At 40.5% G+C, this 280,729-nt stretch overlaps 3 protein-coding genes and 1 long non-coding RNA gene across 5 annotated transcripts; 1 reads left to right on the top strand and 3 right to left on the bottom strand.

Moving 5' to 3' along the window:
* Positions 1 to 34,779: 34,779 nt before the first annotated feature.
* Positions 34,780 to 41,588, top strand: MKRN2OS (MKRN2 opposite strand). Of its 2 annotated transcripts, XM_047096117.1 has the most exons (4): positions 34,780 to 35,048; positions 38,448 to 38,497; positions 39,744 to 39,906; positions 41,182 to 41,588. In XM_047096117.1, the coding sequence occupies exons 1-4, from the start codon at positions 34,831 to 34,833 to the stop codon at positions 41,420 to 41,422; spliced, it is 672 nt and encodes a 223-aa protein (XP_046952073.1). In that variant the 5' UTR covers positions 34,780 to 34,830; the 3' UTR covers positions 41,423 to 41,588. The 2 variants fall into 2 exon arrangements, with proteins under 2 accessions (XP_046952073.1, XP_046952074.1); XM_047096118.1 differs by lacking the exon at positions 38,448 to 38,497 and having other exon boundaries at positions 34,991 to 35,048.
* Positions 41,589 to 49,336: 7,748 nt separating this feature from the next.
* On the bottom strand, positions 49,337 to 93,843 carry TSEN2 (tRNA splicing endonuclease subunit 2). Its single transcript, XM_047097209.1, has 11 exons — positions 93,650 to 93,843; positions 92,417 to 92,498; positions 84,537 to 84,573; positions 76,597 to 77,128; positions 74,983 to 75,060; positions 64,909 to 64,959; positions 61,928 to 62,066; positions 54,220 to 54,256; positions 53,379 to 53,490; positions 52,270 to 52,359; positions 49,337 to 51,333 (listed from the first exon to the last, which is right to left on the bottom strand). Exons 1-11 carry the CDS (start codon positions 93,836 to 93,838, stop codon positions 51,274 to 51,276), a joined length of 1,407 nt encoding a protein of 468 aa, XP_046953165.1. The 5' UTR covers positions 93,839 to 93,843; the 3' UTR covers positions 49,337 to 51,273.
* An 18,029-nt stretch (positions 93,844 to 111,872) lies between these two features.
* Positions 111,873 to 119,762, bottom strand: LOC124523704 (uncharacterized). Its single transcript, XR_006965082.1, has 3 exons — positions 119,659 to 119,762; positions 118,448 to 118,606; positions 111,873 to 111,945 (listed from the first exon to the last, which is right to left on the bottom strand). It is a non-coding gene; the product is annotated as an uncharacterized LOC124523704 (long non-coding RNA).
* A 22,740-nt stretch (positions 119,763 to 142,502) lies between these two features.
* Positions 142,503 to 279,760, bottom strand: PPARG (peroxisome proliferator activated receptor gamma). The gene is made up of 8 exons (XM_047096850.1): positions 279,683 to 279,760; positions 255,475 to 255,547; positions 193,393 to 193,620; positions 191,644 to 191,813; positions 182,473 to 182,611; positions 169,777 to 169,976; positions 160,168 to 160,618; positions 142,503 to 142,960 (listed from the first exon to the last, which is right to left on the bottom strand). The coding sequence occupies exons 3-8, from the start codon at positions 193,610 to 193,612 to the stop codon at positions 142,713 to 142,715; spliced, it is 1,428 nt and encodes a 475-aa protein (XP_046952806.1). The 5' UTR covers positions 193,613 to 193,620; positions 255,475 to 255,547; positions 279,683 to 279,760; the 3' UTR covers positions 142,503 to 142,712.
* Between the last annotated feature and the right edge of the window lie 969 nt (positions 279,761 to 280,729).

Below are 280,729 nucleotides of genomic sequence, written 5' to 3'. Positions count from 1 at the left end.
TCAAGAAAGAATTCTTGGGGACAGGACCCATGGGCAGAAAGAGCTGCTCGAGGATCATGAGGAGTGACTATGTACCTTCAAGTTAGGAGGGAGTTAGGGATAGTGTAAGTGTCTAAGGAATTTGGAAGCAAGGTTTCCAGGACCTTGAGGGGCTAGCTATGAGGAAAAGGTCATTTACTTCTGTCTAGTAAAACCTTAGTCATGACACCTTTTGGATGTGTATCAGTGGGCCATATGTTTGGAGGATGATTGGTAACATATACCTTGGGGGGTAGAAATAAAGGAAGTTTCCAAAGGAATATTTAGACGTTAAAGGAGACTCACAGGATCCTGGAGGAGCGGGATAATGTTAAGCTAAGATGGCCTTTTGCCCTTTGCAAAGTATTAACATCAAGGCAGTTGAGTTCCTAGAGGAAGGTCTCTTGGCCTATCTCAAGAACTTGTAAATGGGCTGTAAGTTGTAAGGAAATTTAATTTTTTTCTTTTGCTTTTGTTCTACACATCACTCTCTCCATTTCCATCCTCATGGTTCTGAAAGGGCGGGCCTACGCCCCCCCCCCCCCCACCACTCCATCTTGTTCTGTGTCCTTCACCTTGACCACGCCTCCTCCCCTTGAGTAACCTCCCGCTCACCTGCCTAACAGGACTCGGACCCTTCCCCAGCCAATCGGCTGAGGCCACAGCCATTACCTCACCAACTGCCCCAGGCCCCAATAAAACCTTTGTTCTTTTGAAACTCGCTCTTTCTCCCCAGTATCTCACCGCTGTGTCGGTGCAGGTAGGGGATTGAGCTCGAGCTAGGTGAATAAAGGCTCTTTGCTTTTGCATCGGACTCGGCTCCCTGGTGGTCTTTGGGGATCACGAATTGTGGGCATAACAGTTCCAGTCCAAGCAACCATTATTTCTTGTCTAGACCTGTGCCATAGCCTCTTACCTGCTTTTCCTCCTTCTGCTCCTACCCTCTCCCAGTAAGTTATCACCCAAAACATATTTTTTAAAACATAAATAGGATCATGTCACTCACCTTTAACCCTTTCAATGGTTTCCCATTGCTTTAAAAAATTTTTTCTTTTTAAAAATTTTAAACATTGAGATATAACAGACTAAAATGTACAAAACACACCTATGCCTCTATGAATTTTTTTACATGGGTATACACTCATGAATTCATCACTAGATCAAGATGAAGAACATTATCTATACCCTAGACGGCTCACTTATGCCCCTTCCCAGTCAATACCTCCTAAAGGTAACTGTTCTCACCTATCACACAAATTAGTTTTAATTGTTCTTGACCTTGATATAAATGGTATAATTCAATATGTACTCTTTTGTCGTGTCTTCTTTTGACCAATATTATGTCTATTTGATCTATCTGTACTATTGTATATAGCCATATGTTATTCTTTTACTTTGCTGTAAAAATAGTAAATCTTCCAATTAATAAACATGGCATATACTTCCAATTACTTGGAACTTCTGAAATTCTCTCAGAAATATAGGGAGTATATTGGAAAATTTATAGTTTTCAGTGTACAAGTATTCAATAACCTTTATTAGATTTACTCCTAGGTATCTAGACGAATTTTTTTATACTATTGTAAAAGGTATTTTTTGGCACAAAAACAGACACACAGACCAATGGAATAGAATAGAAACCCCAGAACTCGACCCACAAACGTATGGCCAACTCATCTTTGACAAAGCAGGAAAGAACATCCAATGGAAAAAAGACAGCCTTTTTAACAAATGGTGCTGGGAGAACTGGACAGCAACATGCAGAAGGTTGAAACTAGACCACTTTCTCACACCATTTACAAAAATAAACTCAAAATGGATAAAGGACCTAAATGTGAGACAGGAAACCATCAGAACCTTAGAGGAGAAAGCAGGAAAAGACCTCTCTGACCTCAGCCGTAGCAATCTCTTACTCGACACATCCCCAAAGGCAAGGGAATTAAAAGCAAAAGTGAATTACTGGGACCTTATGAAGATAAAAAGCTTCTGCACAGCAAAGGAAACAACCAACAAAACTAAAAGGCAACCAACGGAATGGGAAAAGATATTTGCAAATGACATATCGGACAAAGGGCTAGTATCTAAAATCTATAAAGAGCTCACCAAACTCCACACCCGAAAAACAAATAACCCAGTGAAGAAATGGGCAGAAAACATGAATAGACACTTCTCTAAAGAAGACATCCAGATGGCCAACAGGCACATGAAAAGATGTTCAGCGTCGCTCCTTATCAGGGAAATACAAATCAAAACCACACTCAGGTATCACCTCACGCCAGTCAGAGTGGCCAAAATGAACAAATCAGGAGACTATAGATGCTGGAGAGGATGTGGAGAAACGGGAACCCTCTTGCACTGTTGGTGGGAATGCAAATTGGTGCAGCCGCTCTGGAAAGCAGTGTGGAGGTTCCTCAGAAAATTAAAAATAGACCTACCCTATGACCCAGCAATAGCACTGCTAGGAATCTACCCAAGGGATACAGGAGTACTGATGCATAGGGGCACTTGTACCCCAATGTTCATAGCAGCACTCTCAACAATAGCCAAATTATGGAAAGAGCCTAAATGTCCATCAACTGATGAATGGATAAAGAAATTGTGGTATATATACACAATGGAATACTATGTGGCAATGAGAAAAAATGAAATATGGCCTTTTGTAGCAACGTGGATGGAACTGGAGAGTGTAATGCTAAGTGAAATAAGCCATACAGAGAAAGACAGATACCATATGGTTTCACTCTTATGTGGATCCTGAGAAACTTAACAGGAACCCATGGGGGAGGGGAAGGAAAAAAAAAAAAAAAAAAGAGGTTAGAGTGGGAGAGAGCCAAAGCATAAGAGACTGTTAAAAACTGAGAACAGGGGCGCCTGGGTGGCGCAGTCGGTTAAGCGTCCGACTTCAGCCAGGTCACGATCTCGCGGTCCGTGAGTTCGAGCCCCGCGTCGGGCTCTGGGCTGATGGCTCGGAGCCTGGAGCCTGTTTCAGATTCTGTGTCTCCCTCTCTCTCTGCCCCTCCCCCGTTCATGCTCTGTCTCTCTCTGTCCCAAAAATAAATAAAAACTTTGAAAAAAAAAAAATTAAAAAAAAAAAAAAACAAACTGAGAACAAACTGAGGGTTGATGGGGGGTGGGAGGGAGGGGAGGGTGGGTGATGGGTATTGAGGAGGGCACCTTTTGGGATGAGCACTGGGTGTTGTATGGAAACCAATTTGTCAATAAATTTCATATATATATAAAAAAAAAAAGGTATTTTTTAAAATGTCCTAATCATTTGTTGCTTTCTCCATGGTAAATTCATGTATTAATTTTACTGGGCTGTTTGTTCATTGTTTTGGATTTTCTACACACACAATGATGCCATCAACAAATAATAACAATTTTCAATCATTATATCTTGTTTTTTTGTTTTGTTCTGTTTTGTTTTTGCCTTTAGTGCACCACTGAGTGCACTTGGTACACCTTCAGTGTAATTTTAAATAGAAGAGGTAATAGTGGACATCCTTATCCTTTTCCTGAATTCTGGGAAAGTATTTAATATTTCACTATTAATTAAAATGTTAGCCTAAGGGTTTTGAAGCCATTATCAAATTAAGGAAGTTCTTTCTCTTTTGAGTTTTCTTAAAGTTTGTTTTTTCTTTAATCATGTCTGTTTTTTAAATCAAATCCTTTTTTCCCCCAATCTATTGAGAAAACCATATTGTTTTATCCTTTCTTCTCTTAATGTGTTAAATTATATTGATTGATTTTTTAAATGTTAAACCAACCTTGAATTCCTCAGACATACCCCCCCTTGGCATATTATTCCTTCTTTAAATCATCAGATTTTGTTTATTTATTCATTTATAATATTGTATTTAGGTGTGTTGAGAGATAATAATATTGTGTTTAGGTGTGTTGGTCTGTAGTGTTCCTTTCCAGTAATGTCCATGTGAGGTTTTGATATTTGAACTAAGCATAAAATGAATTTGGATACCTCACTCTTTTCTCATCTCTAGAAAAGTCTGTGTAATATAATTTTTAACTTTTTCCTTTAATATTTGGAAAAATTTACTACTGAAGCCATCTCCTCAGTTTATAGGAAGGTTTTTAATTAAAGATTTAATTGCTGTATTACATATAGGACTCCAGATTTTCTCTTTGTGTGGCAGGTTTGGAAAGTTCTCTTCCCTCTGCCCCCAAATAAATTAGTCCATTTCATCTAAATTGTTGAATTTATTGTCATGGAGTTGTTCATATCTTCTTTTTTAAAGTGTCCATTGGATCTGTAATAATGTCGCCTTTTCACTATTGATATTACTATTAATGTTTTATCTCTTAAAAATCAGACTATTTACCAATTTTGTTAATCTTTTCAATAAGCAAACTTTTGGCCTTGTTCATTTTGACTATTGTACATGTGTTTTCTATTTCACTGATTTCTGCTTATATCTTGACTATTTCCTTTTTCTGTGTTCTTTGCATTCAAATTACTCATTTTCTACCTTTTTCAGATGGAAGTTTAGATTACAAATTTTCAAAAGTTCTTCTTTTTTATGTATTTAAAGCTATAATATTCCCTCTAAGCAACTTTTAGTAGTGTTCCACAAGTTTTTATGTCATCTTTTCCTTACCATTTGGTTCAAATAACTTTCTAATTTCCATGGTTTATTCTTTGACCCATAAGTTATTTAGAAGTGTGTAATTTAATTTCTAAACTACTGAGGATTTTCTAGTTATCTTTTTCTTATTGATTCATATTCATTTCTAGTATTACCCCACTGTGGAATTGTCTTTTCTTCTTTAAGTTTGGTCATTATTTGAGTTATACATTTTGAAGCTGTTTTTTAGGTTCAAACAAATAAATGTAAGATTGCTCTATCTTCTGTTTCGCCAACACGTTACTAAGAAATGTCCTGTTTTGTGCTAGTTGCACATGTGAATCAGGACAGTGCTATATCAGTATTCACTACACTGTATGTGAGACATACAGTGCCTGTAAGACATGTCTAAAAAAGGTGTTCTAAGAATGCTAGTTGTTTGTTGCATCAGGATAATGTTTTCAGTGAAAGAATGTGTTGACCACACAGTGGTGCATGTAATACACTATAAAGATAAATGTATAAAAGCTGTTTCTGAGAGCGCTAATTTAAAAAGGAAATGCCTAGAAATTCTTGTCTTAAAGTATACTTTGTCTGATATTAACATAATCATATCAACTTACTTTCAGACAGCATTTGTGTGGTATATCTTTTTCCATCCTTTTATTTTCAACTTACCAGGTGTTTTTATATTTACACTATATTTCTTATAAATAGTATATAGTTGATTTTCAAGCTTGATAATCTGTTTTTGAATTAGAATACTTAGTCCATTTACATTAAATGTAATATACTTAGATTTAAATCTACCATCTTGCTATTAATTTTCCATTTATATCATCTGTTATTTGTTCTTTACTTTTCCTTTCTTGTATTCCTTTGGATTAGTATTTTCCATTATTCCATATTTTTCTTCATTGGTTACACACTTGAAAAAAATTTTTGGTCGGGGAGGTGGTGCCTGGGTAGCTCAGTGGTTAAGTGTTGGACTTTGACTCAGGTCATGATCTCATGGTTCATGAGTTCAAACTCCACCTGGGGCTCTGTGCTGACAGTTCAGAGCCTGGAGCCTGCTTCAGATTCTGTGTCTCCTTCTCTCTCTCAAAAATAAATAAATATTAAGTTTTTTTGTAATTTGTTTTTAAGTAGGCCCTATGTCCAGTGCAAAGCCCAACACGGGGCTTGAACTCATGATCCTGAGATCAAGACCTGAGCTGAGATCAAGACCTGAGCTGAGATCAAGAGTTTGACACTTGGGCACCTGGATGGCTCAGTAGGTTAAGCAAGTGACTTCGGCTTAGGTCATGATCTCACAGTTCATGAGTTCGAGTCCCACATGGGGTGAGCTTGAACCCCACTTCAGATAAGCTTGTGCCCCACATGGGCTCTGCATTGACAGTGCAGAGCCTGCATGGGATTCTCTCCCTCTTTCTCTGCCCCTTGCTCACTTGTGCCCTCTCTCAAAAAAAAAAAAAAAAAAAAAAAGAGTTGGATGCTTAGCCAACTGAGCCACCCAGGCACTCAAAAAAAATTTTTTTAAACATTTATTCATTTTTGAGAGACAGAGAGATAGAGTGCAAGTGGAGGTGGGGCAGAGAGAGAGGGAGACACAGAATCCCAAGCAGGCTCCAGGCTCTGAGATGTCAGCACAGAGCCCGGCATGGGGCTTAAATCCACGAACCGTGAGATCATGACATGAGCCGAAGTCAGGTGCTTATCTGACTGAGCCATCCAAGGGCCTCCCACCCCCAGTTACACACTTTTAATTACACATTTAAAAAATTATTCTTTTAGGGGCACCTTGAACATATAACTCTTGATCTTGGGTAGTGAGTTTGAGCCCCACATTGGGTGTAGAGATAATTTTTTTAAGTAGGCTCTCATGACCTTGAAATGAAGACCTGAGCTGAGATTAAGAGTTGGTTGCTTAACTGACTGAGCCACACAGGTGCCCCAGGTGTAGAGATTACTTAAATAAATAAATGAACTTAAAAAAATTATTCTTGGGGCATCTGGGTGGCTCAGTCCATTAAGTGTCCAACTTCAGCTCAGGTCATGATCTCATGGTTCATGGGTTTAAGCCCCACATCAGGCTCTGTGCTGACAGCTAAGAGCCTCGGGCTTGCTTGGGGTTCTGTGTCTCCCTCTCTCTCTGCCCCTTGCCCACTTATGCTCTCTCTCTCTCTCTCTCTCTTTCTCTCTCTCTCAAGAATAAATATACATACATACATAAATAATAAAAAGTTATTCTTTTAGTGATTACCCTGGAGATTACACTATGCATCTGTGACTTATTAGAGTCTATTTTAAATTAGTACTATTACCAGTTCCTAAACAATGCAAAACACTACAACAGCTTAACTGCATTTACTCTCCTCTCCACTTTCATTCTACTGTTGTCATGTATTTCTTCTGCATATGTTTGAATCCAACAACATATTGTAAAATGTTTTAAAATTTGGTATTCTTCATTCCTCCAACCATTTCATGTTTCTATTTAGCATCACTTTTTTTTTTTCCAACCAGAAGAACTCTTTTAGTATTTTTTGTACTGGGGATCACCCAAGAATTAATTTTCTTAGCTTTTATTGAGAAAATATTCTCCCCCCCTTTAAAATATACTTTTAATTTTAAAAAGGTCTTAGATTTACAGAAAATTGTACATAGACATCCCATTTACTTAACAACCGGTTTCTCCTATTATTAGTATCTCAGTGTATACGTTATCATTAATGAAGCCATATTAATACATTATTATTAACTGAGGTCCACAGTTTATTCAAATTTCCCTGGTTTATACCTTTTTCTATTCCAGGATCCATCCAGGATACTATATTGCACCTAGTAATAATGTCTCCTTAGGTTACTCTTGGCTGTAGCAGTTTCTGAAGTTCTCCTACTCTTTGATGATCATGAAAATTTTTTATATTTATTTTTTTTAATTTACATCAAAGTTGGTTAGCATATAGTGCAATAATGATTTCAGAAGTGGAACACAATGATTCATCCCCTACATAGAACACCCAGTGCTCATATCAACAAGTATCTTCTTTAATGCTCCTTACCCATTTACCCCATTCTCCCTCCCACAACCCTTCCAGCAACCCTCAGTTTGTTCTCTGTATTTAAGAATCTCTTATGGTTTGTCCCCCTCCATGTTTTTATATTATTTTTGCTTCCTTTCCCTTATGTTAATCTGTTTTGCATCTTAAATTCCACATATGAAAGAAGTCATATGACATTTGTCTTTCTCTGACTAATTTCACTTGGCCTAACACACTCTAGTTCCATCCACATTGTTGCAAGTGGCAAGACTTCATTCTTTTTAATTGCCAAGTAATACTCCATTGTGTGTGTGTGTGTGTGTGTGTGTGTGTGTGTGTATGTATACACACCACATCTTCTATTGCGTTCATCTGTCGATGGACATTTGGGCTCTTTCCATACTTGGCTATTGTTGATACTTCTGCTATAAACATTGATGTACATGTGCCCCTTTGAAACAGCATACCTGTATTCTTTGGAAAAATACCTAGTAGTGCAATTGTTGGGTCACAGAGTAGTTCCATTTTTAATGTTTTGAGGAACCTCTGTACTGTTTTCCGGAGTATCTCCACCAGTTTGCATTCCCACCAGCAGTGCAAAAGGTTCTTCTTTCTCCACATCCTCGCCAACATCTGTCGTTGCCTGAATTGTTAATTTTAGCCATTCTGACAAGTGTGAATGAGGTGGTATCTCATTGTGGTTTTGATTTGTATTTCCCTGATGATGAGTGATGTTGAGCATCTTTTCATGTGTCTATTAGCCATCTGGATGTCTTCTTTGGAAAAGTATATGTTCATGTCTTTCGCCCATTTCTTCACCGTATCATTTGGTTTTTGGGTGTTGAGTTTGATAGTTCTTTGTAGATTTTGGGTTCTAACCCTTTATGTCATTTGCAAATATCTTCTCCCATTCCATCGGTTGCCTTTTAGTTTTGCTGATTGTTTCCTTCACCGTGCAGAAGCTTTTTATCTTGAGGCCCTGATTTTTGCTCTTGTTTTTTTGCTCTTGTTTCCCTTGCCTCCAGAGATGTGTTGAGTAAGAAGTTGCTGTGGCCAAGGTCAAAGAGGTTTTTGCCTGCTTTCTCTCTAGGATTTTGATGGCTTCCTGTCTTATTTTTAGGTCTTCCATCCATTTTTAGTTTATTTTTGTGTATGGTGTAAGAAAGTGGTCCAGGTTCATTCTTCTGCATGTCGCTGTCAAGTTTTCCCAGCACCACTTGCTAAAGAGATTGTCTTTATTCCATTGGATATTCTTTCCTGCTTTGTCAAAGATCAGTTGGCCACACATTTGTGGTACCATTTCTGGGTTCTGTATTCTGTTCCATTGATCTAAGTGTCTGTTTTTGTGCCAGGACTATACTGTCTTGATGATTACAGCTTTGGTTTTCTTGTTCAGGGTTGCTTTGGCTATTCAGGATCTTTTCTGGTTTGATACACATTTTAGGATTGTTTGTTCTAGCTCTGTGAAGAATGCTGGTGTTATTTTGATAGGTATTGCATTGAATATGTGTATTGCTTTGAGTAGTATCAACATTTTAACAATATGTGTTCTTCCAATCCATGAGCATGGACTATTTTTCCATTTTTTTGTGTCTTCTTCAATTTCTTTCATAAGCTTTCTATAGTTTTCAGTGTATAGATTTTTCACCTTTTGGTTAGGTTTATTCCTAGGTATTTTATGGGTTTTGGTGCAATTGTAAGTGAGATTGATTCCTTGATTTCTCTTTCTGCTGCTTCATTATTGGTGTATAGAAATGCAACTGATTTCTGTGCATTGATTTTATATCCTGCAACTTTGCTGAATTCATGGGTCATTTCTAGTAGTTTTTTGGTGGAATTTTTTGGGTTTTCTATATAGAGTATCATATTGTCTGCGAAGAGTAAAAGTTTGACTTCCTCCTTGCCAGTATGGATGCCTTTTATTTCTTTGTGTTGCCTGATTACTGAGGTTAGGACCTCCAACACAATGCTGAACAACAGTGGCAAGAGTGATCATCCCTGTCCTATTCCTGACCATAGGAGGAAAGCTCTCAATTTTTCCCCATTGCAGATGATATGAGCAGTGGGTGTTTCATATATGGTTTTTATGATCTTGAGGTATGATCCTTCTATCCCTACTTACTTGAGAGTTTTTATGAATAAAGGATGCTGTATTTTGTCAGATGATTTCTCTGCATTTATTGAGAGGATCACATGGTTCTTATCCTTTCTTTTATTAATGTGATGAGTCACATTGATTGATTTGCAGATATTGAACCAGCCCTGCATCCCAAGTATAAATCCCAGTTGATCATGGTGAATAATTCTTTTAATGTATTGTTGGATCTTGTTGGCTAGTATCTTGTGGAGAATTTTTGCATCCATGTTCATCAGGGAAATTGGTCTATTGTTCTCCTTTTAGTGGGGTCTCTGTCTGGTTTTGGAATCAAGGTAATGCTGGCTTCATAGAATGAGTTTGGAAGTTTTCCTTCCATTTCTATTTTTTGGAACAGCTTCAAAAGAATAAGTATGTTAACTCTTCTTTAAATGTTGGTAGAATTTCCCTTGAAATCCATCCAGCCCTGGAATCTTGTTTGTTGGGAGATTTTTGATTACTAACTCACTTTCTTTACTGGCTATGGGTCTGTTCAGATTTTCTATTTCTTTCTGTTTCAGTTTTGGTAGTTTACATGTTTTTCGGAATTTGTCCATTTCTTCCAGATTGCCCAATTTGCTGGGATATAATTGCTCATAATATTCTATTATTATTGCTTGTATTTCTGCAGTGTTGGTTGTGATCTCTCCTCTTTCATTCTTGATTTTATTTATTTGGGTCCTTTCCTTTTTCTTTTTGATCAAACTGGCTAGATGTTTCTCAATTTTGTTAATTCTTTCAAAGAACCACCTCCTTGTTTCATTGATTTGTTCCACTGTTTTGTTTTGTTTTTTGATAGCATTGATTTCTGCTCTAATCTTTATTATTTCCTGTCTTCTGCTGATTTGGGGTTTTATTTGCTGTTCTTTTTACAGCTCTTTAAGGTGTAAGGTTAGGTTGTGTATCTGAGACCTTTCTTCCTTCTTTAGGAAGGCCTGGACTGTTATATACTTCCCTCTTATGACTGCCTTTGCTGCATCCCAGAGGTTTTGGGCTGTCGTATTATCATTTTCATTGGCTTCCACATACTTTTTAATTTCTTCTTTAGTCTGTTGGTTAACCCATTCATTCTTTAATAAAATGGTTTTTAATCTTCAAGTATTTGTTGTCTTTCCAAATTTTTTCTTGTGGTTGATTTCAAGTTTCATCACGTTGTGGTCTGAAAATATGCATGGCATGATCTCAATCTTTTTGTACTTGTTGAGGGCTGATTTGTGTCCCAGTATGTGATCTATTCTGAAAAATGTTCCATGTGCACTCAAGAAGAATGTGTATTCCACTGTTTTAGGATGAAATGTTCTGAATGTATCTGTTAAGTCCATCGGTCTGGTGTGTCATTCAAAGTCATTGTTTCCTTGTTGATTTTCTGTCTAGATTATCTGTCTATTGCTGTCAGTGGGGTATTGAAGTCCCCTATTATTATGGTATTATTAACCATGAATTTCTATATGTTTTTTTATTGATTTATATATTTGGGTTTCTCCACGTTGGGGTCATAAATGTTTACAATTGTTAGATCTTGGGGGGATAAAGCCCTTAGTTATGATATAATGCCCTTCTTCATTTCTTGTTACAGTCTTTATTTTAAAATCTAGATTGTCTAAGCATGGCTACTCCAGATTTCTTTTGGCGACCATTAGCATGATAGACGGTTCTCCATCCCCTTACGTTCAATCTGCAGGTGAACAATCTGCAGGTGAATTTTAGAGCTAAAATGGGTCTCTTGTAAATAACATATAGATGGATTTTGTTTTCTTATCCATCAAAAGACTCTATGTCTTTCGATTGGAGAGTTTAGTCCATTGACATTTAGAGTAATGAAAGATATGAATTTATTGCCATTCTGTTGTCTGTAGAATTCTCTGGTGCTTTCTAGTCTTTGTTGCTTTTGGTCTTTTTTTTTTTTTTTTCCATTTTTTCTCCCCTCGGAGAGTCCCCACTTAAAATTTCTTGCAGGGCTGGTTTAGGGGTCACAAACCCCTTTTGTTTTTATTTTTCTGGGAATCTCTTTATCTCCCCTTCTATTTTGAATGACAGCCTTGCTGGATAAATAATTCTTGCCTGCATATTTTTCCGATTGAGCACGTTGAATATATCCTGCCACTCCTTTCTGGCCTACCAAGTTTCTATGACAGATCTGCTGTGAACATTTCCCCCTTGCTGCTTTCATAATTCTTTCCTTGTCTGTGTATTTTGTGAATTTGACTATTATATGCCTCATTAATGTTTGTTTTGTTAAATCTAATGGCAGTTCTTTGTGCTTCTTGGAGTTTGATGTCTGTGTCTTTCCCCAGGTTAGGAAAGTTTTTCCACTATGATTTGCTAACATAAACCTACTCCTTTTTCTCTCTCTTTATCTTCTGGGACTTGTATGATTAGGATGTTATTCCTTTTAATGAGTCACTGAATTCTCTAATTCTCATATTGTGCTCTTTTGCCTTAATTTCCCTCTTATTTTTCTGCTTCAATATTTTCCATAATTTTATCTTTTATATTGCAGATTTGCTGCTCTGCTTCAACCATCCTTGCCACTGTGACATCTATTCAAGATTGCAGCTCAGTTAATAGTATTTTAAATTTCATCCTGACTAGGTTTTACTTCTTTTATCTCTTCAGAAAGGGATTCCATGTTTTTCAACCCCAGCTAGTATTCTTATTATCATGATTCTAAATTCTAGTTCAGACATCTTGCTTATATCTGTGTTGATTAAGTCCCTGGCTGTCATTTCTTCCTGTTCTTTCTTTTGGGGTGCATTCTTTCATTTTGTCATTTGGAGGAAGAAAAAGACTTAAATAAAAATTAAAAATTAGAGACAACCCACAAAAAAATCAAATAAAGGAAGCTAGATCCTTGGTGTGTTTTGGTCTGTTGTTGAAGGAAGCTTGATAGAATAGAGAAAAAAGAGAAAGAAAAGTAATAAAATGTTTAAAAATTTAAAAATGTATACAATAGAATAAAATAAAATGAATAAGGCAAAATAAAAAATAAATTTACAAAAATGTAGTAAAAATATTTTTAAAAATTATTTTATAAAAATGGAAAATAAAAATAAATTTTTTCTTTCTGCATCCAAGAATAAGAAAATAAAAAGGTAAAAAAAAACTGAATAGATGGACCAGCAAACAGAATAAAATTTGAGTGAAATTACAACCAATTTCCCCTAGAAGTCAAACTATGAAGCACTTTATAGTCCACACATTAAGCAGGTGTAGAGACTTGTGGTGGTCCTCTAGGGCTTGATTGGCACAGTTGGACAGGGCTTGTGTAATGGCTCCGTTCTCCACTAGGTGGCACTGCTTAGCTTACTGGGGTAGATCACTGTGGGGTGTGTGCGCACGTATATGCTTGCATGGGAGAGGTGAAAACGGTGCCACTTAGCTTCCCAGTCTCTAGCACCAGTACACTGTGCTCTCACTGACCAGCAAACAAGTACCCTCCTTTTTCTGTGGTTTCCATCCACTCCCTGCTTCTACACTGTGTCCAAGCCATCAGCCTGCCAGATGGCACCTCCCTCCAGTTTTTATCTCTTACGGGGCTGTGTTTCCAAACCCCTCACTTCTGATGGTCCTGTGCCTTGGACCCACTCCTGCCCTCTGGGGGAGGGTTTCGTGGAGCAGTTGTGGGTGCTGGCTTGAGCCTGGGGATGTTCCTGTGATCGCACTGCTGCAGAGGCTCAGAGATTGTGGCTAGGTGCTAGCTTGCCCCAGAATAAATTTGTGTGACTGCGTAGCAGCAGTGGTTTAGAGATTAACGTGAATCACAACATACAACTGGTGCCAGGTTTCATCGCACCCTGGCATCTTTTTTCCAATACCAGCAATGATATTCTCTGGGGTCCACTGGGACCTTGGAGGCCATAGGGTCTCTACCAAATGCCCTCGTAGCAGGGGAACTGCTTCTCCCTGTGTGGCCCTTGAATCCTCAGACCTCACTGCCTGCCCTGGGGATTCACACTTCCCACCAGAGCACCACCAGCTATTGAGCTGTTAAATTTCTGATGCTGCTTTCCCCTGTTTATAGAGTCTTAATGGTATTGAAACCCTGTCCTTTCTCCTTGCTCCCTTTCTTTTCCAGTCACCTGTGGGTGTTTTCACTCTTTCTCTTTCTCTCCAGCTACTTTCCAGGGGAGTGCTTTTCCTGTACTCTCCTCCCTTTCTCTTTCCTCTCTCCACAAATACAGCTCCCTATCCTCTGCGGCTTCTCTCTTTCCCATTTCACCTCACTGTGTCACATACCTGCTGAGTTCTGTGGCTCAAGTTTTACAGACTGTTCTGTTAATCCTCAGATCAAGTTTCTAGGTGTTCAAAATGGTTTGGTGCTGATCTAGCTGCATTTTAAGGACGAGAGAAGCAGAGAACTTCCATGCTGCTCTGTCATCTTGGCCCCAGCCCCGACCATGACAGTTTTGAAGAATTCTGGTAAGATATTTTGTATAATATCTCTCCATTCTCAACACATCATATAAAGGGTACATACTATAACAATGACTTATCACTATTGATGTTAACCTTGGTCACCTGGATGAAGTAGTGTTTGTCAGGGTTTTGCACTGAAAAATTTCCCCATTTCCATACTAGTCTCTTTTGGAGGAAATTACTATGCACAGCCCACTTTTAAGGAGTGGGGAGTTATGCTCCATCTCCTTGATGGTGGAGTATCTACATATGTTATATGGGTTTTTCTACATGGGATATTTGTCTATTGCTCCCTATTTATTAATTTATATATATCAATATGGACTCATGGATATTTATTTGATACTTTGGCTTATAACCTAATGCTAATTTCTTTACTGTATTGTTCAAATTGTTCTGTCTCTGGATACTGAGAGCTTTTTCAGTTGGCTCCTGAAAATACTCCCATAATTGTGTGTTTTCTTCTTTTTTGAGGGCTTCATCACTATCTGGGACTTCAAGATGCTCCAGGCTCATCTTGTATATTACCTGCTTCAATCCTAGAATCAGACATTTTTTTTCAAGGAGGCCAAGTTACTTCTTCTGGAGAATGTTATTAGAAACCAAGATCTAGGGGCGCCTGGGTGGCTCAGTCGGTTAAGCATCTGACTTCGGCTCAGGTCATGATCTCGCAGTTTGTGAGTCTGAGCTCTGAGCAGCCTGGAGCCTGCTTTGGATTCTGTGTTTCGCTCTCTCTCTGCCCCTCTCCTGCTCATGCTCTGTCTCTCTCTGTCTCAAAAATAAATAAAACATTAAAAAAAAAAAAAAGAAACCAAGATCTATGTCTTAGGTATATTCATGGCTACCAAGGTGTCATTGCTTCTCAGCCATCTCAACTGACAAAGCAAACAAATATATATGTGTGTGTACGAATTCATGTATCCGTTTCATTTTTGAAGGGTATTTTTCTTGGTTATAGATCTAGGGTGATACTTTCTCTCCTAAACACTTTTAAATGTCAATTTCTTGTCTTCTGGCTTTAAAAAAAATGTTTATTTTGTGTGTGTGTGTGTGTGTGTGTGTGAGAGAGAGAGAGAGAGAGAGAGAGAGAGAAAGCATACACAGAGGAGGGGCAGAGAGAGCGGGAGAGACAGAAGCAGGCTCCAGGCTCTGAGCTGTCAACAGAGGCCAACTCAGGGATTGGAACTCATGAGCTGTGAAATCATCACCTGAGCCAAAGTCGGACACTTAACCAAGTGAGGCACACAGGCGCACCCTTCTGTCTTCTGTCATAAGTCATTCATCAATCTTATTTTTATATCCCTGAAGGTAAGGTGTTCCTTTCCTCTGGATGCTTTTCAGAAATTTTAAGAAGTTTTAGAACAACAAATAGCAACAAAACAGTAATGGAGAGAATTTGACTTCCAGAGTAGTCACATTATTTAAAACGTCCAGTTGTCAACAAAAATTACAAAACATTAAAAGAAACAAGAAATTATGGCAATCAACAGAAACTATTCCTGAAGAAGCCCAGATCTTGAATTTACCTGACAAAGATTTAAAAGTCAGCTGTTTTATAGTGATTTTTTAAAGTTTATTTATTTATTTTGAGAGAGAGAGAGAGAGCACATGAGTGTGGCAGGGGCAGAGAAAGAGAGGGAGAGAGATAGAACCCCAAGCAGGCCCTGTGTTGTTAGCATGGAGCCTGATGCAGGGCTCAGTCTCATGAACTGTGAGATCATGACCTGAGCTGAAATCAAGAGTTGAACACTTAACTGACTGAACCACCCAGACACCCCTAAAAGTCAGCTATTTTATTTTATTTATTTTTAAGTTTATTTATTTTGAGAGAGAGAGAGAGAGAGAGAGAGAGAGAGCAAGCATAAGCAGGGGAGAGACAGACAGAGGAGAGAGAGGATCCCAAACATACTCTGTCAGTACAGAGCCCAAAGTGGGACTTCAGCTCATGAACCTTGAGATGATGACCTGAACCGAAACCAAGAGTTGGACACTTAAACAAATGAACCACCAAAGTGCCCCAAAGTCAGCTATGTTAAATGTATTCAAGGAACTAAAAAGGAACCATGTCTAAAGAACTAGGGGAAAGTATGAGAATGATTTCTCATCAAATAGAAAATATCAAAAAAAAGATATAACATATAAAAAAGAACCAAATAGAAATTCTGCAGCTGAAAAGCATAATAACCGAAATGGAAATTTTACTTAGAGGAGCTTAATAACAAATTTGAGCAGACAGAAAAAGAACCAGTGAACCTGGAATATGAGTCAAATGAGATTGTCTAGTCTGAGGAACATAATGAAAAAAGAGTAAATAAAAATGAATAGATTCAATGGGTATAAAGTTTCAGTTACACAGGATGAATATGTTTTAGATATCTGCTGTACGACATAGTGCCTATAGTTAACAATAATGTATTGTGCACTTAAATTTTTTTTTAAATTTTTTAACGTTTTTATTTTATTTTTGAGACAGAGACAGAGCATGAACGGGGGAGGGTCAGAGAGAGAGGGAGACACAGAATCTGAAACAGGCTCCAGGCTCTGAGCAGTCAGCACAGAGCCCGACGCGGGGCTCAAACTCACGGACCGCAAGATTGTGACCTGAGCCAAAGTCGGACGCTTAACCGACTGAGCCACCCAGGCGCCCCTTAAGTTTTTGTAAGACAGTAGATCTCATGGTAAGTATTCTTACTACAAACAACACAACAACCAAAAAACCAAAAAGGCACAAGGAAACTTTTGGCAGTGATGGCTATATCTATTACCTTCATTGTGGTTATGGTTTCACGGGTATATACATATGCCAAACTCATCGAATTGTATATATTAAATGTGTGCATTGTTTTGTATTTCAACCATACCTCAATAAAGCTGTTAAGAAAAAAAAAAAACGAACAGAGCTTCAGAGAGCTTTGGGACATTCAAGCATACTAACATATGGGAACCCCAGAGAGAGAAGAGAGAGAAAGAGGCATGGAGAATATTTAAAGAAATAATGGCAAGGAAACTTTACCCATTTGATGAAAAATATTAATCTACACATCCAAGAAGCTCAACAAGCTCCAACTAGGATAAACTCAGAGACCCATATGTAGACACATCATACTAAAACTGATGAAAGACAAAGAATTTTGAAAGTAGAAAAAGAGAAGTAACTTATCATGCACAAGGGATTCTCAATAAAATTAACAGCTGATTACTCATCAGAAAGCATAGAGACTATATGGCATGGAAAGACATATTCAAAGAGCTAAAAGAGAAAGATCATCAAAAAGAATTCTATATCCAGGAAAACTATCTTTCAAAAATGAAAGAACATAAGAACTTCCTAGATAAACAAAACTACAAGAAATCCTCACTTGAAAACATGCCCTACAGGCTGAAGTGAAAAGGGACTAGACAGTAACTTGAATTCACATGAAGAAATAAAGTGAACAAGTAAAGGTAACTACATAGGTAAATATAAAAGGAAGCATAAATGCATATTTTGTTTGTAACTTTTTAAACTTTTTTTTTATTGTTGAGAGAGAGAGTGTGTGAGTGGGGGAGGAGCAGAGAAAGAGGCAGAGGATCTGAAGTAGGCTCTGCTGTAGCTTTGTAAAAACTTTTTTTTATCTACCTTGTTTGAAAGACAACAGCATACAGAATTATAAGTCTGTGTTGATGGGCACACATGTATAAAGGTATAATTTGTATGACAACAAAGGATGGGGAAGGGAAAGGCATAACATAGAAACAACATTTTTGTACGCTACTGAAATTAAACTGGTATTAACCTGACCTATATTGTTATAATTTGTTAACTGTAATTTCCAGGGAAACTACTAAGATGAAACCACTAAGATAATAAATTTCAAAATATACAGTGAAAGAAATAACAAGGGAAATAAAATGGTACACTAGAAAATATATATTCTATACAAAAGGTACCAATAATGGAGGAACAGAGGAACAAAAAAAGAAACAAGACATATTGAACACAAACAGCACATGTAAATCTTACCTCATCAGTAACTATATTAAATGTAAATGGATTAAAGCCTTCAATTAAAAGGCAGAAGTTGGCAGAATGAAACGGAGCAACTATAATCTGACTACATGCTGTTTACAAGAAAACTACTTTATATTCAAGAATACAAATACATTGAAAAGAAATTGGGGCGCCTGGGTGGCGCAGTCGGTTAAGTGTCCGACTTCAGCCAGGTCACGATCTCGCGGTCCGTGAGTTCGAGCCCCGCGTCAGGCTCTGGGCTGATGGCTCAGAGCCTGGAGCCTGTTTCCAATTCTGTGTCTCCCTCTCTCTCTGCCCCTCCCCCGTTCATGCTCTGTCTCTCTCTGTCCCAAAAATAAATAAACGTTGAAAAAAAAAATTAAAAAAAAAAAAAAAAGAAAAGAAATATAATACAAACAGTAACCAAAAGAGAAATGTAGTGGTTAGACCAATATCAGATAAAATAGATGTATGACAACATTTTTACTAGAAACAAAAAAGCTTTTAGAAAAATAAAAGTGTGGGGTGTCTGGGTGGCTGAGTCAGTTAAGCATCCATCTTCAGCTCAGGTCATGATCTCGTGGTTTATGAGTTCGAGTCCCACGTTGGGCTCTGTGTGGACGGCTCAGAGCCTGGAGCTTACTTTGGATTCTGTGTCTCCCTCTCTCTCTGTTCCTCCCCCCTCTCGTACTCTGTTTCTCTCTCTCTCAAAATTAATAACTGTTAAAAAATTTCTAAAAAGTCAATCAATAAAACAATCATAAATATATATACACCCAAAACAGAAGCAGCAAAAACTCACAGAATGGGAGGAAAAATAGATCAACAATAGTTGGAGACTTTAATACGGATATAGAAACTAGACAAAAAATAAGTTGAAGATAGGAACAACACTATAAACCACCCAGACCTAATGAATATCTATAGAATATCCAACCCAACAAAAATAGAATGTACATTCTTTGAAGTGCACAGGGAACACTCTCTAGGATAGGTCATATATTAGACTACAAAACAAGTCTCAATAAATGTTAAAGAATTTAAATCAACATAGTATGTTCTCAGATGGGCATGAAATAAAATTAAAACTCAATTATATATTGAAAGGAAAGAAAGCACTTAAGACAGAGGCCATTATGTTTGTAGTAATGGGTCATTGCCTACCTTCATCACCATACACAGAATGAAGAATAATGCATGTTAATTTTCTTGTGTTAAAGATGCTGTGATTTGTAAAAAGTAAAAAAAAAAAAATTAAAACTCAATTATCGAAGAAAAATTTGAAAATTCACAGATATGTAGAAATTGAACAACACACTCCTAAACAACCAATGGTTCAAGTAAGAAGTCACATGGGAAGTTAGAAAATACTTTGAGGGGTGCCTGGGTGACTCAGTTGGTTGAGCATCCAACTCTTGACTTTAGCTCAGGTCATGTTCTCATGGTTGTGGGATTGAGCCCTGTGCCCTGTGCTCCACACCTAGTGTGGAGCCTGCTTGAGATTCTCTCTCTCAATCTCTCTCTCCCCCTAACTCTCCCACCCCTGCTCATGTGCACACACATTATCTCTCTCTAAAAAAGGAAAGAAAAGAGAAAACAATATGTTGAGATAAATGAAAAAATAAAAACACAACATACCAAAATGTAGAGTGTGCACTGAGAGCAGTGCCTAGAGGGAAATTTATAGCTGCAAATGCCTATGTTAAAAATAAAAAAGAAAACATGAAAAGATGCTCAAAATCACTTATCAGGAAAGTGCAAATCAAAACTGCAATGAGCTATCACCTCACACCTGTCAGAATGGCAAAATCAACAGCACAAGAAACAAGTGTTGGCAAGATATGGAGAAAGGGGAACCCAATGCAAGAGGGTTCCTCTTTGCACTGGTGCAAACTGGTACAGTCACTCTGGAAAACAGAATGGAAGTTCCTCAAAAAGTTAAAAATAGAACTATCCTATAATACAGCACTCACACTACTAGATATTTACCAAAAGAATACAAATACACACACACACACACACACACACACACACACACACACTATTCAGCCATCAAAAAGAACAAAATCTTGCCATTTGCAATGATGTGGATGGAGCTAGAGAGTATTATGTTGAGAGAAATAAGTCAGTCAGAGAAAGATAAATACCATATGATTTCATTCATATGTGGAATAGAAAAACAAACTGATGGTTACCAGAAGGGAGGGGAGGGGGTGAGGGAATGAGTTAAATAAGTGATGGGGATTAAGGAGTGCACTTATTGTGATGAGCTCCAGGTGTTTTATGGAAGTGCTGAATCACTGTATTGTATACCTGAAACTAATATTACATTGTATGTTAATTAATTGGAATTTAAATAAAAACTTAAAAATAAGACACTAGAAGAGGAAACTAAATATAAAACAAGCAGAAGTAAGAAAATAGTAAATATCTGTGTATAAATAAATGAAGTACAGTATAAAGACACAATAGAGAAAAGTCAGTAAAACAAAAAGTTGGTTCTTTGGGGAAAAAATCAACAAAATTGACAAACTAGCTAGAATGACAAAAAAGTAAAGACTCAAATTATTAAACCAGGGGGTGCTTTGATGGCTCAGTTGGTTACATCCAACTTTGGCTCAGGTCATGATCTCACGGTTCATGGATTCGAGCCTCACATCAGGCTCTGTGCTGAAAGCTCAGAGCCCGGACCCTGCTTCAGATTCTGTGTGTCTCCCTCTCTCTCTTTGCCCCTCCCCTGCTCACGTGCTCTTTCTCTCTCTCAAAAATAAATAAACATTAAATTTTTTAAAATTATTAAGTCAGGCATGAAAAGGGGGATATTACTACCAATCCTACAAAAACTAAAAGAGGTTACAAGGTAATATTATGAGCAATTGTATGCCAACAAATTAGATAACTTAGATGAAATGGACAAACTTTTAGAAAGACACAAACCAGTGACATTAAATCAAGAAGAAATAGAAAATATGAATAGACCTCTAACAAGCAAAGAGATTGAATTAGTAATCAAAAGACTTCCCACAAAGAAAAGCCCAGAACCAATAGCTTCACTGGTGAATTTTACTAAACATCTAAAGACGAATTAACACTGATCTTTTACAAATTCTTGCAAAAACAAACAAACAAACAAAACAAAACAGAAGAAGAAATACTTCCCAACTCATTCTCTGAGGTCAGTACTACCTTAGTACCAAACCAGACAAAGAAAACTATAGATCAATATACTTTGATAATAAAAACATAAAAATCCTCAACAGAATACTAGCAAACCAAATCCAGCAGCATATAAAATGGATTATACACCATGACCATGTGGGACTTATTCCAGGAATGCAAGGTTGGTTCAACATACAAAAATCTATCAATGTAATTCATCATATAAATAGAATAAGAAAAAAATCATATGGTCATTTTAATAGATGCGGAAAAAGCACTTGAAAAAATCCAATACCCTTTCATGACAAAAATACTCCAAAGACTAAGAAAAGAAGGGACCTTCCTCAATGTGATAAGGTCATCTACCAGAAACTCACAGTTAACACTGTACTTAATGGTTAAAGACTGGAAGCTCTCCTTCTAATATCAGAAACAAGATAAGGATGTTCACTCTTGTCACTTCTAGTCAATATTGTACTGGAGTTTCTAGCCACAGCAAGTAGGCAAGAAAAAGAAATAAAAGTTTCTCAGATTGGAAAGGAAGAAGTCAAAGTATTCTTATATGCAGCTGACATGATCTTGTGTATAGGAAATCCTCAGGAATCCACAAAAAAAAAACCATTAAAGAAATAAATGAGTTCAGTCAGGTTGTAGGACACAAGATCAATACACAAAAATCAGTTGTATTTCTATACACGAATAACGAATACTCTGAAGAAGAAATTAAGAAAACAGTTTCAGTTTACACTAGCATTGAAAACAATAATATTTAGGAATAAACTTAACCAAAGAAGTGTGAGATTTGGACATCATCAAAAGAAATTAAAGAAGACCTGAACAAATAAACTGATTTGAAGATTTATAATTGTTAAGATGGTAGTACTCACCAACTGATGGTTGCAATTCCACCAAATTTCCCACTAGCTTTTTTGCATGAATTGAGAAGTTGATCATAACATTTATATTGAAATGCAAGGGACCCAAACAAGCTCTTGAAAAAGAGCTCTCTTTCATAAACATTCTTGGAAAAAGAAGAATAAATTTGGAGGACTCACATGTCCCAATTTCAAAACTTACTAGAAAGCTGTATCATTCAAGATGGTATGGTACTGGCATACAGATAGACATACAAATCAATGAAATAGATTTGAGAGTCCAGAAATAAACCATCACATTTACGGTCTGTTAATTTTTGTGTTCTTTCCCATTTTATTGATGGATAGTTGACAAAACTGTAAAGTATTTAAAATGTACATCATGGTGATTTGATATATGTATGCATTGTGAAAGGATTTCCATCATCTGTTTAATTAACACATCTATCACCTCACATGTTTACCTTTTGTGTGTATGTGAGAACATTTTAGTTTTATTCTGTTAGGAAATGTCAGTTATATAAAACATTGTTATCAACTATAATCACCATATTTTACATTATGTTCTTAGACCTTGTTCGTCTTTTTTTTTTTTTAAGTTTATTTATTTTGAGAAAGAGAGAGAGACAGAGACAGAGACACACAGAGAGAGTGAGTGGCTACGGGGAAGACAGACAGGGAGAGAAAGAATCCCAAAGCAGGCTCCATACTGTCAACATGGAGCCCGACCTGGGGCTTGAACTCATGAACTGTGAGATCATGACATGAGCCAAAATCAAGAGTAGGATGCTTAACCATCTAAGCCACCCAGGCACCCCCAGACCTTGTTCATCTTATAGCTAAAAGTTTGTACCCTTTTACCAACCTCTGCCTACTTCCCCAATCCATCTTATTCTCTGCAACCACAAGCAATTTTTTCTACTCTGTTTCTGTGAGTTTGACATCTTTTTTTTTTGGATTCCCCATACAAGTGATAACATGCAGTATTTGTCTTTTTATGTCTGGCTCATTTCACTTAACATAATGCCTTCTAGGTACATCTATATTGTTACAAATGGCAAGATGTCTTTCTTTCTTATGGTTGAATAATATTCCATTGTGTATCCATACACCACAACTTCTGTATCCATTTATCTGTTGATTGACACTTGAGATGTTTCTATATATTTATTTTTGAGAGAGAGGGAGAGAGAGAGAAAGAGAGAGACAGACAGAATCGAAAGCAGTCTCCAGTCTCTGAGCTGTCAGCACAGAGCCCAACGTGGGGCTCAAACTCACAAGCCGTGAGGTCATGACCTGAGCTGAAGTTGGATGCTTAACCGACTAAGCCACCCAAGCACCCCCATGCACTTTATTTTTTTATTTTTTATTCATTATTATTTTTTTAATGTTCGTTCATTTTTGAGAGACAGAGAGAGACGAGCATGAGCAGGGAAGGGGCAGAGAGAGGGAGACACAGAATCTGAAACTGGCTCCAGGCTCTGAGCTGTCAGCACAGGGCCCAACGCGGGGCTTGAACTCATGAACTGCGAGATCCTGACCTGAGCCGAAGTCAGACATTCAACCAACTGAGCCACCCAGGCACCCCACTTTATTATTTTTTTAATGTTTATTTATTTTGAGAGAGAGAGAACACATGCACATGTGCATGGGGGAAGGGACAGAGAGATAGGAGAGAGAGAATCCCAAGCAGGCTCCGTGCTGTCAGTGCAGAGCCCTACATGGGGCTCAGTCTCACAGTGAGATCATGACCTGAGTTGCAGTCAAGAGTTGGTCACTTAACTGACTGAGATACCCAGGCGCCCTTGAACTGCACACTTTAAATAGGTTAATTTTATGATGTGTATATTTTATCTCTATTTTTTAGAAAAAGTGAAAAATACTGAAGCTAGGCAAAGGGATCCAACACATAGATAACAGAGTTTCTTAAAGAAAGCCAAAATAGAAAGGTATCGTAGAGGGTCCGGAGGAAGATGGCGGCGTAGGAGGACGCTGGGCTCACCGCGCGTCCTGCTGATCACTTAGATTCCACCTACACCTGCCTAAATAACCCAGAAAACCGCCAGAGGATTAGCAGAACAGAGTCACCGGACCCAAGTGCAGACGAGAGGCCCACGGAAGAGGGTAGGAAGGGCGGCGAGGCGGTGCGCGCTCCACGGACTGGCGGGAGGGAGCCGGGGCGGAGGGGCGGCTCGCCGGCCAAGCAGAGCCCCCGAGTCCGGCTTGCAAAAGCGGAGGGGCCTGACGGACTGTGTTCCGACAGCAAGCGCGACTTAGCGTCTGGGAGGTCATAAGTTAACAGCTCTGCTCGGAAAGCGGGAAGGCTGGAGGACAAAGGGAGGGTGAGCTGCGGAGCCCCCGGACGACAGAGCTCAGTTTGGCGGGGAACAAAGGCGCTCGCCAGCGCCATCTCCCCCGCCCATCCCCCAGCCAAAATCCCAAAGGGAACCGGCTCCGGCCAGGGAAATTGCTCGCTCCGCGCAACACCCAACTCTGTGCTTCTGCGGAGCCAAACCTCCGGCAGCGATCTGACCCCCTCCGGCTGCCACAGGGCCCCTCCTGAAGTGGATCACCTAAGGAGAAGCGAGCTAAGCCTGCCCCCCCTGCCGCCGTGCACCTTGCCTTCCCACCCCAGCTAATACGCCAGATCCCCAGCATCACAAGCCTGGCAGTGTGCAAGTAGCCCAGAGGGGCCACGCCACCCCACAGTGAATCCCGCCCCTAGGAGAGGGGAAGAGAAGGCACACACCAGTCTGACTGTGGCCCCAGCGGTGGGCTGGGGGCAGACATCAGGTCGGACTGCGGCCCCGCCCACCAACTCCAGTTATACACCACAGCACAGGGGAAGTGCCCTGCAGGCCCTCACCACACCAGGGACTATCCAAAATGACCAAGCGGAAGAATTCCCCTCAGAAGAATCTCCAGGAAATAACAACAGCTAATGAGCTGATCAAAAAGGATTTAAATAATATAACAGAAAGTGAATTTAGAATAATAGTCATAAAATTAATCGCTGGGCTGGAAAACAGCATACAGGACAGCAGAGAATCTCTTGCTACAGACATCAGGGGACTAATGAACAGTCACGAGGAGCTGAAAAACGCTTTAAAGGAAATGGAAAACAAAATGCAAACCACCACAGCTCGGATGGAAGAGGCAGAGGAGAGAATAGGTGAACTAGAAGATAAAGTTATGGAAAAAGAGGAAGCTGAGAAAAAGAGAGATAAAAAAATCCAGGAGTATGAGGGGAAAATTAGAGAACTAAGTGATACACTAAAAAGAAATAATCTACGCATAATTGGTATCCCAGAGGAGGAAGAGAGAGGGAAAGGTGCTGAAGGGGTACTTGAAGAAATAATAGCTGAGAACTTCCCTGAACTGGGGAAGGAAAAAGGCATTGAAATCCAAGAGGCACAGAGAACTCCCTTCAGACGTAACTTGAATCGATCTTCTGCACGACATATCATAGTGAAACTGGCAAAATACAAGGATAAAGAGAAAATTCTGAAAGCAGCAAGGGGTAAACGTGCCCTCACATATAAAGGGAGACCTATAAGACTCGTGACTGATCTCTCTTTTGAAACTTGGCAGGCCAGAAAGAATTGGCACGAGATTTTCAGGGTGCTAGACAGCAAAAATATGCAGCCGAGAATCCTTTATCCAGCAAGTCTGTCATTTAGAATAGAAGGAGAGATAAAGGTCTTCCCAAACAAACAAAAACTGAAGGAATTTGTCACCACGAAACCAGCCCTACAAGAGATCCTAAGGGGGACCCTGTGAGACAAAGTACCAGAGACATCACTACAAGCATAAAACATACAGACATCACAATGACTCTAAACCCGTATCTTTCTATAATAACACTGAATGTAAATGGATTAAATGCGCCAACCAAAAGACATAGGGTATCAGAATGGATAAAAAAACAAGACCCATCTATTTGCTGTCTACAAGAGACTCATTTTAGACCTGAGGACACCTTTAGATTCAGAGTGAGGGGATGGAGAACTATTTATCATGCTACTGGAAGCCAGAAGAAAGCTGGAGTAGCCATACTTATATCAGACAAACTAGACTTTAAATTAAAGGCTGTAACAAGAGATGAAGAAGGACATTATATAATAGTTACAGGGTCTATCCATCAGGAAGAGCTAACAATTATAAATGTCTATGCGCCGAATACCGGAGCCCCCAAATATATAAAACAATTACTCATAAACAGAAGCAACCTTATTGATAAGAATGTGGTAATTGCTGGGGACTTTAACACCCCACTTACAGAAATGGATAGATCATCTAGACACACGGTCAATAAAGAAACAAGGGCCCTGAATGAGACACTGGATCAGATGGACTTGACAGATATATTTAGAACTCTGCATCCCCAAGCAACAGAATATACTTTCTTCTCGAGTGCACATGGAACATTCTCCAAGATAGATCATATACTGGGTCACAAAACAGCCCTTCATAAGTTTACAAGAATTGAAATTATACCATGCATACTTTCAGACCACAATGCTATGAAGCTTGAAATCAACCACAGGAAAAAGTCTGGAAAACCTCCAAAAGCATGGAGGTTAAAGAACACCCTACTAACGAATGAGTGGGTCAACCAGGCAATTAGAGAAGAAATCAAAAAATATATGGAAACAAACGAAAATGAAAATACAACAATCCAAACGCTTTGGGACACAGCGAAGGCAGTCCTGAGAGGAAAATACATTGCAATCCAGGCCTATCTCAAGAAACAAGAAAAATCCCAAATACAAAATCTAACAGCACACCTAAAGGAAATAGAAGCAGAACAGCAAAGGCAGCCTAAACCCAGCAGAAGAAGAGAAATAATAAAGATCAGAGCAGAAATAAACAATATAGAATCTAAAAAAACTGTAGAGCAGATCAACGAAACCAAGAGTTGGTTTTTTGAAAAAATAAACAAAATTGACAAACCTCTAGCCAGGCTTCTCAAAAAGAAAAGGGAGATGACCCAAATAGATAAAATCATGAATGAAAATGGAATTATTACAACCAATCCCTCAGAGATACAAACAATTATCAGGGAATACTATGAAAAATTATATGCCAACAAATTGGACAACCTGGAAGAAATGGACAAATTCCTGAACACCCACACTCTTCCAAAACTCAATCAGGAGGAAATAGAAAGCTTGAACAGACCCATAACCAGCGAAGAAATTGAATCGGTTATCAAAAATCTCCCAACAAATAAGAGTCCAGGACCAGATGGCTTCCCAGGGGAGTTCTACCAGACGTTTAAAACAGAGATAATACCTATCCTTCTCAAGCTATTCCAAGAAATAGAAAGGGAAGGAAAACTTCCAGACTCATTCTATGAAGCCAGTATTACTTTGATTCCTAAACCAGACAGAGACCCAGTAAAAAAAGAGAACTACAGGCCAATATCCCTGATGAATATGGATGCCAAAATTCTCAATAAGATACTAGCAAATCGAATTCAACAGCATATAAAAAGAATTATTCACCATGATCAAGTGGGATTCATTCCTGGGATGCAGGGCTGGTTCAACATTCGCAAATCAATCAACGTGATACATCACATTAACAAAAAAAAAGAGAAGAACCATATGATCCTGTCAATCGATGCAGAAAAGGCCTTTGATAAAATCCAGCACCCTTTCTTAATAAAAACCCTTGAGAAAGTCGGGATAGAAGGAACATACTTAAAGATCATAAAAGCCATTTATGAAAAGCCCACAGCTAACATCATCCTCAACGGGGAAAAACTGAGAGCTTTTTCCCTGAGATCAGGAACACGACAGGGATGTCCACTCTCACCGTTGTTGTTTAACATAGTGCTGGAAGTTCTAGCATCAGCAATCAGACAACAAAAGGAAATCAAAGGCATCAAAATTGGCAAAGATGAAGTCAAGCTTTCGCTTTTTGCAGATGACATGATATTATACATGGAAAATCCGATAGACTCCACCAAAAGTCTGCTAGAACTGATACATGAATTCAGCAAAGTTGCAGGATACAAAATCAATGTACAGAAATCAGTTGCATTCTTATACACTAACAATGAAGCAACAGAAAGACAAATAAAGAAACTGATCCCATTCACAATTGCACCAAGAAGCATAAAATACCTAGGAATAAATCTAACCAAAGATGTAAAGGATCTGTATGCTGAAAACTATAGAAAGCTTATGAAGGTAATTGAAGAAGATTTAAAGAAATGGAAAGACATTCCCTGCTCATGGATTGGAAAAATAAATATTGTCAAAATGTCAATACTACCCAAAGCTATCTACACATTCAATGCAATCCCAATCAAAATTGCACCAGCATTCTTCTCGAAACTAGAACAAGCAATCCTAAAATTCATATGGAACCACAAAAGGCCCCGAATAGCCAAAGGAATTTTGAAGAAGAAGACCAAAGCAGGAGGCATCACAATCCCAGACTTCAGCCTCTACTACAAAGCTGTCATCATCAAGACAGCATGGTATTGGCACAAAAACAGACACACAGACCAATGGAATAGAATAGAAACCCCAGAACTAGACCCACAAACATATGGCCAACTCATCTTTGACAAAGCAGGAAAGAACATCCAATGGAAAAAAGACAGCCTCTTTAACAAATGGTGCTGGGAGAACTGGACAGCAACATGCAGAAGGTTGAAACTAGACCACTTTCTCACACCATTTACAAAAATAAATTCAAAATGGATAAAGGACCTAAATGTGAGACAGGAAACCATCAGAACCTTAGAGGAGAAAGCAGGAAAAGACCTCTCTGACCTCAGCCGTAGCAATCTCTTACTCGACACATCCCCAAAGGCAAGGGAATTAAAAGCAAAAGTGAATTACTGGGACCTTATGAAGATAAAAAGCTTCTGCACAGCAAAGGAAACAACCAACAAAACTAAAAGGCAACCAACGGAATGGGAAAAGATATTTGCAAATGACATATCGGACAAAGGGCTAGTATCTAAAATCTATAAAGAGCTCACCAAACTCCACACCCGAAAAACAAATAACCCAGTGAAGAAATGGGCAGAAAACATGAATAGACACTTCTCTAAAGAAGACATCCAGATGGCCAACAGGCACATGAAAAGATGTTCAGCGTCGCTCCTTATCAGGGAAATACAAATCAAAACCACACTCAGGTATCACCTCACGCCAGTCAGAGTGGCCAAAATGAACAAATCAGGAGACTATAGATGCTGGAGAGGATGTGGAGAAACGGGAACCCTCTTGCACTGTTGGTGGGAATGCAAATTGGTGCAGCCGCTCTGGAAAGCAGTGTGGAGGTTCCTCAGAAAATTAAAAATAGACCTACCCTATGACCCAGCAATAGCACTGCTAGGAATCTACCCAAGGGATACAGGAGTACTGATGCATAGGGGCACTTGTACCCCAATGTTCATAGCAGCACTCTCAACAATAGCCAAATTATGGAAAGAGCCGAAATGTCCATCAACTGATGAATGGATAAAGAAATTGTGGTTTATATACACAATGGAATACTACGTGGCAATGAGAAAAAATGAAATATGGCCTTTTGTAGCAACGTGGATGGAACTGGAGAGTGTGATGCTAAGTGAAATAAGCCATACAGAGAAAGACAGATACCATATGGTTTCACTCTTATGTGGATCCTGAGAAACTTAACAGGAACCCATGGGGGAGGGGAAGGAAAAAAAAAAAAAAAAAAGAGGTTAGAGTGGGAGAGAGCCAAAGCATAAGAGACTGTTAAAAACTGAGAACAAACTGAGGGTTGATGGGGGGTGGGAGGGAGGGGCGGGTGGGCGATGGGTATTGAGGAGGGCACCTTTTGGGATGAGCACTGGGTGTTGTATGGAAACCAATTTGTCAATAAACTTCATAAAAAAAAAAAAAAAAAAAAAAAAAAAAAGAAAGCCAAAATAAACGAAACAGAAAAAAATAGTCAAAATTATAATTTATGAAAAATTTCCTGAAATTAAAAAATGTGAAACAACATATTCAAAAAACACATCACAAACCTGAGTAAATCGATGCCAAATAACCAACATCAAGACATATTGTAGGGGCACTTGGGTGGCTCAGTCGGTTGAGCAGCTGACTTCGGCTCAGGTCATGATCTCATGGCTCTTGAGTTTGAACCCTGCATCGGGCTCTGTGCTGACAACTCAGGGCCTGAAGTCTGCTTGGGATTCTGTGTCTCCCTCTCTCTCTCTGTCCCTGCCCCCTTGTGCTCTGTCTCTCTTTGTCTCTCAAAAATGAATAAATGTTAAAAAATATTTTTAAAAAGACATATTGTAATAAAAGTATTGATCTTAAAAAGAAAGAAAAATAGGGGTGCCTGGGGGGCTCAGTCAGTTGAGTGTCCGACTTTGGCTCAGGTCATGATCTCACAGTCTGTGGGTTTGAGCCCTGCGTCGGGCTCTGTGCTGACAGCTCAGAGCCTGGAGCCTGCTTCAGATTCTGTGTCTCCTTCTCTCTCTCTGCTTCTCCCCCACTCATGCTCTGTCTCTCTCTGTGTCAAAAATAAATAAACATTAAAAAAAAATTTAAAGAAAAAAAAAGAAAGAAAAATCATCTGGCCATATTGACAAAAAAAGCAACAACACAATGACTTATGAGAGAAAGAAGATTAGTTTGTCATCAGGCTTTTGGATGGCAGTGCATTATGCCGGAAGAAAATGGAATGATGCAGTAAATAAAACGTTAGCCAAGGACTCTATATCCAGCAAAACTGATCTTCCAAGTAGAAAGAACAGAGATAAATTGTTATCAACATGCAAAAACTTGGGGAACATTCTTCCTATAAGCCGTAAGTTATCTTTTAGACCATGCACTTCAGACAACCATAATTATTGAAGAGTGACGAAACCAGTAAATAAAAGTTTGTGTCTATAATTAAGCCTTAGTGAGGATTAAAAGGGATTGCCGTTTACAATGGCAGGTGCTCTGACCATGAAGATATAGAACCACCACATATATATCAAGGCATGATGCCTCAGTTCCTTTTCATAAGATAAATAAATAAATAAAAGAGAGCATGTGTGTGAGTGGGGAAGGGGCAAAGGGAGAGAGAGAATCTTAGGCAGACTCCACCCTCAGCACGGAGCCCGACATGGGGCTTGAGCTCATGACTGTGAGCAGAAACCAAGAGTCAGATGCTTAACCCACCAAGCCACCCAGGTGCCTCTAGAAACACCATTTAAACAATGAAGATGAGCAGAGTATATACAAAAACAACACTTAACTCTACTTAGTAATCATAATCAGAAGTGGTATATTACTATTTTCACCCCATGACTGTTGTATGTGTAAAATGGAATTAACAAATGAGTGATCATGGAACATTCTAATTCGGTAATCCTCTGTATCCTGAACCATAATTTTCAGTGGGGAAGAAAAGAGATGGGAATGTAATATAGAACAAGGTAAGTAAAAACCCTGTAGTCCTGAATTTGAGTTAGAAATAGCAGTATGGAGGGGTGGCTCAGTAGGTTAAGTGTCCCACTCTTGACTTCAGCTCAGGTCATGATCTCATGGTTCGTGGGTTTGAGCTCCACATCAGGCTCTGCACTCATAGTGCAGAGCCTGCCTGGGATTCTCTTTCTCTGCCCCTCCCTCACTTATGCACTCTCTCTCAAAATAAATAAAATTTTAAAAAAGTATGTATGAACTCATGAAGTATTTTATCTTTGTGTGTGTGCATGTGAGGATGCACTTTTTTTTTTTTTACCCCACTTTGCCCACTGAAAAGGTAGAGAAACGATCAACCAGTACATCCTTAGTGTGCAGACTATACTCTTGAATTACCATTTCCCACTGAAAGAAAGAAATCAGGGCTTCTTGGAGAAATGGCTGATTCCAGGTCTGGGTTCAGAGAAAGGTCTGAGATGAACCTGCAACATCTTGATGGACTAGATAGCAAGGAAATCATCAGAGACTATTAGGTTCAAGTGAAAAGGACTCAGGAGCCAATTCAAGAGGCCCAAATGGGACAATCTGAGCTTCAATAAGAATAAAAACTGCATTGGGTTGAAATCCAGCTAATACGTTTATACCTAGGAGTTCATTAAGTGACACCAGAATAAAACTATATGAAACCAACTGGGCACTTTCTGAGTATGTCAGAGATGTCCTCATTATCTTGAAATGTGAATAAGGAATCAGGCACATATCCAATATTTCCAGTATACTTGTACCACTGCATAAATAAATAATAGGTGAGGGGAAGTGTCTCCTCATACAATTATTCCAGCTAGTGTATGAAAACAACATGATAGAATATCATCATTGTACCACTGCCAATGAATGAATGGAGCTCTAGGCACTGAGATTAATGGGAACTAACATCAAATAAGAGTGAAGACCAGATGTGATGTGCCTTTGGTGAGAGAAAATACCACCACGCACAGTCTTGCCAAGAGGATCGGATCTCACTCTGATCCAGTCTCTGGAACCAGCTGCGAATGTGAAGGATGTACAGAGGGCAGAGCAGTGTGTTGAACTGAACCCTGAGGAAGCAGTCAGCGACATCAGACTGTAGGAGATATTACAGGTCCCATGATTTGGATGCTTCACAGATATATGATAAGAAAAATCAACGGAAGGAAAGGGAACCAAAACTTAAAACACATACCAAAAATGTTTACATGGACAAGACTAAGCCACAATATCTATGGATGCACACCTAGGTGAGGAAACCAAAATGAAACGCAAGGAGTGATTACTATAAAAGTGCGGGTAGGGGTCAGTTTTGGAGGGAGAGGAGGATGGACATGGGAGGGGCTTCTGAGATGGCTAGAAAAGTTCCAGTTCTTGACTGGAGTGATACTTACAAGGGGTTCACAGTAAAGTACTTCATTAAACCATACATTTGTTTTGGGTAATCATCTGTATCTATGTTTTATTTTTACCATAAGAACATTTTTTGGGAAACAGAGAAAATAAGGTAAAAAAGGATTTAAGATGCCAGTGTTTTTGTTTTTAAAAAGAGAATGCTGGTGTATTAAAAATGTTTATCAAGGCATGATGCCTCAATTCCTTTTCATAAGATTAAAAATACCTCTTGGTATTGCTGTCATGAAGATGAATATATTCTCAGTTGAAAGTAACTTGGGTCACTCAAACATTCGAACAAGAGCTGTGTGGTTTATATTAATAATGAACAATCTCAGACCTTGGTCACCCGAGCTGGGCATCTAGCCATAGCCTGTCTGCCTTCACTGTAACAAGAGAAGATGGTTGAAATGATTTCTAAGGTGTTTTACAGTTCTGTGAGTCTGATGATCATTTTCATATTATTAACACTTAATATGCATTTTTCTGCATTTCAGCCTACTGTAATTTACTTAAATGTATGCTATGAAACGCTTTTCCGAAGCGACCTTACCCGCCATGATACCTTCTCTGTGGGTCTTCCCTTTGTCATTGCTTTTCTCTGGAACTTTAGGCATTGATAAGGGTTTGGCTAAATAAAGTGTGGTGCAGGGGTGCCTGGCTGCCTCAGTCAATAGAGCACATGACTCTTGACCTCAGGGTTTTGAATTCAAGCCCCACGTGGTGTCTATAGATTACTTAAAAGAAAAAAAAAAGGTGTGGTGCAACCAAACTATGGATTCCTCTGCAGTCATCTGAAAGGACTAGGTGGACCTGTATTCCTGATATTGTAGATACATTTCCAAGATGAGAAAAATACACACATTCCAAACGTACACAATGTTGGAATTTTAAAAAATTATGTGGAAATTTTCATTTAACATACCATTAGTTTTCTCAGGGAGCTGGATTTGGTGAGTGGAAAAATATTACGGAGGAACAGAAGACATTACCTTTTTTTTCTTATATTTTTGTGTAGTTTCTCAAAATTATTTTAAAATTGAAGAATCATAAAGTGCTTGTAGTAAAATGTCCAGCTTGAGGAATTTTCACAAAATGTTCACAAACTCTCATACAACCAACCCCTTGATCATGAATCGGAACAGCTCCAGACCCCCCAAAACTCCCTCATGCCTTCTCCCAGTCAGTACCTCCTACCGAGGGTAACCACTATCCTTATTTCTAACTGTACCGTTAATTTTTTATGAGCAAGATTACTTCTACAATATAAAACATCAAAAGACAACAGCCTCCAAGGATTTCTTTAATGTATTTATCCAACAACAAAACAACATAACTTCTTCTAGAAACACAAAAATAAATGTGGGTCCTTAACTCCAAGCAGCTCACAGGCTAATGACTAATCAAATATCAGAGCCCATGAGAAGCGTGAATCTAGTCCCACCAGCGCAAGGGACCACTCGAAGAAGTGGAGCAAAGTTTCACAGAAAAGTAGGGCTTTAAAGGATGAGTAGGAGCTGACTGACGGCGGCTGCAGAACGTACAAGGCTAGAAAGAACCTTTGTAAGTGAGCACAAATGAAGACTAGCTCTTTAAGATACCAGTTTATGGGGCGGTCTGGTAACGGGTTAATCCTATTTGGTTTGGCTTCCGAAGCTGTCAATCAGAATGACGTCATTGTTGATCAGGTTACTCGGGAGGCGTACATTTATTTGCCAGCCAGGTAATGAGGAAAAGGAAGTCTCCGGAAACTAACCCTGGTAGCCCAGGAGGGGAAAACCATGCACCCTGCAGAGGCTGCAAAGCCCTTAATTAAATTCAACCACTGTAAGAAATACATCTACAGCTTCAGTGTGCCCCAGTGCTGCCCCCTCTGCCAGCAAGTCATGAGCTCGAGGAAGCTGGAGGAAGCACCTGTTAGCATCTCCAATCCCTTTACCAATGGGCATCAAGAAAAATGTTCGTTCCTCCTCAGACCAACTCAAGGGACGTTTCTTAGGTACGGTGTTTTTTAAGTGTTACATTGAATTCTGTAAACTTTTCCTTTTGTGTTGTGGTCACTAAAACTTTCTAACATGTACTATACAGGGTGAGGCTTGGTGGATAGTCTTGCCGGTTGTTTTGGCATTACATCCTAAAATGTAGATCTACTCATTTCATAAAGATAGATGGTGTATGTACTTTCCTAGAGGGATAAGTGCAAGAATATATGAAGAACATGTGAAGGTCAAACCTGCTTATACAATCTTAGGAGAGGAAAACTGAAAGCTTGGAACTTTTTTTTTACCCATAGATTTTACACTAAGAGGCTAACTGGGAAAACGACCCAGCAGCTACTCCAGTCAAAATAATTCCTTTACCGTGAGTTAGCCTGAAATATCTGTGGCAAACAGGTACCATGTACAAAAGCCTGAAAAACGGCCACATACAGACTATTCTACATGGTGGTGAATTAAATTGAAGACCAGACCTGGTGTGCCTCAATTGTGGATGCCACCTGACTTTAAGAAAGATTTCAGAAATCAAAAGAAAGGACCTTACCTCCTTAGTGTCCCTGTGGAGTTTACAAATGGAACTAGAAGTGGCCCGGCACAAGCCAGGTGTTGAGAGCATGGATGCTACAGAACGATGGCACGTGCTTTAGGAAGCGTGTTCGTAAGCATCATTGTGACCTAATGCTGAGACATCCTAGCCTTCTTGAAATCCCCCCTCCCAACGCTCATGTGCCCTCAAGAGCTCTGGTTTGGGGTAAGACGGTTGGAGTTGTCTATTTTTTTCCCTGCTTACTAACTTCCTTAATTGATTTCCTTCCTGTCCTTATGTGGATAAAATGAACGAAAGTGTGCAGTTTTGCACCCCTGACTCTTCCCAGAGGTCACAGGATAGAGAGAGAACAGTGCAGGCCGTAGTACCACAAAGCCCCCAATTCCTATCCTGTTTTCAGACAGCATCAGAGCCTCTGGAGTCTCTGTTCCTCATCTGCAAAATGAGGGTCCTGCCGACCTTGCAGGGTGGTGAGGGGCAGTGTTAAGGCAGAAACATGACCCGGGCACCAGACACAAAGTGGAGCCAACATGCTCTTTTCCATGATATTCTTTTCATATTCAGTTCAGAATGTAACTGGCAGAAACTTCATTTCCCTTATCTAAATCATGAAGCCCAAAATGTTTCACAAGATCCCCTCATTCATGCTAACTTGGAGAATTACTTGGCTAGATTCTGAAAGCTTTTGAATAAAGTGATTAAAATTCAGAATTAATCCACTATAACATTGATTCATTCAACAAATCCTTACCAAGCATCTCTGTGTGGGAAATGCCAGGGATGTCACAGTGAATGAACCAGAGCCCTGCTCTCCAGAACATGATAGGCTTTTGGGTTGGCCCCTAATAAGCATTTATGTACTCTGTGATGTGGTAGCAATACTGATGGGCCTGGCCTTCCTTGGCATCAGCAGAAGGGAGGTGGTGGTGTTGAAACAGGTTATATGCTTTAGCATCCTCCCATCCCCTCATGCCAGGATCTGCAGAACTTCAAGTAGTCCCCTGCCCACCAGACCTTCTAAGGCCAACTTCTAAACTGTTCCTTTCCCTCTCATCCAATTTCCAAACTCTCAAGAATGACTCCCACTATTCACCTTGAGAAAATTTCATCTACTTTGTAAAAGAGAACCTTCAATGACCCTCGGAAATCACTGAGGTTCTCATCAAACTAGGTTAAGATCTCTCAGGGCTGCCACATATGGTTGTACAGGTTGTACACTGCCCAAAGATGCTTTGTCAAGGTGGTTTTGGGTCCTGAAACTCAGGAGGCACTACACCTAGCAAGCCAAACATGCTGGGCAGAGCTGCATCTGCAGGAAAAAGGGGAACTTTTCTTAATTTGTACAAAGGAGTTGTATGAGAGAGAGGTGGCTCTGCCACTGCCCCTATGACATGCTTCTGCAATAGTCTACATTTTTTTTTTCCCCTTCAGAGCACTTATCTGTTAAAAACTCGTTAAACTAAAAAGTCTTCTCTGGAAGCAAGCAAACTCCAAGAGGGCAGAGACCTTGTCAGGCTTATTTCCTGTTGTGCTACTAGCCTTTCACTTCAAATGACAGGCCCATATTTCGTTCACACCTGATAAATATCTGTTGCATGACTGAGAGGGGGAGGGAAGGAACACCTAGGATTGAGGCAGGAAACAAAGTGCAGTGACATGCTTATGCAGCAATCTTGGGGTAAGTGCAGCGCTACAATCAGACTGGTACCTTGTTGCCCAGCTTCATTCTCAGCCTCTGAACCCACAGTCTCAAAACCCTCAAAGTGGTGGCTGCAACAAGATGACCTGGGGGATCACTGTGAAGGTGGGGCAGCCATTTGTGTTTTCAGTCATTTTAAAGCCTCGGACCGCTCACTTTAATGAGGAACCTGCGGTCTCATGAAGGAGCTTTATCATTTAACAACAACTTCTGATTTATTTACTAAAAGTTATTTTAATTTTTATTTTTGAGAGAGAGAGAGAGAGGAGGGGGGGAGATAGCATGAGCAAGGAAGGGGCAGAGAGAGAGGGAGACACAGAATCTGAAGCAGGCTCCAGGCTCTGAGCTGTAAGCACAGAGCCCGATGCGGGGCTGGAACTCATAAACTGTGAGATCATGAGCCGAAGTTGGACGCTTACCAACTGAGCCGACAATAACCTCTGATTTATTTGACACTTGCAGGCACTCAACTGGTATTTTATTCTTACAACCAGCTTGCTAGGAGGTTTATGATATTCCCATTTTCCAGATGAGGAAACTGAGATCAGAGAGAGAAAGTGACTTGCTAATGTCCCCGTGCTAGTAAATGATGGTCTGGGATTGGAAATGAAGGTTAAATCATACGGAATCATAGATTTAATGAACAGTCTCAGGTAAAGAGTAATTTCAGAAAACAAGGCCATCCAGGAAAAGTGGGTGTGGCTGCAGGCTATAAAGACCAAAAGACACTACTTTAGTTTTGAAGGTAGAGGTCCACTGAGATGCACTCAGGATCCTCTCCCCGGTCAGCCTGTAACCTCACCTACAAGGCGGGAAGTAGGAGGATCTCTTTCAACAACTGACCTCCAGCTGTGCCCTTCAGCTGGGCAGCTAAGAGTTAAGCTGACTTTATGCTCTAGGAGGAATGGCCTTCCAAGGCCTTCCACTGCCTTTAGTGATGGGGGGCCAAAAAAATCCAGCTGGGGGGGCCGGGGGAGTATTTTCTACCTCAGATGTACTGTTGGCTCAAACAGTTTTGAAACAGTGCTTCCATTCACATGGCCACTGATGGCAAGAAACTTGGCACCGGCCAAGATCACTCTCCTGCTTTTAAATATGGACTCTTCATGCCAGTCATGTGCAAATGAGAAAAAATACAAAACTTGTTTCTTTCAGGGAGTACGATGGAAGGTCTGATCTTCACGTGGGAATAACCAACACAAATGGTGAGTGCACTGCCACTGGTTTTTTGTTTTGTTTTGTTTTGTTTTTTTAAAAACTTAAAATGTCCCCACACTACTAGGTAGGAGAGAGTGGTATTTCTAGAGAAAAAGTGCTCATGACAACATTTAATTAGGGAATTCCTCTTTTCCCTGGGTTCTCATACCGTACCATTAGGTGGGCAATGCTTACCCCCCTTAAAAGAGAAATACTTGACTTTACAGTAACTTAGTACTAATGACAATTCTAAATATTTGAAAGCTTGTTAATGTTTTCTCAGCCAAGAGTATCACCAAGTCTGTTTTGTTGGTTTTTTGAGAGAGGAACATGATTTCTTCTTGTGTTGGAACCAGCATCTGGACCCAGCACACTGCCACTGGGTCCTCACACACCAGGGTCTCTGGTGGCCAGGCACGGGCCTCAGAAATAAACCAAGGGACAGAGGACTTGGGCATGTGGTGGGTTCACTTAAAAAAAAAAAAAAAAAAAAAAAGTCATGTTTAAACAAAGCAGTTCCTTTGCCCAGACTTAGCTCTGAGGGCACAGCCTGGAGGCCCTGAAGACAGAGCATTCAGTGTACAGGAAGAGGGCCTGGTACCCCAGTCACAGGGGGTCGTGGGCCTAGGGATGGTGAGCAAAGCCAGGCAGGTGAGGCTGTGATCACAGGCCTCATAAGTCAAGTCTGAAGGCAACCTTTCTGCACCTGCTCAAGGCGGGAGAAACTGACCAGCGAACAGAAACCCAGGACTGGATTTTTGAACTCAGATTTACCCACATGAGCAAATTTACCACCCATCTCATCAGTGGAAATTTATTGCTGATTTAAGGAAAGAAGATAGACCCATTCGTAAATAGAAAACTTGAGCAAAAAATATTTGGAGATGAGTATCTATTCTAGTCTCCATTTCCTGGGGGCAACTTCACGGTGCTGGAGAACAGGTAGAGCAAGAACTGGGTTTCCCTGAAAGAAATGCTTTGCTGAGGGCCCGGGAGGCAGAGGCTCGTAACCCCCAATCCTGACTCTAGGCAAGGCCCTCTCTAAATCTGTTAGGTGGGTGGCTGCCTCCCCAGCTTGATCCTGCAGGAGATTCTAGGGTCTCTCACGGTCTACTGCTCTTCGACAGTAATCACAAAGTACAACTGGGTTTCTGTTATGTGGCATTTCCCAGGGGCAGTTGTCATTTTCTGATGGCCTCTAAACAGAGGTGCATTTTCCCTTGGGCTTCCGCATGACTCCAGTTTTGGTTGCAGGAGTTGTGTATAATTACACCATGCACGGGGTCCAGCGAGATGAAGCAGGGTGGGAGCAGAGTGTAAGCATCCCTTTACTGCAGCCTGGCATGTATGGACTGATGGATCAGTGGGACAAGTACCTGGAAGACTTCTCCACCTCGGGAGCCTGGCTGCCTCAGAGGTACAGGGCTGCAGGGGCCACCCGCTCATTCACCATGCAGGTGGGACCCCAGCTCAGAGGACTCTTAAGCTGTTTAGTTCATGGTGAGCCTGTACCAAGAGAGTAGTACCTGTAACAAAGTTTAAACAGGGGTTGAATTTGGGTTTTCTGCAGAGGTGAGCCAATGTACCTTTACACAATAGAATCACGGCATTTTTTTTAAATGAATGTTTATTCATTTCTGAGAGAGAGAGAGAGAGAGAGAGAGAGAGAGAGAGAGAGATATGGAGAACATAAGTGGAGGAGGGGCAGACAGAGAGGGGGACAGAGGATTCAAAGCAGGCTCTGCACTGACAACAGCCAGCCTGATGTGGGGCTTGAACTCACAAACCATGAGATCATGACCTGAGCTGAAGTCGGATGCTCAATCGACTGAGCCACCCAGGAGCCCCAGAATCACAGCATCTTAAGAACCAAAAGGACCACAGCTTAGTACTCCAGTTATTTGACTAGATATTTTTACATACTTAACATTTAATATGTACAGCAAGACCCCTATTATATTCCCTTAAACATTTTTTAAATGTTTAACATGTAAAAATAATGTTTTTGTGATTTGGCAAATTTGAAATTTCTCAATTTATTGCTCCCTCAACACTTTAGATATATAGCATACTTGTGAACCTAAATTGTCTTGAGGCTTCCCTTAAAATAAGTTTAGACACTGGGATACCCTAAAACCTGGAAGGAGAACTCCATTTCTAGAATGTCAGCTCCGTAAGTTGGCAGTTTCCATACAATGAGTCAGCACATGTAGACACGCCCACTCCTGTCTTATGTAACTTGCAAGTGGACATGGCCCAAACTGCCAAGTGTCCATCGAAACTGCACCTCTGGGAGCTCTGTCACCAAGGGGGTCAGCACACATAGGGGCCCAGTCTGCTGACAGCCCAATTTCAACTCTGCAAGTCCTTCAACAGCTTCATGGCTTGTTCCTGAGCAGCCTTTTTTTTTCTTTAAATTTTTTAATGTTTATTTTTGAGAGACAGACTGAGTGTGAGTGGGCAGGGGAGGTGGGGAGCAGGGCAGAGAGAGAGGGAGACACAGAATTTGAAGCAGGCTGCAGGCTCCAAGCTGTGAGCTGTCAGCACAGAGCCCGACGTGGGGCTTGAACTCACAAACTGTGAGATCATGACCTGAGCCGAAGGTAGATGCTTAACTGACTGAGCCACACAGGTGCCCCCTGAGCAGCTTTTAAACCTAAGCCTCCCCTTCTCACCATCCTTCTTTTGTAAGGTATGAAGAAGACCATCACAACTGCTACAGTTACACCCTCACGTTCATTAACTGCGTTCTGACCACAGAAGGCAAGGGGCAACTGGACAAGGCTGAGTTCACGGAAAAGTACGTGGTTCCGAGGACAAGGAAGGCTTCCAAGTACATCACACTCTACCGAGGGATAGAGGAGCATGGCTTCTACGTGACCGACTGCCCTGAGGAAGAGACAAACCCTCCTGAGGGGAGCGGTGTGTGCTGAGTGTGCCGTATGCCAGCAGAGGGGTAGCTCGGAACTTCCTACCATTAGTAGATACTAGAGATTTTTAGGTGGGTTAAACTGTGCTTAATACCAATGTGTTATGACTTTATGTTTAGCATATTTCCACTTACTGCAGTATAAGAATTTATAAAATTAATAAAGATTGTCCTGTTTTTAAAAAATGTTTTATTTATTTATTGCAAGAGAGAGAGAGAGAGAGAGAGAGAGAGAGGGCACGAGCATGTGAGCGTAAGCAAGGGGAAGGGCAGAGAGAGGGAGAGAGAATCCCAAGCAGGCTCTGTGCTGTCAGCATGGAGCCTGACACAGGGCTTGATCTCACAAACTGAGTCAAAATCATGACTTGAGTCAAAATCAAGAGTTGGTTGCTTAACCAACTGATCCACCCAGGCGCACCTATAAGGGTTTTTTTTTTTTTTTTTTTTTAAAGAGAGCATGAGCTGGTGGGAGGGGACAGAGAGAGGGGGAGGGAGGGATGGAGAGAATCTTAAGCAGGCTCCATGGAGCCTGATATGGAGCCTGATCCCACGACCCTGGGATCATGACCTGAGCCAAAATCAAGAGTCAGATGCTCAATTGACTGAGACACCCAGGCACCACACCCTGGGTTTTAAAAATTGTACTGGATTACAACTAAATTATTCTCATAATGGTTTGATTTTTAAACTGAGATTCCATGATACAGCAGAGTGGCAGCATTTTTATTTACAGAACAATGAAAACTATTTCTATAATTAAAGCTGAACAAATTCACCTTTCCATGTGAACCCAGAAAAGTAGGAATTTGTAGAAAGGTGAGCAAGACACAATTAATGAAGTAAATTCACTGGATTGTTTTTATTTAAAAAGCACATGGTAGCTTTTTGACAGCAATAGTGAAACAAAGAGAAGAAAGAAGGAAAGACGTAAGGAAAGCAAGTAAGCCAGGGTCTTGGAATCTAAGTCAGGAAACAGGTTCCACTTCTCAATTAGCCTTTATGAGCATATATGCAAAGTGGATGGCAATTCCTCAAGTCATTCTGTTTCATTCATTTTGCCTGACCTCACATGAGGAGATCAGGGTATTGAGTTTACCAAGGCAAAGCACATCCCCTGCCTACTTTATTATTTTTTAAACTTTATTTATTTATTTAAGTCATCTCTACACCCAGTGTAGGGCTCGAACTCACGACCCTGAGATCAAGAGTCGCAGGCTCCACTGACTGAGCCAGCCAGGAGCCCCTCCTCTGTCTACTTTAAATGCATAATTCAGGAAGGATACAAGGAAAGGTGGACTTCTTTCTCTAACACCTTCAGGGGAAGGAAGGGGGAACAGGTGGGAGGAGTAATTATGAAGAAATGAGGTGACTTAACAACCACATCAGAATTCATATGCGCAAATAATCACTGAACTTTAGCCAAGGAGCAAAATGTTTCAGCATTCCTCTCTGGAAACTGCTTCCAGAGTTCACTTTGTTTTTGACCAAATGTGATATACTGTCACATCTAATCTTATGCCCCAGCTATGGCACCAAGTAAATGATGTCTAATTTCCAAAAAACCAAATCCATCTTTAAGGAACCGGTAATTTACCCATAATAAAGATATTCAGAAAACTTGCTACAGATCCCTAAAGCCTGTTACCAAGGAGGCATTTGGGTAATGTTTCAGAACTTGGCAAATTCAGTGGGGGGAAAATCCATGGCACACCAACATTTGCATTTATAAGTTTGGGTCCTTTTAAGAGAAACAAAACTTCCCACCCAGAACATGATACCGCTTTAAACAGAATCATGACTACTATTCTGTGGTGTTCAAGAAGTTATAAAGACTTGACTGGATAAAGATGAAAAATCGAGTGTTGAGTTTGGGATATATTCCAATTTGTCCCTATTCTCTTAACACACTATTTTTGGATTCTACTTCTCTGGTCCAGTTCTTTACCCAATTATTGATAATCAGAGCAGCTGTAATTAATGAGTATTCATTAAGGACTCCATACCTGAGTAAATTTCTTAATCTTTCTTCCCTTTTAATCCTTAAGACCACCTTGAGAAGCAGGTACTAACAATATGCCCAATTTGCACATGAAAAGGGAAACTGAGGAAATGACTTGCTCAAAGTCACACAGTGGGAAAACCAGAGATCAAATCTAGGTTTGACTGTGAAGGCTGTGCACATAACCACTGGGCCACCATTTGCCACCATTAGAGAAGATAAAGGAGAAAATAAAGATTGTGCTTCCATCGACATCCAAACAGGGAATGGAAATACATGTCATAAAAATTCGGATAAAATAAGAAGGGTAAATGTTAAAAATGGCAATTTCACGCTTTCTCTTAGTGCAGCATTCCTTGATTTTCAAACAAAGCTTTCACGGCCTCCAGTCCCTGTTTTAGGGACTGCTCTCCAACCTGGGGGTGAGAACAGCAGCAGTCAGCCTATTTCTTCTTTCACTTCAGGAGGCTACAAATTCCCTCTCATAAAAATCACAGTACCACCTTACAAACTTTACCCCTAATGAAGGAAATTAAGCACTGACATAACACCAATAGATGGCAATGTTGCTCAGTTTTGCAGAATTATGAACTGAGAATCCTTCCATTAAGTTTCTTTTATCATACCAGCTAAATGCTAACCGAAGGATGAGGAGAGTCAGCACTGGCACCAACTCTGCTTCCCAGAAGAGTTCTCCAGAACTCTTCATGCACCTCTTCATCTCATGGTCTAGTGCTGCCCTGGGCACACATCTAGTCCTCGTCAACCCTCAAGTAATGACTGACTGCTGGGCTCCTTTTCACTGCAAGGTCATAAAGTTAGCCTCAGGGTTAACTGATTTGAAAGTCTAAAATGATCCGCCCAAAGCATTTCCCCAAAGCTTTCAGGGCATGCATGAATTACTCCTATAACTAGGAAAACCTAATAAACATTATTTTAGAAAAAACACACAATGGCCATTTCTGGCTCCCCTTGCACAGGAGGAGAAACTTCTCCCCATCTCCAGAGCTGTCTTCACTACTTTACCTCCAACTATTTTTCTGTCACCTCCTTCTCCTCCACTGTCACCTACCAGGGCATAAAATAGGCTTTACATTTCCTAGAGAAAACAACTATGGCAGTGCTTATACTTTTGGTTTATCTGAAAGACGAAAAAGTACACACGCTTCATGCCAGACACTTTCATTTAGTCCACAAAACACACTCAGCATGCTGTGATCATTTCCATTTCACAGGTGAGGAAGCTAAGGTTCAGAGTGATATGGGAAGGCTCCCAAGGTCACCACTGTTTCCCTAGTGTAGACTTGGAATTTGGACCTAGGTTTTTCTAATGCCATTCTTCCTACTTTATCAGAATGTGCTACTTAAAAGTTAGGAAGAGGCGCACCCGGGTGGCTCAATTGGTTAAGCATCCGACTCTTGATTTCACCTCAGGTCATGATCTCATGGTTGGTGAGTTCGAGCCCCACAAGGGGCTCTGCAATATCAGTGTGGAGTCTGCTTGGGATTCTTTGTCTTCCTCTCTCTGCGCCCCTCCCCAGCTCTCTCTCAAAAATAAATAAATAAACATTAAAATAAAAGGAAGAATATCTACCTGTGTAACATTGTTTCTGAAAATGAAAAGATTCTAAACATCTTAAATGCTTGCAATCTTTCATTTTTTAAAAAAGAGTGAATTACTTTGAAATTAAAAAAAAAACACTACCTCTTAGTTTAACAGTTTCACAAATGTGCTTTTTCAGATCATGTACTCCTACAGGATGTCTCCCTGTATTACACAAAGTGGTAGAAAGACTAAACTTTTTCAGCTTATATATAAAAAAAGTAAAGATTGAAGATAAATCAAGCATTAGATAACTCTCAATTTTAGAAATGGACCTCAGTTAGTTTCATGGAAGTTAACATTCATGGTATAATTATTTGAGTCTGTAATCAGATTTTTAAGAAATCAATTTAGTTGGTAAAATCACAAATGGGAGGTAGGTGGTGGGGAGAAGATAACTCATTTCTTTTCAACCTAAGTACTCCTCCACAAGGGGAAAACTAAGTTAAAAACCAATTCAAGTAAACAGAAACTTAAAAAAAAAAAAAGAAGAAAGAAAATGACAATGCTTTAACAATAAGGGCAAAAAAAAAAAAAAAAAGACGGAATCAAAATTTTATTCCACAAGTAACAATGACTTTTCAGACTTGTGTACAGACTATGCTCAAAAATGTAGGGAAACCTGAGCAGCTCAATCCCGGTTAAACTGCCTAAAACCACGTCTCATTCATGTTGGTTTAATCCCTGCCAATCCCTGTATGAATCACTTAATAGAACTGAGTCTCCTTACAGGAGAATTTAGGCCAGTAGAGGCACAGACATCGGGATTTCCCCGCACAGTCTGGGAATGAGGTCAGAAAAATGTCAGTCTCTAAAACTGAAGCTAAGAGAATCAACATACGATAAGCGACTGCACAAATCACTGCCTTCAGATGATGGGTAATGGTGGTTTTTAAGACAGAAGAACTTCCTCTTGCCTCACCAAATGAATCAGCATAGCTGGAAATTACTGGAAGTCCATCACGAGCCAGGCATGGTACTAATAAGCACCTTGTAAGGGCCAAGCCACTTAATCTTCCAGCAAGCCTCTGGACATCATTATTATTTTTACTTTTTTTTTTTTTCTCATGGAGGTGAGATTCTTATTCCATAAACCTATTTTCAAGGGAAAGATTCTGCACTTAGTAGATTCAGTGTTGTGCAACCATCACCTCCACTTCCAAAACATTCTATTACCTCTAAAGGAGACCCTGGACCCACCAAACAGTTGCTCCTTAGTCCTCCCCCACTGACCTTGGGAACCACTGATCTGTGTTCTCTATGGATTTACCTATTTTGGATATATACCTGGAATCAAACGCTATATGGCGTTTCTTTCACTTGATATGTGTTTGAGATCCATCCATGTTGCACGTACCAGCTCTTCACTCCTTTTTGTGGCTGAACAGGATTCCCTTGTATGTGAAGGCTGAGAACATTAATTCTATTTTATAGATGAGGAAACAGGTTAAGATCACATGGTGAGTAAAGGGATGAGTTGGGATGCAAACCTGTGTCTGACTCCAAAGCATGTTACCACAGCCATCTTGTCATCCAGCCAAGGCCAATTAAAGAAACCAAGCAAGTGCTGACAACCAGAGTCTCAACATTTTAAAAATCCTGAAGACTGGGGCAACTGGGTTGGTCAGGAGGTTAAGCATCCAACTCTTGATTTCAGCTCAGGTCATCAAGGTTTGTGGGTTTGAGCCTAGCATTGGGCTGTGTGCTGACATTGCAGAGCCTGCCTGGGATTCCCTGTCTCCCTCTCTCTCTCTGCCCCTCCCCTGCCTGTGCTCTCTCAAAATAAATAAATATAAAATAAACTTAAAAAAAAAATCCTGATAACTGTAAGCTACTCAGTCTAACCTGAGGAGGTGGTGCCTTAAAGGCAGGGCAGGTTTGCAATACAGAACCATTTATCGGTGTCCTGTTGCTGCCCCAGCTGGCCCCACCTCCCAAGGGTGACCGACCTGTTCTAGCCATGGGTTCTTCAGGAGGCAGCATGAAGGTAATGCAGTTCACTGAGCCGACAGAACAGCCCTTCTGGCCACAGAACAGCCCTCAGCTCTCGACTTGCTGTGCACAGGAGAGCTGAGCTACGACTGGTTCCTTTGTAGAAGGCTCACCCCATTACCCAGACTTCAATAAAATTATCTCTGTGGAGACTAATTACAAGTTAAGAACCACACAACGCTTCCAGGTTTGTAAGTGGGGTCCACAGATGGTCCTCATGGAATCTGTGAACCTCCTGAAGATTATGCCAAAACCAGATGCACGAGCATGTTCCTGGTGGGGGCCCCAGGCTGCACCCCAACACTGAGGCAGGGGACCACCACCCAGATGTACCAGCACATACCAGGCCTGCCTGGAGTGTTGGGCAGCCTTCCTTTCTAACCTCCACTCAGGCCCTAATGGTGACGTATTTCTGACTTCACATGCTTTTCTAGGTTGGTGTCACTTTAGCTGTGGAGATCTTATAAAGGCACTAAATAGGACTGAGAGCTCTGGGGTCAAGTCCTCCGCTCGCACTCCGTGGCGGTGGTGTGGGGTGGTCACGTCTCTGAGCCTCAAACCTTCGTCCTGTGGAGGCTCCCACCATTTGAAGTCAAAAGTCTGTTGTGTGATTCTAAGATTTATACCTTAGTATTTCATGATTTATGTTATTATTTTATTTTATTTTATTTTTTTTTCAACGTTTATTTATTTTTGGGACAGAGAGAGACAGAGCATGAACGGGGGAGGGGCAGAGAGAGAGGGAGACACAGCATCGGAAACAGGCTCCAGGCTCTGAGCCATCAGCCCAGAGCCCGACGCGGGGCTCGAACCCACGGACCGCGAGATCGTGACCTGGCTGAAGTCGGACGCTTAACCGACTGCGCCACCCAGGCGCCCCTATGTTATTATTTTTTTTTTTTTTTTTTTTTTTTTTTTAATTTTTTTTTTTTTTTTTCAACATTTATTTATTTTTGGGACAGAGAGAGACAGAGCATGAACGGGCAAGGGGCAGAGAGAGAGGGAGACACAGAATCGGAAACAGGCTCCAGGCTCTGAGCCATCAGCCCAGAGTCTGACGCGGGGCTCGAACTCACAGACCGCGAGATCGTGACCTGGCTGAAGTCGGACGCTTAACCGACTGCGCCACCCAGGCGCCCCCCTATGTTATTATTTTAAATGACACTATTTTTATTTTTAAATTTCAATTCCCATTTTCCATGTATTTGTAGTTGTTGAAATCAAACTGATTTTCTGTATTGGAAAAAAAGCCTATTGTGTGATAAGCAAGAACACAGGGGTCTGCCCCATCTTAAACTCTACTATCTGAATATCTGCTGTAACTATTTACAAAAAAATGGTATATTGGCTATCCAAATACAAAACAATGAGTATAGGAGTCGTCAGCAAAATCACTCAAGTTGTGAGTGTCCAGACCACACGGCACGTGCTGGTCTTAGCTGACTGCTCCATGCTTGTGCTGTTTAGACGTGTGCTGTCTTGTCGCATCATTTAAGTAAAATGTCCCCGCTATATTAAGTAAAAACGTCTTGTGGGACTGGAAAAGCCCAAGAAGAAAGTAGGTGATTTTTTTTTTTTTAACTTTACTTATTTGAGAAAGAGAGAGAGCACGTGAGCAGGACAGGCAGAGAGAGAGAGAGAGGGAAAGAGAGAATCACAAGCAGGCTCCGTGCTGTCAGCACAGAGCTCAGTAAGGAGCTCGATCCCACAAACCGTGAGATCACGACCTGAGCTAAGATCAAGAGTTGGACACTGAACTGACTGAGCCAACCAGGTGCTATTAAAGTATGGGAGTTTTAAAGGCCCAAGAAATCCCCTTTATTAGAAAAAAAAAAATTAGAAGTGATAGTTGAGAAAGGTGGTCACATAAAAGATACAGTCTTGGCCAAGTATGTATTCCTTCTTTTTTGTGTATATATTTTTTGCACTGGGTAACAAAACAACTTGTAAAAAGTGCTGGTTCCACAAAGTTTTGCGGCATTCTTGAGTGTGGTGTGCTGTTATAAAGCCAGTGAAATTCTTGTATGGAGGGTGCATGGCCAGTCAGCGTGATGCTACTGAGCACATGCTGGTACACTGGGCAGCTTAGACACCTTGGGAGAGCTGAGAGAGAGGATTTGGTGAAGAATTCCAGTTTTAAAGCAAATCTTGGAGGTTTGAGATTTAAGAACCACATAAAACATGCTTGGAAGAGAGTGGGTGAAGCAACTTCTCTCTAAGGCGGCAGCATCTCCCCACTGAACCACAGCCATTTGTGAAGGTGGTTTTATCACAGAGCAAATTTCCAATCTTGCTGAACCTGAGCTTTTTTTAAAAAAAACACATGCCATCTGTTACATTTATTTCAGAAGGTAAGAAAAAAGTGCCAGGACATAATACATCTAAAGACAAGCTAATACTGCTTTTAGCTGGTAACTGTGAGGCTCATGTAACCCAAAACCTTTGCTGGTACATCATTCCAGAACCCCAGGGCCCTTGGGAAATGCTGAAGAGTGCATGGCCCACTGCAGCATGTTCAGACGGTGTACATGAAGGAGGAAAATCTTTCATACAAGGCTTGTTTAAAGATGGTGCTTTTGGACATCCTTCTAGAGCTTTCGTTTATAAGTAGTATCTGTGTAGTCTTGTCGCTTTTCTACATCTTTACTGTAGCCTTTACATGAAGCCTTTACAGTTTAAGAGTTTACATGAAGGCACATTAGCAGATGATAAGCAGGTGATGTGGGTGCTCACAGGATGACAGAACTGTGATGAAGGATTCACAGAAGAGTTTTTACCATCAAGGCATATGATGCACTGACTGGGTATGGAGAGAAGTGTCACCACAAATGACAGATGAAATGGGGAAAAAAATAGCGCCTGAAATTTTTGCTGACTTTCAGGGTTTTAAAAAAGTGATGATGTTTGAAAGCCAAGTCTCTGACTTTGCTCCGGAGCCTGGTGAGAGCAAAGCGGGTAGTAAAAATGTTGAGCTACTAGTATCGCTAATGTACAGCAAAAAGGCGTATTACTGAGAGGCTCTTTCAAATTGGTAATCATATTGGTCTGCATCCGAGGGAAAAAGAGGAGCTCCCTTATTTGAATGCCAAATCTTTAAAATGTAGATCATGCAGATCTAATGCTTCTGTTGCGAGAGCAGGATCATGATGTGAACAGAAGCACCATGTTCAAAAATGACATCAGGTGGAATCTCAGGCCGCCGGAAGCTCCGAGACCACACATCACAGGAATGCAAACATTCCAGCTCTCACCGTCCACTTCCGGGGTAGGCAGTGTCAAAGAGAAGACTGCCATTGTCTTGAATTTGGACACTGGACGAATCTCACACACCTGTTTCCCTCAGGCTGTCACTGGTTTCCCTCCTGCTCATCTTCCCCTCCACCCCTGCTGCCCTGCAAAACCTTCACTGGTATGTAACCAATTTGAAAAAGGCTTTGTTTACTGAGTTTTACTAAATGCTAACTGCATTCATTATGTATCCTCATACATTATTTCACTACCTATTTTTATTTTACAAACAAGTTCACTGAAGCAAGATGCAATTTTTATCTAATACTGTATAATACTGTGGTGTACTGGACACAAATGTGCCCATCAATGAGCTGAGAGTTAATGATTAAGTGATGATGTTTTTGAAAGGCTTTATGATACAGAAATCCTGGACAGATAATAAGTGGATTTTCCAGGGTTGAGTAATTGGTTGAAGTTCTTAGAAAAGATGAGACGCATCATTTTTTCCATTTAACATATTGGCACACAGAGTCTTATAATCCCCAAGTCTCCTTTCCGGCACACTCTCAGGAACACACTGGATGTGAGTAATGAGATGCATGCGTAGAAAAAAGTTTAGGAAACTGTACCGTGTCACATAAATGTAAACTACTGTCATTGTCAGGTAAAATCAGAGAGTAACAGAATTGCCCTGTAGCTGGAAGAGTCCTCTTGGAACTCATCTAGTCCAATGTGCTTACTGAATGGGTGAGGATGCGGGCCCACAGATGAGAAATTCAGGATCAGTCAGGGTCAGTGACTTACTCAAGAACAGAATCTGAAGGCCAGCAGAGGGCTCTTTGTTCTCCCCTGTGTCATTTTATCTTTTAAAATACTAATTGCTTTTTGGTGATGGGGGGGCCATGCCCTTTAGAACTTTTCAATTACTGGGCAATCATAGTAAGAGGACTTTTTACCTCACACAGAACTTGGCTTACTGTAGGACACTCAACAGTATTTGTTGGTAAATCAGAATTCTGAGGTTGAATTGTTAAAGTTCGTCTTGGTCACTTCTCTCTCGTGAAGAAACCCAACGGCTTAGAATCACCTCCTGCAACCAATCAAAATAAAAAGGTGACTGAAAGTTTCAACATCAGAAATGAAAGAACATGCTAGGTGTGTGACATCACAGTAACATTTCACAAAGAGTTGTTTGTATAATAATGACACCTGTTCCTATTCCTTGTTACTGAAACATCTGGAGAAAATGTGAAGGCTGGCAGTACACACCTTATACGCAAATACTACCTACCATAATCACACAAAGATTTTAAAAGCTAAATGTGCCTTGGCCTTGGTATCCCACTGGGACATTTCAGGAAAAGGAATCTGAAAGCTAGCACGAGAACCAAATCTGAGATGTATCCGGGTATGCATCTGGTGTATCCAGGCTGGCACTGAGAAGGGAGAAGTGGATCTGGGCTGGCATTTTAGGAACAGCTAACCTAGTGGGCACAGGCAAGACAAATTGGATGGATGAGGCGCTGAGGCCGGGGAAGCCGAATGGTGACTGGTGGGGCTGTAGAGGGACCAAGTGGTGTGAACAAGGAGATGGGGTGCAATGTTAGAGATGAAAGAGGACGAGGACGGCTGCATGTGGGGGAGGAGTCACAGGCAGACAGGCAGTTACTTGCAGAAATAGCGAGTAACCCTGGGGGACAGCATGATGAACGTGGCAGTCTTGCCAGAGAAAAACTCTCCAGGAAGACTGGGACCTGGGAGAGGCTTGGCTGGGTGGTCCCAGGCCACCTGTGACAGCAGTTTCAGCTGAATGGTGGGGATGGAAGCCAGATGACATTGCAGGTAAAGCAGCAGCAGGAGTTAAGGGGGACTGAGAGCAGGCTCAGTGGGGAGAGGGCCTGCGGGGGCTTCCTGTTACCAAGGCAAGAGGTTTTCCTTTCTTTTCTTGGGACCACGTGTTCCAGAGGACACAATACAGTGGATACGGTCTTTAGGATGCCATGAACTTGTCTCTGAGTTTACCTACCTGAACTTTGATTCGTTTCATACACTCTGGTGACTCCATCTCTTTGTCAGTCATGGTAGAGGGTTTAATCAAATAGCACAGCATAAGTTCCTATTGAGAAACAAAGAACAATCTCCACATCCCACACAATAATAATATAAATTTGGGTGCGTGATCAGGAAGTGCAGGCAGTCTCCATTCCCTCCCACTGAGTGCTCCTGGAAACTCACAAAGCACACCGGTTTCCTCCAGGAACACGAATGGGCCTGGGATCTAACTAAGGACCAGGCCCATACAACGGGTGTAAAAATACTAGAAACAGTACAGATTTCCTATTTCTAAAAGATAAAGCTATTTTTTACAGGCTAAACCTAAGCAGCTTCACCTGCAGACAAGGCAGTTGCCCCCTGGCCTCTGCTGGGCCTTCTGGTGTCACCTCCCACAGCGCCTCCAGCAGCAGTGGGACAGACTCAGAGGGGCTCACAGTCTGTGTTTGGTTAGCAAGTTATTGAGTAACAGAGAACACACAAAGCTTTCATCCTTAGTAGTCCTGGGGTAAGATGAAATTTCCCTATCTTGACGGGAGCAGGATATGGCAGAAGACAAGTCCGGCAATCAGATGACTCTGGGTCTGAATCCCCATTCTGCATATAAGCTGCATGATCTTGGGTTTGTCCCTTAACATCTCTGACTCTGATTCCTCACTCTTAGGGATAAGGATACCAACAGGGTGGTGACAAAACATGTACAGTGTTTAGCTATAAATACTAATATCCTTCCTCTCGCTTCAAGAGATCTGCTAGCTTTGAAAAGAAATCAATGTTTTGACTCCTTTGTGAATGTGTGTGAGTAACTTTTGAGCGTGTGTTGACGGCAGGCCCGGGGAGGGAGGCAATGCCCACCAACATCAATCACTAGGGATCTTTGAAGCTCAATTCGTGGTGCTCAGTACCAGAGGGTAGGGGCAGGGAACACGAGAAGAGGTCAGCTTCTAGCCCCCCACCTTTTTAGAACTTCACTGGCAGGAACACTGTGAAGTTCCTACAGATGACTTTTATGATTCTACTACATTTAAGAAAAAAAATCCAAGCATTTAAATGACTTGTGAATGCCAAAGCTGATGTCGTTACCTTGGAGACATTAACTGAAACTCTGCTCAAGGCAGCCAGTGACCTCCAGCTGAAAGGTCTGCGAAGAGAGCCCTCAAAATGGTCGTCGACTAATTCAATAATGACAGAATAACTGGAAGACACACAGAGGGCATTAAAAAGCATGAAATCAACCTCTTTAAAAAGAATAATGCTTGTTCTACCAAGAACAAAGATACAGAAAATAAAATGTGCATCATCTCCTCCTAAATTCTCCTACAACGTTATTGGGAAAAATATTAATGAAAAACTCCTACTTTACATTACAAACTTTCAGGCTGATCTCAACAGTGACAAGGAGAGAACAGAAATACTTTACCCAACAAGAAAGCTGTGAATTCATTCAACTGTTTAGATACTCACTGATATAAAGATGAACAATTACTGCATAGATTAACTGAATGTGTAATACTAAAACATATTATAACCTATTTATTACTATGTACATAGTACAACATTAGTGTATAAAGCACAGTTGCAGAGCATCTATTCCTAACAGGCCAAGAGAAACATGATTGTAATTGTTTCTGTGGCACAGGAGGTCACTGGAGGTCAGAAATTTCCTCCTGTCCTTTGAAGCCATTACCTTACTTAAAAAATCACCGCAGGGGCCCTGGGTGGCTCAGTTGGTTGAGCATCCGACTTCGGCTCAGGTCATGATCTCACGGTTCATGAGTTCGAGCCCCATGTTGGGCGTGCTGCTGTCAGCCTGTCAGCACAGAGCCCACTTTGGATCTTCTGTCCCCTTCTCTCTGCCCCTCCCCCACTTTACACTGTCACTCAAAAAATAAATAAAACATTAAAAACAAAAATCACTCCAAACCTTGCATGGTAAAATGGAGGGCCTTTTCGATACAACACTGCAAAGAAAAAGAAAGAAAATATATAACCCTTTAAAATCAAAATCTTACTGTATTACTGATGTTTTCTCTTCTCCAAAGAGCTATAAATACCCAATTATCTGTACATGGGTAATGTGCAAAATGTCCAGTGGTCTATTTTTAAAACCCAAACTGTTTTTTTTTCCCCCTTGGAACAAAATGCAATTAATAAAGCAAATCTGTGGCCAGGACCCGAACATTCTCATCCCACCCTCACCCCACAAATGAAATCCAAACTGAAATACAAGTGATTTTTGTCTTGCCTCTTGTCTTACAATCTCCAGAGTGAGAATGTGAAATAATGTCACAACATGTGAAGCTCATATAATAACATTGTTATTAATTTCACATCAGTGCAATTCAAAGTGCCTGAGCTACTCTGGCTAGGTACAAGTTGACTTGAGTGTTGGTACTAGAGATGAGTAACCATACGTGCCACTTGTGGAGATTGGTCTGCCCTACTGATTTAATCTATGGCGCTCAAAAGCCAGTGCCCAAAAGAGCCTGGAGCAGGGACTCTGCCACAGGGACTCTGGAACTGTGCATGGAATCCTGCAGAGGCACACAGTCTGTGGTAGGGAGTAGCTATCTGTTCATCAAACCTATTTCTCCTCTCTTTCCAGGCACATGGCTAGACCCTGTCTCTCAGTTTCCCAAGACCCTTCCATGCACCAATTGTGTGTTTATTCCTTTTTGAAGGTGACCTTGAAAGCCATGTGGTGAAGGCCATGGAGCCACAAGGAAGCAACCTGGGCTCCTGAAGCACCTTTGGGAGTCGATTGGCCCACCACTCAGAGATACTGGTTTTGAATTTCACGTGCAATGAAATTGTTAGGCCTCTGAGATTTGGGGTTTATATGTAACTATAGCTATAAAAATTACCTTTACTAATACACAATTACATCTGTAAGCTTGTGGCCAGTGCAAATCAAAGCAGAAAAACTTTTTATCCATTGAAGAATTGACAGAATTTTCCTTTTTGGCTGTAACAGTACTGTAGCTAATCCCATTTCCCTAAGGCTCAGCAAGCTCAGAGCCAACTTTACAGCCTCAGTTAGTAACCCTGTAGGATCCTAGAGACAATACAGCAACCCTTCACCTAGAGTACATTTTCTTGGGTCACATTTCCTTTTTATTATTTTATTTCCTATTTAAAGTATATTTAAAGGATTTGGCAAGCAGCTCAAATTCACTGTGTAAGGGCACAAATTTAAGTAAATACCCCAACATACAATCCTCAATGTTTTGAGACGCAGTGGAAAGAAACCACGTACTGGAAAAAACTTGAATTCAGGAGTTTTGTTTCCTGTCCAGTCTCTGCCATTCTTGGAGGTGTGACTCGAAACAAGTTACTAATATCTCTGAGCCTCAGTGTCCAGAATTACAAAATGAAGAACAAGGGGAAATTGAGACCTTTTCTAGCCCTCAAATACCATTATTTATGATCAGGCACACATCTTGAATCTCATGTGCATCTGGAACACTGGAACATTCACAGCTCGAAAGCAGCTCTTACCTACAGGTTGGGTCACTTCAGATGACTGATGATGATGGTAGAGTTTAGAAGTTAAAAGCATGAACACTGACATCAGACAGACTCAAGTTCAAGTCTTAGCAGTATCAAGACGACATGATGACACCCTGTGTTTCAATTTCCTTATTATAAAAAACCTGGCGTAGTGACTGAATGTAGAGGCATTGACATGGTGGCTGGCATAAAGTAAGGGTTCAAAATGTTACCTAGGATAGTAATCATAATGATGACAGCATATTCAGAGGGAAAAGTAAAATTGTTTTTACAAAAATGCCTCTCAAGCAGAAAGATGAAAACTTTGGAACTCTAAGAAATCCTGGGCATTCAAAAATAAAGTCTGAAAGAACGGGGAAATGAAGGGAAAGCTCCTTCTTTTAAGTGAACGTCAGAGATGGCGTGTGGAAGGAACGACAGAATTACAAAATGATGATTAGTGTAAGAAATTAATTCGGGCAACTGTTATAATTATCAGGGAACCAGATATGCACAGTCTCACCCTACATATTACTTGTTAATTACAAAAGGAAAAATGTAATTTTACAACAGACATCTGACAATGGTCACTTCGGCCACGTGATCATACAGTGGGACAGCCTGATGTTAAGTACCTCCTGATGGGGCACAATAAATACACAGAACACCCATGCATGCTGAAGAATGGTGAGATGGAGTCTAATGATGAGGAAACAATCAAACATATCTAGAATGTGGGATATCCTCTAGGAGTTTTCAAGAAAACTCAGTATCATGAAAAACCAACAAGGTAGAGAAACCGTTTTAGATTTAAAAAAGCTAAAGAGGCCGTAGTGGGGTGAATCGTGGCCCCCAAAAGGTACGTCTACATCTTAATCCCTGAATCTGTGAATGTGGCCTTGTTTGAAGAAGGTTCTTTGCAGAGACTGGAGTGATAAGCCAAGGGACGCCCGGTGCCACTAGAAACACTATAGACAAGGGACTGAGTTCCCCTACTGCCTCTGGAGAGAGAATGGTCCTGTGAATGTCTGGTCTCCAGAACTGTGAGAGAATAAGTTTATGCTGTTTTTCTAAAAGAAAATTTTTTTTAATGTTTATTTATTTTTGAGAGAGAGAGACAGAGCGTGAGCAGGGGAGGGGCAGAGAGAGAGAGAGAGACAGACACAGAATCCGAAGCAGGTTGCAGGCTCTGAGCCATCAGCACAGAGCCTGACGTGGGGCTCAAACCCATGAACTGCGAGATCATGACCTGAGCCAAAGTTGGACACTTAACCAACGAGCCACCCAGGCGCCCCAGTTTCTGTTGCTTTAAGCCCCCCACCCCAGTATGTGGTAATTTATTATGGCAGCCATAGCAAAATAAAAGAGAAACCTATAATACCAAATATGATAAGTGAACTGTGACTAGAGCTGGTATTGAAAACAAAAACAACCTCCCCCCGCACAGCCACAAGACACATTATGGGGACAGCAGAAGAAAATTTCAATTTTCTGATATTTTGGTGATATTGAAAAATTCTAGGGGCGCCTGGGTGGCTCAGTTGGTTAAGCGTCCAACTTCGGCTCAGGTCATGATCTCATGGTTTGTGGGTTCAAGATCATGCTGACAGCTCAGAGCCTGGAGCCTGCTTCGAATTCGGTGTCTCCTTCTCTCTCAAAAATAAAATAAATGTTAAGAAAAATTAAAAAAGAAAAAAGAAAATTTCTAATTTCTGTTGGGTATAGTACGGTATTACCATTATGTAGGAGAACGTCCCTATTCTTACGAGCTGCATGCAGAAATACTAAGGCTTATATGCGCAGATGTGGAAAATGTTAAAGTATTTAAAAAATTTGACTAGAAAAGAAGCCAAGAGAGTGGTTCAGGAAAGAACCAAAAAGGGAGACAGAAGAAGGTGCACCTCCTTGTTCCGTGAGGAGTACAGAGGAGCTGCTCTAAAGCCTCTCCTTGGCTCAGTCTCTAGGTGGGGCGCCATGCCCAGGACGGTTCCTCTGGGCTCTGGGAATCCTGTAAACTCTGTTGGCTTCTAACAGCTCCCGTCAGTCCACTTGTCCTCTGACTTCTAATTTGCAGGCATCTGCGAAATCACATGACCGAACTTAGTCAATGCAAATCCAAAACTGGAGTGTATGGGAAGGAGGCTTGGGAGTAACTAGATCTTAAGTTACATCAACCAGTAGCTGCCTGCGTCAGAAAAAAACAAAAAATCTACACCTTGAGTTGGATTTTCGCTTTCTGGCTGGCAGAGAAGTACCACTCTGTGGTACACGGAGCTTGGACCCAGACAGAGCTAATCTCTGCACCTACTTGCTGTGGGACCCTTGGCAACTCCCTTGACCCTTTTAAACAGTAATTTCCTCAGCGCATTATAAAAGGAGGTGAATGCCACACGCCTCACAGGAGTATGAAGAGTAAATAAGACGAGGGAAGAAAAGCACCAAGGCAAGGTGCCCGGTTGCCGTAAGAGCCAGCAGCTATGGGAGCTTCTGGGTGGGGAATATAAGGAAAGGCTCTCACTTGGTTTCTAGTCTAGTTTTCATCAGTGGGTGATCAAGGTCAAGTAGCTCAGCAGCTGCACTTGATTTGAGATCCATATCACTAGCTCGAGTACCACTCCTAGAATGAAATGTGATTGACAAGATTTATTCAAGGGAAGAGTTTCCCTGATAAGATGTGAATTTCATAAGGGCCCTTTGTCATGAGTCATTACCTCTGTAAACAGAAACAATGGTCAAGAGAGGATGTCCTGGGTATAACCTGTCTTGGCAGTTCTAGGGTATGTGTGATTAGGTCAACAACCCTCAAAATAATATTGCTAAAAAACAGCAGCCACCGAGGAACTGTGCCCAGAGAAGAGGTAAAGTTTGGGAAACCGTGCCTCTTTTTAAATTTTGTGTTTTTTTTGTTTGTTTTTTTTTTGAGAGAGAGGGACACAGAGAGAGCAAGCGAGTGAGCATGTGTGCATGAGTGAGGGGGTGAGGGGCAGAGAGACAGAGCGAGAAGGCTAGATATCACAACTGTGAGATCATGACCTGAGCTGAAATCAAGAGTCAGATGCTTCAACAACAGAGCCACTCAGGCAACCCTACTTTTTCTTTTTCTTTTCTTCTTCTTCTTTTTTTAAAGATTTTAAGTAATCTCTATACCCAATGTGGGGCTTGAACTCACATCCCCAAGATCAAGAGTCACATGCTCTCCCAACTGAGCCAGCCAGGCACCCCAGCAAGCTGTTCCTCTTATCCCAGGCTAGCACTGCTTGTGAACCTCTGCTAAAGTAGGAAATGTGAAGACACCCTTCATGTTGCTGCTGGGCCAGAGACCTGGTCTCAAATTAATTATACAAGCAGCCTGAAGTTACATGATATGACCCAGCTGTGGCAAAGGCCTCTGGGGAGTTGGAAAATAGCAGTTGTTTCATTTCTTTAAAAAAAACATCTGTCCTTTCAACCATCCCCATAAGGCAGTTTTGGTTTTAAAATTACTCTTCATTCAAAAATATGGCTTAGTATTGAAAATACATGAGATAAGGTATGCTTAGAAGGCACTCAACATAGGCTCCTGTCCCCTGCAACTTTTTATTTTAGTTTTTATGAAGATGTTTTAAATGTGTGTGTGTGTGTGTACGTTATGGTGTTATCCATGTTATATGATGAGCAAATGGAAACTCAGAGAGAAGTAATTTGCTTGAGGTCACACAGTAAAGAGGCAGAGCTGGCTATGAACCCAAAGAGCTCTCTTTACTAGCCCCCTGCCACTTCTCAATGTGTCCCTGCAGACTTCTTGACTGGAAAGTTCTAATTCAAGTTTCACTCCTACAATGAAAAAGCTGAAGAAGACCTGCCAAGTGTTTACACTGAGTGGCTACTCTTACAGGAGTATGAAAAGGAGAACAGGGCAGGAAGCCAAGGAAGGAAAATGGGCACATAACTTATTTAAACATCGTGAACTGTGGCCAACACAATTACGTGGAAACCTAGCAAACTAATCTCAAGCTAATCCTGATCATTCGTGTGGTAACCCTGAGTTAGGATATCTGTACCTGAAATCCAGCCGTGGAACAAACAAAAGGAATCATTTATCTTAGAGGAATAGGAAATTCTTAACCTTTATTTTGGACTGCAGACACGTTCCCTCCCTGCTTGAGAATTTAGTGAAACGTTCAGACTCTTGACCCATAAAAACACACCAATCTAAAACACAGTATTTTATATTGTGCTGGGGTTTCCTGAAGACTATCCTATGATTCCAGGTTAAGCACAGTTTAGAGCATTTAAAGATTTAAAACAATGAATTGGCTTTCTTTGGGTATTTAAAAAGGCTCAAAGCATTTGGAAGGACCATATGACACAGGTCAAAAGACCTCAGGGGCCGTGACTTCTTAGAAGACCTTTCAAATATATTGACATTTTTTTGTCTGAACCTCACAAGTAATTCTGAAAGGCATCCAGGAAGCACTCTCACTTGGGAGGTGAGGAAAATGAGTTTGAGGGACTTGGCAGTGACACTAGTGCTGGGCACGGACCCTAGGATTTATGCCCACTGACCCGGGCCCGTGGCTTTGGGAGCCACTTACACAACGACAACTCTAAATTTTTATCTGAAGGCTGTCCTATGCTCTAGAATCATCTATTTTACAGTATCTCCACTGGACTTACTTAATATGTCTAAAATACGAATCCATGTATGTAAGCATTATCCCTGATTCCTCTTAAATGAAACTCCTACATCCATTCTGTCTGCAGGGCTGGTTGGGCTCAGCTTCCCTAACAAAGTCTATCTGCTTCCATTTTTGCCCCCTGCCCCCCATCCCACAGTCTACCAGTAACAGAGGAGACAGAGAGTTCTATTCATTTAAGTCACTCCTTTGCTCAAACTCTCCCAAGACTTCTAATCACCAGAATAACAACCGGGCCCTACATAATCTGCCCAAGCTTAATTTGCAGACATCACCTCATGTAACTCTCCCCTGGGATCTCTAAGTACTAGACACACTACCTTTATGCTGTTCCTGAGACTTCCCTGCCTCAGGGCCTTTGTGCTTGCTGTTCACTCTGTGCCTACCATGTTCTTTGCTCTTCCCCTGGGATCTCTAAGTTCTAGACACCCTGTTTTTATGTTGTTCCTGAAACTGACTGAGCTCATTCCTGCCTCAGGGCCTTTGCACTTGCTGTTCACATTGGGACTACCATGTATTTCCCCAGATTCTCAAGTAGCCTGTTCCCTACCGTGGTCACATTTTGTTTGTTTTGATCACATCTTTTCAGAGCCTTTTCCTAACTTTCCTGACTTTCTATCCCTCTACTATGTTTTATTTTTCTTAGTATTTAATAGTCCCTGAAATTAGATTATATATTTACTTGTTTGCTTATTGATCTCCCCAGCCAGAATGTACGCAGCTCCATCAAGGCAGCTCTGTGTTTGTCTCATTCACCTCTGTCTTCCTGGTACCTAACAAGACCTGACCCACAGAAGAGTCTCCGTAATGATCTGTTGAATAAAGTGCTCATCTGGTCCAAAAGCCTTACTTTAAGATAAGAAGATGCAGTTTCTAAGGGCCTGGGCTCCAGAAAAAGCCCAGCTCCGTAAGTAACTGGTCCTGGAAACTATTAGGGGCAAATGACCCATTCTCTCACAACTGCAGTCTCTCTATCGGAAAAATTAGAATAATAAGAGTATCCTTTGCTGCTTTAGGGATTAAATGAGATAATGAATTTTAAAATGTTTGACACATAGTAGATGCTCAACAAATGGTAGCTGTGATTATTCTTCTGTGATTATTCTCATTTGCTAGATGTGACAATGGAGGCCTAGAGGATGAGGGACTCCCCAAATCATAGGAGTGAGTGGCTAATGAGAGGAGGGGGCAGAGCTGTAAAACTCTCTTCTCAGATTACAGAGTGGTGAGAGAAAAAAACCTGAACACTTTGGCCTCCAGGCTTCTATCCTGGGCTTGCCCCTTAGACTTCCTTTCCACTCTTCCTAGACAAACCCTCAACTTCAATCCAAATATTCTTACCTAAGCCAGAAGGAAAGCATCATCTTAGAAAAAAATGAGCAACAGTACATATAACCAATTCAGTTTTCACCCCGGGATCTGCTGCGAACCTTGGTTCTCGCACCTACCGAGTCAAGAATTACTTACGTAAATCTGTCCCATACTTCAGTCCCACTTTGGGAACCCAGCCCTTGCTTCGGAAGTAATGGTATGCCATGTACGTAGTCCTGAATGTGGGCTGAACTATAGGGAAAGCTTTCCAGAGCTTCAGGATTGTTAAAGGCTCCTAATGTTAAAAAAAAAAAAAAAAAAAAAAAGAGGGGCATGATTATGTATGTGTTCACTCATCATTCAGCCAGTGAACGGACATCTACACTAAGTGCGGAGCGGAAGCAGTGAACATGGTGCCCACAACGGAGGGACTTAACAGAAGATCTAGGCCCATGCTGTCCAGTATGGCAGCATCAGATATAGGCCCGAAGGGAGATGTGCCTCAAGGGGAAAATACACATTGAATTTCAAAGACTTGGTAGGAAAACAAGAAAGTAAACTATCTCAGTAAGTTTGGAAATGTTGAGTTAAACAAATCTTGCAAATAATATAAATTAGTTTCACCTTTTTTTCTCTTACCTCCCCCACCCACCCTCATTTTTATGAGACACAGAAAACACGTGCATATGTGAGCTGGCAGAGGGGCAGAGGCAGGGAAAGGGGGAGGGGGAGGGGGAGGGGGAAGGAGAGGGAGAGAGAGAGAGAGAGAAAGGGAGGGGGGAGAAAGGGAGACACAGAAAATCTCGAGCAGGCTCTATGCTCAGAGTGGTTCCATGCTTGATCCCATGACCCAGAGATCATGACCTAAGCAGAAACCAAGAGTTGGATGCTCAACCGACTTATCCACCCAGGCGCCCCTTTTTTTCTAGCAGCTACTAGAAAATTTTAAAAAGGACCCACATGGCTCCCATCTGAGGCTTGTGTTTACTTCTGTCAGAGAGCACTGGTTTGGAGGACCTGGGAAAGGCTGCCCTGAGACAGCAACATCTGAGATGAGGAGGAAGTAGCCGAATGGAAGGGGATGGTGGGAAAATTGGGGGAGGTGGGGTGGCTGTGGAAGAACACTCTGGGCAGAAGGACGAGTGCGTGCCGCGAGCTCAAGTGTGACAAGTCCACCAAAGCCACAAGGCAGCAGGTTCCAAACATTTCACAGACCCAAGAGAGTAGCTACTGTATGTCAGGCCACATTCAGAAAAGCCAAAATGTAATTTTGTAAAAGCTTAAAAAAAAAAAGACGCTTCATTTAGTCCTTGAAACTGGAGGGTGTGTTATCTCATGGCACAAATGAGCAATCCAACAGCTTCAAAGGGCATTTTGTTCCTAATGGAGGATGTGAAGAGACCGAGAATGGCTTGGTTCAGAGAACATTCAATTTTTTGGATGGTTTAGGGCTCAGTCAATGAGACTTGTTCAGTTTGTCTCAGCCTAAGATTTAAAATCCATAAATATGAGCTACAGGTTTTTTTCCTTTCCTTATTCTTTTTTTTTTTGCAGTTGTTCCTAAGATAGAAAATCCATACATATGTGGCCTTTATTTTTTATTTTATGTATTTACTTTTGAGAGAGAGAGAGAACGCAAATGAGCAAAGGGCAGAGAGAGAGAATCCTAGGAGGGGAAGAGGGAGGGGGAGGGGGAGAGAAAGAGAAGCAGGGCTCACCTGAAGCAGTGCTCATGTTTTACCCAAAGCAGGGCTGATGTTCACCAGAAGCGGGGCATGAGCTCACCCAATGTGGGACTCAAACTCATGAACCATGAGATCATGACCTGAGCCAAAGTCAGATGCTTGACAACTGAACCACCCAGGCACCCCTATGCGTGGCCTTTCAGTCCTAACGCAAGGAAACAGTTGGCCCTCCTCTAACAAGAAACAGTCTTTCAGGGAAGGTTGAACTTTTGATATGGATAGCCCATCAAGTTTCAGAGGCTGAGGATTCTATGTAGCAGTGGAATGTTCTGACAGATTTTGGCTAAGGCCCAGGAGAGGAGGCAAAGGTGGGCTAAGAATGGCCACCACCTGAGAAAATGAATCACCCATCAGCAGACATCTGTTTCCAAACCACTGGAATAGTCGTGAAAATAATTTATATAATCAGAATTTGAAGAATGATAAAATTATGCACTCCCAGGTACAGAACAGAATATACTGTCTCTATTATTCTGCTTACCTTTCTCTTTTTAATTTTAATTTCATTTGAATTATTTTGAATAGGTATTATATTCACATGCATAGAAGTGTCCAGTGAAGTCTCCCCTTCTATCTGTGCGCCCAGCCTCCAATGCCTCCACCAGAAGGTAAGCCGTGGTACCAGCTTCTTGTGGGACTTTCTAAGGGCAGCAGGCTACAGTATAGAATCACGGCTTTGGGAATACCTTGACATAGCTTCAATTATTAGTTCTAACCAGACTAGCTGTGTGACCTTGGGTGAGTTACTTACTTCCTTTGAGCTTCAGTTACCTTATCTGTAGAATTCTTACCAGGCAGAGGCAAGGATTAGGTACTGCAGGTAAGGTACTCAACACACAGCTTTTACCGAAGTAAGTGCTAAACACGGACAGTTTCAACTTTTGTTGCTAATTTTTAGTACTTTTCTGACACAGATTTCCTGATCATTATTTAAGATATTGATCTTCTCCTAGTCTCTGGGAATGAAATCAAATCTAAAAGAGTCAAAGCTGGCTTTTGCCTTAATAGTCCCAATTCAGGACCCAAAGCCCAAATGTAGAAAAAAAATCTGATCCAATTTTACTGGTGAAAGTAGGCACGTTTGTATTACAGCAATGTGAAAATTACTACAAGCTGCTTTCAACACGAGGAATAAATATTTTTTTAAATTTTTTAATGTTTATTTTTGAGAGAGAGAGAAAGAGCGAGCAAGCAGGAGAGGGGCAGAGAGAGAGGAAGACACAGAATCTGAAGCAGGCTCCAGGCTCTGACCTGTCAGCACAGAGCCCACACAGGGCTCAAACCCATGAACCGTGAGATCATGAACTGAGCCAAAGTTGGACGCCCAACCAGTTGAGCCACTGAGGCGCCAGGAAAATTTTAAATGGACTGTATCTAAATAAGACATCTTACCTTCTCATAGTAGATGCTTAGACATCCTAGAGCATAGACCAGGAAAAAGGCCTAAAAACAGAGCAAGCAGAAAATGCTCATTAGAAACTGTCCCACATTCTTGAGAAGTTATTTTACAGACTGATTTCTCTTCGCCTCAAGTACAAACTAACATCCTTAAATCATCTTCAAAATGGTGACATTTTTTAACATAAATGATTCATGCAAATTTAAAGGATTTAAAAAACATCTAAGAAAATATAAAAGTCACAAATTGGTTAAAAATCAATTAAAAAGGCATTTGTATGATATTTCCCATGTATTTTTCCCCTTAAAAATCACATAGCTAAACTGGAAAATGATGTAAATAGCTGTAACAACAGCAACTTTTGCTCATTAGATTTTCCTCTGTAAAATTAAATAACCATATTAAACTGAGAAAAAAATTTACAGAAAGAAATATATGGAAATTTGTGAAAAGTAGGCAGTGCAGATTTGGCTTGCATAACAAAACATGAGTTTTTTAGTCACCCATGCAGTAAAGTGATTTCCTATTAAGTAATCCCTATCTTTCCATAAACTTCATTATATGGTAACTTTTTTTCCCCCCAAATGTTTGTTTATTTTTGAGAAAGAGAGGGGGGGAAAAAAGCATGAGTGGGGGAAGGGCAGAGAGAGAGAGGACAGAGGATCTGAAGCAGGCTCTTTTGCTGGCAGCAGAACCTGATGGGAAGCTCGAACTCATGAACCTCGAGATCAGGACCTGAGCTGGTCGGATGCTTAACTGACTAAGCCACCCAGGCACTCCCATTATACAGTAACATGTTTTACTTGTATGACGAGGCAGGAGGGAAAGCAAGGAAAGTCAGCTCTAGTTGAGTAAAATCATACTTGGAAATAAAAATAGTTTTTTAAAAAAGTTTATCTTTTTGAGTAACCTTACACTGAACATGGGGTTTAAACTCCCAACCCTGACTACTGACTGAGCCAGCCAGGTGCTGTAAAAGTGATAAAAGTTAAGACAATGCCAAACATGGATACCACCAAATAGACCCTGTTTTTCACTCTACTTGTAGAGGAGAAAAGGATTCATGTTTACACCTGAACAGACTTACGCAAAATTGCTGTGTACTAGTGGCTAAATGGTGGCTATTAGTAAAACTGGGTTACTTTCTGTATAAATATAAGGATGAGAGATTCATTTACAACCAAACGACAAACATTATACTGCTGCTGCCACCTGGCACAGATGAGGAGGGCCCTCTTATGGAGTGTGGCAACCGAGATGCAGTCCCCAGCCAGAAAGGAGTGGCGGGTTTTTATCAAGAAAGGATGCTGTATTTTGTCAAATGCTTTCTCTGCATCTATTGTGAGGATCACGTGCTGAATCAGAAAAACATGCAGCCAAGAATTCTTTAGAGCAAGGCTGTCATTTAAAATAGAAGGAAAGGGGCACCTGGGTGGCTCAGTCAGTTAAGCGTCCGACTTCGGCTCAGGTCATGATCTTGCAGCCCGTGGGTTCGAGCCCCGCGTCGGGCTCTGTGCTGACAGCTCAGAGCCTGGAGCCTGTTTCAGATTCTGTGTCTCCCTCTTTCTCTGACCCTCCCCTGTTCAAGCTTTCTCTCTCTCTGCCTCAAAAATAAATAAAATGTTTAAAAAAATTTTTTTTAAATAGAAGAAAAGATAAAGAAATTCCCAAACAAAAACTAAAGGAGTTCGTGACCACTAAACCAGCCCTGCAAGAAATTTTAAGGGGGACTCTTTGAGTGGAGAAAAAACAAAACAAAAAGACCAAAAGCAACAAAGACTAGAAAGGACCAGAGAACATCACCAGAAACACCAATTCTACAGGCAACACAATTCAATAATCACTTGAAATGTAAATGGACTAAATGCTCCAATCAAAACACATAGGGTATCAGAATGGATCAAAAAACACAAGACTCATCTATATGCTGGCTACCACAGACTCATTTTAGACCTAAAGACACCTGCAGATTGAGAATAAGGGGATGGAGAACCATGTATCATGCTACTGGATGGCAAAAGAAAGCCAGAATAGCCATATTTATATCAGACCAACTAGATTTTAAAACAAAGGCTGTAACAAGAGATGAAGAAGGACATTGTATCATAATGAAGGGGTCTATTCACCAAGAAGACCTAACAATTCCAAATATTTATGCCCCCAACTTGAAAGCACCCAAATATATAAATCAATTAATCACAAACATAAAGAACTCATTGATAAATAATACCATAATAGTAGGGAACTTTAACACCCTATGTACAACAATGGACAGATCATCTAAGCAGAAAATCAAAAGGAGACAATGGCTTTGAATGGCACACTGGACCGAATGGATGTAACAGACATATTCAGAACATTTCACCCTGAAGCAGCAGAATACACATTCTTCTCAAGTACACATGGTACATTCTCCAGAATGGATCACATACTGGGTCACAAATCAGCCCTCAACAAGTAAAAAAGATCAATATCCTATCATGCATATTTTTAGACCACAATGCTATAAAAGTTGAAATCAACCATAAGAAAAAATTTGGAAAGACCACGAATACTTGGGAGACTAAAGAACATCCTACTAAAGAATGAATAGGTTAACTAAGAAATTAAAGAAATTAAAAAGTACATGGAAGCCAATTAAAATGAAAACGTGACAGTCCAAAACCTCTGGGATGCAGCAAAGGCAGTCATAAGAGGGAAATTTATAGTAATCCAGGCCTTCCCAAAGAAGGAAGAAATGTCTTAGATATACAACCTAACCTTACTCCTAAAGGAGCTGGAAAAAGACAGCAAATAAAGCCCAAAACAAGCAGAAAAAGGGAAATCATAAAGATTAGAGCAGAAATCAGTGATATTGAAATAAAAAAAAAAAAACAGAACAGAGCAATGAAACCAGGATCTGGTTCTTCAAAAGAATTAACAAAATTGATAAGCATCTAGCCAGATTTATCAAAAAGAAAAGAACCCAAATAAATAAAATAATGAATGAAAGAGAAGAGATCAAAACCAACACTGCAGAAATAAAAACAATAGGAGAATATTATGAGCAATTATATCCCAACAAATTGGGCAATCTGGAAGAAACAAATTCCTAGAAAGATATAAACTACCAAAACTGACACAGGAAGAAATAGAAAATTTGAAATGACCCATAACCAGTAAGGAAATTGAATCAGTAATCAAAAATCTTCCAACAAACAAGAGTCCAGGGCCAGATGGCTTTCCAGGGAAATTCTACCAAACAATTAAAGAAGAGTTAATACCTATTTTTTTGAAGCTGTTCCAAAAAACCAAAACGGAAGGAAAACTTCCAAACTTATTCTATGAGGCCAGCATTACCTTGATTCCAAAATCAGACAAAGACCCCACTGAAAAGAACTACAGACCAATTTCTCTGATGAATATGGATGCAAAAATTCTCAACAAGATACTAGCAAAGTGAAGCCAACAATGCATTAAAAGAATTATTCACCATGATCAATTGGGATTGATGCGCTGTATGGTTGATTCAATATCCACAATTCAATCAATGTGATACATCACATTAGTTAAAAAAAAAAAAAAGATAAGAACCACATGATCCTCTCAATAGATGCAGAGAAAGCATTTGACAAAATACAGCATCCTTTCTTGATAAAAAAAAAACTCAAGAAAGGAGGGATAGAAGGAACATACCTCAAAATCATAAAGGCCACCTACGAAAGACCCACAGCTAATATCATCTTCAAATGGGGAAACTGAGAGCTTTCCCCCTAAGGTCAGGAACATGCCAGAGATGTTCACTTTCTCCACTGTTGTTCAACATAGTGTTTGAAGTCCTAGCCTCAGCAATCAGATAACAAAAACAAAAAGCAAGCAAATCAGCAAGGAAGACGTTAAACTTTCACACTTCACAGATGATATGATGCTCTTTTGGAAAACCGAAAGACTCCACCAAAAAACTGCTAAAACTGATACATGTATTCAGCAAAGTTGAAAATCAATGTACAGAAATCAGTTGCATTTATAGACGCCAATAATGAAGCAGTAGAAACAGAAATCAAGGAACTGATCCCATTTACAATGGCACTGAAAACCAAAAAATACCTGGGAATAAACCTAACCAAAGAGGTAAAAGATCTGCATGCTGAAAACTACAGGAATCTTATGAAAGAAACTGAAGACACAAAGACATGGAAAAACATTCCATGATCATGGACTGGAAGAACAAATATTGTTAAAATGTTGATACTACCCAAAGGAATCTACACATTCAATGCAATCCCTATCAAAATAATACCAGCATTCTTTACAGAGCTAGAACAAACAATTCTAAAATTTGTATGGAACCAGAAAAGACCTGGAATAGCTAAAGTAATGTTGAAAAAGAAAATCAAAGCTGGAAGCATCACAATTCCAGACTTCAAGCTGTATTACAAGGCTGTAATTATCAAGACAGTGTGGTACTGGCATAAAAACAGACACATAGATCAATGCAACAAAATAGAGAACTCAGAAATGGACTCACAAATGTATGGCCAACTACTCTTCGACAAAGCAGGAAAAGAGTATCCAATGGAATAAAGACAGTCTCTTCAGCAAATGGTGCTGGGAAAACTGGACAGTGACATGCAGAAATATGAACCTGGACCACTTTCTTACACCATACACAAAAATAAACTCAAAATGGGGCCTCTGAGTGGCTTGGCTGGTTAAGTGTCCAACTTCAGCTCAAGTCATGAGCTGATGGTTTGGTGAGTCTGTGCCCCATGCTGGGCTCTCTGCTGACAGCTCAGAGTCTGGAGCCTGCTTCGGATTCTGTGTCTCCCTCTGTCTCTTCCCTCCCCTGCTCACACTCTGTCTCTCTCTCAAAAAATGAGTAAATATTGGAGTGCCTGGGTGGCTCAGTCAGTTAAGTGTCCGACTTTGGCTCAGGTCATGGTCTTGCGGTTCGTGGGTTCAAGTCCCGCGTTGGGCTCTGTGCTGACAGCTCAGAGCCTGGAGCCTGCTTCAGATTCTGCATCTCCTTCTCTCTGCCCCTCCTCCACTCGCACGCTGTTTCTCTCTCTCTCAAAAGTAAATAAACATTAAAAAAAAATTTTTTTGGGGCGCCTGGGTGGCGCAGTCGGTTAAGCGTCCGACTTCAGCCAGGTCACGATCTCGCGGTCTGTGAGTTCGAGCCCCGCGTCAGGCTCTGGGCTGATGGCTCAGAGCCTGGAGCCTGTTTCTGATTCTGTGTCTCCCTCTCTCTCTGCCCCTCCCCTGTTCATGCTCTGTCTCTCTCCATCCCAAAAATAAATAAACGTTGAAAAAAAAAATTTTTTTTAAAAAAAAAATTTTTTTTAATGAATAAACATTAAAAATAAAATAAAATAAAAAAACTCAAAATGGATGAAAGACCTAAATATAACAAAGGAAACCATCTAAATCCCAGGGAACACAGGCAGCAACCTCTTTGACCTCGGCCACAGCAACTTCTTACTTAACATGTCTCCCAAGGCAAGGGAAACAAAAGCAAAAGTGAACTATCAGGACCTTATCAAGATAAAAAGCTTCTGCATAGCAAAGGAAACAATCAACAAAACTAAAAGGCAACTGATGGAATGGGAGAAGATACTTGCAAATGACATATCACATAAAGGGTTAGTATCCAAAATCTATAAAGGACTTATCCAACTCAACACCCAAAAAACAAATGATCCAGTGAAGAAATGGGCAAAAGACATGAGCAGACACTTTTCCAAAGAAGACATCCAGATGGCCAACTGACACATGAAAAGATGCTCAACGTCGCTCCTCATCAGGGAAATACAAATCAAAACCACACTCAGATACCACCTCATGCCAGTCAGAGTGGCTAAAATGAACAAATCAGGAGACTATAGATGCTGGTGAGGATGTGGAGAAACGGGAACCCTCTTGCACTGTTGGTGGGAATGCAAACTGGTGCAGCTGCTCTGGAAGACAGTGTGGAGGTTCCTCAAAAAATTAAAAATAGATGTACCCTATGACCCAGCAATAGTACTGCTAGGAATTGACCCAAGGGATACAGGAGTGCTGATGCAAAGGGGCACTTGTACCCCAATGTTTACAGCAGCACTTTCAACAATAGCCAAATTATGGAAAGAGCCTAAATGTCCATCAACTGATGAATGGATAAAGAAATTGTGGTTTATATACACAATGGAATACTACTTGGCAATGAGAAAGAATGAAATATGGCCTTTTGTAGGAACGTGGATGGAACTGGAGAGTGTTATGCTAAATGAAGTAAGTCATACAGAGAAAGACAGATACTGTATGTTTTCACTCTTATGTGGATCCTGAGAAACTTAACAGAAGCCCATGGGGGAGGGGAAGAAAAAAAAAAAGAGGTTAGAGAGGGAGGGAGCCAAAACATAAGAGACTCTTAAAAACTGGGAACAAACTGAGGGCTGATGGAGGGTGGGAGGGAGGGGAGGGTGGATGATGGGCATTGAGGAGGGCACCTGTTGGGATGAGCACTGGGTGTTGTATGGAAATCAATTTGAGAATAAATTTCATATTAAAAAAATAAATACAATGATTATTGGACTCAAAAAAAAAGATTTAATGAGATTAAACCTTATAAAAATTTTAAATTTTTTTTTTTCAACATTTATTTATTTTTGGGACAGAGAGAGACAGAGCATGAACGGGGGAGGGGCAGAGAGAGAGGGAGACACAGAATCGGAAACAGTCTCCAGGCTCTGAGCCATCAGCCCAGAGCCCGACGCGGGGCTCGAACTCACGGACCGCGAGATCGTGACCTGGCTGAAGTTGGATGCTTAACCGACTGCGCCACCCAGGCGCCCCTAAATCTTATAAAAATTTTAAAGGCTACACAAAGCACCTACCTGCTCAATTCATTTTAGTTTTCCCTCCTTTTTAAGGAACGATTTAGATATTACAGCCTGGAAAATTTCAATCCTCTGTTTGCTAAGCAAGAGACTCCTTCCTGTTATGTGTTAGAATTTAAGTTCCTTAGAAACTTTCCATTATCAGTCAACAAGTGTTTCTCTAAGAACTGATGAAACCAATGCCTCATTAATATTTACTGGCCTAAAATAAACGGCTTTTATGAATGTACACAAACTGCTCTTAGGTACTTATTACAGATGGAGTGGATCTTAATTCAGTTGAGTTGGCTTTACTTGGAATTAAATCATCAGCAGACTGGGGAAGTCAGGGGAGGGAGCGAGTATGTCCCTTGAGATCTCATTAGTAAGTTTTTACTATCAGAGCAAAATGGAGGGAAGAGTTTAATGAGGATTTAATGTCACATAACTAAATCTAGTTAGAGCCCAAAGCATTATAACAAAAACAGTTCTCAGTAACAGATCTCTAAGAGACAGATCTTTAAGTCAGCTGTGGTATTACCATTCTCAATCCCTAAAAAGAACTCCTCTGAATCACCACAGAAGGGCTGCCTGTGTTCCTGAGGACATTTATGGAAACACATTAAACTGCAGAGTGGTGCACCAAACATGGGTGATTCATTCATAGGAAATCTGCCAAAACAGAACTGAGAAGCAGAGCTACATCTCACTGCACGCTCTCTGAAAACTGTAACACCTCTCTGGAATGTCCTCTGGAACCAAGCAGCTTCCAAGAACACAGAGCAACCTCACCTACCGCCCAACACTCTTGCTTTTCTTCAGGGAGTGTTTGGGGGACAGCAGCGGACAGCAGCCCCTTTTCTTGTAAAAAGCACCGAACGGAATACAAGTAGTCACCTACTGGGACAGTGAGCTGACACCTAACGCTGCTGCCTCCCAGGGCAGAGACACTGCCTGGCTCCTCCTGGCCTCAACTATCTGGCCCACCCTCCTATTGATGCTTGTTATGGTCCTCACCCTTCCCTGACACAGCTGTCTGTAGTGCCCTGGTGCCATCCGGTAGAGAGACAGACTCCTGGTAGATACTCATAGATGTGCCCTCCACAGTCTAGCCATCCTGTATTGCCATCCAGGACTGAGCTGCAAGAAAGAGCCCAGGCTGTCCAGTGTCCAAATGGCAATCCCCCACTTATCCTTTAACCTCCACGGATACCACCGACCTTGTAAAGTCTTCCCAGCTATAATTAGTAATCATAATTATTAAGCATCCTGGGTAAAGGATACTAGAGGAGCAACACTGGCACCATCCACAGACTGCACTGAATGTAATTATTTCTGGGCTACCTTTAGAACCAGAGTCATAGTCTGTTTATTTCTGTATTGTTACTACTAAGCTCAGTGCCTGGCACACAGGAAGTACCCAGTGAAAATTTTTGCAAAATTGACTGCAAAAGAAAAGATTCCAACTAGCTTTTATAAGTAATTTAATTATAATTTACAAGTAATTTAATAACTTAATAATGATAATGACAAGAATAGCATGCGGTAACACTTACTGAGCATTTTACTATATATCAGGCACTGTGCTGAACCCATCACAAGCAGTAGTTAATTCCCAGAACATCTTATGAATGAGATGCTATATAGCCCTCATTTTACAGAGAAGAAATCAAGGACCAGAGGGCTCAAGCCCTTAGAGAATGGTATCCACAGTGCTGTCCAGAACTTTCTGTGATGACGATGTTCTACACCTGTGCTATCCAATACAGTTGCTACATCCACAAGCAGCTGCTGAGTGTTTGAAATGTAGCTGGCGCAACTGAGAAACAGAATTCTGCATTTTGCTCCATTTTAATTAGTTTAATAGAATAGTCACATGTGCCTAGTGGCTATTGTTTTTGACAACAGACTAAGCTATCTCATGTAAAATGAGATGAAGTAAATAATTCCAAACATCCTTTCCTGGTCCATAAGGCTGTACCTTTGGCTTCACTGTGTGGAAGGAAGTACAGACAAGGAAATCAAGAGAATATGGAGACACAATCATTTCTCTGTGGACATGTCTATGAAGTTACCAATGTGGATGCTTTCAACACACATTTCCTGAGAATGGTGCTAGACACTGCTGAGGCTACCCAAGACAGGCAGGAGCGCTCTTGGGGAAGAGGCACATGGGTGCGAGGAAGGGGTGCTATCTTCCAGGGCAGAAAGGACGCTTCTGTGAACAGTATAAACATAAGCAAACAAAGAGAGACTGAACAACAGGTGAACACAGCATAGATGAACTTTAAATCAGAGGAAAAATTTATGATGCACTTAAAAAAATTTTTTTTAATGTTTATTTTTGAGAGAGAGCAAAACAGAGTGTGAGCAGGGGAGGGCAGAGAGAGAGGGAGACCCAGAATCCGAAGCAGGCTCCAGGCTCTGAGCTGTCATCACAGAGCCTGACACAGGGCTTGAACTCACAGACTGCTAGATCATGACCTGAGCTGAAGTTGGACGCTTGACTGACTGAGCCACCCAGGTGCCCCAGATGCAAGTTTTAGTGAGTCACTTTTAAGCCAACTTTTGGGAATGCAGCTATTGCATTAAGAGAACATGTATTAGTAATCCTACAGAAGGAGATATCTAGAATCCATTTATGTAATTAGCAGTCATTACATGACTTAGAACATGAATCATAGCTTATTAAAAGCTGGCGAAACTCCACAAATATACTGAAAACCACTGAACTGTACACTCTATCTATCTATCTATCTATCTATCTATCTATCTATCTAGAACATGGAGGAAGGGAGAGAGAATCCCAAGCAGGCTTGTTAGTGATGTCAGCGCAGAGCCCGATGTGGGGGCTTGATCCCACAAACTGCAAGACCATGACCTGAATCAAGATCAAGAGTCAGGGGCTTAGCCAACTGAGCTACCCAGGCACCCCTGAACTGTACGCTTTAAATGGGTGAATGGTATGGTATATAAACAGTATCTCATGATACAGGGAAGTCCCCCACCCCCAAAATCTTAGACTTGATGAAAGGAAGGCTAAGGAGTGAAACTTAGGCAGGCCTACTTTGGAAGCTGACTATGGTCATTTCAAGACCGATTTATAACATTCAGTTACTGAATACTCACTTGCTGAATTACAGACAGAATTGCATTTATAGGTGGGCTGCATTTACAGGTTGCCCAGGCCCTGAGACCAACAGCCGAAAAAATAACATGCAGGAAACATACCTCTTCTAGGCTAAGTTGCAAATACTCCAAGATCCGATATGGATTTCTTCTGCATATTAATCTCTTTTTTGGTGCCAACTGAAGACAGAAGAAAGAAAATACATAGAGAACAAATGGAAGGACTACATGTTACATAGAGCAGATTGTATTTTAAAACAAACATGCTTCTTATAAATTTCCGAATTCACATTTATTGGCTTAATACTGTTAAAAATATAGATTTTTATTATTATTATGTAGAAAAATAAGTTTTAGGTTTTCTACGACTAACATTTTCATTTATTTCTTTTTTCCCCAAGAATTTTTCCCGCAATTGTGATCCTTTTGTTGGTCTGTTTTATGTCCTTCTTTTCACCGACCTGTACCTCACAAGTGTGTGCCTAGGTTCTTAATTAGACTTCACAATCTCATTCTGAAGCGTACATAGCACTTCTTCAAATGGTGTTTCACGTACTACTTAGCCATTAGATTTTCTCATTTTTAGCTATTATAGACCATTTCAGGGCACCTGTCTCTGACTGTGCATCCATCATTGAAGTGGTTCTGGGTCTGCTTCCCAGTGCTTCTCCTATGCTGGCTGACTTCCATACCCGAGACCCTCTGCTACAGCCAGACTCAAGACTACATGTACTTACCACAACACTTCTTTTTATCCCACCCAAGGGAAAGAATATTATTGCAGCTGCTTTAATTTATGCATTAAAAAAAAATAAGTTATTCACAGACTTGAAGTTTTAGTAGAAACAGCTCTCGTAACTACTGAGCCACCAGGGCTGGGACGCAGTGCCTGCGGATTCCAAGTGTCTCACCACCTCTCACATGCCCTGAGTACTTAATATGGGCCTGCTACCAGTTCCGAGTAAGGGACACCCTGGTCATCCCACATCTGCTATGGGCCAGACATAGATGGTTCTGGAGGAAGTGAATGATTTTCTTCTTCTTTTTTTTTTTTTTAAGTTTTTACTTAAATTCCAGTTATTTAACATACAGTGTAATAATATCAGTTTCAGGGGAACAGTTAGTAATTTAACACTTGCATACAATGCCCAGCGCTCATCATGACACGAGCACTCCTTAATCCCCATCGCCCATTTAGCCCATCCGTCCCCCCCCCCCCCCACCGTTCCCCCTCTGGTAACCATCAGTTTGTTCTCTACAGTTAAGAGACTATCTCTTGGTTTGCCTGTTTTTTTCCCTTTGCTCATTTGTTTCGTTTCTTAAATTCCACAAATGAGTGAAATCATATGGTATCTGTCTTTCTCTGACTTATTTTGCTTAGCATAACAGTGAATGATTTTCTTCTTGAACAATGCAGGGCTGAGGGTGCTGACGTCCTGTAATAGAAAAGCTGTGTATCACTTTTGACTCCCCCAAAACCTAACTACTAATAACCTACTGTTGAATGGAAACCTTACCAATAACATCCACAGCTCATTAAGGCATATTTAAGTATTATATGCTGTATCCGTAAAATAAAGTAAGCTAGAGAAAATAAAATGTTATTAAGAAAATCATATACAAAATACACTTATTGTACTGTATATAAAAAAAAATCCATGTATAAGTGGATCCATACAGTTTGAACCCATGTTGTCAAAGGCCAGTTATACTCACTTCCTCACGTGGGGCACATTCTTTCTCGCTCACATGATACACATCTTCCTCTACCAGCACATACTCATCACTGGGCCCTCTCTCTCTGGCACAGATGAGATCCACTTGGGGACTCCTGTCCCCAGGCTGAGTGTCACGCTGGGGGAGAATATCTTTGCTGCAATGAACGTGGGGTGGGGGGCAGTGCTGCAGTGTGGCAACCTCTACCAAGTGTTCATCCAAGCCATCTGGAGTCAGTGGGTCAGGCCCTGAGCTCTCTTGTAGGTGGTCTGATTGCTCGTTAGGACCCTCCAGGTCTAGTGACTTTTCCGAGCCCCCATTCATCACAGAAAGTTCCTCTCTATCTGCAATACCTTCCATTTTGGGAATGGTTTCAGAATTCAGCTCATCATGCCATTGAAATTCTTCATTCCTTTTTATACCAGGATGCTCGAGTGGTTTTGTGTAATCCTTGAGGATTCTGTGCACTGTACTCTCATCCTGCCCCTGTCTTTGCATGAGCTTTGTGGCCCATTCTATACTACGCTGATACCTGCAAAAGGGAAATAACGTCAGTAACACTTGAATTTTTTTTTTTTTTAATTTATTGTCAAGTTGGCTAATATACAGTATATACAATGTGCACTTGGTTTTGGGGGTAGATTCTCATGATTCATTGTTTAAATACAACACCCAGTGCTCATCCCAACAAATGCCCTCCTCAATGCCCATCTCCCATTTTCCCCTCTCCCCTGCACCCACCCCACTCATCAACCCTCAGTTTGTCCTCTGTATTTAAGAGTCTCTTATGGTTTGCCTCCTTCCCTCTCTCTTTCAAACAATTTTTTTCCCCTTCCTTTCCTTCATGGTACTCTCTTAAGTGTCTCAAGTTCCACATATGAAGTAATACTTGAATTTCAATATTCAAAAGACAACACAGTATGCAAAAAAGATAGGTAGGTAGTATGCTGAAATGTTTATAGCAGTATTTCTCAGTGGCAGGCCATAGGTAAGTGTTTTCTTTATAATTTTTTTGTGCTTTCTAATTATTCTAATTATTTCTAATAAGCACGTGTTATTTTTGTTTTTATTATTAGAGCTTCATTTAATTTTTTTGGTTTTCGAATAATTTTTTTTATTTGAGAAAGAGAGTGAGTGAGTGTGTGAGTGGGGGAGAGGGGCACAGGGGGAGAAGGAGAAGGGAGAGAGGGAGAAGAAGAGAGAGGGAGGGGGAGGGGGAGAGGGAGGGAGAGAAAGAGAGAGAGGGAGGGAGAGAAAGAGAGAGAGGGAGAGAGGGAGGGAGGGAGGGAGGGAGGGAGAGATATCAAGCAGGCTCCTTGCTCAGCATGGAGCCCAACATGGGGCTCGATCCCACGACCCTGGGATCATCATGTGAGCCAAAATCAAGAGTTGGATGCTCAAAAGACTGAACCACCCAGGCGCCCCTATTTTTCTCAATTTGAAAAAAAAAATTGACCCCAGTTTAATGAAGTATGAAAATTTATGTAATTTAAAACTGGTAGGCCAAATGATTTAGGTAAATATAAAGAGAATATGGAGTCATTTGTCAGGATTTCTTTTACATTATTCTCAATTTTGGATATCACAATATTTTCTGAAAAATATCCCACTCACAATGTAAAGAGCTTTTGTTCAGTATCGGAGTGAAAAATGAGGATTTTAAGTTTATTTATTTATTTTGAGAGAGAGAGTGCACAGAGACAGAAGTAGAGAAAGAATCCCAAGCAGGCTTCGTACTGTCAGTGCAGAGCCTGACATGGGGCTCAAACTCACGAACTACGTGATCATGACCTGAGCCCAAATTAGGAGTCAGATGCTTAACCGACTGAGCCACCCGAGAGCTCCAAAATGAGAATTTAATAAATATTTTTCACAGTACCTACTAAGGTTTCCACTACATAGGAAAAGAAATGATTATGGTGCTATACATATAGCCAAGCATCCTAGCAGGAAGGGCCCTTTTTCTCAGAATAATTTCTGAAGCATATTTTGGTGAGGAAATACCTGCTTAGTTCCTTAAATGTAAAGGCAACCCCCAAACATTTCCCAAGTTACATAAAGTCATAGGTAAGACAACAGGGTTCTGTCCCAGTGAGATGTCACCACATGACAACGCCACTGGAACACCTCCGTGTGGGCTCAGACCGACATACTGGAAAATCTCATCATTAGAAGGGCTAAAGGCAACTTTCTGCCTCTACAGCTGTTAGCCTGATAGCACTTAAGAAGGCATGGTTTGTTGAAAGACAGGTAATTTTACTCTTCACCTTGAGTATTTTGCTTTGTGTAAGGATAGCTGAATATGTCATAAACTGCTACATCTCACACGCAATTGAACAAGGAAGCGGGCTGTTATATTTAAGAGATTTGTGGCTGCTTAACCCTGACCCATCAGAAGAATCTCCCAGCTGTCCACACCCTGTTTATCCTACATGGGGATGAACATGCCTTCCTACATATTGGGAATTGTATCTTAGATTTAAAGGTTAAAACCTAGCAAAGCTATTTTCACACCTGAGAAGCAGGGTGACATTGCGATTACATGCATGAGCTCTGTATTGCACATTTCACATTCAGCCTGACTTTGTCACTTGTAATTGTTTGACAAAGTCAATTACTTAACTTCTCTATGCTTGTTCCCCCACCCAGAAAATGGGGTAACCACATAAAGGGTGTTATGTATTACTTTTAATGATCAGAATAAAAAAAATGTAGCTGCTCATACAACAGCAGGGTGTCTTCTCACCTGCACGGAGAGCATGGCCACGGTTACAAGCAGTTAAAAGAACTTTCATTCGAGAGACCTAAAAAGAATCTTTGCTTTTCATACCACCTACAGCAATGGCTTTATCAGCTTTGTGGTCTATGAATCGCCTTTATCTGAACACAAATTTTTGTGTCAATGTGTACTTTTCTGGGAAGGGATCCACAACTTTCATCAAATTCCTTGACTCAAAATATGTGGAAGAATCACTGAAAGAAAGGTTCAGCAATTGCCCCTCTGAACAAAAGATCTCTAACTGAGAGAGAGAGCACACACAGGCCACTGCTCTGCTCTCTGCAGTACGGTGGTCAAGGCAAATATGGGTTCCAACTCTCATTACATTATGTTCTTGTACCAGCTACACAACTGTGGTAAGGCCCAGTTCCTCATCTTTAAACCAGGACTAACTGCACTTACCTCATGGAGGTGCATTTATTTAAAAAAATAAAATCATTTTGGGGTGCCTGGGTAGCTCAGTCGGTTAAATGTCTGACTTCAGCTCAGGTCATGATCTCGTAGTTCGTGAGTTCAAGCCCTGTGTCGGGCTCTGTGCTGACAGGTCAGAGACTGGAGACTGCTTCGGGTTCTGTGTCTCCCTCTCTCCCTGCCCCTCCCCTGCTCATGCTCTGTCTCTCTCAAAAATAAATATGAAAAAAATAAAATCATTTTGACTCACATATATTACATTAAGAAATACAAATAACATTAAAAAAATTTCATTTAATGTTTATTTTTTGAGAGAGACAGAGCACGAGTGGTGGAGGGACAGACAGAGAGGGAGACACAGAACCTGAAGCAGGCTCCAGGCTCTGACCTGTCAGCACAGAGCCTGATGTGAGGCTTGAACCCATGAACCATGAGATCATGACCTGAGCTGAAGTTGGGTGCTTAACCGACTGAGCCACCCACGCACCTCACAAATAACATTTTTAATGAATGGAAATGTACATCTTAATTAACTGCTCTTTGAGAGCAGGGACAGCCATGTGGGGACAAGCCCTGCACTAGATCTGGGTTCTGCAGTTGGTTCTTTTGTGTGATTCCGAGCTAAGCCACTTAGCCTCTCTGTCTCTTTGCTCTTCTGCAAGAGGCCAGAATCACACCTGCATTCCTGCCTCATAATGACCTCAGATGTTCATTTATGAAAGCTCAAGTGAGACAGTGGCTGCAAAAGCATGTGGAAGGAAGCCTCTGAGTAAGACTGGTGATGAAAACAGCCAGATACACAAATGACTAAGACATATGGCCTATGAGTCACAGAGCAGGTGTCGGCTCATTGGCTGGCAATACCTTAAAAATCCAAATCCTGCTGCGATTACCCCCAAACACTGCTGGAGAGGCCGCAGGAAGAAAAAAGTGAAAAGTAAAAGTCAGGAAACATAAGGCGCAGACCGGCAGGAGGAAAAGGTGGTAGCTATGATTAGAAGCAACAATGAGGCTAGGGAAAAGCAGACTCAGTTTAGGGACACCAGACTACAGAAAATGGTGTACCATGTGAATACACCTCTGCTTTTTCTGTTTCTATTTCTTTGAACACACCTCTTTCTTTAGCATGGAACACCCTTCTCCACCGCCTATTGATTAATGCCTATTTATTACTGGAAGATCACAGCAAAATGGTTTTGAGTCAGTGTGCTTAGGTCTAAGTACTACCCTTGAGCAAGTTACGTAACCTCCTCAGGTTCTACTTCCTCACCTGTCAGATAACAACAGGACCTACCTCCAGGGGTGATGTTAGGACTTCAGAGATAGTAGAGTACCTCGTATGTGGAGTATACCCAAGAAACACCAGCATGTACAACTACGGTACCGTTCTATGTGTCAATTCCTCAGAGGCTCTGGAGCTCAACTGCCTGGTCTGAGCTGACATAATCTCAGACAAGCTGTTTCTAGGTTCCCCATGTATGAGACGGAAATAAGTACATCTACCTCAAAGGCTTCTTGAGAAGATGAACTGAGATGTCAGGTAAAGCATACAGACTGGGAACCAGCACTACTGGAGCAACCAGTACCCACTGACCACGACAATGGTGATGGTAATATATCACCATATTTATCACAGAAGAGTGTAATTGCTTACCTGTCTTCCTCTCCCACTAGACTGAATCCCTTGAGAACAGGGACGGAATCTTTTCCTCCTCTTCTATCTGCAGCACCTAGCCAGTGCCTTACACACAGGCACCTGCAGTAAATGCTGGCTGAATAAAGGACCACAAAAGAGGAGGGGAGACCAGCACCCCTCTCAGGGCTAGTCCTTCAAGGACACAACCAACATACTTCAGTCCCCTTGGGCATTATCTGAAGGCACTGATCCCCATCTCCAGAAAGGATTTCACAGAAGGTAAAGGCCAATCAGAGTGAATGCACTTGAGAAATGGATCAGAGGGGCGCCTGGGTGGCTTGGTCGGTTAAGCGTCCGACTTTGGCTCAGGTCATGATCTCACGGTCCGTGAGTTCAAGCCCTGCGTCGGGCTCTGTGCTGACAGCTCAGAGCCTGGAGTCTGTTTCAGATTCTGTGTCTCCCTCTCTCTCTGACCCTCCCCCATTCATGCTCTGTCTCTCTCTGTCTCAAAAATAAATAAACGTTAAAAAAAAAAAATTAAAAAAAAAAGAGAAATGGATCAGAGTTTCAGAGGGAATAGTAAAGAAACAATTATAACAAGTATTTAAACTGGAAAATTAACCTAAAATATAAAAATAAGCCCATTTTTTTTAGTATTTAGTATTTTTTTAATATTTAGATTGTGACTGTAATTATTACGGCCAAATAATGAATCAAGTATTGATAAGGGGGCATAATTTTCTGACAGAGTTGTCAGATATGGTTAAATCCTAGCCCCTGGCACCTGTGAATGTGACCTTCTCTGGAAACAGGGCCTTCGCAGATGTAACCAAGTTATGATGAAGTGGTACTGAGTGGTATCCTTGAAGGAAGAAGGAAATTTGGACACAGACACAGAGACAGACACAAGGGGACCTCCACGCGAAAATAAAGAACCGGGAGGGATGCATCTTCAAGTTAAGGAAGGCCAAAGATTGCTGGCTACCACCAGAAGCTAAGGCCAGACACGGAAGATGGCAGGATCATCCTCTAGAGTCTTCCGAGAGAGCACACCCCAGGTGACACCTTGATTTTGGACTTCTGGTCTCCAGAAGTATGAGAATACATTTCTGCTCTTTTAAGCCACAAGCCACAAGCCAAGCTTGTGGTACTTTGTTATGGCAGCTCTAGGAAACTACTACAAGGATCAATAAAATCCTTGGAACGTTATTACTATAGCGCTTATGAAGGGATAACCCCAGGCAGGTGGCAATCTCCCCCCATTCAGAACCTCACATACTCAAAATGGCTTGATGCCATGCCATGTTCACTGCCAGCATGATCCGGATGCAGTTCTGAGGGTCAGGCTTCTGCTCTGTTTCTGAGTCTTAGTGTTGACTGCAGCTTTTCTGCAGCTACTACTGGGATGGGGGCTCTACTCCTGGGATGGGGGCTCTGCTGGGTCCTTAGCAGGCCCCTCCCATGGACTAGAACCTGACATCCAGCCCCTGCCTGCAGTTATAGCCAGAGCAGCCACTGAGATCTCCCCGGTATCACTGCCTCCTGGCCACTCCTCTGGCCATGGGGTTACCGAGCACAAAACCGAAAAGGAGCTGTCAGATTCTGCCAGTATGTGCTAGAAGCAAGATGAAACATCATCGTGGGCATGGATATTTTTAGGAGGCTTACAGAAGAGGTGCACTTTGAGTTGCCCTTCAAGGATGCTGAGGATTTATTTATTTATATGTTTTTTAAGTATTTATTTATTAGTATAATTCTTATATATATATTTTAAAATTTATTTATTTTGAGACAGAGTGCAAGCTTGAGCCAGAGTCAGCATGGGGCCTGATGTGGGGCTTGAACTCACGAACCATGAGATCATGACCCAAGCTGAAATCAAGAGTCAGATGCTTAAACGACTGAGCCACACAGGCACCCCTAAATTTTTTTTAATGTTTATTTTTGAGAGACAGAGTGTAAACAGGAGAGAGGTAGAGAGGGAAAGGGGGACAGAAGATCTGAAGTGGGCTCTGTGATGACAACATACAGCCTGATGTGGGGCTCGAACTCATGAACTGTGAGATCATCACCTGAGCTGAAGTTGGACACTCAGCCAACTGAGTTACCCAGGTGCCTTTATCTATCTATCTATCTATCTAGTTTGTTTGTTTTTGAGAGAGAGAAAGAAAATACTCACGTGTGTGAGCAGGGCAGGGGTGGGGGTTGGGGGGAGACAAATGATCCCAAGCAGACTCCAAGCTCTGAGCTGTCAGCACAGAGCCCCAGCACAGGGCACACACTCATGAATCATGAGATTATGACCTGAGCTGAAATCAAGAGTTGGATGCCTAACTGACTGAGCTACCCAGATGCCCCTCAATGAAGATTTAAATGCATGAACATTGAGTCAACAAAATCCTACCAAGGGACCACTAAGTGTTGGAGCTGAAGGGAGGAATCCGGCATGGTCTCTGCTCTCCAGGAACTGATAGTCTCAATCCAGGTATGTGATGGACGGCACAGGGAGGGACGCCAAGGCAGACTGCATGGGAGCCAGAGGAATGACCTCAACCAAGGGTGGGGTGGTGGTGAGGAAAGAACCTCTAGGAGAGTGGTATGTAGGCTGGATCGTGGGATGTACAGTGATAGCTAAGGCAGTGCATGTGTTCGGGGGGGTCAGGGAGAAAAGTTTGGGGGAAATGGGAAGAGTGTAAAGAAAAGCTAGAGGAAGGAATTGTGGCTGTGTGAGTGGATGAGGAAGAGTCTCTGTGAAAGCGTTTCTGTCACCCTGCAAGTGCAGAGCAAGGAAAGAGGACAGGGCAGGAGGCCAATTTTAGACCTAAGTGTATAAGTGTATGCATCTTAGCACTTAAAGACATATACATTACAGGGTAATTGTTCATAATTTGGAAGGAATTAGAAGGGCAAAATATTTGGTTTAGGATTATTTAAAAAAGTAAACAATACATTTCAAATTCAATTTGATCCACAATAAGTTCAGACATAATTTTCAAGGACACATACACTACCAAAAAGAAAAAAAAAAAAGCCATGGACTACCACAGTGGAAAAGGTTATCTACAAACAGATCTGATTTAAGTTGTAGCTCTGGCCAAGGCCATCATGACTTACTTTTCTGACGTGATTATAGGCATGTCTGTCTTCATATCTGTAACAACAAAGACGTTCTGTTAGTTCAGACAAATTTTTTTCCTTAAGGAAAAAAAAACACTGAAAATGCAACAAAGACAAAGACAATTTTAAGAAGCCCCAAATCGCACATCTAACAGGTTCACTAATCCTGCCCAACCAGCAATGGCAAACACGTGCCTCATTAGCCATCCCTCTGTGAATCCAACCCCTGGAAGGGGATGCTGACAGATCACGGTGCTCTTGCTGTGCTCAGATGTAACCCTGAAATCCTGCTCAACTCAACCCTGCAGCTCAGCAGCAGTGGCATGTGCTTAGGATTAGAGGCTTGATAATCTGCCTCCTCTATGCCACCTCTCAATGTACATGCCCTCTACTTTTGGATGAGAACATCAAGGCCCTAAAGCTGCACACTTTATCGCTATTGTCCAGTGCTCCACAAAGCATCTTTTATTTTTTTTATTTTTATTTTTTTTATTTAATTTTAAAATTTTTTTGTAATACAGCTTAAAGTCGGTGCCGTCAGTGCAATCAACCTGCCCTATACTCTAAACAAAGGAAGAGTGGCAAAATAACCTTCACATTGCTTTCAGCAGTTTTTTAAAAATTTTTTAAATGTTTATTTTTCAGAGAGAGAGAGAGACAGAGTGTGAGCAGGGGCAGAGGTGGGGCAGAGAGAAGGGAGACACAGAATCTGAAGCAGGCTCCAGGCTCTGAGCTATTAGCACAGAGCCCAACGCGGGGCTTAAACTCATGAACTGTGAGATCGTGACCTGAGCCCAAGTCGGACACTTAATCAACTGAGCCACACAGGCACCCCTTAGCTGTTATTTCATAGGTGGTAGCATATTGTGTAAAAAAGTAAGTGATTAATTATGTTGATATGATTGAGAGCCAGGATTTTTTACATGAAACAACTTACACCAGGAAGCAAGGAAGCTTATCAAAAACTGCTAGGCTTATTTCAAAAGAGACTCTGCTGGCCAAACATGGAAACATTCGAGCATCAATAAGAATAATACTACAATTTGTTTTAAAATCCAGTCATTGGTAATAGTATCCCCCCAAAATGCTTGAATCTTTTAATTTATACTGGTACATACTAATACATGCCAGAAGAAATTCACTGTTTACCTGTGGAGGATTCATCATTTTGGAAATTGGTAAACATGATCTGGCTCTCAGGGTAACCAAGTAGTGAGGGGTTTCTCTTTATAGAACATTCTCACCACTAAACAAAGAAGGAATAATAGGATTTGAATATCACCGTTTTGCATCCTCTATTAAAGCATGATCACCAACAGTGCTGATGACATACAAGGAGACAAGAAGACATTTTTTGTCTTGTAAGGAAACACACAGGACCACCCATGAGATAGGCTGCCCCCAAACTTGAGCCTGAATCCAATCAAGCCTCTAACTCCAATTCATAGGAAACAGTGTCAAAGAGTATATTTATTAAGCCAGTGTTGCTCAGAGTACTCAAGTGTCACAAGGTAAGTCCTTTGCACCAGAATGGATATAGATGACATGGTATTTAGTTATTTACCTACAGCTTCCTGCTCTATGAAAATCTGACTGTGGAAACAAGGTGAGCTGAACTAAGCAATGTGCTGAGTGAGTCGGTTGCTTAAAGGTTGGTGCAAGCCCTTCTTGGACTGTCCACAAGCAGATGAAGGACCGCACTGGGCCTGTGACCTCCTTTGTTGAGCACCATGTTAACAGCACAATAAGGATGTAATCATCTGAGAACAGACCAGGGGGAAGTTGTGTAGGACAGAAGATCCATTGCTTCAACAAATGAACCACTGGGGAAAAAATCATGGCAGGGAAACATATGTTAAAATCAATTTCGGGTATCTCAGTCAGTTGCAGTGTATGGGCCCTAGATGGATTTTGACTCAGTCTCCAAAAAAGAAAAAAATTGAGACGATGCATAGATTTTGGATGAGACTAAGGAATTAATATTAATTTTTAAAAGTGATAATGGTACTACAATTATGTTTTGGGTTTTTTTAATATTATAATTTTTTTTTAAGTAAGCTTTATGCCCAACATGGGGCTTGAACTCATGACCCCAAGATGAAGACTTGCATGCTCCACCTACTGAGCCAGCCAGGCATCCCTTTTTTAAAAATACTTTTTTTAAAAAAAATTTTTAATGTTTTTATTTATTTTTGAGAAAAGACAGAGCATGAGCAGGGGAGGAGCAGAGAGAGAGGGAGACACAGACTCTGAAGCAGGCTCCAGGCTCTGAGCTGTCAGCACAGAGCCCGACTTAGGGCTTGAACTCACGGACTGTGAGATCATGACCTGAGCCAAAGTCGGATGCTTAACCGACTGAGCAACCCAGATGCCCCACTTTGTTTTTTTTTTTAAGCCGTTAGATTTTTCTTTTTTTTTTTTTTTTTTTTAACATTTATTTATTTTTGAGACAGAGACAGACAGAGCATGAACGGGGGAGGGGCAGAGAGAGAGGGAGACACAGAATCGGAAGCAGGCTCCAGGCTCCGAGCCATCAGCCCAGAGCCCGACGCGGGGCTCGAACTCACGGACCGCGAGATCGTGACCTGGCTGAAGTCGGACGCTCAACCGACTGAGCCACCCAGGCGCCCCGTAAGCCGTTAGATTTTTCAAAAAGAATCATTATAGAAATACATAATGAACCACTTAGAGATGCTGTGATAGGATGTGAGGGATCTTTTTCAAAATAACCTGGGGACTGGGAGAGTGAGCAGAACAGATGAAGCGAGACTGGCCATGAGTTAATTATTAAAGCTGATGGGTGAGAACATGGGAATTTATTCTACTGTTCTCTTTACTTTTGTATGTCTGAAAATTTTTTTTTCATAATTAGTGTTTCGAAAAGAGAGGAAGGAAAAGTGGAAAAAACAGCATGATGACCCTGCCTATACCCGCCATCCAGCTTCAGCAGTTACTAACATTTGGCCAGAAACCTAGAAAGTTTTCAAATAGTGTAATGATCTTAATAATTGAGAACCTGTTCCTGATCTATGTAGGAACTAAGTTTCAGACAGTAATAGAAATTTGAAGGAAATGAATTTATACCAGGGAAGCAAAAATTAAGTTTGTGGGCCACCCTGAAGGAGTAAATCTCAAATATTCATTTTAGGAGATTCTTCAGATTCTGGCTTCAGCCTCATCTTCTACCCTCTCTGTCCACTCTCTTCTACTTGTTGGCCCTGTCGCCACCTCAGGCTGCCTGCCATTCCATGGACCTGCCGTGCATTTGCTCCCTCTTAGCCTCTGCATGGCTTCCCCTGCCTGTTTCCCCCAGTCTGTTTGGTGAACTCTTACTCATTCTTCAGAGCCCAGCTCCTCCTCCTTGGTGTTTCTTCCTAATCTTCTCAGGCAAAGTTAATCAGTCCTTTTATAATCCTTCACTTGGTCATATGTCAGCTAGGGTTAGAATCCATCATTTCTGGTCTGTGCCCTCAATTAGACTGTATCTCAAGGAGAGGGGATTTGCTTTTTTACCTGTTTATCTCTAGCGCTTGGCACATGGAAGGCTGTCAGTAAAACTTGCTAAATAGCTACATGTTAAATTACCAGAAGAGGGAGGTCATGACACAGCAAACTGAAATTCCTAAGGAGGTAGGAGTCTGTGAACTCACTTTCCTAGGCTTTTAACAGCCGATTGATTATCCTCTATTCCAAGCCTCTAACGCGCTGGGGTGAAGGCTTGAGTTTGGGTAAGGAGAAATGACTTGCCCAAAGTCAGGGTGAAGGAAGATGAGGACTAAAACCCACACCATCAGGTGACCAGTATGTAACACTGTAGGCGGAAAGGTTCAGCCAGCCAGATTCCCAGAGCTAGAACTAGAGCCCAGAACTCACAGGTCCACACCCAGAACCAACACTGCCATGAAAGTTACTTCACCAACCCTTTCTGTAGGTATGCATGGGGCACTTTCAGTGAAGATGCTTTGTGGAGCACCAAAAACCATAAAATACCTAGGAATAAATCTAACCAAAGAGGTGAAAAATCTATATGCTGAAAACTATAGAAAGCTTACAAAAGAAATTGAAGAAGGCACAAAAAAATATAAGAACAGTCCATACTCCTCGGTAGGAAAAACAAATATCGTTAAAATGTCGATACTACCCAAAGCAATCTACATATTCAATGCAATCCCTATCAAAGTAACACCAGTATTCTTCACAGAGCTAGAACAAATAATCCTAAAATTTGTATGGAACCAGAAAAGACCCTGAATAGCCAAAGCAATCTTGAAAAAGAAAACCAAAGCCAGAGGCATCACAATCCCAGACTTCAAGCTATACTACAAAGCTGTAATCATCAAGACAGTAAGGTACTGGCACAAGAACACTCAGATCAATGGACCAGAATAGAGAACCCAGAAATGGACTCATAAAATATGGCCAACTAATCTTTGACAAAGCAGGAAAGAATATCCAATGGAATATAAACAGTCTCTTCAGCAAGTGGTGCTGGGAAAACTGGACAGTGACATGCAGAAGAATGAACCTGGACCACTTTCTTACACCATACACAAAAATAGACTCAAAATGGATGAAAGACCTCAATGTAAGACAGGAAGCCATCAAAATCCTCGAGAAGAAAGGAGGCAAAAACCTCTTTCATCTTGGCCGCAGCAACTTCTTACTCAACACGTCTCTGGAGGCAAGGGAAACAAAAGCAAAAATGAACTACAGGGACCTCATCAAAATAAAAAGCTTCTGCACAGCAAAGGAAACAATCAGCAAAACTAAAAGGCAACCGATAGAATGGGAGAAGATATTTGCAAATGACATGTCAGATAAAGGGTTAGTCCAAAATCTATAAAGGACTTATCAAACTCAACACCCAAAAAACAAATGATCCAGTGAAAAATGGGCAAGAGACATGAATAGACACTTCTCCAAAGAAGACATCCAAATGGCCAACTGACACATGAAAAATGCTCAACATCACTCATCATCAGGGAAATACAGACCAAAGCCACAATGAGATACCACCTCACACCTGTCAGAATGGCTAACATTAACAACTCAGGCAACAACAGATGTGGGCAAGCATACAGAGAAAGAGATCTCTTTTGCACTGCTGGTGGGAATGCAAACTGGTGCAGCCACTCCGGAAAACAGTATGGGGGTTCCTCAAAAAATTAAAAATAGAACTACCCTACAACCCAGCAAATGCACTACTACGTATTTATCCAAGGGATACAGGTGTGCTGTTTCGAAGGGGCACATGCACCCCCATGTTTATAGCAGCACTATCAATAATAGCCAAAGTATGGAAAGAGCCCAAATGTCCATCGATGGATGAATGGATAAAGAAGATGTGGTATATATATACACAATGGAGTATTACTGAGCAATCAGAAAGAATGAAATCTTGCTATTTGCAATCACGTGGTGGAACGAGAGGGTACTATGCTAAGCGAAATTAGTCAGTCAGAGAAAGACAAATATCATATGACTTCACTCATATGAGGACTTTAAGACACAGAACAGATGAACACAAGGGAAGGGAAGCAAAAGTAATATAAAAACAGGGAGGGGGACAAAACAAGAGACTCTTAAATATGGAGAACAAACAGAGGGTTACAGGAGGGGTTGTGGGAGGGGGGATGGGCTAAATGGGTAAGCGGCATTAAGGAATATACTCCTGAAATCATTGTTGCACTATATGCTAACTAATTTGCATGTAAAATAAAAAAAATTAAAAAAGAAAAAGAATCTGTGGTATATCCTTAAATTAAAAAAAAATATATTTATATCCACCCACCTCCAGATAAACCATAACATACTATGCAGACTCCCCTTTACTCTGCTGCCTTCACTTAGTAATACATCTCTGTGATCCCTCATTCTCAGCTCAGCTCCACAGCACTTTATTATACGAATGTAGTACAGTTTAATGACTGGTCCCCTCCTAATGGGTATCTGGATTGTTTCCAGTCTTTTAATGTAAGAAAAAGCACTGCAGTGAATAGCCTTGTGCTATTTCTTTTCATATATTTGCCAGTGTATCTTTTAAATAAATTCCTAGAAATGGAATTGCTGGGTTAAAAGTAAATGCATATACTGGGACAACTGGATATCCATGGGCACAACATTGAAGCTGGAACTCTACCTTACATCAGACACAAAAATTAACTCAAAATGGATCAGAGACCTAAATTTAAGAGCTGAAATTGTAAAACTCTTAGAAGAAAATACGGGGGGAAATCTGCATAAGCTTGGATTTGGCAATGGTTTCCTAAATATGCTACCAAAACCAGAGGCAATGAAAGAAAAAAAAAAAAAAAGATAAACTGGACTTCATGAATATTAAAAACTTTTACCACTTCACACTGAGATGGCTATCATAAACAAAATAAAACACCGAAAAATCAAAAGCCAAAAAACAGGAAGTAGAGACATTAGAAATTTTGTGCATTGCTGGTGGGAATGTGACATGGGGTAGGTGTTAAGGAAAACAGTTTGACATTACCTAAAAAAATTAAAATACAATTATCATATGACCCAGCAAGTTCACTCCTAGGTATGTACCTAGGAGAAATGAAAATATATGTCCACACAAACACTTGTATATGAATGTTCACAGTGGCACTACTCACAACAGCCCTAAAGTGGGAACAACCCAAATGTCCATCTCTGGATGTATGGATAAACAAAACATGATATATCCATAAAATGGAATATTATTCAGGATGAAGTTCTGATGCATACTACACAGGGATGAATCTTGAAAACATCTTAAGTAAAAGACACAAAAGGCTTCAAAATGTATGATTCCACTTACATAAATATCTAGAACGGGCAACCTCACAGACACAGAAAACATATTAAGGTTACCAGTGGTTAGGGGGAGAGGAGGACTGGGGGAAAAAGCAAATGTATATAGAGGCGCCTGGGTGACTGAGTTAGTCGAGCATCTGACTTTTGATCTCGGCTCAGGTCATGACCTCGCGGTTGGTGAGTTCCAGCCGTTCTTGGGCTTTGCGCTGACAGTGCAGAGCCTGCTTGGAATTCTTTCTCCTTCTCTCTCCGGCCCTCCACCACTTGTTCTCTCTCTCTCAAAATAAATAAACTTAAAAAAAAAAAAAAAAGCAAATGTATATATAATTTTGTTAGGCATTGCCAAATTCCCCTTGTAATAGCTGGACCACCTGCGTTCCCATCAGCAATGCGTGAGAATATTTCTCAGGGCCTTACCAAGGAGAATATTGTCAAACTTTTGGATTTTTGCAAATCTGACTGCTGAAATGGTACCTTACCACAGTTTTAATTTGTGTTTTTTTCTTATAATGAAATGTTTTTAAAAACGCTAATTATGTTCTAATATGCCAGCATTGGTTATGTAATCACCATGAGACTTCCTTAAACAAATACACTAGGGTAAAAGATTTATATGTTAAAGAAGTCAAGGTAAGCAAGTAAGAACTATACACATTGGTTAATGTTTTAACAAATTCATTAACGTTATGGTTATTGTTGTAAATTCTAATTCTAAAAATAAAAAATATAAAACTCATTTTGCATGCAGGTGATGAGGTACTTAATTACTAGTACTTTCCACATGCACAGTACCCTGTTAGTCAACATTCAACAACAGAAAAGCGTAAATAACATTTCTGACAATTCCAGAAATTCGATAAAACACATTTTCACCAACCATAAGGACCCTTCCACCTTGATTAGAATTAGTCTAGTTGCTAGTTTTAGCAGTAAAATTGCTACTGTGCATGTTACCTCTTCTCTAGAGAATCTTCCTATATAATTTTCAAGAATTTCCTGTGTAATCTGAAGCATAAGATCAAAAATAAAAGAAAATAACTTGTCAAAAGAATTGAAAGATTTAAGTTTACCTTTCCACTTAGCAACGAGCTTAGGATCTGAAATTGTGAAGTTTGGACGGCTTCTAGACAGGATACCTTTTCCAAAATAACCCTTCCAGGAAAAGAGAAAACAAGTTAGTACACGTTTAATTACTAATTTTTTAGCAGAAGGAAAACAACTATTTGTTTTTTTTTTTAAATATATGAAATTTACTGTCAAATTGGTTTCCATACAACACCCAGTGCTCATCCCAAAAGATGCCCTCTTCAATACTCATCACCCACCCTCCCCTCCCTCCCACCCCCCATCAGCCCTCAGTTTGTTCTCAGTTTTTAAGAGTCTCTTATGCTTTGGCTCTCTCCCACTCTAACCTCTCTCTCTTTTTTTTTTCCTTCCCCTCCCCCCATGGGTTCCTGTTAAGTTTCTCAGGATCCACATAAGAGTGAGAACATATGGTATCTGTCTTTCTCTGTATGGCTTATTTCACTTAGCATAACACTCTCCAGTTCCATCCACATTGCTACAAAGGGCCATATTTCATTCTTTCTCATTGCCACGTAGTACTCCATTGTGTATACAAACCACAATTTCCTTATCCATTCAACAATAGCCAAATTATGGAAAACAACTATTTGAGTTAACAAGAGGTTCATTCTACTTTTCATAGCTTTATACCTTCCCTCTAGTTACTTAAAAAAAAAAAAAATGCCCCCATTAATGAATTGGCTATGGAGGGGAAAAAAAGCAAGCAAGCTACCAATCTCAACCCACACCTATCATTTATGGAAAACAGCAAAAACTAGAACTTGCCTTCATCTAAGAAGAGGTCCTCAACCAGAAGAGAGAACAGATAAGGAGCCAAGGACATGCTGAAGCCTCATCTGTCCATGACACAGAACAATATGCCACTTAGGTTGCCTCCGGGGATGGAATGGGAGCGAGTGGGGATTCTTACTTTTTACTCATTACATTTCTGTAAACTGCTGGACATTTTTATGAACACACAAGCCTTTTATAATGGAAAGACAAGAAAGGTCAATGCGTTGAAATATGGGTTCATGGGTCGGGGAGTTATCCTCATTAACATATGGCTTTGGGGCACCTGATTCAAATTGTGCTGTTCCCATACTACAATGCACCAAACAGCAAGGAAAGAATATGGCTCAATTATAGTTTGCTTTGGGAATGGATGGGGAGAAGCAACAGGGACAGCTGGCTCAGGGCTGTGAGGAAGGAGCCACACCAAAGCAGCTGGCACTTACTTTCCCATACAGCTGCTCGATATCTTCTGCGTTTCTCACAATTACATTGTTGTTTATCATTTCAGCAGTGAATATTTTGAAGTCTTTCTTAGGCCCACCATCCTGACCAAAAGGGATCGGCAAAGGAGATTCATAACTCTCATACACTCTTCTTTTCCTCTTTGGGGCGTGGAAAACTGCTTCCGCCATTTCTCAAGGGTAGCTGTTTTTTAAAGAGTATAACAGGGAGAAAGAAATAGCCAATCAATAACTATATTGATCAAAAATGGGAGTGCATCTCTAGGCTCAGAAAATGTTGTAGTCTGTCAGAAAAATTAATATATACAACGCAGGGAACTAAAAGAAAGGGTAATGAGAACAAATCCCAATCACGTAGAGTATCTCAATTCCCACAACCATGCCCAAGAAGCCAGTGGCAATATTTCTAATTATAGTGGACAAGACTGAGGCCTAGTGACATGCCCAAAGTTACAATGCCTTGCAAAAGTCTGATAGCAAGCATGATAGGATTCCCGCCTTTTAGGATTACTCCCATTCTTTCACTCAGGCAACAGACAATTTACTGAGTATCTACCAGCGGCTCCCAATAATCAGAGGTGCTAGGGGTATAAAGATAAAACCAAAAGAGACACTGTCCTCAAAGGATTAAATCTAAGTCAGCATTTTGTTTTTCAAAAAAGGACCTTAAAATCCATTCTAAACATTAGGTCAATCATCTCCCAATTTTTAAGGTAAATTAATAAATAATAACAATGACAGAAACAGTTATCATTTAAGGGTCTATCATGCACCAAGAGCAGGAACCCTAAAGCCAGAGTAGCAGCTGTGTGATTTGGGGCAAAAGTTACTTAATCTCTCCATGCTTTGGCTTCCTTGCTTGCAAAATAAGGCTAAAAACAGACTCTATCTTGGAGTTAAGACCCATAAAGGTCCTAGAAGAGTACCTGATACATAATGAGCACTGTGGGTATATTTGCTTTAATTATTATTATGGGGTGAGTACTACCAACTCCATTCTACAGATGAGGAAAACAGGTTCAGGTTACAAAGATTTTGTAAAAGGCCCCTTAAGATGATCCCAGGTCTGTGGAATTCTAAAGCCTATGCTCTTCTCTCTGGGTTCTGCTGCGAGCACAGGCTGCATCTGTCTCCCTTTGTCTGAAGGCTCACTATTTCTCAAGGTTAGGAGCTAAAGGGTTCCGGAGAATGATGGAATTGCTTGCTGTGCACTGAATACTCTGAGGAAGTAAAGGAAGCCAAAGTGAGTACCTCTCCCTTCCAGGCCTTATACTCAATTTGAAGAGACAAAACACACACAAAAGCAAATCGAAGGTAACACAACAAGCTGCAATTCAATAATGGCTAAAGGAAGGAAATGGAGTTGAGTGCTTTGGGTGATAAAGCAACAGAGCCACAGCAGATACATTTGACTTAGGAAAACTCAACTCCATGTAAGGAGGGAAAATGTAAACAGTGCAAGAGTTTGGGCATTCCACTCTCCCAACAGACGCCCCGGAACATGAGGGGAGACTTGAATCTGCTGCTCCCTCCATCCCGGGCCTGGGCTCCACTTAAGCTGAGAGCATATCTGGTGCTTAAAGATATACTGGAGCCAGATCACACGTTTCATCTACATGGATCCAAAGAACGAAGTAAAACTTCGTTAAGTGCCTCCTGCAGTTAACACCAGCATCCCACTGGGCAACACATGCGATCAAGCCTGAAATAGCCAATGATGGTGGCCAAATCTGAGGAAGGTAAGTGGTTTTATGGGTTTATGACCATTAAAAAGAAATTGCATGCCTTGTCCAATGTGTGATACCTTTATACATCCATCCTCTCAAAGAAACTGAGGAATTAGATGGGGACAAAGGAAAACACAGACCAAGGAAGAGTTATAGAGATTGATAAATTACAAAGATAACTATGAAAAATAAGAATCAGCAAGTTGGAAGCTTCATAGAATTGACCAAATATTCTAAGCAGCAAAATGCTACAATAATTTAATTTTTAAATAGATCCCTCAATGGAATTACATACTGAACATGATACATATATACATTTTATCTATACACACACACATTATTGTAAAAGGCAAAAGATTTATACTATCTGAAGAGAAACCAGAGCATATGCACACATTATTGTAAAGCATTCATAACAAAACAATGTGTATTGCATGTTGATGCACAATTAAGAGATTTTCTTCCAAGAGCATTTTATCTAAATTTTCACTTGCTGACTTATCCCTCAATCCAAGCCAACTATAGTATTGAGTATTCAACAGAAGCAGCAGCAATTTATTCTAAAACTTAATGCTTTTTTGAGGCAGGATGTTGGAATCTAGTGAGAAACTTTCAAGAGATATCCAGGAACAATTTGGACTTTTATGAGATTTTTCACTTTTATAACTTCTAGGTAGTATTTAACTTGTATAGGCTACATTTAGAATTTTTGAAAAAGAGGAAATGTTAAATGGCTAACTGCAAGAACTTCCCATTAAATTCCCTTGAACAAGTGAAAATGAAGTTATATTTGAATTTGCCTGGGTTGGAATCTTCCCTCCGATTGCTGCTATACTTTTTTTTTTTTAATTTTTTTTAATGTTTATTTATTTTTGAGACAGAGAGAGACAGAGCATGAATGGGGGAGGGGCAGAGAGAGAGGGAGACACAGAATCGGAAGCAGGCTCCAGGCTCTGAGCCATCAGCCCAGAGCCTGACGCGGGGCTCGAACTCACGAACCGTGAGATCGTGACCTGAGCTGAAGTTGGACGCTCAACCAACTGAGCCACCCAGGCGCCCCACTGCTATACTCTTAAAAAGCAAGAAGGAGCTAGGACACTTGGTGGCAAAAACCCTGTACTCCAACCCAAGTGTGTGTAACAGAAAGTTTCCTGCCACAAAACATGCCGTTTTTCACAAAACCTCAGTCTGTGATCTGGTGTCACTTCTGCCCATGTGGCAGCATGCACATCAAGAAGCTGGCTCATAGTAGGCCTCCTATATATGCAAACCTGCCATTATTATCATGTGAACTTGCATAACCCACTTAAGCTCTCTGAGACCTGTTTCTTCATCTTCAAATTGAACAGGACTGGAAAACAGTCTGGAAATCACTCAAATGTTAAACACAGAATAACCATATGATCGGGGCACCTGGATGGTTCAGTTGGTTAAGCATCCGACTCTTGACTTTGGCTCAGGTCATGATCTCATGGTTTGTAAGATCAAGCCCTGAATCGGGCTTTGCACTGACAGAGTGGAGCCTGCTTAGGATTCTCTGTCTTCCTCTCTGTCTGCACTTGCTCTCTCTCAAAATAAACAAAGAGACAAAAAAACCCACAGAGAATAACCATGTGATCCAGCAATTCCACTCCTTCTACAGATATAAGAAAACTGAAAACATTTTCATGCAAAAATCTGTACCCAAATGTTTACAGCAGTGTGATTCATAATAGCCAAAAAGTGGAAACAACCCAAATGTCCATCTACAGATGAATGGATCAACAAAATGGGGTGTGTCCATATGTAATGGATTACCAGCAATAAAGGAATGAGGTGCTAATACATGCTACGGTGTATATGAAGCTTGAAAGCATTATGCTAAGTGAAAGCAGTCACAAAAGACCACATATTGTATAAGACCACTAATATGAAATGTCCATAATAGCAAATCCAGAGACCCCAAATGGACTAGTGGTTGCCTGGTGCTGAGGGAAGGGAGAAATGGGGTTATAGGTACAGGTTTATTTTGAGGGTGTTGAAAAGGTTTTAAAACTAAATTGCAGTGATGGTGATGGCTTCCCAACTCTGTGAATGTACTAAAATTACTGAACTGTACATTTTACAAGGGTGAGTTTTATGATGTGAATGATCTCTCAATAAAATTAAACAGGAGAAACCAAATGATCTCCAGTTTCATAGTTTTGTGAAAGAGTTGTCTTGTGCTGAATTTGAAAGACAAAGCAGGGGAGAAAGGAATTCACTATTCTCCATATCTGCAACAGGCATTTAAGAAATGTTTCTGTAGTGCCATTATAGAAGCACAACATAATGTAAGATGTGGCATGTGCATAAAACTAGAAGAGGTGATCATCACCAGTAGGTACAACACACCAGGCAGTCTATGCCATTGCTATACACATGGGTACTACTATTCTTATTTCACAGACAGGGAAATTGAGGCTTAAAGAGGGCCAGTTACCCAAGCCCTATCGTATGGAGACATAGCATTGCAAGAAGACTAGCCTAAAGGAGGACCCATGTCTAAAGCACACACAGATACAGAGGAATGACTGGGCCAGTTGTCAAGGGGTTTGGAATGCGAAGGCTGGTTCAGACTTGGGAGTCAATGCAGACTCTTAAGCAGGGAATGATAGCTGAAGAGAGATTAATTAACCTTGTATACAACAGTGGCTCTCAAGTTTGGTTGCCCTTAGAATCACCTGGGGAAATCTTAAAACTCCTAATGCTCAGAACTTACCTGCAACTCTATCAGAAATTCTGGGGTGGGACCCAGGTGAGTTCAACATGTAGCCAAAGCTGCCAACCACTGGTGATAGGATAGCCTATTCAAACTCAATCCCAACATTTCCTTAACATAAGTACTATTACCATTCCCGTTGTTCAGAGGAGGAAAGGGACTCGGGGGCTGAGTGCTACCCCCTGTAAGGGATTTGTTGCTTTTCCTTTACCAAACCTGGGCATACTTGACTCCAGACACAAGTAGTGTTAAGTATATTTACTATCAAAAGCAGGGCTTGTTCCTTATTCTTCCCTTGAGCAGACACACACTGTTTAGATGTTCAGTAAATGTTTATTCCAAATAAAACAAAACACAGCAAAACAAAAATGGGGGAGGTAGCTCCATTTAACTTTCCAACCCCCTTGGAACACTCTGCCAAACAAGCCTGGTTAAAACCTCCCACCCAGTAAAGCTCATCTCCCAATTAAAAAATGTTTGAAGCTCCAACGGTGTACCTCCTGGGCTTAGGGGAGGCAAGGATGAAAGGGACAAGGCAAACAATCCAGTCCCTGGGGAGCTTTCAAGTTAGGACCTGAGACTAAGCCACATAAACAAAAGATAACCCTTTGAAGGCAGTTGTGAGGATAAGGTGGGTAATTGCGTGAAAAAGGCCAAGGCGCCTCATACTGGGCCTGTCGTGTGCAAAATGCTAGTCAGATGGAGGCTGCAACTGCAGTGAATGATGGCACACAAGCCAGAAAGTGTTCAGGGCCCACCAAATTCATAACTCCCTGTCTTAACTTATCCCTTTGTGGATTTCCTTGAGTGCCTCCGGCACCCCAAGAACCGCATTAGCTGCTGAGGCTCCCCTCGGGCAGAGACGGTGTCCGATGCACCTCGACGTCCCCAGCCCCCAGCACCGAACGTGGCGTCGTGTTCTTCGGAAAGAACGAAAAAGGGAAGCATGAACGGCTACAGGTGCTCGGACAAGGGGAGAGGAGCTAATTCCGGCGGAACCGGGAAGCCTGGCTCCCCATTTCGGTCCATTCTAGTCTGGCTGTGGGACCCCGGGGAAAGTCTCTACACTCCCCGCTCCAGCTCCTGAGGACTTTCGAAGAAGCCAACGTCTCCTCTCACAGCAGACCCCCCCACCCCCCACAGGGAGCAGCCGCCACGACGTTTAGCGTCACGAGCCATAGCTCGCCACGGGCCCCGGAGCCTTACCTTCCAGAGCCCCACGCGCCCCTCGTTACCTCGGCAACACCAGCCGGAGGGCTGACACCGCCGCCGTCAAGCAGTACGGTCGCAAAACCGTGCGAATGCGCAGCCGCAGAGTCCGCGGGAGCGCCCGCGGGGGTCTTTGCCTCGAGCGCCTGCGCACAGCGTGAAGGAGGGTTTTCTGTGCTTTGCTGCTTGCTCCTTGGTGCGTGTGAGCGAGTTGTCTGTATTACCCTTCCCAGGATTGTACGGACCGCTTCCTACACAGATGGTGTTTTCGTTTAATCCTCACGACAGTCTCGCAAGATTAATTTTACAAATGAGGTCCGAAGTTATTTGTCCGATGTCACATAGCCAGGAGGTAGTGGAGCCCAAGCTTTAACCCAGGCATGAAGACTTAGAATTTGTCGGCGGGCGGACGGGGGGAGGGGGTGAGGGGGTAGGGATAGGCACTTGAGGCGACAAGACTTTACTGTTTGACCTGGCCCTGACGCTGACCTCCGCTTTCTCAGTGTGTATGTATAAGCTGCAGCATGCCCGGAACTTGTAAGGAAGCGGCCTCTCACAGACACCTGACTCAAAGTCTCTGTGTGCACTGGTTGCCCTGTGCAGTGTGAAGGACGACAGCCAGGAGTCAGACCTGCCTTTGAATGCCCACCTCCTCCCTGGTCTTGAGTGACTTTACTTTTCTAAGACTCAGGTACCTCTATTGAAAAGTGGGCCGTCAGAATTATGCTGGATGAGCAAAGCAAAATGTGTTGGGAGGTGTAAAAATTTCTCCTGACCTGGTTATTTTAAAGGACTTCTAGTAAGGAGTCCAATATATGCCTTCCCAAATACGAATCCCAGGGTCCCCAGCACACATATCACACATGTTGGGCAGGTGGGGAATGTGGGTGACAGGGAAGGGTGGCAAATAATGACAGAGATTCATGAGGCTAGGGTGTGATGGGCTTTGAAATCTGGGACTTTTCCCCAACTTTCTCTTGTCTCCAGGCCTTCTCACTCACACACACACACACACACACACACACACACACACACACACACACACAACTTGCCTTGGCCTAGAACATCCTTCTCCCCTCTGTTTGCAGCAGTAATTCCTTAGTAATTAGGCCTCACCTCAAATATCTCTTCCTCCAGGAGACTTCCTTTTGACTCCCCGAGCTGAATTGGATGACTTTCTTCTATGTTCCTGCAATATTCTGATGGACACGGTGTTGTCCCTGTTTCCTGGTCCTCCTTAAGCAGAGGCTTTCAGGGGATGGTCTACCTGCACAGGCCTTAATTGCTCTGCTAAGAGTTCAGACTTAAGATAAATCAAAATCAGAATAGCTTCCTGGTTAGAGTGTTGCAAAAAGGGAGAACTTCAGCAAGGTTCATCAAACAGTGGTATCACAGGATGAATTGGCAGGGAAGAGACAGCTGGCAGAAAGCTCTAATATTGTACTACCAGAACTTGCCAGTTTAGGAAATATTGGTTTTAGAATGAGATAGGCTTTTTTTTTAAGTTTATTTATTTATTTTTCGAGAGAGAGTGGAAGTGTGGGAGGGGCAGAGGGAGAGGGAGAGAGAGAATCCCAAGGAGGCTGCACGCTGTCAGCACAGAGCCCAATGAAGGTCTCACACTCATGAACCATGAGATCATGACCTGAGCCAAAATCAAAAGTCGGACACTTAACGGCCTGAGCCACCCAGGTGCCCCTAGAATGAGAGAGGAAAGGGAACCTGGAGGTTGTCCAGTTCAATTTCCTTATTTAACTGATAAGAAAAAAGGTTCAGAGGCACTGTGAGTTGCCAAAGGTGGCAGAGCATGTCTTAGGTGGCACCGACACTGCAGCCACATCTCCTGAACCTCTCAGCACAGAACTCTGCATTCAAAGGTTTGGGATTTGCCCATAATGAGATCTCAGGTGGCGTCCTGGAGAGCCCTGTCCCCACAGAGGTCCAGAGTGAAAGCTACTGAATAAGATATTCTTCCCCTGAGATTTTCACTTCAGTGTGTTTTTTTAAAACCTTTTGAAAAAAAAAAATAAAACCTTTTGTTATGGTCATTTTCAAACACAAAAGTAGAGAGAATATTCTAATAAATCATCGCTTCCACAATCTTCAACCTTTGCTATCTTGTTTCTTTTATACTCTCCCTATATATGCCTTTATCCCACTGCTGGAATATTTGAAAGCAATCCTAGACATTGATTTCACTCATAATATTTCTGCATGTATCCCTAATAGATAAATATTTAATTTTTATCACATATATATTTCATATGCATAGTTGATATGTTTACATATACATAGATATGATATATAGTTGATTCTCATTATTCACACTTCTGTAGAGTCACCATGAACACCAAACCATTGCTCATGGGGAAATACAGGGTTAGGTTCCTGACAGACTCTGGCCACAATATTTTTATCAACTGATCAGTACATAACCTTGCTTTCTGTTTAAAGATACTTTATTTAACATCTACTGTTGATTCATTACCATTGAACTCATGGCCAACAGCACTGTAACTCATGCCTGTATGAACCTTATCTAACACAGGTATTTCCTCTGTAAGGCACATCACAGCCTTTCTTGGCTTAGGAACACATGACAGCACTTCAGCACTCTGCTTGGTGTCCATTTTAAACAGTGAAATCACTAACAGAAAGCACAAAAATGAGAAAAAAGGTGGTACTAAAGAAACTGCCAAAAGCAAACTTATTTACAGTATGAGAGCTGGAACAAGAAGAGTATCAAGTGTTGACTTCAACTGGGAACATGCATATGGGGAGACTCAAATTTTTCTGTGTTCTGCATGTGCATGTCTGCGAATGACTAAGTACTATGAATATTGATTTTGGCATCACAAATAAATGTTAGCCAGTAGGTGAATTTGCAAACACAGAATCTGCCAGTTTGTGTGCATGCGTGCGTATGTATGTACGTACGTATGTGTGTATATCTCCCCAACATCATTAGCAAACGTAACAAAATGAACAATAATCCTTAGCATCATTTATCTGTGAAATGTTACATGGAACCTCCATGTAATATTTGGGATATACTTATACTAAAAAAAATCGTTGGGGGTGCTTGGGTGGCTCAGTCGGTTGAGTGTCGTACTCTTTGTTTCAACACAGGTCGTGATCCCAGGGTTATGGGATCGAGTTGTGAGTTGGGCTCCATGCTGAGTGTGGAGCCTGCTTAAGACTCTCTCTCTCTCCCTCTTTCTCTCTCTCCCTCTGCCCTTTTCCCCTGCTCATGCTCTCTTTCACTCTCTAGAATAAAATTTTCAAAAGATCGTTTGTCTGAAATTCAAGTTCAACTGGGTATCCTGTATTTATCTTGTATATATATCCTGTGTATCTGACCACTCTAATGATGATTTGTTGGGTGTTTATATGCGCTGGCCACTTGGCATCCTGTTTTGATTCTCACCACAGCCCTGTGAGGCAGGTGTTCTCACTACTTATTTCACAGGTGAGGTTCCCTCTCTCTTCCTAGTTCCCAGAGCTGGGAAGTGGTAAAGGCCAGATAAGGATCCAGATCCACGGGGACTCCCAGGGCCTGAGATCATTTAAATCCACTGTGTTGGACACGAGAGGGCAGTGCATTGACAAAACACAGCTTTAACTCTGAAATACAAAAATAGCCAACAACAAGTGTTGGTGGGAGGTCAGGGAAGACCAGGATGGGTTGATGGGCGGGGGGTCTTCCGAGAAGAAGTGGCCTTTGAGCTGAGCCTGGAAGGAGGGTTAGCTTCAGGAGAGTGGCAAGGAGGAGGGAGACAGTGGGCTGGGGCACATGGGCAGGCCCGGCAGGCCCGCGTGCCAGGCAGGTGTGGGTTTTGAGGTACTGGAGGGGAGGAGCTGGGCCTGGCTGGCGGGGCAGGAGGTCGCTGCTGACGATAAAGTTCGATAGGCAGGGCGGGGGCTGATTGTGCAGGCGCTTGAATTCCAGGCTTGGCATTTGGACTTTACCCCGTAGACAATGGGGAGCCACCGGCGTTTCTGAGCTGGGCAGGGCGGCCCCAGCTGTCGCCCCATTGTTTTTCCCAGACAGCGCCTAACTGTGCAGTATTTCAGCGAGCCCACTAGATGGAGATATTTTAGCAAATTTAAAGCACCCAGCTTTTCCTGGACACAATTTCCAGGGAGAAAAACAAACACGGGGACCCCACAAAACCTCCACGTGTTGACTTGCAGCATCTGCAAAGTAAAGTGCAAGGCCTGGGAAACAAAAATCAAACTAGGGACAGTCCAGCTTCACCCTGCCAGCAAGATGAAACTTCAGGTAATTTCACAGGAGAAAGGGTCAAGGTGAGCAAGAAAGGATACAGTTTTAACAAGTGCCCTGCATTTATTATCTAGCATTTAAGCCTCACAACAGCCCTTTGAGGTAGGTGTTATCGCATTGTACAGGCAAGGAAACCAAGACGCTGAGAGGTACATTTGCTCAGTTATTTGGGGAGCTAACACCAGGCCAGGCTCAGGGATAGAGTTGACAGCATATAGTAAGGTGGGTTGGGCAAGCCTCTGAGGCTTTGCTTTGCTGGGCCCAGGTCCCTTGTGCAAAGCACAAAGGATGTGCCTTTCCATCCTTCTTTTGTTGCTAGAAAAATCTGTAACATGAATGATGAGACCGGGCTCTTACCATTTGCGCTATTCCAGCTGCTTTTTAGAGATAGTCTCACTTAATTTTAACTCTCACATCAGCCCACTGAGTTAGGAATTATCATATACCCATTTTGTAGGTAAGAAAACAGATTGACAGAGGTGAAGTGACTTGTCCAAGGTCACACAGGGAATAAGCACCAGAGGGGGGATGAATCCCAGGTATGCCTACTCCTGTCCTGTTCTTCACAATCAAGCACATTTGACTTAGGGATAAATTCCTTAGAGTATCTTGGGCACAGATGTTCAAAGAGATACATACAGAGAATTTTAAAAATCAAGGCATAATGGTGTGCAATTTAAAAAAGTGGGGGTGGGAGGGTCGGGGGCACCTGGGGGGCTCAGTCAGTTAAGCGTCTGACTCTTGATCTCAGCTTAGGTCTTGATCTCAGGGTTGTGAGTTCAAGCTCTGCTTTGGGCAAAAACAAACAAACAAACAAACAAACAAACAAACCTAGAAGCAAATGTGGCTGTGGGAATATAGGTGATTGTTAAATTATTTGTTGTATTTCTTCATTGATTTTAATTTTTGCACAAAAAGATGCTTCAGGTAAACAAATAAATACAAAGATAGAAAAACCACAAAACTAAAATAATTTTCCTGTTTAGCATCAACGGTTTGATGAGGGCGGTTGCCAGTACTCTGGGTCTGAGAGGAGCCTGGAAGAAAGGGATCAGGGGAAGTGGCAGACAGGTTCTAGCCCTATAGGGTGCACAGGCCGAGCCTCTGCTATGGAAATGTGGCTGGTGGGGTCCAATGCACCAGCATTTCAGCGTAAGATCCCATCCTGGCATTCTACAAGCAGCCCCAACACGTTGTGACTGCTGTCCCTGCCAGGGAGAAGCCAGTGCCAGGTGAGGTCACAGGAACCCCACAAGGAGGACAGAGAGGAATAGGAGGGGGTGTAGGGGCCCTGGGGCAGATGTGGCTTCTCTGTGGCTGGAAATGGCCACATCCTCTGGCTTCTCTCCCTCCTTTCCTTTGGTCATTTTTTCTGACCTCATGGTCACAGACCATTTCTTCATGCGGGTCCTTGAGGGGTCACACCCACTTTCCAGCAACAGGTGCTCCAACCACAAATGAAGGGTAAGGCTCACTTTGCCCGTCTCCTGGGGCTGAGCTGGTAGGCATGTAAAGTCATGAGTGCTAATGTTCTTTGCAAACTGCCAATCACTACAAAGAAATAAAGAGAAATCTTTTTCCTCTTCCTTTACATTTTCATATTACACAAAATAATATGAGATACATATAGAGCCTAGCACTTTCCTTGCATTGGCTCATTTCCCTACTCATTTATTCCTCATAGCAGGCCTATTAGTAAATACTTCTATTCTCCCCTTTAAAAAATGTTTATTTATTTAGAGTGCAAGCAGGGGAGGGGCAGAGAGAGAGAGGAGAGAGAGAATCCCAAGCAGGCTCCAGCTGTCAGTGCAGAGCCCCACTCGGGGCTCGATCCCATGAACTGTGAGATCATGACCTGAGCAGAAATCAGGTGTCAGATGCTTAACTGACTGAGCCACCCAGGTGCCCCTTTATTCTCCCCATTTTGGAAGATGAGGAAAGTGTATCAGAGAGGTTAAGTAATTTATCCAAGGTAGCCCAGCTAAGAAGTGACAAAGGTAGGATTTAAATCCAGGTCCGCCTGACTGCAGGACTACTGTGCTGCATTGATACAATATGTTTTATAGTCTCATAAAAGGTCTCTTACCACAGAGAACATTTTGTGGTTTTTACTTTCCCATAAAATTCTTCTTTGTTCCAAGTTGCTTTTGTCTTGTGTGTGACCCCTTAGAGGTGCCCACCTCTGAGCTCAGGATCATAACTTCCTTGGTGGTTGGAAAACTCTCTATTCTGTTCACAGGAGACAGGGGAGAAGAGGTCCAACATGGCCCAAACCTGGCTTTCCTGCTCTCCTGGGTATGGCTGCCTCAGATATCAAAAGGCCTGAATTCCAGGCAAACCAGCAATAATGCCCCAGTCATCACATTTGAAACCAAAATTCAGCAAAGACTTGTATTTGCTGCCAGAAAGCAAATGGCTTTTTCTTTTCTTTCTCATTTTTTTTTGCCCAAACAAAACATCCTCTTATGAAATATGTCCAATTTGCAATATTTACTTTCCCTTTATTTAATAACAGGAAAGGGTTTGCAGGACTTTTGTTGATTTTTGCATTTCTTATTAAAATTCTTAAGGGGGTTTCGGGGGAACTTAATCAGCAAAAAAGGAGGAGGAAAAAAAATCTCATCTGCATTCCACAGGCCTTATTAATGGAGGAAACTTGCTGTTTGTTTAAGAGTGTTTTCTGATGGGAGAAGGCAAATCGTCACGTGTTCCACAGCCCTTCCTCTGACTCTTTTTCTTGACTGTGCTTCCTTCTCAGCTGTCTCCAGAGCTCTGAATCCCTTGTTTCAAGCTTTCTGCCCAAGAAGATGGAGCTGGAGTTTACACTCCACTGCCAGGCTGGGAGGGAAGCTAACGCTCATTTTAACATCGATAGCACAGCTGTCTGCACCCAAGATCTCACTTCATCTCAAAATAGCCCTCTTGACAGATGAGGAAACTGAGGCTAAGGATTGAGTCTCTTGTTCAAGCTCCCTTTCCTTGTAGCTTACAAGCCTTGGGAGTAAAGGGAAAGGAATTCTAGCATTCATGGAGTCCTATGTCCAATTGAGTCCTAATAGCAACTCTCTGGGGTAGCCGGACAATGTCCAGCTTTCAGAGCTAGAGAGGTAAAGTGACTTGTTATGGGTCATGCGGAGGGTAGCAGAGCTGAGATTTGAGCAGTGTTCTGCCAGACTCTTGTATCCATGTTTATTTCACTTCACCACATTAGTTCTTTGGGCCCAAGGCAGCATGGTGTTTCTTGTAATGACACACACTGTTGCCCCAAAGTTAAAAACTCTCTCCCCTTGAGAGGTCTTAGTCCTGCTTTCCTTGGTTCTAGGTAGACTGCATGTGACTTCTAGGACTTTGCTTTTGTCTTTTCATTCTACCAGAAATATTTATATACATTATTGTATAATAAATACATACAATGTGTATTATACAATGCATATATTATATGCATTATATATAATTATTACAATATGTTTATTTCTAGAACAGTTTCTTGTACAGAGATAGTCTTAATAAATAACCTTGTAGATAGTGAAGTCCCAGTGCTTTCCTGCAGAAAAGGAACTGAGGACTAGAGAGAATAAGGAATTTGTCCAAGCCCCCAAGGGGGTAGGAACCTGAGCCTGACCTCCTGATTCTCTCTGCATGGTGCTTCCCTACGAGCATCAGAGAACTTCTCATTCATTCAGCCTTACTACGTGTGGCACCATGCTGGAGGTTAGGACACCCAGATAAACCAGACACGATATTTGATGTCAGGATCCTCGTGGTCTAGGAGAGGAGGATGCTTGGAAAAGTTACACTCTCATATATGTGGTAAATGCCATAATTAAGGGTTTCGAGGAAGGAAGGGGCTCAGGAAAGACTCCAGGGAGGAGTGGACATTTGAGCTGGGTCTTAAAAAAACAAGAAGGAGTGGGCCAAGTCGGGGAAGGTGTCCCAAGCCAAAGGCTTTGCCCAAGCCAAGGCCCGGAGGTGTGAGCATGCATGGCATATTCAGGAACCATCCAGCAATCTGCTGGGGAAAAGCGGCAAGCCTGGAAGGGAAAGTTGAGGCCAGGCTGTGAAGGACTTTGCATGCTGTCCTCAGGGATTTGGGAGTTTATCCCATGGGTAGCGGGCACACAGGAAGGGTTGAAGGAGGGGAGTGAGTCTGTCAGATTTGGTTTAGGAGGATCATTCTGGAGGTCTGGGCTAGAGGTAAAGGGCACTGAAGGCCAGCAGGAAGGAGACTGCAGCACATTCGAGGTCAGAGAAACCCAGCCCTTGCCCACTGAAAATCCTCTTTCTCCTCCTGCCCTTAAACAAAATCTGTCCTGTGCTTCCTGCTCCAGGCACCCTTCAGACCACACACCCAGCTGGATCTCCTCTTTCTAGTTCCTCTAGTTCTTTTTTGGGGGGGTTTGCCATTCATTCCTTCCTCTCCACTCTCAGAGTCTTCTATAGCAATGGATCTTAACTTTGTGGAAGTCAGAGGCCCCCCAGGATAGTCTACGGAAGGGCTTGGAAAAGGCACAAGTACGTAAACGTTCTGAATGTGGAAGGTCCAGGCCCCCTGAAACTGCTCACACTTTATAGAAGGGAGGCAATTCCAGCACAACAAGGGGAGGGGCAGACTCCCCCAAAGCTATAGGCTAGACTTTGTAAATCCCCAGGAAATGGGAAGGTGGTCCAAGGAGGCACAGGAATTAGGGATGAAGATTGCTTTGAGAGTTCAAGCATACAATCAAGGAGGGATCGTGGGCCAGAGGAAGCACTAAAATGAATGTAATCATGTTTCTAAAGAAAGAAATGTCCATCTGAAGAAGGGCTGGGCAGCTAGGGAGGCAGAGGAAAGAGAAAGAGGGAGGATCCATAGTCAGGGATTCTGTGGACCCCGGCGGTAAGACTAGCTTGCCCTGATGCCTTAAATCCTGGAATCCTATAACCAACCCCTCCTTTTGCTCATGCTGTGTTCACCAAGCATCTCCTGATTAGAGTTTGGCATCCTGAGGAGTGTGCCTACAGGGAGCTGGTGTGTTGGCTGGAGGACACGTGTATCCGGTCCCCTTGGCAGTTACATTTCTCGTTGTAAATTAGTAAATTGGGAACAGACAATTCACAGAAGAAGCAATACAAATGACTAATAAGCACATGAAAAAAATGTTCGTCCTCACCAGTATTCAAAGAAATGTAAATTCAAACCAAAACCGAGATTGTTTTCTACCCATTAAATTAGAAAGGATCTCTTTTTTTAAGTTAATACCTATTACTGGGAAAGAGGTGGTGCAAAGGGCACCTTCATGCGTGGCTGATGGGAGCATCTTGCTACCTGCCGGGGTGGGCAAGTCTCCTTCCGGTTGTGCATGTTCTTTGAACTCCAGCAGAAAAGATCCATGCAATCTCACCTGCCTGGAAGGAATGGCTGGAGGGTTCTTTTCACAATCTGTTCACCACCTATTATGTTTTTACTGAGCACCTATTATGTGCCAGGCTTATGAGGCACAGTGTAGGGGAGGGGTCACATAGAAATCTTATCCCAAAGGCCAAATGATCTCAGATCAAGAGAAAGGCTGAGGCCAGTCCCTCGGTTGGCTGGAAAAGGAGGAGATGGAAGGGGAAGGGAGGAGAAGAAGAATCAGGTAACCTTCCTCTCCCCCTCCCACTATCCAATTCTCTCTGAAGTTCCAGGTCTGGCTGAGGCTCCTGGTAGAATGCCAGGCATGTCCTAGAGGCAAGGTTTTCAACCTGAGTCCATTCCCAGAGACTGATTTAATTGGTCTGGGATGGGCCTCACCATAGTATTCTAAATAGCATCCCAGGTATTGTGAATGAGCAGCCTCGGTTGAGAATCCCCGAGAACGGAAAATGAGCAATGCATTCAAGTCATCATTAAGAGGGCAGGTTTTAGGGTCACCAGACCTGTTTCAGGGACCAGCCACTTACTGCCTGGGTCACCTCCAGAAAGAGGCTTCTTCTTTTCAAGACCGGGTTCTCTTCTCTGTAAAACGGAGATGGAATATCACTGCGTACTGTCATCAAGATGAAATGAGGCGGTGCATGTGAAGCGCTCTCCATGATACTCATGGTTATGACTATCATTGATCAGCCAGACACCATCGCAGGCCGAGGTCTAGCACGAACAAGGGACACAGGGCTCCCAAGTTTTCTGAAAACTGCACGGGAGAAAAACTTTCCAATGAAACAGCCCTGACCGTCCACTTGAGGTTTTTCCATGATTTCAGAGTTGGTCCCCATAGTTTGACTTCAGCTCCAGGGACTTTTGTTCCAGCTGACTGTGCAGATGGGGAAACAATGTGTGATTCTACAATCATAACACGGGAAGGATTGATCTGAGCAGTATCAGGACTGAGCTGGTTTACAAAGCCAAGATTTACTGACCCCACTTCTGTGAAGATGGCAATTAAGAGCTAGGGGCTGTCAGACCTAATTCTGCCACCACTTACTTAACTGTGTGACCTTGGGCAAATGACTTCACCTCCCTGAGCCTCAGTTTCCTCTCTAACATGGGGATAATTCTGTCTTTGCCTCAACTGGCTTTGGGGGAGGATTAAATGGGTTAATGCGGGTAAAGCTCTGAGCTGGGATCTGGTGTATGTTAAGGCCTCCCTGAATGGCTGCCATATGGGCCTCTCACCAGCCAGAAACAGCCCTTCCCACAACAGTTTGATTCCCTTGTGGCCCTTACGCCCTGCACATGGGTCTTGGGGGTATAATTGCTTATGTGTGTGTCTTATCGAGGGCCTGGCTCGATTCACCCCCTTCCTTTGGTTCCATGGTTCACCGTTATATTTAGCCGCTGCTCAGGGAACACATGTGGAACTGAACTAACCTCTCTGCTTTCCCGGATAAGAAAACTGAGGCTCATGGGGGTGGGCCAGGGGTAGCTGAGCTGAGGTCACACACCTCGTGCAGGGTCCTGAGCCTCGGCTTGCTGGGGAAGGATTCTCAAAGGGGACACGCCTGGACAGACTGGGTGGGACCTTCCATGACCTTCTTGGGCAGTGAGCTTTAACGGGGGAGCAGTGCAGGAAAAGGTGACCATAGATACCCCCTGGGACTCTCGCTAGAGGTGGGTGAGGCTTTGCAGGTGGCCAGAGAACCAAAGTGAGCAAAGGGAGGGGGAGGGGGAGGGCAAGTAAAATTCACACTGTTACCGGTAGGGTGACTCATTTGTGCCAACAGGCTGGTGAGACATAGAGAAACTCTGGGTACAGGAAGATCAGATGGGATAACGAATTTGAAAGTTCTCTGAAAATGGTAAATCACTCTAAGAGCAGGGGCTCTGGCTTCTGATAGACCTGGATTCAAAGCCTGCTTCTGGAACTTACCTGTGTGACCTTGGGCAAGGAGCTTCAGATTGCTCATCCGAAAGGAGGGGGCGGTAGCAGTAACAGCCTCAGTGGGTTGCTCTGAGGAGTAAGTGATGTAATGTGCATAAGGTGCCTGGCACAGAGCTTGGCACATGGCCACCCGTGGTAGCAGCAATGATGGTGAGAAAGAAGTTGGGCCCTCGGCCCTCCTCACGGTGTTCCCCCATCTGTTTCCTACCCATCTTTCAGCCTTGCTGATTCCCTGAGACAGAAAGGCCTTTTTCCTTCTCTGCACTCTCAGGCCTTTTATCTAAGCCTTCCTCACAGCACTTCTCAGAGTAGGCCCTGCATTCATTGCTACTTAATGAGCATGCCTGATTGCCCCCAGCAGCCTGGGTCTTACTCGTTTCTGCCCACTGGGCCAGCACACAGCCTCAACCCTGTCCAGAGAGGCATCAGTGAGCAGTGGGATGGCCAGGATGCAGAGACAGCAGCTGGGCGGCAAGAGTCCCAGCCCTGATACCAGAACGGGGTATGTCATTTGCACTAATGAAGCACAGAGGAAAAAGGAATTCGTAAATACATTTTTAACAATTCTACAGACTTTTTTTTGATCGATACAGTTGAATTCATATATATTTTTTTATGAATACAGTTTCCTGTTTGTTTTGTTTTTAGGCTTTGATACAGATGGAATGAATGAGAACTTCCCATGTTATCACAGGGTGATAAGTCTACCTGGAATGTTTGGTAAAGAGCCCGACAGGGGAAGTTGGCCCAGTTGTAGAAAGTCCTATCACCAGGCATCAGCAAAGGCCAAAAGAGATAAAAAGAAAAAGCTTCCACTCTCAAAGACTGGAGAATTCAAGAGCTGGCACTTATGTGCCCTTGTGTGACATGACTCCCCCTGAAGCCGCCGGTTGCTTACCTGTTAAATGGGGGAAGGACAGCTAACCTTGTAAGCATGTGGAGAGGTCGGAGGACGACGTGCGCGGGGCCTCGCTCAGCACCTGGAAGGTAGTGCGCGCTCAATGACACCAGCTACTCTTTCTCTCACTACTTGGAAATGGCGCGAGCTTATTTTTTGGACTTATTACATACCATTTAAAATGAGTTGTGCATAAGATGACCTGTATCCATCACTAAGAGTGAGCCTAGCCTAATACCTCTTACCTGAATAAACCTTTCACAATCACGATTTTGATCTTGAGTCTCTGTTAAATGGGTGTAGAGTGGAAGATGCAGTGGAAAGGTCAAGGAAGAATTGGGCAGGGGGAGATCTCCAGGAGCTAAAGGCCTGGCTGCCAGGGTTTTTTGTTTGTTTGTTTGTTTGTTTGTTTTTCAGTAAGAAAGTTCAGGGACTGCTTTGACCAGGCAAGTGAACCTATGCTTTGTCCATTACCCATGACCCTGAAAACCAACCTACCAACCAAACAACCAAGAAATAAAACCATTCATCTTAATATTCACTGAGCTGAGAAGACTTTGCCTTCTTCCTTCCTCCCTCCCCTCACCCTCACTTCCTCCCTCCTCTCCCCCTCCCTTCTTCCCTCTCCTCACCCTCACTTCTTCCCTCCCTTCCTTCCTCCCTCCATCCTCTCCATCAGTGTGAAGCCTGGTACCAGAAATGCCTGGTAATATCTCTGATTTAGCTCTTCAGGACAGAAACACCTCTGGTGTTTTTCTCTGCCCTTCCTGCCCATCACAGGGTAAATATCCTGCTCCTTTGTTCCCCTGATCTGTAGCCAGTGTGGCTAGCCCCAGCTTCATGGGGCTGAATAACCTGTTCTGGCTGCCCGAGCCCTGTGTCCTCCCCACCCTCTGCCTTCTCCTGATGACAGGTGCAGCAGGAGCAGATAGCCTTCAGGCCCTTTGGCTCTCCATTATGACCTTAGGGAGGCCATCTGTGGGTCTAGAGCCTGACTGACTAGCGTTCCATTCCCCACTCCACCACTTACAGCTGGGTGGTCTTGAACAAGGTGTACAATCACCAGTGAGCACACAGGGGGCTAATACTTGACACCCCCTCTAGGGTCGGAATTAAAGGAGACGTTACATACTAAGATTTACACTTGTGCCAGCACATAGAAAGCACTTCATAAATGCTCTCTACTGTTGTGATTATACAAAAGAGGGAACGACAGCACATCAGACTCATCTCACACGGACAGTGGGGCCCTGTCCCAGGATTCACTCTCTGCCAGTTCATAGACGCAGCGGCCCTACTTGCCAGCATTGTGGCATATCATGATGTAACACTAGTGAAAGGGTGAGGTACAGTGGCTTCTAAGAGGAGCTCGGTCTAGGTCAGGGCCATGTCCCTTCTGCCCCGGGTATCCAAGGGTCCCCTGACCTGGTGCAGGGATGGACACATCAAGCCAAGCAGATTGTGTAATTAGTAAATCCTGTGCGCCTAACAGAGGCCTGGAGAGCACATGCCCAGCCTACAAGCAAAGAGATTCAATGAGGATTTCCATGCTGCCAGCCACACAAGATCCCACGGCCAGATCCAATCTGCAGGTCTAATTACGGCACTCCTCACACTGCCTGAATGCTTGCTTTGGGCTTCAGTCATGGTCTTTGTCGCCATGTGGATATATGTATGCATGGGACAGCTTTAGGGAGGTGTCATTCAAATACCATGCAATTTGCCCTTTTAAAGTGTGCGGTTGTTGTTGTTTTTCTACTATATTCACAGTGTTGTACAACCATCACCACTGTCAATTTTAGAACATCTTTAGCACCACAAAAACAAATGCCCTACCCATTAGTAGTCATTCTTTCTCTCTTCCGCCCAGCCCTTGGCAACCACTGATCTACTTTCTGTCTCTGTAGATTTGCCTATTCGGGGGACATTTCATGTACGTGAAATCTTACAATATGTGGTCTTTTGTCACTCCCTTCTTTTGCCTGGCATAATATTTTCAAGGTTGATCCATGTTATAACATCTATCAGGACTTTGCTCCTTTTTTCACAGCCAAATAATATTCCACTGTAGGGACGGACCACATTTCGTTGCATCCATTCATCTGTGGATAGACTTTTCGGTGGTTTCCACGTTTTGGCTTATGTGAATAATGGCGTTCTGCACATTCGTGTATGGTTGTTTGTGTAGCTACATGTTTTCATTTCACTTTTGAAATTACCTAGGCATGGATGGTGGGCTCCTCCAGTCAGGTGTGTATTTAACCTCATAAGTGCCGTACTGCATCATTTTGCATTCCCATCAGAAGCATATGAGCGTTCTAGTTGCTCCACATCCTCCCCAATGTTTGCTAAGGTCAGTCTTTTTATATTTATTTAAAAATTTTTTTTATATATATATAAAGAGAGCACGAGCAGGGGAGGGGCAGAGGGATGGAAAGAGAGAGAATCCCAAGCAGGCTCCGCATTCACCCGACGCGGGGCTTGATCCCATGACCCCCGGGGATCACGGCCTGAGCTGAAATCAAGAGTCGGATGATCAACTGACTGAGCCACCCAGGCACCTCAGGTCAGTCTTTTTCATTTTAGTCATTCTGATGGAGGAATAGAGGTGTCTAGCAGTTTAAATTTGCATCTCCCTGTCCTCACTCTGAACCAGTGCGGTCAGCTGCCTGGCCCTGCATGTTCTCCCATGGGGTGAAGAGAGACAAGTAGGTGTTGCTGGTGGCAAATCCGGTGAAGAAAAGAAAAGAAAGAGCGTTTGGCTGGATGGGAGGGGGAGCCAGACAGGGGCAAAGCAGAGAGCTGACTTAGCAGTCTGTAGGTTGGCTGCCTTTGTTTTTCCAGCACATTGGAATCTCCTGGCTACTAGTCTTTTATTTCCTTTAATTAGCCTTCCCCATTGACAGGGACAGGTCAAGATTTCTAGGAAGTGCTCCAGACGACTCTGCCTGACAGACATACATCCCTAGGCATTCATTCCTTAGGGCTGAATTTCTCATCCTCTGAGCTGACTTAGGGGCTGGCAAAACACTTGTGCTTCCCGTGCATTGACTCTTCATTCCTTGCTTCACCTCCAACACAAAAGAAGTGTGTTATTTACAAAATATCTCTATCGCCTTAGAAAATATCTCCCTGGGAAGAATTAAACAGTTACACATTAAAACCTTTTAAAAATGCAGGCATGCACCAGCCACTCCAGACCCATTTGGCATCTATTTGGTAGAAAAACAAGCTACCAAAGGTTCAAGGCAAAGTTGGCTGACCTGAAAGATGTTTGGTTGTAAATCTGAGCACCCTCTGAGATTCCTCAAACAGCGACAGGCTGTGCAGTCACCATGCTGGGGAGGGAAATTCCCTAAATGTGGTGAGGAAATTTAAGAGTTTGGGACAAAGTACTCAGAAATCAATTCCTAACCTACTAAGCTTGTGGTCCCAAGCAGGAGACATATCTATAAAGAAGTAAATGATAAGATGGTGTGATAGCTGACACCAGAAAGATGGAGAGGGCACAGAAAGGAACTGTTTGGAACATGGTTTAGGGCTATCTGACAGAAAAGGGGATATTGAAGTTGGGCTTTGAAGAATGAATAGAAGTTTGTTAGAAGATAACAGAAGGAACAACCTACCAGCGACAAGAGCATGCAGAAGGCACTGAGATATGAAACTGTGGCAAGATTAGGAAACTGTGGGTCCTTAAGTGAGTCCAGAGCATAGGGTGGGTAAGAGAAATGAGGGGGGAGGGAAGCTGGTGAGTTCAGCAGAGGCCATACCCTGAAGAACCTTGAGGGCCAAAATAACGAGCTTGGGCTTCAAGCACTGCAGGGTTTCAAGCAGAGGTGTGACCTTGTCAGAGTATGTTCTTGAGAGAGCACTGTGGTCACCATGAGGGGGAATGGATGGAGAGAGCAGGCTAGGAGTGATTTTATCAGGGCCTTAGTGCCAGGTGTGGCCCAAGTATGGGTGATGTACCTGGGATTGGAGGTTGGCTGGCAGTACTCCCAGGGGAGGCTAGGGTCTGCCAGGGCCTGAAGGAGGGTACAAACCCTTCCCAGTAGTGACCCATTTTATTCCCAGAGGGGGAACCAGAGGGGGATGTTGACCCTCTTCTTCCTCAGGGGAGATCCCGGGCACCATGGATCATTCCTATTCTAGGATGGGAAAATGGCCAGGGCTCAGCCAGGACAGCAACAACCCAAATGTTCTAGGGCCCTTTGATGGCCTTGGTACTTGAACCCTTCATGAGCCAGTGTCCTAAGCCTGGTTGACAACCCAGCTCCCCTCACAGCTGTGTTGCACCCTGGGAGTCGGGCAGATCAGGGCGGATTAGATACCCTGCTTTTCCAGAGTTGGAGATGGAGGTGAGGACAGGGCCCAGGTTTAATCATCCCAGGATTAAGAAAGGGGAGGGTCAAGACTTGGAGGGGGGGTCTTGAGATTCCCAAGTCCCTTTTCCAGGCTGCTTCGCACAGAGGGTCAGGGAAACCAACACTGTGCCACGTGGTAAATGTACATCTTCTTACTTTCATTCTCATGACTATTCCCGTTTTGCAGGTGAGGAAACTGAGGCTCCAAACAGGTAAGACACCTGTCCATGTGATGTTTCGAAGATGTGTCAAGCTGCCTTCTCAAGTCTGAAAACGGACTTGGAGCAAATTCTCCCTCTACACTGGCAGCAGTCAAGCCTGCTTTGCTAAGCAAGGGTTGATGGAGACACAGGCCCCTGGAGACGGTAATGTTTTCTGCATTGGCATGGCAAATGACTTGCAAAATACCATGGTGCTAAGAGAGGTTTCTGCAACAGAGCTCTTGTGACAGGGTGAAGAGGCCATAATGTGGGACTTGTGCTTTTCTTTTTAAAAATAATCATTTTTTTTCCTCTTTTTGACAAATAATTCAGATCCCAGGCCAACGTCGGAGCAGGGAGGGGAAGTTGCCCTTCCCCCCGGCGGCACCCACTTCCTCCAGGGCCCAGGAGAGAGTGGGCCTGCTATCTCCCAGGCCACTCTCTCTGAGCCGGCCCCAGGTACCAGGAGTTTGTTTTATGGATGGGTCTGTCGTGAGTCAGTATGATAATGTTTCCTGTGAGAACTTTATTTCCCTGCATTGTTTGCAAAGTCTGTGTGTGTGTCTGAGCACGTACTCCTAATCTCGGTGGAGACTGTGCCCTGGTTATAAGACACCCCTGAGGGTGGGGGTAGGGACCCAAGGAGACCAGACATGGGCTGTCCCCGTCCCCTCTAGTGGCAGGGAGAGCCGGGGGTGACTCACATGCTTAGGTCTCGCCTCCAGCCTGTGATAGGCTGGCTTCCTTGCTGAAAGCCACTTCAATCAGTCATCTCTTGCTAGCACTTATTGTGGGACCAGGCCACACTGGCTGCACCCACCCATGGCCGTCTGGGACACTTCTGAATCAGGTCAGGAGACGACCCTCTCACTTAGCTTTTAGCTCCTTGGTTTGCAGATGGGGAAACCCAAAGAAGGTACATGACGTGTCTAAGCTGAAACCGACCGGTGGAAAGGCACACAGTTCAGCAGTAAAGCAGGGTGTTCGGAGCGCCCTGGTCCTAGGTTCGAATCCTATTCTGCCACTTGTCTCTGGGTAGGTCGCTTCATCAAACTTCGGTCGCGTTGACTGACAAACGGTGTTAATCATACTCACCTTGCAGACCAGCTTCAAGCATTAAGTCAGAAAACAGATACGGAGCAGGTGCTACAGGGGTTGGGAGACTATTCTATTCTTTCCCCGTTTCCTCTGAAACTCAATTTGGAGTTGGTTTGCTGTAGCAACTGCTATACCGCAGACGCCTCCAGGGAAGGTGTCGAGGGGACACCGGGGCACCTCGCTCACAGTTCTCTCCAGACCACTTAGTCAAAGCCACTGGACTCCTGAGCTTTCCCGAACAGAGAGGAAATGGCCCTGGTGTTAAGAGATAGCTATCAGTAGTAGTCAGGAGCTTAGCCAAGAGTTTTAGAAGAAGAAGAAAGAAGAAACTGTAAGTTGTCCCAATTCTCCTGAACATCTTAGCCCACTGCCCACTGGCTTCTCTGACCCCTGCCCAATTTTTGAGAGAGAGAGAGAGAGGAGAGAAAGAGAGTATGAGCGGGGGAGGGGCAGAGAGAGAGGGAGAGAGAATCCCAAGCAGGCTCTGCACTGACAGTGGGCTTGAACTCACGAACCATGAGACCATGACCTGAGCGAGAAAGTTTAATTTATAAATGATGCACAGGAAGACATTAACAACAACAACCATAAAATAGGGCAATTAGAACAATATACTGTAACTAAAGTTATGTGATTGTCTCTCTCTCTCTCAAAATATCTTACTGTAGTGGGGTGCCTGGGTGGCTCAGTCGGTTAAGCATCTGACTCTTGATTTTGACTCCACTCATGATCTTGTGGTTCATGAGTTTGAGCCCCACATCGGGCTCTGGACTGGTGGTGCGGAGCCTGCTTGAGATTCTCTCTCTCTCTCTCTCTCTCTCTCTCTCTTTCTCTCTCTCTGTCCCTCCCTGCTCTAAATAAATAAATAAATAAATAAATAAACAAACAAACTTAAAAACAAATCTTACTGTACCATACTCACCCTTGTTCCTGTGATGATGTGAGATGATAAAAGGCCCACGTGATGAGATGTGATGAGGCGAATGACGTAGGCACTGTGACGTCGCGTTAGGCCACTTCTGATCTTCTGCCGATACCTTGGAAGGAGGATCATCTGCTTTGGGAGCTTGACCGTGGGTAACTGAAATCATGGAAAATGAAACTGCAGATAAGGGGAGGGGGGCAACTGTATCTATACACTGATATCCTGTCTTCCCTCACGAGGAGGGACTGAGTCATTGTATCCATTCAGTCATTTATTTATTCAACACACCATAACCAAATTCCTACTTTGTACCAGGTCTGTGCTGGGAGTTAGGTTTTCGGAAAATGAAAACATGGTACCTGTCTCCAAGCAGCCTGAAGTCTGGACCACCCTTGTGAAAATGTGCATTACTCCTCCGTCAGCCATTCATCGAATGGCGCTCATTGGATGTGTATAGTGCGTCAGGTGCTGTGCTGGGGCTGGGCTGACGGTACAGAAGATGGAATCCCTGCACACACATAACCATAGCGATCTGCACAAAGTAGGCACTAAAAATGAACTCAGGATTCCAGAAGGTCAGAGTCTGAGGCAATCCAGAATCCACACAGCCCACTGGTTTTCAAACAATCCTGTGTGGGTACTGGGGATTGAGTATCGCTGTTTCATAAAATATTCTAGTAGTTTACAGCTTTATTGAGGTATTATTTACACACCGTAAAATTCACCCATTGGAAGTGTACAATTCAAGGCTTTTTAGCAAATGTACGTTGTGCAAACATCACCACAATCCAGGTTTAGAATGTTTCCATCACTCTCTAAAGTTCTCTTGTTTGCAGCCAGTCTCTGTTTGAAGCATTCTATTTTCTAAATAAGCAGAAGGAAATTTTGAGAACCATCAATCTATTCTAACCCACTTACTCTACCAATGAGGAAACTGAGGCCCAGAGAAGAGGAAGGAACCTACTGGGGATATGTAGTGAGCCAGCATCATTGCTGGGTTTCATCCCCAGAACAGCCTGACTTCCAAGTCAGGTTCTTTTCACTCATGGGAGGCAGTGCCCAAATAGTGGTTAAGGGTCCTGGACTCACTTAGTTTGAGCTCAAATCCTGGCTCCACCATTTATAAGCTGTGTGACCATGGGCAAGTTGCTTAACCACTCTGGGCCTTAGTTTCTTCACGGGCTCATGTGCAGAAGAACAGTACCTACCTGAGAGGGTTGGTGTGTGCATTCCACGAGATCACGTACATGAAGGGACTTAGCACAGTACAGGATGTGGAGTAAGTACTCAGGGAAAGTTGGCTAATGATCATTTCACCACATCATGGTCTCCCAATTTGCCCTCAGAAATTTGGAAGTGAAAAAGACAATGATTAAACAAAACCAGTCCAGGCCCCAAATGGAAATGCATGTACAGAGGCAGCTTTCTAAGAACATGGTGCAACACCCCACCCTGGGGCATCATCACCCTGCTTGGCAGAGATGAGGCAACTGCTGGGGGCGTTGCTCAAGCCTCCTCGGACCCAGCAGGAGACTCAGCGGTTGCTGTTCCTTCCTCCCCAGTTTCAGCGTTGCCCAACAGGCCCACAACAGACACGTTTCATCAGCGTCCAGGGAGCCTGGCTTCCTTCCCACTCCCACCCTGAGGGGCCAGATGTGTGATTCTGGAGGACAGTCAGGAGGGACCAGGCTCCGCCCCCTGCCCCGCCCCAGCCAGCGCTTCTCAGCCCCTGGTGTGGAGGAGGCATCTGAGCGGCAAGGCGACAGGGCAGGGCACCCAGGAAGGACGGTGACTTATCACAGCGCTGCGTGCCTTGTGTGTGTTATCTCTGTCAGCCTAAGAAGGAAGCTATTAGTATCAACCCCATGACAGTGGAGGAAACCGAAATTCAGAGAAGGTGGGGGTGTTTGCCCAGGTAGAGAGCTCCCAAAAAACCATTCGGTTCCACGAGAGGTGGGATTAGGTCCAGGTAATGCTGCTTCTATGAAGCAGAGTGGGATTTGTTTTGTTTTGAGCATGCAAACATCAGACATACTTTAGACACTGTGGAAAGAGTTCTGCCTTGGAAACTAAGCATATCTGACTTGGGGCAAGTTGCTTAACCTGAGACTTCATTTGGGAAAAAACACTGTCTAGTTTGCAAGGTTGCCATGGTGATTAGAGAGCCTGCATGTGAAAAGCACCTACATGGTTTACTGAGCTGCTCCTGAGTGCAGGGTATGGAGGACACATAGCTAAAACAACACCCCCAACCCTAAGAAGTTCCAGTGTATGTGACAGCAGACAAAATCCTATGGTAACCTAAGTTCCATTTTTTTTTTAATTAAAAAAAATTTTTGTTTAATGTTTATTTATTTTTGAGAGAGAGAGCACGAAGGAGGGGAGGGCAGAGAGAGAGGGAGACACAATCGGAAGCAGGCTCCAGGCTCTGAGCTGTCAGCACAGAGCCCCACATGGGGCTCGAACTCACAGACTGTGAGAAAATGACCTGAGCCAAAGTTGGACTCTTAACTGACTGAACCACCCAGGTGCCCCTCTAAGTTCCATTTTGATGAAGGTTAGAATAAAAGAGATGTGGCAGAAGCCAAGGAGGGAGCCAGGGACATCTCTTAAATGGTGAATGGACTGCCTTGAATGGTGAATGGACTGTTGACAGCTAGAGAAGGCTTTGTGGCCCCTTGTAGCTGGAAGTCAGGGTGTGAAAGGGGAGGGGGCAGGTGAGGCTGGAAAAGCCCACTGAAGTCAGACCATGAGGGTCTTGAATGATGGAGATTTTAAACTTTATTGTGTAGGTCACAGGGAGCCATTGAAGGTGTCTGAGCAAGGGCATGACCCGACCAAGGGGCCCTGATCTGCTGGCAGCTACACTATGGTTGTCAGAAAATGGCTCCCCTTTTAGGGCCCTTCTCTGGGCTCTCTGGCCAAATGAGAGTGTGAATGCTGCTTGCCTGCCATGTGTGAGGCACCTGTTGGATTTAGAAATGACTTCAATATATGCACCACTTTCACAAGGTAGTAACTCTGCCACTAGAGAGCAGGTGATAATTTGGTGAGCGGGGAGCACTGCTGAAAGCTGACGTTAATGAGAGGTGCCAGCCCCCAGCGAGGACAGATGTACCACAGGTCAGTCAGGGAAACAGCGGAGGTCACCAGTCAGGGCAAATAGCTCTGTGGCAGCTCATAATGATGACAACGAGTCACCGATGGTCTGGACACCGTTTTTGCCAAGGCAGGGAATTGCTCATTTTATCACTATCATGAATACATAAGCAATGAGCATGTACCAAAAAAAAAAAAAAAAAAAAAAAAAAAAGGTGATAGAAACAGTTCCCCCGCTCTGGGTCGTCGTTGGCTATCTAGGACAGCCTGAATCGTGCTGCAGTGAACCAGACCCATTTGGGTGAGGCCACAGGTGGGGGTGGGGCAATGAAGGCCACTCTTGCCACTGGGGTCACTGGGTTAGCCCATCATCCATCCACCATCTGCTTTTATTTCCAGACACTCCAGGAACCCCCTCCTCCTTACTGCCTGGTCTTGGGCCACTTTGCACAGATGTTGTTGCCACGACCCAGGAAACTGGCCACCAGCCTTGGGCTTCCCCCCACCCCAGATGATGCCGAGGCTTCTGCTGGGTTTCCACTATTGTTCCATGGCAGCCATAAAATACCAGGTTTGTCCTTAAGCTCGGGCCAACACTTGCTGACCCATTCTAGGAGGAGCCTCTCTGTTGTACTGGTGGAGATAAGGTTTGGGGACAGATGTCCTCTGTCCACTGTCATGACTCTCAGTCAAGAGCCGCTCCTGCTTAGCTCCTGGACACCTCCCCCCAGGTACCACCAAGGGCAGATGCAGACCCTGACCTTGCAGTGCTTGAAGACCAGCCATGCTCAGCTCCATCTCAGTGGCCTGTCCCATCTGGAGACCCTCTGATCCATAATCCTGAAGCCTTAGGAGTTCAAAAAAGGGCGAGGCCACTGAGGGCTGGGATGACTAGGAAAGGGAACCGAGAAGGAGAAAGAGAAGAGCTCAAGTAGGGGGGTAAATGCGATGAAGACGGAATGGAAAAGATCACAAAAGCCCGTACTTGCATTTTTGTTTACAGAATGGAAAAGATCACAAAAGCCCGTACTTGCATTTTTGTTTACTGCAGGTGCATGCTTTGTGCAGGATAACTTGTTGCCACGTCAATTTCTGACTTGTTCTTGCTTAATGTAAGAGGCTCATGGAAGACAGAGAGGTAGCATCTCAATCTCTCCACATCAGCTTTCTCACTGAGAAGAATTTACCAGCTTTTTCCCTGCCAAAGCCAGTGTTCCCAGAGTCGATGGTATTGGACGGTTCTGGATGAAGGGGGGTTCAAGGGTCAGAGGGAACAGAAGTGGGGAGGAAAGGGTTGTGTCGACTGAGACTTGGGTGTGGGGGGGTGCTGGGAGATGGCCTGGAGGTAGTTGAGCCAATGATAGGTGTACTGGCACGCAGGCCATGGGGGCAGACGCTGGGGCTGTGACCTGGGGACTGTGGCTTGGCCTGCAGGGATGGAACCACCTTCCTCTGAGAGGCAGGGGAGGATTTGCAGAAGCAGCCACGAGAGACCGCAGACCAGAGGCCCTTCCTTGACTTTCCAGGTGGCCCCACCCTGAAAACATATTTGATTTAGAAAGAAAATATATTTACTTTTATATTTAAACACTGTGGAACAATTTGATACCTTTTCTATTGGCACTGAAAAATCGATGCAGAGGGAAATCACCACCAAATATTGGCAGTGATGGTGATGTTCGTGTTTGATCTTGTGCCACTCACAGTTTGTACTTTGTCCATGATGAACAGGAATTACTATTGTCATAACGCTGTTTTTATGACAATGAAGCATATTTGCAAACAGCATTTTGGTTAAAAAAATTTTTTTTTTTTTTGTAAATGTGGGTATGTATCCACTTAGACCAGAAGTTTGGGAGATGGTAAGTGCCCTTGTCTGTCAGTGACCAGGGCGTAGTTGATGCTTAACTTCTCGTTTTTCATTCTGAAATGAATAGAGCACTTCATTCTCTATTGAGTCTATTTTTTCTACAATAAAATGAATCGTATAGTAAAGAAAAATAAAGGAAATCTTTTCAGAAGGGGAAGTAGGGAGTCCCCCCTCACACACACACACATACACACACACACACACACACACACACACACACATCCACAGCCCCTCTGGGACAAATGAGAAGGACACTGGGGTGGGGGACATCATGTGGAGGCAGCCAAGGCTGGGGTGAGGACAGTCCCCATGGGAGCCTGTGTTGAGCAATGGGGTTGTGCCGGGCAGGGAGGGAGGGACTGGATTCCAAAGGCTGCCCATCAAACCCTTGTCCATCTCCCTGTTAGCATTTGCATCAAACTTTGGTAAAAGTGCCCTTATCTACCCCTGCAAAGTATGTAGCTTAAGTATATCCCCCTCCCAGAGGGTAGGCATTTATTAGGTCCCAGTTGTTGCTAGGTCCTGGGATGCATAGGGGAATGTGATAAGTTTGGTGGGAGGAGCCTGAGCTCAGAGTACTCATTCCACCTCTTTGCGCATTGCAGCCTTCAGCAAGTTACTTACTGGCTCTGGGCTTCAGCTCATTGCTCTGTCAGAATAAGGAGAGGGGCACCTGGGTGGCTCAGTCGGTTAAGCGTCCGACTTCGGCTCAGGTCATGATCTCGTGGTTCGTGAGTTGGAGCCCTGGATTGGGCTCTGTGCTGACAGCTCAGAGCCTGGAGCCTACTTTGGATTCTGTGTCTCCCTCTCTGCTCCTCCCCTGCTTGTGCTTTGTCTCTCGAAAAGAAATAAAAGTTTAAAAAAGAATGAGGAGAATGCCACATCTCCTGAAGGGAGCTGTCACCAGGGTTAAAAGGGATAACAGACTATGCAAAACCCCCATCATGGAGATGGGCACATCATAGATGTTCAACAGAAGTCCTGCTCCTCTGTGTTTCTCTTGGGTGTCCTGCAACTTCCCTACTCAGAGCTAGAGGGGAGAGGCAGACGGACACAAGAGCATTTACACAACAAGAGTAAAATGAAGGCAACAGTAATGGTGATGATGCTGCCATTTATTAAGCATATATTTTGTCTCAATCCCTGTGCTAAAAGCATGAACAGTATTCTCATAATAACCCTGAGAAGACATTCCTATTTTACAGAGAAGGATATTGAGGGTCAAGGGGCTGAGTAATTTGTCCAAGGCCACAGAGTTAGAAAGTGACAGAGGTAGACTTGACTCCAGATCTATCTTGCTCTTGACCACAAAACTGTATCCTTTTCTAATCTGATAAATGCCAACCCAGAGGTCTGTCCAGGGCATTAAAGAAATACAGAAGTGAGAACATGGTGATGGGAACCAGCAAAATCCAGGGTGGCTTCTCAGAGGTGGTGTCATTTGTACAGTTCTGTTGGGAGCTCCTCAGGTTCCATGTTTGGCAGACGCAACGGTTAATAAGAAGGTGACTGTCTCTGAATGGAGTTCTCAGGCTCACGTGGAACTCAAGATCCTGGCTATGGGGTCCCTGATCCCACATCTGCCTTTTAGGACAGCGACCCAAATTGATTAAAAAACACCCAGTGGGTTGGCGAGTATTTATTGAGTGCTTTCAAGGCACTCCAGAGTCATCAGCTCCTTGAACTCTCAGAGCAACTTGCAACACAGAAATTCCCACCCTGTGTTAGGTTCCAGGAATGGAGACCACGCAGGCCAAGGCACTTGGCTGAAGCCACAGAACTTGAAGTGGATCAGGACTCGGACGCAGGTCTAGTCAGGAACCGAACGCCCAGGTTTAGCCTTGGACGACACTGCAAATCCAGATGCTTGCTGCATGCGAGCATGCTTCCCAGGGGGGAGGGACACAAAGAAATGGTCTCCCACCCAGCCATGCAGTCTCGGTGCAGAGAGCCTGGCCTTAGAACAGAGGTGGCAGACTGGGGTGGGGGTCAGAGAGTCATATAGCCCTGGGTTCAAATTCTGACTCAGGCACTTAATATCTATGACTTTGAGGGGCGGCTGGGTGGCTCAGTCCGTTAAATGTCCGACTCTTGGTTTCGGCTCGGGTCATGATCTCACTGGTTTGTGAGTTCGAGCCCTGCATCGAGCTATGAGTGGACAGTGCGGAGCCAGCTGGGGATTCAATCCCTCTCCTTTTCTCTCTGCCCCTCACCCACTTGCACGAGCACGTGGATGCATGTGTGTATGTGTGTGCGCCCTCTCTCTCAAAAAAATAAATAAAAACTTAAAAAAAACCCTGTGACTTTGGGTGCCATTTTCCCCCTCTGAGCCTCAGTTTCCTCATCTATAAGAACACAGGAGTACTGTGAAAATAGGAACTAATGCATATCCAGTGCCCTGGCCTGTGGCTGCCACTCAATAGATACCCAAGAAAAACTTGTTGTGTTTATATCTAAGGAGCCCAGCATTGTTTATCGGGGCCTCTGACTGGCAAACCCTTGACCCAAACCATTGCACAACATTGGTCCTGATCATATGAGCCTTTCCACCAGAGCTCAGATCCCCTGAGTCCCCATGGCCTTATCCTAAGATGCTGAGTCCCGTGCATGTGGCAATAATTGTCTCACATGGCAGCTGCAATGTGGAGGCCCTTCCTGCAATGAGGACCGTGGAGGCAGCCAAAAGCCCGGTGGTGTCACCACTGTGTGCTCTATCCCAGGGCGGGCCTGCTCTGCTTGGGGATTGCTAAACATGGCCCCGTGTCCCTGGCACCATTCAGGGAGCTCATGCCAGGGCTAGAGGGGGATGGAGATAAACAGGGCGTCTGGAGTCCACCATTGGGAGGGACACAGATGTCCGACTCCACCATCTCTTCAATCTGCCCAACTCTACCCTGCAAGACCACGGCCTTAAAGGCCAGAGAGATTGGGGTTCAAAACTAGGCTCAACCCCTTGTTAGCTACGTGACTCTACAGTGCACTTGCCTTCCCTGACCCCATCTGTAAAATAGGATTTATCATTCCTATCGTTCAGTGTTGCCGTAAAGATTAAAGGACATGTTGGATATCATGGTCCCAGCAAAAGGCCCAGCCCCCAGTGGGTGTTGAGTATGTTTCCCCCTTTTCTCTTAGATAATCTGCTTTTTCTCTCTGGCTTCAGTTTCTTCACATCAGACATGAGAACTGATGGCCTCTTGGGGCCTTTCTAGCTCTCATCGTCTTCAGGGCTGGCCCAAACTAGAACAAGAGTCGTGGGTGGTGTCAGCCATCAGGCAAGAAACAGAAGGCAGAATCAGCCCGATGTCACTCAGCCACTAAGCTAGAGACTCGGGTCAAGATGCAGATAGTGGGAGCTTCCTGCCCCAAACTTCCAAGCAGTAAGGAACTTCCACTTCTATGTCATCAGAATAGGGGCTTGGCTGGCTGTCTGCCTGCCATTAAGGTGCCTGGACACTTTCCTGGGCCACTTTTAACCATCTGAGCCTATTCAATTTATGGTTCTCTTGAGTACTAGCTTGTGCTGGACTCTTCTTAGTAAATCTCTATTTTACTTTCCAAAAATAACATTAGCTCTTTGGGGAAGGGGCAGGCCTTGTACAGTGTGAGGGCCCAGTCAACACTCACCAATCACTAACTGAGTTACCTGTATATGGCAGGCTCTGTGCTAACACTGGGCTGGTAACCAGCCTCCAAAGATGGCCTCCAATGATTCCAGCCTCCTAGTAGCCACACCTTTGTGTAGTCTCCTCTCAGAGTGCCTACAGCTGAGCTGTATGGCCAATAGGGTCTTATAGAAATGATAAAATTGACTTCCAAGGCTAGGTCATAAAAGGGCAGTATGGATTCCACACTGCTCTTCTAGATCACTCACTCTGGAGAAACCAGCTGTCATGTTGTGGGGACACCTAAGCAGGGGAGACTATGTGGCAAGTAACTGAGGCTTCCTGCTAATATCATGTGAGTGGATCATCTTGGAAGCAGATCCCACAGCCCCAGTCAAGCCTTCAGATGATGCAGCCCCAGTTGACATCTGATGCAACCTCATGAGATACTCTGTGCCAAAACTTTCCAGCTAAGCTGCCTTCAAATTTCTGACCTGCAGACACAGTATGAGATAATCAATGATTATCATTGTTTTGGGCCACTAGATTTTGGGATAAATTGTTATGGAACCATAGATACCTGATACACTCAGAATACAAAATGATATATCAGTATAATTGACCCCTCATTCTCTCTTTTGAGGGACTCTGACTTGCTCACAGCCCCCAGGGCCTAAAACATGGTGTCTCGTCCTGCAGTGTGGGAAATTGGCTCCCTCCCTTCTCTGCCAGCTTAAAAACTGTGTGCTTTGGGGGAAATTACTTCGCAATTCTGCACTTCAGTTACCTCTTGAAAGGGGGCATAGGAATTTAACAAGTGCCTTGCTGGATTCTTTTAAGACTAAGCCAGAGAATTAATTCATGAAAAGAATTTGGAACAGAGATTTTATTAATGCAGCTTTTAGGTTTTACCCAGAGGCCTCTTCTTTCCTAGGATATGTCAGCAGAGCTGGAGAGATTTAAGTGACAGCCTGCTGCTGTGCTCAGAATTGCCCCCACTGAAGACTCTGCTATCCAATCAGGCTTCTCCACCCTCATTCACAGGCTTCCGTGTTACTCACAGGGACTGTCTTCCTTCCTTCCTTCCTTCCTTCCTTCCTTCCTTCCTTCCTTCCTTCCTTCCCTCCCTCCCTCCCTCCCTCCCTCCTTCCTCCCACCCTCCCTCCCTCCCTCCCTCCTTTACTTCCTATATTTGTTATTTGAGAGACAGTGTGTGTGCACATGTGTGAGCAGGGGAGGGGCAGAGAGAGAGGGAGAGAGGATCCCAAGCAGGCTCCACAGTGTTAGCACAGAGACTGATGTGGGTGGGGCTTGATCTCATGAACCTGAGCTGAAACCAAGAGTTGGTCACTTAACCAACTGAGCTACTCAGGCACCCCTCACAGGGACTGGCTTTCTGTGGCTCCCTTCCACTGGCTCACCTGACGTGGCCAGGGATGTCTGAATCACCCCTCCCCTGTACCACATAAATTATAACCCAGACCCAATTCTTCCATATTTTCTTTTTTTTTTTTTTTTTAATTTTTTTTTCAACGTTTTTATTTATTTTTGGGACAGAGAGAGACAGAGCATGAACGGGGGGGAGGGGCGGAGAGAGAGGGAGACACAGAATCGGAAACAGGCTCCAGGCTCTGAGCCGTCAGCCCAGAGCCTGACGCGGGGCTCGAACTCACGGACCGCGAGATCGTGACCTGGCTGAAGTCGGACACTTAACCGACTGCGCCACCCAGGCGCCCCTCTTCCATATTTTCAATATACTGGGATCTCTGAGAAGAGTGGGAGCTGGGTCCTTGGGAGGCTTCCCACCAGGAAGCAGCTTTAATGGCTGGCTTTCCCTAGCTGGAGAGGGGGAGCTCTGTGCCACCCCGCTGTTGTCCTTCTGGTCTAATCTGTCCTCCAAAGCCTTGTGAGTCCTTGCTGCAGACATGCCCGCAGCACCCTTTGCAAACAACCATCTGGTCATAGCCAGGCCTGGAACATCAGGGAAGCAGGACAAGGAGAGGTGAAGGACCTTGCTTAGCACAACTAATCCTCTGGTGTCTGAAACACACCCTCATCCGAGCTTCCTTCCCTGGGGTTATACACTGCTCTGTTCAGATTTCCCTGAAATTTTCCCATAAAAAATGCAAATGTTGGAAAAATAAACGGCCTTTTAGGATCTGGATTTTGCCTCATTTCCACTCTTCTTTCCGATGAGTCAGGTCCCACATCCCCAGTGGATGACTTAGTTTTTCCAGAACCAGGCCAGGTTCTATCACATCTCCGTACCTTTACCTATACTTTCCTTTACCTGGAACACTTCCACACTTTCTCTACCTGACTGACTCCTTTTGGACTTTTAAGATTCAGCCTAGCTGTTGCCTTCTCCATCCCCCACACTGAGTTTGGGTCTCTCCGCTGTGTTCCCTTAGCATCCTGAACAAGATTCTGTAGTTGCCCATATCACTCTGACTGGTAACTGTTGGGTTAATTGTCTGACTCCCTCGTTAGACACTGTCTAGGAGGCAGGGTCCATGACTGGGTCACTCCCAGCATCCCCAGGATGCAGGGACTAGTATACAGTAGGTGCTCAGGGTGTTTTCCCTGACTGTATGAATGGGTAAATGCCACTGTCTTAACAGGCTACTGGCATTGCTAACTGGGTATCTTAGTTTGGACTTGCCCCCAAGCAGACTCTTAGCAAAGATCTGAGTGTAAGTTTATTGCAGAGGTGATGAGAATACCATCAAGGCCCTGGAATCGAAGTCAACTAAATGAAGTGTGTCTATAAGCGGGATCCTAATCCCACTGGGCATCTCCAGGAGTCAGTACAGATTGTATCTGACCTGGGGAGTAGAGGAGCTGGGGTGTTTCTTCCCCACTCCTATCAGTCTTTGACTGGGGCTCTTCTCGGAGAGGAGTAAGACGGTGGCAAATCAGGTCAGGGAAAGCAGTGCAGAGGCTGGCGGTGGGAGCTGACTTTGTGCACTTAAGCACCTACCGGCAAGGGGAATGGGTGACTCCTACCCTTGAATTCTGCAACCTCCACTCTCTCCCTTCCAATCCTGACAACACACTCCTTGAGGGCAGTGACTAACCCATTCATCTTTATGTGGCCAGCATTCAGCAACAGTGCCTGGCTCGGAGAAGATGCTTGGTGACTATGGAATGAATGAATGAATGAATGAGTGAGCGAGTGAATAGTGATTGAAGACAGTGCCTGTCAGGTTAGCAACTTTCTTCCTCCCTGGCAGGAGACACTAGAGGTGTGGAGGCCCCTGGGAGCCCAGAGAGAACTCAGGTGGGTGCAGGAATGAATGAATGAATGAATGAATGAACGGAGGTGGACTGTCAGTGGGAAGGGGAAGACCGCCCTGCAGCTTTGAGGCTGGCTGGCCCGGTTGCCGTGAAGAAAAGCTCATTGCCTGTATTTTTTATGGGGTGGGAGGCTCCCCAGGCTCGGGCCTTGCTGTTGTGGGAATCAGTTTCCGCCCTAGGCCTGTGGGGTTGCGTGACTCCCGGAATGCTGGGCCCAGGGCGTGGAGGCAAGCAAACGCCATTAGCCATATCAGCGATCTCCTGGTGCAGATATGGAAGTTTGAGGAGGCCCAGCCGGCTCTGCCCGACTGTAAAGAGACCTGATTGAGCCGGGTCATGGGGAGGTGGCGGTGATTAAAGGGGGGTTGAGTCCCATGGACTTCCTGCCCAGCAGGTAGTGGCGACCTGGGGGGGCGGGGTGAGAGGGTGGAATATTAGTCATAGAGTAAACCCTCTCTGAGCTCATAAAACCTGGGCAGAGAGCTGGCTCAGGAACCTCCAATAGCTCTTGGCGGGGAAAGCTGATTCCCTGGGGTGGAATTGTAGTGCCCTGGCCTTATCTTCCTAGTCTGGGACTGAAGTCTGGCTTCAGCCTTGGCAGTGCCTGTCTCAGGCAGGCAGGTGCAAAAGACAGCTCTAACGAGGGAACAATAACTCCACGGTCCCAAGATTTCTAGTTTATAGTGTTTGAGAAGCACTTTCTCCTCCCACTGCCTCATCTGTCCTCCAAACAGCCTTGCTAGGTCTGTAAAAACGGTTATAACCTCCATTTTATTGATGAGAAAACTGAGGTCCCAAGGTTTCAGGCCTGAAATACGGGAGTCAGACTAGGAGGCTGAATTTCAAAGATGGCAAGTCTAGCATTTGGCTGTGGCTGACAGGGGACATGGGTTGGGGGTGGGGGGAAGGGAAGGGAGGAGGTGTTTCCTAGTCTGGGAGGCAGGGGAGGGGAGAGGAGGGAGTGTTTCCTAGTCTGGAAGGCAGGCACCTGCAGGGAGAAGGAATCTAAGAGTGATATAGGACGCTGGCCCTGGGCCCTGCCATCTGTCTGGGCCACTGCTTCCTGATAATAAAACTCTTTCTGAAAGCAGAGACAGGATCTCAGGGGAGCTTTCTGTTGAGTTACGGGAGAGAATAAAGTCCTATGAAGGAGTCAGAGCAAGGCACACGTCTTCAATGGTATGTGTGTGTCTGCGTGTGTAAAGATGGGACTGAAACACCCATAGGGGCCCCATTTAAGCAGATCTCTAAGCCCCAATTCCTGGGTGGGGGTGATGAGAGTGAAATAGAGAGAATACTATTCATCTCCGAGGGTCACTGTGTAGGAGCAATGAGATGACATATGTCCTTGTCTGTGGGAAGATCTTAAGAACTGGTAGTTGATCAGAATTCTGTTTCTCCAGCAGCTCCTAGCAAGTAGAAGGCACTCAATACTTAGGGAACCAATGGATAAAAAGAAAGCAGAGAAAGTGAAACCTCTTTTTTGACTTCGGTGGGAAAACTGGGCTTAGAGAGTCAACGTGAATTTTTGGAATACTTTTTGGTCTTCTCCTTGACTGTCACTGTCCTATGACTGTCCTCACTCTCTTGTACTGCCCCAACTGTGCCTCTCCAGCCCATGTCACCTCTCAGCTGCAGACACCCGTCTATCTAACAGCTAACTCGACCCCCTCCTGGATGTCCACCAGGTTCCCACCCTTAGTATTTCCAAAACAGAACCTGTTATCCTTCCCTGAGATAAACCTCCATCTTCTTCTTCTTATTATTTCAAAGTTTATTTATTTATTTTAAGAGAGGAGAGGGCATGAGCAAGGGAGCGTCAAACACAGAGGGAGAGAGAGAATCCTGAGCAAGCTCCATGCTGTCAGCGCAGAGCCTGATGCAGGGCTCGAACTCACAAACCATGAGATCATGACCTAAGTCGAAATCAAGAGTCGGATACTTAACCAACTGAGCCACCCAGGCGCCCCTAAACCCCTATCTCAATAAGGAGCATGTCCCTGTTCCTGCCATGTCACCAAGGTCAAATCCTGAGAACCACCCTGGAGTACCCCCCACCCTCACATTAAGCAGGCCCTGGACTGTTCTGCAAAACTGTCCACCCATTCCGTCATCATTGCTGATGCCCTCCCCTCACTCATGCCACCTTCATCTCTCATCTGTGTGACAGCCAGAGCCTCCTAAAGGTCTTTCCACCTTCCCATCAAGTCCTATCTCCTTGCTGGCTGACAGGATGAATATATCTGATTTGACACTTCCTGGCTTAAAATCTTCCATGGCTCTCTGCTCCCCTAAGATAAGGTTCAAACTCCTTTGTCCATTAGTATAGACCCTGCTTAATTTGATTCCATTCTGCTCCAGTCATTTCTCCCCCTGCCAGCCACCACCCTTCTGTTCCAGCCACACCAAAATACTCATCCTGACTAATGTGCCATGCACTGGAGGCTTTGCACACGAGCCCCTTGCCTGGACAGCTCTTCCCTGTCTGCCTGGTCAACCCTTACAAATCTTCCCAGTCCATCTCAAATGTCACCTCCTCCATGAAGCCTCCCCTTACCCCCACCCAGAGTTAAACCTCTCCTGCACTTCCATGGCAACAGAAGCCACAGAGCTCAGATATCCTGGGAAATTTAGGATAATCTATTTTGACATTGGATTGCAAGTGCAATTTTGTTTAATGTTTATTTATTTTTGAGAGAGACAGAGAGACAGAGCACGAGCAGAGGTGGGCAGAGAGAGAGGGAGACACGGAATCCGAAGCAGGCTTCAGGCTCTGAGCTGTCTGCACGAAGCCCAACACGGGGCTCGAACTCACGAACCGTGAGATCATGACCTGAGTTGGATACTTAACTGACTGAGCCACCTAGGCGCCCTTCCAGTGCAATTTTTGATTGAAAGAGCATGGCTGTCCCACTTAGCCCTGGTGTGCAGTCCTCCATCCCGGTGTTTATCACAGTACAAAGATGACAACTAATTCACATTTGCTAAGTCAAAGTGCTGCATGCTTTCAAACCTCATCTCTTTTTTCCTCACGGTAACTTTATGATGTAAGTATGACCTTGCTCAATTATAAACAAGGAATTAGAAAACCTTTCTAGCCCAAGGTCATACTCCCAAGAACTGGTAGAGGAGGGACTTTGAACCCACCTGCCTGCCTCTGAAACTTCTTCTTCCTTCCATTTGTCAGGTACTGCTGGCCTTGGCAGTTTACATGCCTCTCTCCTCTAGGGGAGTGAGCTCCTTGATGACCCAAGTCATGCCAGGCACATCTGAGTGTCCCCAGAGCTGGGCACAGATAATGTCACTGAATATTGGCTGACATTGAGCCCATACCCCTTCCTCCACACGCCTTCCAGGTTGACCACCTTTTTCCCTTTTGAGACTCCATTTTGGCCAGGCTTCCTTTCTCTCAACCAAGCAGGGAGCAGGGTCATGGGACTCCAAGTATGATCATTAGCTATGAGGGGTTGGGCAAGCAAATTCTTTCCCTAAAGGAAACTAGGGCCTGTGCTTCTCAGGGTGGGGTACATGGCCCTTTCTTAGGGGTGCTTAGAGCCATTGAAAACACATAGCACCCCTTCATGGAGAGCCTTTTTCTCCTTTAATTTTTCAGTAGAAATAAATTAAGTCATTTAACTTCTAAGCATTATTTTAAACATTAATTTACTTTTTTTTAAGTTTATTTAAAAATTTTTTTTAATTTATTTTTTAATGTTTATTTATTTTTGAGAGACAGAGAGACAGAGCATGAGCAGGGGAGGGGGCAGAGAGAGAGACACACACAGAATCCAAAAGAGGCTCCAGGCTCTGAGCTGTCAGCACAGAGCCCGACTCAGGGCTCGAACCCAAGAAATGTGAGATTATGATCTGAGCCGAAGCTAGACATCTAACCAACTGAGCCACTCAGGCATCCCAAGTTTATTTATTTATATTTTATATATTATTTATTTTGAGACAGTTGTGTGGGGGAGGGACAGAGAAAGAGGGAGGTTGAATCCCAAGCAGGCTCCACACTGTCAGTTCAGAGCCTGTCTCAGGGCTCAAACTCACATACTTCGAGATTATGACCTGAGCTGAAATGTCAAATGCCCAACCAACTGAGCCACCCAGGTGCCCCCGTTAATTTATTTTTTTAAGTTTATTTACTTGAGAGAGAGAGAGAGAGAGAGAGAGAGAGAAAGAAAGAATCCCAAGCAGGCTCAGGAGGGGCTGTTAGTACAGAACCCAATGGGGGGCTTGATCTCATGAACCGTGAGATCATGACCTGAGCTGAAATCAAGAATGGGACGCTTAACCGACTGGACCATCCACATGCCCCTAAACATTAGTTAAAAAAAATTTTTTTTCGACATAAACTACAAAGCTTACATTAACTTTTAGGATAAGACTTACATGGGCTGCTTTGGGCTACATGCCTTAGGTCTCCAGGGAATGCTATGGAAAGATGTGGGAAGTATCCAATAAAATTGTGCCAGTTTCCCAGCTGCCAGGGTCCACCCTGGCTAGGGGCATAAGGAGATGCTGAGTGTATCAGCTTTTTTTTTTTTTTTAATGTTTACTTATTTTTGAGAGAGAGAGCAAGCATGAGTGTGGGAAAGGCAGAGAGAGAGAAAGGGGAACAGAGGATCTGAAGCAGGCTCTGCACCGTCAGCAAAGAGCCCAACACAGGGCTCAACCCCACGAAACAGATCATGACCTGAGCTGAAGTCGGATACTTAACAGACTGAGCCACCCAGGCGCCCCATACACTCTTCTTCTTGTTCTAGTCCCTTAGGTCTTCTCCCACAGCTGGTTTAATACAATGGAAAGAACTATGTCTTTGGAGCTACACAGACCTGTTTGAATCCTAGAATGGACAGTTACCACTCTGTGACCTCAGACTTAAAATTCTCCATTTCCTTTCATTATCGTGGGCTTAATGATACCACCTACCCATGCTGGATATTCTGCCTGTCCTACGGATTTGCCCTCCTCCCTTCTCTACCCTGCTCTGTGCCTGGGAGCCTAATGGTATCAATTGCTTCTTTTGTTCCCTGGCTTCCAGTAGGATTTGGCCAATGAAAGACTCAGGAGGGAGGATGTGAAGAGAGAGAAGAAGGGCATATATCTACCACTTTGCTCTCTGCCATTCGGGGGACAGCAGTGAGAATGTTCCTCACGTCCTTGGGCCAGAGGTCTCTCGGGTGGCCCCAGCCAGGTAGCCCTCTCACATGGCTCCAGCTCTCTTGGGTTCCAATAACCTTCTCCCCACTGGCCTTAGTGCCCTGGCTAGCCTTGGTGGGGTGGGTTGGCGGCGGGGGGGGGGGGGGGTCTTGTCACGCTGTAGTGGTTTCCCTTAACCTTCCCACAGTTTGCAAGTAGTCCCTCCTCCACCCCACCCCGACTAAACTCTCCCCAGGGGTCCGCCTTCTGAGTGTGCCATTGTTTCCTGTGGGACACTGACCCATAAACCACCTCACTGGGTTTTGCGAGGATTAAATGGCTGCAAAACAGTTTATAAGTAAAGCTTGTACTTGATGTTTGAGAGGAATAATGGCTGTCATTGGCGACAGAGCAGGGAGACTGGGCAGAGTAGAAGCGGACCCGGGTAGAAACTTGCCAGAAGGAGGCAGCTCCCAAAAACATCTTCCTTCACCAACAGCCGCTCCCTACCCCGGAGCCCTGGGAGGCCTGGCTGGGGACAGGCTTTCTCAGGGCACAGTTCCTGCTGCTGTGGCAGCAGCAGCAGCATCATCGGTAACACGCTGGGCTCCTGGGAGGCCCTCCTGGCTGCATCTCATCTGGCAGGCTCGGGTGGCCAGGGAGCCTCAGTGTGGAGCCGCCAGCTTGCTGACTCAGCACACCGCCCCTCTCTCAGCAGCTTGGCTTGGGTGGGAACCAACCAGCCATCCGGTGGCCCCTCCCCTCCCCTTGGAGGCAGCACCCCCTCTGGCTGGAGCAGCTCCAGGCCTCTAATGAGTGCTGGCTGTTGTCTTGTCCAGGCCCCGGCCGCACTGAGGGAGAACACGCTCGGGCAACAAAGAACACAGGCATCTGTTGGTCAGCCAGAGAACTCTGTCTCCCTTCCAGCCTCCCCTAGAGGCTCCCAAGGACCTGGGGTGTGAACAGAGCCTCTGACTGTGTAGATGGGGAAACTGAGGGCCACAGCAAATCACTGTCAGGCCAATGCTGGACAATTCCTCCCAGGCTGGAATCTCACGGTTTCTTCTATGGTTGGGGACACTGACACACTGACGTCCCCAGGTCAAAACAAGTGCCTCAGCAGATTGCATGAGATTGTCTCTAGAAGATGTTAGTTATTTAGGGGCTCTAGGCATGTCAACTATATGTGACCTCTAGTGCTCACAGCAGCCCTATAAAGGCAGGAATTGGGATTATCACAAACCAGTTGCTGAGGCCCAGAGACAGGAAGCAGCTTGTCTGAGGTTGCACAGCTAGTATGTGGCAGAGCCAAAGTTCAAACTGGAGTCTTTTACGCCATAAGCTTGTCCTTTGCCAACCAGGCAACACTGTCTTTGCACATCGCAGCATGTGGTAGGAAAGAGCCCTAGGCTGGGCCTCAGGAAGCCAGAGGTCTAGCCTTAGCTTTGCCTCTACCTTTCCTAGTGTAAACTTGGGCTAGCTCCTGTACCTCACTGGGGCTCACTTTCTTATCTGTGAATAATGGTGATCAGGCCTGCCCTGCTTCCTTCATGTGATATTCTAGAATACATGCACGGTAGGTGCTCTTATTCCCATTTTACAGATAGGGAAATTAAGACCCATTCCTTTGTTCATAATGAATGGATTAGATGTGATGTGCTGAAGGACTTCTTTCTGTAGGTCAGGTTCTTTGTCCCCAGAGAGGAAAGTGACTTGCTCAAGGCCACACACCTAGAAAGTGGCAGAGCTAAGCCTCAGACTTACTCTAATATACACTTCATGGCCTCCAGTATTATGCAAAAGTGGCCACAGGATCACAGTTTTCCAATTCTTGCAGAAAGCCACTTGGATCCTCCTTGAGTTCAGCTCATGGCACTAAACAGACCCTAGGAATGCTATTCTCCTGGGAACTTTTGGCCTGGAACATATTTACAAAACTCTAGAGGCGATGGAAATATCCCAACCCACTCCCTACAGACCCAAATTAGCAATTTTCTTATTCTTTATAACCTCTCTGGAAACACAAACTATGTAATATTAGTCTAAAATTAGGAGCATAAGTCACAAGAGAAAAGTCCCACTACTTTGGAGAAAATGTTTTCCTAGCCTCATCCCGGCAATTTTTCTAAATCAGAACACGGCAGTTGTCTTTCAAATAACTATTTTCTCCTAGTGTCTATGGACTGGAAGCAAAATACTTTTGGGAGAATGTATTTTTCACTGTACTGCCAAATGCTGAAATCCAATCCCTTTACCAGGCTTTCAGTCTATAGGATATTCAGGTAAGGCCTAGAATACTTGAACAGGAAGAACCTGTTCTATGAGTCCAGGATGCCTTCTTGAATGAAGGGAGCTTTATTTTTATTTTTATTTTTATTTTTTTGAGAGAGAGAGAGAGAGAGAGAGAGAGAGAGAGCAAGCAGGGAAGAGGGGCTGAGGAAGAGAGAGAGAGAATCTTAAGCAGGCTCCATGCTCTGTGCTGAGCCCGACACAGGGCTGAGTCTGGGATCACGACCTGAGCCGAAATCAAGAATTGGATGGTCCACCAACTGAGCCACTCAAGACGCCCCGAATGAAGGGCCCTTTAATAATAATAATGACCGTAATGTTATCTGTAGCCAACACAGACTGACTGGTTAAGATGTGCCAAGGAACTGTGTGAAGTGTTTTACAGCCACTATTACATTTAATTCTCATGATTACCTGTAAGATGGGTATTATTGTCCTATTTTCCATATGAGGGTAATTACAGCATAAAGAGGTAAGAGATTGACCAAAGTCATATGGTTATAGGACAAGTAGTGGTAAAGTTAGAATTTTAACCCAATCTTGTCTATCTCTAAAGTTCAAATTAAGATACTGTCTTCTGTAACAGGTCCACATACTTTGTGGCAGACGCAGTCCTAAGTGACTCACATAATAATCTTTTGATCATCGCAATAATCCAAAAACTTTATAGCATTCTTTCTCCTTGCTCTCTAGTGCAGATACTTGCACCAGCTTCAAGTTTGTCATGCACTTTGAGATTCTCTTGTTAAACTGTTGATTCCACCAGTGGGCATGTCAGGGTTGGTAAGAGAAAGTGTGAAATATAACACCTTTGAATAAATTAATCGTAGTAGACGCCTAGGGCCTTGGGCATATTACTTAACGTCTCATCTGTCATTTGAGTGGGTTAGCTCCTTTGAGTTCTAATTTTCTAGAATTTTATGACAAATGCAGGGCTTGCCTGGAAATGTGTGTAGGGTGTGTAAGTTTTGTTACATGGAGGTAGAAGTGACCTTGCCATCAAGGCAGAGGGACATTGTGAGTTAGGGGGGACGTGAGGCTCCGGCTCCTAGGATTTGGTTCAAACAATTGGGCCAAAAGATTGTAACCTGATTGAAGAGGATGCAGTGAGTCAGAACCCCTAGGGTGCAGGAATAAGCATGTGGTATGTGTGACCCCAGGGGCAGAGCTGGGCCTACCGGATGGAAATCACCAAGGGACTTAGAAGGGAGAGAGGTCCCCATCCCTTCAGGGTTGGACAGCTGTTGGAAGCATGCTAGAGGGGACTTGATCTTTAGAGAGCTGACTTTTCAACATGCAAAGCTGACCATGTCCCTCTTCTGGTTAGCACCATCCACTGGATCCCAGTTGGTTACAAAAACAGCCCAAGGTAGCTCTTTACCACGGAGGGTGAGGCTTGTTACAGTCTGATGCTGACTCGGCCACATTCACTTCTCACTACCTCAGCTCTGGTAGCCACACCTAATTTCTTGTTTTCTGAACACATGATATGCTTTTACACTTCTGAGTCTACCCACATCCCCTGTGAACCCTTTTTCACACCTCTAGGCAATCCATCCCTTTGGCTGAGTTGTAATTGTGTGTCTGACTTTGTCAACAGACTATGACCCCCTTGAGGGCAGGGCCTGGTCACACTCATCTTCACCGGGTGGCATGGTGAGTGGGATATGAACTGAGTACATATTATTGAATGAAGTGGGATCAGATGACATCTGGCAGTCTTAATACTAAGATCCTGCTGGTTTTTTTGGTTTTTTTTTTCATTTCAATCGTTAGAATGGTGGGCCAACCATGTACAATCACATGGTGAGGGTTGGGGATACACAGATAATAACAGTGCTAATAATGTGAACGGAGACAACAGGAACCAGGGCCAGGAACCAGGATGTGGTGAGGAGAGAGGAAAATAGGGAGGTGGCTACCTAGTGAAGAACAGGCGTCTTGGTCTGTCTCTGTCTCATAGCCCCAAACTGTTCCAATGAGTGGGTGGGAAAGAGGAACAAGAAAGCAATGGGGATGATCCTACTGGCAATGAATTTTGGTTCTTTTGGGATTTAGAAATGAGATTGGCTTTGTTTAGAGGCCTCCACCCCTGCTTCCCAGTGGGTATTTCTAAGGGAATAGGTATCTGGGGGCCAATTTCCAACCCCTCTCACCCTTGGCCCACTATATCAGCACTACAGAGTTAGTAATAGATATCTAGCAAGTTGGGCTTGCCCATAAAAAGAGCTTGCCTTCGTTAGCCTCTAGGGACATGAGGAAAAGTCACTGGAATCCAGTAGCAAGTAAGTAGGCGTACCACAGAAGCCTAATTCCCTGCCATCCCTTTTTTCTTCAGTGGCACTGGTGTGGCTGTCTCCCTGGTTTCTGTCCCCTAGGTTATCAATCAGAATTTGCACTGTGGCATCAGCTAGTGACTCCAGACTCTTTGAGTTCCTACTGAAGACCCCCATTCTCTTGCTCCTCTCCCCAATTTAAAAAAAAAGAAGTCAGAAACTCAGATCAGCCCAGTTTTCGATGGTGGTTAGATGGATTGGGTAGATATGGTCTCTCCCATGGGTATCCTGCTGTTCCAGTGCTCCACAGGCAGCAGGGAGCTAGAGGGGAGCCAGGCCAAATTCAAGGGCGGTGCTGGGTGTAGGCTCTCATGGGAGCCTTGAAAATCTCCCCCCTCCTTTTTTGGACTCTTGGCCAAAGTTACTTTTCTTCCTATTTTTATTAACACAAATCCCTAAGTGTGTTTATGTCCGGAGAAAGTACTACGAATAACTGATGATACATTTGTTGATTAAATTGTGAATCATCCTGGGGGGAACAGAAGACCGAAGAAAGGAGCAGGAGTTTTGGAAGCTGTATAAGATGTGTTGTAAAATATTTAGCAAATGATAGTCCAAACCACAGGGAAGAAGTAAGAGAGATGGGAACTTACAAGCTGCCAGGGTTTAAAAGCTATTTAATGCTAACCATCAGTGCCAAAGAGCTGAGAGCGTCCCCCTTACTCCCCACATTGGCAGCCACAACTCTGAGATTGTGGAAAGGGTTTGGACCGGCTGCATGAGGCTGGTGGGAACAGAGAGCAGGCAGCGTGCTGAAAGACTTTTTGTTTAAGAAAACTTGTAAAGAAGGGATCTCCTCTGAGGTGGAATCCTCACCTTGTCTACTGCTCACAACTTTTTTTTTTTTTTTAAGATCTGCCGGATGATAAACTCTCCACATGGAACAGTAGTGAAGCCTCTGGTTAGTCATGGAGATGTTTGAGAATATCCTGATGTTTGGCATCAAGGGAACAATAGCCATGTGACGCACTGAGTTTGTTACTTTCCTTCCCAGTGTTTTGGTAACACTTTGACAATGACTTCAGTCTCTTCATTCCTCCCAAAATGTGGTGGTTGTATCTAAAGGTTTGAGCTCAGAAATCATTGCTCCGAAAGAATTAGGGATCTTACATTTCTAGGGCTGCAGACAGGACTCACTTCTGTAACCTGACTCTTTGGAGGTGTTTGTTTTTGGGTAAAGGATGAAAATGTCTTTCCTGATATTCTGGCCTTAAAAGCCTCAAATGTAAAGTTACGTCCTCCTAAGTATTAGCGCCATAAGGAAAGATAAACTAAGGGAGAAGCAGCAGGGAAGTAATTTAGGTCAGTAGATATAACCATCCTGGAGGAGAAAGACCTCGAGATGTCTCTCTTTGAAGGCAGTCTTCAAAGTCACTGTATTGATTCAAAGTCACTGAATTTGGTGGCTTCAATCATCGAATCTATTAATGTGCCAAGAAGGTCCCTCCTTTTAGGGAACATATAATCTGCATGCTGGGGAGGCCTGCATCACCTAAATGATACAGATAATTAGACTTTCAGGTTAGAAAAGTAAGAGATCTCTGGGCATGGTGGTCCCAAGGAGGACAGTAGGAATAATTATAGCAAAACTGGTCTGTGTACATCCGAACTGGAACGTGGCTCTTCTCCCTCATTCACGGTTGGTTTTGGTTCCTCTTCTTGTTGTTCCTGCTGTTTTGCTTTCCTGGAATATCTTTTCTCCTACTCTCTACCTATCCCAAATCCAACACATCCTCTGAAGCCCACTTCAATAAATTTAGAGTCACATTTAACTATTCCAATCTTCATCCATCCTTACTTCCTTTGAACTCTCACAGTACATAGAGTCTGAGCGATTTATTGGTCCATGATTATACTGAGCATTATAATCTGTTTTTAAGAAAGATTAATCTTTTCTCCTTAGTTCAACTCTAAGTTCTTTTTTGGCAGGTGCCAAATTTTAAAACACCTGTTACCCACATCTCCCAGCAGTTAGCATTTGCCCCCGGGTATACCATGTATGCCGTGGAACCCTGCCCATAGGCTGCTCTTGGTGACTGAAAGTCTTGGTTGGGGTTGTGGAAGAAGACTTGATCCTTGGTAGGCCTGAGGGATATGCCCCAGACTCGCACATGCAGGGTAAGAAACACATGCTCTGAGAAGTTTTTGTCCTGAGGCTTCCCTGCCTTTCTTAGTTGTGGGTGTTAAGGCAGATGGAGGGTTCAGAAGAGCGAAGTGAAGAAAAAATTAATTTACTGAGAACGAAAGTCAGTCCGCAGTTCCACTCCCATTTTGACAAATGTGTAGGAAAGAAGAGGGATGGAAAGGGGGCAGGGAGGGAGGAGGGAAGGAAGGAAGGGGAAGGAAATAAAAGGAAATGAGCCTGGTGGTGGGGGGAGGGGAGGGAACGCATAAGACTCAGTCTTCAAATACAACCAGCAATTTCATAATGCGGTAATTTTTAATATTAAAAGTAAATTGTAAATGTATCTTTATAAACAATATGCATAAAATAGATCTATTATTCTAAAACCTTTTCTTTTTTAAAATGCTTTTTCACAGTAAATTTTTTAGGTGTCAGATTTTCCCTCAAAATAATAGTGCAACTGGAAGAAGGAAAACGTGGTCAGTGAATTTGGACTTCTCTGCTAATACAAGTCCTTGTAAATTTCTTGTAGGAGCGGGTGGAGACTCATGTCTGTCTCTGTTTTCTTTATTACTTGCAATAGCTGCACATGTTCTGTTACAATCTGTCTGAGGTCTGTCATTTTCTGCAGCAGCTTGGCAAAGAGCTGGGAGGACTCCGGGTGGTTTAGCTTGAGCTGGAGCTCCAAGGCTTGCAGCAGGTTGTCCTGTATGTCCTCAATGGGCTTCACATTCAGCAAACCTGGGCGGTCTGGGGGAGCAGAAGAACAAGAGGTTCCGTTACAGCATTCTCTGGCCCCACATCTGAGGCATATTCAGGGAAACTACTCCCCTGTCTTTTTGTTGGCTTGTTTTGCTCCGGTTCTAAAATAAGGTGGTGAGGGAGGTTAAGTAGACAGTGGAGCAGGAGGATGGACTGAAACCAAGACTATTAGAGTTCTTTCCAGGGGCATCGCTTCCCGGCTGGGGCTAAATCTGTCTGATCAGTTGACATAACATGATGGTGGCGTAATCCTCCCCCCCGACTGAGGACTCTTCTGCCAGTATGTTTCTACTCACTCAGAAATCTCATTTTCAACTTCTGCTCGTTCCTGATGAGTCTGTTTTCTAACCTCCACTTACTTTCTCACCACAGCTTTAGATATGCTTTTGAAACCAGCTTTGCCTTGGGGCGCCCAGGTGGCAGTTGGGTGACTGACTTCAGCTCATGTCAAGACCTCATGGTCTGTGAGTTCGAGCCCTGTGTCAGGCTCTGTGCTGACACCTCAGAGCCTGGAGCCTGCTTCAGATTCTGTGTCTCCCTCTCTCTCTTCTCCTCCCCACCTTGTGTTCTATCAAAAATAAATAAACATTAAAAAAATTTTTTTAAACAGCTTTGCCTTTTCCCCTTAATATAGCATGTATGTATGTATGTATATATACATATACATATATCCTTATATAGCATATATATTTTTTAATGTCTATTTATTTTTGAAAGAGAAAGTGTGAGTGGGAGAGGTGTGTGGAGAGACAGAGAGAGAGAGAGATAGAGAATCCCAAGCAGGCTCTGTGCTGTCAGCGAAGAGCCTGATGCAGGGCTTGAAATCACACACTGTGAGATCATGACCTGAGCTGAAATCACAAGCGGGATGCTCAACCAACTGAGCCAGCCAGGCGCCCCAGCATATACATTTTCAGTGAGACAAGACATAGTTTTTAAATACTGGTATAGTTTGGAAGGATAGAGCTCCAGATTTTAATAGAGCTTTCTTCTGAGTAGTGAGGTAATTCTCACTTTCTTCTTTATACTTTCCGTATTTGAATTTTTAAACAATGAACTTAAATTACTTGTAAACTTTTCATGTTTTTCTTCATGTGGATCTTGTTAGATGAATCCTTAAACACAGTATCCTTTACTTCTTTAACTTACTTCTTTGCTTAATAGTATTCTATGCTTCTTTTTCATTATCTTTTCTAATATATCCCTGCTGGTGCTTAGAAAAAAATTATTGATTTCAGTACACTGAATATATTCCAATTTCCTAAACTCTTATCAATTCAAATAGTTTTTATCACGGATTTGTTTTTCTATTTTGGATAGACAATTACATCCACAAATAATGGTAGTTTCATTTATTTCTTCTTTTCCAGTGTTTATAATTCTCATTTCTTTTTCTTGCCATAGTGTATTGGCTAATATCTCTAATATGGTATTAAATAACAGTAGTGGTAGGAGATATTCTTGTTTTATTCCTAACCATGAAGAAAATGATTCTTAATGGCTTACCACAACTATGAAGTTTACTGTAGATTATGGTGGATACATTTTACTCCTGGCTTTCTAAGAGTTACACAGTTTTTAATTTTTTTAAGTCAGGAATATTGTTGCATTTCATCAAATGCTTTAAACTTTTTCTCTCTAAAGAGATGACCATATGGTTTTATCTTACTCTAGTATAGTACATTATATTCATAGATTTCCCTATACTTTTGTATTTGCTCCTATTTTGAGTTTTTTTTTTTAATTTTTTTTTTCAACGTTTATTTTATTTTTGGGACAGAGAGAGACAGAGCATGAACAGGGGAGGGGCAGAGAGAGAGGGAGACACAGAATCGGAAACAGGCTCCAGGCTCTGAGCCATCAGCCCAGAGCCTGACGCGGGGCTCGAACTCACGGACCGCAAGATCGTGACCTGGCTGAAGTCGGACGCTTAACCGACTGCACCACCCAGGCGCCCCTTGAGTTTTAAAATTTGTGACAGAAATGTCTTTTTTGTGCCATCCTTTGTCTGTTTGGTAATAAATGTTAACTACCCTTATAGACTGAGTTGATAAATTTTCCTTCTGTTTCTATGTAGTAATGATCTGTTCCTTGATGGCTTCTTGGAATTCATTGGCAGAACTCTCTGAGCCCGATGGTAAATCTCTGGCTACCTTTAATTTTTCTTCTATAGCATTTAATCTTCCTAGTGAAGAGCTTAGTCGAGATTTAGTAAAGACCTTTTACTCTTTATAAAAGTAAAATTTTTGCAATTCATATTGAAATAGAGTTGTAATGACATTCTCTCAGAATCTGAAATCTCCTATCATTTTTATTTATAATTGAATGCTTTTTATTCTGTATATTCTGTCATTTAAAAATCTGATTTGCTAAAGGCTTATCTTTTTTTTTTCTTTTTAGAGAAATACAGCTTTTGGTTTTATTAACTTTTTAAAAATTCTATTTTGTTTTCAATTTAACTAATTCATTCTTTTAACTTTCTTTAGGTTTATTTTTTTCTCTTTTCCTGGCTTCTTGAGTTGAATGCTTAATTCATTTAGTTTTAGTATTTCTTATTTTCTGATAGATGCATTTAAAACTCTAAAGTTTCCTGAATGTCACTTTGGTTTTACCCCATAGGCTTTGGTAAACAGTACTCATGTAGCTCTCTCCCAAATAATACGTCTTACTATTTTGATTTCATTTTTAATCTAAGAGTTATACAGAAGTGTGTTTTAAAATTTCCAAGTGGAAAGTTTTGGTGTTTGTCTTGTTTTCTAACTTCTAAGTTTATTTTCTAATTTCTAAGTTTGTTGCATTGTGGTTATCATGTAAGGTTTTCTCCGTCAAGCTCACCAGAGAGGTGCAGGATTCTTGTACATCATTCAGGGCACTCACCTGACACCTTGTATTGATTCCAAATTTTAGTTCTTGAAGGCTTTTCACCTTAGCTTGTCTTCCCTTCCCTGTAAACTACGGCACTGTATAAGAGCTTTTACTTACCTTTTACTACCCTTCATCCTCTAACATCACTTTCTGGAACCATCCTTCTGTTCTGGCCATATTAAGGTATTACCATAGTAAGTCCCTCAAACATCCTATTTTCTGTCATGACTGTGCTGAGGCAGATTCTGTTCCTCCCTCCTGAAATGGTCTTCCTTTCCCTTCACCCATCTTACTGACTTCAACCTATTCCTCAAAATATAAGCCCATGTCTCCTATGTCCTGGGAGCCCTCCTTGACATTATCCCTTCCTCTCCCCTGTTCTCCCAACCCCCTTTCTCTAGACCTGTTGCACCTTATAAACACTTTGATCTCTATCCTATGAGGAGATTACATTTATTGAATGGTTATCATTTTCCAAAGAATGTGCTAAGGGCTTTCTACACAATATATCATTTGATCTTCACAATAACTCCATGAGGTCAGTGTTTTATGAAGGGAAAAATGAAGATTGAGAGAGAGGTGTTAAATTTTGCCCCAAATCTGCCACTTCCTAGTAAATGGCAGAGCTGATACTTGAATCTAAGTCTGTTTAATTTCAAATGCTGTATTATAAGCATATTGTACTTATAAATTGCATTGTAAGTACTGATTTCCTTCTTTATCTCTCCTTTGAGGTCATGAGGTTTCAGAGGGCAGACACTATGCCTTGATCATCTCTGAGCCTCCGGTGGAAACACAAGAAGCACTCAGTTGGCTGAGCTAATGAGTGAGAGAAGGTTGTTCTGGCTGAGTCCTGGATTGAAAAGTACAATTCTCCTGGTTGGTGAACAAGCCTAAAGACAGGATCGCTACACAATGAAGAAGTCTCCTGTAAACTGTGTTTTTCTGTGTCTAATAAACTCTAGTAACCTCTATCCACTGAGGTGAGGCACGGGAGAGAAATGTTAGACGGCCTCATGGTGAGGTTTTCAGAACTCTGAACATTCTCTTACATTAAGTTTCTTTTCATTCTTTTTTTTTTTCCATTTTTAATTACAGATGGAAACTTTGGATCGATTCTTTCTTCTAACATCTCTAACATAACCCATTGACTGGAATAAGTATACTTTTTCTCTCTTGGCATTTAAATTTGGAACCATCAGCAAAAATCACAGGTTCTGAGGCTGAAACAAGTGATGTTGTCCTGGCTTGGATAATCACGCCCCTCGAGGGCCTGTGCCTTTTCTCATAGTTGCCATGCAGTAATGAAAACCCTGATGCCTCAGCCTCTGACATGTCCTGGACCAGTGCCTTTGGTTTCATGAGTGCTGATTCTCTCCCTGACAAATGTTCCAGATTTCAACTGCCAGGGGCTATGCAAATGAATTTGCATCTCAAGTGGCAGCGTTCTGTGTGAAGGCAGGTGTTGAATGTGGCTCCTCCACCAGCTGGGACCCCACACCCTTGTGTAGAACCTCGGCTCACTGGGACATTGGCTCCTTACAGCCCTTTCTCCTTCCTTCCTCTTGGGCAGCATCAGTCAAAACTTCTGCAGAACAGATTACATTAACCTAGTAGGCTTCATTTATCATGACAGCTCAAACAACCAAACCCTAAAACGCAGCTGATCAGGCTTGCTGGAAACACTTGGCTTCAGTGCAGTATAATGGAACTGGCTCCTCGAGGAGTGGAGAAGGGTCTGGTTTGGATTTTCAAACCCTTCTTTGGCAAGTTATTTTTTTATTATGTGACAGATGAAGTTTGGCTGAAGGGCTGAAATTCTGTGGCCACTGATTTATATTTTCTCCAGTGACAAGTTAGATCACTTACAGATCTGTCCCACTGTCCCCTTTACTGAGCCTCAGTCAAGGCAAAACAGACTGCAGTCAAGTGTAAAAAGTACTACACTCTGACCAGCTCTGTGACCCAGAGCAAGCTGTTCAAGTTCAGGGGGCCCCAATTTTCTCCTCTGTAAATACATAATTCACATAATTAGCCTGGGGAAAATACACTCAAAATTTAATTAGAAAAGTATATTTACAGGCTTACGTTTTAAATTTAAAACACTTGGCTTCTTTTAAAAAAAAAACAAAAAACCTAAAAAGCATCCTTTGGTCTTAAAGCAATCCCTAGAATCAAAGGCAAAAGGGATCTGTCAGGTTTGCTCCCCACCTTCTACCCTGTAATCAGCTACAAGGCCTTCCCTCTTCCCTCTCCCTCTTTCTCCTTCCTTTCACTTTCCTTCCACACACACTCAAACCCTTGCTGAGCTAAGCTAGGCAATCTGTCTAAGCATCCAGAGCCATCCTGGGTCCCCACCCTTTCCTCTCCACTCCTCAGTGGCTCAGTGCCTGCTAAGACCCTGTTTTTAGAAGCCCCGTCTGAGATCTCTCTACACCTTGTTGAGGGTCAGAGTTGAGGTCTGGGATTGGATCAGGGTCAAGGGACCTCATTCACTGGCCTAGGCTGTCTAGAAGGCCCTTATGGGAAAGTGAGTGTTGATTCTCATACTCCAGGACACAACCCTCTAGGAAGCTGGAGTCAATTACTGGTGGTTCCTTACTCCCAGGCTGCAAAGAATTGGGAAAGCAACCTTTCTGGTCCCCACTCACACAATGCTGGAACTGATTAGCGAGGGCTGCTGATTATGAGCAAACCTATTAAACTCCCATCATATCCAGATCTGGCTCTGTTATGTGGAGAGCTATCTGAAGAAGATTTCAATTCTCTTGAGTCTCCTGGGATCTGCCCACCTGGGCCAGGCATTTCCTGAACACAGATTTTCTCAGAAGGTGTCTTAGGGAAGCAGAGGGCTCCAATGGAGTCTTCAGGAGGAGAGGGAGAAAAACCAAGTAGGTGGTTTTGTCTCTATTCTAAGAGCTGCTGTTAAAGCTTTGGTCTTTTGGCTTTCTGAAATAGAGTAATCTGAAAAGGACTATATCCAGGGGATTCAGAAAAAAAAAGAAGTCTGATAGCTGGGTAGTTGTAAACTAATCCACGGACAATGAAAGACCTTAGTTCAGGTGCCTGGTGAAAACCAAAGGGGAGGTAGGACTTCCTTTTACACTTCCTCTCCAATGTCCTTTATTCCATTCTTCCAAAGTTCACAGATGTGCTAAAAAGAGCAGTGGATTTGGAAACTGAAGACTTGATTTGAGTCCTGTATCACTTCCACTTAGTTTCTGTATGATTCTGGACAGGTCCTCTAATATTTCTGGGTTTTGGCTTAATTTTTTTTAGAACAGTGCTGTTTCTTTCATAAGGTTCTGGTGAGAATGAGCTACGTACTGGGGCTTTGTAAGATATTATTATTCTCTCGGTTTGTGCAAATAAAGGCAGTTTCCACAGGGATGGGGTCAGGAGTATAAGCAGGGTTGGGCTGGCATTTACACAGTTGGGAAATGGAAGATTTCTGAACTGCTCCTGGTAGGAGCACAAATTCAGGGGCACTAGAAGATAATTCCTGATGCAGACCCATGTTTGAGGGGTTTGGGCAGATTCTCATTCTTGTAGTTGAATGCATATAAGCAAGACAGTCTAAGAGCAATAATAAAACAAGGAAGCCATTGGTGCCTCAATTTACTTGTTCCTTGAAGTGATGGTGTTAGGGATTCTGCAATACTTTTCTGATCTATCAGAATCATGGTGAGCATTAGGCAAAACTGTGAATTCAGCCAACTTCACCTTTGCTAAACTATGGTATGGCCTGTAGCAATTCCCTCCCACATTCCTACCCTTGGGGGGGAAAATATTGTAAGAAAGTTTCACATGTATGCTTCTTTTCATATTTAATTTTCAATTGGAGCTTGATGGAGTGCAGTGATTCTCAACTTTGGTTACACACTGAAATCATGTGGAAAGATTAAAAACCCACCAACTAACACCTGGGCCCCATCTCTAGAGATTCTTATTTTCTTGGCCTGGGGTATGACCTTGAGCTTTTAAAAGCTCCCTGGTGATTCTGATGCACAGGCAAGAGTAAGCACTCCTGCCTTAATGAGAAGCAGTTGAAATCCTAGCCTTAAAACTTACTTACTGGGTAACGTTGAGCAAGTTTCTTAACCTTTCTGTGCCCCAGTTTCCTCACTTAAAAAATGGAGACATAAAGGGGCACCTGGGTGGCTCAGTTGGCTAAGCGTCTGACTTGGGCGCAGGTAATGATCTCACGGTCTATGAGTTTGAGGCCCGCGTCGGGCTCTGTGCTGACAGCTCAGAGCCTGGAGCCTGCTTCAGATTCTGTGTTTCCCTCTGTCTCTGCCCCTCCCCCACTCATGCTCTGTCTCTCTCTCTCTCTCTCTCAAAAATAAATAAACATTAAAAAAAAATGGAGACATAAGAGTAGTCCAACTCATAGATGGAAAGCTCTTAGCACAGTGCCTGACACATAGTAAGGTAGCTATTTCTAATAGTATAATGTCACTTTCCTCTTTTTCCTTCCTACCTTTCTTCTCTCATTTCTCTGATTTTCCTGGGTGCTCTATATTTGCTGTTCTTTCCCCCTCAATTGCTCCCTTCTTCTCAGCCATCTCTCCATTCCCTCTTCCAGATGTTATTCCCCTTTCCGCTCCTGGAGCTGCACCTTGCTGGAGATTTGGTATTAGGAATCCTAGCAGGGCAAGCCTAAATTAATCAGAAGGCTGCACCATGGATGACTTTAGCAGCAAGGCAGTTGATGGTGGCTGTCTGGGCAAGGGGACAACAGAACTAGCAGATATTGTAAACGTGTTATCAAACAGATAAAGATCTTCTGTAACGAGGATATTCTGCCATGAAGGCACATGTAGCCAGCAGAGTCCTTTATTCTGGAGTGGGTTAACACTCTAACATTTTTCTGATTAATGCTTTCTCTATGTCCAAATGACAACCACTCCTCACAACAGTAACACATATGATGTGGCCAAGATGGTGAAAGGGGATAACCACCATGATGAAACCAAGCCAGGCATATTTTCTTTTATCTGGCCATTGAGTAGCCATTCCACACCAACTTCCCTCATCTTAAACACTCACCTACTCAAAAGCCACCTCTCCAACTATGGCAGTAAACACAAAGGTACCTAATAACAGGTGGGTAGCACTTTCTTCTTTGCTGTCCTCAAAGCTCTTTGCATTGCTCAATGGTACCTCCATGGAGTGAAATGAGCTTGGGCTCAGTTTTATTTCCAGGTCTTTCAGAATGGAAATTTTACTTGAGATTTCCATCCTGCCCTTGGGAAGTCCTTGCTTTCCTGTCTTCCTTCACCCTGGAGTTAGGGTTCCCTGTTCTAGTCATTCAAGGTTGCTCAAATGAAGCTCAGCCACACGGTTTGCTCCCCTTCTCTGTGTCAGAGCCAGGAGAGCAGTGTGTTCTTCCTTTGAGCCGAGGGATATAGATAAATTTCTGCTCCTTCTATGTCCAACACTGGATCAGGACTGGAAATGGGGGGTGGGTGGGAGGTAGAGGAAGAAGGCTGGACAGGAAAAGATGAAGGAGAGTGATTTCTTCTTTCTCATCAAGTCGGACACACTCCTGTTCCAAATCCAACCACTCTTCCTTGCTTCCTCAACCTCTAGAAATGCCAATAACCAAACATAAAAGTTCTCTGCAACACTCCATGTCTTCCTTTCCGATGTTTCTGAGAAGAGCCTGTGATCTCAAAACATAGGTGTGATCTCTAACTAACCTCAAAAATGACCTCTCAACATCTAATGGCCCAAAACTTTATCAGAACTTTGGGAGTGTGGAAACTCATCACTCTCCTGCTGCTATTCTCTGTCTCTTTGAGGGGCAAGGGGGCTTAGAGTTGTCCCCTTAGCTTGTCAGGCCACTCCCCCTTCCTCCAGTGTCTCTTTCCCTTGGGGTTTTGTTCTCAATCCACAACTAATCCCCTTAAAGTGATAGCTGATACAAGGGATTAGCTGATAGCTCCCTGGGGGCATTTATATTGTGATAAGGGATTTAAGAATGTCTGTTGGTGGAACTGCAAGCAATACGACTGGCAGGATTGCTGTGGAGCTACTTCAAATTCTATCATGGTGGGGGGGGGGGGGAGGAGGGAAAATGAGCATTTACTGTGTGCTTACCATGTCCCAGGCATTGTGCCAGAGCCTTCACGTAATGTTATTTCATTTACTTAGGGTACTGATAAGGAAATTAGGGCCCAGGGAGGTAAATAATCGAGTGAAATCATACATCTAGTAAGTGGTGGAGGAGGGGGTGGGGTTTGAACTCAGGGCTGTCTACGTGAGTCCAATGTTTCCCAATGCCCCATCCTGCGTCTTCTGGCTTTCTTATTTGTGAAGCTGGCAAGACCCTTGAAAGGTGCTTTCCCTGGGAGTGCATGATTCCTTCACAACCTGTGCTGGCCTCTCTGTGATAAGTGACTTGAACCAGTCCTCAAGTTTCATTCTTCTTCACTTGCAGATGATCAGTCTGAATGTCTTGGTGAATTGTGCCAGTCTGGAAGGCTGCCTGGGGTCACCCAGAGTTTAAACACACATTGTGAGAACCCAAAATGATAAAGTGCTCCAAAAAGCAGCCCACTGACTGACTGACTGAACCTTTTCCAAGACTGCTGGTGCGGTGACAGGAATGACTCAGCAGTTTGGCTTTCAATCCCATGTCTGTCACTGAGGTCAAACACAATCGTGTGCTCACTTACTAAGATGATTCCAGCCTACCAGGCCCAGGGTGAAGAAGAGATGGTATTTCTGAGCAATCACAGAGAAAGATGCTTCTATGGCCTACAATCAACAGAAGCCTGTGTGTGTGTGTGTGTGTGTGTGTGTGTGTGTGTGCGCGCGCTCATGTGTACTCATGTATTTTTTTTTAAGTTTTTCAGATGATTCTAGTAGGGTTCATCTTCTCCCTGTCTCCCCATCCCCCTGCCAGCTCTTTGTTTTTTAGAATTTGCATGCCAGTTGAGAACTCATAGATATACCTCATCTCTGTCCAAACCAAGTCTACAAAGGTTATGAAAAGAGTGGTCTAATGGGACATTTCCTAATTGAGTCACTATTCAGAGCCATCCTGGTCATCTCACAAGGGTCTCCCACTGGTCATGGCAGCACTGTGGGAAGAGCAGAAGAGACAAACGCCGTACACTATGTAGACACAGTGTAGGTGCCCATTAAACATTTTTCAGTTAAAAATGAATGCTATTGGGGCACCTGGGTGGCTCAGTCGGTTGAGAGTCCGACTTCGGCTCAGGTCATGATCTCGCAGTCCGTGAGTTCGAGCCCCGCATCAGGCTCTGTGCTGACAGCTCAGAGCCTGGAGCCTGTTTCAGATTCTGTGTCTCCCTCTCTCTCTGACCCTCCCCCGTTCATGCTCTGTCTCTCTCTGTCTCAAAAATAAATAAACGTTAAAAAAAAACAACAACAAAAAATGAATGCTATTACTTTCTGACACCATCATGGCCCAGATGAGAGATCTGAACCACATAATAACATTCTTCAACTGTCCTACTGAGGGCTTAGAAACATGAGAAATCATATGTCCTTGTTTATTCTCAATATCATGAGAAAGAAGTTAGAAAAACAACTTTTACCACTTAGGCAGCAGCCTGAGTCTTGTACAAAAAACTGTATGGATAAAATAGCTGGATATTTAATTGGCATAGGAGGGTAAGTCTTAAACTATTTTGGGTTGTCTCCTCCCAGTTAACTAAGGATGATGCTAACAGACAAAGAAGATGTGGGGGCCACTGGGCCCTGCAGAATCAGAGGTCTCGGGGTTTCTTCAAGAAAAGTGGAGGCCCACTCAGGCACCTGTACTCTGTCTTCTGTTTAGAGAAGTGCTATACTGTTCATTCTGACTTACAGAAATAGCTCTGCAGAAAATGGAAAGATTACAAATGAGCTGGAAATAGCCTCAAGGTTTTGAGGGGCAGTTAGGGATGGGGAAGAGAAATGAAACATTCAAACTCAGAGTCCTCAAACCCTGTGTCTATGAACTGGCATGAAGTGTTTGCAGCTACAGCTGAATGAATGTTCATTTGATTGTTTCTGACTGACAAGATGAAATTAAGTTACTGGATGATATTTTAACAATTCAAAATTTCTCTCATAAATTTTTTCTGCAACACTTAGCTGTTAAAACCTGGCTGGTAGGATGGTACCTGATTAAGAACAAATGTATTCACTCTGTTACTTAAAGCTTATTGCCAATTTTTGTGGTGAGTGCTATATCCAGTGCCATTGTTTCCAAGGGCCATGCTACCTGAACAAGTTTAAGAACATAGTACCAGTCTTCAGTGTTATACCGGCCCAGTTCCTTCCCACAGCAATTTTCAAACTTAGGGTGTAATTTTGTTAGGTTAAAAGGGTGTCTCAAGGGCTTTGGATATTATTAAGTAATATCTGGACTAAAACATGAAAACTCTTGATTGAAATATTTAGAGGCAAAATGAAATGGGCAGTTTTTGATAACTGCGCCAAACTCCCAGATCAAGGTAATTAACTGGGATGCTTCCACATCCCAATACACAGAAGGGTATCAGTTTTAAGGTCAGAGAGACCTAGGTCTGAACCTTGGCCTCACCACTTAGTGGCTCTGTGACCTTGGGCAAGATGCTTAATCTCTCTAAACTTGTTTTCACCATTTGTAAAATGGGGATAATAACAGACTTTGCAGAGCTGCAGGAAAGGTTAAACAAGGATTACTGCATGTGCGTAAAGTGCTCAATATATACTGGCACATGGTGAAGTATTCAATAAATGGTAGCTGCTATTACTATTACTATTATTATTATTATTTAACTATTATGCATTCAACATGCACCTAGTAAGTATATATTCTGAACTAGATGCTGTCCTTTGATTCTAATTCCAACAAATTAAAAAAATATATATATATACACACACACATATATAGTCATAACTAAGGGTAAGAAACAGAAGCCTCAGGTTACTGACCTGATAAAACTAAGACTCACTCAATTGTCTCAGAATATCTACTCTTCCTTGATCTGCAGATGTACAGCCATGAGAACAATTCCCCTTTCTTGTACCCTGTTCTCCCTGCCCCCTACCCTCTCAACAGCAGAAACACATAGCAACACTCCAAGAACAGTTGGAGTCCAAAGTTGCCTCACCGAGAAAGAACATGGCTGGGATTGCTGGAAGAGGAAGGAGCTGCTATAGAGGTGGTTTGCGTAACTAAGCCAGACTCAAGAGGGTAAATGAGGAGGCTGATGATTTACCATCTGTGGCCACTGTATCAATATTTACAGCCTCTCTGTCATTAGGATGACGGTGGCAATTTGCCTCAAAAAATATATTGTAAAACCCATTGAATTTCCTCCCCCCTGTCCTGGAAGTTGGGGAAGAACTGTAATGGATTCCAAACTGTTCTGAATTAACAAAAAGAGCTTTTTCCTGTTGCAGAGTTCCAGCTGGAACCTTCCTATGCTTTTCTTCACTGAACAGCAAATGCTCAAGGGGGCAAAGTGTCCAATGGAGTGTCCTGGAGCTTGTCAGCTTTACTGAGCTTTACACTTGGCTGTGGTTGCTGGGTAGTTTTGGGAGTTTGCTAGTGTGGCTGGCATGAAGCTGTGGCGCCAGTTGCAAACATGCCCCTTGCTGGAGGCAGTTTTATTACTCTTGACACCACCCATCCTAGAGGGAGCAAGGGAAGCTGTTACTTATCATGACTACTGAGGAAGCATGACTTCTAAATTATGGGCCCATACCTTACGGAGTATTGTGTAGACAGCACAGGTTGCGGCCACCAACACAAGTGTAAGAAGGGTGACCAGGATACACTAGCCAGGTGGAAGGGGACAGGGTGTGTGGCAGAGAGAGCACTCTGAGGTGACAGGACACCTGGGTTTCAGCCCTAGTTCCACGGCTCACTAGTTGTTCAATCTCAGACAAATTACTTAAGTCTACGAGCCTCGCTTTTCCTTCTATGAAATGAGAATAAAAATACACAAAAATTCTCAGGATCTAATAAGAGAACGTATACGAAATGCTGAAAACGTATGAAGTGCTGTCCTTTGTCTGATTCTACAGTGTTGTTCTTTTTAGTCCCATTTTTTTCTTGTCTTGAGCTCAGAAGAGAAAGAGAGAGAGGAGAAAAACTTGAGAAGAACTAGGTCATCTTTCTCAGCTAGCTTGGTTTGACAGCTGAGTAGACAGCCAAAGATGCTAAGCACCAGGCCAATCTAACTACCAAATCTAACAGTATCAGCAGTTTCTATGGTTGAAGTTGAATGACAGTGATCTTACTATAGCAACTCCAGTTTCCTCAGCAAATACTTAGTTGGGTCAAATCAGATACTTTCACCCCCCCCAAAAAAATCCTCTTTGTTCTTCTGGGGACCCTTTGCCCTTAATCTCCCTAATTCCCAACCACTTCACTCTTACATGATGCCCATCTCCCCATACTCCCTTCAGTCTAGGGTCATGATGCCTTTACCAGAATGAAACTCTTCTGTGATTTTAAGGCTAGCTCAGAATGAGGTCAATGGGACCCCTGCCAAAGAAGCTCTTCATTCTGAAGCAATCCATAGACTTCAATGTAAACTACAGAGGAGAAAATGATCCCTCTTGTTAAGATTATGTAGGATCAGAAATTTGTTTACTGGATCAAAGCCTCTTGCCTATATGAATGTTCTTCTTTTCTGGAAAACCCAGGATGGGAAAAAAAAAATAACTGAGAAATTACATGTTGTACTCTAATAAACCACAATCTGAGATACTGATCTCACTATACTACAGATAACTGGGATTCTGATCTTACTGGAGTCCAGTCTCTGGACTGGAAAGGCTTTGAGCAGTTCTTTCTCTGACCTATACCCAATCGGCTTCTCTGAGTAAAGAAGAGAATCAAATTCCTGTGTGTTGAGCAAACATGGGGTCCAGTTTATTCATTCTTATCTACTGCCTGTAGGTAGACTTCATCTACAAAAGCAAACTTTGGTCAGGGAAGGATTTGCCTTTTGTGATATGGAAACCAGTCAATGGTTAATTCTATTTTTAAAAGGAAGTCTAAAATTATTCACAGGGTTTTCTTCTCATTATAACCACAGGTATAAGATTTTAATCTATGGCTGGCAGCTACCTTCAGATTTCTTTCATTGTTGTCAGGATCCAATAAGATCTGGATATTGGCTACTGTTAAAGTAGTCTGTAGAAGACCAAAAGTAATTCATTTTTACAGCATCTATATTTAAATTGTACCATTTAAAATTTTCATAATTAAAAGCCAAAGCCTGCAGTATCTATTAAACTGAATCAAGGTATTCAGTTATTTTTTTAACCAATTAATGAAAAATCTAAAGCCTAACAAATCACTTTTTTTTTTTTTTAATAATCTAGCTTTTAAATAATCCGTGAGTTATGGGCAGTAATAGCATCTTTTTCTAGATGAAAACACCCTATTCTTTCACATGCCTGTAAAACAATACTGCTCAGGTTCAAAAGTTCAGAATTACCATGACTGTTTCTTGTCTATCCTTCCCCAGCTAGAAATTAATCATGTTGAATGGCTTATTTCAAATGCCTCTGTTAGTGTATGTCTATGGTGGGAATACAAACTGGTATAAATGTTGTGGAGAACAATCTGGCAGTGATGTGACAAAAAGACTTAAAAATATTTATGGCCAGGGTGCCTGGGTGGCTCAGTTGGTTAAGCGTCCAACTTTGGCTCGGGTCATGATCTCATGGTTTGTGGGTTTGAGCCCCACATCGGACTCTCGGCTGACAGCTCAGAGCCTGGAGTCTGCTTCAGATTCTGTGTCTCCCTCTCTCTCTGCCCCATCTCCAGTCATGCTCTGCTTCTCTCTGTCTTTAATGTAAATAAAACATTAAAAGATATATATTCATGGCCATCTACCCTGCAATTCCACTTCTGGTAATTTAGAATGAGAAAATAATTTGGGGGGATGCCTAGGTGGCTCAGTCAGTTAAACATCTGACTCTTGATTTTGGCTCACGTCATGATCTCATGGTTTGTGAGATGGAACCCTGCACTGGGCTCTGAGCTGGGCATGGAGCCTGCTTGGCATTCTCTCTCTCTCTCTCTCTCTCTCTCTCTGTCCCTCCCCTGCTCATAAAGGAGCATGCATGCTCTCTCTCTCTCTGAGGAAATAAACTTAAAAAAAAAAAAAGAAAGGAATTTGGAATTTGGACAGAAATTTACATATAAGAATGGTCACTAAAACACAAATTTAGAACACATATTCAATAGTTTTCTATATTCTTCTTTATAGGTTTTGTAATAAATTATAAGTAACCATAAATAAAGAGATAATTTAGCATGTAATGGTCCTTTATAAAATGGAATATTTCCCAGTCACTAGAATGGTAGTATGTGTGTGTGTGTGTGTGTGTGTGTGTGTGTGTATACATACATATACATATACACATACACATATACATATATATGGTACCACATGCATAGATACTTTCCAGGAGGAGAAACGGGGCTTTGTTAATCTTATTTTATTCTGAGGACAAAGACTTTTACTTTTCACTCAGACCTTTCTGTACTCTTTCAATTATGAAATGGCCATGTATTACTTTTATTTTCAAAAATTAATAAAATATATTAACAAAGAGTATGTAACAACATGATTGGGGAAATGATTAAGTGAATAAAAGGAATAAAACATGGTATATATGGTATGCTTAGGAAAAATCTCAGAAATATATCAAATATTAATAAATCTATTTTTCACTAAAAGTAAAATGTGCCTCAAAATATTAGCTAAGCAATATCAACTTGTTTTTCTCAACTGGGTTTTCAAAATTTAAGCTTTTTCTCCTAATGAACCTCAAATAAATTAGAATCTTATTCTTCTTTGCTGAATTAGTCATGGATCTGGGGAGGATCAAGGGTTGATCTGTTTAAATAGATTCAGTGAAGATATTAAAACATGCTGGATGGTAGTTTTTGTTACATTAAATATAATCCCCAAAATGTCACTTTTAAATGTGTTACAACTTGACACTGCACTGCAGGCTCCAGAGTTAACCTGCGCTGTATGTGTTATCTATTTGCACCCAAGTCATGTAAAGGGCAGTATTACTGTAGACTCTGGAGCCAGACTGCCAGAGGTCATAATTCTGGCTCCATCTTGTGTTAGCTGGGTAACTCTGGGCAAGTGATTGAACCTTTCAGTGCTCCGGTTTCCTCATTTGCAAAATGGTACTTACCTCACTGGGTTGAGAGAATTAAGTGAATGTGTATTAAGCACTTAGAATACTGCCTTGGACACAGTAGGTACTTAATAAGTGTTTGCTATTATTATTATTATTAACACATGATGCACCTAATTTCAGAAGCACTCTGCTCCCAAGTAATTGGACAACAAAGGATGACAGAAGGCACCGTGTTCTTGACAATACCTTGGACAGTTATACGCAGCTTTCATCTATAGGACAACCAAACCCCTCTCCCTCCCACCACGTCAGCTTTTGCCAGATGATATTTTGTAGAGTACATACAAAAAGCTCACCTGAAGTCCATTTCAGTAACGAAAACTCATTGCTTTTAAGCAATTGTTTGTAAACAAATTTTATAAAGAGAAACAACAGTAAAACTTTCTTCTACTTAAGCTGGAAATGTGTGGAGAAGCCAATGAAAGTAGCATTTAGTAGAAAATCTGGCTTTTGGAGTTGGTTAGTTAGATCATGTACTTACAAGGACAAAATTACAATGAACTGCTAAATAACTCAATTTATTTCTCTGTGTGCTCTTTGGTTCAGGTTGTATTCTTAATCACAACTAACCACCTCACAAAGAACTTTCAGGGAAGCCATCAGAGAAGATTTCTGGAAATCAGGTAGATTTCCTGAGAGAGTGGGCAGAAGTCAGTAGATAAATATTCCTTGATTCCTGATATTAGGAATGCAATTCAAAGTAATATCTTCCTGATGGTAGGGCAGAAACAAAATCTGCCCCAAACCAGTTAGTTGTGCTTTCTCTATGCCAAGTGAGCACTGACTTAAGCAAAGTTGTACATGTCATTACTTAAATGCAATGAAGAATATATTGGACTTTTGGAGAGAAGGGAAGGGAAGGGCATTTATTTTCCATGTTTGGATTGGACTTGAAAAAATATTATGAAGGAAAAAAAAAAAAAAGCCTGGGTTGCTGACAGCCTTTAAACTGCAAAGTTGTGATATTCTTTCCTGCTATTTTACCTGTGTAGTGATGCTCTCATGGCATTAGATCATTGGCATTTTCTGTAGCAAAATGCAGTAAGTACAGAGGAAAGGACGAATGCTAAGGGAAGTCAAAATTCTTTCAGCCATCCCACCACAATCCCACCCCCTTTCACAGAAGATAAGAAAATGAATCTTACCTCCACTGAGAATAATGACGGCTATAAATATTGCCAAGTCGCTGTCATCTAATTCCAGTGCATTGAACTTCACAGCAAACTCAAACTTGGGCTCCATAAAGTCACCAAAGGGTTTTCTCAGGCTCTTTAGAAACTCCCTTGTCATGAATCCTTGGCCCTCTGATATGAGAACCCCATCTTTATTCATCAAGGAGGCCAGCATCGTGTAAATGATCTCATGGACACCATATTTTAGGAGAGTTACTTGGTCATTCAAGTCAAGGTTTACAAAACCAGGGATACTTTTGGCATACTCTGTGATCTCCTGCACAGCTTCCACTGAGCGGAACTGACACCCCTGAAAGATGCGAATGGCCACTTCTTTGCTCTGCTCTTGCAAGGGGGTGATGTGTTTGAACTTGATTTTATCTTCTCCCATCATTAAGGAATTCATGTCATAGATAACAAATGGCTGCAAAAAAAGGGAAAAAATGTAGTTGAGTTGGAGATTTCTAATTTAGGGTGGACAACCTTACCAGTTTCTTTATACACATTTGCTTTGTTAATTAGAATCTTTAAGGTCAAAAATACTTTATGAGAAAATACTCTTAACTCTTGATTATTCCTCCTAATTGTCTTCTAGATCCAAACATATTTTACCAAGCTTGGTCTTCTTTTCTTTCAGCTTATACTGCAACAGTTTACCTATGACTGGCTAAGAGTTCCAATTTTGTTGTTTGGAGAGTCTTTGTTGCTGACTTTTAAAATCATACAAAATGCGTTGTTTATTTTGGCTTTCAATAGAATGTGTTTTTAACCTTCTTTCAATAAAAAACAAATCATTTCGGCAACTCAGGGTTGAATACATCCACTTGAACATAAAGTAATCTTGCAGTTTTAGATTAAATTTACTCAGATCTCAAATGAAACGCAGTGTGCATGTAAAATATACTTATAACTAAAAAGAAATCAGTCTGAAAGCAGATGAGAAATACCAAGCCAAGAAAATGTCTATTTCTTTTCTTAATGCTCTGGAAGCAATCTGTTTTAGAAACAGCCAGATGTTTAAAGCCTGTGGGTAAGCGCTGCATAAAGTGGCAAAATTAAAAAAGGGTTTTGAACTTATTTTTCAAAATATCTGTCCTTAAAGGTCAAATAATCAATAAAACACATGGATCAGTCTATTCAAGTTTGCAATAGGCTGCCTTCAAAAGCAAGTTGTTAGTCATTAAGTGATCTTTCTCTTTCATTTCCTTGTATAGAACTGACCAAAGGGTTATGGTCATTGTGAAATCCTCCGGCTACTCTGATTGAGAAGGGGCAGCATTTTACATACATTGGAAATATTGAACTATAGAAGTTAAGCCTCAATCCCATTCAAATAAGCGTATACTCGAAAACACTGGAAGAAGAGTTGAGGGTATTTGGCTTATAGCTTGGATTCTGTGGTTAACTATGTGACTTTAGGAAAGTATCTTTCCTAGGCTCAAATTTCCCAACTGAGGGGGATGGATTAAGCTGGATATTTCCATTTCTTCTCTTGAAGATATTCTAGTTGCATTTCTCAGAAGCTGTGTGTGTGGTGTATATGTGGATTTAGTGTGAGCGTGCATGTATATGCATGCACACTGAACATGACGTTTCTCTTAAGCAGAGATGCTCAGAATTCCCTCCTGATGGGCAAGAGGAAGCAACAGAATGAGTGGCAGAAGGAGCCACCTTTAAGACCCACTGGTTTGGAGATTGTTAATCTCTACACAAGTCTTTGATTTTCACCATTAAGTCTATCCTACATTGAAGGAAATAACACTAAGGATTCTTAGATGTTGAGTAGATTTCCAAACTTGCATATTATTTCAACACCATTCACTGGAGTTATTCCAGAAATTCTTACTTTTCTAACCAAAAACTTCACTTCAATTGTATTGTTTAGCCAACCCCAAAGGAGGGCAGATGTGTGGACTCAAGAATAGGTTTGCTTGTTGGCTCTAATTCTTCAACTAAATTAGGAGCAAATAATGCTTACTATGTTTTTGGACACTCTGCTTGTATTTTTTTTTTCTTTTTTTCTATTTCAGGATTGATATTAATGAGAGAGGGGGAAAAAAAAGAGCAGATAATCAGTCACATCAGTTAAAATGTGCTGAGTTCCCCCAGAATGTCAGATTCTAATCATGAGAAAGACTTGTTTTTATAGAACCTAGTGGTTTCTGTCCTCTAGGAGTTGTGTAGCATATTATAAACTTATGTTAATGAAATACTGGTTTTCGTTACTGCCATGGGAATCTGATGGTATGTATACTTGAAAAGTCTACCTGTATATATAGAAGTACAAAATAACATGAATGTAAATCATCCCCTCTTCACATTGGAAAGACTGTACCCAGAACTGCCCACTGCAACTTCTGGATGAGCTTCTGCTCAACCATTTGGCTTCTTGGCACAGAATGTATGCATGAAATTCTTCCACCTCCATGTAAGCAATTTATCTGGAACTATGCCCTGATAAATCACCCTGTGACTCTTCCCCTTGACTTCCCCTGTCCCCTCATATAAAGCCCCAGGTTCCTGTTTTTGAAACTCTGTGATAGTTGAACATAGGGCACAAAATCCTGCTAATTTTCTCTCCCAATTTAACAACAATGTGACTTTAACCCCTTGGCAATCGATGTTGGTCAGGATTTCCTGGCAGTAAACACTCAAGGACAGAGAAAGGAATCAGCAGCCCCCACCATCATGCCAAACCATTCTGTTGTTTTTTTTTAAATCCCTTCAGCATTTGAAAAGTGATGAACTGGTAGAGAATTCTGGATATTGACATGCAAATGAATACCAGTGGATTTTTTTGTTTTTCCAAGATTATGCTGTTTTCATCGCATTTTTTAAGTCTGCACAGGCACTTTCGGCCTCCATGTAAATCTGTCAAACTGCAAGAGGGATCACCAGATATGGTCTGCCTGGAGACCTGCCTTTCTTTGCTACCAATTCACCGGTTCTTAGCCTGCAAACAGTTGCACGTTTCACCCTGGACCTCCTTACCCTGAAACAGTGAAAAGATAGTGACTCACCTGATTTACAGAGAGCTGACCTTAAAACCAGGTGGAATTTGGCTTGTGTAACTTATCTTGGGTTATTAATTTAATATTGCACTTCTGGTAAAATGTTCTACATAAAAAGGACTTCACTTCCATATCTCTGTATTTTCTACACATCAAAGGGAAGCCATCTAAGTTCTATTAGCTTGTATGGTATCATCTGATGATCTGCTGTTATAAGAGGAACCATATCATCCTCAAATTTGGTCTTAATGATTTTACGCCTCTAGTTTGGAGCTAAGGATGTATTTATCTTCAGACATTGTATCAAATGGCCAGATAAGCACCTCTCCTTAACAGGAAAGAATGTTTAATTACATCTAGGACATTATCAGGGACAGATCCAGGTTTTGTGGGGCCTGAAATGCACTCAATCATCGGGTACATTTAATAACAACCGTTAGGTTCAATAATACAAATTATAAGAGCAAAATTGTTCACGCCCTTCTCAGAACATTGGAAGGGGCTCTGTACAAAAGAGAAGCCCTGAAGGTTAAGCTTCATTAATTTATATAAAGTGAATCTGCCTCTGGCCGTAGTGATGCTTGTAATTCTCAAATATTGGGCAGACCAGAAAAAGGTGAGACTGACATGAAGAAAACTGCACTTCAACACAGTGTTTTTCTAGGGGAAGCAAAAACAGTTTCTGTAAGAGGAAATTAGTTTTCTTTAGAGAGATACATCAAATGTAATTGGTTTTTATATATTCTGATTTTCAAAAATGGCTCTCCATATCAAAGTCAGGATGGGATTAAAGGTACTGTGTTATATAGATAAATATAATTATATTTAGTTACAGACCTCTTGCATGCCTCTAATGTGTAACACAAAGATCATGGAGGAAGCTGGCTTAATAATGAAAACAAAGTAGAGTAATAAAAGTTTACTTTTTTGACTGGAGAAATAGAACAATAGTGTTCCTTAGCAGTCCATAACATCAGCATTTTAATATACAAGTTATGAAAGGGATTATGCATGAATGAATGCTCTAAGTTTACAGCTCTTTTTGAGTACTAAAATAGCAAGCTAAAGGAGATAAATGAGAGTAAACCAAAGCAAAGATTGTTCTGGTGATTGCTCCAATTTTGGAGACTATAATTAGTGTAAGAGACAACTCTACCCTCTCACAAACCATCACTTGGTGAACACGTCAGAGTTAAAACTGGCCTGAAAAAATGTGTGCCTCATCTCATGAATCTCTCCTGATATCCTTAGTTTTCATGATAGCATAGAGCAAAGGCTCAAGGAAGAAAAACTGAATTGTTGGGGCCTATCTTCTTCATTTTGTTTCCTTCTTCCTTTTTTATACTTCTGACTAGCTTTCACCCATTTAGAGATACCTGGTTCTTCTGGATTAGCTATAGTGGGTGAATGTGAATCAAAACTCATTGGTTGGGTTTCTTCAATGTCTTTGGTTTTGCCTGTTTCTAGTTTCCTCTTGTTGAGAACCATGGGATTTATAGAACCAAAGGGGTCTTCAAAAATCACCTACATCATCATTCTTTGACGAGGTATGAGTAAGTTGAATGAAGCCAAGAGACTTTCCAAAGTCAAATAACTATTTACAACAAACTTTGAAATGGAACTGGATCTCCTGACTCATGATTAGTTCTTTTCCCTTCCTGTTGCTTTCTACATGACTTCCCCACTTTTTCTTTTTTAAATAAAATGACTATTCTGGAGGAATCTGGGGTTTTTAGAAGCTCTTCTATGGTGGGGTCTTGGAGGCAGGGACTTTTGAACTATATTTCCTAGAAGTGCTAGTTTAGTGCTGGATGTGACTGAAGTTAAGTTTGAAAAATCTCGCAAATGTAATTCTGTTTTCCTGCGTGGTTTAGAGATTGAAGACAAATAAAAACTTAATGGGAAAAATTATTCACACTCTAATGAACTAGCACATAACCATAGCTCTTAAAAAGCCATCTATTGCCAGCCAAAGCGTTACTCAGCTGGCAAACAAGGGTGTTGGTCAAATGAATCTAGTCATTAAAAAAAAAAATCCACATGCTCTTAACTATATGCTATTTATTTATTGTCTGAAAGAACACTATTGGTTCAGATCTATCTTTAGCTATTCATGACAGTCCTGGCAGTAAAGGAATTTATTTTATTAACATTAATATATGGACTAATGATCCCAGGAGCCCAATTTCTTCATCAGCCATCAAAACAAATCAGCACTACTATCCTGTTCTTTATTTATACCGGGGCTCCTAAGTCTCTTTTCTCTGACGGTTTGTCTGGTATCTTTCTTCTCAAGGGAGCAAATTCCAACTCCCTCAGGCTTTTCCATAGATGAAGGAGAAAGAGACCACACTTTGTTTAACTGTAAGTGTAGGATTTAAAAGAAGAGATATCTTCCCAACAGCTTGAGTTACTAAATTTGACGGCCATTGTAAATTTTAGAATAGGAAAATTTGAATGGGTACAGAATTGTTTTCACAAAAGGTGACGTTTCCATATTGTTTTTATTTGGTAGTTTCATATTTCACACACTATTTAGAAAAACCATTTTTATGATGGCACAGTTTGCTCTCATAATTATAAAAACAGCGACTCTACATGTACCCATCATAAGCAATGTGATGCTTTGCGACCCAAAGTCCAATATAGAACAAATAAGTTTTATTCCTTGTTTGCAGATAGAGTGCAGCCAGGGCCTCATCATCTCTCAGATATGGGATGAAAAGTTGGCAGGCACACCAAGGGTTTTTCTATTTATTGTTTTATGACAAACCATGGCACTGAAAATGGTTTTTGAAAACCATTCTCTGTTTATTTTCATCAACAAACATGGGATCATGTGACAATGATACACCCAGTGTGTTCGGCACATCAGGGTAATATTCAAACACTGGGAACTTCCAAAGTCCATTCAGTTCTCAAATTGTCGTCATGGAACAGGCACCCTGGTTCTATATTCATGTTTTTCAGAGTTCAGTGGGATCTCTTAAAAGACGCTGCTGGGCTGGCACAAGCCACAAAAAGGGAAAGAGATTGTGAGAAGAGTCAATGCCATTCCCATTTGAGGGTGGCTAAAAGGCTTACTGCTACTGAAATTTCTTCTCCAGTTATCCATATCCAGTGATTCCATATCCCATCTGGCCCTGAGCCTAAATTCCCAAGCATTATTCTTTTAGGCAAGACAATGAAAAGTAGGAGTATCATATCCCAAAGATAGGATGTTAAAGTTAAGAAATATGGGAGGGAAGCAGAGCATTTATCTGCTCATTTATCTGTTTTGAAAGGTGCAAGTAGCACCAGGAAATAAGATACAGGAGACAGAAGTTTAATTGAGAAGGGAAAAGCCCTGGTTGGCCTAGAGGCATATGCTGGTACAGGTCCTGAGAGGAGAGATTAGCCAGTATCCCAAAATGAGATGGAATAGGCAATGGTTAAATTGAGCAGTAAGACAAATGTAAAGAATGGCCTCTTCAATAAAGTCATTTCCTTTTCCAAAGGTTTTGGGTAACAGGCCGTCCTTTATGCTGAACAGCCTCCTCCAGGCTTGGCCTAACTGACTTTAATGACATCAGTCTCAAGCAGGGTGTATAATGAGACCCAAGCTGTTCTACTGCACCAGCCATGGCCACTTTTCCACATCCCCTACCCTCTCAGGAGTCCATACTTCTGCATGACTTTTTCTATCAATGCAAATCTTAACTTTCATAAGTCCTGGCCAAGAGATAACATAACACCCCTGAGAGAGATGCTATCAAATAAATAACATGACCACGTAAGATAAAGAACAAATATCTAGTCTCATTGGAAATCACATTTTGGATTTTCTTTTCTCTCCCATATTCCTCTCTGAACTATTTCTTTCCACTAATGCTTAATTTGATTTTGCAAGATAAGGAGAAAAGAGAGAGCCAAACAATTCTATTTCAGTTTTGTGTAATCAGGGACTGGATTATTTTAATTTGGCCCAGTTTCTCTTTCCTTTTCCAGACCCTAACAAGAGGCAATTCTGCCTCTATCTAGACCATTAATGATGTCCAGGTTGGTTAGCAAATATTGGGCGAGTGAGAGGCTCTCTGTTCAAAGTCCAGAATTTCAAAGGGGCACAGGCAAGAGTTTTTAATTCAATTAAGCAAATACATTCTGAGTAACTGTTATGGGCAAAGCACAGTGTTAGTTACTATAGGGGAAAAAATGACAAACATTTGGCCTCTGAACTTGAGAAGCCCATAATCAAGCATTTTGCGGCCCTTTCTCTTAAAATCCTTAATACTCGGTTATCCCATAAAGAGTCTACTATTATCTTATTTTTAACTCAAAGATTTAGAGCCAAATCGCCAATTGGCGTGAGGTTTTAAAGTGATTTACAGTGGACTGGGCTCTCTGCCTTTCAGTGACAGGGAAGAGTATACCAGTCACTGGTATTGTACATTTAAATTCTTGCCTACTTGGGGGAATTTTTTTTTTTTTTTTAAATGCCTTCCTTCTATCTTCCAGGTACTATTATTAAATTGATGGGATTTCCAGCATGGATAGCAGGTCTGGAGTGGGAGATAAAGAGAAGGTGAGAAAGCAGTTCCTGGAAAAAAAAATGGCCCAAGGCAAAAGTGTGGAGTAAACAGTTTGCTTTAGGGTTCTTTCCCTGTCCAGCTCCCTTCCCAGCTCCCGGCCTCCCAGCCTCCAGGTCCCTATCCCACACTGGCTCTCAGCAAGCTGCTAAAAATGTGCCTTACACGGTTAACTATTTCTAGCCATGTCACCAGTTCTCCTTTTATTTCTCTCCCTTCAAACGAACACAACTGATTTTCCATAGTCACATCAGCTACAAAGAGGTCTTCACTTGCTTTTGTTTTGCTGTGCCCTGATTTTTTTCATTAATGAATACACAGACTCAGCTTTACTACGACCTATAGTCTGTAGTCCAGCCTGTATGTGAGACAGTTGTCCTAGCTGCTATTATTTGGGAGGAACAAAAGAGTAAAAGAGAAAAATTTCCTGGCCATGAATATATTGGGATAGCAGGACAACGTAAAAGATTATTGTCATTCTAAAAACTGATAAAAACAAATCATAAGCCAGCATATTTTCCCAAGGTGAAGCTTTCCAAGTGCATTTGTCAATTTGGCTCATTTCTAGCCAATGGGGAAGTAGCTTCCAAGAGGGGGTATCATGCTCAGAATGCACTGAGGTAGAAGCAAGGAGGCCTCCATCATAGGCCTGGTTCTGTTGTGTGCTAACTGCGTGATCTCAGGACAAAATGTCCAACCTCTCTGCACTCCAGTCTCCTCATCTTTAAAGAGGGAATAATAATAGGAGCTCTAGGATGGTTATGTGTCTTGAGCATAATGAATGTGTAAGAATTGTTTTTAATTGTGGAGAACTGGACCATACTGTTAAGGTATCAGTGACTCTCCTGCAGTCAGGAAACTCATTGTCCTTCAGTGTCCAAAGACCATTTGGCTCTTTACACAGCAATATCCCGCTGGAGTTTTCTTTTTCTATTAGCTGATAACTACTCTAATGGTTTACAGCTAAAAGGAAAAAAAAACACATCGTGAGATAGTCATCAAAATACATTAAAGGCTAATGAATATTTTCCCCGAAATATAACTGAGTGGGGGACTAAGTTACACATATCTATAAAGTAACTGCATGCCTCTCCTGGAGGTGTTCATTTGAAAATAAATGATGGCACAAAAGGGCTTTCAAGGGCTGGGACGGTGTCTTCTGAATATGTTCTGCGCTTCTTACAACCCTAGGAACCTGCTGCAGATATTACAATCAAAGGCAGACCCCTGCCTGTGAAAACAGGTACGGAGATGTGACCCAGGTCCACATTGCAAGCTGATGGCAGAACTGAAATTCCGGTGTAGCTGTGTTTTGTTTTATACAGTTCCATGTTGCTTTCTCAGCTTCCTATCAAGGAAGAGTTCTGCTTTGGAACATCTGACTTAGTAACAATTATAGCCTATTCTGGGTTTTCCAAACAGTGGTAATCAAAGAGCCTGCAGATGTTTGGAATCTACGGGAGGAGTAGCTCAGGCAGCTCAGAGCCTCACAGAAGATAAAACTCACATACGTAATAAGAGGATACAGCCTCTAGCTGCCCAGGAACAATCAACAGAGCTACAGGGAAAAATACTTAGATGTATTTTTATGCCCCCACATGGAACTTTGTAAGAAGTGACTCTAGCAGTTCTCCTGAAATGTAAAATAATGGGACTGAATACCTTTTCCAAGCCTAGGGCAGGCCATTCCCAGAGAAAGCAGGGCTGCTGGGATGGATATAGTTGTGGCCAGTTATTCAGTTATTCGGGCTTTTTACTATTCTCAAAGAATTTGTTAGGAGAATTTGAAGGACTTTTTCCCTTTTCAAAATAAGTTTTACTTATCCTATCTGAAAACATTTCTTTTCCTGTGTTTCAGACACAGCCAGCAACATGTAACAGCCAACAGCTGAACATTGACTGTATATGTGTGTGTAACAGGGTGAATTATTTTCCCAAGGACAAAACAACAACAACAACAACAACGAACCCAGCCACCCCAATGTAGACAGCAGAAGAGAACTAACTGATTTGTCTGTTGTCTTTCCTGTCAAGATCGCCCTCGCCTTTGCTTTGGTCAGCGGGAAGGACTTTATGTATGAGTCATACAAATGTTTTGCCAGGGCCCGGAGATCTGCCGACTCTGGATTCAGCTGGTCGATATCACTGGAGATCTCCGCCAACAGCTTCTCTTTCTCCGCCTGTGGCATCCGCCCAAACCTGATGGCTATAGAGGGAGAGAAATGACAAGGATACATCACTGAATTACTGCTGCTCTCCCCTGGTCCTAGTGCCCAGACCGCAGAAAGCCCCTCCTTCTCTCTGCCAATCTCAAGGTCTTGTTTTTCTATCTCCAACTTTGTTCACGTTTTTTATTTCATGGCAATAGCATAGGCTGTTGGTAAGAATTAAATTGTTCAGTTCTTTAATTAAAATAAAATTAATCCATGATCTTGCTAGGAAGGTGAAAGAATCTGAAAGTGTAGCAAAGAAATTAAAGTATATTTACTTACACATGAAATAACTGAGGACCAGCTCCTACTGATCCCTCAAGATCCAATTCAAATGTCACCTTCTTTGTGAGGCTTTTCTCGACTTCTTCAAGCAGAATTTATTATTTATTTGCCTGTACTCCAATAGCCTTTGGTACATACTTCAATGACAACAATTCCGAAACTGTGCTTTTTAGTTTTATAGGTCTATTTATCTCACTCTAGAACACTATCCTGAAGGCCACGGACAGTGTCTTAATCATTTTTGTATCCCCAGCCCTTAATATACAGTCAGGCCCTAAAAGGATCACAAATTCTTTCACAAATTGAAGGAAGGAACTGTGCAGAATTCAAAGTTGTACAGACAGAGGCTCTGTTCTCACAGAGTCTGTATGATTTATTTTGTCCATGTTATAAAGAAATACGGATGGTGCTTTCTTTCATGTTATTAGACCTTTTACATTTAGTAGAGAGAAGCCATAATCATTCCCCTGACTCTCTAGGATTACCACTTAATGATGTTTGTCAAAAAGACCATTTCCTTACTTAACATTTGGCTTCCTGTGGGGTGAGGAAGTGTAAAGAAGAAGAAAACTAAAGAAAGAAAGGCAAAGAGGAACATTTAACAGAGGTTAGTAAGGCCTAGGTTGGGGGAAAAATCATGTTTGTACCTCTTTCAACTCAGATGGTTCTCCCCTCCCCCACCAATACGATCTGCAAAATATTTTGAATAATGCTACCTTTGGGCCCCACTTTGGACTCTCTACATTTTCCCATAATAAGGACATCTGGATATCACAGCCAATATTACCCTGTGTGTAGCTCTACTCTTACACTTCCCATGTGGTGGCACAGTTGTGTGTTTTTGTGACCATTTCCCCTTGAGGGCCCAGACTGTCATATTCATTTATATCTCTAGCACTTAGTTGTGCTCTGTGGGTGGTTGCTGAATGCAAGAATGAATAAATGGATGACTCCCTGCTATATGTTATTATGCTAAAGGTAGCATTCTACCATAAACACATTTCCATCTGAATACTTAGTGAATTTCATTTACAACTGGCTAGAGGAGAGACTGCTGTGTACCCCTGAGTCTCAAATTCATATTCACTTCAGTTGACCCTATATAAGCTCTATCACTAACTAATACAGGTACTGTGTTGGGGGGGGGTGGAGTGGCTCCTTTGTGGTCTCTGACTTAGAGGGGAAGAGAATCTTACCTCTCAGTTAGGATGCTTTTAAATTAGCCTATTATCCATTTGGTAAATCTATCCTCTGCCCATGACCTCTTCAAACAGAAATCTTAAAACAATCACCACTTTTTGGTCAAAAATCTTGTCTATCTACTCACTCTTCCCCATTCTTTTTATAGTTCCACAGGGATGGGCCATGGATGGTTGCTCACATTCTTATCACAGTCCCCCACCCTTCTGCCCCAGATTGTTTAGGTCCCACAGGATATGATCTCATTACTTATTGTATTCTCTTTCTCAGCACTGATCACATTAATTATCTACAATGTTTTCTTGTCTCCCTTATGTAATCTCCATGAAGGCAGGAATCTTGCTCAGTATCATATCCTCCGCACTCAGTATAATGTCCAGCACATGCTAAGTCTTTGTGTAATATATACTGAAATAAAACAGGAAAAAAACCCACAAACCCCTGAGAACCAGATAGCAGATTCCTTTCAAAATCCTTTTCTGTGAAGCCAGTCCCATCATTTGCTTCCCTGTACTATATTTATTACTTTTTTTATCAGCAGTTCTCAGTTGAGAAGTATCGAACCGAGGGGAGGCAGGGCATATTAGAATCACTCGATAACTTCTAAAATTATGTATCTTCCATGGAAAATGGTGTTGATATGCCATCCCTCCTCCCAATGAGGAGTGTATAAAAAACCTGGGGTTTCGGACAGTTTAGGAAAAGCTTCTCAAATAATGGGCTGCTGTTGCATTCATATATTAGCTCATGTAGCAAACTAATACTGTACTTCTATATTGGTTCATGTTGGTTATTCTACTAGAATCTATGGGTACTGAGTTTTCTCATCTTTGCTCCTGGGTGCAATACACATGGTAGGTATACAAAAAAATGCTTGATGAATTAAACTTTAAAGTATCAAGTTTAAAAACAGGAAGTTTGTTGGGAATGCAAGCTGGTGCAGCCGCTCTGGAAAACAGTATGGAGGTTCCTCAAAAAACTAAAAATAGAACTACTGTACGACCCAGCAATTGCACTACTAGGCATTTATCCAAGGGATACAGGTGTGCTGTTTCGAAGGGGCGCATGCACCCCCATGTTTATAGCAGCACTATCGACAATAGCCAAAGTATGGAAAGAGCCCAAATGTCCATCGATGGATGAATGGATAAAGAAGATGTGGTACATATATATACACAATGGAGTATTACTCAACAATCAAAAGAATGAAATATTGCCATTTGCAACTACGTGGATGGAACTGGAGGGTATTATGCTAAGTGAAATTAGTCAGAGGAAGACAAAAATCATATGACTTCTCTCATATGAGGACTTTAAGAGACAAAACAGATGAACATAAGGGAAGGGAAACAAAAATAATATAAAAACAGGGAGGGGACAAAACAGAAGAGACTCATAAATATGGAGAACAAACAGGGTTACGGGAGGGGTTGTGGGAGGGGGGATGGGCTAAAAATTATGGCATATTGAAGAGAGAAGAGGTTTAGTGTAAAGCGTGGAGACAACCCAAATTCTCTAACAAAAACAGAGTGGCTGGAATCCCCAACAATCTGTGGCCCTTTATGTAACAGAGTGCACAGTGCCATCTCTTTACACAATGAATAATTACTGACTATCTACTGTGTGCGCAACATTGTTCTAGGCTCTGGTTAAATTTTTACAGGTAATAAAGTATAAATATACACTGAAGTTTACACATCTAGGAAAGTACTTTTTTTCCTAAAAGGTAATCCAAAAAGTTAATTTAAAATAAACAAACAGCCAAAAGGGAGTGGGAGGTAAAGACTTCCAGTTATGGGATGAATAAGTCACAGAGATGAAAGGTACAACGTGGGGAATATAGTCAATGGTACTGTAATAGCATTGTATGGTGACAGATGGTAGCTACACTGTGGGGAGCACAGCATAACACATAGAGACGTTGAATCACTATGTTGTATACCTGAAACTAATGTAACATGGTGTGCCTACTATATTTCAATTAAAAAAAATTATAAAATAGGGGCTCCTGGGTGGCTCAGTCGGTTGAGCATCCGACTGCGGCTCAGGTCATGATCTTGTGCTTCATGAGTTCGAGCCCCGCGTCGGGCTCTGTGCTGACAGCTCAGAGCCTGGAGCCTGCTTTGGATTCTGTGTCTCCCTCTCTCTCTCTGCCCCCCCCCCCGCTCGTGCTCTCTCTCTCTCAAAAATAAACATTAAAAAATTTAAAATAATAATAATAAAATAAAATTTCTGTTAGAAAGAGCCCAGCCAAACATAGCCACCTATTATATTTGCTAATCTTGGTTTTCTGTAACATAATAAAAACAGCCAAAAAAAGCTTCTGAAAATTAATTTAGAATTAGGACATATTAAGGCAAAAAGCCTTCTGCTACGATCTAAATAATATGTGAATTTTTAGAAGTCAAAGTTCTCCCAAAAGGCTAGCTCTTATGAACAAGTTTTCCGTGTCATTAAATGCTCATTAAATGTGCTCATGCTGCACATTGGATTCAATTAACTATTAATGCAACTAATCAGATAGGTGATTTTAGCATTTTTATATACCAGAGGTTCAACAAAACAGATAAAAAACACATTCTATTTGGTGAAACTAAATTTGCATAAAACATGGAAATCTGAAGTTGTAGAGGAAATACCATTTTTTATTTGTATGCATTTTTTTAAATTTTTTTTAATGTTTATTTATTTTTGAGACAGAGAGAGACAGAGCATGAATGGGGGAGGGTCAGAGAGAGAGGGAGACACAGAATCCGAAACAGGCTCCAGGCTCTGAGCGGTCAGCACAGAGCCCGACGCGGGGCTCGAACTCACGGACCGCGAGATCATGACCTGAGCTGAAGTTGGAGGCTTAACTGACTGAGCCACCCAGGCGCCCTTATTTGTATGCATTTTTTAAGGGAGAAACTCAATTTTATTTTGTTGCTTTTGAGTCCTATGTAATAATATCTATCTACCACACGTGAGGTGGTGAGATAAGGCACAAGAAAGTGTTCAGCATAGCACGTGGCACATAGTAATGCTTAATAAACCCAGCTCTTGTTACTTGTGGATGAAGCGGTCTAAGTTAACCATGTTTACTGTGGACTATAGACCAGACTACAGATATCATTTTGTAGTCAGGGACACAGACCTAGATTCTTTCCCATAGATACAGAACAAATCCTGAAAACCTATTCTGTCTATGTATATCTCTATCTCTCTGTCTTTAACTTGTTTAAGGAATGGTGTACTAATTCTTAAACCTCAGTTTCTACCCATTGGGTAGAGCATCTGAAAACCAAGAAGAGGGGGGAATTCTCCCTTTGGATTGCTGTTTCCGATAAGACTGAAATTAGAGTTTAAGAAATAGAAAACGAGGGGCGCCTGGGTGGCGCAGTCGGTTAAGCGTCCGACTTCAGACAGGTCACGATCTCGCGGTCCCTGAGTTCGAGCCCCGCATCAGGCTCTGGGCTGATGGCTCGGAGCCTGGAGCCTGTTTCCGATTCTGTGTCTCCCTCTCTCTCTGCCCCTCCCCTGTTCATGCTTTGTCTCTCTCTGTCCCCCAAAAAAATAAACGTTGAAAAAAAAATTAAAAAAAAAAAAAAAAGAAATAGAAAACGAAAGTTCTGGGTTGGGGACCAGAAATATAAAGGCTGAGTGTGCCCATATAAAAGTATGTTTTTCCACATCTTCCACTATTGCTTCAAAGACAGAGGAAAATGCTCCATGTGTTCCTATGAGTCACTGAGGGAGTACTCTTGGCCTCTCTGAAAGACAATGAAATTAACACTACACTTCAAGTAGTCAGGAAGTCAACTTTCTAGTTTCAGCTCAGTGAAAAACTATCCAAGTGGCTTAACTTCTTTGGTTTTCAACTGGTTTATCTATAAAATGAGGGACTTGGAAAAGAAGACCTCTAAAATTTCCTTCTTTTAGCTCTAAGTTTAGCTATAAAATTCTATAAATCCTGACGACATATAATGTTGCAGAACATACTACACTCTTTCTTTCTCTTAAGCAATTTTTATCTAGTCCCTGAAGCCCTGAAGAAAAAAAAAAAGACACATTATGTCTGTTTTAAAGATCTAGCACCTGACAAACAGCAACTTCCAAAATACTGGCATTCAGTGCCATATAATTAATCACCTACAGAGAATTCATATTGCTTGGTTTTAAAAAAATCTGTCAGTATCAGCATCAGTATGCAGCCTTCAGGAAGAAGAGGTTTGTAGAGACTCAGTTTCTGGTCAAAGTGTATTAGCTTGCCTTTATATAACACACTTTTACTGAACTGAATGCAGTTCACTGCTACCATATAACAGATTCAGTACTGTGTATTTAGTGCTGATTTACTGAACACATGCAGTATTTAGATACCCTGCTCTTTGGATCTTGGTATAGTGCTAAGAAACAATATTTCTTAATGACAGTTAATAACACGCTTTTAAAACACCTATCTAATTGTAGGAGCATACAAGACAAATGTTACTTAATTTTAAACATTAAAGCGATTTTCAAAATAATAAATCAGAAAACAGAAGAATGAATTGAGTTGTACTAAAAGTATTTTTGTCTGTCAACATCTAAGGGGTGAATTGGCAATCATACTAGGCTTTTGAGAATTGGTAAGGCTATGTCTCATGGTCAATTTTAACATTTATTTTGTAAAAGCCTTATGTAAATAAGACATATAATACTATTGCTTTTAATAGGTCTGTTGCCAATAAGTTATGTTTTTCTACCCTTCTCTTTTTTTTTTAATGTTTATTTATTTCTGAAACAGAGAGAGACAGAGTATGAGTGGGGGAGGGTCAGAGAGAGAGGGAGACACAGAATCTGAAGCAGGCTCCAGGCTCCAAGATGTCAGCACAGACCCCCACGCAGGGCTTGAACTCACAAACCGTGAGATCATGACCTGAGCCGAAGTCGGATGCTCAACCGACTGGGCCACCCAGGCGCCCCTCTACTTCTCTTTCTTGAGAAAAAACTTGTGCGTTCTGAGGTTGCGCAGAAAGCGCTGCCAGAGAAATCTAATAACTATCATTTTCTTGCTCCTCTAAGTAAAACACGGAGCAGCTTTAACACTAATATGAAGTGATTTTTATTCAGGGGTAACATTTTCAAACTATCTGCAGAGGACATGTAAACATTTGCCTAGGTTTCTTCGCAAAGCAGAGATGGGCAAAACACCCCTGGCCTTACCTGACTCACTGATTCCCTGAAGTCTTACCTGAGATCATTGAATTCACTCAATGAACACCTGTTTGATGCAAGACACTGTGCTAGACAGACTGGACTGGGGGAACAGGAGGACAGGTCATGTCTAGTAGGGGAGAGCCTATATATACACAGGTTATTCTCTCTCATGTACCTCTCTTCACTAGCTCCTTCCTTTCCACCTAAGCGGATGTTGAAGATTCTAACCCTGGTTATAATCTCTTCAGTCCATCTTTCCTCCACCACCGAAACTACCGAAAGAGTAGTCTTTCTTCCTTGCCTGCGTTTGTCACTACTTACCCCCCAACCTACTGCAATCTTGCTTATGCCTCATTTAAATTTCCAAAACTTTGCTCTTAAAAGTCCCCATTGCTTTTTCTCACAGCCAGACCTAGGGGCCTCTTCGGAGTTCTTGTTTCTGCTTGAGCACTCCAGCATTCACTCTCCCAGCTTTTGCTACTGTTGACCTTCTTCACCCTGTGACTTTAAAATGTTCTCATTGTGGTTTCTGCTTTTCTGGTTCTCCTATCTTTCTGCCTATGTTCCAGACCTTTATGATGGCCCCTCTTCCTTCCCTTATATTCTGTTGTTCCTAATTCATTGTTCTGGCTCACAAAATGTGCTCATAACTCCTGCCCTCTCTTTTCCTGAGATCTGGACTCTTAGTTTTCTCTTGTTTCTATATTCCTTTATATATGGATGCTGGATATTCTGTAAGACCCTCAAATGCAACTTTAAAAACGAATTTTTTTTCTTCCCCTCCAGTTTCCTTTCCCTGTTTCCCTTTCTTAGTTAATTCATTCTATCACCTGACTAGATACCCCGAACAATTTTTGATGACCCCTCTTTCCCTCAGACACTTGCATTCACTGGTCACTGCTCCGATATTTTTCACAATTTAATTTCTTCTCACTAACCCTTCCCACTGTCTTGGTTCAGAATACTGCATTTGTCTTCTTATGAATTTCCCGGTTTCTCTAACTTATCCTTTTTACAGCTGTCAGTAGTTTAGATTTGGGCAGTATAGATCTGATCACTCCCTTGCTTTACAAAGCAGAGTGTGGGTGTCACAAGAAAGGTTTAAAACACAGAGGGAAGAGGGGGAATTAGAAAGTCTTACAGAAGAGAAGGCATTTGAATGGGGCCTTGAATGCCTGGTAGGATTGTGACAGGGAGCCAAAGGACATAATAAACAGAGGGAAAAGGAGGTGGAGGCTAGCTTGTAGGTAGCCACGAATGCCATGTGGGTCTCAGCACAAGCTACCACGTGCATCAGGACCTCTTCCATTGTTATATTTTCTGAAAATTAACATTTGGATAATTTTTCCTTTATATTACAAAGAAGACTTAAAAAAAAAACCCCAAATATTGAAATTTAAACTTATTTGCCATTTAGGCTTTTCTTTTTTACAAGGAAGGAGAGAACTGACTTGTAAAATGCTGAGTGCCACAAATATCTGTGAAACCCTTTTTCTGGATTTTTATGAAGCTGCTGAGAAATTATTTTTAAAGTTGTCAGCATTTTTTTTAAATAACAGAAAAAAAAAACCCATACATCATATAATAGGATGTCCTAATCAGTAAAACTAAAGCTTCACTAATTTTCACATTTATGAAAAGCATAATTTTCATTCAAATCTCACTGGCATAGGGGAAAAAAACCTAACTGAATGACTCATAAGTAAGTCAATTCTTCTCTACTTCACATTATTTTTTAAAAAGTAACAGGCTATACTTATAATTTTATTATTTAGTTCATACATGAAAAGCAGCTCCAAATACGAAATATTCACTATTCAAAATTTATTTTTATCTTATCTTAATTTTATTTTAGAGAGGATAAGCAGGGGAGAGGGGAAGAAGGGGTGGGGAGAGAGAGAGGGAAAGACAGAGAGGAAGGCAGATATCCTAAGCAGGCTCCATGCTCAACGAGGAGCCCGACACGGGGCGTGATCTCACAAATGTGAGATCATGACTTGAGTCGAAATCCAGAGTCAGACACTTAACTGACTAAGCCACCCAGGAACTCCAGTAGTCAAAATTCTTAATGAATAAATTATCTTATCAAAAATAAAGAAGTCAAGGGGCGCCTGGATGGCTCAGTCGGTTGGGTGTCTGACTTCAGCTCACGTCATGATCTCATGGTTTGTGGGTTTGAGCCCCGCGTCGGAATCTGTGCTAACAGCTCGGAGCCCGGAGCCTGCTTCGGATTCTGTGTCTCTCTCTGTCCCTCCTCCGCTCACATGCTCTCTCTCAAAATAAATAAATTAAAAAAAAAAAAAAGGAGTCACATTTTAAAAATATGATTCATGTCAGGGATCTTGCCAACAGAATTTTAAAACAAAAATTATACTAAGAAAAACTATAAAAGTTTAAGTGTCCATTTGACTGAAGAAATATTAATCTATGTGAGCATTTTTATCAAGAATCTGTAGACACCAGCTTCACTAATTCAAACTGTAAAACAAGAAGCAGGTTATGCTATGATCACTTGGTAAGTCACATGCACCTCTGGGTAGCCTAGGAAGCTGGGTCTTTATTTCTGCTTTACTTTCATTTGGAGCTTTCCTCTAAAGGTGTCTGGACAGGGTATTGAACTGATTGTGCCAAGCATGACTCACAAAGACTGGGGAGCCATCAGTGGAACTGGCCCATGGTCTAGAAATGATGGTATGTTAAATGACCGAAACAATTGCAACACGTGTTTATCCTGATCACTGCAGAAAAATAAAAACTTTGCTCCCAAAGCACTTCAGTCCAATGCTTGGATATTTTTCCTACCCAGTGCTGAAAACAGATTATCTGAGAAACAACTAGGTTCCCAAGTGTAAGAATTCCGAAATCCTCCTGTCCTTCTACGATGTTTAGGCTACATGTCACAATCAAAATGGAAGTTCCATCTGAAGATGGAACCATACACCCTTAACCAAATATACCATCTATGTTCTTTAGCCTGGACTGCTCTAGATTTGTACTCTGGGGCTACATTGTTATGTGATCATCAGATGTAATGCCTTAAATTGCTGAGCAATTGATCAGAACATCTAGATGACCTGATTCAAGCATATGAATTATATTTTTATGGCAACAAAACATATAGGTGGAAAGTTTTAAATTCATGTCAGATACCTACATATTTGAGAAGGTGGTGACACTGTCTATAATATATGGACTACCTTAATGAAAAGTGAAAACTTCGGTGAGGTAGGTTGTCTGACTATGCAGAATCATAGAACTTTCAAAGTTGAAAGGATTAGCAACCCTTGTTTCAGTGATTTTCCAACAATGTTGCCCAGGGCCCTGAGGGTTCCTTGAAGGTTACTTATAGAAGCCTCCTTTAAAGCTGGGAGTGGTGGCTAGTGGGCAACCTAATTGCACCGAATGGATTAAACAGACACCAAAGAGCAGAAACACAAGTAATAGAGAATGGAGTACATTTACTTCGGGGGATGTTCATCTCTTCTTGTGTGTACTGAAAGCAGCAAGGTGCCGATTTGGTACAACACTATAAGCCTCTTGATAAATTGGGTGGGTTATTATAGTGAGGTCCACTCACAGAAAACATTAATATAATAACAAAATAATTTTAGATAGTTACTACAACCTCCTAGAAAACTTTGTATTTGGAAATGTTTCCTTTCTCAGGATAACAGGCAAAACTATTCAAAACCTCGTTGTTGGCTTTCCCTTCTTGTGCTTTGATCAAATGTTTTCCATACAGCAAACACATTCCTATGAACACTTCTTAGAAGGGATTTTCTCAGTCACTGCTGCAATCTTGTAAACGTTGAACTGCGTAAGTCTAATGCTAGAACATTAATTCTTTTTTTTTTTTTTTTTTGTCTTTGCAAGAAGAATTAACTGAATACTCCCTATCAAGATTGCTCTTCTCTTGGGGTGACTCAGTTGGTTGAGCATCTGACTTCAGCTCAGGTCATGATCTCACAATTCATGATTTCGAGCCCCATGTCAGGTTCTGTGCTGACAGTTCAGAGCCTGGACCCTGCTTTGGATTCTCCCCCCGCCCCTCTCTCTCTCTCTCTCTCTCTGCCCCTCCTACACTCATGCTCTGTCTCTCTCAAAAATAAACATTAAAAAGAAAAGATTGCTCTTCTCTCTAAACAGAATATTCTAATCACCATATAAAGTCAAATGATGACTTTATTATTAGGTTTATGATGGTTTTCTTTGAATTTTCTGGGAAGAGAAAATTATACCATCAATACTATATAGGTTGGGCTTTAAATGTTGTTTGCCTATTAACAATAAGCAAAAGGAGGCATATTTTATGTGAATGTGTGCAAGCAACAGGAAATACATGTTACATCAATATGTGAAGTGACAAATTTAAAGGACAAAAAATAAATAGCATGAAAAGCAGAACTGGCATGCTTTTCTAGGCAGTCTTAGTAATAATGATTTCAAAGTCAAAGATTTCACCATAAAGATAAAATAAATGTATTGCAACTTGACTGCATCATCTAAAATATAACGCTTGACTTGAAATGAAAGAAAATTGGTGGAATTAAACCAGTAAATTATTTTTGCAATCAATGACTGCAGTTGTATACTACTACACAGCAGATGTAATCAACTGTGAGGAAATTTGGACCAAATTTCCACTCTGTCCAGTATAGGTGACAGATTTCTTCATAATACATTCTTGCCTTCAGAGGAAATGGCCCATATTAATTATAAAAATATAATTTCGTAAACTATTTTTAAGAGTAGGATATCAACCAATTAGCGATTCTCAAATACTTTTAAGATTTCTGCTGTGAAAACCAAACATCTGCGTGATGGAATAAAACTAATTTTCACAGATGCTTTGGAGCCTTAACATATGAAGATTGACTTCAAATGTTATCTTCTTACCAGATCAGTTTTGAGACCGGTGAAGGCAAAAGAAAGAAAAAAAATAGAATATCCAGTGAAATAAGACTTCAGATTTTATTTGAACACTTTAGCATTTTAGATTTCTTGAGCCCATAATGAATTTTGAAAGAACAAATACTTGACAAATATAATACTATAAAGTTACTATCAAATTTGTTTTGTGATTTTGTTAACACCAATCAGAGCTAAATGGAAATCAAGAACTACTTCTTCAAATAGGCCTATCTTCCGTGATTTTACTGAGTTAGTTCTACAACACATGAAAACAAAGGTCTTCTACATTCTTTCTCTTAAGTCAACACTCAAAATCATAAGCTTGATTTTAGATACAGGTTTATAAAATAGAAATTTTTATTTTCTTATGATTCTATGGACACTGAAGTTTTGTGGGAGCTTAAAATCTTTGCTTTATCCACAAGCCTGTATGCTCTTTGAAGTCAAGGGTACTGCTATATCTATACTCATCTTTGCACAGCAAAGAGGAAAAAAAGGATATACTCTAGATTCTGATATTCCACTTAAAGTTCCACAGCCAGAAACCTGTAGTTTTCTCAAAGCAGAAAGAAACTACTGATATATACAAGAATAATGCCATTTTTAATGCTATTAAAGCAACATAAAAAATGAATCACAATCATTACATTCATTTGGAAATACTACAGTTATTTCTTATCACTTCTCATATTTTCAAGTCTTCTCTCCCATCATGGCAGATGCCAAACCACTGAAAGAAAGATTGCACACTAAGAGCCTAAACCTCACCTGAAATGAGAAATGCTTTATCAGCATATAATATTCTGAAATCTGGAATTTTGTGGAAAACTGTCCACATTTTCAGCAATGGCCCTACAGGCTACTTATCTGGCAGCCATAATGAGAACAGTTAAATATGTGTGCTAAGTGTTCACTTACCATTATGAGACATCCCCACAGCAAGGCATTTCTGAAACCGACAGTACTGACATTTATTTCTACTTTTTTTGTGGATACGACAGTTAAGGTCACACCTATCGTAAATGAGCTTCAATCTGATTGTCCTCCGGAAGAACCCCTGCAAAGGGATATGGAAAAAAGAAAGCAAATTTTAAGTCTTTATGATACATGGAAGCAGCAACATTTGGCTAAAGGCACTGGCCTAGGTATCAGCAAAGGAAGGTTCTGTCACTGGTGACTTCAGACAAGTCATGTAACTGCCACAAGATCTCCAGTGTCCTTCTTTAGCTCTGAGACAGTGACCATATCCAACTGATGTCATTCAATGTATCTTGGCTCTACATTTGAGTTTCAGCACACTCTAAGAAGTGCTCTGGATTTAATGTAATGCAAATAAAACACCATGTAATCAGTTCAGTTTCTCTGCAAATCCTTCCAACAGCATGCCCCAGCCTTTATTATTGTGCTAAGCCATTTGGCAAAGTTATAATCATTTCATTCTAAAACATGATCAGGGCCAATAAAAATCCACATGTGGACAATTTTTTAGAATTCTCTATGTTGCATAATTTCCTACAGAATTGGTTTCATTTACTTATGTGATTGAAAGAGTGCTCCATAACTGTTGTAGCCTACACACAAAAAAAGACTATAGGAAAGAACAAGAGAAGTAATAAACAAATCCTTAGACAACGGACTGCCATCTCAAAACAGCAAATAGGTCAATTCGAGGCTAATTGAATTCTGCTGTATTTATATTTTTTTGAAAGACCTAAAAGAAATTCTAATTGGAAATGTTTGCTAATAACTCCATTTTTTGTTGTTGTTGTCAGAGTGTTCTTACTAGTTTCTATTGTTCTCATCTCCAGAAACTCAATTCTTAACTCTTTCAAATTTATCTGGCCCCATTTCGTGCAAAAACCCCTGAACTAGTATGGATTCTGCTGCTGACACACATTTTCACTTTCTCTGAATTTGCATCTTGAACTCCAGACAAGTTTCTACTGCTTACCAGGCATGTCACTTGGAAATCTAACAGCTACCTGAAACCCAGCATGTCCAACCCTGAAACTCGGGTCTTACCCTGGAAACTCACTTCTGGAGGCTTTCACCATTTCGGTTGGTACAAACACCCTCCCAGTCTCTGATGCCAAACTCCTTGAAATCACTCCTGACTTTTTTCTCTCACATGCAAAGACCTTCCTCTAAATATACACTTGCTTACTCGTCTCACTGCCTTCAAGCTTTCTAACATGTCAACTTCTCAATGAGGCTTATATGCCCTATTTAATACCATGGCCAGTCTCTGCCCCCACCTCTCTTTTGGAACCTCTGGTTTCTTCACAGGGCTCTAGTTTCTGTTTTGTTTTGTTATTTTCTAGTAACAGTTAGGACTTTCTAACATACCATATAATTTACTTATTATATTTTAAGTGTTTATTTTCCACCCATCCCCCACTGCCTAATTAAAATTGTGAGCTTCGGGGCGCCTGGGTGGCGCAATCGGTTAAGCGTCCGACTTCAGCCAGGTCACGATCTCGCGGTCCGTGAGTTCGAGCCCCGCGTCGGGCTCTGGGCTGATGGCTCGGAGCCTGGAGCCTGTTTCCGATTCTGTGTCTCCCTCTCTCTCTGCCCCTCCCCCGTTCATGCTCTGTCTCTCTCTGTCCCAAAAATAAATAAACGTTGAAAAAAAATAAAATTGTGAGCTTCATGGGGAGTCACTGGATATGACCTAAATACAACAACAGTCTTCTAATAAAATCTGTTGATCGAATATGTGCGTCACTTAACTTCCTTTCTGGGCCATCTCTGATATTTTTTGATCCTAAACCATGATTGAGATATCACAAAGCCATTGGTATACTCTTTTCCTTTTCTGTTATCTTATTAAATGTAATATTAATTACTAACATGTAGAAAATATATGTAATTATAAAACATAATAAGATAATTATTAGACATGAGCCCATAGCCCAAGATTTAAAATCACGACTGGAATAGTTATGTATTTTTCCCTTATCCAACTCCTGCACTCTGTTTCCCCTGGGCAAAGTAATCATTATTCTCAATTTTGTATTTATTATTTTCTTGACTTTTACGAAAATACAGTTTTACCACACTGTATGTAAAATTGAAAAATACACTGCTTAGTTATGCTTGTTTGGGGGCTTTATTAAATGGTATACTTCATACAGTATTTTGGGAGTTTCATTTTTTAAAATTTAGTATTAGATTTCTAAAATGTATCTTCTTTCTTGTGAAAAGCTATGATTTATTCATTTTCACAATTTCATAATATTCCATTCTAGGACTATTTCACAATTTATTAACATCTTTTCATGTGTTTTTAAAAATATTTTATCATTTTTTCTTTAAGAAGGCTCCTATCTTCTCACATTGATGGATGTTTAAATTGTTGCCAATATTTTGCTATTATAAACAGTGCTTCTATAAATATTCTTGTAAATGTTTTATGATGCACATGTACAAGAGTTACCTAGGGGTGAAGTTTTTGGATTGTACAGAGGTGAATGATAAATTTTACAAGATCATACCAAATTGTTTTTCAGAGTGAAAATATCAACTTCCATTCCCTCTACTAATTGGTATTGTCAGACTTTTAAAAAAATTTTTTAATGTTTATTTATTTTTGAAGGACAGAGCATGAGCTGTTGAGGGACAAAGATAGAGAGAAACCAAAGCAGGCTCCAGGCTCTGAGCCATCAGCACAGAGCCCAAGGTGGGGTTGGAACCCACAAGGCATGAGATCATGACCAGAGCTGAAGTCGGACACCCAACTGACATGACAGAGCCACCCAGGCGCTCCTGTCAGACCTCTTAATATTTCACAATGTATAACAGAATCTAAGTGTGATCTTAATTTGTATTTTCCTGATTCTTTATTTCCTAGTTTTTAATTGGATTGTCTCTTCCTTAATACTGAATTTTAGAAATTTTTTATATATTCTAAGACACTAATCTGTTGTCTGTTAGAGATGTTGCAAATATATTCTACTTTCTATGCTGTACCATCTTTGAAATTTACTATTTCAGTCTCTTGTTGTTGTTTTTACTATTTATTTATTTTGAGAGAGAGAGTACGCACATGAGTGCACATGAGCAGGGAAGGGGCAGAAAAAGAGGGACAGAGGGAATCCCAAGCAGGTTCCATGCTGTCAGCATGGAGCCCGACATGGGGTTTGAACTCACAGACCATGAGATCAAGATCTGAGCCAAAATCAAGAGTCAGAGGCTTAAACCCCCTCAGTATCATGTTTGTTCGTTTGTTTTTAACCTGTAAACGTTTTCATTTCACTCTCATTGTTAAAAGATTATAGAATACTCAGTTATCTTCACTTGGAGTTCCATGATTGCTGCTGTGGAGGGGTCTGCTGTTAACTGACTCTAAAGTGTTTTTTTTCTTTTCTCATTGGTTGCTTTTATATATTCTCTTAGTTTTTAGTACTCTGCAGTTTTACTGCAGTGTGTCTCAGCATGCGTTTCTTTTCATTTATTTTCTTGGACATGTTTTCTGCATCATGATTTCACTTGTTTATCAGTTCTGACATTAATTAGCTAAGTGTTAGACCTTCTTATTCTAGCCTTCCATATTTCCTAACTTCTTTCTAGTTTCCATCTTTTTGTCATACTAATATTGATTATAAAAGTAAACATCAGAGCAATCAAATAAAACAACAAAAAATATATAATTACAATGAAAAAAAAGGGAAACATTTCTTACCAACGTTCATCAGTGATAAGAGTTCTGTACATTACTCTTCTATTGATTAGTAAAGAAGGCATATTTTTAACATTCAAAGATTCTATGAATCTTTCAAGAACTAAGAGGCTTCAATTTTTAGCAGGTTCTGGATAGCACATATTCTTTAAGGCACTGTGGTTCTCATTCTCAATAATTTCTTTACATTTATCTTCCAGTTCACTAATCCTTTCTTCTATTATGTACAATATGCTAATTAACCCCTCCACTGAATTTTTATTTCGATAATTATATTTTTCACTTTAGAAGTTTCACTTCACTAAACATACTGATTTATTTTCAAATCTGCCTAGTTGTTCCTGACAAGTCTACTCTTGCTTGTTCATTGGGGTGATTCTGCCCTTTTTCTTGAAACAATTCATACACAGCTTTTTTCTCTATCAGGCATCCCAATTATCATTATCTGCTTTCCTTGTATAGGGGTGGAGGGGTCTAAATCTGTTTTTGTTTATTTTTGATAAATGTTATTCAAGGTGATCGACTTCTTTTTTTTTTTTTTTTTTTTTTTTTTAATTTTTTTTTCAACGTTTATTTATTTTTGGGACAGAGAGAGACAGAGCATGAACGGGGGAGGGGCAGAGAGAGAGGGAGACACAGAATTGGAAACAGGCTCCAGGCTCTGAGCCATCAGCCCAGAGCCCGATGCGGGGCTCGAACTCCCGGACCGCGAGATCGTGACCTGGCTGAAGTCGGACGCTTAACCGACTGCGCCACCCAGGCGCCCCGTAGGTGATCGACTTCTTAATATGCTTACTGATATTTTGAACTTGTATATTGACCTCAAACTGTGGGAATCCTACAGGGTCTAAATTGAGAAGTCTTTCCTCCAAAAAGAATTTGCAGACGCTTCTGTTAGAAGCCAGGGGCTCCAGTGACTTGTGACTATTTCAGATTCCCTTGAGAAAGCTGGCTCAATTCAAAAGCCCCAGACTCAGCTCCCTCTCACTGATGGCTCTGGATACTGCTATAGGCATCTGTCTTTGGTGCAATGCTGCACCTCCTATGGGCACCTATCACAAGAGAAACCCTGCCCCAGTAAGTGTGCCTGCAAGTCACAGCTCAAGACCTAGGGGTTTTTTTTTGTTTGTTTTGCCCTTGTTGGTTAGGAGAAGTTTTCCCTACCTCTTGTGAGATCAGCAATATCTCAAAGAATAGGTACATATATAGACCTATATATAGATCTTCAAGTTCTAACTTGAAGCCTCCTTAATTCTCAAATTGAGGTTCTAAGGACCTCGAATATTAAAAAAGGTATTTTTTTCACATTAAATTTTTTTTAATGTTTATTTATTTTTGAGAGAGAGAGAGAGAGAGAGAGACAGAGTGCAAGTGGGAGAGGGGCAGAAAGAGGAGACACAGAATCTGAAGCAAGATCCAGGCTCTGGTTTGTCAACACAGAGCCCAAGACGCAGCTTGAACCCACAAACTATGAAATCATGACCTGAGCCGAAGTCAGATGCTTATCCAACTGAGCCATCCAGGCGCCCCATTTTTTTCACATTTTAACAGAAGGCTAATGTACAGAACTATTCTCATGAAAAAATGTTGGTGGGAAATTTTGTTTGGATTTTTGCCATTGTGATCATATATGTTTTATGCTATTCCTTGAGTGCTTTTTAAAATTTTCACTTTTAAAAACTGATCCTCGTGGTTGAACATACTGCTTAGCTAGCTTAAATGGGCAGGTTCCAGAGTATTCAGTTATCTGGCATGGCTGGAAAGGAAGGTGTTTTTGATGAGAGAATTATGTTACTTACAATGCAAAGTTTTGTTTTGACTCATACGATATCTTTCAATGTGTATCATATTATTTTTGTGATGATTTGGGGTCTTTCAATGTTAAAGGAAAATAATCCTGAATATTATTTATGTACTGTACATGTACATAAAACCATAAACTAAAAATATACACAAATTCAGCACACAGCTTAGGAGTTGCTTTGGTGTATATATTATTCAATAGCCAAAGGTTCTTTTTATCTAAGTCTGCAATATTAATAACCAAGAATCTGTCACTATTCCACTTTAATCCAAGCCCAATTCTGTTTATTCCTGTTTGAATTTTGGCAGGGATCACTAATATAAACCTGTTCCATTGACAATGTTAAACTGTTTCAGATGACCCACTAACGTCTATCATAAGCAATACTAGAACTATTCTTTTTTTTTTTTATTGTTTATTTATTTTTGAGACAGAGACAGACAGAGCATGAGCAGGGGAGGAGCAGAGAGAGAGGGAGACACACAATTCGAAGCAGGCTCCAAGCTCCGAGCTGTCAGCACAGAGCCTGATGCTGGGCCCAAACCCACAAACTGCAATATCATGACCTGAGCTGAAGTCGGAGGCCTAACCGACTGAGCCACCCAGGCACCCCAGACTATTCTCTTCAATTCATAAGCTAGTCTGCAGGTTTATGGTTAACTGTATTCTAATCATGGGCACATGCTACATTTTGCTGAAATGGCAAATGTTAAACTGCCAAAGTACCCTTTACAAAATACAGGTGAGTCAAACACATTTGTTTGTTCACTTTCCTGGCTTTTTGTTGAGTATTGTTGATAAGCTAAGAAGATATCTTTGATTACTGATAGCCACTGATCTAAATTAGCTGCATTCAGACTGCGGCAGCAATTTTGTTTAATTCCACAGCAGCAAAAAATGAGTATTTCTTCAGCCTCAATGCCTTATAACAGTGGTTCTCAAACTTTCTGGTCTTAGGACCCCTTTACTCTCTTAAAAATTATTGAGGACCCCATGAACTTTTGTTTATGTGGTTATATCTACTGATACTTGTCAGACTAGCAATTAAAACTGAAAAATTGTTATGTACAAGAACATAACAGGCAAACATTCCATTAGCCACCAAAGCTATATTACTATTCCATGTCATGTAGTTTCTGGAACACTCCACTTATACTCCTGAGAGAGTGAGAGTGAAAACGGTAAATGACAACTGAGAATTGTTATAAAAGTAGTTTCAACCTCACAGGTGCCTTGAAAAGGTCTCAGGGAATCCACAGGCTTCCAGAACACACTTTGAGAACTACTGACTTATATGTGGAGAAGCCAAATTATATTATTCCACTAACATTTCTTTTTACTCTTATCTTTAAAATGAGTAGATACTGGGGCGCCTGGGTGGCTCAGTCGGTTAAGCATCCGACTTCGGCTCAGGTCATGATCTCGCGGTCCGTGAGTTCGAGCCCCGCATCGGGCTCTGTGCTGACAGCTCAGAGCCTGGAGCCTGTTTCAGATTCTGTGTCTCCCTCTTTCTCTGACCCTCCCCTGTCCATGCTCTCTCTCTCTCTGTCTCAAAAATAAATAAACGTTAAAAAAATTAAAAAAATAAAATAAAATAAAGTAAAATGAGTAGATATCTATTTTGCCTTCCAAGGTTAGCATAACCTTCTTTGCATTTTAGTCTCAGAAGTCTGTAATCCAGGGTCTTCTTTGGATTTTATTAAGTGTTCATTCTCCATCTCTGCCTTAGGACCCTTTCTGTTCCTAATTTGATGGCATTTGAACTTTGTCCTTCTCCTTCTTGCTATTTTTCTTCTTTGCTTGCTTTTACTAAGTTTTGTGCCCTCAGGACTTAGTTTTTATTACTGTAACCAACTACTGTCTTTCAATTTTTAGCTGTTATCAGTAATGGCCACTGCCCACAAATACTGACATGATGGAACTATTTGCTTAAACGTTCTCGTTTTCTAAGCCTATAAAAAGCAGTAATATATGGAGGAAACTTAACCAATCACACTGTTTTTATTTACCAATGTTAATTACCAAGATGACCAAACAGAATGGTTTCTTCAGGTGTTTCTCAGAATTTGGCAACAATTTGCTCCAAAATTACATAAATCTAACACAATAAAATGACATGTTTTCACTAGTCACTGCAATCTTAAATAACTGACCATACCTAATGATTTCATTCATCACAGATATTTTAGTTTGGCTTCAATCACACAATGAATACTTATTAGTGTTTTAAATGAAAGTATCTCTCTGCCAATAGTATTTCAAAAAGTCATTTTGGAATTTTAGACCTTAGAGATGAATAAGACCTTGGATAAGTAATTCAACCAAGTCATTTTACACATGAGGTGACTGAGGGTTTATATGATTGGCTAGTAACTCTGGACAGGTGGCTGGGTGACTACAACCTTGTCTCTTTTCACTTTATTAGGTTGCCTTTAGAAAAATAAACTCAATTAAAGAGATTTTAGAGATCATCTAATTCAACCCCATCATTTTATAGATGCAAAAACTTAGGCAGAATGTGGTTAAAAAAAAGCATCTTATACAATATCTGGTGCATAGTAGATATTCAATAAATATTAAGTTCTGTTTTGGCTTAAGAACCCAGATGTTCTAACACCAGTTAGGAACCCAGATGTTCTAACACCTACCTAACTGCTGTTGTACACTTTTATTCTGAATAAAAACCCCAACTGAGGTTTGAATAGGATCTTACATAAGCAGTATTTATTTTATAAGGTAAATATTTATGAACAATTTATTCTGAACCTTAGGGTATGTAACAAATAGTATTTTTTACTATTTTATTCACTGAGTATATTATTAAAATTATTTTAACAGATTACTTACTAAAATATGAGTTGGTTAAGAATTTCTTAATAATTGGGCAGAATATTAATAAATATTTGAGCTTTCCAAAATACACTTTTCACAAAGAAGGGACTTGAGGAAAAACAGTATGTCTCTTCCAAAACAGTTGTATCTTTTTGCCTGTCCATCATACATGTCTCAGACCAATGTGAAATAAGAAAATACAGAGCACTGGTTAAGGAATCGTAAGATATATATTCTAGTTAGCCCTAGTTCTGCCACTTCCTAATGGATGACCATGGGTGGGTTTCTACATCTGTAAGGTGGCCATAAATAAGCTCAACCTCATGGGACTGTTCTAGGTATCAAATAAACGTATCTATCTATCTATCTAATCTATCAAGCCTTATATATACAAAATATCACTTGGAATAGTGGGGAAAAAAACAAAACTAGAGGATTCAGAAAATCTGGGTTCTGGGTCACCTCATTGCTATTTTGCCATGACATACTGAACAACTCATTTATTATTTTTTTTAATCTGCAAGATGCAAGGGTTGAACTAGATCAGTGGCTCAAGGACCAGTTTGGAGAGAAGGAAGTGAGGCAAAGCAGCTCTGCTTTCACTGATTTTCTTAGGTTTTCAAATATATCATTTGAAGAATGGGTTTTACCAAAACAAAAGTTTGACAATTTTATCTCATTTCCTTGTTGTGTGTTCACAACAAGAAATGAAATAAGAAGTAAACTGTCAGAAAATTTTTCGAAAAAAAAAAAAAAATTTTTTTTTTTTTTTTACCTTGCATCCTTCACACGCATGAACTCCATAGTGAAACCCAGAAGCTTTATCTCCACAGACACGGCATTCAATTGCCATGAGGGAGTTGGAAGGCTCTTCATGAGGCTTACTGTACAGCTGAGTCTTTTCAGAATAATAAGGTGGGGATGCAGGCTCCACTTTGATTGCACCTGTGTACAGAAAAATGTGAGCAGATAATTATCACATGACAAACTGCTAAAAAGGCACTATGGCAAGTCTCCCTTATTGCCATGTTTATTATTTAAGCGTAGAAACATTATGGAACATGAAAACAAAACATAGGAAAAAGTAGGCTTTGTAACCACAGGCAAGTCACAACACCTCTGAGCTTCACCTGTAAAAATAAAATGGGGAAGGGTATTAGGTCTGTGGTTCTATGACCCTTCGACACCTGGTAGTACTAAAGCTCTGACAGACACCACATAGTATCTGAGACCATTAAGGTTATTTTGTTACATAATGTGCTGTATTTGGCATTCATCACAATATTAAACTATATATTTTATTTATTTAAAAAAATTTAATGTTTATTCATGAGAGAGAAGGAGACAGAGTGTAAGCAGGGGAGGGTCAGAGGGAGGGGGAGACACAGACTCTGAAGCAGGCTCCAGGCTCTGCGCTGTCAGCACAAAGCTCCATGTGGGGCTTGAACCCATGAACTGTGAGATCATGACCTGAGCCCAAGTCAGACGCTTAACGCCCTGAGCTGCCCAGGTGCTCCTATATTTTTATTTAAATATTGCATTTAGGAAGTATTTTTAAACCACTCTTGTCAAACACAGAAGCAACCAATGCTGTGGAAAAGGTACTGGAATGCCCAGCTTGAAGGTACATGAAAAATAAGAGACCAGGTTTTCCAACAATATTGTGTTAGAAAAGGTGGTTTGTAAAATAATTTTTGATAGAGAGTGAGAGAACCCATGGCAAGTAAGCACTACCTTTCTGCTGGGTAGGATCAGGCCTATTAAATTTCCATATTAGGCTCTAACTGAAAACCATGCAAATATAACGAAGTATATTATTTATCTTTTTGAAAAAAACTAGAAATACAGGAAGTTCTTACTGTCAAGTAATGGTTGCCAATTACACGGAGGTGGCTTTGGAAAACGAGCATATCAGCACATGAAGATAAAATCAAGGAAATAGCATCACAGAAATTCATTTTATCTTGAAAAGTGCAGTTTTGGTTTGTCTTGAGTCTGATGTTTTGACATGAATTTAGTTAATGGCAGGAAGATTTATCAATAGACTACAATGGCGAAATTTAAATTTGTGCAGAGAAACAGGTTTCAGTGTAAGTTACTCAAACTGCAGAATTAGGAAAAATGGACAACTTTGCAATTTAGTGATCATAAGTTATATAAAGTAGCAAACTGTTACTTATTAACTTAAGCAGCCAAAAGAATTCAAAGTTGGGTGATGGACTCTTAGCCTGAGATAAACCTGGCAATGTAATCATGCTGGAAAATGCTCCTACGAAGGAAAGAAACAAGAAATAAGGAAAGGAAAAGGGAAGGAAGGAGGGGAAAAAAGAATAATCTGGGGATTTACACACTACCTTTCTTTTTGGTATACTGTAAATACCTAACATTTCAGAGATAAATGGATGAATAAATGAACGGTATACATTTTCTATAGAGTTTTAGTCTCTGGAGCATTTATTCCAGTGTTGAGAGGTTAGAACGATTTTAGTCTTAGCCATCTGAAAAGTGAAAATAAACATCATACTTTGGTACTCTTGGAGCTTCAGGTCATACTTATAATCAGCAACCATTGGGTCTGCTCTTGCGAATGGAAGGTCTTCATAGTGTGGAGTGGAAATGCTGGAGAAATCCACAGTGGTGAAGGGCTTGATGTCAAAAGAATGAGAGTGGTCATCCATTACGGAGAGATCCACGGAGCTGATTCCAAAGTTGGTGGGCCAAAATGGCATCTCTGTGTCAACCATGGTAATTTCTGAAATGGAAAGAAGAACAGCTATGGGGTTAGTCCTGAAGAGCAGAGCAATCTTCTAAAAAGATACACAGGAAGGGAACTTAAAGGTTCTTTGGTTCAGTGATCTCATCTAGGTTACCGTAATGAGAGAAGAACACATAACCACCTTCTGAGTGCTGTCCAGGCTGTTTTACTAAAGGAAAGAAGCCATCCCTTACCAGGATATCACTCACAGTAGAGAACCCTAGAATAGTATCAATGTGGTCAGCGTGCCCATGTGAATGTCCCACAAACAGTCCTGCTCTCGTTATCTCCTAAACAAGATCATCAAATCAAGTATGCTAATGATTTTTATTATTTATTAATTTTTTTGTTAATGATTTTTTAAAAGGCATAAAGTTCTGGGACAGTTTTACTTTCTCGAAGTTAGAGATCCTAAATATTTTTCTCTTCAGGATAAAAATTTTCCTCCCCTATTTGTGTTTATAATGGTCTTGTGTGACAGAAAATTTGGCACATTAAACTTAGGTAAAAATTTATTCCTTAACTGCATTGTAAGAATAATTTCATTCTTAAACTTTTCTTTTTTAATTTTAGAGAAGAAAGGAGAGTGCACAGGCAGAGGAGAGGGGCTGAGGGAGAGAGAATCTCAAGCAGACTCTGTGCTCAGTGTGAAGCCCGAGACATGGCTCAATCCCATGACCCTGGGATCATGACCTGAGCTAAAATCAAGAACTGGACACTCAACCAACTGGGCCACTTAGGTGCCTCAAGAATAATTTTATTCTTTTAATTTTTTTTAATGATTATTTATTTTTGAGAGAGAGACAGAGAGACAGAGTATAAGCAGGAAGGGGCAGAGAGAGAGGGAGACACGGACTCTGAAGCAGGCTCCAGGCTCTGAGCTGTCAGCACAGAGCCCGACGTGGGGCTCGAACTCACGAACTGTGAGATCATGACCTGAGCCAAAGTCGGACGCTCAACCAACTGAGCCATGCAGGCGCCCCAAGAATAATTTTATTCTTAAAGTTAATTCAAAAATGAATCTTTTTAAGAAGGGAAGATCCCTCTATGAGAACTTCCTCAAATATTTATCTTTTCTGTGCATACAGTTTTCCTTAAAGAGGAGAAAGTGTTCTTCATATTGAGAATGGAAAGGTTAGAGCTATGTGGAAACATATCTGATTATAAATGAGTGAATGTCAAAATGAGAATCTAGCCCAGCATTAATTTTAAACCACCCTCAAACCAAAACCACAACAAAACAAAAACAGAAACAAGAAAACATATAAAAGACAAAGGTAAAAACACTTATATGGATTCTAAGACCGCAAAATAACTTGTTTCATCAATTGCCTGCTGAGGATGATACATGCCACCTACATTTTTCAAAATATGATTTGCGGCCACAGTGAGTGAAATCCCTGAGGGATTTTAGTTCTTAGTATTTAATGTGGACTTGTGAGGCACCAGAGTGTGTGGACTTTAAACCTTTATGCGGTAGGAACCTCTCTGGGTATTTATTTATGTAGATATTCAGACATGTGAACCCAAATGGTACCTAATGGGTCCTTGGTTGTCCTGAAACCAGTTTGCTCTTCAAAGTGGTGCCAAAAAAGGCAGTCACTGAGTATTTTAACTGGTAACTTTTTGGTCAAAAACACTAGTAAAAAGCTGTGTGAACTTGGGACCGCTGACATTGGAGACAAAGAAATGAACTGTTCACAAACCTGAGAGCTCCTGAAATCACAGGCTTATGTGTCTTATTTGTACTCATATCTCTATCACCTAGCAATGGGCCTGGCTCATACTAGGTGCTCATATTAAATACCAAATGAATTGATGAGGTGGCTGTGTGATGAGGCGGCTGTGAAATTTTAGCAGAACAAGGCAGGGAAGGGGGAGAAGTGAACTAATATTTATTGAAGTACTTCACATATACCAGACACATTCTATCTCTGATTCCATGTAACCCAAGATCTTATCCCCACTTTATAGATTAACCAGGACCAGAGAAGTAAAGTGACTTTCCCAGTGTCCAATAGATGGTAAACAGAGGATTCAAACTCAAGATGGACCCAGGATCCTATTCTGTATATAATCTCTTCATTCTCTCATTAATGAAAACAGTTTATGGAGGAAAGGCTACTCTCCTAGGGGTATCTGTCAGGGGGCCTCTTGGTTTTTTTCCCAGCAAGCAGAGAGCTGAGGAATTTACTCTCAAAGGCTGACTCTTGCATGAGGTTAAAGATTCCAGCTGCGGTCTTCATGAAGAAAACAAAGTGCCTTGAAAACACAAATAAGGAGACTGTCCTATAAATGTGCTTCAGTGGTTCCAAGAGGACTCATTAGGCACCGTGTGGGTTCACATGTCTGAATATCTACATAAATAAGTACCCAAACAACCCTGTTATCTGAGTCACAGTATAAACACTACACAAGAAGAGGAATGTGTATTGGTGATAGCTTAAAGGTCATGCTGGGTCTCAATGACATCCAGAAAAACATTTATGCTCTAAATGACAAGGGCACCCATCAAACTGTGCCCTCTGTTTCACAATTCATTTAAACCTAACTAACCCAGGTCACTCCACTTACTTTGCCCTTCTCCTCAGCAAGCTTATTTTACATTTCTCTATCTCCTTTTCTGGGTATAACTTACTTTCCTATCAAAATATACCTCTTTTGTCTCAATTTTAATATCCATGAAAGTGGGTTTATCAACTATTTCTCATGTCTGCTGCAAAGTTCATCTGCAAACAAAATAAAGGTTGACTGAGTTAAAGGCAGTGTATAAGCATCTATATGAATACTGGGAAATAAAAATAAGGATGCAAAAAAAAAATCTATGTTGCAAGAATAATTGGTTGCTATGACTTCAATAACGCCCTGTCAACCAAAGCCATGCTTCTTAATACAGGAATTATACTCCAAGGGGTCACTTAATTCATTGAAAAATTTTGGGGACAATTTTAATGTTAAAATAGACATTTATGTATAAACAAATAGAATGAAAAATTCATGTGATTTTAAAGATGTAATATCTAACTTAAAAACTGGTACCTGTAGTACATTTCATGGCCAAAAGAATGCCGTTTTTAAAAAAATAGCTTTGGGGCACCTGGATGGCACAGTTGGTTAAGTGATTAAGCCTCCCACTCTTGATTTTGGCTCAGGTCATGACCTCACATGAGATCAAGCCCTGAATCTGTCAGCATAGAGCCTGCTTAGGATTCTCTTTCTCCCTCTCTCTCTCTCTCTGCCCCTCCCCTGCTTGCTTGCTCTCTCTCAAAATAAATAAATAAATAAACATTAAAAAATAAAAATAGCCTTTATTTTTATTTATTTTTTACTTTTTAAAGAAGAGAGTGTGGGCATGCGAATGGGGGTGGGGGTGTGGGTGGGGGAGGAGCAGAGGGAGAGTGAGAGAATTTTAAGCAGGCTCCTTGCTCAGCATGGAGCTAGATACGAGGCTTGATCCCATGACCCTGGGATCATGACCTGAGCTAAAATCAAGAGTTGGATGCTCAACTGACTGAGCCACCCAAGTGCCCCCAAAATAGCCTTTATTTTTAAAATCAGTTTTAGGTTTACTTAAAAGTTGAGCAGAAAATACAGAGTTCCCATATACTTTTATTCCCCTCCTCACTTTCCCTGACCCCTGAAACACACACAATTTCCCCTATTATTAACTTGCATTTCCCTTGTTATTAACACATGGCAGTAGTGTGGTATGCTTGTCACAAAATTGATGAGCCAAAATTGACACATTATTATCAACTAAAGTCCATAGTTTGCATTCCAGTTCATTCTTTGTGTTGTACATTCTGCTATTTTGACAAATGCATAATGCCATGTATCCATCATCACAGAAGCACACTGAATAGCTTCACTGCCCTAAACATTCCCTGTGCTCCACCTCGTCATCCCTCCCTTTTCCCACTCCCCCTGCCCCACCCCAGAATGCTACACTTTTTCTGTCCTCTCCTAGTAAGGGCATATTAGTTGAAATGCAGGAGAAGTTCTGACCTTCATACATTGTATTTAATAAGTTAAATGTCTAACATGGCATTCAAGGCTCCTCCCCCCACCCCGACAGAGTCCTAACTTACTTATTTTCCACTAGTGATCCCAAACCCCATTTCCATTCTTGGCATACTCTCTACTTAGGCATATCATATTATTTGTGCAGGTTAAACATGCTGCACATTTCCTAGTCTGCTCATCTTTGTTCATGCCAAGGCTGCTGTATTTTCTTCCTATCCCCCATCACTACAAGTCACAATCCCTCTGTCTTTCCCACAGTGGGAATTCCCATAGTATCCAAATGCTACATTTTTCAGGAAACCTCCCATGAAGTCTCCAACTTAAAAATTCTTTGCGTCCCTACAGCTCTTGTGCCTCCTTTTTAATTCTGATATAATTATTTGGATAAATATCTCTGCTATCAGATTTCAAGTTTTTTTTTAAAGTTTACTTATTTATTTTGAGAGAGAGAAAGAGCGTGCGTGCACATGGGAGTCGGGGAGGGGCAGAGAGAGGCAGAGAGAGAGAATCCCAAGTGGGCTCCACACTATCAGTGAGGAGCTGGATGTAGGGATCGAACTCACGAACCTTGAGATCATGACCTGAGCTGAAACCAAGAGTCGGATGCTTAACTGTCTGAGCCATCCAGGAGCCCCTCAGATTTCAACTTCTAAATGGACGGTGTCTTATTTTTCTGTTTTCTCTTTACACCTTATGCACAGTTGTTGCTCACTAAATGTCTGCCAACTGAATGATATCTTATAGAGAAGAGTAGAATGAGGATTCACTTTTCTGTGAAAATAGGAAAAAAGTAGGGGTGCCTGGGTGGCTCAGACAGTAGAGCATGTGACTCTTGATTTTGGGGTTGTGAGTTTGAGCCCCATGTTGGGTGTAGGGATTACTTAAAAAATAAATAAAAATTACAATTAAAAATGCATAAAAATGTTTAAAAAATAAAAGAAGAGGGAAAGAATGAAGATACTCTCTCAATGATGTAATTTTGCTAACACTTGGGTTCCCCTAGAAAAGATGTTAATCTTCAATATTATAAGTAAAATACAATTTAAGCTGTAACCTCTCCCCTCAACAAAGTATACTGCATTCAGTTTTTCTCTTGATAATTGCAGAAACAAGATTAGGGTCCTATAAATTCTCCCCCCGCCCCATATGAAAGACAACATAAGAAAGAAAAACACCTTGCCTCTTCATCTCTACAAAAACATATTAACTCAAATACATATTTTCCTTTTCTCCTTTCACTTCTCTCTGTCCTTTTATTTTGGGACATACTGACCTAAACAGTATTACTCTATGGACTATAGTAACTGGGAGGCATAGTGGTTTCCTAGACATTTTATTTTATTTTGACTTAGGGATGGGTCCAGGGAGCCTGCTTCTAATTTTGTCTCTAGAAAACATAAGCTACTGTTTCTGCCAAGCTGTAAGTCGAGTAGGTGTTTTTTGTTACTCTGTGCAATTACCCATGAAAGAACAAATGAACAAAATATTTTCATGAGCAACAGCCCTTCTCAGGGATAAGTGTCTTAACTTTCCAGCTGGGTGACAGGAGTGGGTTGCATCAGCGTTTATCCATCAATTTCACAATCTTAAGTGTGTTTCAAGCAAAAGTCTTTAGGCAGACATTGTAAGCAAGGACATGAATTTGTGCCATTTATTTAAACCTTCAAACTTGGCTTTATGCTCTATTATAGTCAATGAGCAGACTGTGCACAATACTCCAAAGTATAATGTATTTCAAACAAAAATACAACCAGTATCATGCCAAAATAAAGTAACCTCTCTACATGGAAATGTATCATTATTTGGGAATATGGAAGTGGCCAGAAAAGGTGATAATGTATTAAATCAAGCACCAGAACTATGTGGTTTACCTTTGGGGTTTTACGCTGTCCCCTAAGAAAAGGAAAACTTCTATTGGAATTTCTGGAGAAACACTGCATCTCCTTAATATATTAGCTAATTACATTAGCTAATACTAACAGAATGCTAAATCTTTCCTAAGTATTGTGCCAAATACAACACTTGGACCATGTTTATTTAATCCTCACAGCAACCCTACGAGGCAGGTACACTCATAATTCTCTTTAGAAAAGGGGAAAGTGAGACATGGAAGTATCTAACTTGCTGGAGAACACACAGTTACTAAGTAGTAAAGGTGGATAATGAACCCAGATGGTTGAAAATGCCACAGCCTGCACACTTCACCTTCTAAACTTTTTTTTCTTAACTTTCTAAACTGGTTAGAAAAACAAATTCTCTTTCTGATCCTACTGTTCTATCCTAAACAACAATTAATTTCCACAAGCCTTCAGTGAACACCTAGGATGTGCCAGTACAGAGGGTTGGGGATATACTATCCCCTATTTATTAGCAAATAAAACTTAACTTTAGAGAAAGGTGTCGTGCTCGCTTGGGCAGCACATATACTAAAAAAGAGAAAGACTTCCATAGATTCTCTAAAATTCAGTAGCCTTGTTGGAGGTGACCTTAAAGAGACATTTAAGTCACTAATTTTTTTCAATCTCTTCTAATATAGTACTCAACAGGATGGCTCTGGCTTATTTATCCAGCCCCTCCCATTGGTTCATGCAAATCATTCTGCGGTGTACACTGACCTGGGAAGTTTCTTTTTTTTTTTTTTTTTTTTCAACGTTTATTTATTTATTTATTTATTTTTTGGGGGACAGAGAGAGACAGAGCATGAACGGGGGAGGGGCAGAGAGAGAGGGAGACACAGAATCGGAAACAGGCTCCAGGCTCTGAGCCATCAGCCCAGAGCCTGACGCGGGGCTCGAACTCCGGGACCGCGAGATCGTGACCTGGCTGAAGTCGGACGCTTAACCGACTGCGCCACCCAGGCGCCCCGAGACCTGGGAAGTTTCTAATTTAAGTCTTCTCCCATTATGATAGCTGATACCCAGAGACAAAAATCATCTTGAAATATTAGAATGGAAAAGGCCTCTGAGATACTCAAAGTCCCTCATTTGACAGATTAGGACAATGAGAGAAAGTGATTTGCCCACAGCACATAGCACATAGTTGACCATGTGAGAATCCAGGTTTTCTGCCTCCTACCCTAGTGTTCTCTACACCACATTACAAAGGTGTTACTATATGTGAATATGTTGAAATGGGGCTTTTTAAGGATTGTCCCAATTTTCACAGATCCAGATTTTTGGGGGTCTTTATATATAGGAACAACATCAAATTTATGAAGGCAAGAAGTCTCATGCAACTGGATGGCAAATTAGAGTAAAATCATCTGTAACGGAATTTGTTCCTAACAAAAATTAATAAACTCTGAATTCATCAAAAGGTTTAGGGAATAATTTAATAGAGTGAGCACAGATCAGTCCAAGTTTTTACATAAAAAATACAAGCACACATAAGTTACTTATTTATTTTTTGCAGGCTGCCGTTCTGAACATTAATAATGGAGGTAAATGAGCCAGTTATCATGTGAGATGCTCTGGGCTTCAATCTTGACCTATTGCTGGGTCAGTTTTGTGTCTCTTTATCCCTAATTAACCCATCTATAAAAGAATATTGCCTACCTCATGGAGTTGTTACAAAGATTAAATTAGCGACTATGTGTAAAGCACCTAACATAGGGCCAGACACTTAGTAAGTTCTCAATAAATATAATTATTAGTAGTAGCAGTCATTCTTATACATATCAGGAACCACAGTACTAGAATCATGTAAAAGGTGGGCTCATGGCCTCCAAAGCTACCACTAGGGGACAGGAAGAGGAAGAAACACTAGCAAAGTCCTATTGTTCAAACAGGACTACGCCTTCAACAGATGTCCTGTTTTAAAGACCTCTGGAAAAGGAGTCCACAGCCTCTCTCAGTTACTCATTCCAATGCTTAATTGCTCTTTTGTAGCCAGGAAAGTCTAGGTCTTACCTGGCATTTCTCCAACTGTGTTATACATATGTTAATGATGTTCCTTTTAAAATAATTAAAAAGAAAAATTCGGTAAGCAAATAAATTTCGGAAATGCTAGGTCATGCAAGGTTAAACAGGTTTATGCAGAACTTCTTAAGGCTCATATGCTAATAATTCATAAGAACATACAAAGGAGAAGAAAGGCACAGTATGCAACATCTGAGGAGCCTCACATTTGATGGAATAGTTTGGGAAGTGATGGTGTAACCTATGTTGGAGTTTGTAACTCCCCCCCCACCCCCGTTTCTAAACACACATAGTTACCATTCTCTGCATATTTGTACTTGTACTTGAAAACTGTTATCAAGCTGTCCCTCAAGTTTTCTTTAACTTTAGAGTAACCAAGGGCAAGGATTTACATTGGCTAAAACAATAAAATCCAGGGGTACCTGGGTGGCTCAGTTGGTTAAGCATCCAACAACTTTGGCTTAAGTCATGATCTTGTGGTTCGTGAGTTCAAGCCCTTCCTTGGGCTCTGTGTTGACAGCTCAGAGCCTGGACCCTGCTTTGGATTCTGTGTCTCGCTCTCTCTCTGCCTCTCCCCTCCTCACAGTCTGTCTGTCTCTTTCAAAAAAAAAACATTAAAAAAATTTTAAAAACAAACAAAAACAAAAAACAAGGAACAACAATACCCAAGAGAGAAAGGACTTCTTAGTTAAGCCACGCAGAAAGGAATCACTAAAAAGACTAATGCTCCGTGTGCCTGGGTGGCTCAGTTGGTTAAGTGACTGACTCTTGATTTTAGCTCAGGTCATGATCTCACAGTTTGTGGGTTTAAGCCCTGTGTCAGTCTCTGTGCTGATAATGTGGAGCCTGCTTGGGATTCTCTCTCTCTCTCTCTCTCTCTCTCTCTCTCTCTCTCAGCCCTTCTCTCTCTCATTCAAAATAAACTTAAAAAGAAAATAAAAAGACTAATGCTCTTTTTTATAGACACCATCCTAAAAGCTACCAGACAGAAAAAAAAGTCCCATATAAAGGATCAGGAACCAGAACGATAGTGAACTGCTGAGCACAATACTGGAAGCCAGAAAATCAACAGAGCAAAGTCTTCAAAATTCAAAGAAAAAATTATTTCCAACTTGGAATTTTATACATTTTCAGAAATATCAGTCCTCAAAAAAAGTCACCCCCCCCATGTACTCTTTCTAGTTCCACACCACAACAAAAAGAAAATATGGGATCCAGGAAACAAAGGCACTAAATACCAGAGAGGAGTGAAAGGGAAGACCACAGGACAATAGTTCTCGAGCAGCCTGGAGGGAAGAGAACAGGAAAGTGAAGAAAGCCATGTGACATCACCCAGGAAATCAGAATCCCTGATATATATGACCATTTAGAGTTCTTATTACTGTCAGAGAGTTTGAGAGTACCTAACATGTGGAAAAGGAACAGCAAAAATGAGCAAAAAGTTTCTAGTTAAAAAAAAAAAGTTAACTTCAGAAAAATAAACAGCTCTTCAGGATCTGAAACAATTGTAGTATACCGTGCCTGGTTCAACTGGAAGCAGTATTTCCAAAGCTAAGATGATGCAGACATGGACAACTGATTTCACTTACAATTACAAATAGCTGCATCATGAAGATGGGGGGGGGGTCATGATTGGGGGGAAGAAGTTTGTGTTTTGGGAAAAGGGGTGTGGTGATAAAGGGCTAACCTCTTATCTTCCATTGTAGGAAGTCAGTGGGTAATGAATACAATTTTTAAAATTAGCAGCATAAGCATGTTATTTTAAAGACATAGAGGTAAGTTCCAGGAGAAATGTTTAAAAGAAGTAAAATTTACTTCTGAGGAATGGGAACTGGGTGTGAGACTGAGGGTCACTGTTCTTCATGAGAAGCTTTATCCTGACTTTGAAAACTGGGTACAAGTATTACTTTCATATAAGTAAAAATTAAGTTAAATATCTTTTAATTGTAGTATCACTGAACAGAGGGAATAAATATACTCCTTGCCTATTTCTCAGTCTTCCTAAAAGGAATTATCAGGGGCACCTGGGTGGCGCAGTCGGTTAAGCGTCCGACTTCAGCCAGGTCACGATCTCGCGGTCTGTGAGTTCGAGCCCCGTGTCGGGCTCTGGGCTGATGGCTCAGAACCTGGAGCCTGTTTCCGATTCTGTGTCTCCCTCTCTCTCTGCCCCTCTCCCGTTCATGCTCTGTCTCTCTCTGTCCCAAAAATAAATAAACGTTGAAAAAAAAATTAAAAAAAAAAAAGGAATTATCATACAATAAAACCTGGAAAAGTAGAGAAAATTTTAATGTAGTATCAAGTAAAATAAAGGAAAATCATAAAATATTTTTTGTACTTGATTAATAGTTGACTGTCCTTCTGGCTCAAGCATTTAAAAAACAAATTCTATCAATTCATTTCTTTTCCTTCACTGGTATCACTGATTTTGATCAGTAAAGCAGGAAAAAGTAAAATTCAATAATAGCTAATACTTCTGAAGTACTTACATGACAGGCACTGTACCTTAAAAACATTATATATGTAATTTATAATTTATTAAATGTTTATGTGTAAAATTTATAAATGTATACATATATATATAATTTAAATCTATAAATAGTCCTATGAGTTATATAATACTATTATCACCACCCAACAGATTGAAAACATTAGACAGAAAGGGGTTAATTGCTTTGCCTGATGTCAACAGGTAATAGGTACTAGGGTCTGAATCCTGTTTTGGTTTCTCTGAACAGAGAACCTCTTATTTTGTACACCATGAATTAAAAGGATTAGAAATGGATTACCTGCTGTGTCATTTGTTCCTTCAAAGTAAGAAAATTTATTTTCAAAAAAAAATGTATTTTAGAGAGAGAGAGAGAGTGTGTGTGTGTGCATGTGTGGGCGGAGGAAAGACAGAGGGAGGGAGGGAGGGAGGGAGGGAGGGAGGGAGAGAGAGAGAGAGAGAATCTTAAGCAGGCTCCATGCATAGAGCAGAGCTTGATGTGGGGCTCAATCCCACAACTCTAGAATCAGGACCTGAGCCAAAATCAAGAGTTGGACACTCAACTCAATGAACCACCCAGGTGCCCCAAGAAAATATATTTTCATTCTGTTCTCTACTTAGACTAAAACCCAAATGCAATGCTTCTGTGGTCTGGTTCCCCGTTGATACTCCCACTGGGAACCTTGGCAGAGGTTGAAGCATTCCAGTATGTAACCATATATGCACTTTTCTTTATAATGAGCCAGAAGGTCTCATAGCAAATTTTTACATTCAGATCAACAAAGCACTTTTCACCAGCTTTTAGACAAGGACACATTCACTTAAGTTTTTCAAGAGTTCATTTTCTCTTGCCTGGGCCACATCTTATTTATATAGCTTGCTTAATCCAATCCTGAGGTATCAAGAGACAGGAAAGATAACAGGATCATGCCTTCATCCGTGACCATCTTTTCTTCTGCTTCCTGAGCTGGAGATTCATGTCCTCGTTTTCATCATGGTCAAACTAACTCAAGCTTGGGTCTTTTACTAAAACTACCTTCACGTGTTTCTAAAGGGAGACTTACTAGTAATCTAATCAACAGTAAAGCTAAGTCTGTTGAACAGTTAGTTATTACTATGGTTTAGCTGAAATTCCTACTTTACTAAGCACGTATGAGCAGCAAGTGAAGGAACAATATGGAGGTCAGAAAAAAAAAAAATCGGAATGTTCTCTCCTGCTTGCTCCTTTGACACATTTTGGTTTTGGCTTTGTAGTGAGAAGGGAATGAAAATAGGAGAGAGGACACTGAGTGGAAAAGAAAAAATTAAGGGAATGGTCCAGGAGTTTGTTAACTACTCAGAAAGGAGGGACCACCAAAGATCTGCCAGAGTACTATTTCTCTCTGCTTTGTTCACCTCTCCAATCTTGTAAAGGGTCCTCCTGCAACCAGGAAAAGATAAGAGTTGTAGCGGTTTTAAATAATGCTTTACTACTGAAGCATCTCTAATAGCCTGAAATTATCAGAGTGGGAAGGCATTGTCTTACTTAGAGTTGTTTAGTCTGGCAAAATGATGTGATACACTATGCTTCTGTGTACTCTTGTTTTTAATTTACTGTGCCAAGCACCCTTAATGAGAAGACAATAGTCATAAGCTAAACAAACATGAGAACAAAAGTGTCAAAACAGATGTAGCCAGATTTCCAGTGGTTATGGGCTGATTTGCAGATTTTCACTAGCTATACTATATATTATCTCAAAAAATATTACAATGTGATATTAAAATAGCCATAGTAGTATATAGTAGTATATAATAGTATATAGTAAAATGTAACAGTAAAAATAGTAAATATTTTCATGTTTAAATACTCCTCCTGAGCTATTATAGCATTATTAAACATATTCTATATGAAAGCACTTTACACAATTCAAAACTCATTCATGATTTTAAAAATCTCTTAACTAGGAAGAAAAGGTAACTTCATTAATCTGATAAAGAACATCTGTAAACAACAAACAAAAACCTAAAGTAGCCATCATACTTGATGGTGAAATATGTAAAGTTTTCCTTTGAGATCAGGAATGAGATAAGCACACTAGCTATCACTGCTTCTATTCAACAGTGTACTGGAAATCCTATCCAATGAAACGGGGAAAAAAACAACAGCAAGGATTAGACAAGAAAAAAAAAACTAACATTACTCACAGATGACATGATTGTGTGTATAAAAAAGTTAAACCATTACAGTTAATAAGAGAATTTAGAAAAGTTGCTGGATATAAGGTCAATCAATATTCAAAAATGAACTGTATTTTTATAAGCCAGCAACAAATGGAAAATGACATTTTATTTTTATTTATTTATTTTTTTTCAACGTTTATTTATTTTTGGGACAGAGAGAGACAGAGCATGAACGGGGGAGGGGCAGAGAGAGAGGGAGACACAGAATCGGAAACAGGCTCCAGGCTCTGAGCCATCAGCCCAGAGCCTGATGCGGGGCTCGAACTCACGGACCGCGAGATCGTGACCTGGCTGAAGTCGGACGCTTAACCGACTGCGCCACCCAGGCGCCCCGAAAATGACATTTTAAAATGATTTTTACAATAACATCAAAACCAGCAAATACCTAGGGGGAAAAATCTAGTAAAATATGTGTAAGACTGCTATAATCAAAACTCAAGACTATTATTTAAAAAAAAGTATCTAAATAAATGAAAGGATATACTGTGTTCAGGGACTGGAATATTCAATATTATAAAGCTGTCAATTCTCTCCATATTTATCTAGAGTCAGAAAAAATTTTTATAATGTTTATTTATTCATTTTTGAGATTGAGAGAGACAGAGAGACAGAGAGCGAGGGCACAAACAGGGGAGGGACAGAGTGAGACAGGGAGACACAGAATCTGAAGCAGGCTCCAGGCTCTGAGTTATCAGCTTAGAGCCTGATGCAGGGCTCTACCCCATGAACCGTGAGATCATGACCTGAGCCGAAGTTGGACGCTTAACCAACAGAGCCACCAAGGCACCCCTAGATTCAGAAGAATTCTAATCAAAATATTAGCATTTTGGTGTAGAAACTGACATGTTTAGTCTAAAATTTATATGGAAATTCAAAGAGCCAAGAATAGCCAAGGTAATCTTGAAGAAAAGAACAGCGCTGGAGGATTTTACTACCAAATATTAAACCCAATTATAAAACTACAGTAAATTAAGATAATACATTAATTGGCACAAAAAGAAAAATAGACCAATGCAACAGGAGAGCAAGTCCACAATCAATCCCACATGTATATGGTCACTTAGGTTATGACCAAAATGTTACTGCAGTGTAGTGGGGAAAAGGAACATGTTGTCAATAAATGAAGTCAACTGTATATCCATATGGAAAAAAGTGAATCACCCCCTACCTTACAACATATGCAAAAATCAATTCCATGTGGATTGCAGATCTAAATGTGAAATATAAAACAAAAGAGTTTTTAAAACAAAAACTCAAGTAACACTTCATCAACCTTGGAATAGGCAAAAATTTCTTTGACAAGATATAAAAAGCACTGATTATAAAAGAAAAATTAGATAATCTTGATTATATTTAAGATTAAAACTTCTTATTAAGCAAATGAAAAAGCAACACATGGGAGAAGATATCTGCAATAGGTATATTTGACAAAAGTATGCTTTAGAACTCCGGGACACCTGGGTGGCTCAGTCGGTTAAGCGTCCGACTTCACCTCAGGTCATGATCTCACGGCTCATGGGTTCAAGCCCCGCATCAGGCTCTGTGCTGACAGCTCAGAGCCTGGAGCCTGTTTCGGATTCTGTGTCTCCCTCTCTCTCTGCCCCTCCCCTGTTCACATGCTGTCTCTGTCTCAAGAATAAATAAACATTAAAAAAAAAAAAAAAAAGAACTCATACGTAAAGTACCCAATGTAAAAATGGGCAAAAGACCTGAACAAGCAGTTCACAAAAAAGTAGAGCTAAACAGATAATAAATATATATTTTCAAGTGCTTAACTTGTTAGTTATCAGAAAAAGGGAAATAAACATTACAATGTGATGCTACCATAAAGGTACCAGAATGGCTAAAATGAAAAAGATAGAAAATGTCAAGTACCAGTAAAGATGTGGACCAAGTGGAACACTCAGACACTGCTGGGGGGAAGTATAAATGGTACAGCCATGTTCAAAACTGTCTGGTAGTGTCTCTTAAAGCTGAACACATCGTATGGCCTACATATACATCTAACAGAAATGTGTACCCTTGTTCACTGAAAGACCTACATGAGAATATTCGTAGTTGTACTATTTGAAATAAGGAAAACTACCTGAATGCCCCTCAACAGGACATATAAATATACTTTGATATATTCACACAATGAAATACAGTAATAAGAATGAAGTGGAATTATATTCAGTAATGTGACTATCAAACAAATACTGAGCAAAGGAATCCAGACACAGAAGAGTAAACAATGTATGACTTATTCATATAAAATCCCAAAACAGCAAACTGATCCATGGGTTAGAAATTAGAATAGTCAGAAGGTTTCCAGAGGGCTGGTATTGTTCTATTTCTTTATCTGAGTGTGAATTACACATTTGTTCATTTGTGAAAATGATTTACATACTATTCTCTATGTATGTTATACTTCGGTAAAAAGCTTAAATAGGAGAGATGGTCTTGGGAGTAGGAGTTGATAGAAAAAAACATGCAGACCACATACATAAGCCAACAAAAACTCTTTCATTTGTGTTAAAAGTATTGTTATAGAATTTCTAGTGTATTTAAGAATTTTTCTAAATTCAGAAGTTATAAAATGGTATTAAAATCAGTCTTAATAAACTACCTATTTTTCTAACTGGCTTCATTGTATAATACAGGCTAAATACATATTCAGCTAAGGTTCTCAAATCAGCAGAGACAGGTAAGGTAAAAATTCAAAGGGTGCACATTTTATCCTAAAGAGTATTAAAAGTTATGTTTTTGCTTTATTTTTTTAGAAGTTTATTTATTTATTTTGAGAAAGAGAGAAAGAATGAATGATGGAGAGGCAGAAGAAAGGGAGAAAGAGAGAATCCCAAGCAAGCTCCATGCTGTCAGTGCAGAGCTTCATGTGGGGCTCTTTTCTCATGAACCATGACCCGAAACCAAGAGTTGGACACTTAACTGACTAGGCCACCCCAGTGCCCCTGTTTTTGCTTTAGATATGCCTGGCTTATATGCAAGGCCTATTCTACTTTACAAGAACCCTGTATTTTTTTTTTTTTAATTTTTTTTTTCAATGTTTTTTATTTATTTTTGGGACAGAGAGAGACAGAGCATGAACGGGGGAGGGGCAGAGAGAGAGGGAGACACAGAATCGGAAACAGGCTCCAGGCTCTGAGCCATCAGCCCAGAGCCTGACGCGGGGCTCGAACTCACGGACCGCGAGATCGTGACCTGGCTGAAGTCGGACGCTTAACCGACTGCGCCACCCAGGCGCCCCAACCCTGTATTTTTTTTTAAATGCAGGGAATCTTTTCACAAATATTAATGCCTACATCAGGTGTCCTATATTTGGGAAGTTAACACTTTTGGATTAGTTGTCTTTTGAGACATTCTATTTAAATTAAATAAAGTCAGTGGCTTAAATCCAAGCTACCAGTTTTATGGTAATTATCTAACTCTTCTTTGTATCAACAATTTATTCCATAAACTTTTTTTTCTTAGAAGAGTTATCATTACATTTTAGTACAGTATTTCTCTTCCCAAAGCCTCTCCTTGTTTTACTTTTCTTTGGTATTTTCCTTTCTCAATATCTTAATCTCAGTACATGCTCAGTCAGTAATATAAAATGCAAACTATCTCAAATCAAGATAACCAATTACCTAATACTATATGCAAGGTATTTTTCAGGACTTAGAAGAAATACATTATAATGTAGTTCTTGACATTGAGAAGCTTACCAAGGTGAAAGATGTTTATAAGAGAAGGCAGTATAGAGACCAAACCAGTGATAGAGACAATAAGTGCCTTAGAAATGTAGAGTAGAAAGAGACTAACATGTTCTGAACTAATCTGGGATAACTTCATGGTAGAGATGTGTTTTGAATTATGATGACCCAGGGGGAGGATTAAGATTTGCATTATTACTGATAAATATATTCCAAGGAAAAGACACTTGCTTCTATCATACAGTATGTCCCTTAGATTACCTGGGTTTCCTTAAGCAAAGTAACTAAATGTATATGATATCAAACATGATTAAATTTTCATTAGGACATATGCTTGCAAACTGGATCAATTTCTCCTAGGCCAATTGTTTGTATCTTATAAATGGCTAGAAATGTGGTTATATCAATGGCAAAGAGACTTCTTTGTAAATGGCAGAGATTTCTATGTAAATCTGGCCATACTCACATCAAACTGACAAGTTTGGTTCTTATTAGGATCATATTTTAGTCAATTAAGCTAACTTTCCCAGACAGTCTATATAACAGGTTTAAAATTTTAAAAACTAAAATCAGGGTTTTAGGTAAAGCATGAGACAACAGTAAAGTAATATCCAACAATCTCATGTTAAAAATCTTCAATTGCCAAAAAAATATTCAACTGCTAATGTAAAGTCAAAAATAAGAATAATGAATGTTTCACTTTTTCCAAAAGAAGTGACTTAATTGAGAAGAAGTAAGGTGAGCCATGGTGTTTACATGTCTGGAACCTGAGAAAGACAGAAGCGTATTTCAACTGTTGCTCTTTGTTGAAACAATTTTGCCCTTGGCTCTTTGCCAAACAAGAAATTGAACCAGGGCTTCTTTCTTCTGGAACTGTGATTAATAATATGTATCTATCAGATAATACCTAAATATTCTGGGGAGGGAAACTGCCAAGGAAAAGATTGTAAGCGAGTAAACAGTAAGTCTGACTTAATTAATCATGGTAACAAAATTTTTGATAACATGGATAATGAAAATCTGTATTATCCCCAAGTTGTAACTTCCATTTTAGGGGTGAGAAGACAAAACTAAATTTTTTGGACACCTATTACATATCAGGCACTGTGCTAACTGCTTTACATACTGGATATTGGTTAATCAAATATGTTGCTTTTTTTAGCACTGCTAGCAAATAGGTCTCCTGAAAGTCAAATGAATACTGGATGTATCAAAAGGTAGGCAGGACTGCAAAAGAAGTCAGGCATTTGGATAATTCACAAACCTATGATATTCAAATATTCACATGATATTCAACTAATGATAATTCAAACCAACAGAGCCACATGATGCAAATCACTGCATAATAGGGAATTCAAAATGTATTTGTACCTGGTTGTTAACATATATAATGTTGTTGGTTTGTTTATATTAGCATGGATTTTAGAATAATATGTTGGCATGTACACTAAACTTTTGTTTTTACTTCCTGAACATATTCCAGTGTCTGAGTGCAGGAGCTGGTAAGCTACAGCAGCAGATCAACTTGGTACTAATAAGTCAACAATGAGTTTATTAGATACCTATTATATGTTAGATACTTGTGGAATAAAGAAGATAATAAAACATGAGTCTTATCTTCAATGACTATATAATTTGGACTAGGGGAATGTATAAAGCAGAAAATAGTATCAGGCAGTCTTCAATTAAAGGCTAAATAGTGTGATACCGATCAACATAGAGGGTTTTGTTTTTTTATTTTAACAAGTATTAATGAGCCCGGCCATCTACCGAACATGTCTTAGCCATTTGGGATATATCAGCGAGTGAGCCAACAAGACAAAGACTCCTGCCTTCATATGTTAGTTAATATGTTAGTTAATATGTTAATATGTTAGTGTGAAAACCTGGGCAATAAACAATAAATACAATAAATGAGTAAATTATATGGTATGTTAGAAGATGATGAGTGCTTTAGAAATAAGAATACCGAGCAAGGGGAAGGGGAAGGATGGTGGGGAGGACAGAGAATTCAACAGTGGTGGTAGAGGCAGTCCTTACCAGAAGTGATATCTGAGCCAAGATTAGAAGGAGCTGACAAGAGAAGATGTCAGAGAATGAGGGTTCAAGGAAGGAGCAAGAACTAGAGCAAAAGCACTAAAGCAGGGGCATGTCTGGAATGTGGGAGGAACATTGAGGAGGCCAGTGTGGCTGGAGCTGAGTGAGGAAAGGACAGATATGTTGACCAGGGTGGGGTTGGGGTGGAGGCAGACTCGGATTTCATCCTAAATGATGTGAGGAACTGCTGCTGGGTTGTGAGCTGACTGACAGATCTGACTTATATTTTAAGGTGATCCCTCTGCATGATGGGTTGAGGCTAAGCAGTTGGGAGGTGAGGGCAGAGGCAGGACAACCTGTCAAAGAGTGGGATAGCAATCCAGGCAAGAGACAATGGCTTGGGTTAGGGTGTTAGCAGTGGAGGAGGGAGAGGAGATATATTCTGAACATATTTTCAGTTTAGAGGAGAGAGAGAACAATTAACAGTAATGTATTAAAAGGTGTCTGGGTGGCTCAGTCGGGAAAGCATCCGACTTCGGCTCAGGTCATGATCTCATGGTTTGTGGGTTCAAGCCCCGCATAGGACTCTGTGCTGACAGCTCGGAGCCTGGAGCCTGCTTTGGATTCTGTGTCTCCCTCTCTCTCTGCCCCTCCCCTGCTTGCACTCTGTCTCTCTCTCTCTCAAAAATAAATAAACTTAAAAAAAAATTAAACGACAACAACAACAAAACAATAACGAATTAAGAAAAGGCTTCATGGCATAAAGGTTACTTGAACCTGACCTTGAAAGATAGGGAGGATTTGAAAAGTGGAAGTATTAGGAAAGGCATTCCAGGATGTGGTAGGCTTGGAGGCAAGAGTGAGTCCGGCTTATTCTTAGGACAATGTGATTAGCCCAAGTACAGCAAGGCAAACCAATCTCTGGGGTGTGGAGGGAAATAAAATATACAAAGTGGAAACAGAGTATAAAAGGCTTTGAGAGCCAGGCAGAGGTGTTTAGAAATCACATTGTTCACGATGGTGCACTACTTGTATGTAGTAGGTGCTCAATACGTATTAGAAGTCTGATAGGCTCTGAGGACCACTTATCTGGCAGATTAGATTGGATAGCTGAAGTTTCTCATTTAGAAAGTCAGCTAAAAGGCTGTACAGGAATTCTGGCATGAGGGAATAAGGGATAATGATACATGTAGGTAATTGGCAGTTGACTGTTTTAAATTTGCTTTATAATGTAAACCATTCTCCGCTTGTGGGAATCTCAATCTTGTGTTGGCAAATCTCTTACCCTGATAAAAATTACATGGGTCTAAAAAACTGTGTACTCAAATAGCCACATGATCTTAATTCTGAGGTTACTGGAGTTGGACAGCAGTTGCTATCAGATGCATATGTAATTCCTGTGTCTCTAAACTAGTTACAGGTGCAAAACTGCATCTATGAGAAGGGGTAATCCAGTAGATGTTTATGGAAACTTAGTTCCATTCAGAATGAGTCTGATTCATTCACTATCACATATACTTTTGCAAATATTCAACACTAGTAGAAGGACATGGGACATTTACTGGACAACTTTCTTAGGCCTAATTTAAGGGTGTACAAAAGAAGTTAAAATAACAGAACCCATGTCAGTTCCACTGATCTGATACAATGAAGAAATTTACTCTGCTTGGATTTCCTCTGATACAAAGAGTATGCACTTCACAACAGGCTATGATGATTTTAGTATTTCCTCAGGGTTACTTTATTCAAGTTATAAGTGAGAATGTTGACAAAGATGATAATCTATGACAACCTCTATCAGAGCTTTTTATGAATTGTTTCCCATTCGATGACCTATGTTTTACACTGCGACAAACAGTTTAGATGGATAACTGCTGTCAGACAGCTTTAAAGACAAGTTGTATTCCTTAGGGATGCCAGGGGAAAAGAAATAAAAAATTTTAAAAATACATCTAATACAAATTACCCTTGTTTTGGGTGTGTCCTACAATTCATAATTTAGGGGGAAGTACATGAGAAATGACAGTTTTTGAAACACAGTGAGGAGATTCTCTGAGTTTAGAAATCTACTAAATCTTCTAAGTCCTGGTAATCAGAAAAGAGATTTGAACAGTTAATTCAAAGAAATACATGATAAAATAGAGCCATACTAAAGAAAAAAATATGGACAAGAGCGAAATTTTAGAAAAAGACCCTGAAATATCATTACATGTGAGATTATGAAATTCAGAACTGTGTCAATTACCTAAATCTTCATTATAAAGAACATTATAATCTAAGACAGTTTTTCAATGTCTCTGAAAGAAAATGTGTAATCACTGCTTTCATTTAGGGCCAAAGAATGATTTCAACTTTTGGAAATTCAATCTTTTCCTAAACAAATGTTAATGAAAGTGGGAGGTAGTTCCCCCATTAAAAAAAAAAAAGTCAGACAGAAAGATGCTTTCTCTAAGTTTGATCATTTCTTTATCGAGACACTCATGGGAAATCATGCCTAAGTCTTATCTCACTCAAAAACTGCCACTTATTTTGGTGCACAAAGAATTCTGCAGTTTCCCCCCATATTCCTTAAAATGTTTCACATGTAGGATACTAGAAACCTTCTATTCTATCCACAAGTGATTAATACTCCAACACCAAAACAATAAACTCTATGTAGGACATCAGATGTGCTTTCGCAAATATTGTGTCATTTAATCCTTGCAATAACCCTGTATTTACTGTTGTTATGTGTAGAAACAGGGAAGAGAGGATAAGTGACTTACTCAAATCCACATGGAACGTATGTGGCCAAGACAAGCCTGGTAGTTACATTCCCTGACACTACAGGGGTCCCTTTAAACCTCTAGGAAGGTGAAAAACTTTGGTCAACTATCTAAATGCTTCTAAATACACAGTTGCCTGGAGTCACACAGACACAGTTTAAGTATCCCTCAATAAAAATGGCGGGCAATCAATCACTCACTCCTATCTCAGGAGAGGCGCTCGTTTCAAAGGATCATCTATTGCAGCATTTATCATGTCTCCAAGGCATATTTCCATTGCTCAATCAGCTCCAAAGGACAAGTGTGTCATCATCTTTCAATGCTCTGGTGCAACACTTTAAAATTATAGAATTCACACAGGACTAAGTCTGGCACTAAAAGCAGGAGGCACATTCAGCTTGAGTTTGTGGAAGCTTCCCTTCGATCTTGCCAATTTTTACTAGTGGAAATGGTTTTAGGGCCAGCATGGGGTTACTTGGGGTTACTTAAGCTCATGATGAAAACAGGGGAATAAGATAAAGGGGGATCACAGAGATAATGGAGCCCAGGAAAAAAATGCATGAGTCCTTTTTGGGCATAGTGGCTGCAAACATTTTTGAATTTCATGAATAGGACCAATATAGCTTGTACATCTGGATCATTCACACTCAACAAGCCATTTTTTCTTCAAAGTAGCAGCACACAGCTACTTGCAACAACCCCCAGTCCCACTTTGCCTATGGTGAGGAAGAAGGAGCACCTAAATTAGTTACTGTATTCAAGCCAAATACCTAAACTCTACAGTGTTTCATCTCTGATGGCCTCCGCAGCTAATGATGATGATATGTCCAATTTCAAGTTTGTTTGTTTGTTTGTTTGTTTGTTTGTTTGTTTTGGCATGGGTGGTATAAATAGTGGTCATCTACAAAATGTAATAGAAGTTAACAACCACAGGTCTTTGGTCTTCAGGAATTCGTATTTTTAACAAACAACCCGTTAATAAGAAGTAATCCAAGACCGTATAAACAAAAATTAAATTATTGGCACAATATATAATTTCTTAATTGCTAATAATTCTATTTTGTACCATGTTAAGTGTTAAGAATAACTGAGTTATTCTTTTGGAGGGGATCTGAGACTCAAAAAAATTAAACCCAGGGCAAAGTCAAGGTGTAAACATAAAGAGATTAGTACAGAATGAAAACTTAAATCACATAACTATCCCTTACCATGAATAGTACATGTCCTCAGTTAACCAAAACTACTTGTTGCACTGCATTCTTGGTGTACATACTTTTTTCAAAGAGACAAAATTATCAAATTTTTACTCAAGAACTATTTCACAGTATAGCTAGGACATTCTGCCCTGATACAGGTTAAACCAATAACTGCAGAAAGCAACAATTTTTGTGGCTTTCAGAAAAACAGAATAAACAGATTTTTATATAATATAATGAAACCAATCTCCTATTTAAGAGGCTCAGAGGACAGATATATATATGTGTTGAATCAAATCACCATAAAATAATGAAACAGTATTTCCAGAAATATTTTTTCTTAATTTTTAAACAACTTGATTAAAAAAAAACTATGATTAATATATTCAAACTTCAGGCTTCCAGAAAAATTAAAATGTTAAGATGTGAAGCCATTCATTTCAACAATTAAGTGACTTAATTGTAATGCGACTTAAATGTAATTGTAATTTATATTATAAAACATGAATCACACTAACACAATCTATTTTTATGTGCCATCTATGAGAAAAAAAACAAATAGAAATACAGAAATAAATATGAAACAGTACAAAACATAAGAAGCTGTGCTAAGGAACTCCAGTAGAAGGAGCTGTAGAAATGAAGAAGTGACATTTTGCAATGGCCAAGAAAGGAATTTTGAAAAACGAGGTATCGGCTTAAATCTTCTATATCTGAGTGAAAGTAGTAATTAATCAATTATTTAGCATGCAATAGGCATTTAGGGACTCTGTTTTCTTTATGGGTAAAATGAAACACTTGGAATTGGAATAGACATAGGTCCCACAATCTATTCTACAAAGCATTGGGTACCATGTTAGGTATCCTAAGAAATATAAAGAAGAATATAGGTTGGTCCTACACTCCAGAAGCTTACAATTCTTTGGGAGAGATAAAATATACAGATTTCTAAAATTTCAAAGTAGAACAAAAACATGCTGAGAGCACTTTAAGAGGAATAAAAATGCTGGAGGAGGGATAAAAACAGCTAGGAGAGATATGTAACATACAAGACTATATAAGGGGAAAAAGGGACCCCTCAGGTATTCTAATAAGACGTTAAGTATATTTGGGAGACACACATAAACTGAGGAGATAAAAATGAATAGGATTTTTAAAAATATAAATATACCTTTAATGCTTACAATTCAGGAAATGGGAGCCATTCACAGAGATACAATATGGATTAGTTTAGGTTTCTTTTTTAAAGTTCTGATGCTTAAAAGTGAACACTAACACGGCAAACTAAGCATTAAAACACTGAACTATCCATATCTCGTATTAGAATACAGCTTGGAAAAAAAACTACAAGAGAAATTTTACCATTCCATATATGCCCAAAGTATCCCAACAGCCATATCTGGAACTGACTTTACCTTGTGAAGTGCTTGCAGACAGTGTATCAGCAAAGGAATCGCTTTCTGGGTCAATAAGAGAATCTCCCAGAGTTTCACCCATAACAGCATGGAACAGGGATTTGCTGTAATTCACACTGATATTTTGTCTATTTCTTGCAAAAGACCAATCCGTTAAAAAAGAAAAAGACTTGCAGTAGTAGAACTTGTGAACACAACCAATGAGTTAAGACATCAGTTTCCAAATATTTGGGAGAGGTGGGAATAAACCCACAAAGGACCAGGCCTGAATTGGCTGGCACTCTCCTGCTAGAGAGCCAGCTGTGACAAATGTTGTGTCATAATGTTGTTCACTGCTTTGGCAAGACTTGGTACATTACAAGGAAAACATTGCCACACTGTCTCGCCAGTGACCCACATGTTTGGTGTCTTGTGAGGGGCATGAGCTGTACAGTATTTAGAGCTATCAGAGCAAAGAGACTGTTCAGTTTTCAATTGCTTCTTAAATGGAAAACTTTGCATCTCTGGCTTATGAAAGACCAGATTAAGTTACCTGGACAAACTTTTTTCTAGTTGCCCATTCCTGGTTGAATCTCTAGCCATATTATCTGAAGAAAACTACTTAATTCATTATTATTATTATTACTACTTTTATTTATTTTAGAGAGAGAGGGAGAGAAAGAGAGAGAGAGAGTACATGAGCAGGGGAGAGGGGCAGAGGGAGAGAGAGAGAATCCCAAGCAGGCTCCACACTCAGTGTGGAGCCCGACAAGGGGCTTGATCTCACAACCCTGGGATAATGACCTGAGCAGAAATCAAGAGTCAGATGCTCAAACGACTCAGCCTCCCAAGTGCCCTGAAAAACTATTTAATTCAAACATGTACTTACATTTTATTCTTTTATTAAACATTTTTTGAGGTTTATTTATTTTTGAGAGAGAGAGACAGAGTGTGAGAGGAGGAGGGACAGAGAGAGAGGGAGACACAGAATCCAAAGCAGGCTCCAGGCTCCCACCTGTCAGCACAGAGCCCAATATGAGGCCCGAACTCACAAACCGCGAGATCATGACCTGAGCCGAAGTCGGATGCTTAACTGACTGAGCCACCCAGGTGCCCCAAACATGTACTTATATTTTAAAATTTGGCATCAGCATGCTATTAAAATGTTATTTTAAAGGTATTCCACCACTTTATAAAACCCAAAATGATACTACTATCCAAATTCTATAAAATTAAATAGTTGAGACATACAGTTGAGATTTTATATATCAGGGTTTGCTTTTTAAAAATTTGATTATTAAATTTATCCATCACTAGCAAAGGCAGTCATGCTGCACCAGTTGATGTCTGAGCACAAGCTGATGTTTAAGTGATAAATGCCATGTCATAATGAAAAAAAAAAAAAGTGGAGTCCTCTCTGGGAAGAAGAATGCGTTACCAGAAAAAAATAGAATCACACTGACAGGTTGGCGAGGAACTGTGGTCAGTTTTGTAATCAGGAAAACGCTGGCTTCTTGCTCAAGTCCTTTGCCCTTTTTGGCTCAGAGAAACACTAGCTGTGCCAGACTTCAGTATGGAAGCAGGTCTCCACTTGTCACTTAAGTGGCCTGATAGAATTGCAGTGGCTTGTGGATTTAATACAGATGCCCCCACATACGGCAATATATCAGATAGCAATAATTCTCTTAGACTTATCCCAATATTCTCCAGGTGGAATAAATATATATCTGGTTAATTTACATTGCAAGGGGACTAGCAAGTTTCCCTGTTAATCACAGAACAATAACTTGGGGGAGGGGGAATTCGGGCTGGGTCTCGACAGCACAGAATAAAGTGGAGAGTTGGGCAGTTATAGTGGTTAAAAACCTTTAAAAACCAAAAACCTTTTACTAAGGTAGTTCAAGTTAAAGCAAGCTTCTTCTTGGCAGTCCAAATGACTAAGGTAATTATAGGTATGTAGAACTAGTTTTGTCTATATTCAATTTGAATTATCAATAAAGGAGTTTCTTCTTCTTTCTCAAGGTTGGGGAATTACCCCGTATTATATATACGATGACATAATCTTTAAAGGTACAATTAGTCCAAAGTTTTTGGTTGAATTTATGATATATCAAAATAAATTACACAAGTCAAGGATAATTTCCTTCTTGATAATTAAACAGAACAAAAATTTAAGTCCCATTCTGCTTACGGACACCCTTCCTCAATGTCCCAAGATGTGTTTGAGTCTGAAGGCAAGTTTTAGGCTTTCTTCCTATTAAGTGGCAGTTTCTCACTCCATTCCCTATCCTCACCCCATTCTTGCTCTCAGGTTCCAAAGTGCCTCTGACTTTTAAAAAATGATCAAGTTTATTAAAATGTTCTTAAGATTATGCCAGATTAGGGGTGCCTGCGTGGCTCAGTCAGTTCAGATCATGATCTCACGGTTCATGAGTTCAAGCCCCGCAGAGAGCTCCATCCTGACAGCTCAGAGCCTGGAGCCTGCTTTGGATTCTGTGCCTCCTCCTCTCTCTCTCTGCTCCTGTCCTGCTTATTCGTTCTCTCTCTCTCTCTCTCTCTCTATCTCAAAAATACATAAATAAATATTTAAAAAAAGATGCCAGATTATAAGAATGATAAAACTGGCAGAAGAATACCATTTTAGAATGAAACTCTCTATAAAAGTCTAACACTCTGTTAGTAAGACGAGAAAGACAAGGCCCCCAAATAAGTAAATTCTCCAGGTTAAACAGCTAGGTAGTGACGGAGCTGGAACTGGAATCTAGGTTTTTAGGTATCTAATTCCCAAGGCCAGCCTTCTACTGGCCTTCACCAACTTCTACTCTTACAAGCATCTAAATCATCTCTTTTTAACAAATCAGTCACTGCAGGGAGGGAGTATAGGGTGACTTAAAGGGAAAATATGCTAACTCTTTCAAGGAGTATCAGTGAATAACTGTGTTATTCATTTTTCAGTACCCATATCCATGGATATGGGGTGGGTGTGGGCAGTTTCTCACTGCCTTTTTCTATCTTATTCCCGTATTTCTTCAACAATGATGTAGCTTATTCATGCCACACAATTCTATCTGGGAATCTCAATTTTGTTTCCGAGGCCAATAGCATTAACCTGGTACTCCAGTTCTATAGTAGTCTCTTTTATTATTTGGACAATACACAGATCCATTCTTTCCAACTATCATCAAAGAGTCTAATTTCTGGATTCTTCACCTACTATTACTTCTACTCTTTTTTTCCCCCTCAGACAACATTCATCTTGTCTAGCTACTGCTGTAGCTACACTTTCCAACCCTCTAACAAGTTCTTATACTGTGCTTTAGCTATTCAAACATAAAATTATTTTTAACAGCTAATTATTCGATAACACCTGACTCTAATGGCATCTACTCTTATAGCACACACCACATCCTGTCCTCCCTTCTCCCCTTGGACTGTATTATTTGGGAGCAACAACCTGTCCTATTCACTGTATTTCACTCATTTATTTGTTCAACAAATATTTATTGGCAAAAAATCAGAATATATTGGCAGGCCTTGAGTTAGGTGTTGGCTTGATGAATAAGATGGATGTGTTCTTATCTTGCAGATTTCAAAAAAAAAAAAAAGCCGGTAAGCAAAAATCACAATTTCTATCAAATGTTGTTTAAACTCTTGACAGCATATCAAGCAATAAAGAAAACATCCCAAGTTACTAACACAATACTTGTATGATGTGGATTTTTAAATCATATTTTTAATGTTAGTAACATTTTAATATTTTGTATCACACTGTAGCACTGGGTCACTTGAGAAATAACTTGCTCGCATGGATATTAAAATGGACAAAAATAAACTGAGCCAATCTCAATTGTATCGAACTAGGCAGCTGCTTTGCTCTGAGATAAAAAGACTCATTATATATTATTTTACAGTGATTTATCCATGCATTCCTCAAATATTCAAACACCTCCTGAGTGCCAGATATTCTAGGTATAGGAGATAAATTCATTAATAATCCAAAGTTCTTATCCTCATATCCTTCATACTTAACTGTATTTATCAAAATTATCCCAAAATGCCTAAAAGAGTGATCTTTTAGCTCACTTAACTTTGAAGGTCAATTAGCATTGATACCAGAAATAATATATTTGTTTACAGTCTTACCTATGACCAGAAAACTTATGGGAGCTTTGACATGCATGGAATATTTATTTATTTTTTTTAAGTTTCTTTCTTTGTTTTGAGAGGGAGAGTAGGGGAGGGGTAGAGAGAGAATCCCAAGCAGCCTCCTTGCTGTCAGTGTGGAGCATGATGCAGGGCTCAAACCCACAAACTGTGAGATCATGACCTGAGCCAAAATCAAGACTTGGACACTTAACCAGCTGAGCCACTCACATGCCCCTGCATGTAAATATTTCTGTCTTCAAGACTTTATGATTCCCAAGTATCCTACTCTTTACAATATCAAAATATAAAGGATATTATAAGGTACCTAAAAAGCATGCCAATAAATGGGACTGTCATGTAAGATCTTGGAGCTATAGGCCATGTCTAGGTATTCTGCATACCAATTCGGTATCAGTGCTTTGCATCTGAAGTGTACTTCTACACTTCAGAAGTCTATGGCTTTCCATTCCATGGAGAATCTCCTTTGAAGGCTAGGCCTTGGTAATTCTGCAGAGTGAGGACTCACACAAAAGCTAACTCAGCTTCTTCTATTGAGGGATGTAGGACTTTGTGTGATGGCGAGGCTGAGAAGGTCATCTCCTCTTGGGACTTTGGAAACACAGGGGTATGGATGTGATTGTGGGCACAGCAGACATGCACAACAAGAGAGAGAGTGAAGATAATTAGGAATGGCCCTATAACAAGGAAACTGCAAAGCTTATTTAATTCTATCTTAGTTTATGACACTTGAAAAAAACGTAGTTTGGCATTTGAGAATGCTATTCTTCAATATTTGGTCTTCATGATTATTTATGATTCCTACCTTTAGCCAAAAGAATCTGAATATTACTCAGTCAAAAAAACTCTCAGATTTTAGTACATTTAGGAGAAAACAACAGGACTCATAACAGCTGTGCATGATTCAGTAACAAAGAGAATGTCTAAAAATCCACAGTTAATAAAATCATAGTATTAAGTACTATATCTGTATACAGCTTTTAAAATATTATTCAGTGTTTAGAATAATTTAAATCAAATATCCCCATAAAATAGAATATTAAATTTTTTTGTGTTGTGTTCCTCTTGAAAGCTAATTAAAACCTTGCTTGTTTTTTTTTTTTTGTTTTTTTTTTTTTTGGCCATAGGCTAAATTTGGATTTTATTCTCTAGATTAAAATTAAAATTTTAAAACTGCTTTAATTACTTTCTTCTTTTATGTAAAATAAGCTATGTTAGTATTGGTATAAGACAGTGTACATAGTATTTTTTTTCTTTCGCTAGGAACCCCATTTGTTGCTTCATTTAATGCTTTAAGTGCTGTGAATACTTATGCTGGAGCTCCTTGGGAGAACAGTATTTAACACTGCCTTGTATCTCTAGAGCTTACCACAGCATCCCCAGTTGGCAAAAAGCATATGTACATTGTTTTTGAGGACAATGAGAATCATGACAGAACAGCTGCTGTCACATCTGTCTCACATGGATCATTCAAGAAGAGTTTAGAGACCTAACGAACTGACAACAACAGTTTTCTTCTTGTTCCAATAGGGCATTTCGTGCTGGTACTCCAAAGGACACCAGATAATTGCTAACAAGCAGAATGACGACCTAAGCTCACCGCTCCCTCTACCCAGAACTGCTGCCTTTTTTCTACAGCAATTAAAGTTGGCTCTGAACTTTATCTTCTAGCCATGGTTGCATCAATTCAGGGTTTCTTCACAGTCATCACAGGGGACACAACATGGAAGAACTGATGTTCCAATGGGACATATGCCTAACAGAAGACCAAATAATCCTGTATCCTAAGATGTAAATTCCACTGCAACCATCACAGTAAACCCGCTATTCCCATGGAAAGAGACAAAAGAAACATCTGTGCTATTTTATTAAAGGCAAAGTCCATTCTTCCTTAATAAAAAATTATAACCGCTCAGATTTTCAAAAAGTAACAGGATTGTATATTTATCTACAGGATTAGTATTTTAAATTAATACGCCATTTTGATTACTCAATGAAATGGTGTTAACGTGTAGCCAATTGCTCCAGTAGATGAATATCTGCGTTTAAAAAGGTCTTCTTGACCCTGAAGTAGTGTAGTATATGGAAAAGCACACTGACACGAGGCAGAAAGCCTCAGTTTTAGGTTCTTATATGGGTTCAGATACAGACTTGTTAACTCTTTGGGTTCATATTTTTCATCTCTAGAATGAGAAGAAGGCCTTTCTGCAAAGTAAAATAATCCTTGAGGTCCTCTTGGGTTCTAATTTTGAATACTTAATAGCATGCCTGTAATTAGTTTAAATGCAATGGAAATTCTTTTTATTGTATTCTTATTCATGTTCAGATCCTAAGTTAAACTATTTTCTTTTTGTACTTGACTGCTAATTAGGTGACAGTATAAAAGGCACTTTTATCTGGAAAAATATGCCCAATAGGAAGTTAAAAGTCTGTAAAAGAAAAACCAACTGAAAATCTCCTTTTCTTTTTCCCCTTCAAAAGTTAACTTGCCAGTAATACCTGAAAAAGAGCCTAACCTGTCTTACTACTTTCTAGGGATCAACTAAACACTTTCCAAATTACTGTACCTTTGAACCAAAGGCATCCCACCTGAACTATGTTAACTTGTTTTTGCCTGTAATATCTGAACTTCTCCAGTCATGTACTTTCCAGCATAACAAAATACCATGGGCTACATTATCATCTGACCCATATTAATGTCGTACGAAATCCTAAACTTGTTTTTTATTTTTAATGTTTACTTATTTTTGACACAGAGAGAGAAAGAGCATGAGCAGGGGAGGGGTAGAGAGAGAGGGAAACACAGAATCCGAAGCAGGTTCCAGGCTCTGAGCTGTCAGCACAGAGCCCAATGCGGGGCTCAAGCTCACAAACTGTGAGATCATGACCTGAGCCGAAGTCAGACGCTCAACTGACTAAGCCACCCAGGCACCCCAACGAAATGTTAAACTTCTTAAACACATCTTCTTCATTATTCAGATTTTAACAATTAATTTTTCAAGATCAGTTATACCGAGATTCCTTGGGTAACAGATCTATCTTATCACTGAACCACACTAGAATTCCACAAACACTCTAAAGCAAGCTCAGAGCCACAGTACTATATGCAAGTTTAGTTTATGTAAAATAAACAATTTACAAGTTTTGCAACTGTACCAAAGGAAATATATGGATTATTGAGATCACAGACTCACAAAACTTAATGCCAGGGAGATTAATACATTCAAACTCTTTTAATTTTTCATATAAGGAAAATGAGTTCCAGAAAAATGAAATGATTTGCTCAAGGTATTACCCAGATAATTAGGAGCAGAGTTTGAACTAAAAATCAGGTTTCTTCGTTCCCAGTCCAAAGCTCCAAACTGTGCTCTGTCATGAAAATGACGCAATAAAATGTTCAAATAAATTGTTCCGATCCATTATATCCTTAATGCCAACTATTATGTTAGAAGTCTATCAGCATGAAAGCATTTGCACTATGATATGATTCACTTAATGCGAATGAATCACTAATGAGAATGCCATAGTTCATCACAGAGTTTAGAGACTTTGCTTTCTACAAAGTAAGTACTCAATAACAACTTGGTAAATAAAATTCGGTAATATTTGAGCAATCAATTGCAGAATGCATTTTTCTGACAAATGTCCTCTTGCCTCATTTGTAGATTCTTCAAGGCTCATCCTAGTATTCTGGAGTTCTCATGGTAGAAACAGTGAGTGGCCTTTCTACTGAAGTTCCTTGTTCTTATGAAAATAAAATTACTATACGAAAAACTTCTACTTTGAGGTAATAGTATTCTATAATTACTTTAAAGTACATTAAAGCTCCGTGGTATTTTTACTTCATTTGGGGCTACTGGGAGGCTATTCAAAGCAAAACGAGAAAATAATGGCAATTACTGAATAGGGTTTCAATACGGAACCTGGTAATGGGTCTGAGTCATAAAGTTACACTTTATTTTTTATCAACCCTGTATAAGATGGTCTACTTCTAAGTGAACTTGTAAAATTCACACTTGATTTTAAAGATTCCATATTCCACATACCATTTCTTCATGAAACATACTGATGCTGATGGAACATATTTAAAAGCAATAGTGATGTGTTTGCTACTTTATTAATCAGATAGCTGTCATGTGCAAGATTTAAATTTTTTATAAGAATTCATAATATTTTAACTTTGAGAGCCTATTCTGTTCCAGGCATGGATTTATTTAAATTCTCTTTAATTCTCACAATTATTCTTTTAGATGAGAAAAGAGAGGTTTAGAGAAAGACGGTGACTTTGCTGGAAGTAAACATGTTTGTAGTTGACAGTTTGAATTCAAGCTCACATCTTTTTAATTCTTTATCCCACACTGACCAAAGACAAATAGGCAAAGCTTTAATCCACAAACTATTACCAGATGTTTTTGAAAGATAAGAAAGTGTTTTCTAGTCTTTGAACCTTTTTTCCTCAAAAGAAACATATTTACCTTCTTTAAAAAATAAAGTACATGTTCACTTGTCTTTATGTTGTTGTTGTTCAATAACCTTTTCTTATTACAGAACCAGTATGTTCACTGTTGAAAATTTTAAAACTAAATCATTTTAATTCTACTACTCAGTGATCATCATTGTTGAATTCTGTGTTTATCTCATTGGTTCTTTCTCAGAGCATACGTTTGATCCTAAGTATATATGTGTACCTAAGCACATATATACAGTATTTGTATTTTTTTTAATAAAAATGAGATATGGTACTTAGTGGTAACCTGCTTCAAGTCAACAATCTTCATCTTTCCAGTTTGTAAATTTTCATTTCAAATAATATTCACTCTGTATTCAAACTTCCCCAGCTGACCCAAAATGTTTATAGCTGGTTTGTTCCAAACCTGAACCTAATCCAGGATGATGAAATGCATCTGGTTACATGTCCCTTAAGTCTTTTTTAAAAAACTTCCCTTAATTTTAAGGTCACTGACTAACTGAAGAGATCAGGCCAGTTATCATGTAGAATGTTTCACCTCCTGGATTTGTCTGGTTGCTTTCTTGTGGTATCATTTAGCTTACTTATCTAACACTGTGTTACTTATACACTGGGTGTTAAAGATTTATGAATTCAAAGTTAAACATTTTTTATTTGAATGTAATGTATGTGATGTTCTAGACTTCCTATTTGATCACATCAGAGACACAGCGTACAATTGACCATTGATGATGCTAATTTAGAATGGTAGATCTCTCCATTGTAGGGTTACTTTTTCTCCTAGCAACTAGAAAGTGACCTGTGTTCTGTGACTTTGGCATATAAGGTTTTTCAGTTTCAGCCATCATTCACTTAAGACATTTAATAATCTTCTCCTGAATCAATACTTTGAATTTATGAAATTAAGTTTTTCTAATTCTATCACTCCTACATTTGTTAGCTGGCATTTTGCAACGAGGTAGAGCTTTCCTTTGGGAAGTACAGCTACGTGGATACCTTGAAACATAGTTCCTACTACAAAGGAAGGATAAATATCTAATCTGTCCTCTATTATTGAAAAGGTAGATATCTTCAACACCAAACTTTCTTGGTTAGGAATATCTGTTTCTTCTGTTCATTGAATGTTCATATCCTAAAATACCTATATACCTAAGTTTCTCTTTTTTCAATTATTTTTAAAGAATTTTATTTCAACTTCAATTTTCTCTGTTATCCTTGGTCCTAACAGTTACAATGAGGACACCCATGCTCTGGTATTTTTTCTTTTTATGACATATACAAAACCATTTATCAACCCCCAATAAAATAACTAATACTTCAGTTTTACTTAACCATTTCCACTAACAGGATTTTCAGTTTTTATCAAATGTTTATTCCTCAATTATAGGGGATACGCAGAATATAAACTTAACTGGTTCTTCCAAACTTATGTTGTGGGTCAGCATAGCTTTAGGAAGAAGAGTCTAAGATTCCTGACAAGTTTATGGACTAATTAAACCACATTCCAACTACCTGGTTTGTTCTTTATACTCCAAGGCTGCTTTTCTGCAGACATACTAAGCTCTAGGAAGTAAGATGCTATGTTTCTATATTTACAAACACAAACCCCACTTTCACAAACTTTTCTTTTTCTTTTTTTTTTTTTTTGAGGGAAAGGGAGAGCATGCATATGCGTGGGGGGGGGTTGGGAGGGGCAGAGGAAGAGGGAGGCAGAGAGAGAGAGACAGAATCTTAAGCAGGCTCCATGCTAAGCATGGAGCCTGATGAGGGGCTCAATCCCACGACCCTAGGATCATGAACTTAGCCGAAATCAAGAGCTGGGGATGCTCAACCCACTGAGCCACCCAGGTGTCCCTAAACTTTTCACTGTAAACATTCAGAACATCTTACTGAACACAAAGGAAAGTAGAAGACTAAAACATGAAGACAGACAAGAAATAACTTTTCCAATTTGAAAATAAGCACATTTCCCTCCCCAATAGAAATAAAAATAAAACTGAGTCTTAAGTCAGTCCTCCTTCTAATTATGTTTTTATTTATCTATTGCACACAGTCAGATGAACAGCTCAAAATGCCTAAAGTCATTCTGGGCAAGTTGACAAGGATCCTACACATTGAAATGAGAAGTGGGAAGAAGGCCAGATTGCTTAATTGTTACTTGGGAATCCAAGGAGGTGGACAAGCCAAAATCTTAATGGGGATCCAAAGAGGACAACTTCTTCCTTAGGCAGCAGGAGAAAACAATGGGCCAGATTCTCATTCTGTGTAATTTTATAGGATGATTCCATTGTATCGTTCATTGTTTCTTTCATGTACTGCCTGAAGGGGAAGTGTATTGTTATCTATGGAAGAGCATCCATAAGAGTTACAGAAAATGAGAACATAGCCTCTGGGAGATTAATGAATGATGCGGCATTCAGTCTAGTACGGAACTTTCAGATACACATTCTGGGAACTGTGTACTTGAAAGACCTATGCATTAAGGTCGGGAAGTTTCAGTGACCAAGATTTAATGAGATGAGCAATATGCCAAGCTGATTAAGGGGGCTTTGAAAAAGAGCATTTTTGGGGGGGTGGGGATGGTAAGTAGGAGATTGAGAGAGGATAACAAATGTAGAGATGACGTTGTCCTATCTACAGGAAGTCCTTAGAGAGCATATAATCTAACCCCCTCTTCATTTATAAATGGGGAAACAAAGGCAAAAATGACCTGCCTGATGCCTTGCCTCAGATAAAATAGAGTTAATGCCAAATCAAAGCTAGACTAGACTCCATGATCTCCTAATTACTGGATGCTCTCTCTGATTCCACTAAAACAGTGTTGTTTCAACTGGGTCTCCTTACCAGGGAGGAGGGATATCTATGGATATGTATTTCCTGGAAGTACCAAAAAAAAAAAAAAAAACTTTATTGGGGATATTTTATATGCCACAAAATTCATTTCAAGTGTACAATTCAATGAAATTTAGTCAATTTACCAAGTTTTTTAACCATCATCATAAATCAGTTTTACAACATTTTTATTACCCAGTAAGATCGCTCATGCTGATTTATAATCAATCCCAGTTCCCAACTCCAATCCCAGGCAACCACGAATCTACTTTTATGCCTTCATAGATTTTCTTTTACTGGACATTTCATATAAATGCAATCATGCAACATATGGTCTTGTGTCTGCCTTTTTTTTTTTTTTTTTAATTAAGTAGGCTCTATTCCCAACATGGGACTTGAACTCACTATCCTGAGATCAAGAGCCACATGCTCTACCAACTGAGCCAGACAGGTGCCCCTCTGGCTTTCTTCACTTAGCATCACTGTTTTAAGGTTCATCCATGTTGTAGCTTGTATCACTAGTAAATTCCTTTTTATCGATGAATAATCTAGGCGAGGCTGTATATGAGCATACCATATTTTGACTATCCATTTAGTTGGTGGACACTTAAATTGTTTCTAATTTTTTTTTTAATTTTTTTTCAAAGTTTATTTATTTTTTGGGACAGACAGAGACAGAGCATGAACGGGGGAGGGGCAGAGAGAGAGGGAGACCCAGAATCGGAAACAGGCTCCAGGCTCTGAGCCATCACCCCAGAGCCTGACGCGGGGCTCGAACTCACGGACCGCGAGATCGTGACCTGGCTGAAGTCGGATGCTTAACCGACTGCGCCACCCAGGCGCCCCAAATTGTTTCTAATTTTTGATAAAAAGTTCTTAATTCTATATTTTCAATTTTCCTTTCATTTTAATGATAAAAACTGAAGTGATTTATATTTTAGATTATCTGGATATCTGGATTATCTGGATGGTTTTGTAACTGAATACTTACTGGCAGGTTCAGTGCCACAGTTTGTATTTATGATTTCATAAACTCAAATATGGCACCCAGTACTACTATTTAGGATTCATGACAGAAGGACACAGGTAGACTTTTAATACGTAAATGATTCATTTGAGTTAAGTGAAAACCTAATGAGATCCAGTAATATTGTCAAGAGGACTGTTCCACAGAACAGTTCAATAAGAAAAGTTGAGGGAGAATTTAATCATACCTATGGCATTGAATAGCACAGGGTGTAGAACCTCATTTCCATTTTGAATTATTAATTTGAATGTTAAGAATTTTGTAACTTGTTATTTGATTTGTTTTGGTTGTATGTAAGAGCTATATGCATTAAAAGTTTATAGCTAAGAGCACCTGGGTAGCTCAGTTGGTTAAGTGTCCGACTTCAGCTCAGGTCATGATTTTGTGGTTCATGAGTTGGAGCCCTGCACTGGGCTCTGTGCTGACAGCTCAGAGCGTGGAGCCTGCTTCAGATCCTGTCTCCTTCTCTCTCTGTCCCTCCCTGACTCATGTTCCTTCTCTCTCTCTCTCTCTCTTTCTCAAAAATAAACATTAAAAAAATTTTTTAAGTTCATAGCTAGTTTTGTACATATTTAAGTTACATTATAATAAAAATTATGTGAATGCTGACAATCATAAGAATTTTTTTCCTTAAATAAGTCTGTGCTTTAACTCAAATAAGACATAGCTCTATAAATAACCGAACCAGACTTTAAAAGTGTTTCTAACCCTCTCATTTTATAGATAAAGAAAAAAGAAGTGGTATGACTTGTACAAAATTATACAGCTACTCAGTGTATAGAGCTAGGTCTAAAATACAGACTCTTCACTGTGATGGCTATAAAACATTTATTTCCAAGTTGTATATTGTTAATCTCATTGAGCCTTTAGTCATTTTATGAATAAGATATCCACGGAGATAAGACATGAAAGAGATTCATTTTCTAAGTCATATTTTTCTACCAATGATTGAATAATGATGACAATCCAAATCTTTAATTGAGGACCTAAGTCCTGGTATTCACATAGCTGGCACAGGGAAGAAGAAAAAGATGTTTCAGCTAAATTCAAGAGTCAAGAGGCAGAATGGTATGCATAATTGGAAAGTGGAAGACCAGGCAGGATTCAACCTTTGGTTCTGTCACTAACTCTGTTTACAAAACCACAATGGCTCTGGTCTTAATTCCCCATTTTTAAAGTGGAAATAAGGAAAGGAGGGTAGATTAGATGACTTCTAACATTTTCCTTTAGCTCTTCCATTCAATGAATTATAAGTGTTTAGGTCTCATCTATTATAAACTTCTGTCCCTAATTAGAATACACATAACCTCTGCATAGGTTAATAATATTGCTATAATCTGCCCACACACCCACCTACTCACCCACCTTATTATTCACTATTTCCTAACATGTAACTTAAGTTCTATTCAAAAGGATATATCTAGTCACTCTTATGTACCTACGGCATGGTAGATGTTCAATAAATGTGGGGTGGAGACATTAATGTGTGAAATAATGTGTATATTCTTATTTCTGCTCTCTGCCATAACTTGTTTTTGGCTTCTCGATCTTATTTATGCTGTAACATTTAATATTTCCTTGATTAGCACAAAGTAAATGCTCTTTGAGGGTCAATTTATTATTTCTAACTCCTGATAATTCATTGACATAGGGTCAATACTACATAATTTACACCTAAGTTGTTTCATATGTTTGTTTTATTCCTCCAGGTATGCTGTGAAAACACAAGAGGATATGCCTTTTACTTCATTTATTCTTTTTAGTACAGCATTAGGTGTTCAAGACTTGACTGTTAATTCCAAACAGGTAATACCTTTGAAAGGTCTTTTCAAAGGCCTGCAGGAAAGTATCCTACCCCAAACTTAAATGTCCATAGGAAACTCAGCCCCCTTGTTTTACTTTCAGAAGAGATGTTAAGAAAGATGGTTACTCTTCTTTGAATATTGCCCCTATACAAACATAAAGACCATTATTCAAACACAACACTCCTCTTCCTTACATTCTTTTCTCAGCTAAAGAACCAGTTTCTCACAATTAGTTCTTTGGACCAGATTCAGTTTTTGGTACTTGAAAATTCTAGTATAATAATTCCTTGAGTTGTACACAGAGTCTTGGGCTGTGAAGGAGCACAGGGTTCTAATCAAGGTTCTACTACTTATCAATGTCTTTGGGCAAGTCAATGAGCACTCCTGGGCTTCAATTTCCCCATACATAAAATGGAAATTAACATCTACTCTGCCTTACAGGGGTATTAAGAGGATTAAATATTTTACTATCTGAAAAAGACTTTACATGTTTTAAAGCTCTATGCAAATGTAAGATATTATTATTTTCCTATTGTTGCCAGAACACTAAAAGCATTTTCCTTATGGTTATGGAGTTTAAGAACTCCACTGAATACACATTAAAATACACACACACACACACATACATACATATGTACATATACATATATACACACATATATGTGTGTATATATGTATAAGAAGGTTGAAAGGAACTATACTATTTTAGTTATTTCTGGGTGATGGGATTATGAACGATTAATCTTTGCTTTATATTTTTCTGCATATTTTTCAATGGTGGCTACCACTCTTGGAATTTAAAAAGTTACAGGGGCACCTGAGTAGCTCAGTCAGTTGAGCATCCAACTCTTGATTTCTGCTCAGGTCATGATCTCAAAGTCGTGGGACTGAGCCCCACTCTCCACGCTGAGCGTGGATCCTACTTAAATTCTTTCTTACTCCCTCGACCCCATCACCTGCTTGCATTCTCTTTCTCTAAAATTATTTTAAAATAAAAAATTATTTTAAATAAAATAAAGACACTGTACAACAACTGAGTATGAAAAAATAACAGCCATTGGGGCACCTGGGTGGCTCAGTCAGTTAAGCGTCCAACTCTGGCTCAGGTCCTGATCTCATGGTTCGTGAGTTCAAGCCCCGCATTGGACTCTGCTGTCAGCACAGAGCCCCCTTGGGATCTTCTGCCTCCTTCTCTTTCTGTCCCTTTCACTCTCTCTCTCTCTCTCTCTCTCTCTCTCTCTCTCAAAAAATAAATAAATAAACAAACATAACAGCCTTCAAGTCTGGAGGACTCTTTAAAAGAGAATATTTTATGGTTAATGAAATTAAGTTTCTCAGTAGATTATTAAGGTAAATGGAAGAGATATTCAGCTAAGCTTTTCAAAGAGCAAGGTTATCAAGAATAATGTGTTTCCATTTTTCTAAAGAACTATTATCTTCCATCTTTGTTTTTTTTTTTTTAATTCTGTGAAGTGCTTCTACTAGATATCAGCATCACCAGTCCTCAAAGAGTATCAAGAGGTGAGAGACTCACAATATGGAAAACCTCAGACAGGAAGCTTAACGTTACTATTGCATAAAAGATACCACAAACTCCTGACCTGATTCTTGTCCTCCGCCTCTCCCATGAGCAGCCAGTATTAATCTGATGGATCTTGTGATGCTCAGAATGCATTCACAAATCACTTAGTTACTGAGAATTCTGATCACTAGCCTTTTGATCCCAGTACCCTCCTAACCCTAATATTATTTCCCCTTTAGTAAGTTCTCCTCATTCCCAGCCCTCACCTCCTAATCAGTGTCTCTGAGGGATGAAACAAGAAGACCCTATACTTTATTCCCCAACCTGGGACAGTTTCAAGAGTGAAAGAGGGCAATATTAAAAACAACATTCAAACAACAGATAAAACTGAGGCTGTCACAGGCAACCGGGAATATAATCAATCACTTTAAAATTCAGCAGAGTGGGGGCACCTGGCCAGCTTAGCATGTGACTCTTGGTGGGGGGGGGGGGGGTCATGGATTCAAGCCTCACGCTGGGCATGGAGCTTACGTTAGAAAAAAAAATCAGCTAAGTGAGGATATGTAAGAGAGGAGAAGTTTCATGATGTCTTTGGGCCTGGCCCTGAAACTAGGTCAAGGCTGCCATTGTTTTTTTGCACATTGTCTTCCACTTCTAATGGTTGTTAGCTCGTGAATGTAGGGATCATATGAACACTTTTATTGGAAATTTATAATTAAATGCAGTGAAGCAAATTTTCTTTGTTTGCTTTTCTTCTTTTTTTCTTAATGTGAAAGGTTCACACAGGGCAGTTGTTTTGCAAAGGAGGGTGTGAATTGCAAAGGTTTTGCCCTAGGCTGTCTTGCATTAAGAATTGTTGCATCTGGCCACTTTTCAAGCAACCAGATGTGAAGTAAGTAATGCCCATTTGGATTACAAATCTCATTTTAATATCTTTCAACATAAATAACAATAATAGTCAATATATTTATTTCTAGGCTTCCAAGAGGTGAGAGACACAAGAATCACACTCTAGAAAAGCTAGAAAAGACAATGACTCTATTATTAATATTTTTAAATGATCAAAAAAGCATACTTCAATGAAGGCAGTAAAATAAACTTTGTTTGATGGTTAACCAAAGCATCAAATTAACCAAAGCATCAAAAGTAGCAAAGAGCAGAATAATGCAATTCAGTAAATTTGTAACACTTGGGAAATCTTAATCATAAGCCTTTGCTATTGAAACTATTGTATTTTGGGGTTATTACTAAGTCTGCCATGGTTCCATCCAGACGACCTAAGGCAATATAGGCTTTGATGGTACCAGTCCTAATATATTCTTTGAAGAGTATACAGAACTCTCATATAGACTAAAAAGCATTTTCATATCAAATTCCTAAAAACAAACCCTTTATATCAATCTGAAATTACAAGTGAATGAATTTAGCTACCTTTAGCGAAAATTAACAATAAATTCTATTATTCTCAGCTTTGTAGTATGATGGGCCCATTAATTTGATGGACCCTGTGATCCATCATATTAGGCTAGCCTCATAACAGTTCATACTATTCATGCCCACATCCGTAAATGCGATTAAGACTTGGGAATACACAAAATAAAGGAGAAAAAGTTAGAATAAACTGAAGAGCAAGTCAGTTAAAACAGCAAAGAGAGCCATATAGTTGGATAATAGAGATAAAAATAGATCAAGTGAACACGTGAAGTAAATGTTGGGACACATAGTATCTACTGCAAGAATTCAGGACAGGGCTGCTTTCACCATAAAGTATAAAATAATCAGTAACGCTTGATAGTCTTCTAAAGTGTACAAAGTCTTTTTACATATATTATTTATTTAATCTCAAGAGGTAGGAATTATTTCCATTTTAGTGAAAACTGAGACTCAGGGAAGCTAAGTGACAGCCTAGAACGTCTGACCAAAAGAGTTAACTCTGAACTTAAAAATTTAATGCAAATTAACGAACATTTGCTGAACGAATCCAGTCAAAAATTTTTTGCTATTTACAAGACACTGTGGGAAATACAGAGAAGGGTAAGCCTGCCCTTAAGGAATTTATACCTTGGTGAAACGAGCTGCAAAGAGGTGAAAAGTTAAGCAATGATTCATGATTTGAATAAGATTCTAGCCAATGATAGAAGAGATGTCACAAGGTAGCAGCTGATTAATTGCTAAATAAATGAAAAGTTTCACAGGGACTTCCAAAGAGCATGTCAAAATGGGATGGCTCATAGAAAAGCCTCCATGGGAGAAATGGGATTTCAGCGAGGGCTTATATAGTAAGCAAGATAAAGATACTACAAGAGTGTGACCTCCTTGGAGACAAAGGCCATGCGTCTATGTCACTTTCATATTGATGTCACAGAACCTCAATAACTTACTGCATGATCAAAGACCATCATCTGGCCAACTGATGGACTGATTACCAACTGGATGAATAAACACAGGGATGGAAAGTGTGGAGCATTCTAGACAGGGGGAAGGGGCAAAACTATGCCTGGGGGATAGTGAATGCAAACGAACTATTGTGCTTATCCAAGGTCATAGAGTTAGAGGATGCAGCAGGACCTAGAATATAGGTCTCCTGGCTTCCAGTGAGGAACAGAGGTGCAAATGGAAAGAATACTGGTTTTAAAATTAGATAAACTTAACCTAGAATCCCAGCACCACCCTATGTCAGGGCTGCAACTTTGGGAAGCTATTGAACCACTTCAAGTTTCAATTTCCTTATTTGTAGAGAAATTATGTATGTAAAGCACTTAGAAGTGTTTGGCACAAAGTATAAATGTTAGTTTCCCTCCCAAAAGACCCCATTTTAAAGGGTATTTTATTTCATTAAAAGATTCACTTTGGTATTGCTACCACTGGAAATATGCCCTGTGCAGGTGACTCATGACTTAATCTGCTCAAACCTAATTTAGACATAACCTTTCAGATGGCTCTTCACCACACACATAGCTGTATCTGTAATGCCAGTAGAATAATTTTGAAATAGCTCAATTATATTTGGAGTCAGTGATCAAAGAGTACACATTAACAGTACTGAGTGAGGCGCCTGGGTGGCTCAGTTGCTTATGTGTCCGACTTTGGCTGAGGTCATGATCTTGGGTTTTGTGGGTTTGAGCCCCATGTCGGGCTCTGTGTGGACAACTCAGAGCCTGGAGCCTGCTTCGGATTCTGTGTCTCCTTCTCTCTGCCCCTTCCCTGCTCACGCTCTGTCTCTGTCTCTGTCTATCTCTCTCTCAAAAATAAACATTAAAAAATTAAAAAAAAAATAACAGTGCTGAGGAATATACTGATATACCTGGTTCTAGTGAGTTAGAATTATATAAAAACCCAGCTATTAAACAAAAACAAATGCAATATAACTTTCATTAACAATCAAATACTCTTAGTGTAAAAAGTTGTTACTGTATTTTTAGAAAAAAACTGGACAAATGCTAAGGGGGGGGGGAGCAGTTAAAAGTGTTTTTAAAAGCAGCTTCCAGAGCATTTCCTGAGATAATCTTTAATATTTTCTATATCTTCAGAAAAAAAATGTCATCTGCTATTCAAAGTGAAACTAAGACATTAAAAGTTCTCGAATCACCAATTCAGTTATCTAAATTCAATTTAAATTTTATTTCACCCCACAATATTTACCAAGACAAAAAAATGGCTTATTGTGTTTAAGAAAGATTTTATACAACCAGAAGTGAAAAGGGTTTTCTCGCTGGCTGAGTTAACCAGAAATTCAATTTTACATTGTACATCACAGTTTATAACATTTCACACGATTAGATTCTGGGAAAAGGACTGGAAAAATTAATTTGACAATCAGTAGTATAAAACTATCTATCTCTGGGGCGCCTGGGTGGCGCAGTCGGTTAGGCGTCCGACTTCAGCCAGGTCACGATCTCGCGGTCCGGGAGTTCGAGCCCCGCGTCAGGCTCTGGGCTGATGGCTCGGAGCCTGGAGCCTGTTTCCGATTCTGTGTCTGCCTCTCTCTCTGCCCCTCCCCCGTTCATGCTCTGTCTCTCTCTGTCCCAAAAATAAATAAACGTTGAAAAAAAAAAAAATTTTAAAAAACTATCTATCTCTGTGTGCAAGGTACGTACACATTGTATGGAACCAACCATTTAACTTTTTCATCAAAGAGCAGACCCATGAATCCTTGCTTTTCTTCCACTGCCTTGTCTTCTTCCTGGCCCCTGATATACCAATTACCCTATCACTCAGGCTTTTCCTTCCTCAAGGCTCTGTCTTAGGCTCTTTCACAATTCTAATTCCATATGCTCTCCCTAGACAATCCAATTATAGAAAGTTTCAAATATCATGAATATATTGAAACCAAATCTGTATCCCTGCCCTGGTTACCTCTTCCGTGCTTTAGCTCTGCATACAAACATCTATTTGAGATGTCCATTGAAATATCTCATTGCCAAGTCAATAGCAACTGGTCAAAAACTGCAATCATCACCTATTCCTCAAAACTTGTCTCTCTCAGTGTGCCCTACCTTTAGTAAACAGCTCCAACAATCCCACAGCTGATCATGCCCCCCAAAAGGGAATCATAACTGACTGCTATAATACCTACAGGCAATCAATCAGTACGTCCTTTTGATTCTACCTGTTAAATACATTTAGCCACTTCTCTTGATCTTCTCTATCAACCCTAAACCAAGCTACTTTCATCTCTTACACATATCTTTACTGTAGCTTCTTCCTACAGGGTCTCCCTACATCTGTCTGGCCTTATCTCCTCTCCAATCAATTCTGCACCTGCAGCCAGAGTACCCTTTTAAAGAGGCAGCTCAGATTACATCACTTCCTTACTGAAACTCCATATTGACTTCTAATGGTCTTAAATCCACTGGAATAATCTGGTCCCTGTTTACCTCTGAACCCTCTTTTCACTCCTTTTCTTCATTTAAACCAGTAAGTAAACTATGCTTTTCTCACCCCAGAGTCTCCACACATGTTATTTTCTCTGGAACGTTATTCTTTTCAGGGCTCCCTTAAGCTAACTCTGTTCTCTCTTCGACTGTCAGCATAAAAATCTCTTGCCCAAACCCTCAGATGAGGTTAAACCACCCTATCATTCTATACTACTCCTATTACCCTTCTCCTCCCTCACACACATCATTTTAGTTATTCCTTGTTCATTTTCTGCTTTCCCACTATATTTTAAACTCAGTGCTAATGGGATCCCTGCAGTATCCCCATTCTGGCACAAAGAACACTGAATAAAGCCTTAGAAGACTTGGGTATTAGTGCTGGTTGGTTTTATTAATTTGTCGTGTTATTCTGGTGAGTCACTTAACTTTTCTAGGCCTTATTTGTAAAAGGAAAGGCGTTGGATTTGATCAGAGTTTCTTAAGCTTCACTAATGTATGGGTTCCTTTAAAAGGAAGAAAAAAGTCTTAGAGACCTGCCAAGGTTGTGTCCTCAGATTCCCCAGAGATCCTAGAATCCCCAGTTGAGAGAAGTGATATAAGAAACCATTAAAATGTCCTTGAATTGTGAAATTTGGGCTTTTTAATAATGACCTTTTAGATTATTATTAGTGTAAAAATGCAGTATTTTTAAATTCTAAAACTCTCAGATCCCAACAATATACTTGCGGATCCTCAAAGAATCTTTGGATTTCAGTTTGAGAAAGAGATGGTCTCCTCCAGGTCTAACATTCCATCACTCTAAGAAAACAGATGTTTGTCTGTTTGTTCGCTACCCCTCTCCATCCCTCCACATGGGCTCATTAAACTGAAATTTGGGAAAGAATACAAGGAATTCCACGGTATCAATGCATTCAGAAAAAAAAATTCCATTTGAAGAGAGAGTCTTAGGTACTGATTTTGGTAACAGGATGAAAGTCAAGGTGTGTGGCAATGAAAGGCTGATAGGAAGTATTTCTCTGAGCTCAAATTAAGTTATCTTTTTTATTATATAGAGAGGTATGTGAGAACATGAATTAAAAAGTGACAGAACAATAAAAAGGCAAAAGGAAAACAGCCCAATTAAAAAAAAAAAGGCAAAAGACATGAACAGACATTTGACCAAGGACATACAGATGTCCAATAAGTACATGAACAGATACTGAAGATCATTAGTCATTAGGGAAATGCAAATCAAAACTGCAATGAGATAACAGTTCACACCTACTAGGATGGCTATAATCAAAACTAGGGAAAACAATAAGAGTTGAGGAGGATATGAAAATCCTTGTACACTGCTGGTAAGAATGTAAAATAGTGCAGAAGCTATGGTAAACAGTTTGGAGGTTCCTCAAAAAGTTAAACACAGAATTATCATACGAGCCAGCAATTCTACTCCTAGGTATAGACCTAAAAGAAATGAAGACAGGGATGCAAACAGATACTTGAACCCTTACAGGTTCACTGCAGCCTTATTCATACAAGTCAAAAGGTGGAATCAACCCAACTGTCCAGCAACAGATGAATGGATAAACAAAATGTGGTAGGTAAATACAATGGAATATTATTCAGCCAAACAAAGGAATGGGAGTTCTGATATGTGCTACAACATGGATGAACTTTGAAAACACTGTGCTAAAAATGTGATATAAACCATACACCAAAGGACAAATATTATATGAACTCATTTATATGAAATAGCTGGAATAGGCAAATTCATAGAGACAGAAAGTAGAACAGAAATAAGTATGGGCTAGGAGTGGGTAATGGGGAGTTACTGTTTAAATGGGTACAGTTTCTGTTTGGGATAATGAAAAGTTTTAGATATAGACAGGGCTGGTGTTTGTACAATGTTGTGAATGCAATTAATGCCACTAGATTGTATACTTAAAATGGGGCCAAAAGACACCTGAAAAGATGCTCAACATCACTCATCATCAGGGAAATACAAATCAAAACCACAATGAGATCACCTTACACCTGTCAAAATGGTTAATACACAACACATAAGAAATAACAACTGCTGTAGAGGATGGGGAGAAAAAGGGATCCTCATGCACTGTAGGTAGGAATGTAAACTGGTATAACCACTGTGGAAAACAGCATGGCGGTTACTCAAAAAATTAAGAAAAAAAAAATACCATATGACCCAATAATCCCACTACTGAGTATTTACCCAAAGAAAATGAAACCACAAATTTGAAAAGGTATATGCACTCCTATGTTTATTGCAGCACTACTGACAATAGGCAAGATGTGGAAGCAACCTAAGTGCCCATCGATAAATGAACAGATAAAAATGATAAACACACACACACACCATGAAATATTGTGCAGCCATAAAAAAAAGGATGAGATCTTGCCATTTGCCACAACATGGATGGACCTAGTATTATGTATTATGTTAAGTGAAATAAGTCAGACTAAGAAAGACAAACAGCATGATTTCACTCATATGTGGAATCTAAAAAACAAAACAAGCAAAAACAGAATGAGACCAATAAATTCAGAGAACTGATGGTTGCCAACAAGGGAAGGGGGGTAGGGGTTGGGGCAAAATGGGTGAAGAGGAGTGGGAGACACAAGCTTCCAGTTATGGAATGACTAAGTCATGGAAATAAAAGGTACAGCACAGGGTATACAGTCAATGATATCATAATAGTGTTGTATGGTGACAGATGGTAGCTACACTTGTGAACACAGTATAACAAACAGAAATGCTGAATCATTATGTTGTACACCTGAAACTAACGTAACACTGTGTGTCAACTGTTCTCAAATAAAAAAATGTTTTTAAAAAGAAATAAAAATAAAATGATTAAAACGTCAAATTTTATGTTAAATAATATAACTTACCACAATAAAAAACAGTGACAGAAGAACTTGCTTATTTACTGGTTGGACAACTAAAAGCTTAATGACCTAACAGAGGTAAAAAATATACAATACATTGTTTTAATGGAAAAACTTGTTCTAAATCAAGGATCTCAAGAATTTGCAGTAATAAGTGTATGACTAATCACCTAATCATATTTTGGAATTATGGAAGTCCCCATAACTGGTTTATCCACATCTAGAAGTACAAAATCTAATTCTATGGCTCAAGTTAATTACTAATCATCCTTAATGATGAATATTAGAGGCTTCAAGGATAAATGAAGAACAGATGAGCTACAAATCTAAGTATTCTGATTTCTTATTATCCTTTGTATCTTTTACTAGTAGAGGTGATAATAAGTGATTTAAATGACTATCAAAATCAAGGAGAGAAAAGTTAGAGCAGTAGGTTCTAAGAGCAGAACTTAACATTAGTTCTTTCAATATCTAACTTACAGTACATATGCTTTACAAGGGAAAACACAGAACTCCAGTGCCATTCAGATGCTAAAGAATTATTTTTATTTGTTCAGTTTGTTTTCTGTGTCTTTCAACTTGATGAGTGATTCTAATAGAAGTGCCATTCTTGGCTGAAAAACCCTGGGATTTTACCACCTCTTTTGTGACATGGATATATGTTTCAAAGGACCTTCCCAAATGTATCAACTGTACTGTGGAACAATGATCTCTCTTACTACCTTTCAGATTTTGAGTCTGAGGCCTTTCTCAACAGTGCCAAAAAGGCATTTGTGCCAGCTGTCATCTTATGTTCTCTGCTACGGTCTTCATTCTCTTCTGATTTGGACTCTTCACTCTCTTTTAAAATTACTGCCAAGTAAGTGAAAAGAGACAATGTCCCTCGTTTTACTCAAGCTGCTTGGAATTAAACCCCTGAGAGAAAGGTAACATCTATTCATAATAAATATTCTGTTCTTCAGGCTTCTCTTTTCTGGACTTCTTACAGAATGCCCAGAGGCCAGGCTCTCAAATTATCTAAATATAAACAAAATGCTTGTTTCCTGACTGAGACCTCATCTGCCAAGATTCCACTCAGACTGCTGATTTATAGGTGGCTCTAACTCTCAAAGTACAGAAGACTGTAACAGAAGTGGTGACACTGCCCGTGGTCAGGAAAGTAACAGCTAAAATAAAATCCACAGCACTCTAAAGAGGAAGAAGCAAATTAGGATAAAACATCCAGTTTCCTTCTCTTTTACCACTCAATACTTTTTTTTTTTTTAATTTTTTTTTTTCAACGTTTATTTATTTTTGGGACAGAGAGAGACAGAGCATGAATGGGGGAGGGGCAGAGAGAGAGGGAGACACAGAATCGGAAACAGGCTCCAGGCTCTGAGCGGTCAGCCCAGAGCCCGACGCGGGGCTCGAACTCCCGGACCGCGAGATCGTGACCTGGCTGAAGTCGGACGCTTAACCGACTGCGCCACCCAGGCGCCCCTACCACTCAATACTTTTTATTCTACCTCTCATATTCTAAATATGGAATATATTCTATAATATCTTTTCGACATAGCTTATATGTATGTCATAGTAAACTGGTGACTCATTTTAAAATAATACTGTGGATTTTGAAAAAAAATAAATACCTAAAATTGAATACACTTTTAAGGAAGAAATAAAAAAATTCATTTATCCATTCCTTCAAGTACATATTTTCACAGGATGGCTGATTCTACACACTACGCTATGTCCACTCAAAACCCAGGATTACTAACTATAGAGCTTCCACTGAGCATTCGGTGTTTTGATACTTAGTTGTCCTGCCCAGTATTTCAGTTTCTATCCAAGAATCAAAAAGCTATTTACTGAAGTCTGCATTTTTATGTAACCCATGTAAACAAATACTGTAAATCTCTAACTCAGGGTAAAGGACGACCAATGCCAATCTGCAAGCTTGAAGGTTGGTAAAGAAAGGGATAAAAAGACATCTTCAGATCATTGGATCACTGAAGGTGAAGTTGGCTAACAATGAAATGTCAACTCTGGCTTAATTCTTCATCAGAAAGATGAGAAGAATCAGTGACTCTCAAAATAGCACTAAGTAAAATTCACAATATTCTAGAAAGTAGTATAAAGTATATAAAAACGTGTATTTGCAAAAATATTTTCTCATTTAAGAACACTAACCAGAGATGTCTCTGTTGATTCTGGCATGGCTGTAATGTCTCCACCATACCAAGCATTAAAGCTACAAACTGGCTTGCTGTTTGAGTGGTTTGAAAAAAGTATATTCTGTATCACTGAACTGCTGTAAATTTAAATCCATTTCCTGTAGTTCTCAGCTTCTTTTGGCAGAATACTTCTAAAGTAGCATGTAATAAACTATATTGTCATACTTCAGGGTTTTTATAACTCCATCTACTGGGGGTTGAGGAGGTAATAAGAACCCATAAGGAAGTAAATGTATCATGGTGACATTTTATAACATTTAGCTGGCCTGGGGACAACTGAAATCATGTGTTTAAGATGGGAAGCATTACTAAATTTGGGATGACTTCTTGTGGCATTATTTTTCCTTACACAAACATCACTACATTTGTTCAGAAATAGATTTGTTTTTTTTTTTAAATCACTCTTCCTTCACAGTATAAATTATAAATTTTAAATTAATAAAAGACAGGAAACTAGGATACTAATTAATTTTTAAGTTACGACAAAAGATAATTTTGAAAAATCCTGAGATTTCCATTAACTAATCAATTCCCCTAGTTTTTGTTTTTTTTGTTTTTTCTTTGTTGTTTTTTTTTTGTTTTTGTTGTTGTTGTTGTTTTTGTTTTATAAGAAATCAGCCTAGTAGCCAAATGAAAAACAATTAAAATGATACAAAAACAAGGCAGGTACATGACTGTCTTAACGTAATTAACATGTTTCTGAATTGTCATGGGGAGACTGACAAGAACCATCAAAGCAGAGAAAAAACATGGAGAGAGTACTATATGAACCCTCTACTGGTGACATTTTATTTTGTAATTGACTTTTCATTCATTTAATAAGTATTTATTGAGTTGTTACTGTGTAGCTGACATTATGCTCTATGCTAAGGACACGCCAGAGAACAGGATATAGTCCTTGACTTCGAGAGTTTACAGTTAGCAATACAGTCAGACATTTTAATAATTTTTAATAAAGGGGAAAGGAATATACCTAAAAATTTTGATTTGTGAACTTAAAATTCAAGTCTCCTTTGAGCTCTAATTTTAGTTATCCCTGCTTGCAAATTCTTTTGATATATAAAGCTATATGACTGCCATATCTGTGAACAGACCAAAGTTGACCCATTCTACTCACTTAGAAAATTAAGTATTAGAAGGGTCTTTAAAGATCAATTTGTCTAACCTAATTTGTCTAACATATGGGGAAACTGAGTCTAGAAGAGGGAAAGAGATTTGATTAAGGTCACTTGGCTGCCATGTCTTTATTTTAATGAGTTTTTCTTCCAAGTAAGATATAACTTCAGGAATATCTTTATAACTAGTCCTTTTAATTTATGCTTACCTGACACCTTTCTTCTTCACCCTACCTCTTATCTCCACTGGGAGAGTGGATCACATTAACCTCATTATCCTTTCTTACGAACTTAGTGGAAGCAGTCTTTTCTCCCCACAGGGTCTGTTTCTTTTCAATGGCCTTCCTGAGACCTCACCCCTATACTATTTCCTCTTCTCCACTGATGTGCTCTCTCCTGAGTTTACTTGACTTAGCTGCTCCAGTAGAATTGTCCTATTTGTTGCCAAAATTCTCAGTGGTCTAAAATCATTCCCTATTCACATACCACCTATTACTTGCTGAAACACTCTTATCGTTGGACATACATTCTAATCTTAAATGACAGTCTCCTTATAACTGTTAACGGCATTATTTCTTTCTTCATTCATCATTGATCTTATGCTGTCATTTTTATATTTTATTTCAGTAAAAAAAATACATGAGCTTGGGAGGCAGAAAGATCTCTGTTTCAATTCAGATTCCACCTCCCACTGGCAGTGTACTCTCAGGCAAGTTACTGAACCACGCTAAACTTTACTTTATTCACCTGTAAAATAGGGATAATCATAATTCCCGTTTTACAGGGTTTTGTGAGGACTAAATAAAATTATATATGTAGTTATTACCACAATGCCAGGTAACTAGAGATACTATTTTCTTTCCCTTTTCCTAAAACCCTCTTCATTTGGCATCGATGATACCTCTCCTTCCTCTCTCTCATCTTCCTCTTCAAAACTTCACCTGTGTGTTTTTTTTTTTTTTTTTTGAAGACCTCAGCTTCACTCTGTGCCAATGACACGCCAATCAGCAGGCTAATTCCGCCCTTTGAAATGAGGCTCATCCTGTATTCACATCTCTCTAGGAGGGATATTTCTTCTTAGATATTCCACCTTTCACTTCAAATTCAACAAGTCTAAAAGCAAGCTCATCTTCCTCCCCCCAAAATGTCCCTCCTCTCTATTTCTTTGAATATCTCACCTCTCTATATCAGCCAAAAGTTCATCTTTGACCCTTTTTTCTTTCATCCTCTTCATTTCTTAGTCACCAAATCTTCTAAGTTATCAAGATATCTCTCTCTGTCCCTTCCACAGAGAGCTTTTGTCTTTCCTCTTCCCCATCCCCACATCTTCAAGTTCCCAATGCTTCCTAGACAAAGTCCAGGTTCCTCAGTCCAGTGTTTGTTCCCTGCCAAACCCAGCTCTTTTCCTCTGTATGTGAACTTCCCACTGACTCTCAAGTGCAACATGCCCACCAATTATCTTCAACTTCCTACCCCATGATGCCTATGTTTACAATTTCCAGCTTCTTCCTTCTTATGTATCCATATCCTTTCTTCCAAGTGGCAAGCGTCTAATGAAACTACTCACCACTCCAGCTCTGCAAGTGTGTTTTCTGCCACAAATTTTTACTACATGTTTTTCCTCAGTCACACACTGCCCAGCTCTGTTATTTAATTCTCTCATGTGATATGTGTAGGTCCTGTCTTTGACATAAGACTGTGAGCAAGGACTATCTCATCTCTGTTTTGTCTAGAAGAGTGCTGGATATACTAAACTGGTTCAATAAATACTTGTTTAGTGAATAATACACATAAACTGGTTACCAAAAAAAAAAAAAAAAAAAGATGTCAGCACAAGTAACCATCTTAGGCCTTTACCTGGCTTAGAAGTCCTGCTTCAAATGCAATAGAAAATTGAAAGACCATAACTAGTCTGTGAAATAAACGTTCTTCATTCCTGAATTTTACAGGTAAAAAGTAGTTGATTAGGTACTTATGTGGTTTTATGGATTCACTTTCATTATTTGCAAAAAGAAAAAGCTTATGTAAAGGTTAAATCTATAAAATTATAAATACATATAGTATCATGGAAATTCTTTTTTTAAAATTTTTTTTAATGTTTGTTTATTTTTGAGACAGAGAAACAGAGCATGAATGGGGGAGGGTCAGAGAGAGGGACACACAGAATCTGAAGCAGGCTCCAGGCTCTGAGCTGTTAGCACAGAGCCTGATGCGGGGCTCGAATTCACAGACCGTGATATCATGACCTGAGCCGAAGTCGGACGCTTAACTGACTGAGCCACCCAGGCACCCCTGGAAATTCTTTTCTTAAAATAAGTAAATTCTGTACATGCTTTGCATCTCTAGCTGGTAAATTTTAAAATGATATTTAGGCAAGGCTGCGTATAATACTATGTTTAGTTAGTAGAAATAAAAGTATATCTAAATCATTAACTTCAATTACATTATTTTAATACTGGCACAATATTTGCTAGGAATTGTGTTAAGAGCTAAGCATACCCAGAGAATAGTCTCTGCTCTTGAGAAGCTCCCTAATATTGACTACAAAATCAGTAATAGTCTGATATAATGATTGGTATATTCTAGTTATGAACCAAATGCTGTGAGAGGAACACTGAGCAGTCTGGCGAGGCTGCACCATAATACCTGTGGTAGCAAATTGGAGGGGACAGCCTGAAGGGGTAGGCTGAGGCTGACCACAAAGTTTCTAATGCTCCCTGAAAGGAAGGTAAAATGTAAACACACAGCATTTTAGAAAGATAACTGTCAACTTGGAGGATGAAATGGAAACAGTAAACTGTTGAGTCAGATAACTTGCAATTTTCAGGTAAGGAAAATTTGAACTAAATCAACATCAGAGAAATTAAAAAGGTTGGAAAAACAAATGTAGAGTAGCAGCAATCAGTAGATTCATATATAGAAAGTTTGGCACTGGGGAGTAAAGTGTACAAAAAATGTATTCTTAGACTCTTACTTGTTGTTGCTATTACTTTTATTTCAAAGTCTGATGGATAAAAATAGTCTATATACTGAGAACACAACTTGGCAGCATTTTTTATAACCATGTTTCACGGAAGGTGAAAGTCAAGTCACTCCAACACATTCCAGCTACCACCCCATCCCAGGTCAGTTACTCTTTAAAAGGATGTGAACGTAAAGGAAGTTAGTCTACTTTGTCAGACACAGAGGCACTGCATTTTTAGAAGTGTGACTGCTTCTAGTAAGCACTTTTTCTGGTAAAATGTGATAGGGTACATATCTGTTACATGTCACTCTTTTCATATGGGTGCTTAAAACAAAATAAAAAAAAAACTAAGTAATACAATAAAGGGGCTTAACGCCTTTCTTGAACAAAGATATTTTAATTTTTTTTTTTCAACGTTTATTTATTTTTGGGACAGAGAGAGACAGAGCATGAACGGGGAAGGGGCAGAGAGAGAGGGAGACACAGAATCGGAAGCAGGCTCCAGGCTCTGAGCCATCAGCCCAGAGCCCGACGCGGGGCTCGAACTCACAGACTGCGAGATCGTGACCTGGCTGAAGTCAGACGCTTAACCGACTGCGCCACCCAGGCGCCCCGAACAAAGATATTTTAAAGACATACTGAATAGTTACAGAGATTCTTTGAAATCCTATCATACAGATAAGCATTTAAGCAAATTATTTTGTAATTTCTTATTATGTGCCAATATATTATTATGGGGTCTAAAATTAAAATAACTAAATGCAGAAATATGTCAATAATTTCAACAAATGGCTCTTGCTACTGAATGGACCCCAGCAGGTAGGGCAACCAGGTATGTTCCTATGAATCCTTAAATTGCTGAAAACACATAATCAGAATTAAGGAAAGAAATAGCAGGTCAAAAGGCAAAAACTGCATTCTGTTCCACTTTAATTGGTAATAAGAAAGTACAGAGGGGCGCCTGGGTGGCGCAGTCGGTTAAGCGTCCGACTTCAGCCAGGTCACGATCTCGCGGTCCATGAGTTCGAGCCCCGCGTCAGGCTCTAGGCTGATGGCTCAGAGCCTGGAGCCTGTTTCCGATTCTGTGTCTCCCTCTCTCTCTGCCCCTCCCCCGTTCATGCTCTGTCTCTCTCTGTCCCAAAAATAAATAAACGTTGAAAAAAAAAATTAAAAAAAAAAAAAAAAAAGAAAGTACAGAATAGGGGTGCCTGGGTGGCTCAATGGGCCAAGCATCTTACTCTTGATTTAAGCTAAAGTCATGATCTCACAGTCACGAGATGGAGCCCTGTATCCAGTGTGGAGCCTGTTAAGATTCTCTCTCTCCCTATGCCCCTTCCCTGTTTATACTCTCATGCTCTCTCTCAAAAAAAAAAAAAAAAAAGTACAGATTAAGCAATAAGGATATGCATTTCTGTAAAGCAACAAATAAAAACATTTTCAAGACACATTTCCAACAATGAATCCTCAAAAAAAAATTACTATGTACTAGGAAACAATCATCCTGATGGCAAAATGTAACACTTGCACAGTATTACAGTATAATGGAATGGCTTCCACTTAAATCCCACCCTTTTAAAAAATGACTTGGATTTGGCCAGTGAATGGAGCACTGATCAGGGTGTTCTGGTGACTTTTACCTTGAGTAGGATGGAATAAACCACTTGTCCTCTGTCCACTTTGATTTCATTTGGAGAAGATAAAAATTTAAGGCAAAAATTCTAATAATACCTTAAAGCTATATATTACTGTAAGAATTTCCTAAGCCCTTTATATATTTGATCTTATTCGATCCTCACAATAAACATCTCCCACTTAACAGATAAAGGAATTGCGATCTCAAGTTTTAAGAAAGTGCTAATTAACAGAAGAGGAAATATTACAACCCAGGTGTCCTCAACTCCCAAAACAGCAATGTTCTCTCGAATGACATAGTTAGCGTTCTTCTAAAGCATAGCTGGAGGTCAGTGTTGGTAAAAAGTTGATGATTAAATATGTCTATAGTAAAGAGACTGGCTAGCTCAGTAGGAAGAGCATATGGCTGTTGATCTCTGGGTCATAAGTTCAAGCCCCACATTGGGTCAAATACTTAAAAATCTTCAAAAAATAATACAAATAAAAATAAACATCTACGTGTAGTAGGAAAAATCGTCTTCATTGTTTGTATGTAATTATTATAATACTTTCTGAATGGTACACCTTATAATTCCAATGAAACCAGCAAAAAATATTTCATGGTTTAATAGTCATGCTAGATTTCTCTTCATATTCAAAATAGGTTGCTAAAAGAATTAGTTCTTGTCAATTATATTTATACGTCAGTGGTTACTTCTGGACACAAAAAAGTGCTCTCATCTGGAAGAAGTTCAACAGCACATTGTTAATACTCTACTCCTACAAAATAATTTTAAAGCTCCATGGGAATTTAGATTTGCACAAGTTATTAGGATGTGACCTTTCCCTTAGATTTCTTATTTTAGGATTGACTTAACATGGTATTTCCCCAGTGGGAGCTGTTGTACTTCCTTCGCAGATAAGAAAAATAGCAATCACAAATTATAGTGAGTAAACTTAGGAAAACATATATTTCTGTGATGCAGATGAAACCAAAATCATAAAAGTAGAGCCTGCACTACATATTCCTTGAGTTTGAGAGGAAAGCCATGTGGCTTGCTAACAAAAGAAAACAAAAGTCATGCCATTTTGGTATTTCCCTGAAATTTATACTTAATTGTTTTTTGTCCCAGCTACCAAGTCTTATGACTTTTAAAGATTATTAAAGATGTTTACGTCACTAAATTTCCTACGTCCTGTCTACTGAGAGTATAAAAGGTTAAAAATATCAAACTTTTAGTAATTTAAATGATTTCAGATCACAGGATCTGGACTGAAGGACAAGGAGTTCATCAGTACAAAGAAAAAATTGAATAAAATGAGAGAGATCACAGTTACTTCATGTTCCACAGAATAATAGTGGCTTCCAATGATTGACCTCTTACTGTATGACACTGTGGTAGAATTGAGACACATGATTTGTAACATGGGAGTTATTCAAAGTAGCCAAAGAATCAAGCATGCTATAGCTAGGACTCTCCAGCTCCTTATTGGTATTTTTTTTAAAGGCAAACAAAACTGTGGAAGGGGAGATGATGAAGACATGTACAGTTTTCCTAATTAGGTGCCCAAATCCATTTTATATAGTGCTAGTTGATGAAAAAATTAAAATTAAGAAATTACAAAAAGACTAAAATATTTTTCTCTTCCAAGAATGAAAGCATAGGATATAAGTGAAAATTAAGGAACTGTCAAAAGTAATTTTTTATATCCTCTCTTATCAGATATATTTGTACAGCAAGTTTTTTAAAAATTACTTAAGAACACTGCTTCATTTATTATTCAAGAATCTCAAATAATCAAATCTACCATGTGTTCTGCAGTCTAACAAACTCTTAATTCAGAGTCTCTATATCACGAACTTTTTCTTTCAGGCTTAATTTTTAGGAATTAACCCTCAACATTTTACAGCTGCGACTAACATTTTTAAATAAAGATAGTAGCCACGGTGGTTGACACACATTTTTTTCAGAAAATACTATGTAGCTTAGATAAAGTTAGGTTTCAAAACATTGTTTTCGAATGGAAAGAGAATACAGAAATCATTTACCACAAGTCCTTAATTGTGTAGACTTTGGGGGTCAGGGATAGCAATGTATTTATCAAATACTACATACACATATCAAAATATGTGTGTATATTAAGAACTAGAAGGCAACTTGTAGAATAGTTTGAATAACAATTTGAGATTACAGATAATTTTCTTCTTTAAATGATCCGTACTGTTATTACATTGCTTATTTGATATTAAAAAAAACAATATACTGCATTGTAATTAAAAACTACAATCTCTGTTTCAGGTCATTAACTCTATCACTTAAACCCTCAAATTAAAGTTTAGAATGAAAAGCAAAGACAATCACCCCTAATCTTTTTCCTGTTCGTTGGAATACATTTTAACCATGTAATTTTGTACCTTAAAATTTTCTCTGTGTCTTTATTCTGAAGTAACTATTCCCCTCGAATATTCAAGGCACAAATTTAGAATATTTGATTTAGATAAATCTTTTTTAAACAACTGATCTGTATCCATCTCTCCAGAAGTCCTACTTTGTAAAACCCACATTTTCAAAAGCAGTCATTCTTTTCTAACCAGCAACATGTGGACTTGAAGGACATTAAGGGACCTGCAACACAGTCTTTACATTTTATTTAAATTTGGCATAACCTCAGGAAATCATCTGCAACTCCCTGGAATTAAGTCGGTTTTTCCCTAACCAAAAACAAAACAAAACAAAACAAAAAGCACCAAAACCGCCATATTATTCTGATACCTAAACTTGGTGAAGCCCCTCACTCTCCACCCTCATTCTACTATCACACATACAAAGCCACTGCTAAATGATAATATATTTCTATGATAGAAATCATTTAAATGTATACTTTGGAGGAAATACATTTCTGTTCATATTGCTGGTAATATGTCTCCAGAGCAATTTGAAATGCCTTAAATACTAATGATGAGAGACGAATACAGTTGCTCAAACCCCTTAACATAGAAACTCCTCTTCCAGCAATGTACCCAAACAGCTATTTTTTAAAAAGTGAAATACGTGCATGAAGACATTCACTATATGTAACGATACAGAATAGTAATTGTATAATAATAAAAAAACTTGAAACTACCTCAAAACTTGCTTAGTAAGTCATGTGGTACATGTATTACTGTGTTGCCACTGACAAATCTGGAAGCCAGGTAGAAACAAAGAAAGATTTATATGATCTAACAGTAAAAGAAGCAAAAATGCCACATATACTATAATTACTAGTAAGTAAAAAATGTGAACACATTAATAAGATCTGGAAGAAACTATGCACAAATAAGAATGTCATCTTTTATTTAAAAATATTTTTTCAGTCATAAAAATGTCTTAGAAGAATTTAGTGTAAAATGAAACAAACCCAATAATCAAAATTCAAAAGCAGAAGCAATTTGTTCTAGTTCCTAATCTTATTTCTAAATGTACCACCTACCTGCCTCTTAGGTTTTAAAAGTAAACATTATCTCTGTTCCAATCCTGAAGTTCTGAATTCATACACAGCAGTATAGCTAGGCAGAGAGTTTATTTACAGAGGGCAGGACTGAACTTTGCATGTGAGCACATACAGAAGACGATAAAGATCGTTGTGTCCTATTAGTAATTTACAGAATTGTGATTTACTCCACCCAGTACACCTATAATTGAATTCCTCAGCCATAAAATCATTGGGACCAAACAAGCTCAGATATCTTTTATCTAAACCCTTTTTTCTCCCTTACCATCAGTTAACATATTTCTTATGAGGCTTTTCTTCTTTTTATAGATTCATTTGTCTTAGTTATAAATTAACCTCACAAGCAACTCTCCCTACCACCCAGCTCTGTTTCCTGTGTACCAGGATTCCTTTTACACACACAATTTATGATACAGGGGCCATTTAAACTGCCAGTTGGTAAATGATGCCCAAGGAATCATTTCTAGATTAATAATAAAATTAAAAACTCCTAAGAATAAATGCCCTCAAGCAGATATTCTCCTTACAGCTGGGCACCCTGGCAAAAAAGTAAAATGTTAACTGCTGAAAACCTGTTATTTCCTTTTGGAAAACCTGTTATTTCCTTTTGGTTTTTCAGAAAAATTGTGGTAAAATATACACAACATAAAAATTTACCATTTCAACCATTTTTAAATGTACAATTCGGTAGCACTGAGTACATTCACACTGTACTCCATCACCACCATCCATCTCTGGAACTTTTTCATCTCCCCAAACTGAAACTCTGTCCCCATTAAACACTAACTCCCATCCCTCCCTCTTCCCAGTCTCTGGCACCCACCACTCTACCTGCTGTCTCTATGAATTTGACTGCTCTAGGGACAAACATGTTTTTTTCTTGTTCCACCTGAAGTGTGTAAAATAGTGTAGTTTTCTAAATTGGTTGAACACACAAAGAGATTTTCTGGCAAAAGTAAAAGACTTCAGGGAAGAATTCCTAATATTTAGCATTTAATTTTTTATGCCCAAATGCTTGGATGTGGACCAAACACTCATATTCAGATGCCAAAGTACGTACCTGCCCCTTACCTTTTGTCTTTCAAGAGGTTGGTCTTTCAATTTTAAATGGCTTTAGGTTTTTCTAAAGTTACACTGGTTTTCTAACCAAAGTTAATCCTACTATTGATTTCCTTTAAGAATCAAAGTTCCCTTAGTACTACTTGTATTCACCGAATTCCCAGACATTTAACTTAAAAACGTGATCTTCCCTCATCTTCACCATTCCAATATAAGACTCCTAATTTTAAGTTCTTGTTCAGATGTTGCCTTGGGTAATGAAGATTGGTGGACCAATAGGTTATTAATGAGATCTAAATGCTTTCACAGTTTGGGTTTGAAAATTCAAATCAGACACTGATTGTCACCAACTAAAAACTTTGCTAAGAGATGGTTCCCGAGAAGGCAGAGCCTTGTGGAATTTTCCTACTCACAGGTCTTCCAGGGGACTGAAAGTAACTGGCTGAAGTATTAAGTGGAAATCAAACTTGTGGAGATGGGGAATGCAGTGTGTATGGACAGGATTAAGAAACACAGCTCAAGGAGGTATCCTTGATGAAAAGAAGGCCCCTGCTTCTCTCTGTTCTAAGATCTGCAAACAAACAGAAACTCACCCTATAAATCAATGAAAATCTACTAAGAATGATTATTTAGGGACTCCAGTGTGACTTTTTTTCAAAGTTTATTTATATATTTTGTGAGAGACGGAGACAGCACGAGTAGGGGAGGGGCAGAGAGAGAGAGGGAGAGAGAGAATCCTGAGCAGGCTCCATGCTGCCAGTGCAGAGCCTGATGCAGGGTTCGAACTCATGAAACTCTGAGAGCATGACTGAGCTGAAACCAAGAGCTGTATACTTAACCAACTGAGCCATCCAGGTGCCCCTCCAGTGTGACTTTTAAAGAACTTTTTATTTTGAAATAATCTGAGGCTTACAGAAAAGTGGCAAAGATAGAGAGCTCCCATGTACATTTCACCTACCTTCCCCTACTGCTAACATATTACAACCACAGTACAGTGATCTAAACTAATAAACTGGGGCACCTGGGTGGCTGAGTTGTTAAGCGCCTGACTTTGGCTTAGGTCACGATCTCATGGCTAGTCGGTTCGAGCCCCATGTTGGGTTCTGCGCTGACAGCTCAGAGCCTGGAACCCGATTCTGATTCTGTGTCTCCCTCTCTCTCTCTCTCTCTCTCCACCCTCCCTCTCTCTCTCTCCAAAATAAATAAATATTTTTAAAAAACTAATAAATTAATGTTGTCACAATACTATAAACTACTTTATTTGGACTTCATCAGTTTTCCCACTAATGTCCCTTCTCAGTTCCAGGATCCATTCCAGGACCCCACATAGCATTTAGTTGCCATGTCTTCTTCTCCAGATCTGGGTAGTTCTTCAGTCTTTCTTCTTTTAAACAACTTTGTTGAGGTATAAGTGATATAGAAAAAACTGTACATATTTAACTGCACATTTATTTGTTCAATAATTTACCTGTATCAGTATGGAATCACATATGTGTATTTTATTTGGGGAGCTATAATTCAATACTATAGCTATTTAGTTGCTCAAATTATTTCAGCTTTGGCCATCTGGAGCTGGAAAATTTTGAGCAATAAAATAAATATCTGTAGTATCATATTTTAACCCCCCAAATAAAATACATGAGTATTGGATATTGAAATTACTTTCTCCTTTGTGAGTAGGGATCATGGTTGCATGGCCTACAGGGAACCAGGCAAGATATTACTTTTTTTTAATCTCAATTTAATTATAAATATCATAGGAACCTAAAATAATATACTTGTACTGAGACTTATTTCTAAGGATCTAAGTTATTTTTCAACTTCTAGGTCACTCTTCTATCTTTGTTTTGTCTGTGACAAATACATTACTGGGTTCTCCTTCAACTGACTGGTAAATTATATAGTAGAAGGTATTCTGATAGCCAAAATAAAATCCCTCTAAGAAATTTTACAATAAAATACTATGAAGAATTTGCATGTTCTTTTAAAAAAATACTTTAAAAATACCAATTTAATAAGTAAAATAAATTTTAATATGAATTTAATGAATAAAATAATAAATTCTGCATTTACCTACCGTGGAAGGGTGACTCTTGTTTGAGAAAATGACCTTCTTGTACGCTGTGGCTTAAAGTTGATGTCTTTCAAATCTGAATAATTAAAACAAAAAAAAACACAAAACTTTTGATATACATATACTCAAAGTTTTCAGACAACCTATGCTGCCAAAATGTACAAGCACAAATAAATTTATTTTCTCTGTTGTATTTCATTCTGAATGTTTGTTTTCCCTTATTTTTATATTCTCTAGAAGTAACCAACAGACTACCAACAGACTCACTGTAAATCACACAGGGCTGGAGAATATTCTTAAAGAGACATGTATTAGATTCATTTCACCTACTTTCCTACTTTGTCACTGATCAGGAGTTAAGGTCCTTTATCTCATTCATCTTTTTTAAAAATTTTTTTAAAGTTTATTTATTTTTGAGAGAGAGAGAGAAAGAGCACACATGAGCAGGGGAGGGGCAGAGAGAGAGAGGGAGACACAGAATCTGAAGCAGGCTCCAGGCTCTGAGCTGTCAGCACAGAGCCCGACGCGGAGCTTAAACTCACAAACTGCAAGATCGTGACCAGAGCCAAAGTCGGATGCCTAACCAACTGAGCCACTCAGGCGCCCCTACTCATTCATCTTTTATGTCAAATTAATAATGACACTTACATTATTGGACAGACTTTAGAAAAACTAGATCTTAAAAGGATTAATAACCTCAAAAGACAGGTGTTTGATAAAGGTTAGAGACAGCAAAGATGCTATTTATTGAAATACAGAACTTCATTTTAGATGGCACATGGCTGTTACATGGTTACAGTAAAATTATAGGCGTGTGTCACAACCATTTAGGGACAGAAGATGCAGCACATTCCACATGGAGATTTTTAAAAGGAAAACCCAGAGAGTAGAGTATTCAAGTAAATGTGCCAAAGGTCTCAGGATTCATATCCCTGGTTCTTATGAAGGGTGCAGGGATTCTAGAATAGCTGTACATTCCATAAAGACAAAATAGCATCTAGTTCCAAAGCCTTATCATCATGGCCTTAAATGCCCCAACATCCAGACCTAATGACCTGCACAGTCTAATCGATACAGAATTCTAAATTTTTTTTAATTCTACACCTTTGTAAGCTTGCAACTTGCAAAAACTATTCTATTACTTGATACATAACATAAAAGTAGTGGATCATGAGTATAAAGTGTTATCCCATTTTGTTATTTCTAACTTGAAATATAAACTATAGCCAATGTATTTTGTTTGTTTCTCTAGCATTATTTAATACTTCTTGTTGGGAACTGAAAATTTCTTAATGTAGACTCGACATTAATAACAACTGTTTGTTTTCAGAATGGGAAATATTCTTCTACGGAAAAATCTGATTTGTTAGTGTTTCATTTCTGTATGTTTTGTTTTCTGACTGATTACTAACCTATATGAGAGCAATTTACATAAATGCTCTCTGATTTGTTAGTCAAAACCGAAGGAGTACCCACACCAAAACTATTCATTACATATAACATGTATAACACATGAGAAATAACTTTACCTATAATGGGTTACCACTTTGACATTTTTTTACACTTAATTCAACTAAAAATTCAACTGAGGCGCCTGGGTGGCTCAGACGGTTAAGGGTTTGACTTGGGCTTAGGTCACGATCTCACAGTTGGTGGGTTTAAGTCCCCTGTAGGGCTCTGTGCTGACAACTCAGAGGCTGGAACCTGCTTCAGATTCTGTGTCTCCCTCTCTCTCTCTCTCTCTCTCTCTCTCTCTCTGCCCCCCCCACTCATATTCTGTTTCTCTCTGTCTCAAAAATAAACATTAATTTTTTTTTTTACAATTCAACTAACTATATGGGGGAAAAAGGAAAGAATATTAATAAAGAAAAATTTGAAAAAATCTCCATCTGAAAAATTAAAGAATGTTGATTCCAGATTAAGGTAAATCATACTAGCAATGCTTGACACTGGTCTCAATTTCCCTTTGACATATATATGAATTCATAAAGAAGTGGACAAGAACAAAGTAAACTGCCATGTGTTCCTAGCTTGTGGCCCTAAGAGTTGGATCAAAGAGAAAATTGGGCCAGCTCCTGCAGCTTTCAGAGGCAGACAGGTTTCCATAACCTCCCCCCCGAAACCCCTCCTATAACTGAGATCAGTAATCTCCTTTCTGAACACATTCAGAATTGCATTGTACCATACACTGAAGGTGTAGTTTCCAAACAGAAACTACAGTAGGGAAGAAACAAGATCCATTTGGGGGGTAATGCATACCAAGGATCTTCCACATTCTCTACCTGGTCAGTTAATTACAGATTGGTTTATACTCATTAGATTGTAAATCCTTCTACTTATCCCTATAAACCAGAGAACTAAGACTGTGAAAACAGCAGACAAACCCCTTACATTTCAAGAGAACCCACATTCAATCGGGGCTGTTCATATCTACTCATCCAACTTTTTAGGTTCTACTAAAAATCCTCATGCAGATGTAAATAGATAATAACTGGGGCCAAAGGGCAATTTAATCAGACTAATTTGTCTGAAATGGTATAAACAGCAAAAGCTGACTTTTGAAACAACTTTCAGAAAACAAAAAAATAATTAACAATGAAAACCATCAAAAACTTATCAAAGAATTACTTCCCAAAAAGCTCTGGGACTAGATAATTTTCTGGATTATTTTTTTCTAACTTTCAAGGAAGAGATCATTTTCTTGTGACAAAGTTGAATGAATAAAAACATATACAAACTTGTGGTCAAATTACTTTTTCAAAAAGAGCGTAATATTGATATTAAAAGGGTGCCTGGGTGGCTCAGTCAGTTGAGCATCCAACTTCAGCTCAAGTCACGATCTCATGGTCTGTCTGTGGGTTCGAGCCCTGTGTCAGGCTCTGTGCTGATAGCTCAGAGCCTGGAGTGTGCTTCAGATTCTGTGTCTCCCTCTCCCTCTTCTCCTCCCCCACTTGTGTTCTATCAAAAATAAATAACCATTAAATAATTTTTTAAAGAAAAAAAAGTAGTGAAAAACAAAGAGAAAAATACCAGTCCCACTTATTAATACTGATTTAAAATTATAAATAAAATGCTAATGAGCAAATCCAATCATATACTAAAGGAACAAACCACCATAATCAGGTTGGATTTACCTCAGGTAAAGATTTACCATCAGAATATCAATTAAATAACATGTCACAGCACTAGGTCATATTTTAAAAGAAATGAGATGATTATCTCAAACAACGCAAAAAATACTCAATAAAATTCAACATCCATTCTTGACATTGTTCCTTTAGAAAACTAAGAACCTTTAATAATGGGGATATTTATCTGACTCAGACTTACAACCAGTATCATCTTATTTGTGAAATATAATGACATTTCCCAAAATGTGTTCTGTAGGTAGCCAGTTCTTTAAGACTTTCCAACAGAAAAGTTCTACCATAAAAAAATTTGCACGTGTTACTCCTTTTTTTTGGAGATTAATTTATTAATCTCCAAAAGTGCATAAGAATTGAAAAAAAAACAGTAATAATCTGCCTTAACTCCTCAAACTTATTTGAACAGGTTTCTTCACTTTCTATTATTTCACTTCTCAACCCACTTTGCTACTGACTTAAGCAAAATTTACAAGTTGTTTCCTTCTTGCTAAATTCATTAGTCTCAATTTTCAATTCTATTTATCCAAAGTTGCTCTGGTGTTTGAAACAAGTGGTTCTCCTTCAGGGAAAAATGCTCTGATTTGCAGTATTTGCCAATTTTGGTGGTATAAATACTTCCACCGTGACTGAGTTCATGCTACCAACATGACGTCACTGAGCATGGAGATGGAAAGAACAGGCAAAGTGACACATGCTATACAGCATTTCTACCATACGGATATAATGAATGTGTAATGTATAATGTATACATTATTAGGAAGGATCAACAATGTATAATGATTAGGAAGTGATGCCTGTGGTGTTTATTATGTTTGTTTTTTGTTTTTGTTTTTATTAAAATTTTTTTTTAATTATATATAGAGAGCACAAGCTGGGAAGAGGGGCAGAGGGAGAGAAAGAGAGTCCCAAGCAGGCTCTACACTCAGTACAGAGCCTGATGGGGGGCTCAATTCCATGACCCTGGGATCATGACCTGAGCCAAAATCAGAGTCAGGTGCTCAACCAACTGAGCCACCCAGGTGCCCCATACCTTTGTTGTGTTTTTTTTTAACATAACTTGTTTAAGAGCAAGTATACACCATTGTATTTTAAATAATGGTTATGGATAATAATTGGCTCACAAAAATCTTAAAATTTTAACAGCTGACTTTCACAAGCCAGTCTGAGCTGGCTCTAGCACGCTGGTGTTCTATAGTATTTGATATTTGGTCCATCCTTTATCACTGAAACTGTCTCCTTCTTTAGCTGCCTGAAGACCAGTTTCTCCTAGTTCTCATCTGGTCATATGACTACTACTAGGGTGGCTTTTCTTGGTACCTCTTCTTTCTGAGTGTTTCTATTTTATGTGTCCTGAAAGTTCCTTCTTGGCTCACCCTTTTCCATAAACACATCTGCTTGCTTATAGCTCCTCCATCTTTATCTGTAACCACAACTGTTCTCTCAAGAGTTCTAAATTTGTATTTCCAACTTTTTTTTGGACACTGCTACCTGAGATCCTTCAGGAACCTCAAACTCAACACCACCCAAACTAACAATCCATCTTCTCCCTCTAAAGAATGAAAGAAACACAACTCAACTCATAATTGGGCCACTCCTCGTTCCCTGTAAGATTAAAAGGAATTCCATTCTTTACTCAGGTATTTCAAAATTTGTTACAGAAGATTCAGTTCATAATCACAATTCACGCTTCTCATATCCCTTTTCCCTACTTCCCTTCAATTTTTTTCACACACTGCACTCTCCAAAATGTCTCCTTCACCTAAACCCCTCCTCCTCAACATTTTCTCCATTCCCAGCCCAGTAAATCCATAATCTCTCCCTCTTCCTCCCCTTTCCCAGCACTTTAAGATGCCCTCCAGCTTTTCATACCCGGTTCATTTCTACTCATTCTCCAGCAATTCCTCACAAAAACTAGGAAATGACCTTCCTTGCAAGATCAACTTTTCTAAGGGTAAAGGAACAGGGTGTTGTACTATCAAAAGAAAATTCCCTTTGGTGGACTGGGAGGAAACTGAAAGTATATGAACTTACCCAAATGACTAATTTTTATCCCATCAAACCAAATCTTTCACTACATTCCCCCTAAATGCTGGCTGATTCCATTACAGTCCATACTCAAGAAGGGCCAATTATATCCTTCCTTAGACTTTCACAACAGTCATATAAAACTTCCTATTAAATTTGCCTTTTGATCCTGAGATGACAAAAAAAGACTTTTGCGTAAGAGACTCAACAGGTAGAGGAAAATGGAAATGAACAATCTCTTAATAGTGGTTGGTTTTAAGTGATAGTGGAATTACTGAAAGTAAGTTAAAGATCTGGTGATTTACCTTGTCACAACTTACAAGAATAAGTACTTAAAGTTTCTTAGCACTTACAAGACACGCAAACTGATGCAGTCAACCAGAACAACTAAAAGTTTAGGTCTAATCCACAGTTATACCTGAATACTGGTATATTCAGTATTACCTGAATACTGGTATATTCAGTTTATATTTGTGTGGATCTAATTGTTAAGTGTGGAATGGTGGTAGTGGTAATGGTGGTGAGAGTGGGAGTGTAGACATCTCATTCTCTAGCAAATTAAATACTGCAAAATTAGGCTGTTAAAGAATACAAGACAGGGTGGCTGGGTTCAAACTATTTGGGTTCATATCCTAGTTTTATCACCTGGCAGGCTATTTTTACCTTTCTGTGCTTATTTCTTCATCTGAAAAATAGAGATAACAGTGTGTACTTTCTATGGTTGCTGGAAGAATAAAATGAGATAATGTACGCAACGCTTAAAACAGAGCCTGACACAGAATAAGTACTCAATAAACATTAATTATTACTATCAACAGCTAGATTACTCTTTTGGTGCTTGAGAACAGTCCTTTAGAAGGATAGTTTAGTGACATTTTGGCTAAGGATTTAAGCTGTGGAGTAGACTAAAGGGTAGACTGAATGGAAAGAAAGCATTCTCTAAACATGAACTCATACGGTTACATTTATAAATCAATTATAAACTAAGTTATCCTAGTGACAATATAACTCCAAAAAGTCATGATAGCTACTTAGGATTAGGAAGTAGAATGAGACTGTAGATTGGAAATAAAAAATGACAATTATTTGTTGAGCATCTGATATTTGTTAGCAGTGTTCTGGGCTCTGAGGATAAAGAATGAACAAAACAGACAAATGTTCCAGCTCTTGTGTAATTGCATATATGAAGATGTAATAAAAAAAAAAAACAACCTAGATCATGAAGGATCATATGATATATCTGATGTAACTGGCATTTGGAAAAAGAGATAAAACTAAGGTTGTTAGAGACAATTAGGAGTTACTTCAACAAGCTACTATGCTTTCCCAGGATTTACAAATCAAGGTCTATTGATCCTCTTCTCTCAATATGAAGATCAGTGATTCAAAAAATTTTTATTTTGAAAGCCATTAGAGGCGAGAAACAGAGAAAAGGGAAAGAAAAAAAAAGGAAAAAAGAGAATATAGGAAATGGCAAAAATGAGGGGGAAATAAGGAGGGTGGGAAAGAGAGGGAATTAGAAGGAAAGCTAGAGCAAGAACTGAGGGGACAGCCAGAGGACCTCAAAAACCCAGATTAGTCACAGGTAATAACTTTTTATGTTTAAGCTCAGCTATTCACTGGATATAAACATCAGAAACTGTCATCATTGGTATTTCATATATTATACAGAAATTAGAACCCACTAAATTATATAACCACACTGGTATTTTTACACTGATAACTACAGACAAATGCTACCTTCAGAAGACTACCCTGGCTTTTCTCTAAATTCTTTTTTTTTTTTTTTTTTTTTTATTTTTTTTTTTTTAAATTTTTTTTTTTTTCAACGTTTATTTATTTTTGGGACAGAGAGAGACAGAGCATGAACGGGGGAGGGGCAGAGAGAGAGGGAGACACAGAATCGGAAACAGGCTCCAGTCTCCGAGCCATCAGCCCAGAGCCTGACGCGGGGCTCGAACTCACGGACCGCGAGATCGTGACCTGGCTGAAGTCGGACGCTTAACCGACTGCGCCACCCAGGCGCCCCTCTCTAAATTCACATTTTCCCTACTTTGGTGCCTATGCTCATACTATTTTTCCATTTGAGATGCTTTGTCCACCATCACCCCACATCCAATGAACAATGCTCAATAAGTATTTATTGAGTACCTACTATATACCAGGCACTATTCTAGGCACAATTCAAAATTTTACACATATTTTAATGAAAATGGGCTATTTTAAGAAAATATTCTACTAGAACAAAAATGATTTCTTTCTTCTGCAGTTAACTTTTCTCTTCATTTGATACCATAAGCACTAAAAAAATAACATTCCTTACTTAAAAGCATTCTAGAATTTTCCCCAAAATATAGTGAGGATAACACTCCCATAGGAGTGTAAGTCCTACAGATCCTCCAAAGTGCAATTAATCTGTATTAATTCCAGCTGCTAAATGTTGACAGTACAGTTTTGAAGCTTATAATAACTATGTCAAAATGTTAAATAGCAGGGGTACCTGGGTGGCTCAGTCAGTTAAGTGTCTGACTCTTGATTTCCGCTCAGGTCACGATCTCGCAGTTCATAGGATAAAGCTCCGCCTTGGGCTCTTTGTGGACAGTGTGGAGCCTGCTTGGGATTCTCTCTCTCCTTCTCTCTCTGCCCCTCCCCCACTTGCTCTCTCTCTCAAAATAAATAAATAAACATTTTTAAAAAGCTAAGTAAGAGGTGCCTGGGTGGCTCAGTCGGTTGCTCAACTTCAGTCAGGTCAAGATCTCACAACTCGGGTTCGAGCCCCGCGTTGGGCTCTGTGTTGACGGCATGGCCTGCTTCAGATCCTGTGTCTCCCTCTCTCTCTGTCCCTCCCCCACTCACACTCTCTCAAAAAAAAAATTAAAAAAAATAAAAACAAAAATAATTAAAAAATAAATAAAAAGTTGAATAATAAAAGTAATTTGAAATTTCACCCCCATCAAAATGGAATCCCAAAGACATTCCCAAAATGGGTAGTCATGGCTGATCTTGTTCAACCCAAGCAATATATCACAGGAGGGAGAACGAATGATTTTAAGATCAGCAGCATGACTGTGATTTAGATAACTTGCTTCTGCAGATATAAACATCACTTGCATGAGGAACTTACCACAAATATTAAAGGTGGAATTAAATGATGGGTGAGAAGTCATTAGAACAGTACTTTCTTTAAAAAGAACTGTGGAACTAACTGTACAGATATGCTTAAAATTGAATGTGCATTCAAATTTAGGTAAACATAATTACAAATTCTGATGAAAATGTCTAGACACTTAGTATACACTGGTGTTCCAATACAGTCAACAGCGAAAGAAATATGTTCTATGAAATTAATATTATAGGCTAGGGAATTACTAGGGAATCACCCTATAAGTCATCCGGTTTATTTGTACTATCAAACAATACGTCTTGACATTTTGCATGAATGTCTCTACTGACATAGTATTCACTTCCTCACAACGCTTCTCCCATCATTGGACAATAGCAGTAATTAGAATCCTTACATTGAGCTGAAGCATGCCTCCCTTTCATTTCTAAAAATCCTTTGACAAAGGGCTATCTAGGATACAGGAAGCTCCATAAGTCTTGCCTACTGCTATACTCTCAGTGGCTAGCACAATGTGTGACACATAGTAAACATGCCATAAAAATGAGTACATGGCTGATGACTGCCTACAGGACTCAGTCACGAAGTCCAGTCCAGTTGTCCTTTAGGGCTCCAACTCTGAGGTAAAGGAACTTTTCTTTCCAATCCTTGTGGATACTTTTACAAAATGCGAAATTATGTGGTTGAATGTCATGACAATTTAAATGCTTATGCTTCCATTTGCACTTACCTTGTACCAAGTCAGAAACTAAGGGTTTATAAGCAGATCAGTCTCATTTTCCCTACCTCTTTGTTCCTACAGGCCCTGCTCATTTTATGTCCAGATGTTGCGATAGCCTCCTGTTTTCCCTGCACCCTACTGCCAAATTAATCTCCTGATTAAATCATCCCACTCCTTTTCTCAAGACCTGGAATCTCACCACTCCTTATAAGATAAAACCCACACTCCTTTGCCTGCATTCCAGACCCTTTCTCATCTGACCTAAAATCTGTATCTCCAACCATATTTCTCCTACTCACATACACGTACTACATCCACTTCAAATGCGTTGATCTCTGCAGAGTTCCCCCCAATCCATGCTTACGCATTATTCTAGGCTTTGTTTTCTTAGGCTGGATATTCCTTTCCCCTCCTTTTAGGCTGCCTCAAACCCTGAACTTTTTTTTTCTTTGTTTTATGGGGAAAAATTCACAGAACACAAAATTAACTATTTTAAAGCGCACAACTCAGTGGTATTCTGCACATTCTTCAAGCTGTGCAACCAGCACCTCTATCTAGTTCCAAAACATTTTAATCACCTCAAAAGGAAATCCTGTACCCATTAAGCAGTCACTCCCCCTTCCCCCAGGCCCTGGCAACCACTAATCTGCTTTCTTTCTCTATGGATTTGCCTCTTATGGATATTTCATATTAAAGGAATCATACTTAATTCCCATGTTTCTTTTTCTGTATATATTTTTTTGTTTTCTCCCCAAAAGGTCACCCTGTCAATCTTTGAACTTTTCAAGTTTGTTTAACCCATCTACATGGTTTTTTCTGGGTACACCCTCCACTCCCCACTGATGTGCCATTTCCTGAACTTTTGTAGTATTTGCTTTCTGTCTTATTTTAGCTCTTAATCATATACTGCTCTGAAGTGTTCGTTACATGTTTCAATTTCACCCCATTTTGATTCATGTGGACTATAAACTCCTCCTTCTAGCAGCTTTGGTGTCTTTCTTTGTGCCTACAACCTACCTGAACATGTGTGCCATCCACAGTTTCCAGCCATACACAAATGAATAACAAAACTAAGGAAACAAATCTGGATCATCAGCAAGAGAAAGCTTCAAACTCATTTCAGTTCATCTTTCTTTTTATCAGGCTCTACCCTCCCAGCCATTTTGCTTCTCTCTCTTGGTATTTCTATCAGGGCCCTTCTTTGCCCTAGTAGGAGGTGAACAGGTGTGGCTACAGAAGGATAATGGCAGGCTGCCCAAGGGTGGAGAGTGCAAATTCCCTGCATTGATCTTTTGCTAAGGGACTCCTACCTTCATTCTATATCCACAGAGGGAAAGCCTGCTGAGAAGAGGGGGTGTACAGAGATGTCACAAGGCCATATAAAAAAAAGGTTCCTCTATTTGCTTTGCTTTTATATGTATATCAATTTCTTTGGTATTTTGATTTGAAGTCGCTCATAAACTCATATCTGCCTTGTGAAAGGAGATTAACTGTTAAATAATGATGGTAATACTTGTGATTCATATATGAAATAGCACAGTGATTAAATTATTTTATATACTATAAACAAATCAATAGGCCCAAACTTGATACTCTTTTATCTAATACTTAACAAAATGTTTGAAGAGGAACCTGTTTTATTTTATGCATGAGTAAGAAGTCTTAATGACATTTTACTGTACATTATTATGAGTTTTTCTCCAGCTGTAGTATTAAATAGAATTTGTTACAGTTGCTATTAGAAGCCTCCAAACAAGAATGTAAAACAGTGCTCTGGCCCTTAGGCCATTTAAAACCTGTTTTTCTGACCAGAACAACTAAAAGATCCAACACAGAATGCTGAAGTCTATAATTAACATTTTTCCCCCTTTTCATATCCCATTTTGCCCGATTTACAACAAGTAAAATGGCTCTCTCTTCTGGCATTAATTTCAAATCATTATTTATCATCAAAAAATGTTAAATACAATAAAGAGTAATTTAGGGAATTCCTTAAATATGTAGAGCAGACTAGCACTGAGAATCCGATACAAGTGATATGAAAAAACCTGTCCTCAAAATCAGATCGAGTTTAAAAATATTTTTAAAGTACTTAGAATGTACCCAGCCTCCCTGTGCTACAGGCTGTGAATTAGGGAAATCAAATCAAGTTTAGAAGAATTCATAAAGTACTTCTAATGCACTCAGTCCCCAAGCTACAGGCTGTGAATTAGGGAAATCAAATCAAGTTTAGAAGTATTTATAAAGCACTTATCATTGCCAGTCCCCTGTGCTATAGGCTGTGAATTAGGGAAATCAAATCAAGTTTAGAATTTTTATAAAGTACTGATAATATACCCAGTTCCCTATGCTATAGGCTGTGAATTAGGTAAGGTATGCAGTACATATATATGTAAGAGGAATAAGAACTACAACATTCATTTCTATCCTCTATGAATTAACAATTTTTCTTGGTACACAGAATTCGTACACAAAAATTGTAAGAGGGGCACCTGGGTGGCTCAGTCAGTTAAGCGTCCGACTTTGGCTCAGGTCATGATCTCATGGTTCATGAGCTTGAGCCCTGTGTCAGGCTTTGTGCTGACAGCTCAGAGCCTAGAGCCTGCTTCAGATTCTGTGTCTTCCAGTCTCTCTCTGCCTCTCCCTCACTTGTGCTCTCTCTCTCTCTTAAAAATAAACAAACATTTAAAAAAAAATACATGTAAAAAAAATTGTAAGACATGACAGCAAAGAATCAGCAAACATATAAATGTGTAATACAAAATATGGGATGCATTAAATTACATTTCAGAGTAGATCTGGCTTCTAATTGTTTTCCTTCAGCTAAGATGAAAATTAGCTTGCATTTCCTGAATTCAAAAGCTGGTGGCCAGTGTAAATATTTTACATACCTTGCATGACAAAGGACATCAACCTGATGTTTTAAAACGTAATGTGCTTAATAGAGACAAATTAATCGTGTGTATGTATCGTACTTTGCTAGGATTAAAGATTGTTCCAGCAGACATAGAGAAATACACAGCATGAATCATGTGCACAACCTAAAAATGTCTTAGATTTTCTCGGCTTTTACTGTACTGTGGTTATATGCCTCCCTGGTGCTAGATGCTGGTTCACCTACCCAGCATGATATGCTCTCCAGACTAAGAAGTACTAGTTCACTGTCTCTAAGGCCATGTTTTCAGATGGGCAGATTTTATTTCCTATGTAAGGATATCTAGTGTTGAAAAACAAGTGGTCGGTCACTCATTAAATGCTTGTGGAGTTTGTGGAATTGAATAAACTGCAGTGAAATCTGTAAAATTTGAGAGTTTTGATTATATCTGAACTATATTGCACTCTATTTTGCCATGGCAGCCTATATATGAATGGATTAATTCTATTTAACTTCACATAAGCTCCTTCAAAATATATTTTCCTTATCATTTTTCCCCAAAAGTGTCATGTTGTTCACAACTTATGTTTAAGTGGTTAATAAGATATTTTCTGTCAATGTAACATCAGAACCAAAATGACAGACAATTTATACGTGAGTATAGCAATTGGAAATAGCTATAATAAATCATCTGACCAAAGGATAGTCATTTCAAATAGTATCTGAGTTACCGTTTACTCAAATATTATAGTCTAGATATATAAAAGTTCTTTATTGGTTTTTTTTTAACGTTTATTTCTATTTTTGAGACAGAGAGAGACAGAGCATGAACGGGGGAGGGTCAGAGAGAGAGGGAGACACAGAATCTGAAACAGGCTCCAGGCTCTGAGCTGTCAGCACAGAGCCCGACACGGGGCTTGAATTCACAGACCACGAGATCATGACCTGAGCTGAAGTCAGACGTTTAACCGACTGAGCCACCCAGGTGCCCGCTTTATTGGCTTTTAAAGAAAAGTAGCTAGGGGTGCCTGGGTGGCTCAGTCGGTTAAACGTCCAACTTGGTGTCAGGACACCATCTTGCTGTTTACGAGTTTGGGCTCTGTGCTGACAGCTCAGAACCTGGAGCCTGCTTCAGATGCTGTGTCTCCCTCTCTCTCTGCCCATCCCTGCTCACGCTCTCTGTCTCTCAAAACTGAATAAACATTTAAAAAAAAATTAAAGAAAAGTAGCTAACTTTATTTCCTGAGGGGGAGGGGATTTTAAAAAATATTTTAATGGGATAGTCCCAGTGAACTTTGTTTTACATTTCTATTAAGTATAAATAATTTTTCATAAGTAATTAGGTTACAAATTCACTTGTATAATTCACCCCTTAAATATTTTCACTGTGAGAGGTGCCTGGGTGGCTCAGTTAGTTAAGTGTCTGACTCTTGATTTCGGCTCAACTTATCAGGTCATCATCTCAGGTTTGGTTTCTGAGTTCGAGCCCCGTGTTGGGCTCTGCGCTGACAGTTTGAGGTCGTCTTGGGATTCTGTGTCTCTCTCTGCCCCTCCCCCACTTGCACACAAGCACTTTTTCCTCGCCCTCAAAACAAATAAATAAAAATTTAAAAGTATATATATATATATATTCACTGTGAGAACATTTAAAATAAATCTTTTGCAAAGTGAATAATCACCTTGTCATTTGGATTTTCAATAACAGTAGTACCCTATTAACAAAGGGTGCATTCTACCTTCTTTGTTAATAAATTTATTACTGAGAAGACAGAAAGTAATGCAATAATACATTATTCATAGTATATAATACATACATATGAACTAAAATAATATAGTAATAAGGGACCCAGGAAAAATATTCAAGGACACAGGTTTTCCCCTACTTCATACGCAACTCAAAGACAGCTGTCTGACTCCATGTTGGTCTAGCAATGCTGCCTACTCACAGGACATGGGCCAACCTGTGGCTTCTTTAGATACCACCTCTCCCACTACTGTTCTTGTTAAATCTAGTTGACAATAATCATAAACCCTAGGAGAGATGGAAATTGTTAGTCTTGTTCATTGCTTTATCCTTCTTCTCTAAAACAGCTCCTGGCACAAAGGAGGAGCTCAATAGATATTTGTTGAATAAATAAATCTTCGTTAAAAAGGAGCTCCTTCTCAGTCAATCTGTCCTTCGAGGTATCATCACATGAAGTTTGTGTTAACCACAAATTCTAAGTGCTATAAACTGAATTTTGTTAGCTGAAGTTTGCCTTGTATTAAGGACTAAATTATCAGAAACGGGGGAGACAGAAAGAAGAGAGAAATAGTCAATATTCCTGATACAAAATTTATAAAAGCTTTTACAACTGTTTTCATTTAGATAAAGGTTATTCTAAAGACATCAAGCTGGGGCGCCTGGGTGGGTCAGTTGGTTAAGTGTCCGACTTCGGCTCAGGTCATGATCTCGTGGTCTGTGAGCTCTAGCCCCGTGTCGGGCTCTGTACTGACAGCTTAGAGCCTGGAGCCTGTTTCAGATTCTGTGTCTCCCTCTCTCTCTGACCCTCCCCCATTCATGCTGTGTCTCTCTCTGTCTCAAAAATAAATAAACGTTAAAAAATTAAAAAAAAAAAGACATCAAGCTGATATAAACTCAAAAGAGGTTCCAAAGAAAGTGACAAGAAAAATGTAACCTGTAATCTGGTTCAAAGGCAAAACCACTTAATTTTCCCTTTGGGATTTCTAGAACAATGCAACAGAAAAAAGGAAAAGTGAATTAATTCAAAGGCTATTTCTCTGGCCTGTTGTATGCACATATACTTGTATGTATATTATGTATTGCTCTATGTTTATTTATATATTATATTAAATACACATTACATATATAATATACTAAAAATATACCTTTTAGGGATACCTGGGTTGCTCAGTTGGTTGAGCATCCAACTTCAGCTCAGGTCATGATCTCATGGGTCATGGGTTTAGGCCCCATGTCAGGCTCCGTGCGGACAGCTCAGAGCCTGGAACCTGCTTCAGATTCTGTGTCTCCCTCTCTCTCTGCCCCTCTCCACCCCCTCTCTCTCAAAAATAAATAAACATTAGAAATTTGAAAAATAAATAAAAAATAAAAGCTCTGTTTGTCAGTGTATGCTAAAGATCAAATAGGGAACATAAATATAAAACAAATCAAATCTTACGTATGGCTGAGAAAATTAAGAGGCTGTAACAGAGATGGGATATTTTTCTCCTTCCAAATAGAGGCTAGTCAAGCAAAGACTACAGAGGAGACCAAAATGTGGAATAAAAGTAAGTATGAAATAAAATTGGATATAACCAAAAAGAATTCATGTAGTGTCTTACCATTATCTTCACTAGCTTTCAAGGAATAAAATAGGTAGAGGATTCTCAATGTTTGATTTGCTCTTTCCCTTGATTTTTACTGATAAGAGTTACAGGCATACTAAAAAACAGAAAAGCTATAAATGTATGCTTTTAGTTACAGATGTAATTTTATATTACTGGCTAAACTTTGGAAAAGAGGGAAAAATATAAACATTTTAAAACCCTCACTATTTAACATAACTGTCATAATTTTTGTATATTCCTTCCCTTCCAGACTTTTTCATACACATACATTTATATAAGGTTGTAATCAATAGTGCAAATACATTTTATGCTACTTTCAATATTTTTCAGATTTGTTATCATTTTCTAAATTGTCATTGATGAGTAACATTCTACCTAGTGATTACACCATAATTTACTTAACTGTTTCCCTGCTATTGAATAAGTTACTTCTAAGTGTTGGTCCCTATAACAATGCTTTTATGAAAGTCTCTGTGTATATTTTTTTCCTATATCCTGCATATCTTCAGGAAATGTTCCATAAGTAGGAGTACAGCATCCCAGTGTTTGATACACTGCCTGGTCTCTTTCTAAGCAGCTGGAACTCAATCATAGTGACATCAGAAATATATAAAAGTACAAGTTTCTTCAATTCCAGAACCAAAAATTTTAGAATTAAAAAAAAAGTATCATCAATAATCACTAGGAAGGGTACACAGATGTTCTACTATTATTAAACTGGAATTGAGGTGTATAAATCCATTATCTTGTAAGTCTGTTTAATGTGAAACCTCTGGGGGTGAATCATCCCCAGTGAGCTTATAAAACCAAGTCCTGAAGTTGTAGTATTTGAACTTGGAGACTCAGGATTCCTGACGACCATTCTAAGGTAAGAGGAACCAGTAACACTCAGACTATGAAGTGAGCCGGCTAGTCTCTCTTGACACAAGCTTACTGACAACACTGAGCTTCTTTAAGTAATACAATGCCAGGCCAATGGAGTTAATTTTACAGAATGATCCCAAGAGAGTCTATCAATGGGGAGAATGCAGCAATGAACTTAACTATAGCAAGGGTAAGGCCCACTAAAAATAATCTAAACTAAGTGCACTCATCAGTGTAGGTCCAGGCCATCTCATGGGATGCAGGAGAAGGGGGGTTCCAAAACAGTATCTATCAGAATTCTTTTGGAGAGCCTGTTAAAACATATCCCCAGAGTTTCTCTGACTCAGTAGGTTTGGGTGTGGCCCTAGAATTTGCATTTCTACCAAGTTCCCAGATGATGCTGATGCTGCTGGTCCAAGGACCACACTTGAGAACCACCGCCTTGGATGATTTCTTCATTCTTTTTAAAACATTTATTGAGTGCCTACTAAGTATGGTGCTATACGCTGGAGCTAGGAAGATGAATAAAACCCAGTCAGTACCTACTTCAAGTAACTGATAATCTATATTTTTGTAGACATTGCACTGCTCTAGTCCTATATGCCAACAAATTTGGACCTCACTGAAAACAAAGCTTAAAAATATATTATACTGCTTTTAAATAAAGCCAGGATGTTTTTAATTAGTTCCAAATGCTTTAGGAAAACATGTAGTAATCCTACATTGGCAAATGTCTGAGTATTTTCTTCACTCTTCTGGATTTTACCAACATGTGCAAATAATTTGTTAAAGTATCTTCTTCATTTATATATATACCATTCATACATTTGTTCTCTTTCACAAACTGTATCCACTACATAAAACAAGTGACAGAATTTATCTAAACACTTTTCCACATGCAATCAAAAACTTGTTTACACAGGTAATTATCAACTGACAGAAAAGAATGACATTTAGCAAGGTAGGACTTTGGGATTCTCTGCTTTAGATTCAGACTTCCACAACACTGGAAAAAGTGAATGGCAAGTAAACAATTTGCATGAGGGTGGCCCAAACCTAACTGCTAAATACTACTGTCAGCCGATTCACAGAATTAATGAACTTGCTTTTGACATGGCTACTAAGCTTCTATCTCTAACAGAGATGTGTTGGCTTGCCATAACTACTGTTGGCAAAAAATAAAAATAAAAAATAAAGCATGTATTAAGTTGTATGATCTGTGGATCTGCAAAAGCATTAAGTATTATTTATACTTCAGTACATTATCTTCTAGTGTGATTGAAAGGTTCCCCTCATTTCAATCTATTAAGAAGCTACTTTAAAAGTCTGGAAGAACTAACTCATGGAGACACTAGATAATTTGTCTAACATCGTAGTGAAAATAAAAAGACATAATGAGATATAATATTCAGATATTTGATTACCATAACTCATAACCTTAATTTTGATTACATTTCCTAGGAAAGTTGATGTTGGAGAATAACAACTTGTTTTCTTTGAGGGGAAAAAATGGTTTAAGGAAGACTTGTATTGATTTTTCAGAGAAAAATAAAGGCATGTATGAGAAAATATATCCTTTCTGATCACTGCTATTTCCAATGGTTACTTTCCTATTCGTTTCAAAGAGGCTGGTTTATGGAGAAACTGGAACATGAATCACCTTAATTTTATTTTTCCTCCTCCAGATCACCTCTTTCAAACTCCCACGCATGTTATCTATTCCCTAAAGGCCTTGTTTTCAGGTAGCAAGGAAACTAGGAACTAAGCTCTCAAATTTTTGCTGACAGTGATTTAAAGAACCAACCCTGCTAGGAATATTGGCATTTTGAAAGTGGACTTCAAACTTTCAAATGACAAATACAGTTTGAGAGGTGAAATGCCAGCTAGTGGGGTGGGGTCAAAGTTAAGGGGTTCTTCCTAGCACTTCATCATTGTACTCAGAGAGTTTGACAGGTCTGTTTCCCCACTGCCTTCCTTATAAAGGAAAATTTATTTCTTAAACATACAGGATAAGAATATTCTCTTTCCAGTCCCTTTCCCAGATTCCCTCCTGAAGCAACTTACAGAGCCAGGGAGAACAGCACTGATAGGTAGCAATTTCAGAATTTAAAGATATATATATATATGTGTATATATATATATATATATATACACACACACACATATATAGATTTAATTTTTAAGGCTTATTTATTTTTGAGAGAAAGAGACAGAGTGGTAACAGGGAAGGGGCAGAGAGAGAGGGAGACACAGAATCCAAAGCAGGCTCCAGGCTCTGAGCTGTCAGCACAGAGCCCAATGAGAGCTCTAACTAGAGAACAGTGAGATCATGACCTGAGCTGAAGTCTGATGCTTAACTGACTGAGCCACCCGGGGCCCCCAGAGACATTTTAAAATTCTGTGATGTCACTGAGGAGCACGGTAAATTCTTAGAAACCAACCTTGTATTTGAGGTCTATGCACGGTAACTGCAATCTGCTGATTGTGGGAGTTGACCATACACAGATCTCTTACACTCCTACTCAGGGTATTTCCCTATTTTTCTACCTCCCTCCTATCTCCCTTCTCCTTATCTGTGGTAAACTGTGAAGGAATTCACACCCCAGGTTTATGCTAATATGAACTCTTGCCAGAAGGTCAGAAAATCTGTTTCAGTAAGTCTTATCCACATTGTTAACTCTCCTAGATGAGTTCACAAATGAAAGCGTTTTTTAAGAAATAGTGAATCGGTCAAACTAGCAATGAATTTATTATCTAAAATCAATGAAGTAGAATGTCTCCTAAACAGATAATCAAATTGAACTAAACCATTATGTGATCTAGTTTAAAACCTGACCATGAAGTTTTAAATTTCAATTTTAATTGATCTGTGTTGCATGAATTGATCATTTCATATTTTCCCTTTATATCTGAGAAATCACAGTAGGGAAAGGAGACTCATCGCACTGTGTCACAAAAAAGATCTTCAAGTTGAGAACGGCCTAGTCACTGAAATAGCTGAAGGTACAGCAATGACTCTGAGAAAGCCCAAACGGAAGAGAGTGGAAGTGAATATTGCTCCTCCTCCCCAACCCGAAGGGGAAGCCACAGGAAAAGGAACACTCACCTATAGGCACAGGCCTAAGCTTTCTTTGCCCTCTGTCTCCCTAACCCTTTAATTATATTCCTACATGGGCTCTGTAGCTCCATATTCCTGGAACAGAATGGGTTTCAGACCTGGAATCAAGTCTCTTACTTTCTTGCAGAGGAGACACTTCACAACAAGATGTATTTAACAATTCATAAGCAGAATTTAAAATTTATTATTTGGGGGTGCCTGGGTGGCTCAGTTGGTTGGGCATCCAATTTTGGCTTAGGTCATGATTTCAGGGTTCGTGAGTTCAAGCCCTGCATCGGGCTCTGTGCTGACAGCTCAGAGGCTTGAGGCTTCCTCTCTCTCTGCCCCTCCACCGCTTGTGTGCTCACTCTCTCTCAAAAATAAACACTAAAAAATATTTTAATTTATTATTTGGATGATGCATGGTTTTCCAATTACTCCCTACTAGTAAAGTGGTGGGCTATTAGGAGGCATACTCATTTTTAAGCTTCTAAAAGCCAATTTTTGGTTATAGCTTGTCAGAAAAAGACCCAATTCTTACAACAAGTACAAGTCACTTTTAGTCTTTTAGTCGGAGATAAAAACCTGTCTTTTGATTTGAAGGTTCACAGGCCTCATTATACAATAAACCTGCTCCTGGATAACATACATTAAACACTCACAGAGTATACCATAAAAATATGTAAAGAATAGAACTTATTAAATAAAAGCACAATCTGCACCTAGATGGCATTAGACACACAATGTTGACACAAGAGGATCCACGTTGTGTCTACACAGGACTCACAAATATAATGTAATAAAACAAAAAAATTATTTGTCTGATTTTTTATTGAAAATCATCAAGAATAGGAAATAAAATTTAAAATTGAAGAGTGATGAAATATTTCCAGAAACATTTTATAAATTGATCACCACATGGTAAGTATTATCTTTAGCTCATTCTTAACAATGATCTCAAAATTAATACTAGGGTGAATTATTAGCATTTGTAGAAGAGTTAGCTATATGATGTGGATAACCATGAAGTTTCTCTTTAAAATATCTGCTCAGTTAAATTCAGGACAAGGTCATATCATTTAAGATACACAGGTTTTACGATAAAGTCTTAAAATCATACCAAAAAAAAAAAAAACTCCAAAAAACAAAAAACAAAAGCGTAGAACAATAACTGCAATACTTTTCCCATTTCATAGACGAGGAAATGCAGAGTTAGAAAGGATAAGTGATCAATGGCCATTACCACCCTGCTTGTGCTGGAGCTCATCTGATCTCAGAAGCAAAGCAGGGTCAGGCCTGCTTAGTAATCAGATAGGAGAAAGAACAAGTGACTTACCCCGTTGTAATAACTGAAACTGTGAAAAATGTAAACATTCATGTTCTGGGTTAAATATTCAGTATTAAAATGTTAATATGTATTGATTGTTGAAGAAAAATATTTCTCGGTATATAAACATTCAAAAAAATAAATAATCACATACTCTTATTGGTGATAGCTTTTGTCTTAACATGTAGAAAGCTATCTCCAAAATATGGTCTATTGTATTTGAATCTATTTCCTTCCAAGAGCCAACTTAAGTAATTAAGGTAAATAAAAATAAAATGTGACATTTTTATTAACTTAGTTCTAAAACATATGCCATATAACTTCTCAAAATCTACCTCCGTATTGTGGTAAAATACAAATAGTAAATGAGAAACTCCATGAAGATTTCAAATAATCTTCAACTTAAAAAATTTTATCTAGAATGTTACGACATGTATAATATGTGGGGGCTGTCTATGCTTGCAAGATGGTTATTCACAAATCTTACTGTACTTTGGTGGAGTCAAATTAGATCAGTTTCAAAGGATTCTGTAAGCACTTTTTGTTGCTTTTAGGCCTCAACTACCTACCCTAATATCAAGATTTGCTAGGAAAAATAAGAAAAGCAACTTAAAAATGCAGTTTAACTGTTTTCAAGAGCGGGGAGCATATGTTTACATTTACAGATTGGTGACTTAAATCAAGTTTTTTTGATTAGTGATTTTTAAAAAAATCCTCTACAACTGGTATTTATTTAGTGGAAACAGAGGAGACCAAAAACTTCTTCTAGTACATTTGCTATACCTTTGGACATATATTTCCAAGTTCAAGCGACAATGAATTTAGTGGGACACCCACAAATCAGAATGATGACATTTTCTGTGTTATCCATTAGCAGATAGATCGATCGATCGATCGATCGATCCTATCAAAGAAGTAAAAGTATGGGCCAGGATTTATAAGAGAATTTGTGAAGTATTACTTTAACATTTTTTCCCCTACTTTATGAAAGTCTTGTCATTAGCAACCGTTTTACAATTTGAAAACTAAATGAAGTGTATTAATACTTGTGTATGTTTTCACAGCATGGCCTTTCACACAGCTTTCACATGCATAATTATCTTAATAATTAAGGTTCATGGCAAACATCTTATTTTCAGAGAATTACAGAAGAGAGAAAAATAAGTATTTGTTTACAATTCTGAAACTTACTAACTGAAAGCAATTAGCCGTGATCAGTAATGCATTTCTAATTCATACGCCTAAAGTCAGGCTTTGTCTCCTACATAAAATTTAAATGTCATAGGGATTTTGAAATTAATAGCGAATTTTAAAAATTGATATAGTTTTTAAAATGTAATTCTGAAACATATGAAGAAATGAATATTAAGGAAATTTGTCCCTTGAAAGAATAGTGTATTCAATTATTAAAAATACCAATCACAAAAATATTTCCAAGTATTTTAAGTTCAATAAAGAATACGATGCTGGCAGACATATATGTTTTACTTTTTAAAATTATAGTCTTATAATTTAAAGGAATGAAAAACAATGTCCAAAAATCTTAGCCAAGAATTCTCCAAACCTTCAGCCTTCATCAATGCCATGCTTTTATAGTAGTTATTGTAAAGACTAGAAACAAACTTTTAAATATGAAAAAGAATTTTGATTTAAAAATGAAAACAACACATTTCTCCCCTTCAATGAGTTGTAGAAGATTAAGCTTGTCACGAGGTGATTCTAAGATGCTTTCAGTTATAATTGTCAGCAAGTTAACATATATAACTTAAATAACAGAGAAAAACCACGTGGAGTACAGAGTAAGGCAAAATAGATGGTTTTGTAACAAGCTTCATTTTTTGGCTAACATAACGTTAGTTTTAAATTTTCATATATCACTATGGCACCGTATTAGCCACAGAATGCATCTGTGCACCTGACAACAGACAACACAAAAATTATGTTAAAACTTGAACAGGTTCTCTTGAAACGTCACTCCTAACGCTAAGTGGTAACATGGGTAAGTGTCTTCCACAAAACAATCATAAGAGTGTGAAGTATTTCTTTAAAAGAGAAGCCCCAGGGAATGTCTATGTCAGTCTCTATACCAGAAGGGTTTCCTAAATCATCTAACACCATCCGTTTGGTTCTGCTCTCAGTGAGTAATTGATCATTTAGCTATAGACAGAAGACTGCCACAGAACATCTGAGATTTGTGGAAGAAGATGATACCTGGGTCCTTTTAAAGAATAAGTTATTCACTCTTCTCTCAACAACTCTGCTTACGATTTGTTTCATGAATGATAAAAACAGTTGACATTAAAATAATGTACTTCAAAATAAGGAGACTTCTCCAGGAATTGGGTTCCTAACAACTCAGTTCAGCATCTTGCTTGGTTTTGTTTTCAGATGATGATTTAAACAAAATTAATTTTACACTTCATCCCCCAATCTTAAAAGGAAAAGAAGAAAAACTTCAGCTTCTTCATGGCAGATTACTATTATTTGACTTTATTCCTCTAAAATAGAAACAGTCTTCCCAAGAAAATAGTGAATTATCCTTAGACTCAAGTGAATTAGATTCTTATGTTAAAACAACAGCACAGCCAAATAATCACTATATAGTATAATCGTCACCAACATCACCTTGCAAATTCTGGGTACATCAACACATTTCGCAAAATGCAGTTAGAGTGAGGCGACTCACCTAAGCAACGGAAGCTAACAAGAAGAATTTAGAAATGCAGCCTTCTGATCCCCAGCAGAGGTAAAGGCCCCTTCTTTACCTAACAACTGATCTTATATAAAAGCAGCAAATAGGTTACTCCCAGTTTCTGCCTCCTTACCTTAGGCTCCTCCCCAAATACCAAGGCATACAGTACCACAGCTACACACCCACTTTGCAACCCCTGCACTGAGGGACCAGCGCTTTTTAAGTTACCTGCCTCTCCCAACCTCAGAGTACACAGAGCGGGCGCTGAGGCTCGGCAAGTGTAGGAGCCCCCAACCGGGTAATTCCACCTTTCCCAACACGGGGGTGGGGCGGGGGACGCACGCATTCTCCATCCCCCTGCGACCCTAGGGAGTCTGGCCAACCTCCCAGCCCCTCCACTCGGCTCACGGCCTGCACAGCGCTCAAGGGCGCCGGGAGGGGGTGACCCCAAGGGTGCCCCTCGCTCAACTGTCACCGCGCCCCGACACAGTGACCGCCGCCTGGGCTATGGGGACTGAGCAGGAGACTACACGGCCGAGGGACGGACACGCATCGGAGCCCGCGTTTCGGTCCCAAAGTTCGCCTCGAGCGCCTCCTGGACGCCCGCACACCTCCGCCAGGGGCTCGGAGGTCCCCGGTTCTCTCCGCGACCCAGGCGCTTCCTCGAGGGGGCCTGTCCGGGGAGCGCGGGACGCACGGCTGGCGTCTCCCGGTGCGCGGCCGCCGCTCCGTGTGGGGCGTCTCGCGTGCAGCCCGTGCCCTCCCCCGCCTGGAGGGCTCTTTCTGTGCCCGGACTTCTCAGCGCGCGCGCAAGACCCTCGCCCGGGACCTGCCCGTCAGACTCGACGCCGCAGCCCGGTCCCCTCAGCCCCACGGCCCCGCAGCCCCGGCCCTCCTCGGGCCCCGACCCTTCGGCGCTTCCCCGCCCTCCGGACTCCCCCTCGACCCGCGGCCCCGCTGCCCCCAGCGCCGCCCCGCACCCGGACACTGACCTGCGGCGGCACCCCGCTCCGGCGTCCCGGCGGCCGACCCGAGCGCCCCAGGCGGCGGCTTAGGCGCGGGCGCGGGCTCCGGCTCGGGCTCAGAGTGCGGTCGGCCCCGCCTGCCCGAGGCCGAGCCGGGCCGGGCCGGGGGCGGGCGCGGCGCGGCGCGGCGCGGGGGCGGGCGCGGGGGCGGAGAGCACGCGGCGCGGGGCGCCAGCCGCCCCGCGCACAGTAGGGCCCCTGGCCGCGCAGGCTGCCTTGGCGCGCGCCCACTCGGCTCGGCCTCGTTCGTTCCTCACAACCACCGCTGGGAGGCGGCTCAGAAATGGTCCCATTTTACAGAGCGGGCGTTCGAACACAGCTCAGATAGGGACCCATAGGGCCACGTCTGGGAAGAGCACGAAGTGCGGGTTCCGGAGCCCGCCTTCCATCTCCAGGCCGGTGTGTCTCACCCTTCGCACTGTGGTCTGCGAGGCTTCTTTCTTACAAGTTGTTATTTTTAATGACATTCTTAAAAAAGAAGTTAAGTCATATTGAGGATCACCGTTGGGCCGTTTAGCTGACGGCCCAGTGGTCCTGCACGCTTTCAGTGCCCCCCTTTTGCATTTGTACTTCACGCCGGTGTCCATTAGTCCTTTAAAGTGACAGAGTTTTGGTTTTAATCATTAAAAGCATTTCTTAAACTCATTAACATAATTTCTTGAATTCTTCAGTGGTGTTTCCTCCACTGAGGGCCTGGGACACATGGTGGGGGTGGGGCAGGACGTGGGGCGTGGGACTTAAGTTTGAGAAGCAGTTTACGGCACTCTGCCTTGTACTAGGTAGACTGTGGGCAGCTTCTTCTGCAGCTGTCTCCACGACCACCCCTCCAGAGGGGTTAACAGATGCCCAGTAAGAAAGCTTCTGGTCTTGTGGACTTGAGGCCTTTCCTTCTGTCCCTTCTTCCCATGTCATTTACTGAGCGTCCTGTTCTAGGCCTGGTCCCCCTTGAGGAGGCAAAGATGAAGAAAGTCCTTGTCCAGAATGCTCTCTGGTCCTTTAACGTCTTAACTTGGT

Source organism: Lynx rufus, unplaced genomic scaffold (assembly GCF_022079265.1).
Source record: "Lynx rufus isolate CCGP_SWC_20201006 ecotype Redwood Valley unplaced genomic scaffold, mLynRuf1.p SCAF_4, whole genome shotgun sequence".
Taxonomy (NCBI): domain Eukaryota; kingdom Metazoa; phylum Chordata; class Mammalia; order Carnivora; family Felidae; genus Lynx; species Lynx rufus.
Note: the sequence above shows the minus strand (reverse complement) of the source record. Positions and strands in the feature narration are given on the sequence as shown.

Bases quoted from the DNA above. Each gene is read 5' to 3' on its own strand.
- PPARG (XM_047096850.1), bottom strand. From the start codon at position 193,612: ATGGTTGACACAGAGATGCCATTTTGGCCCACCAACTTTGGAATCAGC. The intron at 191,814-193,392 runs GTATGATGTTTA...TTCTGTACACAG, and splicing joins GAAGCTCCAAGAGTACCAAA to GTGCAATCAAAGTGGAGCCT. The intron at 182,612-191,643 runs GTAAAAAAAAAA...ATCCCTTTGCAG, and splicing joins ATGCGTGTGAAGGATGCAAG to GGGTTCTTCCGGAGGACAAT.
- MKRN2OS (XM_047096117.1), top strand. From the start codon at position 34,831: ATGCACCCTGCAGAGGCTGCAAAGCCCTTAATTAAATTCAACCACTGT. The intron at 35,049-38,447 runs GTACGGTGTTTT...TGTTTCTTTCAG, and splicing joins ACTCAAGGGACGTTTCTTAG to GGAGTACGATGGAAGGTCTG. The intron at 38,498-39,743 runs GTGAGTGCACTG...TTTTGGTTGCAG, and splicing joins GGGAATAACCAACACAAATG to GAGTTGTGTATAATTACACC.
- TSEN2 (XM_047097209.1), bottom strand. From the start codon at position 93,838: ATGGCGGAAGCAGTTTTCCACGCCCCAAAGAGGAAAAGAAGAGTGTAT. The intron at 77,129-84,536 runs GTAAGTCATGAT...TCCCTTTTGCAG, and splicing joins CCTATAATCACGTCAGAAAA to GTATCAGCGTAGTATAGAAT. The intron at 52,360-53,378 runs GTAACGACATCA...GTTTCTCAATAG, and splicing joins TTTCAGTTAATGTCTCCAAG to GAACTTATGCTGTGCTATTT.